Source organism: Thunnus albacares, chromosome 13 (assembly GCF_914725855.1).
Source record: "Thunnus albacares chromosome 13, fThuAlb1.1, whole genome shotgun sequence".
NCBI classification, from domain to species: domain Eukaryota; kingdom Metazoa; phylum Chordata; class Actinopteri; order Scombriformes; family Scombridae; genus Thunnus; species Thunnus albacares.
In genome coordinates this window covers 21,285,269-21,487,500 of record NC_058118.1, presented here as the reverse complement: position 1 = coordinate 21,487,500, position 202,232 = coordinate 21,285,269, and the positions used below count along the sequence as shown (strand labels likewise).

At 39.5% G+C, this 202,232-nt stretch overlaps 8 protein-coding genes across 22 annotated transcripts in view; 5 read left to right on the top strand and 3 right to left on the bottom strand.

Moving 5' to 3' along the window:
• jade2 (jade family PHD finger 2) overlaps positions 1–6,049 on the bottom strand; it is a 202,614-nt gene extending 196,565 nt beyond the window's left edge. The window contains exon 1 of the mRNA XM_044369919.1: positions 5,276–6,049. The gene's annotated coding sequence lies outside the window, so the exon portion shown is untranslated. The remainder of the gene's footprint in view (positions 1–5,275) is intronic.
• Positions 6,050–16,302: 10,253 nt separating this feature from the next.
• cdkn2aipnl (CDKN2A interacting protein N-terminal like) lies at positions 16,303–21,550 on the top strand. Its single transcript, XM_044370312.1, has 3 exons — positions 16,303–16,561; positions 20,045–20,150; positions 20,243–21,550. The coding sequence occupies exons 1-3, from the start codon at positions 16,350–16,352 to the stop codon at positions 20,249–20,251; spliced, it is 327 nt and encodes a 108-aa protein (XP_044226247.1). The 5' UTR covers positions 16,303–16,349; the 3' UTR covers positions 20,252–21,550.
• Positions 21,551–22,067: 517 nt separating this feature from the next.
• On the bottom strand, positions 22,068–31,663 carry ube2b (ubiquitin-conjugating enzyme E2B (RAD6 homolog)). The gene is made up of 6 exons (XM_044370311.1): positions 31,471–31,663; positions 27,242–27,322; positions 26,372–26,397; positions 24,405–24,494; positions 23,748–23,836; positions 22,068–22,907 (listed from the first exon to the last, which is right to left on the bottom strand). Exons 1-6 carry the CDS (start codon positions 31,512–31,514, stop codon positions 22,779–22,781), a joined length of 459 nt encoding a protein of 152 aa, XP_044226246.1. The 5' UTR covers positions 31,515–31,663; the 3' UTR covers positions 22,068–22,778.
• Positions 31,664–47,281: 15,618 nt separating this feature from the next.
• On the top strand, positions 47,282–59,142 carry ppp2cab (protein phosphatase 2 catalytic subunit alpha b). The gene is made up of 7 exons (XM_044370880.1): positions 47,282–47,661; positions 56,325–56,534; positions 56,638–56,811; positions 57,267–57,356; positions 57,480–57,641; positions 58,023–58,141; positions 58,342–59,142. The coding sequence occupies exons 1-7, from the start codon at positions 47,560–47,562 to the stop codon at positions 58,412–58,414; spliced, it is 930 nt and encodes a 309-aa protein (XP_044226815.1). The 5' UTR covers positions 47,282–47,559; the 3' UTR covers positions 58,415–59,142.
• Positions 59,143–61,880: 2,738 nt separating this feature from the next.
• On the top strand, positions 61,881–68,781 carry skp1 (S-phase kinase-associated protein 1). Its single transcript, XM_044370890.1, has 6 exons — positions 61,881–62,028; positions 62,762–62,861; positions 64,371–64,444; positions 65,224–65,367; positions 67,666–67,806; positions 68,047–68,781. The coding sequence occupies exons 2-6, from the start codon at positions 62,765–62,767 to the stop codon at positions 68,080–68,082; spliced, it is 492 nt and encodes a 163-aa protein (XP_044226825.1). The 5' UTR covers positions 61,881–62,028; positions 62,762–62,764; the 3' UTR covers positions 68,083–68,781.
• Positions 68,782–71,234: 2,453 nt separating this feature from the next.
• On the bottom strand, positions 71,235–183,518 carry tcf7 (transcription factor 7). Of its 12 annotated transcripts, none has more exons than XM_044371470.1 (14): positions 183,362–183,518; positions 174,189–174,345; positions 150,850–150,919; positions 149,021–149,127; positions 102,330–102,456; positions 89,018–89,105; positions 83,883–83,972; positions 81,937–82,056; positions 81,557–81,719; positions 80,906–81,013; positions 79,725–79,772; positions 77,054–77,102; positions 75,289–75,361; positions 71,235–71,741 (listed from the first exon to the last, which is right to left on the bottom strand). In XM_044371470.1, the coding sequence occupies exons 4-14, from the start codon at positions 149,102–149,104 to the stop codon at positions 71,363–71,365; spliced, it is 1,329 nt and encodes a 442-aa protein (XP_044227405.1). In that variant the 5' UTR covers positions 149,105–149,127; positions 150,850–150,919; positions 174,189–174,345; positions 183,362–183,518; the 3' UTR covers positions 71,235–71,362. The 12 variants fall into 12 exon arrangements, with proteins under 12 accessions (XP_044227405.1, XP_044227407.1, XP_044227401.1 ...); XM_044371472.1 differs by lacking the exon at positions 183,362–183,518 and adding an exon at positions 181,154–181,233; XM_044371466.1 differs by lacking the exons at positions 174,189–174,345; positions 183,362–183,518 and adding an exon at positions 151,334–151,828.
• Positions 181,228–192,385, top strand: vdac1 (voltage-dependent anion channel 1). The gene is made up of 9 exons (XM_044371483.1): positions 181,228–181,346; positions 183,608–183,677; positions 186,504–186,553; positions 187,311–187,463; positions 187,874–187,926; positions 188,796–189,023; positions 190,034–190,184; positions 190,953–191,010; positions 191,264–192,385. Exons 2-9 carry the CDS (start codon positions 183,611–183,613, stop codon positions 191,353–191,355), a joined length of 852 nt encoding a protein of 283 aa, XP_044227418.1. The 5' UTR covers positions 181,228–181,346; positions 183,608–183,610; the 3' UTR covers positions 191,356–192,385.
• Positions 192,386–193,777: 1,392 nt separating this feature from the next.
• On the top strand, positions 193,778–201,376 carry c13h5orf15 (chromosome 13 C5orf15 homolog). Of its 4 annotated transcripts, none has more exons than XM_044371482.1 (4): positions 193,778–193,937; positions 197,964–198,059; positions 198,123–198,898; positions 199,541–201,376. In XM_044371482.1, exons 1-4 carry the CDS (start codon positions 193,811–193,813, stop codon positions 199,673–199,675), a joined length of 1,134 nt encoding a protein of 377 aa, XP_044227417.1. In that variant the 5' UTR covers positions 193,778–193,810; the 3' UTR covers positions 199,676–201,376. The 4 variants fall into 4 exon arrangements, with proteins under 4 accessions (XP_044227417.1, XP_044227415.1, XP_044227416.1 ...); XM_044371480.1 differs by having other exon boundaries at positions 198,102–198,898; XM_044371481.1 differs by having other exon boundaries at positions 197,964–198,080.
• Positions 201,377–202,232: the final 856 nt, after the last annotated feature.

The following is a 202,232-nucleotide window of genomic DNA, read 5'->3' as shown; positions in this document are numbered from 1 at the left end:
TATGTGTCAGATGACTGCTGTTAATGTGTCATTTACTAAGGGGAAATGAAAATGCATAATATAAGTATAACGGAAATGAAACATGAGCTCGGCGAGCCCTGATCTAATTATATCAACTTTGTGGTAACAACATAGGACTTTTCTGTAAACTATGACAAAAAAAAAAAAAGGATCATCAAAAAAAAAAACATCTGCCGCACCAGAACGTTCACACTGCTCTTAATCAGTGAGCGAGGGACAGGTTTTGCAGGACGAAGAGTTATTATGAAGCGCTTTTCCGATTACTCCTGCAAAATCTTTCTTTAAAATATGTCTCCTATTTTCCTTTCTCGACAGTGATGTGTGCAGGTGTGCATACTTTGCGATTATCCTTCACGAGCAAGGCTGAGTCACAGTGCCCCCCCCCCCCCCCCCCCCCCCCCCCGCCCCCACCCCGAAGTCTGACGTCATCTGTCTGCCCACTGAACAGCAGGTTAGCATGTACACACTCACCGCTAATGAGGTTCTAGGTCACAGCAGGGTCGTCCACCGAGAGCAACACTGACAAAAACACACACTGGCTACTGTGTAAAAACATGCCATTGTGCGCATGTCCAACAGTCATATCGCGGGACGAACAATGTCAACTAAGGCAAATAAACCCAAACACGTCATGCTACAACTTTTTTGCTGCTTGAAACAAAACTCACAAGAAATCTATGAGAAAAGTCCACCTGACATTACATCATTGAGTCTGATTTAAGGGTTCTTGCATACACAAGAGTTTGATCAGTTCCCGTTGTGCTCTGGTGAAAAAGGGATGCACTTCATCAACTTATCAAACAACCAAAGCAGTCCCCGTCAGTCGCCTACCGCAACCTGAAAACAAGCGCTGTCTGTTTTGTTTTGTGTGATAAACTGATCAAGTGCACCATTCACCAGAGCACATAGTGACCTGATCGCTATATGCATGCAGCAGAGTCTGCCTGTAAACACGCACGTGACGCAGCTACTGTCACAGATAATGTCGCCTGGATCTAGAAGCAGGCGTTCGGTACGTGTATTCCTGTTAATAGCTGCACTTCATCCTGGCGCTGGTTAAAAGTTAAACAGTTATTGTCACGAGGCTGGTCTGTGTCTTAATGTAGGAAATGTTTAACACACACACACACACACACACACACACAACTTGCAGTATCCAGATCTGTCTGTATTTACATCTTATATAGATTTATCTTATACAGATAAATCTGTTTGTTGCTTGAGTTTGAGAGTTTTACCATCCTCAGCCGCGCCGGGAGGCCTGTTTATCTTCTGCCACGCAGATTAAACGTACGTTTTAACATGGTTGGAAACGGTAGATTACATGTAAATAACACAACTGTGACACATAAATCCATTTGTAAAGTTTATTAAGAAACATGTGTTGTTTTTCCCCCAAATACCTCTCCACCTGTTCTCTTTCTCTCTACTTGTCCACACTGGTGTCAGAGTCCCATACTGTACATGAAACCGAAAGTGGAGGAGTCCAAGCTGATTTCGGGAGGGGTGGCAGAGGGCTGAACCAAGTGTGGTGGAAGTAGGAGGGGGGTTTTGTTTTGTTAGAGGAGGATAGACTTTTAAAGTACCTAAATGGTGGAAATTATAGTTGTTAATTGTATATCTGTACATGTGTAACACACCATGCATCTTGTGAAATATCCTGTATTTTCTCATATCGCCATATATATTACATATGTATATCACTGAAAAAAAAATATATCACAATATCAGTTTTTTCCAGTATGGTGAAGCCTTAGCCTGGAGCGTTTGATCCAGCCTGTGGTGACATCTTCAAAGATATTCAGTCTATCATCATTTATGACAAAGAGAAGTATCAAATCCTCACATCAGAGAAACTGGAAGTAGTAAATATTTGAGATTTTAGCTTTAAAAATGACTCAGACGGTTATTCGATTATCAAAAATAGTTGCAGATCAATTTTGTTGACCGAGTAGTTGATCAATCAACTAATTGTTCCAGCTCTATTTAAACACATACTGTAAGTGTAATAAAAGTTCTCACAGTCTTTAAACTTAAAAATAAGAACAGCTGTTCTGTTACAGTACAAGTAACTGTAACGTCCTTTATTAAAGATAATCAATCAAGTCTGAGAAAACATTTTAATGCTTATTTTTGCCTTTCTTATTCTGTCTTGATCAAGGTCATTTTTTTATCATTCAAGACATTCCTTAAAGAGAGAAAAGTCTGAAAGAAATTTTGAAAAAAAAGACAATATTTATATGGCGAATATGTCTATCAATCAGCAGAAATTCTGATTCTGAATCATCAGCATCAATCAGAAAACCAATATCAGGCTGTTCTTAACACACACAATCACAGCAAATAGGGAACTACACATCAACAAGAACACACACACACACACACACACACACACACACACACACACACACACACACACACACAAATCCTCCTCAGCTAGTAGTAATACCCTTGTGGCCGACATGCTGGTTAGTTAGTTAGTAAGCAGAGCACAGCAGAGAGCTGGTGACATGACAGCTAGCCAACACGCCTGCAGGCAGCTACACACACACACACACACACACACACACACACACATAAATCCCTCAGCTCAGTTGGTTCCTATCCTTATCTGACACGTCTTTCTGAATCACACACAGACTCATTTGCCCTGCAGCCCTCTTTAGCTATGTGTGTAAAAACATGTATGTGCACATGGGAAGGCATGCATGCGTGTGCGTGTGAGGGATTGAGGGTACAGTTTGCGTGACGTCGGCGGTCCATTCATGAACAACATCCCTCCTCTTCCTCCTCCTCCTCTTCACTACGTAGCTGCTAATGCGATGTAACGCACCACGTGGGGGTCCTTACCCCCTTTTCCATCCAATCAGAGCTCAGCGCTTAACGCAGCACAGACAAATACAAGTGCACACACACACGCTACGCTAGGCCCCTGCCCACACACACGTGTGTGTATGTACACATGTGAGGCTTGAAGGGTCTGCGTGCTCGGGTTTCACATGATTTACTGTACATATGGACACACACACACACACAGACACACACACACACACACACACATTCCTCCTGGCTGTGCTCTTAAGTAAGACTTGACAGAGAAATCAGTGAAATGTTGATTGCGAAATGATGAGGAGATGATGAGGGAAAAAGATGGAGGGATGGATAAAAGGTCGGGGAGGAACGGTGCAGTGGATGGATGGAAAGGAAAGAAAGAAGAAGAAAGGGAGCAATGGATGAGATGAAGGGAGCGATGGATGAGATGAAGGGAGGAGAGATTGAGAGATGGACGACAGGCTGGATGGATGTTGTCAAAAAAGCAAAAAAAAAAAAAAAAAAGCAAATGCAAAATGAAAACAGCTCTCATCCCTGCTCACTTGCCTTGTAAACAACCACTGTCTATAAGCAAGAGAGGCAAGCCTTGAGGGAGGGGATGGTGAAAGACAGAAGGGGAGAAAGAGAGAGAGAGAGGAAGAGAGAGAACAAGATAGCACTGCATCAGGGAAGATATGAAAGACAGAGAGGGGGGATCGAGGGATAGAGAGAGTTGTTATGCCCCCACACACCATGACTCATCTCCGGTTTCATACCCAGCGGGAGAAGGGTTCTGTCTCTGTGTGTTTGTGTGTTTGTGTGTGTGTGTGTGTGTAAGACAGAGAGAGTTTGTCAAGAGCGAGTTCGACGAGCATCTTGAATATGTGTTTAGAGTGAGCGAGAGGCACACTGAGAGTTGTTGGTACTTGTGCGTGATGATGACGATGCCGTGTGCGTGTGGTGTGCGTTCGTGTGTGTATGTGTGTGTGTGTGTGTGTGTGTGATGGTGATGGTGGGGGAGAGTGGAGTGGGGTGAGGGAGGTGGGGAGGAGGGGTGGAGGGGTGGTGGGGGGGGGGGGGGGTCTGCTGTCACAACTGGGAACATTTAACAAGTCCCCAGACGATTCCAGCTTAATTGATTCAAGACTGGAGCCAGCTCAGCCTCACATGTGCCATCAAAAAATTAAAAAGAAAATCTGGATAAATTGCACCATCCGTTAATGATCAGCACTAATTGGCAGACGGAATATTCTTTAGAGGTTCTCCAGGCAATTATGAAGTGTAGGTGGCCACAACGCGCTGCTGAAAATCACACTGGAAGCAAATGCCCCACTTACACCCCATTAATACTGCTCACATCTGACGTCTGGCATCAGCATCTGCAACCACTGTCAAGTCCTGGTTTTGTTGTTATTACTGGGGGATTTTTTTTTTTCCCAGGTAAGGGTGCAACAGCTACTCTCATCCATGCCAGGGATACAGATAGACAGAGCTCTGACTTTGAGGAGGTAAACAACAGCCACTCCCCCCTCTTCTAAAGCCAGCTAGATCTGCACAGCACGAAGCAGGAGGAGGAGGAGGAGGAGAGGGTGAAGGAGGCAGAGAGTAGTTGCTCTAATTCCTTGATGTGTGTATGTGTGTGTGTGTGCGCGCGCGCGTATGTGTGTGGTTGCGTGCTCAGCCTTCCTAAAAGCAATGCTGCTGCTCCCCCTGGTTTCCTTTCCCCCCAATTTGCTGAGGACTGAAGGAGCCTGCAATTCCTGCAGGAACTGTAAACGTTTGGTGCCACCACCTTGCACCCAAAAAACCTGCAGCACAACCAAACCCTCACACAACTTCATCTCATATCCTCTCCCCATATCTGTTTGTACATGTATGTTAGAATGTGTGTTTATGTGTGTATACGTGTGTGTGTATGTGTGTGTGTGTGTGTGTGTGTTCCAGCTTTCCTGCCTTCACGTCCGTCTGCAAGTTACAACTCACATTCCTCGCTGCACTGTTGCAAATGAGCCTATTTGTTGCAATTACGCGCAAAAATAGCCACACTTGGATACTCTCCAACTGCCCGCTCGCACACTTGATTCCCACCGGGGGCGCGTTCACGTTACGTTTGCAGCACAACATGGCCAAGTTTACCCGGTTTATTACATCTCTCCGCGTGCACAGGCGTTGACTTGAACCGGGTTATTTGTCTTTTCATCACCGCAAAACACAAAACGACGCGCACCCCTCCTTGGCTTGACCCACATGCACCATCCAGTCTACTGACAAGCCCGCTGCAAAAGTGCGTACAGTGCCGCTGCCCTGCTGCTAGCCTAGCACTGGTATAGCACTAGCGGCAGCTGCAAAGTAGACTTCAGAGGTCCTGCAACACTCCCACTTTTAGGTTTTATCATTTTCATCCGTGTGTTAGTAGTATTTTTAGCAGGGATTTTTTTTTTACCTTGATCGCAGTCAGCTTCGGGTGCAGAGACGTCCTCAGTCCTGGACGGCGGGCGATTCCCAGAGATTAGGAGATCATTGGGAGCCAGGCACATGTAGTTTTACAGTGGTGGGTTTAGCACTAGTTCAGTTTGCCCAGTCAGTGCCCTGACAGGCTGCTAGCAGTGCTGCTAAACAGCCCCCCGACTGTGGATCCACGTTGGGTGACAGGACTGTCCCTTCCCCTCCGCTTCACGGTGCGTGTTGACAGCGCGTCAGCTCTGCAAAGACCGACGGCCGAGTCCAAATCCGAAATAAAATCCAAAAGTGGGCAGCCAGACTTGAGTTGCAGCCTTTTTTTTACAAGTCAATACCAACAAACGGAGCGGTGCCGCCGCTGGTCCTGCTGCTGTTCACGGTGTAGCAGCAGGCTGCGAGGTGCGCACAACATACCGCTCACAGGAAAGCATGTCGCATTTTGCAAAAGCAGCCCCAAACGTGGTGTCAAAATCCGACTGTGTTTTCCTCTCCAGTGCCAGCGGTACGGGAAGGAGGGGACGGAAGAATCACCAGGAGAAGGAGGAGGAGGAAGGGTGCAAAAAAAAAAAAAAAAAAAAAGAAAAGGATGCTTTATTTCCAAACGATGAGTCAGAAAAGATTGCAAGCCAGTTTCGCAACGTCCCTCCTTCAAAAATAAAACATTGGGCACTCCGCCGTCTTCACTGCCTCGCCTCGCTCCCCACTCCTCTGCCCGGTGCACACCGCTCTGCACAAATGCACAGGCGGGTCTTGTCTTGCAACCTCTTCCCTCCCTCCCTCCCCCCTCACCTACCCCCCAGAGAAAAAAAAAAAAAAAAAAGACAACACGGAGGAAAAATCTCTCAGCTCTTATCATCGGCTTGAAAACTCTTTTGGCGCCATATTTATGGCGTACTTTCAATTCACTGTTACCGCAAGCTGTACTTCCTACTCTAGAAATGCTAGATTACTGCGCCTCGGAGAGGAGAGGATGGGGATTGAACCTTCACCTGCCAATTCTCTGCCAGGCATACAAACTCACTGTGAGGGGAGAAGTGTTGGCATTAAAAAGATTAATCTGGTGTCTGACTTCTTACCAGCAATTATCATAAAACAAAGAACCACCAGTTCAATTGAATAAAATAAAATTTATTGTAGCCTCCAAAAGGGAATGAATTTAACTGCACAAATAGGAAATGTGGATAGATTTTAGCAATATCTGCATATGATAAAAGTTTTCAAAAGATAACTGTAGGCTGTTTTTTTTTATGTCACCTTAAAATCACTTAAAATGATGCCCTTATGTCTAAAGATAAAGGCACATGAGTGACATGTGACTGAATTTCTTTATGTCTGAAGGATTTTATGTAGAATTCAAACTCATCCACATCTTGTGATTTATAGTAGCTACCTTTTCCATTTCAATCCCTCTCACCATTTTTTTTTTTTAAAGGGGATCCTTCAACCTCATCATCGCCATTATCACTGCTGTCAAGATAATTGGCAGCATGGAGCTTCAGTTCAAAGTGAAGGCCTGTAGTTGCACTTTACTGTAAGTGATAATATCTCTCCACCAGTGATTGATTTGCTCATAGTGATCCAAAGGGGAATGGTTGGCAAGTAAATTACCTTCCCTCACATTTTCTCTAAAATCTATATTTAAAGATGAGGAGGGTGCTTGATCAATGTGTAATCTACTACCCTCCACTGCCTCTAAATCACTGTCCTCTGCCTGTTGTCAAGCAGAACAACGTTTTCCTATACTTTCTCCAAAGTTTGCTTTAATAACAAGCGGAGTGCATACAAACAAATCCATCTTCCATGAAAATTCCCCCGTCTCAGTAAGTATGTGCAGCTTTTAACTCTGCATCTCTGCAGCGACAGACAGCAGACTCAACTGTTGTTATTCGTCTTCGTCCGTGCTTTTTTTTTTTTTGGTTTCTAAAATGTCTGCAGAGCCAGGAGGCATGCTGAAATTAAGGTCACTCAGATGAGCAAATGGGACATTTCTACCCTTATCAAAGACACAGACCTGCAAGCACATGAACACGCACACAATGCAAGGATGTCAGGTGCACAAATGCTCATATCAGCTGTATCAGGTGTCACTCAGATAGTGGAGAGAGAGAGGAGGGGGGGCGGGGGGGGGGGGGGATTGTGGAAGAGGAAAAGAGGGTGTGATGCTGTTTTGCACAAAGTGAAATGAGGTGGTGAAGGACACAGAGGAGGGATTTCTCTGGCACACATTCAAATGCAACAGCAGCATCCCACAGTGTGTCCTCCCCTCCTTTTCCTCCACATAACACAGGTAGATAGTGTGTCGTCCCGTCTCCCCCACCCCCCCACCCCCAGGAAACAGCCTGTGACCCTCTCCGTGATCGTTTTTAATGTGTGCTAATGCAATTTCCTGGCTGATGAGATGCACCCATTGTTTATTTAGGAAGTAGATCCACCCAGATCTGGGTCAAATAGTAGTTGTAGTTTGTTTAATCTGCTGGGTGCACCAGATGGATGAGGTTTACAGCAGCAGAGTATTACTGATACATGTTTAAAGGTGCCACATGTAGCTCATCAATTAATCATTAAACACACACATTTTAAGACATTTGTATCAGTAACTAATGTAGAGCTGTAACGATTAGTCAATTAATCTATTAGTCGATCAATAGAAAATGAATCTGCAACTATTTTGATAATCGAATAATCGTTTAAGTCGTTTTTTTAAGCAAAAATGAACAAATATTTGCTGGTTTCAGCTACTCAAATGTGATGATTTAATGCTTTTCTTTGTCAAACATGATGGTAATCTGATTTTCTTTGGGGTTTGGACTGTTGGTCAAACAAAACAAGACATATTTACCTTCTGCTTTAAGTGTGTTGGGTTTTTTTGTTTTTTTATGATCCTTTTAACTTTTGTAAATCATCTTTGAGTACCTTGAAAAGCGTTCTATGAATAAAATGTATTATAATTATTATTATTATTATATGAAGATTTAGTAAAATGTTTTATGACTGTTATCAAAATGGATAATTCACCATTGACATTAAGTAAATAATTAGCTTGTGCCTGCTGTAGTTCAGTGAGGTCCACTGTGCAATGAAGTTTTGAATAGTTTGGTTATAAATGTTCCAAAATGTTAAGAAAATTTGCTTTGCTAGGATATAATTTGTCTTTTTCCATCTCTGAATTCTTTCAACAACTTTTCCTTAGAGATACTTTTGATTTTAGACCAAAAAAAAAAGCCAGGATGTTAGCCAGGAGTCTATTTGGTTTGGAGTTCTCTCGTCTACTTAATTAGTTTCAAATGTTTTGAAACTGTTTTGTCTTTTTATTTTCCTTCTTCTTTTGTTACTCAATGGACACAAAATCTTCAACAAAATCGGTCAGGCGCCTACCATGGTGGTAGTGTCAGTCATGAACAGCATGATAGTTATAAAAGCAGATGCTATTTATGCCATTTTCTTGGTAAAACATGTTTAAATTAAGCTAAAATGTTGATAACGGCCATCAAAATGGACAATTCACCACTAACATTAACTAAATAATTAGCTTAACTCACCATGTTTGTTGTGCACGCTGCAGTTCAGTAATCAATTGATTGGTTATACATCCTTCAAAATGTTCAGAAACTTTGCTTTGTTAGAACGTAATTTGTATTTTTACCTTCAACAACTTTTACTTTAAGATACCTTTCATTTTAGAACAAAAAAGCCAGGATGTTATTAATAAAGCATTGTGATTCATATTCCTATATGTCAAAAAGCACAAAGGACAAATACAAAAATTGTGATTCTTCTCGAGTTTAATTCCCTTCGTCACGTTGAAACTTTGGAGTCTACTTGGTTTGGAGTTCTAACGTCTAGTTAATTAGTTTCAAACACTTATGTCTTTTTTATTTTCATTCTTCTTTGGTTACTCTCGAGACACAAAGTCTTCAACAAACTCTGTCAGTTAACTTGCTGGTGATGTCAATCATGAACACCCTCCCACCACACATACACATATACACACACACACACACACAAACACACACACACATACACAGCAGCCAACATTACACTATTTTTCCATGACATACGTAGGTTGCATTTGATTTTCATAACCACACATTCCAGGAAATAAGATCAATATGTGAACAACAGAGATGACAGTATTCCTCTAGAGGCAGCTGTATGTTGGTGCTACAATGGAGCGGTTGTGGGGATATTACTGACTTGCGGAGGTGCACGCACTGTATCATGGCCCCGATATCCATGTCAACTGCAATTAGGCCAATAGTCGGGTATATATCCTAGTTTTTTAAACAACGGGTCAGGATTAAGGACCTGAAATAGCTGGCAGGCCCTACCGCCCCAGCCTCCCTACATGTCAAGAGCACTAGTTTTAATTAGTCTGGGTCCCAGGGTGACAGACTACATTTATCACTTGGGTCCCAAGCCTAAAATGTTGAAGCACCCCTCCTTTGTGGGAACTAAAGTCAATGCAATGTCAAGTGTAGCCTAATTCTCATAGTCCTGTGGCAAACTACGATGCATTTTCCAACAAGTTTCACAAATGCTCATCCTGCTTTAGTGATCTAAAGTAAGTTTAAGTTTTTTTTTTCATTCAAAAGATTTGTTGTTTTCAGTCCCTCGGTGGGGATGAGCTAGTTTACCTGCTTTACCTCTTACATGCTAATGCTCACAACTAAAATAGCAGAAGGCTATAATCAAAATTTATTTTAAAATGTATTTTAATACGTACCATTGATCTGGAAAGTAAAGCTGTAACACTGCAACCAGAATTACATTTCCTATTGATCAATTCTACAATGATTAGCTTTAGTTTAGACATCTAGTGTAAAATGAAGCTACACAGATTTGAAATTTGACTTTTTTTTTTTTACCTTTATTTAACCAGGATGGTCTCTAAAGATTGAAATTCTACATATATCAGTGCAGAAGGAGGAGAAACTTAAAACTGAAACACAAAACTTGTTTGTTGAAACGACTGATGCCATCATTTTTTCTTGGGAAGCTTGGCTAACTATAAGCACACCTTTCAGCATGCCTCCAAAATATGCAGAGGACAAAAGCAGCAAATAAAACTGACTGCAGGAAAAAAAAAAATGAATAAAATTACCAAGAAAAAAATCTATATCTGATTTGAAAAAAAAAGAAAGAAACTTTAATTGCCTCCTCGTTGTTTACTTTTCAACACAATCTGCGTCAGCTTTTGCAAGCTCATTGAAAGTTGACTCTGTACGTGGAAAATCACACTCTGCAAATAACCTTTATAATAATCTAACAAACTTCTTTCCTGCATGTCCCGTTCTTCTCACAGTGACCTTGGTATCCACAGACACTTCACAGAGTGAGTTAATCCCTTCTCGCTGGTGCTCCCCCAGTTCTCCGGCTGAAAGGGCTACCTGTTGTCTGTGTGTTTCCCAATTATAATTTTCTCCTGAGTAAGCACACATTAGGTGACTCATCAAGAGTTACCGTCTGCCAAAGCAGCCTGGAACGCAGTGTATTATTTCAGCATCAGTGTATATTTCAGGCTGAGTGAGAGGGAGAGAGCGGGGCCATAAACTTAATGGGTTAGTTCACTCAATAAAGCGGCGACTTGTATGACTTGGAGGCGGCCCAAAATCTAACATACCTGAGAGTGCCACTGGTGGTTTTCCTCAGGGGGAATTTGAGAGGAGGTGAAATGCATTTTTATGTGTGCTTACTTATGAGGACTGACTCATGAGTAAAGAAAACAGAGAAAAAATGTCTGAGGCGAGAACATTTAATGGGACATACTTCTTACAGAAACTGGTTAAGGGTTGGGATTTAGTGTTAATGTTAGAGGGTTAGAGGGTTCTGTACAGTACTGCAGTATACAGTGCTTGAAAGTAACCAAGTACATCTACTCAAGTACATGTACTTAAGTAGAATGTTGAGTTACTTGTACTTGACTTGAGTATTTCCATTTTATGCTACTTTATACTTCCACTTCATTACACTTCAAAGGGAAATATTGTACTTTCTACTCCACTACATTGATTTTACAGCTTTAGTTACTTTTCAGATGAAGATTTGACACAATGGATAATATAACAAGCTTTTAAAATACAACACATTGTTAAAGATGAAACCAGCAGTTTCCAACCTTTTTGGCTTTTGACGTCTTACAAAAAGCAGTGTGTAGTCGGGGTCACATTTCAGATGTCTATGAGTTGTTAACAGCTGCACCAAATAGTGATTTTTCCCTCTAAACTTCTCACATGGTTTCATTTCAATAAATGTTCAAATGATCCAATATTTCACCAAAAATCAAAGATTAGAGAAAAAGTCCAAACACTGAAAACGTATTTGTGTTTCAGAACTTTGTTTTTTCTTCTTTCCTCTCCCATTAGTCATCTCACGACCCCTCAGATTTATCTGCTGACCTTTTGGAGGGGCCCGACCCCTAGGCTGGGAACCACTGGACTAAACTAGCTAACTGTATATAAAGTATTTGAGACTAACTCCACCTCCAGCAGCTACAACAGTAACATGCTGCTCTAACACTGGTGATTCAGTATTAATGATCCAATGATGTCATATATAATAATATATCAGTCAGAGGGATGAAATGAGTACTTTTACTGCAATACCGTAAGTACATTTTGCTGCTTATACTTCTAATAGTTCTTTTGCTAAAGTGTGGTTTTTCATGCAGGACCTTTACTTGTAATGGAGTATTTTTACATTGCTGTATTGGTACTCTAACTTAAGTAAAGGATCTGAATACTTCTTCCACCACCAAGTATAAAATGTGTGCGTGTACATATATGCATATATGTCCACCTAAAATATTCATGTCCAAGGAATATTGTGTTGTAAGGCTTTTGGTTGTGTGTCTGTAGCGTGCAGAGGGGAAGATTCAGAAAGCATCATGTTCCTGTGTTAACCGAGTTTGTTCATGTCTCTCTGCTCTGTGGTGCTGGATAGTAAAACACTCGATTCAAGGCATCAGGAGAGTACGGCCTGTTGGGGAAGAAGTTTTGTAACCACTTATAGTAAACTGACACTGCGTGGAAATAGAATTACAACGCTTGGTGCTCCATGGAAAACAGGGTGAAGCTGAAACATCTGTTCACGAGGCAGAGAGGGAATATGTTGAAAACCAACAGGATTTTTCAACTTAGTTATTCTTCAGACAAAGCCAACAGAAACAATCAAGGTTCCAGTCTGACTGATTAATCATAAAGTGCTTTTTTTTTTTTTTTTTTTAAAAAAGATACAAATATATTTCCTGTAGTGTTTTGTTTGCTTGAGTATTAACCTTTGTCACAGCAGACATTATCGATTTGTCATAGCAGGAAAAGCGCAGGTGTTACTTATAACGTTAACAATGGCGGTCCCAGTAAGCTATGACAGTGAGCCAGCATGCACAAGCAGATAAATGGTATTCAGCCATCATTCATTTTATTCCATAGCAATTTACACCTATTTTTTTCCCCCTACTGTGACATGTTAAAATGTCATCCATGAAAAAAAAAAAACCTATTGAAAACAGAATTTGTTGTTAAACTAGAGAAACCTGACTACGCTGAGATTCAAACTTTTCTGTTTGGGCAACGTTTTAAAAGAGAGTTAAAATTGATGATTTTTGGCCAGAATCACTGTATTTTACACAGTAACACAAATTCTTTCCTGGATATCCATGTCTGGAACTCACCAGTGAAATCACACCTGTCTAATAGTGGCTACTTTACAATAGCAGTCTGGAGTTTGGTGTCTGGATAAATCGTTAAGTGTCACTTCTTGAGCTCCTTCTCTTTGCTGTATGTTGCAGAGAATAAACGCAGTAGAGGTATAAAGGTAAGACAGTCCCCTCTGATCTGCTCTTGATCTTCACTGAATCTGTTAGGTTGCACATTCAAGAAATCCTGTCCTGATCTGCCCAGACATTATTTCATCACTGCATGTCTGACCGTTGTTCCAACCTGCTGAGTCTTTCTTTGGCTTCGTCTCCGCTATTCCTTTGAAATCGCTGTGAAATTAAGGTGTCAGGAGTTCAATCTCGTGAGATTGTGAGGCTGTTATAAGCCTCTTGTTTTTCTTTTATAAACCAGATGTTTTTACATAATCTATTTTGCATGTATGAGGTTACCTTTGCTATGTATGTGTCTAATTTAACTACCTCCATGCTTATTATGCACAGCTCCTTTAGATTACTGTAATAAGGATAACAATGAAAAACAAATGGATCATTTTAATCATCTTCTCAATAGATTGCATGTGGGAACTTTGGTTTCCATTCTGCTGGTTTAAAATATGAATAAGTCTTTCTCTTTGACAGACCCTCTGCTTTTGTTCATTTATTTCAATGCAGGATATACAGATGACTGTTAATACATGATTTTACAGAGAAACATCTTCTTAATTCTTTCAATTTAACGCAAAGCAAATTCATTTTGAGTTCACAGCAAATCATTGAGGCCGATACCTTTATTCTATTCCTTTAGACATGTATCTGGCTGTTATAATGGCAGTCTTCAGACATTTTTGACAGTCATTTACAGTGAAATTAGTTCTTACTGCGTTGTGGAAACAAAACCAACAACAGAGCAATGAGCTGGTCTGCCTTTCTGTCTGTCTGTCTGTCCGTCAGACTTCATGTTGGCTTGCCTCCTCTGAAATCCCTCTGCATATCAATGACTTCATGTCAAAACAAGTCCCAAATCCTCCGCTCTGCTGTGTGTGCGTGAATGAGCGAAAGTTAGAAGGAAAAGAAAATCTTGCAGGGGTTTGTGCACACATCTGTGAAGAGAGCATGGAGAGAGGCTGCATGTGTGTGTGTGTGTGTGTGCGTGTGTGTGTGTGTTCATGTGTTTGTGCATATCTGTGAGCCTGACTGACTGTCTATAAGCCTCTTTACATAGACTGAAGGTTAAAAGTCCAGTTTCTCACTGATCATATTCCTGGCGGGCTGGTCAAGTGCAGAGAGAGCCGCCGGTCAAGGGAGAAGAAAGCAGAAAAATGAAAGTATGTGTGTGTGTGTGTGTGTGTGTGTGTGTGTGTGTGTGTGTGTGTGTGCCGGAGACATTTCAACATCTCAGTACCTGCTCTGTGAATTTTATATGTTCTGGCAAAGCAAGAATCACACATAGATCAAGCTAGAGGATGAGGCAGAAACCTGAGAAAGTCTAAAGCTGTGTTAGCCCACCGACAGTCTACAGCCAATGTTGCTCAATTTCAAAAGATTACATCCAAATGTTTTAATGTGATGATGTGCAATCTTCACACCTTTATTGTCTTCTAAGTAGCTATGACACTACCACCTTAACATATGATCACAATACATTTTTTTTATTATCATAGTTTTATTTCATTGTTTATTTAACAATACACAATATATTTATGGCACCAGATTTAACTTAAAGACATTTTTTTATTTCCTTATAGGGAATATGACCTATCATAAATCATTTATCATTACATATCACAAAGAATTTGCAGATTTGTTGAATAAAAACAAACAAGTATATGTACATATACTTTGGTCTGCACACATTTCAGCCCTAAGACATCAAACTAAAAAGATACGTCATTTTTTTGTCACAATAACTTCAAATTTGCCATGAGATCAGGCTTATTATCCACCTCAACACCATACAACAAAAATGTCAAGTTAAAAGATGACATGTCCTCGTAAAAATACCACTTTTCCTTTTCTGGGGTGCGCATATTCGCAACTGCACCGTATGTGCTCTACTAGAAACCTGAAATGATCAGCAGCAAGTTATTGTGCAGTTAGTGGTGTTGTCAAACATTTGCAGATGTATTCTGCTCACTCTTGTATTTTCCTTTTGTGGTGATGAATATCACACCTGATGCTTCACTTAACTTTTAACTTTATGTTTTTAATACTGACTTGTTGTGTGCCTGTACTGAACAATCAAAACCAGTTGATTCATTTATCATTATTTATCATTTAGTCCTTTTTCACAGCTTCACCTCTTGTGATTAATACCCCACTGATGGTCTATTACAGGGGTCAGCACTTAGGTTCAGGGCCAGATTTATTCAGCACTGTGGTTTAAATATATGTTTTCGTTTGTATAAAACAAGGGTTGTATCTGAGGGCAGATGTCATAATCTCCATTAATAGGCTAATCCACACACAATAAACAGTAGCCTGCTTCATATATGGTTGAAGCTGAAGAACTGTTACTGACAAGTTCTGGTCATATAGGATATATCATGTTATGTACCTGTCTAAGAGGTTACAAGCTCATGTTTATTGGGATTTACATGAGCCTTGTGTTTACATTTCTATCTACCGCAGGTTTATGAAGAGTCATGTAAAAATTTGATGCAATCTATGAGAGGGAAAACTCCAGTTCAGCTTTCGTTAGGGAGCCAAATATTTCTGTGTGTATATATATATACGTTTATGGACATATAACATAACAAATAGCGGCCCGTGGGCCAAATCTGGCCCTCCACAAAATTATGACATATACTATTATGTTATATAGATTTATGTACAGGCAGCACAGTGGTGCAGGGGTTAGCACTGTTGTCTCATAGCAAGAGAGTTCTGGGTTCAAACCCACCAGCCGGCTGGAGCCTTTCTATGTAGAGTTTGGATGTTGGATGTTCAGTCTATCTTCAGGTGCTCTAGCTTCCTCCCACAGACCAAAAATTGGATCAGGTTACTCAAAATTGCTCGTAGATGTGAGTGTGAATGGTTGTTTGTTGTGATTGATGATGGTGGTGATTGATGTGATTTCTCGCCCAATGTCGAGCTCTGCGACTGGCTCCAGCTCCTCTGCAACCCTGTGAAGGATAAAAGAAGACGGATGGACGTTTATGTGCATGAATTAATTTGATGGATTAAGATGTTGCACCTTTAATGAATTTAATCCAACTGACTACCCAGTAACAACCAGCCAGAAGTTGCTGTGTGCAGAGGTTGTTTCAGGTCAGCTGTAGCTCTCAGCTCCACCACTGTGCGACGCTGTTGAAAACACTGGGAGCTCAAACATCAACACAAACACCTCCCAGGCTTCGAAGACAGGAAACTGCCTTTGTTGACTCGGCAGCTGTAGAAGAGCAAGATGTCTTCCCTGGACGTGGAGGATTTCATTCAGCAAAACAGAGCTCTGGCAGAGCAGGTAGAAAAGTTTCGAGGCTACTGGGAGAGCGACAAACACTGGAAGCCGAGGAGGGAGTTCATCCTGCGGAACATAAACGACTTCCAGTTCCAGCAGCTGGACCACCTGCTCTCTCTGTCCATGGTCTGGGCCAACAACGTCTTCCTCGGTTGTCGGTACGTAAACACAACGTGTTTTCACGACCACCACACTGCAGTGCGTGTCTGTAATTTACAGAAGTGAAGTTTATTTAGTGTAGCACCTTTTTACAGAGCAACGTCACAAAGTGCTTCACAAGAGTAGGATTGTTAAAAATAAGAAAATTTAAAAAAAGTAACAAATAAACAAACTATAAAACACAAGCAACAGATAGCACGGGGCCAGTTTGAATAAATGAGTCTTCAGATCACATCCCCGGTGTTACAAATGAACTGGTTTTCCTGTTAACTGGTAACATTTGTTTGTAAATACTTGATAATAATTATATATCACTCATAATTTCGTAGACTAGACTATCCAATCTGATTGATTCAGCTTATTGATGGTTTATGGAGTTCAGTGAAACTGGCAGCAGAAATATTCTTAACCATATTTTGATATATTTTCTTCAAAATACCCCCCCCCCCCCCCCCCCCCCCCGTGATGTTACGTGATTGTAACATCTGCTGTCATAATGAGAGACTCCCGACGTTTACACAACAAACGTAAGCAGTTAACAGGAAAACCAGTTGATTTGTAACATCGGTCATATTGTGCACCAACTTAACATTACATGCCAAAAAAAACCCAGTTTCTTTGTATTCTTGTATCAAAATCCAATCATGTTTTCTTCCTGTAAAACAAAATATAACCTGTACTTAGGTAGGCTTGAACCAATCAATAATATCATGATATCCACCCATCAATCAATCATCAAACCTTTAGCAGCACAGAGAGATTTATTATGACAGGCCCACTTTTTAACATTCAAATCAAATTCCTCCCAAACTTATGTCCTACCTGTCTCCTGTTTCACTCAGAAATACGTCACGATATGGAAGTTAGATACTCTCGAAATGCTATTTCATCTGGACTTTAAAGGTGTCATCAGAGGGCGCAGATCATAAGTCTATAGGAAGAGTGTTCCACAGTGTCAGAGCCACGATCACCTTTTGTTTTTAGTTGAGAGTGAGGGACAACCAGTAAGCACTGGTCAAAAGACCTAAGTGACCTACTGGTGATATAAAGATGGAGCAGTTCACAGATGTACACGGGTGCCTGACCATGCAGGGCTCTATGTACCCTGCATAAAACCTTAAAATAAATCCTAAATTTGATGGGAAGCCAGCGTAAAGATGATAAGATGGGTGTGACGTGAGTCGTCCTGCTGGACCTGGTCAACAGCCCTGCGGCGGTGGCGGTCTGGGCCATTTGTAGACGATCCAGGGACGACTTGCTGAGGCAGGTGAAAAGGGAATTGCAGTAGTCTAGACAGGATGATATAAAAAATCTCCAGCTCAGGTTGTGATACAACAGACCCGAGTTTGACAGTGTTTCTCAAATGGAAGAATCATATCCAGGTCAATGATTATATATGTTGTACCAAGTACAGCCTGATCAAATATAACACTGAGATTTCTAAGATTAAACTGTACAGCTGAAGAAAGGGACCCAGTACACCGAGCAACCTATGTTGTCTGAAGCTAACGATAAGGGCCTCGGTCTTATCTGCGTTTAGCTGCAAGAAGTTGACAGCCATCCAGATAATTGTGCAAAACAGAGACATACAGCTGAATATCAATATCTAAACAGTGATATGAGATACCTTTTTAAATTTGCTAATAATATGACTTAAGGGAAACGCATACAAAGCAAGTAGCGTAGGACCCAAGATAGAACCCTGAGGGACACCACAGGAAAGACGGGACCGAGCGACACAGAAAAACTTCTATCTGAGAGACAGGAGGAGAACCAGTCCAGGACGTTCCCAGAGACACCAACCCACTGCCTGAGCCTTTCAATCAGGATGCTGTGTTCTACAGTATCAAAAGCTGCACTAAGATCCAGCAAGCAACAGCATTCACCCCACATCAAATCACATCATTATGTCATCAGAGACTCTGAGAGGAACCGTTTCAGTTTAATGCTTCTGATGGAAACCAGATTGGAATTTATCTTAAATTTGTCTGAATTTATCTAAATTGGTGTGTGCAGTCAAGACAGCAGTGAGCTGTCAACAACTTTCTCTAAACTTTATAAAGTCCTATAGTTTTGTGTTGCAGTTTCTTGAGATGGAGAAGATGAACAGCTCACTTTATCTACAATTAATATGACAGTAATGACTTTAATTGAGCTGTTAAGTTTAACTGAGATACATTTACCAAACTAATTAGTTTAGTCCTCACCATTGAAGCCCTTTCTCGTCTAAAAGTGAAACATATTGTTTTAAGTTACTTGTAATAAATTGTGAATCTCGCCTTTGTGTGGCTTCTTTTTAAATGTTTTCACGTGCGGCGTCTTCTTCATCTCATGCTTGTGTTATAAGCTGTCATGAGCTCACTGCTGCCCCCCTGTGTCTGTAAAACAATTAAATAAATTGGTGCTGTTAAAGGACAGGTTCACAATTTTTTCAAGTCTGTCTTAAAACAATATTCAGATGCCCAAATGAACACTGAAATGGAGTTTTCTTCCTATAATCAATAGTCCTGTTCATACTGGCCATTACCTTCATAATGCACTTACGGTGTCAGCGATGGGGGACAAAATCCACAGTTGTCCTTCTGTGCAAAAATGTATTTAAAAGTTTATCTGAAGCTAATATGACGCTTCAAGTATCTTTGAAAGTTAAAACCTTTTTTAGTGCCAAATTCCCTCCTTTTGTTACCATCGTTCCACTGCAGCTGAACAAGGAAACACTGTCTGTGAGACTGTAACTGTGGAAGATATCCGCTTTATTTGACAATCTCATATGACTGAAACTAAAACTAACGAAAGTTTTTAATATATTTTTGCTCAAAATGAGAACTGTGGATTTTGTCCCCTTTCACTTACAGTATAAGCACATGATGAAGGGATTTTTTCTAATGCCCAATATGAGCAGGAGGAATGATTACTGCAAGCTAAAGCTATTTTAATGTTCATAGGGGCACCTGACTGTTGTTAAGATAGATGAAAGTGAACCCATCCTTTTATGTTTTTAATTGCACCTGTGCTTTTCCTGCTCTCACATGTCTAAACGTCTGCAGTGAAAAAGCTCTCTTCCGGCTTTTGGCTTTAAAAAAGTACTGATCCGATACCAGTATTTTTTTTTTTTTCTTTCCCTCAAAGGCTAAAAAAAAAAATCTTCTTCAGAGCGGTATGGATCCTTTCATCTAACAAGAAAGCCACATGTCTTGGCCAAAACTGTTTCTCTAAGTTTTGCACATAGTCTCATCAGTACCAAAACACCAGCAAGTACTTTTAATGTGTAATAATTACTTCATAAATTAACATCCTGATCATCAAAATTATAATCTGTTCATTTTCTGTTGATCAGTATATCTGCAGTTTCACTGATATTTGCTTTCTTACTTGTTTTTCATGTTATCTTATTATAAATATTATGAATCACAGATGAATTAAAGATGCTTAATAATTGTGCGTCACCGTGTTGACATAATATTTCTCGTCTCTGACGGCAGGTATAGCTCAGAGCTCCTGGAGAAAGTGAAGGAAATGGCGGAAGGCATCGATGTGGAGGACGCACCGGTCTTCAAGACAAGAGATGAGATTATGAAAAAGCAACAGGTGTGCACACACACACACACACAGGCTTACAATACTGTATATGTTCTCATATGTTGAGAAAGTTCTTCATGTATTCCTCTCTTACATCACAGGGTCGATGACCAGCTCGGGCGAATCGTCTCTTCTGGTTTTATCTGATCAGCGACTGAAGACTGGAGGGACTCGATCGTACAGGCTGTGCTTGTAACAAAGCTTATCACGTTTCTACAGTTTATTACCATCATACATTGTTTAATACAGATGTGAATGAGTGATACTCAGATTTTTAGGCTTTTATTTGTATTATCATGACGTCACAAGAAGCTGTCGGCAGTGTGGGAACTTCACTGCTCCACTATCTCTATGCATGATTGTTTTACATTTTTTTAAAGTGTACTGATTGTTTTTAGTACTGTTTTTATAATAAATACAGATGGAAGATGACACTGGATCTTGTCCTAATGTCTGAAGTAGAATAAAGGACTTATTATTATTCAGTGCCGTTTCAGATTTTCTGTGAGTGGATAAACAAATTATTGGCATAACTTTGGTTCTGTTGTCGCTGCTTCACAATTCTCAGACAAATCGTAGCAGCTGTGAGGGGAAAAACCAGGGTGCTGCTTCCAAAAGAGGTGTCGAAAATGGAACATTGGAGCATTTTTCTGTTATTTTCTCAGCTTAGGGTTGTTTTTCTACACCATATATATATAAAACTTAATCTTCTATAATTGTACCTTTGGAACAAGTACAATGATTATGTCGAATAAACAGATTGAGTTGCTTTATTTAATAATAAAACAGAGTAACTAAAACAGAAAAGAGCAAGAACTGTCTCAAAGTCTGAAAAATGTGTTTTATTATGTTTATACAGCATATTGTTATAAGTATACACTTTTTTTTTTTTAAATTCACAAAATTTTGTAACGTATCCCTTCTGCTTATTAGGTGAAATAAATCACTAGTCACAATATGACCTTTACTGTCTTAAAAAAAAAAAGAACTCTTATGATGACTGTCTTCCATGGATTATTTAGCTGTAATTGGGCAGCGTTAAGTCATAAATTTATACTCCTCAAATGGTCTTTTAACTGGGTATCACATACAAATAAAATAAAAAAGACAAAACGCAGGCGTGGAAAAAACAACCTGGGCCTTTGGGGAAAACAGTTGATGTCATGTGACCTGCATCGGAGTCTGGGCTCCTCAGCGGCACGGTTTGCTCTGTCGATCCCGTTTTAAACTGCTGTCATTTACAGCTGAGAACAGGGACCGGCTTTCATCCTCTGCTTGTTTGTTAATTTGGATTTCAGCTGTGTCATTTTAAGAGAAGGATCAAAAGCACAGACACTTCATTCATGCTGTCACACGTCACAGGCGACACAGTCTTTTTGCTTTCTGCGGCGGGTGAAATTAGAGAAAAAGCATGTGGGCGCGAGAGACTACGATGAGCTGTCAGGAGGAGGAGGAGGAGGAGGAGCTGTGAGAAGTAATAAAAATGTGTATTATAGAAAATAAGCAGGATATAAACAGCGTAATGTTTTGTAAAACTAAACCAGGCAGCTCAGTAATACTAGATGGGATCATGATGCAGAAGTACACCCAACTTCTAGGTGTATTTAACAACTTCATGCTGATTGCAGTTGTCTTTAAGGCTGATGTACAGAAAAATTAAAATGATTGAAATGAATACAGTATTTCCTCAGTTCAGCCAGGGGGGGATTCCCTGCACCCCACTTTGGGATTCACAGTCCAAGCTTATCCTGTCCTCTCTATCATCATCATCATCATCATCATCATCATCATCATCATCATCATCATCATCATCATCATCATCATCATCATCATCTTCTACCTTGGAGCAGAAATGATTAAAATAAAAAATAAAAAAAGCTCAGAACCAGCTTGCCAGGGAGCCATGATTCATCAGTGCAAGGGAGACTTGGCGCTGTTGCAGCCTGTGACGTCTGCGAGCCTAAAATTACAGTGTCTCTTAAAATAACAGATATGGTGGGACAGACCAGGAATTGTTCTTTATCATCAGCAGCGTATGTGGCCGATTTGAACGACAAAAGATACCCGCTCGAAAAAAAAAAAAAAAAGGTGTTTTCTAGGTTGTTAATCCTCCTTTGCTTTTTCAAAACATTTCTCTGATTTGGTCATCAACCTGCTCTTTTTCCAAACAGCCAAGTTGTGTGCACACCAGCAGACAAAAAAAAAAAAAAAAAAAAAAAAAAAAAAAGAAAGAAAAATTTACAAAAAGAGAAGAAGAATCTGTAAAACTCAAACACTAACAGCATCAATCCAACCAAACAACAAAGATATATTACAAATTCTGTTAGCAATAACTTATTTCACATCATGCAATAAAAAAAAAGTAAAATTAAGGACAAGAAACACAAATATAAGATTGATTTCCCCTCCCTCATTTTCCTCAAAATGTATTGGCAAGCAAGTTAATGTCCATTCTGATTTGGTTGTTCTCTGGATCTTTTTTTTTTTTTTTTTTCAGGGTGGCACTTGAGTTCTTCTGATATAGTTGCTGTTTTTTTTTTTTTTTCTTCTCGATGAGGTAAAAATGAGAGAATGGAGTACTCTGGGATGATGAAGAGAGGTTGATGGAGAGGAGGGAGTAGAGAGAGCGAGAGGAGCTCAGACGTCCACCCAGCTCTGCTCCACGATGGCCGTCACCCTCTTCTCGTACTCCCTCTTGTTTTCCTGATAGAGCTGTGCGGCCTGACTGTTGGCTGGGCTGTTGGGATTTGGCTCGTCCAGCAACGACTGTGGAGAGAGGAAAAAAAAAAAAAAAGTGATGAAATAACCAGGACAGATTCTCTGGATGAGGTGAAGTGATAATAAATGTACCTGTATGCAATCAGATACACACAGATCTGTGCATCAGGAATATTATTTCTCGTTTTTTATGATATCTGATGTCTTTTCTCTTTCTTGGGTTTATTAAAAAGAACAGAAAAAAGGTATAAACATAATTTAATAATTGAAATAAGACAGGATGTTCATATGAGATGCTTGGAGTGCAGTAAAAATTAAATATATACATCCAAATGCAGACCAATCTCTTGTTCATCATTCTCAAGACCTACGCTTCATTTTATTGTACAAATCTGGACGGTAGAAGAAATAGTGAAGGTTTTTAATCATCTACAGTGGATTATTGGAAAAGAGTTTTAATTTATCTCCATCATAATTTTTTAATGCAGGAAAACCTCACTGAGATTAAACATTTATCTTTTTTTTTCAAGAGTATCCTGGTCAAGATAGGCAGATATGTAAAGTACATGACAATATCTGAATGAAACTGCAGTTATAAATCATGAATAAAATCTCCAATACAAATATAAACCGTTTCTTCTTAAAGACAACTTAAAACTACACGATCGTTGTCTAAATCCCAGAATAAGTGGAATAAAACGACCAGTAACATTTAATGAATGAGACTAATACATGTAGATACTAAAATATATAATTTCTGGAATCATTCTCTATCATTATATTGTGTTCACATGCGCATTAGTTATAATATTCCTTGTATTTCAAATCAGGCCGATGCATTCATACATGCTGCTTTGCGTATAGACGCAGGCAGTTAAAACAACCGACCTGGATGGAGGTGAGTATGGACGAGACATCGTATGTGGGGCTCCAGCGATTCTGAAGGATGTCTAAACATATACTGCCATCTGCATAAACTGGTAAACAGAGAGAAAACACGTTAAAGCTTCAGACCACAGAGATCAGCGTCACAACATAATGTCACTGAGATTAAATATCAAGACATTTAGTTAAGATTGAGTGTATAAAATATCTGGAACAGATGCTCTTTAAAACAAACGCTGCAGGTGAGTCCAGTTTATTTAAAACTAGCAGCATAATTCAAATCATTCATTAGTCAAAATTAAAAACATGCAAACCTAAAGAGTCGAATCTGCAATCGTAGCCAAATGCAACACTTGTTTTACAACTAGCCTCAGCCTTCTATAAATAAACTTCATTACGAGGCGGGGAAGGAGATGAACGGGAAGGAGAGAAGGAACTTTAAACTGTAAATTTGGCATATTCAGTTTATACACCAATAACTGAACTGTAAAACATAGAAGTCAGTTATGAATATTTAAAGGTTTTAAGAAAAAAAGAGGGACAGACACTTTTTTTTCTATTTTCCATTCATGATTTGAAAGCGTGCTTGTGTGTGTGTGTGTGTGTGTGTGTGTGTGTGTGTGTGTGTGTGTGTGTGTGTGTGTGTGTTGTTCTTCTTACCATTTGGATGAAACATTCTGGAGACAAACCGAACTGTGGGAGGCTTGTTTGGGTACTCCTCTGAAAACTCTATCAGAAGCTTAAACGTTCCTGCATATATATAGACCCAGAGGGAGAGAAAGAAAGGGGGGGTGAGGAGGGGCAGGCAGAAAGGAGGAGAACGACAGACAGACAGACAGAGAGAGAGAGAGAGAGCAATGGGGGGGGGTGTGCGCACACGAGTCATTTTGTGAGGAGAATACAGATGTGAAGGCTTGAGGAGGTCAGAGAAAGCGAGAGAAACAATTACGTTACTAAAAATACCGCCGGCTCGAGTAAAGGGAGAAGCTAATCCTTCACCGTGGCAGAGATGTCGACTCTGCAGGCTAAAAAGGAGAACGAAGGAGGGAGATGACTAACAAGAGAAAACAATAAGCCCTGAGTCAGCACTTCTCATGCCTGACCTATGTCATAATTACAAAGCAGAAAAAGTGCACCATTGTGTGAATGTCCCTGAAGTGCAAGTTTGTTGCCAACTGAACCTTAAACCCCCATCTAATCAATGTTCAGCTACTTAATTACTGGGCTTCATGTCAGTTATTTAAAGAAGCAATTAAGACATAATTGTGAGATGTACAGATTGCACACGCTATGACTTGATAAATTATAAGCGCATATCATGTTTTTCTAGAAAATTAAAACAAAACGAGACAGATGGCCCTGTCTGTCTGCCTTCATCTACGACAACACTTTGCCAAATATAACCAAAATATAAAGAAATCTGTCTTTACCTTATTTAAATTTGTGTCAGACATCTTGAAAATACTGCAGAGGTGTGAAACACTTTGTTGTTTTAGCTCATTCAATAATTAAATGCAGTAAATCAGTGATTATGGAGGTCAAAAGAGCTGACTTGCAGCTTTAATTTGAGTGTTTTAAATCCAGATTGGGTGAAAAATTGTGGGAATTGTTGATTATTCAATACTATTATTCAACCATATTGCCTTTATCACTGTATGTACTGTATGTTAATTATGGAGGCTGTGCATTTTTCCCTGTAAAACGTTAAAATATTTTGATGACGGAGCGTGTACATACACTCATCCAATCAAATGTGACACGGGGCGAGCAGCTAACCCTTGTATTAAACCACACCTGACCGCTAGCAAAGTGATGTCATAGGAGGAGGTGTGTGTGTGTTCGGATGTCAGTTGGAATAAACTTTGTAACTGTGGTTGCCGCCTAATTATTAATTTCTCCTTCATCCTCCGCATCCTGATGTAACAGCGTGCGGTTAGGCCGACAGTCCTCTACATCTCTGCGTATATCACCGCCCAACTTTTGAGCGATCCAATCAAATTCGTAGGATTGGATTTAAAGCCGTCTCGTGACGATTCCCCACTTGCACATGTTCCGTGTCGCTTACTGAAGCTGAAGGCGCTCTAACTGATGTTTCACAGCTCTTTAAACTCACTGTCATTGTAGATGAAATGTGTTTGAGTAAAAGAGCCAAAACCTCTGGAAATGTATCACTGCCCACATACTCAAACTGGACAGTAAGTTAATTTAATGCGAGTCAACTTGTTATTACATGGGAGGGAAAAAAACTGCAATTATTAGAAGCCTTAAATGTAGTTCTTTCAAACTTTTTAAAAACCCCTGGGAAACCTGTTTGTAATAATTTATCTGTGTAGCAATTTGTTAAAAACATCCATTTAAAGGTTTGGGGATGTTTTTGAGTGTGTAATTTTGTGCTTAGTGAGATTGATTACTTGTGTTTGTAACCCACTTTCACACTTTTGCCCTCCATATTTTTTAAAAATATATGACACACTGTTCAGACGGCTGTAATAGATGTATTGGATAATGAAACTCTACAATAATAACAGTGCAAGAGAAAGTTAAATCAAATCCAGAGGAGCTTGGATAAATGTGCTCCCACCGAGACCGCACGTTATGGACGAGATAAATCAATATGGAGAACTTACCGTCTTCGAATGGTGTTCCCACAGGCCTGCAGAAAGACAGAGAGACAGAAAACCAGAGAAATGAAATTATTTTCCCAACTTTCAAAAACATCCACACTGCTACCAACAAGGCCTCGGCTCGGTAGAAAACATCGTTACCGTGTATCCTTCAAGGACTCGCTCTACGGAGACACCAAAGTCTTTATTTACTCAGCTCTTCACACTCTCTGTGTAAAAAAGGAGCCAATTAAAACAGTTGGCTTCGTGTTGTACATTTCTGGCAGCTTCTCCTTTTGACTTTGAATTAAGTGAGGTACTATTAGCAAGTCTATTTATACTTTAAACCCATGTGTTTTACTCTGGGTTTGTTTTGTTACACCTTGTTGCTCCTTTGTTGATTTCGATTACTTTTGGCTACCCAGTTTGTGTTCTTGGTGCTCATTTATTGTTATTTTTTTGGTAGTCAAAACAATACAAGTACTTCTCTATTCAAAAAAAACAAAAAAAATCATGTTCCTTCTTGCTTTTTTCATGAGTCATTCTCCTTTCAATTGCACCTTTTACTTGAGAGATATCACAAATCTGAGGAAAGTCACCATTTCGATATCTGTACTTCTCCCCCCTTCCCTGACCCATCACCTCCAGCCACAACAACGTCTCTCCGCCTGTCCTGCCATCAAACACCTGCTGATTCTCTACTGATTTTTTCCAGGCTGCTCTGTGCTGCAATCAGAGCTGTAATCAGAAATTTTTTTTTTTTTTTTTCCTTCTTTTAAAAAAAAAAGCAGGAGACCGAGAATGAAAAGGGGTGCGCTGAGGGAATCTGTGCATCACAATCGCAGTGGTACAGTAAAGACAGCAGGGTGGAGTTGGATTTAGAGCATGACTCACCCAAAAATAACAGCGTTCCAAAGCATGATGTTGTTCTCTGACGGTGCGCCGCTCACACCGGTAGGAGGGTCTTCTTGAAGTCTAGATAAGACGGAGAGAAAGGGACACGAGGGAGAAGAGGGGGCAGGGGACGACGGAAGGACGAACAAGAAAGAGAGGAAAAAGAAAAAAAAGTGAGGAACACGAAGACAGCGGTAAACAAGGCAGAGAGAAGGATAGAAAAAAAAAAGACAAAGACAGAAAACAAAAAGGAAAGATGGGGAGTCAAAAAGAGACAAACAAGGACAGAAAGAAAAAAATGATGGCGAGGGAAAAAAGAAAGAAGAGACACAGGGGAGAGAAAAGGCAGAAAGAAGAGGCAAGGATGGGAGAGAGCGTGAGGGTTTTAATTAACACCTTGACTGCAGGATAATTATCAGTCATAACACGAACTGCTGTATCAACATGACTTCAGTAGACAGCAGGGCTCGCAGGATCAACCGCACACTGCCCCGTCCTGCCGTCACATGTCAGTTTACATAAGCTATACCATTAACGCTCGTCTCAAACGCTACTGTACTGTGACCGTGTCCTCTGTGAGCAACAAAGCCCTGGTGGACTTGACCCCGAGAGCCACTGAGCTACAGTCGAACTTCACCTGAAATAACTTCTGACAAAACGCTGTCGTCAAGCTACCCGGATGACGCACAGACACATAAACAAACCCTGAAAGAACGGAGAGGTACCCTCATGTTTATTTCTATCAATAAAATGTTTGTTTTGTTGCTCTCCCTTGCTGATCTATGTGACACACTGATGACACAACTGACGCCTGGTGTTCATGAAAGGTTCTGGGTTTGTTTGTTTTTTTAAACTAGGATAAACTACCTGGTGCAGAGGAAGTGATGCGTTTTATATCTGCAGCAGCAATGCTGTTGTTAACCAATTGATTGTTCGATCTATAAAATGGCAAAAAAACAGAGAAACAGGTTGATTAACTGTCTCCGAAAAGCCTGTGATGAAACCTAAAATGTCTTGTTTTGTTCCGCCCAACAGTCCACAACCAAAAAGATATTCAGTTCACTATCATACACCAGAAAACATTCATATTTAATAAGCTGGAGCAAGAGAAGTTTGGCATTTTTTCTTAAAAAGTGACTCAATCAAAAATGAATAGATTAGTTTTGATTAATAGTTGACTAACTAGACTAATAGTTGGTGATTCATTTTCTGTTGATCAACTAATTGTTGCAGATTACAAATCACGGTTAAAAGGTTTTTTATTTTAAAAGAATATAACATCTGAACAGTGACGTATGAAGACGTCACTTGGAACTTTTGTTGAGCATTTCTCTTTATTTTTGGACATTTTACAGCCCGAGTGATTCATCAGACAACCCAAAAATAATCATAGATGGATTAATCATTCTTGGAAGGTATCATTAATGGATTAATGAATAGCTTAAATCATTACTTGCAGCTCCACAAAGAAAACCTGCCTGAAGCTGTTTGACAAGTGATCTCTGGAAAGTACAGTACAAAGATGCCACAGCAACAACTGCCTAGCAACAAAGGATGTCAACAAATCAAAACAAATCAAAAATAAGTTTCAGACAACAGCCTCGGGTTTGTTCAATTCCTGATCAGTGTAGCATATAGAGCAGGTTTCCAGTGAATCGGGCCCACGTGACAAATAAAAACAGTGTGTTGAAATGAGCCTCACACCTCAGAGTAGACTGGCAGATCCCTTCCTCAAACTCCGGGTGCTTTATTGAGTACACAGTAAAAAGGTCTTACATCAAATCGCCGATGCATGTAGGCCAAGTTCAGGATCACCACAGACAGACTATTTAGGCCTACAATCCCACGCCTAGTATAAAAGCTGGTTTAATAAGAGCTTACAGCTATAAAACAAGGTAGGCTGATTTGTACGTCTGTGTGTGGATCCATGTCTAAGTCCCTAGCTGCAGACAGACCCGCTGCAATTAACCTCATTTACCGTAATCTGCCTGAGCTCTCTGCTGGTAGAGGGATGCTCCACTGAACTTCTCCTCTAGACAGACTCATAGTTACTTTATTTTACTCCTAAACTGGGGATTACTGACCAGTTTGCGGGCAGCAGATTAAGGGAACTGCTGGTTAAGTCTAATGGGTTTTTTTTTTTTTTCATATAATAATTTAGAGATTAAACAATTGGTTGATTAATCAATAAGTCTATTGGCAGAAAATTAATTGGCAACACCTTTTCTCTGTTTTACATCTTTATAAAGTGAATATCTTTGGGTTTTGATTGGACAAAACAATACATTTGAGGACATCGTCTCGGACCGAAATAGACATTTTTTCACTATTTTCTGACATGTTGCAGGCAAAACAACTAATCAATTCATCTAGAATATAATTGGCTTAATAATAGATCATCAAATTAACTGTTAGTTGCAGACCTGTATAACTTCTGTTATCAATAAAATACTTAAAAACAGTGTGGTCAAGGAAACCCTCCACATCACGCAGTCAGTTCAGTAACTGACGTAGCTTACTTTCATTTCACTTAAGTCTGCAAGAAATTCTCTCATTTAGTGAAATCAAACGTCCAAGCTCACAGACTGACGAGAGACACACAAACACTCAATACCAGCAAGTCATAAAATGTGCAAAAAACAAATCTAAGATTGGCTAAATGTCAAAGTATCTAATTATCAACCTAAATCAGTCTAGCTAAATAGCTGCTGTAAGCTATAATAAAGCTGAATCCTCACTAAAATACTGTTCAGAGCAAAAACGGTCAAAAAAGAAACCGGAAGTATTGAAGAGTGAGGTGATACTTGTGGGTTGTACAACTTCATCGCCTTCAAAAGTTATTTTGAAAGACAGAAAGTGATGCTTTATTAAGTATAATCTGAGGAAATGCTATACAAAAAAGCAATATAGTTCATTTAACAGAACTACAAAAAAAAAAATCTTATTAGTGCTGCTCTTTAAACCCCTAAGTGTCATTTCACATGTAAAGTACTGAGCCAAAACAACACACGACAGTGTTGCTGTTAGAATAATTACACACCTCAGTTTCATGACACACATTGTGCAAATAATTTGACTTAGAGATCAAACAAGAGAGGTTAGGCAATATCACGCTAGACTGAGTTCAATCAGCAAGCCTTGGCGTGGACACGTCAGGCTGATCCAGGAATGTGCCATTGTTTTTTTCCTTGCCTCAGTGTGTTACAGTTTACCACCTGGGGACTGGCACAGCAGAGTAGAGTTACACTGACACCTTATCCGCCCTGCTTCAACGGCTGTTCTCAGCAGAGTAGCTTAGCATCTTTTTTTCCACTGACTGTTTTGTGTGTGTGTGTGTGTGTGTGTGTGTGTGTGAATAACACACAAACACATATACGGTAGGATGCCATATGGAGCATGGCAACAGATTGAGAATAGCAGGTAGTACAAGGTGTGATTGTCCCAGGAAAACCTAAACATGCTCCTCACAGCAGGAACTTAATGATAACCATATACGAGAAGAACATTGAGAGTGATTAAATATACTGATTTAAAAAGAGAAGCACTAAGAAGAAGTGGCATGCACAAATCTAGCCATCCTAAATTTTAAAGGTGGATCACCCCCTGACCCCTCACACATGGAGTTGTGCAACACCTGCAAGCCACGTTGCTACCAGGGAAGTATAAAAACCATAATGTTAGCTGGCTGGTTAAATTTAGTGCCTTTTTAGCAGCAGGATTTAAACCTACAGCTTGCAGACTGAACGGAGTAGTTAAGATAAATCCTATCTCATTTAGTTTCTAATCAGGGGGATGACAAGGGGTTCAATAAATTGTCCAGAAGTCTTTTGATCCGCACCTCAGGTAACCTCAGCTAGCTAAAGTTAAACGAAACAACAGGAACATACAAACTGGGCAAAGAAAAAAACAGAAAGACTAACCTAATGATATTCCCTGGGTACAAAACACTGCACACAACAAAACTGCCTTATTCAGATATCGTCTATATAGCATTTAAGATATCTAACTGTGTATTGTCAATCCTACAGACATCAGCTGCAGAGACAAAACGTGTAAAATAACGAATGTTTTCCGCAGTAGCTCCAGTCTGTCTTTATATTCAGTTTCTTTTCACGAGAAGCTAAAGCTAAAGCTAAAGCTAAGCTACCGACAAGCTTCATCGGCTAACGCTGCTAACAGTTAGCTGCACACACAAACACAGAGAGATGACTGCCAAAACGTAGCCGTACCTTTTAAAATCTCTCATAAGCCGTCTCCTCGCCGGGGTCGACATTATTCAAAATGTTTTTTTTAAACTAAACCAGGACCATAAACCGAATACGATCTGAAACCAAATCCGGTGTTTCTTCCGCCTGTAAGCCCCTTTTCTTCTTCTCTCAAAACAACTGGCTAGCTCGCTATTTATGGTGACGTCGGTTGCTTACAGTGCTGGCCAGCAGAGGTACAGCCCCTTTTATATGCCACAGATAGGATGTCGATGTAAAACATGTTAATCAAAACGCTTATCAGATGAAAATCAACTATATTTCTGTTGTAACCTTGCCCAATATTTGAATAAAACACTGTTTTATCAGAATCAGAAACAGGTTTATTGCGAACTAGGTTTTGTCATACAAGGAAATTGGCAAGTACTGCAAAATACAAGAAACCTAAGTGACAAATTAACAATCGAAGATATGAAAAGTGTTATAAGAATAAGTTTGATGTGCAGTTTTGTGCAGGAATGTGCAAAATACTGCACAGCTCTATATTTCTGAAAACCTGTTGTGTAAAATTCAAAAATATATATCCTCTACATGGCTTCAGTGTATCCCAGTTTCTGTGATAGCCTACTTCTAAAGGCTTTTGCAGCAAGTATCATTGCAACATTCCTCTATAATAGTGTTAGTGTCTGTATAATATGATGCTTAATGGTACATTTTTGCATCTTCTATGCTTCATGGACAGATTATGAGACATTATGAGTCTCTGCTGTTGGTTGAAAACTGCATTTGAGTATTTTGTTTATGCAGGAGATGAAGAAAGGCCCAGGTAGAGGTCAGAGTCTGGCAGGTCCACATATTATATGTAAAATAAGATAAGAAACCATCAAAGGAGATATGTGATGCAGGTTATATTTTACTATATGGCTATCAAACATGTATAAACAAAAATATTATAAAAAACGATATCAGCTGAGACAAGAAATCCCCATGTATACCTGAGTTCTTTGACTTTTCAAAGAAAATGTTGATAACAATCACAGAGGCCTAAAACAGGGGCTTTGGCTTAGGGGCCACCTGACCATTTTGGCCCTTAGTCCTGTGCCCATAAGACCCTTGTGGTAACCACCCATTCCTATGGTATCATCAATATTTGTAATTCTCATAGTGGCAAATTGCTCAATATTGAGTTTATAAGAACCTTATTATCAGCAAATTTTTCATCTCTACTGTTTATTTACTAGTGTGCGATATTCTCATAGGTCTGTGGCCCTCATTGGTTTACTATATAATGCTTTTATCACACATAAATAGTGATCATTGCACAACTCTCCTCCAGTACACCATGCTTTATTCACCTGACCAAACGTTTGCGGCTATCTTGCCCTGATGAAAGCATCATTCATGTCATCCATCTCCTGATGTGAGTAGAGGAGAGGATGCAACCTGTTATCCACCTACTATAATACAATCACCCCATCTCTGACTTCTGGAGGGAGGACAGGTGAAAATAAAAATTAATGTGCACTAGTCTAATAATCTACTCGGCAGTAAGTGGCTTACCTTGAATCTACATAATCCATCTGTAGCCTGCATGGTCCTGTCTGTGAAGTGATTAACATCAAGTCAGTGAAAATATGGACTGACTTTTAAATCAAGCACTGTGACTTCACTGGTCGATGTCATGCGGCAACCTTTGTATCAATGGAAAAATACAGCAATTTTTCAGTGGGAACAAATCAAGAGTGACTCACCAAAAGATAGTAAAAAGTAAAGAAGAACACGCAGAGGAACTAGAATCAAAGGCAAGAGAATAAAAATGGTGTCAACCTGCTGTCATTTCAGATAATCCGATATCAGGAAAAATGTTTTAAAGCTTAGGAAACAACAAATACTAACTCAACCTGCGTAATCCCTAATAATTATCAGATACTTAAACTTTGGACCCATTTTGGTACTTGACATATTTACCTGGATATATTGTCTGAATGTAAGTTTGGTAGCAGAAAATGTTTCAGAGACCTAAAAATTTAGATGTTTCAGGATGAGCCTCTTAGAATCAAGGAGCCAGAGCATCTTTCTGTAGCTTTCTATAACTTGCTGTAAGATATTCAGACAAACCTCTTTTCACTGTCGTTCTGTTCCTCTCATTTTGCTCTGACAGTCAGCAATCATAGAAAAGACAGAAGTGAATATGAACCAGTTTTGTTTTGAGGATTTTCTGCTCGAAAATCTCTCACGTCCCTGTTACTGTTGCTACACTGCGCTCTCCATCCATACACATAATCTACAGCTAAATACAACAAGTGCTCAGGAGATTTATAAAAAGGCATTGTGGGAAATAAAAGAAAATCATTCAATGCTGTTGAAGTCGATGGGAACGTTTGAGGAGAAGTGGGAAATATGGCAAATATGTGTTGCACATCATAGAATGATGATGAATAAATAAGTGTTTTTTTTTTTATTTCACCTTTATGAAGATTTGACTAGGAGCACATTTAGAGAAAAGCCATGGAAATCATTGCACAGAAATTACATGTCAACAACACTAGGCTGCTCCTCTGAACTATATATAGAAGTACATCACATTATGCAAAACATAAAACAGAATACTTGTCTTGCAGTGTCAAATATCTCTGTGCCTTTCTCTCCATGCTGATGTTTGATCACAGATCTGTGTGTGTTTGCACAGCAGTGGTCCATGAAAATTATGAATAACATGAGATAATACAATGATTAGGGCGATACTGCAAATAAAACAGGCCCCATGTAAACACAACACTCTGATAGTGTGATTATGCCTGCAGTTAGGGAGAAACAAAGTAAAGTATTTGTCTGCCAACGCTGTTGTAAAGTTTTTGCCATGTGTTTTAATTGGTTGCTTCTTGTTTTTGGCGTTGTTACATCATAATTATTTGAGTTTTTATTGTGTGTTCTGTTTCCCACACATCATCATGTAATTATTTTTATCTTTTCTATTTTTACATATTTCATTCCCCCTCGGCATCCCTCCTCTCTTACGTACAGTGATGCCTGGGTGTTTTAATTGACTTGCCTGGTAGATTAAATTCCCCTTCATAAATCCGTAATAACATGTTGAGTGTAATTTTATAGGTCACAGTGTTGTTGTAATGTGATCACTGGCAGTAGTCACATTTATTGTATATGCATGTAAAGTATCTGGTAAAGTGACTGCAGGCTTTTGTGTAACTTTATTGTCATTGTTCATTGTCTCCTCTTCTTGGGGGGGGGAAAAAATCCAGCTTTTACTAGACTTTTGGCAGAAAGATCACATGAGTACCATCAGTCCCCCTGCAGAGCTTCAGTGAAAACCCACTCAAAGCTCCAGCAAATATAACTGTCTATTTAATCTAGCTTAATCATTCTCTTGACCATTTCCCTGGGGCGAGTCCAGATTGCAGCTATCAATAGACCCGCAGCCCTGTTAGCAATTCACTATTGTGAGAATGTAGGTCACACACACACACACACAAAAGGGCCTGGTCACAAAATCTTTTCTGGCTCCCCCAAGAGCCAGGAATGAAAAGCATGTTCTTTATGTGATGCAAAACACATTTACATCATCACACGTTGCTATCTGGAGTCTTGGAAGAGGAAACTGGTTTTCTTTATAAGCTTTCATCACTTGTATAAACCTGATTTTATCTGCTGGTAAATGGTGAACAGGGTACTTAAGACTGATGAAAACTGAGAAAGTGACAGATTCAACTTATTTGGGTTCTTTTTCAATATAGTTTGTTTTAATAATTCTCTGTCTGACTGCTTTATAGAGAAAAGGCTGACCCTCTGTCTGTCTGCTCGTCTGTCTGTCTGTCTTTCTGTCTGTCTGCCTGCCAGCGGCTGGACAAAGGCCTGGATTCAGCCAAAATAGGCAGGAAGAGAGTCTCACTGTTGAGCTCAGGTGCTTTTAATAGAAAGGGCACAGAAATGGTGCTGAGAGAGAATGTTTCTCTTGATCTATCCCTCTTATAATATACCGACAAATACTGTATATTTTAAAAACAGGGTTATAATAGTTTATGAACTGTTAAACAATTTAACAACTGGCTTATTATAGATGCTTCCTCTTTATTCTGTTTACCAGACTGGAAAATGTTCATGATGTTCAAAATCATTAATTATTTTGCGCATGAATAACTACACTTGCAGTGAGGTTTAAGTAATACTTTGAGGGTTATTTTAAATATCCCTGTAATACTTCAAACTTGAAGTTAAGTGTAACTTATCTTTTTGTAGCCTAAAAACAGCCACAGACAGAGGCTGCTATAATTTCTACCTGATGATATATAACATCTGAAACCCTCTCTGAATCTTTTGGGCAAAGTTATCACAGATTTTCCAGCTCTGTTATGATGGAGGTTCCTCTTCAATCACACCTTCAGTACCTTAACATTTTAAATGAATGTTTTTTTTAATTTAAATGGTAGGTCTACCTTTTATTTATGCAGTCAAATGTTTCATTATGTCTTCCCTACATCTGAACAGGTGTAGTCTTAAAACTATCAGTGTTTCTACTGGAATTCAAGAACTGGTTGAACCTCAGCGTGCCTTGAATTATGTTTCCCTCCCTCTCTCTTGCTCATGTTCTGTGAACGTAGAGGTCACTCAGGGTTTTTACCTCACTCATCAGTCTCGCTCTAATGATCCATTAGTCTCCACAGAAACCTGCTGGCGGCAGCTCCAGTCTGAGTGTTAGGGTGGGACTGGGATGGAGCCATCAACCTGTACAGCGGCCATCAGCCCTAATGAGGAGTGAAGCTTTAAGATGGTACAAGTTAATTGTCTCATTAGAGCTGCAATGTCTTGTTACATCTGCATGGGCGATAGTGGTAATTAAATTACACGGCGGACTGGATAAGTGTTGGGCAGCCGGTCAAGCCAGTGGCCCATCAGAGCGTCTCGGTCAGATTTTAGAATCTGTGAAGGGCAGCGGTAATTTCAGTGGCAGTGACGAAGTTTAAACTAATTAACATGATGGCTTTTTTGGATCTTGACAATTTTAATATACAGAATCTTCACATAAGATGCCACAAGGGTGAACATGTTTACAACAGACTATATGATCTGTGACATTATCAAGTGCTTTATATTCAGCTGTCTCCTTAATTATTGGTTTATGCTATTCTTTGGCTTTCAGTCAGTCAGTCAGTCCACTACTTTGATCCACACTGAAATATCTCAACAAATATGGATGGATAGCCATTAAATTTGCTACAGATATTCATGGTACCCAGAGGATGAATCCTAATGACTTTGGTGATCTCCTGACTTTTAATCTAGCACCATCAGGAGATCACAGTTTTCACATGTTCATATCCAGTGTTGAGATATTCAACATCTACCAGATGGATTGACACAAAATTTTTTGCTAACGTTAATGGTTCCCAGATGAAGTATCTTTAAGCCTTTGGCAATCCTCACACTTTTCCTCCAGTGTCGTCATCGGGTTCATGTGTGGTTTGGAGTGAAATGTCTCACAAACAACTATAGGATGAGTTGCCATAAAATTTAGTTCAGATATTCATATTCTCTGCAGGATGAATTGTAATAACTCTGCTGATCCATTTACTTTTATCTTGCGGCAGGTTTGTTTGTCCATTATCTTGTGGGTATTTTGTTTATGACCAAACAGCTAATTGCACCAATGGCGTTTCCATCAGCCTCAGCTGTACTTGTTTTTAGTACTGATTAACAAATCTTAGCATGCTAACACACTAAATTAAGATGCTGAACATGTAAATATTACCTGCCAAACATTAGCATTGTCATTCATTTGGCCTCAAAGACTTGCTAGCGTGGCTGTGGATTCTTGGTTTTGTTATTAAGTACTTTATCTCAGTCATGCTGAATATCTTAATTTCTGTGTTCCTGAGTAAAACATTGTGTTCCATGGAGGAACACAGGAATAGAGATAAAAAGTGAATATGGTCTCCTAGTCATCAAATAAATCTTGTACAAGCTTTTTTTCAGACACTGCAACAAAATTGCTAATGGCTCTACACTACTGTAACCAGTGGATCTGTTCAGCCTCATGGTTAAGAACAGATATAGTCCTTTTTCATGGAAGACATTTTAACATGTCAGTAAGAAAAGCAAAGGTGTGAAAAATAAAACTAATGATGGCTGAATTCCATTTGGCTGCTTCAGTTTCAAGGTCTTGGCATTTTGCATGCTGGCTCACTGTCACACTGTCATGGCTTAAGAACAGATTGTTAATGTTATTAGTAACACCTGTGCTTTTCCTGCTATGACAAGTCAAAACATCTACTGGGAAAAGTGCCTACTAGGCTGTTTTATGCAACACATCCTCATAATATAGGTCTAACATAGGTCAATGACCTATATTTATGTTTACGCCATCTAGTGGCCATAATAAGAACAACCAGAGGACCTCTAGAACGAGCCATACAATCATAATATGCCGCTTTCGAAAACTGTTACAAATCACTGTTCAAAAATAATTATGTTTTATGACATGACAACGCTGTAGTTAAGGTCTGGTTAGGTTTTGGCACAAAAACCACTTGGTTAGGGTTAGGGAAAGATCATGGTTTGGGTTAAAATGATCACTTGAAAAGTGGTTTATACCTCCTTAAAGTTACGCAACCTTCATCATCACAGCAACAGTAAACACCACAACGTTATGTCTTGACTCGTGGTGGAAACAGTGGTTTCCTGCTCTAAAGACAACTTTTTGCTATCTAACTATGTAGCCATCTGCCCAACCCGCCTCGTCCTAACAAGGCAAACATCATCTTATCAAGTCACCTCATATGAACATCATGTGAATGCGTCATTTCCCAGGGTCATAATTACTACGGTTGCATAAACATAACTATAGATTATGTTTTGTTTTTGGAGGCCTGAATTATACAATTTACAATTTAAAACTTCATTTAACAGACGCTTTTATCCAAAGCGACATACATCTGAGAGCTGATACAACACAAGCAGGGATCTAGACCTTCATTGTTGATTTTCTTGTGAGGACAGGCTGGTTTTATGATAGCCTACATTTCTTTCTCATTGTCAATTTCCTCAGTTGGATGGTCTACCCAAGTTGAAAAAAACCCAAAAGTATTGCAGTGAGGTGTTAGTCCGTCTCAAGCCTTCAGAACAGCTTCAATGCTCTTTGACTCTGCAAGTCTTTGGACTCTACTGGAATGATGGACACCATTCTCCCAAAAAATAGTCCCTCATTTGGCGTTTTGATGATGGTGGTGGACAGTGATGTCTAAGATGTCAGTCCAGTATCTCCCAGTTTGTCCACAGACCTCATTGGGTTTATTTGGGGAATAAATTTCTGTCAAACATGTCAAAATAATGAAACATCTTTTGCTAGTTTTTTTGTTTCTGGGATGGCACATTCTTGTTCAGTGTAATTTTTCAATGGTTTCATCACTAACAAAATGCCTTCACCTGTATTATATAGTATATAGTTTAGGGTGCTGGCAGAAGTCTCTGGAGATCTGCATGGTGACAATATGTTTTTTTGTTATTTGACTGGGTTGATCCTTTTAAACAAAGCACTGGTGAGTAGAACAAATGCTGATGGTTGCGAAATCAGACAGAAGGAGGGAATGTAGTTGCTCCTGTTTTTAAATTTTTGCTGTCATAAAAGCTTCTCACAATCTTCACAATTAGGAAACGTGTGAAACTTTGAAGACACACAAAACCAAATACAAATATATTCCTGTAGATTATTATGAATTGTGGTTCATTATTCATTACTGATGCAACAACAGGGCTTTTTGTAGCAATAGGTTCATACAGCATATATCTGTAAGACCAACCCAGGGTGGCAACAGAGTATCAGAAGCAGATAATGATATTAAATTTTAATACACACAAATAGGTTTACTGTTGTTTTAGCAACAGAAAACATATACAAACTGCAGGTTGCACCTTTGTTGCCTTCTGTCAACTTTCATTCTTGTTAAATCAAGTCTCAATCAATATTTTGGGCTTTCCACATTTGGGTTATTGTTCTCCTCATGAAAAAGGAAGTGTTTGTTCGTCTGACTCACCACCAAGTTATGTGATAGTTTCATTTTCTTCTCCACCAGCGTAGATAATTCTGGAAAAAAACAGGGCACAAGGTGGCACTGAGCAGGACCAGACAGAATGACACAGAATTTTGAAGAAGCCTCATATAAAAAATGTTGGGAGTAACTTGCCTGCAAAACTGAAAATCTTTCTTACAGCTCTTGATGTGCTGAAATCACTAAAAACACAGAACAAAAGTCAGAAGTGGCTGAAATATGCAGGTAGGGACGGGCAACACATTTTGGACTCTGTGCTTTTCCCCAGGAAGCAATGATTCAAAGCTTATTCAATGAGAATACGGCCTGAGTAAGAGCACTGAGCTCTGGGTAGTCAGGGTATCTGTCTTCTTTCCTTCAATCATATACTAAATTTGTGCTTTCAGAACTTTATGGGCTTTTATCCATGGGCTTGGATCTGATGATTCCCACTAATTTACCATAAACTAACAAAACATACTCAAGTAAATAAAAAGCAAAATTACTGACTTAACAAACAGTCAAAATAAAGCACTATTAGGCTTTGAGTTACATTTATTAGTGTATAAGTACTTCTTTACATCTATCCAAGCTCTCAGTTAACAAAACACACAGTATAATTTTTAATATAACTGCATATACACTGGTCAGGAAAAGCTTCTTTTTTTTGCTCTAACAAAGCCTCTTACTCTTGTTTTCCAAAGTCTGTTCTTAAAAGTGACAGAGGACTTCCTCTTTGTCTACAGCAGATGGTGCTCAAGATCTCAGATGGGAACAGTAACCTGCTGTTGTCATGGTTTCAGGTATCCTGGAGACACAATACTGGATGCTAATTGGCGGAAAGAGAAAGAGAGAGAGGTAGGGGTTGTCACTCCCTCTCTTTCTTTTTGTTTTACGTCTGTATCTCTATATTTAGTCTGAGACTTGAAAACATCACCAATATTAACGCAAAAGACAACTCTCAACACTCAGACAACAGGAATAAAGTGAAAAAAAAATCTGGTAATAACTGAATGAAACCAAAATGAGTGAACTTAAATAACATTTATGTGCAACATTGCTTTTTTTTTTTACATGTTTCTGGTATTATTTATGCTTCTCTCTGTATTGATTTTTGTTACTCATATGACTGCAACAAGGTAATTTCATAAAAGTATTCATCAAAACTTATCTTAAAAATACATTCACATCAGAAGTTTCTATGTTCATTACACATTTTGTACCTAAAAGCACTACTGAGTAAACTGTCAGCTTCCTCTCGGTATCTGTTTGTATGTTTCTGTCTCTGCCAGTCAATCTGTCTTTCTCTTCTTATTGGGCATTCTTCAAGGTTATGCAGAGGGTAATCATCACGTCACAATGTAATGCTGTAATTTCATATATATGCCTGATGACCAACCATAATACAAAAAGTGGTGATTATTTCTGGGGATGCACGCTGCCACTCTGTCCCACCCCGCTCCAGGGTTTTGACTGCTTCTACTCTCTTTCTGCCTCTCCTCTCATGTCACAAACCCAACTATCCAAAACAACCCATTTATCATTTTTTTCCTCTGCCACATCACAGACAAACACATATCTCTGATAGTGTTGTTTACAAGAGGGTCCAGCCATTTTATCCTGATAGCTTGGCATCAGCTGCATCAAACATGAGGTCTGCATCTGCTCACCCAGAATTAAAAGGGCTTTTATCCAAACCTCCTTGGCACACACAGAGAATATAAATTTAGATGTTGAGCAGCAGCAGCAGCAGCAGGTACCCGAATAGCTTTTATAACCATACAGGCACAACAACAGAAGCTAAGGCCCACTTAAAAATTGCAGTCATTTGATTGACGGCGATAAAAGTACTATGTATTCTTAATGGTGTCCTGGAGCTCACAGTGGCTCCAGTTCACCACAGTGCAGCTGAGAGTTGTGTTACCTTGGATTAAGCTCCTTGCCTGCCTTTGTCTCCTGCCTCGTTATGTAATGATAGTCAACATGTCAACACTCCCATATCCAGAAACAAACTTTTGGGACACTCTGTCATCGCTGGTGACATGCATGGCGTTGGATAAAGCCAACCGATGAAAGCTAAGCTACTATAATCCACGTGTTGAAATGTATTTTCCTATGATTCAGGTTTGTTTACATTTTGCACAGTGCCATTCTGTTTTGTAGTGTGAGTTCACTTACAAGAATAAATTATATCACAGGTATAGAGGAAGAAAATCTAAAGTAAATTAGTAAATAAGTAATAATGAATAAATTTAGTCTATTCCAACTTTGCAAAGTGACATATTACACAAGGTTTTCCTAATGTATCTTCAAATCAAATTCAGATCCAAGAAAGACAGAATAAACTCGGTGTTTCATAATCTCTGTGACTCTTTTCTTTATTTTTTGACTTGCAGCTGGGTTCCAGCTAAAAACCATCACAGACAGTGAGAGAGATATACAATAAATAAAGGCAGGCTGGTCACATGAGAAGGGTAAATGAACTGCTGGGGTGTGCCAGGTTGGATGCCTGCCAAGTCTGCTGGCTGGCCACAACAATCAGACAGCCCCGGACAAGCTTGTTTCCAAAGTGATCGATGAAATGTTAATATGGAAAACAACGATCCACAGGACGCTTATCATGATCCAAAATAGGCTACAGGGTCACTGTTTAAAAGCTTGATTAAGTCAATGCTTATCATCAGTCAGATAGCTGTGTAATATAATGTGGGAAAAGGACACAAACATGATTGAAAATGCAGATAATAAAGAGAATGATCTGAAATGTAAAACCGACACTGATTATCAAGACCCAAAGGGAGATACAAGTCAGTTTTTTTTTATTTCAAAGATGCAGCTGATGCCTTTGTTTCTAGCATGTGCAAACCTCAAAATGGTCGCTTGTTTTCACTGTGAACCTACAAACAGAGATTTCCAATTATGGGGAGAGCGTTATCGAAAATGTGGATGATTACATGGTTTGTTGTTGCAGAAGAGGCTCAATCAGGAAAAGAGAAAAAAAAATCACAGTGCTGTGGCGTCTGGTTCTGCCTGGCATATTTTAATCTGTTTTTTAATAAAGAACTTGAGATGCACACCACACATCCTCTTGCGGGGCTGTGTGATTACTGTCGGAAGAAAATAGATTTGATTTCTTTTAAAATAGAGCTGAAGCAGAATGAATGATTCGGGGGAGGGGGGGGGGCAGGGATAACATCCTCCTCACTGATACTGAAGAGGAACAGTTTGCAAATATTGGTTATGAAGTTGATGAGTGTAATCTGCAAGAAGATTGTGGTTATAACTAAACTAATGTAACTGTTTTGAAGGTATTTTTTTTATTTCTCGGCCTAATGGTTGATGGTTGTAATGATGAGAAGAGTGTTGTTTGTGAATGAAAATACTTTGAACACAATAATTCATAGATTTCTGCAAGTAATGAGTATTCTGCATAATTTAAGCAACCTGCTCATCATAGGTTGTGTGCCAGCAGTGGAACATTTAAATAAAGACACCTTTCCTTCCCTCCTGTTTAATTCGAGCATATTGCCTACCGCCTCTGCCATCCACCCTTTCATCCCACCTTGTGTTTCATCGTGTTTACAAAGGAACCTACCAGGTTTAATTTAAGATATGATGATTATTAATTAACACGCTAGTCGTCTCAGCGAGTGGCTCTGAAAGGAAGAGCAGATTCAGCCTTTTGATCGTTGCTTTTGTTTGATGTGTGGCGTCTTTTTTGAACCAGAGGTTTTGTATTTTAAGCGGAGGGCCAAACGGACGAGAAAATATGTGTTTAGCAAAGGTTTATGTCGCTTCACAGGACATTACATTGACTTACATTCATTTCCTGGAGACTTATCCTATATCTAACCCTAATTATTACATGCCTAACCTCCTACCCCTAACTCATCCTTAACCTTAAAGGAAAGATTCATGATTTTTCAGGTCTATATGAACACTGAAACAGGTTTTACTGTAATCATTCCTTCTGTTCGTACTGAGCATTAGAAGATCACCTCCAAATGCGCTTACAATGCAAATGATGGGCGACAAAATCCACAGTCCTTCTGTGCGAAAATGTATTTAAAAGTGGCACAAAAAAAGACTAAATTTGAAAGCTATTGACTTGATACTTTGTCCCCCATCATTTACATCGTAGAAGAAGAGAGAAGAAACTGAGGAATGATTAGAAATGATCAACCAATGAGGGAGCAGATGGAAACAGATGTAGAGTCTTATGTTCTTTGATTTTCTAGGTTAAGAGGACAGTTACAAGTGTTCATAAATATTAACTGAACTGGTGCTGCCATGTAATATTCAGTGTGAATTATTCACTTGAGAGTCATTCCCAGCTTAAATTGCTGATATGGAAACTTGTAGAGGCAGTGCGCTGACATTTTTTTTTTTTTAGCTTGCAGCTTATTGAGGTAGAGAACAAACCATTTTCTTAAAAGAACATAAAATTCCCTTGCAGTGTCAGACGTGTATATCCTGTCAGCATTATGGAGTCGAGACAACAGGAAATTATTGTTGTCAGTATTTTTATTTGCCTTTGGAGGGATTTTATGAAAAAAAAAGAGGTTATCTCTGAATCACAGTTTGAGGCTTGTGTGAATCTCTTATATTCAAAATATAAAGACAAATTGCTGATAAATATATATAACATTTAATAGCGCTGCCTTTTTCTTAAATTCTTCATATAAGTGTACATCTGTTTTATAATTTATAGAACTTCTGCAAGTTTCCATATAAACACAAGTGGACATGTCCTATGAAAGAATAGATGACATTTTATATTTTTAAAGAAAATATTGTGGTATAAGACTTTACTTGCAATAGTACAACACATTTCCAATAAAGCAGCCTCTTTCCATGAGGAGCATATGTATAAAATTTGTTTTGAATTTTTGGAGGTTTTGAAATTATTACCAAAAAAAGGACATCAAATGAGTTACTGATATGTTAAAATGGCTTAGAAAGGTCCCTGCTACATTTAACCATTTCATACCAGACAATGCTGGTGTAATAAACACATGTTGGGAATGGGTTAATGGTATGTTATTCTATATTTGTGTCATTGTCAAAAAATCCCATGAAAAGACCAAAACCTACAATGTGTTGTTGTTGCAGCTGAAAAGTCAGCCTGTCTAGTTAGGGTGATAAAGGTAATTAAATACCAGAGTCAGAGTATTTTCCTGCAGTCCAACTGCCTTTAATAAATCACTGAGGCATATGCATACAGGCTCCCCGAGCTCTGCAGCAAGAGGAGCCCCTTGAACAGCTCACACAAACACTTTATACTTTCAGCCTCCGCCCAACACAACCGTCAACACCAGCACCTCATGTGCAGTAACACTTCACTTTCTGCAGACACCTGTTTCCTGTAAGATAATCAATAACAAATCCATATATGGAGTCATGCCTGTCTTGTACAGTTTCCAGTCCTTGCATTTGGTTCCATTTTTCCAACGATCGCTTCTTAGAATCGGGGTCAACACGTATCATGCACTTCAGATAACCTTTCTGTTTCTTCTTTCCTAACAGACGAGACGTTTATTTCGCCTACGCAAACAAGGTGCGAAACATCTTGGCGAGACACATTTTGCTTAAAACAGAACAATGTGTTTACAACATATGAAGGTCAATAGACAGGTCAGAAGTACATCATGTTCTTTAAAGAAAAAACTGATCAGTTGAACACACCTCTACACTGGATTACTGATAATCAAAGTATTAACACAATAATATAGTCATTTCTCCAATAGTACACTTCTAATGTAATTTCGTCTTCCACAGAGTTGGTCTGTTTTCCAACCTTTCTACACTGTTTGTGGCTCTCTTTAGTACATAAAGATATAAATCTTTAAAAAGAGGTCACATAGGTCACATATATTTTCAGATAAATATTTCCCTTAAACAGCTGGGCATTGTAGTTTTTTTAGCAAATGTTTCATAGTACAAAAGTAGCAGTAGTACTGTGGATTTTGTGGGCTATAGAGAGTTTTTACGACAGCAGAAGGGTGTTGAATCGACTCAAAAATAAACAAAATGAATTTTACTGTTTTTAATAGTTTTTGGAAAGCAGTGGAGGTATATGGAGTGGTCATGTCATGCGTTAGGTAAACACACAAAACAATAGTTGTTAGTGGGATCAATTACACATCAGGAATAAGTATATAAAATAAAATAATAAGAAATGATAAACCATGTTGAGTGGTGATTGAATAACTGAATAAACACACACTGTATCAGTTAAATATAGGCTATTAGCTGTTCTCTTTTATTTTGTTTACCTACTGTTGGCTATATAAACAGTGACATCATGGCCACACCATCAAATTCACAACATCCTTTTCCAGAGAGATGATGTATTCTCTCTGGTGCATGTTGGTAACTTCTCTATTAAACGGTGAGCCAATAAAACTGCAGAGGAAGCAGCATGCTGAACCAATGGCAAAGCTGCATCCATACAGCAGGTTTGTGGTTGTTGTGTGTGTCTGGTGGGGCTCTGCTGCTTCGTCAAGCTTGACACAATCAACCAGAGTCACACCGGAAGTAGGCTGATCTACAAAAACTCCTGCTCCAATTTTAGCTGCTTACAGAAAAAGTATAAAGGTTTCACTAATTTTTTCACTCTGAGGAAACAATAATTCTATAAATAGGTGTATACCCACTGCCCAAAGGCTGATGCCCAGAAATGTCCCCAAAACAGCAAAAATAATTCAAAAAATAAGAAAATACAGGAAGAAGGCGACTCCACTGGCTCCAAAAAGAAGTCTGATTGTATATAAATCTATGAGAAAATGACCCTACCTCTCACTTGATTTATTTATTTATTACCTCAGTAAACAGTTTCCTAATGAATTTATGGCCTCAATTGTGAGTTTCAAGTCTTCCTCAATACAGCTTGATGTTCATTTTGTAAATTATGGTCCCATTTAATTTAAATTTGATGGTAGAGCAGGGTATGCTTCAGAGCGTGGCTACGTTGTGATTAACAAATCGCTACTACGGCAACAACATTTGTTAGGTAATGTAACCATGGAGTAACCCCAGATTCACAGAGTATAAGCGTAGCTGTAGACATTGCTATGTCAGTGTGTTTTCAGTTCATGAAAGTTAACTGTAACATTTTGGTTGCTTAAAAAAGTCTTGTTCAGTGTTCGTTTGTACAAAAAGACAGTCAGATGTTCAGTTTTTTCCGGCAAATATATTTTGTTTGAATGATTTTAAGCCTGTTTTTTGCTAGTGAAAATTAGCATTAGCATTATCACAGGTAACCATAGACTGTGAATGCACCATGCTAATGAAGCTAGCAGCTAGCAGCTACCATTAGGGTCAAGTCCGCCCTCTTGTCCAAATATGGTCACTTTTGGCTCCAAAAATCCAAGATGTTGACAGTCAAAATGGCAAACTCGGGGCTTCAAAACAGGAGTCTATAAACCTACTACTTCTATTTTTTCTTACAGTCTACAGTAGACACATAAGTTACACCACCACACACTTTTAGTGGGTCACAAGTGATGAATGAGAGGGATAACTTCTGTATGCGTCTATGCATTTTTTTAAAAATTATTAGGAAAATCCTGCATAGTATACCTTTAAAAGAATGCTTACCACAAGAAAAAATATATGTCAGTGTTAATTTGAGCACCTCACAATTGCTTCAAGAGAACTGTGAACATTGATATATATAATATATATCTATGATTGTGAATCTGTCCTTCAAGCATTTGTTTTTCTTGTATCACTCCAAATCAGACGTGCTTTTATTTCGAAGGTCAAGACCGGAAGTGTGGTATTTAATTACGTGCGGCTCGACGGAGACTCATTTCCAGGGTGGATCACCAACTGACGTCTCTCTCCCTCCCTCTCCTCACTTTCAATTCAGCCGAATCATAGCCATCTGACAGCCAGAGAGGTACATGCGTCGTTTCACTAGAGAGCAGTCAGCACCTGCCGCCGCAGTTCAGTAAAGCTCTGGAAAAGACAAGAACATCACAGGAATCGTCTCCTAAACAACAACAACAAAAAAAAGTAGCTAACGTAAACACGGCAAAACGAACTGCAGCGACCCTGAAAACACACAGAAATGGACGAAAAGGCGTTTACGAAAGAACTTGATCAGTGGATCGAGCAGCTCAACGAGTGCAAGCAGCTGACGGAGGGACAAGTGAAAAGTCTGTGTGAAAAGGTGAGATATTTTAAAAATGTATCCCCCCCCCCCTTTTTTTCAACCTCAAGTTCCTGTCAACGTCTTCCCTCTCCTTACCCGCCGCCTTCCAGACATTCTTAAAATGGCGTCTATAGTGTACATTTCACTGCGCGGTGTGTATGTTTGTCATCAAATTTGCGTGGTTAGCCACTTATCATTAGTATGTTTAAACGGTTACCTGTCAGAAATGTCTGGAAATGTTGAATTACGAGCACATGCTGTCGGTTACTGAGGGGTTTTTTCTCCCCCCCGCCAGCCAGAGCAGGGGCAGCCAAACTGAATTCAAGTCACATACCACATTTACAGCCCTCCTCATCCAGACTGTCAGTGTGACCTGTAGCATCTCTTTTAGCAAGCTGAGGCAGTTATTAAAAAAAAAACAACTCCACTCAAGTTTAACGTGCGGCTGACTGGCAGCTTAATTTCCTCGCATTAATTATATGTAAGCAGTTAAAAGTGTCAGAAAAGGAAAGAATTAGCTGAATGAGTGACACATTTAAAAAAACAAAACAAAACACTAGCTATGTTTTTAGCCTTTGAACCTTATCTTCAAGTCAGGTGCTGCTGTTTGAAGCCCTGGAAAGGTGGGTAGAAGTTGGTTTGTTTTCCTCTATGAATGTTATGACACATGATTTAATGACTCTGCATTTCTCAGAGGTTAGTCAAGAAAGTTGCAGTTAACCTCTGACCCCTGTCCTTCATGTAGCTTCTGATTTACCTCTCTAGTCAATAAGTAGTGAGATCATCTTGTTTACCAGGCAATAAAGAGGTCCATTTTCAACCTTGAACATGACATCACACCGCTTAATTGGTCAAAGTAAAGGAAAAAACAACATAAAGGGTCTTAGTAAGGTGTTGGGCTACCATGTGCCACCAGAACAGCTTCAATGCTACTTGGCATTGATTCTACAAGTCTACATGTTGGTTCAAAATCTGCCATAGGTGTTCAGTTGGGTTGAGATCTGTTGACTGTGAAGGCCATAGCATATGATTCACATCGTTTTTATACTCGTCAAACCATTCAGTGACCCCTCGTGCCCTATGGATGGGGGCATTGTCATCCTGGAAGAGACCGGTCCCATCAGGATAGAAATGCTTCATCATAGAATAAAGGTGATCACTCAGAACAACTCTGTATTGATTTGCAGTGACCTTTCCCTCTAAGGGGACAAGTGGACCCAAACTGTGCCAGTAAAATGCCCCCCCAAAGCATAACAGAGCCACCGGATCCCCTCACCGTAGGGGTCAAGCATTCAGGCCTGTGCTGTTCTCCTGGTCTACACCACACATGCACTTGCTCACTTGTCGAAAATATGGTGAAGGATGACTCATCTGACCATATCACTTTCTTTCACCTCTCTGTAGACCAGTGTCTGTGGTTTTTGCACCACTGGACTGCATTCATCTTTGTAATGAGGGGTTTATGCACTGTCATCCTACTATAATATCCCCCTCTACGCAATTATCGACAGACTGTTCTTGCTGACGCAGTCTGATCACGTCCTGCATTGACATTCTCAGTCACCTGAGGAAGAGTTGCACTTCTGTTTTTCCTTACATATCGCACTTATGCACGAGCATCATCATGGTCATCAATCGCGCGCTGTCGACCACAATTCTGACCCTTTTTTACTGATGTCTTTCCTGTAGATCTAAATGCAGATGTCACTTTAGTCGCCGTTCGTATTGAAACGCAACAGCCAGGTGAGCCGTCTTTGTGACTCAGGCTCCTGCCATCTGTGCCCCGACAATGGACCCTCTTTCAAAGTCACTTAGATCTTTTCCTCTCGCCATCTTGATAGAAAAATCAGAATCAACTGGACCTGCTCAGCATTTTCAGACACGCCACAGAGCATGACTGGATTTTAATTGCTCACATGCATGCGAATGATGCATCCGACACGTCATGTTTGTGGCGTTGTCAGTGCAGTGTGGCGTTGACCTTTTTAACTTGTTCTTGCTTGTTGCAAAGCCAGGAACTTGATCTTATCCAACTTATTGTAATTCATGCTAATAAGAGCGGTAACCATACACATTCTTGCTCTGCTCAGCCTCCTTTGGCTGATAACTGGCCGACAGCTTCTGCGGACTTTGATCTGAGCTGGAGCTTAACTCCAATCTCTCCTCAACATCTTTTGTACTCAGACCACCTGCTGACTTGAGATGTCCAGACTTTAAAGGAAATTTTGGCTCTAAAACTTAATCCTTATAACGGTCACTAAATTTGGATGGGTGTTTTTATTGCCATTTGCCGGATCTGTGTTCATTCTATAGAGAGCTTGATCCCTCTCAGCTCTTAAAAGGACTGAGAGATGAGGCCCACGACCATGTTTGGAGTGCTGTTCCCTGAAGTTTAAGGCTATTCTCGAGTGGCTCGTTAATCCCGACATTTGTTTTCTTTTTTTTGCTCTTCTCTGATATGGTCTGTTCCAGTAGTTTAAGCTGCATTATTCAACCCTGTTTTTTTTTTTTCCACTATAGGTCAAGATCCCAAAACGGGACGTTGGCTTGGGAGGGTGGTTGAGGGTCCATGCTGTGGCAGTCTTGTGTCAGCTCAAAAAAGTTAAACTAGCTTAGTTGTAGATATGTATTTGGCTTTGTTATTTTCCAGATTTATACTTTTTTTGTGTCATCCTCTAGTCTAGGTAGGAAGTAGATGAAGAATGTCAGTTTTTACTTGACTTATTTTAACAGGCTTTTCCCTCCTGCTGATGTGATTCGACACATCTCCGCGTACGTCTATCTTGCAAAGCCAGACATTCAAGAAAACAGATTCGTAGGCCTCGTAAACAGTTGTGTTATAAAGTGAACACAATGCACAAGAAACATGTATACCTCACAAATAATGTTGTCTCTCTCTTTCCTGTCGCTCTCCGCCGTTTCCTCCCTAATGCAGCAAAGATGCCATAAAAGCGGTCAAGAGGAAAAAGGAAAGCTACAGTTTCCTTACCCCGAGGCTGTATCACTGTCACAGCTCAAAAGAGCTCAACAGCTCCAAACTACTGTCTACCTGCATCTATCCATCCCTCTGCGACTTGTGTTAATATATTCAGCAGAATGCACCTACCCAACATCCTCCCCTGATTTTAAAAATAGCAGAGCATATGATTGATTGTGAGCTGCATCGCTAACACTATCAAAGCCTTTGTTGCTAAGGGGATCAAAGTGTATGACTCAGGATAACACTGTTTCATTGTGACTCAGAGAGCAGCCGTCTCTGTTTTGGGATGTATGGGGGTGTGGAGGAATGAGATGTGCTGTGTAATCCGTCCTCACTTGTTTTTTTTTTTTTTTTTTGTTTCCAACGATCTCTGGACAGGCCAAACATACCAAAGTTTCAGTTTGGTGTGTATCCTGTGTATCCTAATCACTGCAGATTTTTCTGTGCTCAGTTACTCCCGTCTCTCAAGGCTCTTGATGTGTTTTTCAGATGGTGTTTGTTTACAGAGCTCAATCATTTTTTTTTTTTAGTATTTAATCTAGTTGCCAGGATTAAATGAGGTGATTGCAGACGGTGCTCCGTACACTGGAAATTGAGTTGTAATGTAATTAGACACTTAACGCGTGCTTCAGACAGAGAGACGTATCCTTTCCGTGACGTTTTTCTTTTTCCTCTGTTCAAAAATAAACCCTCTGAGAATTACATAACCATTCAGACAATGTTTTTGCTCTTAATTTTCAAGCCCTGTGTTGTTTACGTCTTTGCTCTTTTGATTCCCTTATGAAGCAGCGTTTGAGAAACATTTAGACTTGGTCTAATTCATTTGACTTGTCTTAGTAAATCATCTTCATTTGGAGATAACAAAGTGCTTTACACACAACATTTATGAGGGGCAGTAAAATACACAGCTGTGTAAACCGCAAATGTTAAAAGCTGGGGAAGTTCTGATTTCGTTTCGTTTTTCATCAAACATTAGTATATGACATCATCTAAAGTGTGTTAGACTGATGTAATAATGTGGTCATACGGTGAAGCTGAGGTCTTCTGTGTGACCTCTGTTAATGTTAAAAAACAAGTTTGATGCAGCTAGTCAGGGCAGCAAATAAAGCTTTGTTTGCGAACTGATGTCATTGTTTTACTCATAAAAGTGAATTAGTCAGAAGCACTGTTGAAAAGTCTGATACAGTGATACTAAACTAGTAGAAATCCCTTAATAGTGTAATACTAATATCATAAAAATGGGACAAATGGATATCAAAAACATGGATGAAGTATGCAACAATACTTTTTGAACACACTCAAGCCAAAATGACTGATGCTGACATAAAGTTGTTAAAGTCACCTCAGCAAAATTCAGTCATAGTAGAAAAGCTGACTTAGGCCCCGTCGACACCTGGCATTAACATTTGTCTTGGGTGATCCGATCACAAGTGGAGAGCTCTTAGTACATCAGTTCACACCTGGCGTTAGAATGTGTCTCCACACGCTCTCGAATGACCACCTGCGATCGCATCTTTAAATCACAACGTTACGATGGTCACAGCGGTCGATGACTGTCATCCATCGGCGATGCGACCCTTGTTTCGCACTTTGATATGATGCTGTTGGTGTGCAAATGAGTACGCACTTCTGCTTTCTCAGAGGACGTCAGTTGAAAAGACGGTCCTTCAGCGTGGCCCAGGACAGATTGGTGTACACACTGCTAAAAGAACATGGCCATATGTGGCCCAGTCCACCTCCAAAGGTGGTCTGAGCGATGGGATCTCAGTGCATCCTCAGTGCATCTTGGGTGCATTCACACCTGTACTTAAAGCTGTCCACTTGTGATCCGATCACCCAAGATGTATTTTAATGTCAGGTGTGAACATGGCCAAAGCTAACAATCTGCCATCATTTTGCTGCTGGTGGTGCTGATTTCTTCACTGATTATAGTGCTGATCTCAGTGAGATGTTTAACTTTTAATGACCATAAACATCTTGAGTGAGGTCATTCTTTGTGGTTGTTGTTGGACCTAGTTGTGAAGGTTAATTTGCCCTAAATTGTATCCAGGGAACCTTTGGCCGTGTGTAACTCTCTTTAATGGGATTATATTGCAGCAGACGGGAAAATGCTGACTTCACTTCTCAGCACTGGGCTAAGCAGTTTGTTGACTGTGTGGCGTCTGACGTCTCGGGGCGTAGCTGTAATCAGGGCTGAAGAATCCCTCCCTGCAACCTCTCTGAGGCCTTTCAGGTGTGGTCTGTACTTTGGGGCGAGGCAATTACGTAACCTCTGGCGTCATCCTTTTCCTTCACAGCTGGCCTGGCGCTCACAGTACAAGCTGTGACCCGCTGTCTCATGGATAAACAGTTCTCACACAAAGTTTGCGGTCATGGCTAAATCCAAGCTGGAAACAGGAGTTATGTAAAAGTTTTCCTAGTACCAGAAGCAGCAGGTCACATTTCATAAGTTTATGTTATTTATCAGGTAGAACTTAATCCTGTTTGATGTTTTTTTTTTGTTTTCTGTCATACTCGTGTTGCATTGTTTTGTTACATGAGTATAAAAATAAATATGGTAAAGGATGTTTGCAAGAAAAAATAAAATGCAGGTGGCAGATGTTGCCGATAATGGTGATTTGAAATTGTTTGCCACAGAAATGAACAACTTACTGAGTATAACCAGCTATAAAGACCGATAGTGAGATGTACTTAGAACTGTAGGGTTTTGACTGAAGACTAAACGACGTTAGAAACTGGATAAAAATAAAATCCATGGTTCTATACAGCGAGGAAATACAACTTGTATCTGTTGGGAGACCCAAGTTGTAAATGGGCTAGCCTCACACGAAGTGCACATTAACCCAGTTTTAATCACTTGAGCCACTGTAGGACACAGAGGTGATATCTGATGTGTCATTGAACATATTACTCATAGAGTTCAGAGTAAGGTTACAGATCTGTAGGACACTGTGTCATACATACACTGGCAAAGAAAAGGAAAGTAGGGGATGTCTGAACGAATGGATAGAAGGAATAACACTTAAAGTACTTTTTTCTTTTTTTTGATTGGGTAGTTCTACTTTTGTTTAAACTCAATGTCTGAGATGTTATTACAAGAGATCTGAATTTAGAGTAAAATGAGATCAGACAGAGGTTTCTGTATATTTCCAGCAGAAGGAACAGAGATTTGTTTGAAACAGAGAAGGAACTGGATGATTAGCTTTTATCAGTGATTCATAGCTGAACAAAACTTAAAAACACAGTAGCTTTCAAACAAGCAAGATGCCAACAAAGCTCTTAAATTGGATTCCCAATTAAAATTACTAAGGTAATTATATCTGAGTACATTTATGTCCCTCCAGAAACTATTTGTGTTTTAGCTGGCTACTAGATTAGTAGCCCAATCTAGAGTCTTTGATTTAATCTACTCTGTAGTCCAGAAGTACTGGTGTTAGGCAGGTCAGTGACACTGAGTTCACTGTTTAAACCTACCATATGTTTAAAAACTTTTCTTTATCTTTATTTATTTCACTCATACAGCACTTAATGAAACTGCTACTAAAGGAAATTAGATGTAAATTTCAGAACAGCAAACAGCAATGAGGATGACAGGCAGACAGACAGACTGACCTGGCCCACTTAAAATGAACGTTTGTTTGTTTATTTCTCTCGTCTCTGATTTTTTCCACTCAGAGTAATTAGTGAGGTGGTGAAAATATATTGCTGCTCCACTTTATACAGGCATCTAGAATATTCTCTCGCTGGCTTAACAGTTCAATTGCTTTAGAGTCAGATGCCCTGGTCAATCTGTCATCCCAGAGCCCAGTGATTGAAAAGGCCTCCTGCCACATGGTAGTATGGGCACGTGGAGTGTGTCTATGTGTGTAATATAGGTCAGCATTGTGCTGCGCTGCAGTCCTGTCCTGTCCTGGTCACTGTGGGTCTGTCTCTCTTTCTCTCTGTACCATCTGCCGGGGTGACAGGTCAACTTCTGTCAGCATCAATTCACTCTTTCTCTCACCCTGGTCCCATTTGTAGTTTTAAAAGGAACAGTACGAAAAGATGGGGGGGCTGCTCAAAATATGCCATCGACAAACCCACCGGACATTTGGACCAAGTTCAAAGAGTCCGTCATGTGATAACGATCTTATGAAACACACACACACACATAAACACAACAACCCCTGCTTGCAAGCGTATGGCGGATGCATAGTGACCTTCTCACCAGAATCACATGTTAAAAATCACTTAAAAAGAGCTGGTGTATGTAACTCCCCCTCCCCTCCTTTTTTTCCATTGTCCATCTCACTGTGATTTTGCAGATGCCTCACTCAAGTCTCTCTTCTTTGCTCCACATCTCTCAAGCGGCTCAGTGCGTCAGACGTGTCTAGCAGTCATTCGGCTGAGAGAATTTTACTCTCAGCTTGAGGATTTGTTTCCTCCAAAGCTCCTTAAAACAGCTCATCCAGCTGACCGACCCCTTAGTCAGAGCCTGCCTGCCAAGCTAGACTGACTCCAGGAATAGGCCTTGTTGTGGGTCTCCAGATTTAGGATTGGTACTGTTTAAAGTTTCCCTCTATTTTTAGTTTTGTTCTAATTTGGAAACTACTGGTAAAGTTATTAATATCAAGCACCTACTTAGTGAAAATCACTAACAAAATGTTTGCTTACTTTTTGAAAATATTAATTTTACCATAAACTTTCCCTTTCGTCAAATAAGAATCGTCACTATGCTAGAAATGGTTGTCTAAATGAAGCCAAATAATGCCAAGTAACCTTTTTTTTTCTTGAATCGGCTGACGTGCAAAAGAAATTCCTCTGCATATTTTGATTGTTTCGTCAGTGTGTGAGTTGTTTGCAGTGAATCAGCAGACAATGGTGTTTCCTCTAAAAAAAAAATAAAAAAAATGCTAGCTCGAGGCCACATACTGAGTCATACACTGGTGTAGCAATTTTTAAACTACGTCTTAATGAATTCTGGGTAGAGTGAACTGTGTCCAAGAAAAGTATTTTTGACAGTTCCATTTTTGGGGCTGTCGTGGATGACTGTGTTGTACTGCCATAGCCTAGCCTAGCCTAGCCTAGCCCTCTTAAAATAATAATCTGAGTAAACCAAGACTAGAGACCATTTTCCTCTCTGTCCTCGGCTTTTTGGAGCGTCAACACTAATTGATTTTAGGAACTGCTGCAGTGAAGCCAGAGCTGTCTTTTCCAAGTGTTGCAAGGCAGGCCTACAGGAAACTGGAGACATACACACACACAGTGTAGGGGTTTATTTCCTCTGAGAGATTATGGTGGGGACATTGGGAGTTGTGTTGTAATCGCTGTATAGCATCTCGATGCAGACCCCAATGGAGGCTGATGTGGAAATTGTGCAGCGAGGTTGGCAGGAAATTGGCCGTTCCTGAAATAAAGATGGAGAACAAATAATGACAGAAAATTGCAGAGCACGGAGCATGTGATTACAGTGCAGGGTCACATGGATTTTCCTGCATATAAATAAACAAAACACAGCACAAAATATATCAGGATTATAGAATATAGCAGGATTTGTTTCATATAAAGGACCTTCTTGACTTTTGAGATCTTTTTAAGCCTCTTTGGGTTTGTTTGTCTCATTTGCAGTTTTATGTATGTCTCACTTTACCTGGTTTCATTTCATTATTTTCAATCCATGAATTACAGTTAAACATTTGTTGTTGTTTTTTTTTCTCTCCAGGCAAAGGAGATCCTGACAAAGGAGTCAAATGTCCAGGAGGTTAGATGTCCAGTGACGGTGTGTGGCGATGTGCACGGACAGTTCCACGACCTCATGGAGTTGTTCAAGATAGGAGGAAAATCTCCAGACACAAACTACTTGTTCATGGGAGACTACGTGGACAGAGGGTACTACTCTGTAGAAACCGTCACTTTACTAGTAGCACTTAAGGTAAGAAGTCCTCACATGTTTGACTCATTCTAAAAACTGAAATTAGCTTTTTTTTTAGGAAAAGAAAGTTAACATACAGCTCTGTTCTGTGCTCGTGTTTCAGGTACGCTACCGGGAGCGCATCACAATCCTCAGAGGGAACCACGAGAGCAGACAGATCACACAAGTGTACGGCTTCTATGACGAGTGCCTAAGGAAATATGGTAACGCCAACGTTTGGAAGTTCTTCACAGACCTGTTCGATTACCTCCCCCTCACTGCCTTGGTAGACTCTCAGGTGAGAATACACGTGGGTTGTTTTCACAGATATGATTTATATATAACCTGACGCGCCAGATGGTTTGTTAGACAGAACCATCTGAGAAGTCGTCCTTGGAAACCGTTTAGAAAAGGGCAGACACTTTCAAAAAGCACTTGGCAGACGATTGGATGAACCATCTGTCTATCATCGTCTTACCTTGCGAGGCAGCTGGATTGGTGAGATCACGCAAGAATCCTCGCAGGACGCCGATTGCTCCCAACCACCTGTGGTTCGGACACAAGCACATAAGCCTGACGAGAGGGATTCCCGCATGATCTTGTGTATCCAGCTGCTGTTGTTCTGTGGAAGTCACATATAAAACTTTTAGTTTAAGAAATAAAAATGTTTGTGTGATGGATACAGAAATTGATGGTCAGAGAGAAGTTCTTGTGTCTTCTTTTAATACTCAAACATTCCTCTTTTCCTTCCAGATCTTTTGTCTTCATGGAGGTCTGTCACCGTCCATAGATACATTGGATCACATCAGAGCACTGGACCGTTTACAGGAAGTGCCGCATGAGGTAAAGATAAAATAAAATTGTGTCTTTTCATTTTCAAGAGCAGAGTTATAAACTGCCTCATGGTAAGGAAAGTCAAAATTAAGAACAAGAGTTAAACCTGCCCCTCTTTCTCGTCCTCCGCAGGGTCCCATGTGTGACCTGCTGTGGTCAGACCCCGACGACCGCGGCGGCTGGGGCATCTCCCCCCGAGGAGCTGGATACACTTTTGGTCAGGACATCTCTGAGACTTTCAACCACGCCAACCGCCTCACACTGGTGTCCCGTGCCCACCAGCTGGTTATGGAGGTATGTGTCTGTATAGTTTATCGGTAATTTATCTGCTGCTGAGGATGATTTTAGTTGGGGACAGGAAACTATCTTTACATCAACTGTCCACCGTGATTAATTGATTTTAAAAGCCAACATGCATTTTTGTAATTTTAACAGGCAAATTTAAGTGGAGTACAGCTACAGTGGAGTACTATACTGGTATTTATTTATTCAAGAGGTTGAAGTAAATAAAGATGAATCAAAAAAATAATTTCTCCCGACCATCTCTGCTGCGATAAACAGTAGAACAAGCAGCTATATCACCAGCTAGCCATCTTATACCAAGTTCAAGAACATGTGGTTTAGTTTAGATTTGTATTATAGATCTCCAGTGAATAATGCATTTGTCTCCCTCAGGGATACAACTGGTGCCATGAGAGGAATGTGGTAACAATATTTAGCGCTCCAAACTACTGCTACCGCTGTGGTAACCAGGCAGCCATCATGGAGCTAGACGACACCCTCCAATACTCGTTGTAAGTACAACAAAAAACTGAAAACTGGAGCTGATGCGAGTAATTCAGTTCATCTGTATAATCTAAAAGAAGCTTTTGATGATTGTTGAGTAATTTGTTTCTCAAGTGATACGGTGCAACGGCCTTGTAAAACTCAAATTTATGTGCAAAAATTGTGACTTTAATGGATTTTCATGCTTTTTTATTCCTCCTTCTACCAGCTTGCAGTTTGATCCTGCACCTCGCAGAGGGGAGCCTCATGTCACTCGCCGCACCCCAGACTACTTCCTGTAAACTCTGACCTTTGACCATTGTACAGTCAAGTCCAGTATTGCCATGATATATGACCTTCAACTGAAAACAACATGAATGAGGAAGGGGGAGGGTGGGAGCCTGGGGGCGGGGGCTACACAGCAGTGCACATTGTATATTCACACAAAGACCTATTTAAGCATTTAGCAAAATCAAAAGTCTGTGTGTAGATGGATGGACCAAAAAGGTGTGTGCCATAATCATTACAATATTCATTGCTGAGGACATGCATTGAAAATCTCTCCCAACAATGATGTTAAAATATCTCCTCCTGTACCTGTGTAGCTGCACTGATGGCACTGAGGTCCAAGACGAAAGTTTGCTATTTCACATGTGGCGGTTTGAATCCCACATGCCATAGTTTATGTCTAGGAGATCTGAGCATGATCTGTTTGCACTTTTGTAAATCTAAAGAAATGTAACATATGTCAAAAGATAGAAAGATTTCACACTACAGATGTTTTTTTTTTTTTCCTTTTTGATTTTTTTTAAAAATTACAAATAAAGCCCCCATCAGGCAGGTTTTACACAAGGTTTCTCTGTCCTGTGTAACTTTTAAGGAAAACTCTTCTTATACAGTCACTCAGCTTGGTGTATATGATCGACAGATGATGGAGTGTTCATCCACATCAACTCACTGACTCCCTCTGAACTACAGAGTCTGTATTAACCAAACCATTTGAATAATAAAGATGAAGGTGGCTCCTTGATGTGACTGCTGTTTTCTTGTTCTATTATACTGAAGAACTTTGCCCTGAAATGATTTGACAACTGGTGTTATGGTCTAGCTTACAAGGTCCCTTTGGATTTAGCCAATTGGAAGTCTGCCATCTCACCAACCAGTGAGTGGATCAGCCATCTGGGCCGCAGGTTGGCTGGCAGTGAAACATTTGAGGAATTAGTTCGGGATGTGTGTTATGGAGACGTCTGCGCGCTGATGACCTTGTTGGAGAGTGTCACTGGTAACTGATAACAAGGTGGGAATGTCTGTGAACACAATTATGAGCTTTGACATCAAATAATATTTTATTACTGAAGTGTAATTGTTTGAAGACTAGACTTTTTTGAAAGGAGACATTTGCATCATCAAAATTTTCACATTTATTAAATCATCTTGGGATCTATTAGGCTTCTGTAGTCTTCAGTTGCTTTCATGTGCCACCAGAAATATTGTAATAATGAGTGAAACATAAATGAACAACAAGATCATAACACAAGTCTTAATTTTCAGAGAGTTTAAGATGTTTGAAATTATCAAGAGCACAAAGTTGGTCAACTTATAGAAATAGTATGATTGGCATTTTATTTAGGGTCAGATAATATTACTGTATGTATGTTGCTATTGTGTTTGTCATTTAACACATATAATTTATGCCTAATGTGCATTTTCTCTTTCTTTCATTTTGTCACTGAAGCAAATCTAAAAGAAAAAAACAGCAAAATGTTCCTAATATATAATTCATGAACAAAGGAGTAGTGATGCAATGTTAAGAAATAGATTAAGTGGTATTTATGAACCCTGAACTAGGGAATGAAAGCTTTCAAGGAGCACTGGAAAGCACCATTTAATCAGCTAAAATGGATCTGTAATGAGGAGAAAGCGCCACTCTGTGGTAGCTTAAATCACTACATTACACCACTACTACTGGATGGATGGATTGTAATGTTCTGTTTTCAGGTCTGCCATGTGCTGGTACTGTACTAAAAGTCTTCAGGTGGTTCAAAACGCTGCAGCTAGAATCTAGGAAAATTTGACCATATTACACCAATTATAGCCTCCCGTCATTGGCCTCCTATCCATGTTAGATCAGACTTGAAGGTGCTTCTAATGACCTATAAAATCTTTAATAGGCACGCCCCATCATACCTGCCTGATCTTAAACCCCATACTCCATCTGGAGCTCTCAGCTCTCAAAATGCAAGGCTCCTGTGTGAACCCACAGTTTAAAAGAAGTCAGCAGGCGGCGGGGCCTTTTCCTATCAGGCCCTGTTCTTATGGAATAACCTCCCTGCTGATGTCAGACAATCCCAGTCTCTTGAGTCCTTTTAAACTTAACCTACAATTAGTTGCCTTTAATGTGATTGCTTCATGACCTTGTGTTGCTCGGTGGGTCGGTTTCTGTCACAATAAATTCACTAAGCGCCCTCCTGCCGACGAGATTATTGATTATTGCTGTTCTGGAAACCGTTGCATCTTTCTAACCTTCTGTTTGTTTGTTCCACAAGCACTTCAGCATCCGGGCTGTGTGCCCCTCTCTCTTCTCTCTCCCTCTCTCTCCCTTTTTCTCCTCCTGTCCTCTCTTGTCTCTCAGGCACCTCTTTGCTGGACCAGCATCCATGCTGGAACCTGCTCTGGCTGTCTGTGCCATTTCCTGAGGTTTTGGATCTGGCTCCCCATCCTGCAGAAATTCAGCCTCACCTCATGTCTCTCTCTCTCTCTGAATGATGTAAATTCAATTCACATAAACAGTGTATCCTATGCGTGTGTGTGCCAATCTACGTTCACTTTTAATTTCTTCTTTTCAATGTTCCACGTAGGTTTCTTTACATTGCGTTATAATTTGGTTTATTCTGATTGGTGTTTGGATCAAGACTGGTCAGAGTGTGTTTGAGAGGGTCTCAGCACCAGCTGACATAGAGGACTCTTTTCTGGGCTCAGCTCTTGGGTTTGGAGGGTTTTGGAGTGGAGTTTGTCTAGGGGGCTGGATTTAGAGTGATTAAAACATTTGAGTACTCTCTTTTGAATGTTAATTATCATGTTGGGTATCTGCTTAATTCTGCTCTACATGCATTTGTTGGTTGGTTTCTTTGTTTTTCATGATTATTTATGGTATTTATTTGTTCTCCTGACATCTGGGTCGTTTTTGAAAAATCATGACATTGCATCTCTCGAACCTATTGTTTGTTCCACAAGCACATGACCGTCTGAGCTGTGTGCCCCAGTTACAAATTCCCCTCTTCCACAAAGTGATCATATACAGAATATCTATCTATCTATCTATCTATCTATCTATCTATCTATGTATGTATGTATGTATGTATGTATGTATGTATGTATGTATGTATGTATCTATCTATGTTCATTTAAATATTTTAAACAAAAAAGCAGGCATTCATAGTTTTTACAGTCTTTGAATTAGAGGAAAATCGAACTAAATCAATGTGAAATGTCAAAACCAGGAAGTTAGGCTTTTTTTTTTTTTTTTTTTTACCTGTAAAATTGCTTTTATGAATATTAAATTTAGCCAATAAAATTAAAAGATTTGTAATATAGGCTACAGCTGGTAACTCAATTTAAAGTTATCTTCAGTATTTCAAACAGTACATGTTTCGAAAGTAATAATATTAAATATTGATCAATATGGCTGTTGGTAAAGATAAACGTTATTCTAAAGGGCGCAGTACCCCCCCTCCCCTCCTCTCCCCTCCCTCCTCCAGCATCGACAAAGCGATCGTCAGCCTCCGGACAGCAGGCTCAGGTCGATCCAGAGACTTCCAGCGACTGCTCGGTAGCTCCGCGTCTGTCAGGCCCTGCTGCTGCTGTTGACTACAGAGGAATATTTCACCTCTGGATTTGAGTAAAAACAACATTCACGGTACGTAGCTTCGCAAAGAGGAATGTGCTTTTTTACATTTTTGTTCACATGACGGGAAATTGGGGTCATGTCGATTCTTTTTTACAACGTGTTTACATCTTTACCTTGAATAGCCTGAATGCGGTTGCTAGGAGGCCTCGCTGTCAGCGGAAGGTGCTAGCGTAAGAGGCTAGCATTGTGCATGGTAATGCTAGCTTCGGTGTTAGCGTACTATTTAAGCAATAGTAGAGGGTTTTTTTGGTTGCAAAAACACACAAGCAACAAATAATAGCCAGCATTCAACACACTGAACATGTTCTTATGCATTAACGAGCACCTCTTTAAATCAAGTTTACAAAGCAAACCAATAGCATGCTAGCTACTTGGTTAGCTTCATTGGTTAGCTTGGAGAGAGCGCTAATGCTGACCACTTGTCGATTGAGTTGATCTCGCTAATAACAGTATTAAAATATCCTTACACTTGCACCATGCTTTTTGTTAATACTGCAGTTAAATATTAATGATGTGAACCTATAGCTATCTATAGTGATATAACAGACAAGTTGTTAACTAGCCATCACGTCAATTAGCTAGCTGTAGCGTTAGCAGTAAGCCTACGTAGAATTAACGCTTCAGGTAGTGTCCGCTTTTAATGTGTGTTTACTCTGTTGGCTCATGATTGTGTACAGATTTGTTGATGTAGCGTTGTTGTCATTGAAATGTGTTGTTAATTATATATTATTTCACTCCACAGATAATGCCCACAATAAAACTACAGAGTTCAGATGGGGAAATCTTCGAGGTGGACGTTGAAATAGCCAAACAGTCTGTCACCATCAAGACAATGTTAGAAGGTATAACTTGCAAATCATCACAAAGTCCATTATGTGACCTCACAGCATGACTCAAAGCACAGGTTCACATTTATTCAAGTCTGTCTTAAAACTATAGACAGGTGCCCAACCCAGATGAACATTGAAACAGGTTTTTCTTGCCATAATCATTCCTCATTAGAAGATCCCTTCATAATTCACTTAAAATGTAAGTGATTGGAGACAAAATCCACAAGCCTCCTCCAAATTAGTCAAATCAAGTAGATATTTTTCAACATTATAGTCTTTTTAGTGCCAAAGTCCCTTTTTCAGTTACTATACTCTCACTGCGGCTCAACAGGGAAACACAAAGAAGGAATTTGATGCTAAAAAGACTGTAAGGCTGCATTCAGACTACAGGCAAAAGTGGCCCAAATGAAATTTTTTTGCTCATATGTGACTTGGATCTTTTTTTTTTCCATAACAGTGTGAACAGCACAAATCACATAGAATCTGGTATTGTAATTATAGAATTTGGGCCAATTTCATATGTGGTCCCAAATCAGATACACGTCTGATTGTATTTTATTTATTTATTTTTTGCAATGCGACTTCAATCTGAACAACTTGTCTGAACTGAGTGTCTTGCGGTGAGACGCTGACAGATGTAGTTGAAAGTCGCTCTTGACATCCTGAAATTTTGGATGAAATCTGTTTTTGTGAAGCCATTCATGTCACGATCTCACCACTCTTGGCTCCAACTCTGCATCCACACACACTTCCGTACAGAAGTAGCAGCCATTGCTTCACAAAAAGCCATAATTAAAAATTTGGCTCTCTTTCTCCTCATCCTCATAATCATCTACTCACAAAATCTCTGGCATCCACTGCACATCAGCTCGTAAATGAAACCATAAACACTGACTTCAGTGGCGTTTGTGTTTACTTCCGTACGACAGCCTGCTGCTTGTGACATCTTTGTAATTGTTCTTTTGCAAATGTGGGTCAGTTCAGGACTGTGACCAGTTCACACTGGGATCTGATATCGACCACATTTAAAAAATAATGTGAACAGCCAAACAAAAGAATCAGATCTAAGCAATAAATCTGAATTGAGCACTAAGGCATGCAGTGTGAATGTAGGATAACTTTGGCAGATATCCTGTAGATATGACTAACTCAGACTGTTGAAGCCTCATTTGAGCTTCAGATAAACTTTTAAATGTGTTTTTTTTTTCCACAAAATGACTGTGCAAACACACTGTGGATTTTGGCCCCCCTCATGTACTTTGAAAGCATATTTGAAGGGGATTTTAATAGCCCGTATGAACAGGAGGAATGATTACAACGATGAAATCTCTTTCATTGTTTATGAAAGAGGTTTGTTTTAAGACAGACATGGAAAAAATTGTGAAGCCCTCCTTTTTAAATGTTAAATCTGTTTGTTGTTTTTTTTTCTTCCCCGTTGTACCAGTTAAACAGTTATACATTTATTAAGAATTGCACTTTTTGTTCAGACTCTTTTTCTGATATTTCTTGATTCTTGGACAGATTTGGGAATGGATGATGAAGGAGATGATGACCCAGTTCCCCTCCCTAATGTTAACGCTGCCATCCTCAAGAAGGTACAGAATACACACACACACACACATACACATACACATACACATACATACATACACACACACATACATACACACACGCATACACACATACATGCACACATCTGTAATAATCATCAGTGTAACAGAAGATGAAGGTTGTTTTTGTTGATGTGGTGACAATAGAATTCACTTCAGGTTCATTAAACAGCACATTGAGGGCTGAAATATGTTTAGATATTGATGAGTTTCCAATATTTCTAATAGTTCCTTGTTGATATAAATAGGATGGACATCAGAAAAACATCATGTTTCATCTGGGGCTGTTGTATTAAACTGTTTTAGTTTTATTGTATTTTTTTTACTGCTCATCTATCACATGCAGAAGCACAAGCTACTTGTTTGTCCCCTTTTTGCCGTTGCTAAATTGTTTGCCAGTCCGTCTAATCAATCACTATCTAATCACATTACTGGGAGCGGGAGGTTGTGTCCTTCAAGTTCATGCTCGAGCTGTGGTTATTTTAAAACGAGAAGGGTTTCAAGATTCTTCTCCTCATGATCCAGAACTTATGCTGATTAATCGGCATCATTTCATAAACATATTGCTAAAATCAAAGTTTACAAGGCACACGGAGACACCGGACAGAGCAACCATTCTGTTGTGGTTTTGAAATCTTCGTGTTCCAGTCTGAAAATGCAGTGCTGATGGATGTCATACATGTTTGACCGGTTGTGACCTCTGTAAAGTGTTGTCTTGGTTAAAGTTGTGTGTGTGTGTGTGTGTGTGTGTGTCTCTCTCTCAGGTGATTCAGTGGTGCACTCATCACAAAGATGATCCTCCTCCTCCTGAGGATGATGAGAACAAGGAGAAGAGGACGGATGACATTCCTGTATGGGACCAGGAGTTCCTCAAAGTGGACCAAGGCACCTTGTTTGAACTCATTCTGGTAAATACGTCAGTTTACAATATCTCCCATTTACATTCCTTTGATGTACATTATTTCCCTGGAGGTTTGACACTAAATTGAACCACAACCAACCCTCAACCACAACCCTCACCTGATCTTTAACTAAAACCTTAACTTTTAATGATTAACACAGGAGTTACCACAATGTTAATTTGTAAACAGGATTTTGTCCTCACTGCATTATTTGTATAAGTACAGATGCCCAGTAGGACAGTGTTTGCCAACCAGTGAGATATTCAAATAAAATGTTAAGTTTAGTTTGGAACTAAAACCTAAAACCCTAAAAGTAGAAGCTTAGTAGAAACAATAACGTTCTGTTGTTTTTTTTATCTATTCAAATTTTGATTGCATTTTAACTCTTGTAAATGAGCCTCAGTGCTGCCATGTTGAACATTATGATAAATCCGAACAACCACATGATGAATACAAGACACGGTATCATTTGAGTGTCATGAAAATGTAAAATACAGGTTTAATAGTGACTTTAAAGATACTCCTTTGTTCATTTTAAGTACATTGCTTCTGTCTGTTAGCCGGCTGTTACTGCAGTCTGGGGTCAAAACCTTTCAGATAGATCATACAAAATGTCTGCAGGCAGAGATCAAATTATTAGCTGCTTAAAGAAAAATTAGTGAAGTTGGCCACCCAGTAACCCCTGGCATACTTGAACTGGGTCTCTGGAGCCCTGATCCCAGGTTACCCCTGAAGTTGTTGACTGTGTAAGGAAGCATCATGTGTCAGTAACTCATGTAACACCATTGAAAACCTTGCGATTTTCTATAATTTAATACATTCACTATGATATACTCACACATATATAAAGTATTGTCATCCACTTGTAAAACTAAATGTCTGTTGTTACTGTGTGACCTTTCTGTCAAGTGGTCTGTTTATTTCATTCGCCGCTGTGGCAGAACACTGAGCGTTTTCATTTGGTTAGCAGAGTTACAAAAGTTGCTTAGCAACAACTGAAAGATTGGTGGTTTGGGCAACTGCCATAGAAGAAGCAGGGATGTGAAGAGATTGTTTTAAGGTGAAAAACCACAGAAGTGATCTTGGACTTAAGCCAGGCAGAGCCTGTGAAAGGTAACCTAAGCAGTGCCTGGGAGAGATTGGGAAATAGGTGTGGGCTTCCAGGAAGTGAAATACAAGTCGGTGTGTCCATCACTTTAGTTTATTAGCCCCCCTCTGGCTGTGTGTGTGTGTGTGTGTGTGTGTGTGTGTGTGTGTGTGTGTGTGTGTGTGTGTGTGTGTGTGTGTGTGTGTGTGTGTGTGTGTGTGTGTGTGTGTGTGTGTGTGTGTGTGTGTGTGTGTGTGTGTGTGTGTGTGTGTGTGTGTGTGTGTGTGTGTGTGTGTGTGTGTGTGTGTGTGTGTGTGTGTGTGTGTGTTTACATGCACAAAGCAAGAGGATGCTAAAGAGAGCAGGAGTGTCGAAGTAGCTCAGCAGTGGCGCAAGCAAGGTTCAGTGTTTACTGGGTCACAGCAGAGTGGAGTTGACTTGTTTTTTATTTTTTCAGTCTTGTGTATAAGCTCTGATGGCTTAGAGATGTAGAGATAAGACTGGAATTAATTTCACTATATTGATAATTGCAAATGTATGAAAAGTCATCAGTGACCTGCGTTTCACTGTTATGTCACATCAGACAAAACTCTTCATATTTATACAGTATACCAACTTTAAATCTCTTTTTGTCGATAAATGATAATAATGTATAATCAATAAAAATCTCAGATGTATGTCAATCTGCATATATTTGAATTTTCCTCCATTCAGTTTGTGTGTCAGACTCTAGTGGGAGAATTGCAGCCCCGTCATTTATTTCAGTGGGACGACTGCGGAGGACTCCGCTGTTAAAAAACAAAACAAAACACAATGCAGGGTCGTCTGAGCTACCGAGATAATGTGATGTCATCTGGCAAGTTGCTGCATTGGCCAAAAAAAATGCATACAAACTCACATTCCTGGTAGATGACTTTTAATTTACCTCATGAAAATAAAACACTACACAGCTGTTTCTAATACTACTGAGTGTCTTATAAGCCTCACTGCTACCTGAAACAACATGACCCCACCAGTGTGGCCCCTTGTGTCAATAATGGGCTGTTTTTTTTGCTCTGAACGTCCAGTAACATGCTTTTTAGCTCTCAGACAGCCAGAATAAAACACTGGTAGCTCCTCAGTCAGTCCACGAGTCCTTTACAATTTATTTTTCACTGTGTCGCTCTCCGCTCCTCCCCCTCCTCCTCCTCATGTCATGTGTTGTGTTTTCTGTTTAGGCCGCCAACTATTTGGACATCAAAGGCCTGTTAGACGTCACCTGCAAGACGGTGGCCAACATGATCAAAGGCAAAACCCCCGAGGAGATCAGGAAGACATTCAACATCAAAAATGATTTCACAGAGGAGGAAGAAGCCCAGGTAATTATTCCATCCGTCTTCTGTCTGTCAGAGAACAAAGTCTTATGAGTTAAGAAAAAATAATCAGTTTGGAAGGAAGGAAAAGCCAAAAATGAACCTTTTTTTTTTTTTAATCCTGTATGACTGTTGTGGTGATTTTATAACAAATGAATCAACTCCAGGGAGGGATCGCAGTTTTAACAGTCGCCCTCCACACATTTCTTTGGATCTCATCCCGTTTTTGTGTCTCCTCTTCCGCAGGTACGCAAAGAGAACCAGTGGTGTGAAGAGAAGTAAATAGGAAGATCCTGCCAACACTAACACACTGAAAAGGATTGTCCCTGCTAACTGGTTGCACTGGCGTTGTTCATACTTGTTAATATTTACATTTAGTATATTTAGAGCCACATTCCCCCCTTCCCACCCATCCCTCGATTTCTGTATACCAATAGCATGATCATTTTAACTTGCCTGTGTGGTGTCATTAATTTAAATAAAGCTCTTTTTTTTTTGTTTCCACACACTCATGTTGCGTATTCACATAAAATAAATAGTCCCGGATTCATGGCTTTGTAACCTCAAAGATTAGAAGACACTCCTTTCATATTTCCCCCTATTATTAATTGCTATGGTTGTCTTTTTTACTGGACGTGTTTTCTTTTAGGTTAATTGATTGAATAAAATGGCTTTTTTGACAATGGAAATGAGAGGGTGAATATTTTATTTTTGCTCTGTAAATGCATCTGTTCTGTGGAACCGTTATGAGAGGATGGGGTTGTTTTAAATGAAAAGTGACGTCTGAGGTGGAAAGAATTTTTTTTTTTTTTTTTTTTTTTTCCTTTGCAGTCCTTTGGACTTAAAGTACTTGTGTGTTGTCACACAGCGTTGGGTAACCCCATTCCTAATTCATGTATTGAATAGGAAAACTTCTCAGATAAGCTGATGAGCTTTTTGGATGATCAAACATTGAAGGAGTAAATAAAATGTATAAAAAGGCTGGTGTCTGTCATTTTTGGTTTTGAAGCTGTCAGGTGTCGATTTACTTATGTACAATCTCACTTGAATCATACTTACCACATACCACAGTAGACATGGATAAGATATTTAAACCACTTTTAATACATCAAACAAAAAAAACAAGTAATACATCAGTGGCGTTTGAGGCGTAAAAAATACAAAAAGACATCTTTGAATTGTGCCCACTATTGACGTGAACATCCTCGAATTTGAAAACAAGCTATTTCTAGCACAAGAGCTCTCTCTGCTGGAGGAAAACAATTTTGCTGTACAAAAGTTCAACCTACAGTTTGTCCACGGCGTTGTAAGCTGAGTTTAAAGCTGCAAGCAGAACAGCAAATTTAAAGCCTTTCTTTTTTTTTTTTTTTTTTTAAAAGTCAAAATGTATTTTTGTTACATCTATGTTGGAACATGCACAGATTGAGAACATTAGATATCATTTGAACGCTGCTGCAGTAACACTTGACCCAAAAATCAAAGTAAAAATCTGCACAAGAGGACAAACGCAAAATGTATTGCTTTCAGAAATGGTAGAAACTAACAATCTTTTTTTTTTGTTGTTTTTTTTTTTGTCTTCGCTATTTTTTTTTTGTTTGTGTTTTTTTTTTTTTTTTTACATAAAAACATATAAAAGTTTAATTATAATAGGGAATTCCAACATATATAAAACTTTACAACACACTGTTATATAATAGTACCCATTTGGTCTCAGATTAGTTTACAGAGCTGCAAAATGTTTCAGTCAAAGGAAAAACAGCCAAGAGACTAAAAAAAAAAAAAAATCCCTCATCTCTCTCTGAGGGTTTCCCCACCAGCAAAACATCTGACCTTAAAAAAAACCCCAAAAAAACACAAGATTCATACAAAAATACCAAAAAAATGAGGAGGAAATGTAAAAATGTAACGGTTGATATAGCAAGAGACTTGACAGCCTGAAAGTGCCTAAAAGAAATAATGTAACGTGATTTGGAAATACGACGTCATATAATTCTGAGTTGTTTTTTTTTTTAACCGGCTGTAAATATTTTTTGTCAAAGGAGCTGCGCAGGTAGATATAAAAATGTTTGAAAATGGAACGATACTGAAGTCTGCTCAGAAAATGTCAGTTTAAAAAAAAAAGTAAAAAAAAAAAAGTGAATGAGTCCCTCTAGTCAGAGCTGACGTTCTGCTGGTCGGGCTGGCTGCTTGTTGGTCCCCTCTTATGGTTTTAATGGTTTGGTCTGAGTGACAGTAATGGATGCTGGACAGTGTTTGTGAAAGCTGTGTTAGCGATGCTGTATGTGGAGGAGGAAAGAGCATGATTTTCTTTGTTACTATGGTCCCCGAAATTTGGTGAAAAGTGTATGTGTGAACTCTTAGAATTTATCTCTGTACGGCATTTTTTTTTTTTTTTTTTAGTTTTTAGTTCATCTGACAAGGAACTCATTTGCAAAACATTTTGATTGTCATGGAGCTGAAAGCGCAGGGTTGGCTGCACCAAAAAAAAAAAAAAAGAAAAAAAGCAGGAGCTGAAGACTTTTTTTTTTTTTATTTGTAAAAATAATTTCTCAGAGGCAGAAGTAAACGCATGACTTGAATTTAACTGCAGCAGATGGAGCTAATGAACCAGATTGACTCTCCTCCAGCGCAGGTCTGCCTCTGTATTACCAGAACTCTGTGTGGTCTGGAGCTGGATCCTCTGAAGGATTCAGCTCAACAAAGTGGATCCTTCAGTGGATCTTGCAGGCCAGACTAAGCCAGTGCCTTCTCTTGTGAATGAGCCTCACAGACACAAATACTGTGCTGCATTCTGGTGCTCCTTGTCAACTTCTAAAATCAATAATTTCCATGTTCATTACCAAGGAGTTGTCCCCACATTGGACACCATCTAAAACAAACAGCAGGTAAATATGACATGTAGAGCTGCAACGATTGCCGTTGATTCATTGATTCACTGTTTTTTCTCTGATTCCAGCTTCTCAAATGTGAATATTTTTTACTTTCTTTAGTCCTCGATGATACTAAACTGAATATCTTTGGGTTACGGACTATTGCTCAGGACAAAAGAAAACATTCGAGGACGTCACTTCTAGGAAACAGTGATCGATATTTTGTAGACTAAATGATTAATAGAGAAAATATTCAACAGATCATGAAAATAATTGTTAGTTGCAGCCCTAATGAAGTGGTTCTGTGATATTTTCAGACTTTCAGGTTGACAAGGATCACCTGAATACTTAATTTAAGCAGTGAGTGTTGCAGAGAAGAAGGAAGAGGCCTTGTTGACCTGATAATGATGTATCTGGTCTAGATTAATGCAGACTTTGGGAGGATCCGGTCTCTGAACTGAGAGTATCTTTCTCTGGAACAAACCAGCAGGGTGGATGCTCGCTGTCACCTTCACTACACCACCCTGCCACCCTCAGTCACACCTGTTTTTTGTTTTTTTTTTAAAATCAGACAAAAGGACCACAGGTTATAGATGAATGTGAGAATGAAGGCATGTGAGGAAGATGATCTTCATGGCTCTGCAGGAAGCTGGAGGTGAACGGGGTCGGGGATGTTGAGTGGGCCGGCGCGATCACTGAGTCTCTGTTAGCACTTTGAGAGAAAGTCCTGCAGCCTTGGCGGCCGACAGCGCCGTCGTCGAGCTGTGTGTCTGCTTGCCGGACAGTTCCAGGTGTGTGTGGGTGTGTTTGCTTGCGGTCTGATGGAGGTCGCTGCGCTTGCTGGCAGACTGCTCCAGGGGTAAGCGTGTGTGCGTTGGCGGAGACAAAGGGAGGCGTGTTGATGGGGAGGTGGGCGCTGGGGAGCAGACCGGGGAGAGGGGGCGCTGCTGCTGGTACAGACGGTGGCGGGCGGGGGAAGGGGAGGGGGGAGAGTCTATAGCACTTAAATCTGAAGAAGTTGGGCTGGGGCAGCCTCCTCCTTGAAGGTAGCGAATGCACTTCTTTTTCCTCCTAAGGACAGTCAGAGAGAGTTATCTGTGAATAAAGTGTGGATGGTAAACGTCAGCAAGCTTCAGTAGGGATGCATCATTCACACTGAGGTCATCAGCAATGAACAGGGAGACACGGTCATAATGAACAACAGAGAAGTATTAGTGTCAGTCTACATATATCTGAATATGAGGAATTAAATTACAAAAATTTAATTGCTATTGTGCTAAATAAGTGCACTTCTAAGTTACTATATTTTAAAAATATGAGTAACAACGTTCTTCCATTGGTGTCAATCTGAAGTAACATTTTAGAGCTTTGCTTTAAAGGAATATGAGTAGTAATTTTTGGAAATACAGTTATTCGCTTTCTTCCAGAGAGTTAGATGAGAAGATTGATTAGTATTGCTAAGCATGGAGCTGGAGCCAGGAGGAGATTAGCTTAGCTTAGCATAAAGACTGCAATCAGGGGGAAACAGCTAACCTAGCTATATACAAATTAAAAAATTCCACCACGAACATGTTGGAAGCTCACTGGTCCACACATATCTCATTAGTTTGATATGTACACAAAGTAAATGTGACAAGTGCAGTGACTTTCTGGAGTCTCGTTACCGTGAGGTTGCCGGGTAACATGTGGAGATGGATAAACTGTCCCTAAATAAATAGTTACACTACACAACTTGTGTGTTCCCATTAAACACAAATGAGATATAATGTGGAAATTAGTGAGCTTCAGAGGTGTTAGTTAGAAGGTGTATTTTTGAACTAGACAGAGTCAGACTACCAGTTTCCCTCCGTATCCAGACTTTATGCTAAGCTAAGCTAAGCTAAACTAAGCTAAGCTAAGCTAAGCTAATGGCCTCCTGGCATGAACTCTACGGTTTACACAGAAACATGAGTGGTATTGATCTTCTCATCTAACTCTCGGCAAGACAGTGAATAATAATTTACTGAAATGTCAAACTATTTCTTGAATAAGAAAGAACTTAAATTTATGTTGGTAAATGGAAATATCACTGTATAGGTTTAATGATTTGACATTTGAGAGCAGGGAATACCACTAAACTTTATAATTAATATACTATATTACAGTTATTTTTTATGTAGTACTACAAGTGTTAGGTTTAAATAACGAACGCCTAATGGAGTTGACAGCATCCTTTAACATTATATTTATAGAAATTGCATCATACAGTCAGGTGTTTCAGTTTTTCATCTGCTCCATGTGCTTTATTCTCCTGATCTGGACCAAACATATTGCATCTGTTTAATAAGCAGCAGTGACTGTGCTTTGTTAGGTGTTGTACTTAAAAGCAGACTTGTGTACCGCTGAGTGCAGCATCAAAGCAGTTAACAGGATCCCATGATCATTACCAGAATATGATATGAGTCACCAGGTTTAACCGCAAGGAAAGGCGCTAGGCCATATTTAGAGAGGGAAAGGGAGGAAGAGTGCAATAGAAAGTGATTTCTAAATGTCAGAGTTCACCATCAAAAGGCGCCTGTTACCACATCGCATGAATGGAGAAAGTTGAAAGCAGATGGGCATGAGAACGGCGTCAAAATGCAAAGCTGCAGGGAGAGTGTGTGTGTTGAGCTGTGGTGATAAGGATTTGCTCTAACCACATTCAACCCCCTTTGTTGTCTCAAACCGAAACACACATAAGCACGCACACACACACACACACACACACACACACACACATATACACACGGACTCCATTTCCATGACGTGATGGTGGGGAAGACGACGGGGTTGCTACAGTGCTGTGGTGGTAGAAGCTTTTTCTGCAGAACCACACAGATTCCAGACTCCTGCAGCGACACTGACGACTGTTGTGTACTGTAATTCCCGCCGTGACTGAAACAGGGCAGTCTGACGTGGTGACAGGCCTGCTTCTCATGATTCATATCGTACTGTTACCATTTTCTGCTTATTACAGAGAACAGGAACAGAGATTTGGTTGTCTCGATGTTGTAAAAAAGATCATGAAAAACACTCGGATCAGTGTCGCAGCTGTTGATCACTAAATTAATACTAAACTTTGTAAACCAAGTTTCCTGTTGAAGTTTTATAGCTTGTAACTTATTATTATTCCAGCTGGCTCAGACTAACCCTGTGCTTAAAGTGGGGAAACTGGGAAATTCCCAGCTTTAGTTCATAATTACAGGATAGCAAAGAGAGAAACACGGCTGCTAGCAATATCTAATGATGCATCACTTTTCAATTTGGCAACCGAGAGTTTAAATATTTTGTTAAGTCAAGATAAGTTGAACCTTTCCAGCACAGTGGTTGCGAATTAGTTTTAATTTCCAGTTATTATGTAAGCGATAATACCCGACAAGTTGTAATGGCTTCACGTTGGGTGGTTCTTTGCCCCCGCAGAACTCGAGCCCTGTAACTTGAAAGGCTCTTTTCTTCCCCCCTTGTAGGAATTTCTGACTTTTAGTTTATGGCTTAAACTCATGAAAATTCATAAATCTGCCAGAAAGTGTTCGGAGATGCCAGGAAACAAAATAAAAAGGCTTCATTTTTCAGCAGTATTGATTTAAAATCTGTAATAAATAAGGTAAAAAAAGAAAGAGTGAGGAAACAGAGAAACATTTGGATGTTTTTCTTTTTGATATCAATCCGCAATCACCAGCTAACCACTCTGACATTTATCAAGTGGTATTCCCTTTCAACCACATTAACTTTACAGGGCCTGTATGATGTAATGCATTATAACAGCAGTGTAAAGCCCGAACCACCTGTGACCTTTCAGACGAAACATCACAGGAGAAAATGAACTTTTGGTCACATGTGGTGCTTCGTCTTAAGTTCAAGGAATGGTTGTTTGGGCGTGACCTTTGACCCTGGAACAATAATCCCTTCATAGTGTTAAGCCTGATGCTACTGATTTAAAAATCAGCACAGAAGCAGATTACTCTGCATGAGTAGTTTTTATTTATTTGTTTCACCTGTGAAAATGTCTAATTGAATGAATTCAAACTGAAATTACTTTAAGATGACTAAAGCCGCCTTCAACGTCTATAGATGGTGAATGTTTGATACTAGGTGGACTATCACATTAACTGCTATATTCCACTAAGTAAACACTTCCTCGATCACATATTTGCGGTTCCCATTGTTTCACATTCAAATTTTGTAATTTATAATTGCATATTAATGGCAATAAAGCTTCTCTGTGCAGAGCGGCGAGTTAGTGACAGGAGGGCATGCAGAGCTCAGACTGGATTCTCAATCATTCTTTGGAGGCGGAGCTCCTCTTAAAGGAGACGTAATCTCATTGGTTGAGTTAATCGTCTGTGAGTAAGTAACGTTGAAGACCAGTGGAAAGGTGGAAAGGTGAGAGGAACCTTAAAATGATGGCGCTGAGTGAACTTGACCAGACTGATGAGATTATTGCTACCTCAAGAGCAGCTCCGCCTCTGAGAAATGTTTGAATAACTACGACAGTGAGATGGTTAGATGTGAGGAGAGGTGAGGGGTTTGTTGGACGGCAGCAGTGCGGGGTGCTATGGAGTGGGGGGGGGGGGGTTGGGGGTGGATGTTTGGTACACACCTGCAGGGACCGCACCAGTCCGTTTGTTGGTTGAGGCCGAAGCGAGCCCGGCATTTCTTAGGAGAGCCCGGGTCTGAGCACAATGCACAGCATGCACAAAACAAGGAGGAGGAAAAGCAACAATAGAGAGGAGCAGAAGAAGAAGAAGAAGAGGAAACAGGTTAGAGAGGGCGAGGACAAAGAAGAACAGAAGGAAGGGGAAGAAAGAGAAACAAGAGCTTGTCATGACAGGAAAAAAAAAGCACCAACAGGGCTGTCCGTTCAGAGAAAGCAATCAAGTCAAACTGTTAGTAGCAGTTACAGCACAGCAAAACATCAACAATCACCAGAATAACCACTCAGCACAGACACGACTTTGTTAAACAAGTCATACATCCTGGAAACAAGCTGTTAAGACGTACAGAGAGATACAGACAGAGAGAGCAGCCGTGCTGTGACGCTCTGTTAGTACAGGATTTTAAAAGCTCTTCAGTTTCTGGTAAAGACACCATTATAAACGGCTTTTTCTTTTGGAGGTCAGCGGTCCCGAAATCCAGAAATACATATTCCTGCATCTCTGTTTGAGGCTGGAGTGATTTGGAAAATATATAGTTGAAAATTCTGGCATGTTCCTGATTTGTTTGATAGATTTTTCATCAGCTGCATTTTTAAATGAAGGATTACATTAGTGATTAACATCTGTGGCTCATTAATCAGCTGCTTTGCTACCAGCTGACTACAAACATCCATATTTTAGTACTGATCTCTTACATGAAATACCAGAGCAAAACATTTGCATCATTTAAGCTTTTGGAAAAGCAACAAGTTACTTTCTCATTTTTGATGCTACCTGCTAATGCTAACTGATGTCACTCCAGCATGAGCCTTCACATATAGTAAATCTACTCTACTCAAGACCTGTGGAGTCTTTCCCATCATTTTTTTTGTTGTTTTGTGCAAAAATGTATTCAAAAACTGAGCTAATATGAAGCTAATATGAGACTGCAGTCATCTAAATTAGTCAAATAAAGTGGATATCTTCCAAAATTCTTTTTTTTTTCTGTTTCTCTGGGCAGTGTTTCTTTGCTGAGCTGCAGTGGAAGGATTGTATCAAAAAGAAGGACATTTGTACAAAAGGGGCTGTAACTTGAGAAGATATGTACTTGATTTGACTAATTTGGACAGCTGAAGCTTCATATTATCTTTAGATAAACTTTTAACTGCATTTGTGCTCTGTGCATCTTGTCCCCCATCGCTAGCATTGCAAGTGCATTATCAATGGATCTTTTAACGGCCAGTATGAACAGGAGGAACGATTACAGCATGAAAAACCTGCTTCAATGTTCATTTGGTCACCTGATTATTATTTTAAGACAGATTATGAAAAATTGTGAACATATCCTTTAATGATAATATTTTTTGATCACTGTAATATGTTGACAGAAAAAGGAACACTGCGTTGATGTCCGACTGACATTTTTGAATTTGAAGCAGCTAAGATCAGGCCATCAGTTTTGCACACCAGTTATTCAAATGTTTATAATTCAGGTTACGTGGAAACCTGAGTGGGTGGGTGGTTTGACGTTAGAGACACATCCTGCCTCAAAGACACCAAGACGTTGTTGTGTGCTACAAAGCGCCAACGCAAATTCAAGTTCAAGCTCAACAGAATTCTCTCCAATACTGTAGAGCTGACACAGGCCATTTGTTTTCTCATACTGAAACGTGGTGTAAAAGCTATCTAACCAGAGTCAACAGATGAGATGTTTTGACAGTGGGTGTTTACCTGTGTTGGAGTCCTGCTGCTTCTCCCTTTTTCTCCTCTTCTTCTTGCCCTGTATGACAAAAAAAAAAAAAAAAAAAAAAAAAGAAACCCCCCCCCCGAGACATGAGTCTGGCTCACTTGTTGAAATGACTGAATTGCTTTTAATTCTCCATCAGGGCTGTAAATGATCTGCAGGTTGTTTTTTTTTTATCCAGTTCCTTAACATACTCAGCTTAGTTATCAGCCATCATTTGTAAAGATAATGGGACTGTGCACGAGTGCTTATGAATTATTTTATCTTATTTGCCCTCCGTAAAAAGACTTTCTGGTTTCCTCTCTGCTTTCCTGCTGAGTTTGAAATATTTGTTTTCTAACCCTCCTGTCTATATATATTGAGACCTGGTCCCAAACTGTAATGCTTTTTATCAACACAAATCTGCACCATATGAAAAGTTAATCAATTTGAAATACAAAAGTGCAAAGTTAAGAGCAGCAACCAGCAACCGGGTCAGGCAACCATCGTCAATGCTTAACAAAAGCAAGAAAAAAAAGCAAGAAAGATATGAAAAAACAAAAAAGGAGAACACTTTGCATCACTAATATTATAAACACAATTCATGCAAAACCTGCCAAAAGTAATCAATGAAAAAAAGGAGATCTGAGACGCTCCAAAAAAAAAAAAAAAAAAATCTATTTAGAAAAAGGCTTTTAAAAGTTTTTGAATCTCCTCAGATCTAAAAATCTTGTTTTCATATTTCACTATATCTTCGAGCTGACTGTACTGTGTGACTGTTGAGGTAAACATCAGAGCTGTTCATACAGATCCGGTGATGGTGAAGTGAGGCCTCATATTTGGCTGAGATGAAGGATGTGGGTACAGACATCTACCGCCTACGCTACAATGTCTGCCCTCCTCAGCTCGCTGTCAGCACTGTCTATGTGGTTACAACAAGTCCTACTGCAACTGCAAACTTTCTGAAGCTTTATTTCTGTGGGTGTACGTGTGTGTGTGTGTGTGTGTGTGTGTGTGTGTGGGTCTCTGTGTGTATGCGTATATATACTATATGTAGGTTGTATTAGGACTTAGAGGAGAAACCCTTCACAGCTGCGGGGGCGATATGCGGGACTTCGCTTCCTGTTTTGCTAGTGGGTCCAGTGACTGCCTTGCTTTTTGTTTTGTTTTTTTTTATAACCTCAGGAGGAGAGCAGAGTGTAAAGTGTGATGGGGAATGAGGGGGTTTCTTGAAATACAACAGACAACATGTTAAGCACGGCCTGAATGTCGTCATTACACAAGTTGGTCTTTTCAGTGAATATGTGCTTAGCAGACTCTGTTGCTCTGCGCCTCAGAGGACTTTTTCGGAAATATCATTATTTTTATTGTTTTTTTTCCCTCTTTACACTCATGGAGTTGTGATGACTGTTGCTGAGCTATTATAACGAGTGATGCATCCCTGTCTTCAAAATAATTCTTGGAAAACAGCTGACTTTATAGTGATATGCAGTATAAAGTTACCTGCCCATTGCCCCTATAGGTAAATACTGTAAAAACAAACGCTATTTGTGTCAGTAGGCCACCATTTGTGGATGATGTTTACACATAAATATACTGTAGTAGAACTAAAAGTCATGACGTATGTCCATGTGAACTGAAAGCAAACAGCATCCAGTGTTAAACCTTTCTGAACTGCTTAGAAAATGCTCAAAGCTCCATGCATACAGCAGTAGCTCTTACACCTATGATCACAGTCTATTAGAGCTCTGGTTTATAACATAACAGGACCTCTTGAGCTTGTTTTTTGAACACTGAGATTAGAAATAAACCTCTAATGGCAAGGTTAGGACTTATATCTGCTCAATAACTGGCGTCGTCTTGTTCTATTCTGTCAGGTACGGCCTTAAAAATCAGTTAAACACCGAATAAAGAATGACGAACCGAACTGAATCAGCGTGCGTGTTTAAGCAAGCTTCGTAGGATATGTCTGAAGCGCTCGTTCAGATGTTATAAACCAAAGCCCAGTTTAAGTGTGACCATAACTCTTGTGCCATGCCTGCCTGTCTGCAGAGTTCAGCTCAGTCAGATAAGAGAGAAATGAGACAGTACAGCAGAGAAAAGCATATAAAAAAAAAAAAAGGTCACCACTCTGCCAGCTATCTAATGTGACTGAAAAGCAGCCTCTGTCACAACCACGGCCTTTAATTCACCTGATTATGAATAAACATACTATGTGTCATTGCTGTCTAGCTATACTAATAAAGGGTTGCCCCCCCCATCCAAATGAAAGAATTGTAATGATAAACTATTGCAGCGAGGCAGTCAGGCCAGCCATGCGGCCCTGCTCTCTGTTAGTTGAGCAAAACGGGTTGATTTATACCTCTGTGTGATTCAGTGTTTTACGGTTTAGCTGACTACTCGTCGTAATCATGGCAACGTGCAAGCCTTGGTGAAACGTTATCCATAACTGACCAATCAGATCTCCTTTTGTAGCTGCTGTCACCACTTACGTGTTGGGTTTTTTTTTTTGTTTTGTTTTGTTTTTTTGTGAGGCTGATGCGTGTGAGTCATTAAGATTGTTGGAAGGTGCATGCAAAACTTTTGCACAGGAATACCCACAACCCCTTTCATGCAGCTCTTCACATACTCATTTTTTCCACCACAGAGGCATAAATCCACCATAAGACGTGTCCCTACCCAATCAGCTTTACTCTTTTCCCCTGCGACCCCGCTAAGGCCCGCCTCCTGCAAGAGTTCAACAGCAAACTGACAAGTCAGAGGCACACAGCAGCCCAGATACAGCACATCCCCCAACACATTAGACTGATGCAGATACTCTCAAACACATGCACCCCACAGGTGTGATTTCCTCCTGTACTGTGGGAAACGTATTTAATCATTTCATGCCACAAAAAGTGTGTTGTAATGTTTTATGACTTTTGACTGACAGGTCTGAGAGCCAATGATCATGCAGGTTTGTTGAGGCAGTAGCCGGTGAGTAAAGTAAGTAATTTTCTTCAGCTCTGAGGTGAGAACAACAAAAGATGATCGATCTCGGTTTACTCAGTTCTGGTTTATTGAATTCTGGGCTGTTTTTTTTTCATTTTGGTTTCATTTACAGGGAATCAAACCAGAGAGCAAAGAAGTCGAGTGGTTGTACCGGTTCCTGGTGTTGCTGTTTCAGCAAAGGTTTTTATACTTTTCACAGCTTTTAGCATTTTATCATTTTCTCAAAATGCAGCTTTCTGCTTCCAGTGACCGCTTAATGTCAAACTCAGTATTCGGTGAGGTAATGAAATAATAACTTATCAGAATAGCTCTCATTGTTTTGTTATTCCTATTTTAAAATCAAAACTAAAATCAAAAAGAGAATGACCGAATCAATGAATTTTTAAAATACCATTTGAACTATAGTTTATCAAATGTTTGTGTCTTTTTCTGCTGCTTTAAGGGATCATTTCTTTCCAATCTGCTCTTTACTTTCTGTTATTGGAAGCATTTTTTAGGAAACTGTCTCAACACAAGAAAACCTGTGTTTACTGTGAAATGCTGTAAATCACTATTAATGGAAAATGAAGTTATTAAAGTACAACATCTCCTGACATGGGACGACATCTTTACATTGATATAATAATCAAATAATAATAATTACATTACATTTTTAGTATTTTAACCAAAGCAACCACATGACTTCTTTATTCTGGTAATGGTTCCCACTGCAGTCCAGGTTTAAAAAAATCATAACAAGTGAGAGAGATTTCATGACGTAAAAACTTCCTACATCTTCCTGTTTATGTTTTTTTTAATTTTTTATTATGATGAGTAGAACAGTCAGTGCGGAGTAAGAGGAGTAAACAGTAAGAAGAGGAAGTGCTTACGTAGTTGTCCCGGGCAGACCAGGTCGGGTAGAGCTGCATGTGGAGTTGTCTCTCCTTCCGGGCCAACTCGTAGTACTTGGCCTGTTCCTCTCGGGTCAGTGCGTGCCACTGGAGACACACACACACAAACACAAAAGCGTGTTTGGATTTAACTATCACACGTTAGAATTAGTATTTGCCAATGCTGTATATTGTACAGTCTTAAATGGTGAATTAATCTCAAAAACTAAGTCATCAAGCTAAAAAAATATGCTTTTTAACAATGTTGGAGACATTATGGAGAATAAAAAAGAAAAGAGAGAATGTGAGCATGAAAATATCAGCTACATTTCAAATTATGAACGCTGCAAGAAACTTTTCTTTTACCTTCACGTTCTGAGAGCTTTGATCGCGATATGATCTGTACCTGGACTGTTCAAATTGTACAATTTATTTAATTTTCTTATCATTCTTCCTGATCCCAGTACCACCAGCCGGTGTGTAGTTGTGATCTCAGTAGCACCAGTGTGTGAGGAGAACAGAGTTCACGTTACCACAGTCCTCTCATGTTCCTCATGTGTGAAATTACAGAATGACCTGGAAACAGGATTAGTCTGCGTTATGTGTATGTGTGTGTGTGTGTGTGTGTGTGTGTGTGTGTTCATCCCTCACCCTCCGTCCCAGAATCTGGTTGATGGCGGCGCTCTCCTTTAACGTGCACTCTGCGATGACCTTCGCCCTCATCTCCTTCATGTAGAGCATGAAGGCGTTCAGGGGTTTCTTGATGACTGGCTTCTTGGGCTCCTTCTCCCGCTTGGCTTCCACTTGCGGCTTCCTGAAGGGGAGAGAGAGAGAGAGAGGGGGAGAGAGAGGAAGGGGGTAAGGGGGAGATGAGCGGAGATGGAAAGAATCAGAATCTGCCTTTTTTTTCATTGTTTCTTTGTTTTTCTTTGAATTAGAGTTGGTTTGAAGAATAGAGAAAAGAAACATTGAAGGAAAATGCACCAAAAACCAAGCAAGTGTGGCGTGGAGTCGGTGCGATCGATACTTACACGTACATGCCCCTGTCATACTGTTCGTGCTCCTGTTTGCCTGAAGGGGGCACTATTGCTGGGTGGGGGATCCCTGTGGGATGCATGCCTGATGGGCCCAGCATCAGAGAGTGAGGGAACCTGGTGGAGGGGAAAGAGAAGGGCGGAGGAGGGCAGGAAAAACAAGAGATAGAGAGTGACAGAACAGCTTTAGTCAATTCAGACAAATGCGTTCAGTTGGGAGCAGAGAGGACAGTGAGCGTCAAAGCAAGCGATGAGCCTGAAAGCATGAAAAGCAAGGAACAAATCTGTATTTTCTGTTAAATGTCCACAACAGGCTGATAAGTCAAACGTCCAACAGCAGTTTGACTGACTGAAAATAGGACGCCTGCCTGTATAAACCAATACAAGGACAAGCTCTTAGCTTTTTAAAAAAAGCTACAAATATGAGGCTGGTGTTCATGTCAAGCACTGAGTTTGAAATGTGTGAATTTTTATTTTTATGCAACCATGATGTAAACATCTGTCACCACTGGAGGGCGCCGTTGCCTTACAGAGAGTGGAATGAGTGCTCCTTTACATTTCAAACCTTTTCTTCAGTTTCGTCAGTGCACTCATGAACATCTCAATCCTCAAGAATTTCACCATCCACCATATGATACACATCTATTAATGAGTCTAAAAGACAGATATTTTTTTCTTAGAAAGAAAAGAACGATAAAATGTTTTATGAGTTTTAAAAAACAGGTTTGTTTCAGCACCCTCACAGACAGTAGAGATTTTGTTTAGGCGACACAAAGTCTGACCGACAAGGAAGCAGCAATAAGCGTCAGCTTCTGGCAGCTGAGGGAACATCTGGGTAAAAAAAAAAGATTATCCCAAAAGTATTCATAACGTTTGTTTTAACCTGCATTAAGTGTCAGCTCATGGGTGGGGTTAACTGAATTTGGCAAATTCAGGAACTACCAACAGAAATATAACATGCATAAATAAAGACTTGCAAATTAAGAGAGTGCTTGCTGCTCTGAAATAGTGAATACAGAGGATGCATCTCCTACTGGGACTGATATAGAAGATCATGTGATCAATGATCACACACAAAAAAAAATGGATCGAGAGATGAGTTTTGGTGTGCAGCAATTTACTATTTTCAAAATTTGGATCTATTTTCAGTTATCTAAACTGTTAAACAATCAATAAGGAACCCCCCCACTTATTGAGCTTCATACAGGTCTAAAACAAACCATATGAAAGGTCGGTTAACTCAACGTGACCAGGGATCTTGTGTTTAAGACCCAGCAGACGACCTGGCGAACAGGTAAAGCGCTGTGGCAAGAAAGCACCTGTCTGTTGCAAGCATACATTCTGTGTGAGTGTGTGAACGTGTGTGTGTGTGTGTGTGTGTGTACAGAGGTCTGTGACAGTGGTTCAGCATCTCATGACTTAAATTAGAGTTACAGCTTAAGCAAAAAAACACAAAAAAACAAAATACTTGGCTGTAAAATATGAAGAAACTCACAGCGGGGTCATGAGGCTCGCACTCATGTGTTCATGTTTTTCCATTTAGTTTTATTGGTGAGTGTCATGGATACGATCAGGGACAAAAGGAATAAAAAAAAGGCAGCGTATGTGTGTGTGTGTGTGTGTGTGTGTGTATGCGTGTCAGCCTTTTGTATTCTGCAACAGCGGCTAGCTTGGCTCGGCTACGTTTTTTGCCTTGACTCAGCTTGTTTTGGCGAAACACTGAACTCGTCCTGTTTACAGCACACTGCCTCCAGTAGGACTTTTACAGCAGCTGCCCAATGAAAGCAGACACAGAAGCCGACGGTGAATGGAAAACTCCGGCTCAGGCGTTTTTTGAATGTGCTATAAACAGGATTTGTTGATGCAGAGCGTTGCTTGTTTTTTTTTTTTTTTCTTTCTCTCTCTTTCTCTCTCGGCTCGGTCCAGCCGGCCGGCTACGGTACCTGGAGTAGGAGGAGGCGCTGGGGAGGTTGGAGGAGTAGGGCTGCCTGAATCCACAGGAGGACAGGGCAGGATAGACTGGCTGGCTCTGCCTGCCACAGCACAGCACAGGGAGAGACGCCAAAAGCTTTACAAATACGTTGAAAAAGTTTGTTGATCCCCGTGGGGACGTTCAGTCCTTCAAGTCAGTTTATTCTATTCAAATCTTAATCAGCAACATTTCTAAAAATCCTTCTAAAATATCTTTAAAATTTGCTCTATTGTGATACAGAGAGACTATTTTGTGAAGTCCAAACTTGCAAATCCACCATTCAGCATCTTCATTTGTATTTTGAAAACATCTGGTTTCACAACAATCATTGGTTTCTTCCCTGTTACAGTGCTGATTTTGATAGCTGGAATGAGAAGTAATTATCAGTTTTCTTCCAATTTCTTTGTTATTTTTTTTGTCCTGTTATTGCTGCTCCATCCCTAATTATTTATACAGTAATTAATATAATTTGTTTATCTTCAGACACTAAGTATTTGAACAGTTACACATTTTTTTTTGTTCTTCAGCACATTCAATTTGAAATAAAATAATGGATACTAAATTGAAGTGCCAAGTCTCATCTTTCATTTGAGTGGGAGAAATAGATCCTTTTGAGGAGGAAGCGTAGTATATAAAAAAGGTGCAACTGTCCAAATACTTACAGTCTAGACTGTATATGTATGAAAGTTCAATGTATCTGTGAATATATCTTTTAAATTGGTATTTATTGTGTCATACAAAAAGAAAAGAAAAAAACAGAACCAGTATATTTGCTCATTGTTCTATATATATGTAAATATATATATTTATATAGTATCCAGAAGACACTTCACATCTATAGAAGAACCTCTTGTGATGCTGTGATGCATGGCGATCCCCCAGAGAGTCTGGATCAGCATTGTTGACAGCTGTGTGTCAATACTAGGCTTACCGGAAGCACAAACACAAACACAAACGCACACACACACACACACACACACACACACACACCATGGGAGGTAGAGGGTGGGGATGGGATGTAAGCAAGAGCCTTTGATATGTAGAAAACCACACTTCTACCTCCTGAGAGCCAATACAACACCCCCCCCCCCCTCCACCCCCCCACCCTTCACTGATTCATCCTCATGTTTCAGTGAATGCACACACACACACACACGCGTGTTTCCTCATCTCATCTCCCCCTTCTTCTTCTTCTCAACTGTGTCCATTTGTCAGCCCACAGGAGGCAGTGCTACAGTAAAGCCCAGGAGCAGAGGCCCTTAGCTGGGAAGAGATCCAGAGATCACTGGGCTCAGTTCCTGGACTGGAGGACCATTCATGCTGTAATCCTGTTTTAACTGAGGTCACAGTACAAAACAGGTCAAGTGTTGTTCAGATAAAAGGCAGTTCAACCTAAACTGTACACACCGCGTCTCAGAAGCTATAAATCTGTCAATCACTTCGCTTTAGTTTGGACAGTCGGTCCGTGGCACCAGCGCACACATTACTAACATCAAAATCCTTACAAACAGCTGCTCCTGAGTGACGGTGATGCGGCACTCAAACAGAAAAATACTTCCCGTGTGAAAGGCATGGCTGAACAGAGGTATGCTGGGAATGAAATCTAAGTGATCTTCTCTATTGTGCCCGTCAGCAGCTTACAAATTTTCTTTGTTACACTTTGACTACAAGTGACAAAAAAGTAATTACATCCCTTCAGACCGACGGTAGCGCCATTCAAAAGGTGGAGAGTTTAAAAATGTCAATGAATGGCGGCAAAAGAGGACAGCTTTCACGCTTTGTTTAACCTGTTTCTTCCCTCTCGTAACACTACAGGCCTCAAAAAGACTTCTGTCTGCTCTCTTCCTCTACAGGTATTTATTTAAAGCACCAATAAGTACAATTTTACTGCCTCTGAGAACAAAAGTGACCATAAAACGTGGATTTTGGCTTTATTTTCTAACTTTTTGGCTTGAACTTGAACTTTATTTCTGTCAACTGACATTTTAGACACAGCCAACTTCTACCTCCCACATACTTGCAATTTCAGTTGCTCAATCATGGAGAACAGAGAGATATTTCAGCAACAAAGGCTCAAAATGTAATTCTTTAAGTCTCTTTTTATGGTGATGTGTTTCTATTTAGACTAGATTTCTATGTTATAATTACCAAGCTGTAAAAATGCAACTTTATTAATTGTGTGTATCACTTACAGGCAGAGGCGGGGAACGTGTCCCCTCAAAAATTTGAAATCGGATGGCTTTAGAAATTGTTAGATTCTATTTTCACAAGAAGTGTTTTTAATTAGTCTTAATAATATAGTATATTAACTAAAGTTGCTTTTTTGTATGTTTTATTCATATTTAACTGTGCCTGCTAAACAAAGTCCACCCCTCTCTGTTTAGGCTACTTGGTTCCTTCCAGCTTGAAAAAGCACTGCGTTGCTGTGGAAGTTCTGTAGAAACAAACAATCTTAGCTCACGCTATAAAACAGTGTGACTTTATTGAATTTGTAAATTTGTAAATTACTTAGAGCTTCAGAATTTCCCTATTTAAAGTGTCTTTAGCATTTGAGGTTTTAACCGCTAACATTACCGTTAGCTTGTTGTCCTTTGCTATTATTAGTAGCTAAATTATTGTGTTTATCACAACAAATTTGCAGCACTGAAGTGCGTTCTACAATAACAGGTAGTGGACATAGATGATTTTTTTTTACAAAGAGTCACACAGTGTAACTAAAAACAGTGGCTACATGTTTGTGAGCTTTCTTTATTTAATGTTAAATCATCAACAGTGCTGGCTAGCTAACCAGCTAACGTTACCACCGAGTTTTTCGCTAACTTTTTCTTGTTCAATATTGCTATTTAACGTAATATAGTGTTAATAAGTGTCATTCAATTATAGTTGTAGATAGTTAGTGATGGGGGGCAGTTTCACAAACAAAGAAGCCAAAGCAGATTATTACTGGTAACAACTTGGTTTGGTGTGAACATTAACAAATGCATTGTGAAACTGTGTCCCCTCAAATATGACACCTTGGCTTACAGGCCACTGAACCTTAAGAGGACTTTGCTTTGGTTGATAGAGGTTAAAGAGTCTTTTTAACATCTGCTTCAGCTCTCATTACTGTATTTAATAATACAACATTTTTGTGAGATTCATGCTCCCATCACAGTGGTCGCCACTGCAAACTGCATCCTTGCAAACAACAAAATAATTCCTGACGGCCTCCTGACCCGGGGCAACCAACCAATCAGCCAAAAAAACCTGGGGGACATATGGAGGTGGTCGAAGAGGGACAGGAGGCTAATTGTCAAAACAACAGAAAACAAAAGTTTGACATTTAAACAATCATTCTCTATGTTCCCTCCTCCTCCTCCTTCAGCGAGTAAAGCACACTACGAGTGGCCAAAACAAACAGATAATCTGGGTTAGAGGAGATTAGCTGTTAATAAGACTTGTGAAAATCCATAGTGAAGTGTCTGAAAAAGATAAAACGTCTGACGTCAGACTTGAGAGACGTCTGGGGGGGGACGGACAGCTCGTCCTACAGAAACACGAAAAAACTGACATATACACACATGTGAGCAAATGCACACACAAAGTTTTAAGCCTCCGTTCCAAATCTCCGTGACATTTTGATGTAAGCCTTTAACTGTTCCTGCAGGGGATTTGTCCAGGCACAGATAGTGTAGGTTGTAATAAATGGATTTGCGTTGATCCATAAATCAATGGAAGCCTGACTTAAGACGTTCACAATCAACCAGCGTGACATTGCAAGCTCATAATCGACGCTTAATTCAACTGATGAAAAATGAAACAGCTGAATATGGAACAGATGTGGCTGTTATAGAGAGCTTTCTTCATCACTGCTGCTGCTGCTGCTTGCTGCTGCTCCGTCCCCATAAAGAACTATTGTAAAAATCTAATCCAGGATAGACACAGGCTGAGAGGACTTCTACTGGATATAAGCCAAGAACACACTCATTTTGATGGATAATTTGTGAGTTTATTTGAGTTTATAATCTACCTGCACCTGCCAATTTTAAGTCAATTTTATTTATATAGCGCCAAATCATAACAGAAGTTATCTCAGAGCACTTTTCACTTTTCAATATTATTTCCCCCATGAGCAAAAACTCCCTTTTAATGGGAAGAAACCTCGAGCAGATCTGGGCTCTGGGTGGGCGGCCATCTGCCTCGACCGTTTGGGAACATGACTTGTGCTCACTACCGTCTCTTGTTTCTCCTTTACAAGATGATTCCTTGGCAACGATTTAGTTTTAAATCACATAAAGTCTCTTTTATTGATAATTTGATTTTTACTCCGTAAACATGCCAAAGGATTCGCTTGTGACTGCTTAGACACAGACCTTTAGTGTCTCTAATGCAGTTTACTTTAACATGTCATTCAACATGATTTTGGTTGACGTTTCATTTAAATTTTAGCAGTTGTCTGCATTCCTTTTGTTTTGACCAGAGGTTGAGAGGTCGAAATAAGAGTCCTTAAACACGAGGGATCAAAGAAGGTGGTTGCCATGCCAACGGGACCTCGGGTTATCCGCTCTGACAGCAGGTGAGACAGTGATGTATGGACCACTGCCCTAGGTCAGAGTGTGTACGTGTATATGTGATGCTGTGAAATAGTGATAATGATTGTAGAGATTAGCAAATGACTTTTTGGAGTTTGGACTAAACTGCAGAAGCATATTTGTGCCTCAAAGAGATTTTTTTCCTTCAATCATTCATGATAACACTTTGGCAGTAATATAGTAATAATTCCTGTTATTAGAAGCAACATGCAGTATAATATTATCCTCAAAGTAGTGTAAAATCAGTGCTTTTTATTATCTGCATCGTCATTTAACACATTTGGTTACAAAACTGCCGCACGTAGCTGCAAATCATTTACAATAACAGCTGCTACATTTTTTTATTTGAAGTAATGTCACTCAGTATTCAACATTACTGTGTAGTATCAGTTCTCATCATCCCAATCCTCAAAAAAACTACCTGGTGCCTTTAATGATAAGCAATGAATGTGAGTTATTACAAGGTCATCACAAGTACACAAAGGACTGAGTGAGTCACAGCGTGTACAGCTATGTGTGTGTGTGTGAGACTCACCAGCCCATGGATGGAGTGATCTGGCCGACGCTGCCTGGAGGGAGGGAGTAGTACCCTGAGAGGTCCTGGGACTGGTGCCTGTGAACGCCTGCAGGACACACACACACACACACACAAACACGCACATTAACAGCATTGTAATCTCTTTTCTGTCTAACATATTGTTACTTAAGAAGTTCACACACACTTATAAATTATATATGTCGCAATTTATCTGTCTTCTGAACATGTACACACTCATTAGGTTGGGTCAGTGCCCCCTGGCCCTGAGTCTATGGGCTATTAGCACTATTAGCAGTCTGGGAACCTGATATTAAGCACCGAGATGCCCTTAACACAGGTCACACACTCCCTGTGTGTGTGTGTGTGTGTGTGTGTGTGTGTGTGTGTGTGTGTGTGTGTGGGACCCTCCTCTGACATCTACACTGGGTGCTGATGTAGCCATTTAGTTTCACTGGTTATTTTACACAAGTTAGGGACCGTGGTAAAAGTTCCCACATTTTAAAACACACAGATACACTTAGACATAAACCAAAACATGGATACAAACAAACCGTCTCACATTCCCCATCTCTACTTTTAGCAGAAATGTTTTCCAACAAAAGAAACACAGACAGCTTGACTCTGTGTCCTCACACAGTAAATATCCAGTCTGTCTCTCCCTTGGTCTCTCTCTTTGTGCCCTTCAAAGGAAGTCATTTGTCAACAGGCAGCACCTAGCACTTAGCGCAGCCCAGCTGCTAACCTGTGTTTGCAGCAGAGGAATGCTGTAGATGACTGTAATTTGGCCGCGGCTCCGGGCCTGCTTCAGGACCCTGAGCCGCTATAAATCTGGACGACAGGAATGTGACTGAGTCAGTCGACCTGTCTCACCACTCTGATCCTTCCTCCCCTCCCTCTGTCTGTCCCACCACACCCTTCCTCCCTTCCCCTCCTCCTGTTCTCTCCCTTCTTTATCACAGTCATCCTTCTCTGCCTCTCTTCCCAGAATCCATCCTCCCATATTACTTTTATGGTCTTTCCGTTATTCATTCTCACCCTCTCCTCTGCCTCCTCTTTTCTTGCAAGAAGCTCTACTGTATTACATAAACACGTAAACAAGATGATAGAAATCCTATGTTGTCGTATCTTTTTTGTTCTTAGTCACATAAATCTATTTATTGTTTATTGCTTTTATTTACTATTTTAATAATGTGGCTTGTGTGAACTTGACTTTGCTCTTCAGTCCTCAACAGAACCTCAGAAAATATAAATATGTTGTTTAAAAAAAGTAAAGACACAGTGAAGTAGTAGGCTGACTGAGCAAAACAATATTATATATATATATATATATATATATATATATATATATATATATATATATATATATATATATATATATATATATATATATATATATATATATATATATATATATATATATATATATATATTAAAATTAGAAGCATAAGCTTGTAGTGATTCTTCCTGTGCTTGAGTAAAATGTTTCTACAGTAAATGTTAACTGACCAGACATTACACTCGTTAACAGGTATTTAAACACAGATTCAATGAGATTTATTGTGATAAATTAAAAAAAAAAAAAAGTCACTCTATCCATGTTCACAGCCATAACATTACTATATAGACGAATGATAAATGCGTGTGAAGAGAGAGTTGAAGAGGCAGAAGGGACTTTCTCTCAGCAGCGTGTATCTAATTCAGACATGTAAACAAGGTTCAACATTTGACTTTATCGGGGTAAACTCCACTTATTGTAAACACGGGGTTTACCCTTATAGGCAGGCGGTAGAACGCCTTGTAGCATGTAGCTTACAGTTTAGCTTGCAAGCACTGAAGCAGAGAATTGTTAGAGAAGTTGTACAGTCCTGCCTCAGACACAAAACATAAACAGCTGCCTTCAAAGGACGGCTTCACAATTGTTCAAGTCTGTCTTTAAACAACAGTCAGGTGCCCATGTGAACACTGAAACGGGTTTAGCACGCTGTAATCATTCCTCCTGTTCATACCGGCTATTAGAAGATCTCCTCCAAATGCACTTTCAACGTTAGCGTTGGGAGACTAAATCTTTCAGCCTTCGTTTTGAGCAAAAAAAGTATTTAAAAGTTTATCTGAAGATAATATGAGGCTTCAGCTGTCTGCGTTAGTCACATAAAGTGGATATCTTCCACAGTTACAGTCTTTTTTAGTACAAAAAATTCCCTCTGTGTTTTGACAGACCTTGTTTTTGTCTTCAGCTGCGGCGGAAGGATCGTAACAAAAAGAGGCAATTTGGCACTAAAAAGACTAACTTTAAAAGATATTGAATTGATAATTTGAACACCTGAAGCCTCACATTAGCTTCAAATACATTTTTAAATACATTTTTGCATTATGAAGGGATCTCTTAATTGTTGGTATGAACAGGAGGAATGATTACAGCAAGAAAAACATGTGCCAATGCATGTTTGGGACTTATTCTTTAAAGTGGACACAACCAACATGGGTTATTTTATTGCTTTCTCAGAGGCTTCCCTTAAAGGCTGCAGTTAAGAACACTGATGAATAATGGGATTAATGACAGTCAATGTTAATACTTTAGATATTAAGATAGCAGACTTTACATCTTTTTTTTATTTTAAAACACCCATGTTCCCTGAAATGACTGTATGGCTATCATCAAAACAGAAATCCTGAAAAAAAAGCGTGGACAAGTTCTACTTTAGTTATTAGTCTGTCACACTTGAATGTGATGGAAACATGACGCTGGTTTCTGTAAGTCACGTTTCTGCTTCAGCATTGACACCGTCAGCCCTGTTTGTTGTTGGGAAACCTGAAGGGGAAAATTAACAGCAGTAATGGGGCAGTTTTCTTTGGAATGCCCCTTTTAAAGCGGCCGTCTAATAACAACTGCAGCAACTATCTCACGGTCTCCATGTCAGCGTCTCGGGAAACACTTCAAAGGGAAACCATTTGACTCAAACTGGCTCTGTGTGAGCTCGGTATCAGAACGCGTGCATGTTAAACCGAGAGTCAAAGAGCTGAAAATAGTATTCCTGCACTGATAAAGTGCTGTGGTGGTTATAACCACTGAGAGTGAAAGCGCTGCAGCATCTGAGCCTTTAAATGACTTGACAACCAGCCTGTGTGGTGTACATAAAAGGGCCCAAGACCAGAAGAAACTTTGTAGTGTTTTGTTACAGTAAGGGCGGTAATGAGCACTAACAAATTTTTATTGTAGTACAGGGGCCGTTACTTTTGTTAGGAGAAGACATCAAACGTCAGAGTAATAGTAAAAGTTACTTATTACAGTGCAAAAGTACAGTGTCTAAAATCCAGGTTTCATATGACTTGACTCTCATTTATTATCATATTTCATTTCTAATACACAGTTTTCCTCATGTTTTGTCATGCGGCCATGACACTGTAGTCTAGACACTCTACTCATTATTTGTCATCACTTTCTCACACGTACAGTTCCTGTTTGAATTTTAAATATTTTTGTATGCAAGTTAGATAATTTTTACTTATTCATTAAGTGTTTTAGCTTGTGTACTTTATGAAGTTTTCTTCTCATTTTTATTGTATTCTTATAATGTGTTTTTTGGTTTGTGTTTTGTCCTTGTTTCTGTTTGCAAAACAACTAATTGCCACTTGGGAACACATAAAGTGATTGACTTATAAAAGAAAAGAAAACATATAAGATGACAAAAGCAAAAGTCTAAATGTTATTTCATATAATTAAAAGGTAACAAGTTGCTCCAAAAGTTAGTTACTTTAATGTAATTGTTATTGAATAATGTATTGTCCTACATGCTGTTAAGATTAGAAACAAAACTCAGGAATAAAATAAATAATAATAATAATAAAATTTGATTAGATTTTGACAAATCCAACAAAAACAATAATGCATTAGCCCCTAATTGCACCAAGCCCATTGGTTCCTACTAAAGATGTGACGTATAATAATGGGTAACAAATATATGATTTAATTTAAAAAAAGACTAATTTCAATGTAGCAGACATTAATTAAACAGTAGCAAATAACGTCTTTGTTTATTCCCATATGAACACGCATTCGGTGCTTTAGTTATAGCAGCCGTGTACTTAAGTTGAAATATACTACAGTGTTTATATTCCTGGTAAAGAAGGAACATATCACCCAGCGCAGACCTCCTCTGTGCAACAGTGGAGGTCTGTTGCACAGAGGAGGTTATTATCAGCCTTTGACAACACATGTAATACCTTAAGACCATGCGAAACCATATAGTAAGTGTTAATCATCAACACATGACAGCGTGACAGTGAGCAGACGTGTTTCATTTCTGCTTTTACACGTTACACCGTACTCTACCCTCTATTGTCTGAGCAGACACTCATATCTGAGAAACAGTCAAAGCGGTGTGACGGCGCTGGATCGACTGGGATCGGCTCGACTTTTGAAACGCACGTTGAATGCGGTGTTATGGTTGACTGAACTGACCAGTCGGGGCGCAGGATGTCAAACGCAAACCGAAAGGAGGATATTAAAGCCTGAGACAGACTTAGTTTAGCTCTTTCTTTTTATTTTGTGACTTTTGAGTGCAGTTTTGTATATGAAGGGTGCTATATGAATAATGTTTGTTGATATTATTATTATTAAAACTACAAGAGCCTTTACTTTAACTGATTGAAAATGTAAACCTAGTAAACCAGAGAATTATAAATTCTTTAAACAAATTAAACAAAGATATAAACATTAACAAAGGGGCCATTAAAATAATGATAAAAATAAAAAAATATATTTCCAAGCAATTAACACAAAGTAGAGAATGGCCACTACATATTTTAACAGAACATTTTAATTGGGATTGTTTAATCTTTCAGACAAATGAACACATCTTTTTCTGCTCAAATGTGACAGACATGATAAGTCACTACGTAATTAAACCGAGGTTTTGGTGCCCTGGAGTTAATAGTAAACTGTGATTTTAAAAGGAAACAGAAACCTTATTCTTGTTTGCCTCCACTGAGCGTCTTGCACAACACTTTAGCAGAGCAAACACTATCTGTCATGGGGGTTTGAAGCTTTCCATCCTCTACAACTTTCCACTCTGCTGTTCATCTGTTGTCAGATATAACAGCGATATCAGAGTAAAGTTTTACTTTGCTATGATCTAACTAGTGTGAATGTGAGGAACACACACACACACACACACACAAACACACACACAAAAACCAGGAATAAAAATGCCGCACTGTTAACAAGCTCTCTGGTTGCCAGGGAAACTGGCATCCTTGCATCCCTCTGATTTTCACTGCGAGTCTCTTATTTTTAAGTCTCTTGCAGTATCGGTGTGAGGGTGATGACGTAAAGCAGGGCTTAGGTGTGACAACGTCTGTACCTCCACTGTCATGCTTTGAAACTGCGCTGCAGCTAAGTTTAGAACTTGGGAAAATATTCATTTTACCCCAAAATGCTGCAAATACATTTCCACTGAGCTCTACTTCAACTGACTGATTTTAGGTAAGAGAAGAGATTTTAATGAGTCTGATAAATCAAGCGCACCATAATAAAAGAGGGACGTTACAGTCCGTCATGAAGACAGAGTGAAGACATAAGACACATATAAATAAACCCCTTAATCTGCAGTAGCTGTTTTGAGCATATTTTCAGCTTATTTTACCTACCTCTATTTAATAATTAATAACTAATAATTTCTTGGGAACCATGGTTAATGGTTTAATTTGAAGAAGATACCATTTGTACCATTAAATGTACAATATAAGCACAGATTACTAAATTCATTAGTTTCCATTAAAATTTAAAAAAATACAACGAAAAACACACTTGACATGTTTTGTTTTACAGTAAACCTACTACAGACCTCCAGTAAAACTATTTAAATTTGACATTTTCTGGTTCCCACATTTCTTGTCCACAAGCTCACAGAATTTCAGGTTGAAATGTAAAAGTACAAAGTTTTTACAGGGCAATTAGTAAAAAGTGTCAGTTTCTTCAAAACCTCTTCATTATGGCTAAAATGTATTCTTTAATATTTCAATAACTCATTTTTTAACAGATAATTAGTTACAGCTAATGATAAACATTTTTGCAAGTACTAACAACAACAAAAGGAGGGAATTTTAGTGAGTATAGCAAATGTAGCGGTAGATAATGCATGTGTCCAAAAAACTATCCTCAATATAGCCAAACCTATCCAAACAATGACATGAAGCAGTATTGCAACTGCGATTAGGCAAGTCATATTTCTACTCCATCTGCCAAATTAAGTAAGAGATTTTAGTGTTTCTGATAAATCAGGTGCACCATGCTAATGTGCATGTGGATGTTATAGTCATACAGACAGAAAATAAAAGCACTGACATGAGACACAGACACTGTAAGGAGTTTTTTTTCTTACTTTTTTTCTTACTATGAGGGGAAATTAAAGGGAAAATCAGGGGTTTTAAAAAGCTGAATTACTACTGAAAGTGAGGCGGTAATGTTTAGGCAGCGGTGAAAACAGACAGTGGGTGCTGATGGAAACTACACAGGAAGTAAACTGTTCTGTGAGAATAAAGTCAGAGCCGGGAGCTCAACGTGTAATAAAGGAAGACAGGTGTCAACACTAAGCAGAAGTATACCCAAAGACTTTCCCTGTTCACAAACAATGCATGATTACTATAGTCAAAGGCTGCCACCAGCGTGACGTCATGAAAGGAAGGACGAACACGTGAACACTCTGGAAGCAGAGCAACAGGAGTTAAATTATGAATTTTCATGCTGGTCAACCCTGATATTAAAAAAAAAACCTGGTAACCTTTAAATGCAAGTGACCACTCATGCATCACTTCTATGTGAGTGATATAATTATAGGCCTGGAGTCTGAGAGCACAGTGGTGCACAAAAGAACTCGTAGAGCACAAATATTACATTGGATAAATATGGGGCTTTTTTTCCCCCCATCTTTATTCAAGAGCATGGTCTTTCAATTTGAGAGCATGATTTTTATATTTCACGTTCAGTTTTTGTAATTCTTTCCCTAAAAACCCTTCCCTCGCATTCAACTAGTCCCTGCTTGCGCGTAGATTTGCTCTGCTTCTGCTCAAACTGCAGTATGCTTGCACTCAGATGTATTTCAGCTTGTACAGATTTCCTTCAGCCCTTCTCTTTGCACTCTGGCTGCTTCTGTTGTGCTCGTGAAATGTCTGCTCTCAGATTTTTTTTGTGCAATACTCCCCAACCAATAGAAGGCCAGGTATAGTGTTGACCTATGAAATAATCCCTGCCTCCTTCCGGGCACGTTCGCTTTACTTCTTAGAGCATCCCATATGGGCGGTTCATCCACTCCCGCCCTCCATGGCTTGTTTTTGTTTTGACATGACCTGCTTTGACATTGTGGGTGTATGTGATGTGTTGTTGTGTGTGGCTTTGTATTTTGCGTAGTGTGTCCTGTGTGGTTTTTGCTTCGTACTGTTTGTTATTGTGTTGTTATATGTTTTAATTGTAAGGGACTGCAGATGAAAATTAGCTTTAAAGCTAACTCTGGTGCAAATTGTCCCAAAAAATACAATACAATAATTAAATGTACTTCCCCTGCTGACTTGTACGACTTTCAGAATAAAAGTACAATTAACATATATATATATATATATACCAGCACCTGCACTTTTTCTTTTACTATAATAGCTACATATAATAGTAGCCATATGGCACACTGGCCTCCTGTTGGTGTGCTAGAGGAGAAAATAACATCATTTTCATGACTCAGGAGCTGGAGTCTGGTGGATCGCCAAAGTCAAATAAGTTTTTCATTCTAATGGTGCAAGAACACAGTTTGAGCAGAAGCAGAAAGAAATCTGCGCACAAGCAGGGGCTATTTGAGTATGAGGGCAGGGTTTTGAGGGAAAGAATGAACTAAATCTGAACATGAAATCAATAAATCATGCTCTCAAATTGAAAGATCACGCTCTTGAATAAAGACAGGAAAAAAGCCCCATAGATGAAAAGATTATAAGTCAGACTCAGAATTCTAAGCAAATGTGTAACTATAATTTGCATATTGTTCGCAGAAAAAAAAAAATCAAAAAAGTTTCAGTTCGAAGTATTAAAAAACATGTCACTTACATTTTGTAACAATCGAAAAAAAAAAATCTAACCTAATAAAAAAAATAGTAACCTTAGCAAAGGGAGATGTTTATAATCAGATAAAGTAATGACAGTTAGCACCGAATGTTTTCGTTAGAAAGATGAAAAAGGAGCGTGTTTGCCAAGGTACACATTTAACATTGGTCATGCCTCACAGAAAGGATGAATCAGGCTTTTGAATGCCTCAGCTGTGAAGTACAGCTGAGTGTTTGGCCTTTGCCTGTTCTCAGACTTTGTCCCTGAACACTCACTTCAGCCTTGATTCAACAATCCAATCATGACATCATCCGAAAGCATGACTCTGTATCAAACAGGCCTCTGGGCTGCTCTGTATACACCAGTAGCATCTAAACCAGTGGGGGGGGGGGGGGTCGCGAAATGATCAACAAGATAAGAAAGCAAGAAAGCAAGAAAAACCTATTTCTGTTATACAAAATTATATTTATTTTTCAGACTTTTCTCAAATCTTTGCTCTTTTCTTGTGACTTCATGGATGATTTTAATTCTCCAGAACTATCAAATTATTCAAATATAGAAATTAATCAAGTAAAATTGGTCTAAACTGGTGGATATTGCTTCATTTTAAGAAGTACTAGGTTGGTAACTGGTGATCTAAAGTTGCAAAAAGTTGTGACGGTTTCTATGAAAATTGCATTTTAATTATTTTGGCTTTCAGGAATGTCAATGGGACATTTTTTGACCTAATAAAAAATGTGTATATTTTCAGTTCTCCTTCAGAGACCCAGTACCCAGGAGCTGATAATTCCAGCAAAAATGGTGTCTTGGATCAGCCCTCCATAATTTAAAGAGGACATATGCTTTTTTTGATGTTCTGTTATTTTTATACTGTTATGATGTCGGGTCTCTATGTTAAACACTGTCAAAGTTCCAAAACATGAGGTGAACATATGAAAAGTGCTCCTTGCAGGTCAAAAGCAAGGGCTTCAACCTGCTCTGAACGCTCTGTTTGTAAAGTTACCTCTAATTCCTCCTCGTGATGACAGATTGTTTGTGCATGCCCACAAACGGCTGTCTGTTCTGCAGCCTTTGTTGCTAAGGTTGTTCCACGGGTTGTTAAAGTTGTCCACTTGCATATTTTGAGGACTCAGGTTCAAACACGGACAACGGATGTCTTTAAGAAGTTTCCGTTTCGAGTGAAGAACGAGAAAAAGAAGTGAGATCCTTCTACTTCTGTTTAGTTGCGTAGCCTTTGGAAGCTGGCCAATCAGAACAGAGTGGGCTCATCGGGAGGAGGGGCCTTAAAGAGGCAGGAACTAAAACGGTCTGTTTCAGACAGAGGCTGAACTGAGGGGCTGCATAAAGAGTCAGTATAAGATAAATAAAGTGTTTTTTAAAAACTGTAATTCATGCAAAGGTATTCCAGTAGAGCCCCAAAATATAAATATAGACCTGGAAATGTGCATCATACGTTCCCCTTTAACATCAGTCTTCTGAATTTATGTCCCGATGGAAGGAAATTTTATTGATAAAAGCTGAGTTCAGCAGTTTGAGAACAAAGTAGTGAGTAGGTGAGCTGAAAAAATGACATCACTGATGAGGTAACTCCTACCAGGGACGAGCTGACGAGTGATATGAGGAGTGAGGTAAGGCGGTGTTTTTGTGTCTGCGCGCTTCGTGATGTTCCTGAGTGGAAGCGTAGTCAGAATTCAGGTGAGATGGTGTGACAAAGGTTATATGCAGCAGCCAGGTGTGTGTTTGTGTGTGTGTGTGTGTGTGTATATGTGTGTGTGTGTGTGTGTGTGTGTGTGTGTGTGTAAGTGGCTAGAAGCAGGTGGCTCAGTCTGTCATTAAGAGCTGAGTCACTTTGCTAGCGTCAGCCACACACACACACACACACACACACACACACACACACACACACACACACACACACAGTCTTCAACAAGGAGAGTGTGTTCGTAGGAAGAGGGGATTTCCAGACGGAGACGGCAGGAGATTGCCTGAGGTACGTCTAATATCCAATCAGAGCCGAGGAAAGACTTTTGTTCATCTGATGTTTCTGTTTTTTTCGTCACTCTGTTCTCTCTTGCTCTCAATCTCCTGTTTTCTCCTTTTCTCTGAATAAGAGTACTCGCTTTCATCATCACCGTCGCTGTCAAAATCCTTGAATTATTTCGTTCAGACTTGGAGACTTCAGAGGGTTTTTGACGTGGCGGCTCCTGAGGAAAACCCAGGCGGCGTTAGATGACCAGTAAATCTCACCTTATCATATCAGGAAGCGATTTCATGGTTGTCAGCTGTATTAAACTAAGTTTTCTGACACTTGCTAAACTCTGCCGACCTCTGCCTGCACTCTGATATACAGTATCTGGTCTGTTTTCTAGTTCTTGCCTGCACCTTTTGTAGTATTCTTGTATTTAATGTTTTCCACAAATAAAGTTGTAATGACTTGGATCAAATCATCCTCATTATTACAGTTTTTATTATCAAAACATCACTATTATAGTTGTTTTCATCATCATTCAGTTTGTAATCCATCATGTTTACTGGAGAGGCAACTTTTGAACGCGTAAAGGATTTTTGTCTAATAAGCTTTAGACTGATGAAATGTGTGTGTTGCTGAGCATGATTATGTGTATATCCATAAACACAACTGGTCCCTAGAGCTGCTCATTACACTGTTCATTACACACAAAAACATGAAAGTGTTGGCGGAATAAACAGTGCAGAAATGATTTAAGGCTTCCTATGCATACATTTCATACAGGAGATGTTCATTTAAACAGAGAATTGTACTTAATTACACAGAAGAATTACCAAATACAAGTTATCTTTTCGTGTCACCTCTCTTCTCTTTAGACTCCCTAAATCCCTCGCTTTCTCTCCTTCGCTTTCTCTCTCAATCTTTATTTCTTTTCTCTTTTGCTTTCTTTCTCTCTCTTTTCCAGGGGTCAGTTAAATGACATTTACATGTTGGTATCATTGAATTCATTTCTATCCCTGACACAAACGCCAGTTCACCAAAGCCAAAAAAAAGAGTCTAATCCAACATGGGTCACGGTGTCGGCTTGAGTGGGACAACAGAGCTACAAATGTTGAGTTAATCATAGGGGGGGGCACTAGAGCGTACATACTCAATAAGTGGACTCCATTCTGGATCCAACCTCAGCTGGACCACGTTTGAATAACACATGGCTATCGTGTCACCTCGGCTGTCATCATTCAGCTGCCTACTAGCCACCACAGCTGGCAAGGTCATTGTCTAATGTAGGATTCATGAATGTAGGTTCAAAACTAACCGATACATAAAAAAGAAAGACTGACGGTGAAAAACATAAAAATAACTATGCATTCATTTTGTTGGAAGGAAGTACAAGGGAGTACATTACTGAGCTTGATTTGCAATGAAACAGTGGCCATAATGAAGAGTGGGAACGCACAACGCCACTACGACACCAGACATGTTGGTATTTGAACGAAACTATGCCGAAAACACGGAAGTAAGGACAACAAAACTGAATCAGTTGAAGTGTGACATCAAGACTCCAGATGAATCTGTTTTCATTTGAAGAATTTTTATGCTCAAGTGTTACACAACAAAGATACATCTACCATTAATACAGAAATGCTATTCAGTTCTGAAGTTTTTGTACTCATCATGTAATGTACCTTTACTGGACCTTTGATGTGGTGGAGATGTATTAAGTGGAACAGTAGGACTTGTATTTGAGTACCCCTGCACTAGAGGGAAAGACATTAAAGGGGCTCATAGGGCTTGAATGTGCTCAGTAAATTTAATGGAGTTTTCCAAAATAAAGTTCAGTATCGTGGATGTATAAAGAGAACTGAATACAGTGATCCAAGATGGCACCCGTTCGTTCCAATGAAAAGTTGCTCATCCAGCAAATACACACACACACATAGTTTGTTTTTTTGTTTCTTGGTTTGTTTCCTGGAGAATTGACTTGTACTAAAGACTGCACACATTGAGATGACATCCTGCAAAACAAATAAATAACAAAAAAAACCCCAGAAAGGGACACTTTGACATGTGGGCAGGAGGAGCCTGGACTTACACCACCAACTACAATTAATAGACAACATACTCTGCCTCCTGAATGACATCCCCTTGTAAAAAAAAAAAAAAAAAAAAAAAAAAAGTACGTTTGAACAAGGGGAAATCCAAATCTGCCACATTGTATCCAGCTCTTGTAATACTTAATATAACAAGAGGGAGTTTGGATTGTATGTTTGGGAACTTTGGGAACATGCATGTTAGTTGTTAGTCTTGCTTGGGTTTAGAAATATTGACAAGACGGACGCCAAACTCATCTTTTGAGGATCATAAATACATTTAGTAAAATTCAAGAGGCCAGTAAAGTGAGATGTCTTCCACTAGAGCGAAGCGCAAGACGGACGGACAGATGGACGGACCAACCGACACCGCCGCCCTTTTAGCCCCGCCTCTTGCAGGGTAAAACCCCTACAGTGTTTAAATGTCAGGGTGTGTTTGTTTGTGACTTCCAAACAGAGTACAGTGTGTGTTTGTATGCTCACTAAGGAGAACCTTGTGTGTGCTGCTGAGATGGCTTGTGCGATTGTCACCCTAATTGTTTCCATCTTGCGTGTACGTGCGTGTGTGTATGTGTGTGTGTGTGCGTGGCTGGCGGTCCCTTCAGAGGAGCAGGCCACTTCAGAGCAGCCATGGGACCGCCACAGTCTGACGGAGCCGGTTCTGCCACTTCACACACTGTGTGCGTGCCTGAATGTGTGTGTGTGTGTGTGTCCATGTGTGAGGGAGGGAGGGGGATCCACAAACATTATGCGAGTGAGAGAGAGAGCGAGAAATAAAAAGAGGATATGAATATATTATGCATTTGTTACATTACATATCTTGTGTTTGTGTGCGTGTGTGTGTGTGTGTGTGTGTGTGTGTGTGTGTGTGTGTGTGTGTGTGTGTAGATGTGATGAATGATGTGTCGACAGCACACACAGATCCCAGTGTGTGTGTGTGGACGAAGATTTCATCAACAATTCAGCAGCTGTCTGGAGTATGTCTGTGTTTATTTGAGTATGTGTGTGTGTGGAAGATAGACCACTGAAATGTGTGTAATTCTGTATTTCAACAAGAATGCAACATCAGTAATGACGTGTGCGTTTGTCTATTGTGTCTCAATGTCACCTAAAGTATATATATATGTGTGTGTGTGTGTGTGTGTGTGTGTGTGTGTGTGTTCTTACCTGTCTTCTGGCTCATGTCTGTGGGCAAGTGTGGAGGGCTCGGGCTGAAGTGCTCGTTGCTGTAGGGCAGGAGGGACGTCAGCGGATGCATCCCGTGAGACTGCTGCACCACCGACACTTTGTTGGACTGTTAAGGAGACACAACGACACAAAAATGTATTTAGATAATAAGGAATGGATTTGATTGTTTGAGATACGGGGGTTGCGGGGACTTTCCAACATGTCCCCAGTTTAACCATATTATCCGAAACAGTTATTAACCGCAGCCAGCGGCTCTATGGCTCGCTCTGTCTGTTGGTTGTTCGGTTCACAAAAATTTTCCCAACCTTTGGCAGCCACTAAGTTTTCGCCCTAAGAGGCTGAAATTTGGCATGGAGGTCAAGTGTGTGTGTGTGTGTGTGTGTGTGTGTGAAGGTGTGCGTTTGTGTTCATGCCAATTGGCTAAAAGGGGGCGAAAAGACGCATACCTTCCAAATGGATTCACAGACTTGCACAAGATTCTGTGGAAAGGATGGTAATGAGCCAAAGAACAACTGATTAACTGTTCATGCCAACTGGCAAAAAGGAGGTGTGGCAGTGGGAGTGGAAACCCTGTAGCAACCGCAGCTTTCTAATCTGTGAGGCTGAAATTTGCCACGGACGTCAAGTGTTTGTCATGTTGTGTATGTATGTGTGTGTGTGTGACTGCATGAACGTTCATGGTCGCAGCTATTGTGAATTTGTTATTTGGTCCATGAAATGTCAGAAAATGACGTCTTCAAATGTCTTGTTTTGTCCCGACTAACAGTCCACAGCCCAGAGATATTCAGTTTAGTCATAGTGAACATATTCACATCTGAGAATTTGGATTTTTTTTCTTAAAGAATGACTCCAAATGATTAATCAATCATCAAAATAGTTGGCAATTAATTTTAATGAATCATTGCAGTTCTAAATAAGAACGAGGGAGACCGGTCTGACATTCAGTAATAAAGCAATTAATGTGTTGAGTAAAATGTTATAAGTGAGAAGAGTAACGGCTTCAATTATGAAACAAAAGGACCAGGTTGAGATATTCCAGAATGATTAAATAAAATAAGCAAAAATAAAAAAAAGAAATTGACACATAAACAATTGAAAATTTGAGAAAAACATACTGTATTTCAAGACGTCAAGATTCAGGATCAGTCATGTAGACTGATGATCAAAGAACATCATAATAATGCAGGTTTTGCCTTTATTTCACTTGCTTTAAGAAGTTATTACAAGATGCAGACAAACATTAAATCATTTAGAAGAAAATCTGAATCAGAACTTTTCTTTTTATTTGAAGGTTTTTAATTGCTGGCTGTTGCAAGATGCAAGACTACACAGACACACAAAGACGTGAATGTCACTCTCAGAATATTCCCCTCGTTCGGGCTACGTGTGCGAAGACGTTTTGTCCGATGACAGAACACACGTACGCACAAGAGAGAAAGAATGAGGCAGTGAATGAGAAAGAAAGAAAGAGAGCTGGACATTTTAAAAAACGTTTGGAACAAAACAGATGGGGATATACTTCGCTCCCATTGGTTTCCAGAGGAGCCGGGGAGGAGGAGGAGGAGGAGGTGGAGGCTCATTTGATCGATAAGCCTTTGATGATCAAGTGAGGCTGCGTGTGAGCTTGTTTGCTTTCATGTTTCTGTTTACAAATGGCTTTCAATAACTTACGTGAAATCCAGTTATTGCTAATGCTCACAGCATGCTGGCTGACATACGATATGTCACAGCGGTTTGCAATGTTGGAGGCAGCTAATCAGGCAGCCTTGGACAGGGTTTAACTGCATATGTTTGAACCAGGCCATGTGTGTGTGTATGTGTGTGTGTGTGCGGACCGGGCACTGTAAGAGTTTCTGTGGTAGGAAGAGTATAAATATGCATCTTTCTTTGGGAGTGTGAATGTGTTTTTTTTTTGTGTGTGTGTGAGCAGGCAGATATGTGTATGGATGGATGTCTTTCAAAGCTTGGCAGAGATTTTCATGTGTAAGAATATTTCTGGAGAAAAGTTTTTTAAGTTATTTCATTTTGTACACTGAGATGGACAAGCCTGTGTGTGTGTGTGTGTGTGTGTGTGTGTCCATTTGCATGAGTGTCTGTGTGTGAAGTGTGTAACATCTGCGCTACAGAGGGGCAGATCTGGTGCTACTTGCTGGGCCTCCTGCTGAGTTACAAAGTGAATACCTTATCACTTAAAGGCAGAGCTTTCACGCGCTACACTCCGCATTAACACGCGCATACACGCGCGCGCACTTTCAACAGCTCCTTTCCTATCCATCAACATCTTAAACTCTCTCTCACTGGCCAAGCACACACACACACACACACTAACACACACACACACACACGGGCCCTCATGTGTATGCTACACGGCTAGCAGTGGAGCTAAGATCAAACTGCTAAACCGCTTTTAATGTCGAGACACATGAAAACAAAACGCACTGCCTCTGTACCAGAGAGCCGAAGGGCGGGAGGTTTGAGGGAGGGAGAGAGGGAGGGAGGGGGGGGTGGGGGTGGAGGTAGTGTGGGAGCAGGGTGGAGGTGGTGGTGAGGTTCAGATAAGGTGGTCCGCATTCATAAAAACCCCAAATAAGTACTTGGAGATGGAGGAGAAGCCTCGTCGTTTAAAGACTGTATAACGATTTCGGCAGAGCGGCCTGTCAGGTCACCGTACAGGACGAGAGAACAAAGGCAACAAAATCATCCAAATGTCCCCGGTAGATACATGTTGTCATGGTAACGCTTAGGGGACAGTAGGGGTTGAAGGTAGGGGTTAGGGGTCGATTGCGTTTTACTGTATCGGAATCAAGTATGAAATCTGCTCATCAAATCCCTCGTTATAAGTTCAGCTTTCATATCTGCAAATAAATGAATTCATAAATAACTACAACTCAACAGTTTGGAGTGGAAGCCTTATTAATGTAATGTCTTTAATGTCATTTTGAGTTTGGATATTAAAGGGTTTTTAGAAGTCAGAAACTGGTAATTAACACCGTTGTTCAATCACTAGAGAACATTTATTCTAAACTCAAAATCCCAAATTTCCACTGATAGTAACATATGTTGATCTATATGACAGGGAAACGTGTACAAAATGATGTACAACACATGTAGGTTTTTACATTTTATGTAACTGTGCAGTCATAAAAATGCTGTCTTTTATTTTTAATGCTTGGCTCGATGTGATTAGTGACGCAAGTTTAGCATTCTTTTACAATGTGTTTGATTGTGACCATTTTTTAAAGCCAAATTTACATTTATTTTTAGAACTTCTCACTTTTCCATCTTCTAAGACGAGGCTGACTGTTCTGTAATATTCAACACACCATGAACAAAAAGTGTGAATCATCTACTGCAGAGACATGGATGACTTTTTGTTGTTCTTATCAGTTAATATCTAAATTTACTTAAAATCCACACTCCTTCTTTTCTACCTTTCCTCTTTGATCAACAGTTTCTCTGCTGCCTTTGTAGCTACTGTTTACCACTTGATATAACATAAATCATACACACGCTTCTCTTTATAACTGGAGTCATATCTCTGTCTTGGAAAAAGGAAATGGGGAAATTTTATATTTTCAGCAGTGACATTGACATTTTGCAGGGAAAATCCCAAAACTGCGTAGTTACATGAGGTTACACAACATTAAAATCTGGCTAAGTCTTGAATGTAAAGCATCACGGTATCCGCAGTAAAAGCAAAGATGACTGCAAGAGTCTTAAAAGAGAAAAGTCATTTAAGACTCTTGCAGTCATCGTTGCTTTTCATGTTCTTAGAAAAGCAATGAGTACAACATCCGGCCAGTGCAGTAAGAAACACACACAGTCCAGAAGATGTGAGTACTCACATCTACACACACACACACACACACAGCTAAACCAGAATATACAAAAGCGTGAATGATCGGCCCTCACTTTAACACATTCTACATACAGTGCATGTAGACACTTATGCATACAGACGTTCTGTTTCTCGATGACTTTCGTACATATGGATGCACACACACACACACACACACGCGCTCACACATCTGTGCAGGGCTGCTAAGGAGCCTTCAAAAGTAGCTGTGGCTCCTTTTCACGTGCTGAGGTTGATGTAGCCGTTTTGCTGTAACATTATAGCCGCAAAATCGTCCATTTATGTTTCCTCTCTTCCTCGGGGTAATTAGCTGGCCTTGAAGTGGCTTTCGCTGCGCCTTCCTTTTTTTACACACACTCAGGGAGGCTGACTGAGAGCACTCATTTAACCCATAATTATCAACCCCTCTGTATTTAAAAAAAATCCCCCCCTCTCCTCTACTCACCCCACCACACACACACACACACACACACACACACACACAGTCGCGCAAAACTTACACATAATTACCTTCGCTGAAACAGACAAGTTTGTACACGCATGTGTAGGACACACACACACACACACACACACACATACACACACTTGAAAAAGATGGAATAACACTTATGGCATCTTTGAATCGTGCAGCTATGTTGCCGGTAAAAAAGAAACCAGAAGGGATACACGTGTTCAGGTGTACACACACACACACACACACACATACACACACACATATATAGTGAAACACACACAGACGCAATGGAAGGAAAAGTTCACTCACCCTTTAATTTATAGGAGCAGAGTTGCCCACCCTTGCAGGCTGACATAAATTGTCAGGAAATAAATTCATAGTGCAAATTAATAATAAATACAGGTTTGTTTTTTCTGTCTGTACGTCAACTATGACAAACTGAGCCTTGATTTATTTATGTTTTAACAGGGAAATAATACACATGAGGGTCCATCTGCATATAGGAAGCACTGGTTATGACTCAAGGCCAGAACATGCTCTTTCAGAAGTGTTGTTAGGACAGTCTGAAAAGGACTGAGATTGTTCTGATGGAGAATCTGTGTCACCGAAACAACGTGACAGTCACACCCACTTTCTGCAGTGATTGGCCGACAGGTGTAAAAACAGGCAGAGCGCTTAACGCTACAGATTTTAAATGTCCTGAAGTTGACTTTTCTGTGTGCCGCCTGTGGATTTACACAAGCGTATGTTTTTTTTTGGAGGCTGTGCTGTTGCCTAAATGTTTCTAAATCTCATTTGTCTGTTGCGGTCAAACTTCCAGAGGCGAGAAAGAACTGAGAAGCTCAAAGCGATCTGTTGCGAGAGCCGATGTAAGCAACCGCCAATGCTCGTTGTATCTCGTTATGTGAATTCTGCTTTCAATGACCAGCGTGTGTATCGTCCTGCTATGTTGTCCTTTCACAACAGCAATCTTGAAACATTTAAAGCTACACCCTTGAATTTTGCTTCAACGGTGATGTTTCGGCGAAGGCTGCGTGCAATTTCAGCGAAGTAGCGTGTTTAAAATCTTAGTATCTAACTGATGTCTTGAATCCTTTCAAAGGGTTCACTTTGGAGGTTTTGACCTCTAGTAGTGCTTTATGTCAGTGTTTTTATGAGTGGGTCCCTGTTTTTGTTTCTACCTGCACAGAAATATGGCAACGCCCAAGACCGCTTGCTAGTAAACACTGATGTAAACAATCTACTATTTATATATTTTCTGCAGATGTTTTAAGAAAAAGGAAACGCATTCAACACATTTCTCAAATATAACAGGAAAGCCCTACAGAGTTCCTTTAACTGTAGTTACGCAATGTCTTTAAAAGGTTAAGAAAGCACAACTTGATATTACACACAAAATGTAGTTGGTGCATATTTGTTGCTGTTTGACACTTTTATCCACTACATCTACATTCGGAGGCTCATAGTATACCTGATCTCTATCTTTGTATCGCTGTGTCGCACATTAGTCATGTAAGCAGTCATACACAGGAAGAAACCCCTCTGTCAAACACCAACAACAGCAGCCGCGCTGAATAATAAATCTCCTGTTTGATTACATCAAAGATGTAATTACCTCAAAGAAGCGATCACTTTAATTTTCCAATTTTTATTCCATTTTTATAATTCCAATTAGATATCAACACCTTTTTAAGTGCGTCAGGAAATCGTAAATGCGGCCCTCAGTCTCTCTGTAGTCTCATTTCACTTGAAAGGCCTTTGATTTATCAGCATATTGTTGTTGCCTTTTATCTCCACTCTATTTGAACAGAAATCTGCTGCTGAATACAAGAGTTAATAGGATCTCAGACATCACTTGTTTGTAATGACGGCCCTCCACCTTGACCCTGACACACACACACACACACACACACACACACACACACACACGCGGGGATGTATGCATTTCACATACACATGTGTGCAAAGAAACGCAATAGCATGCTTACGAGTGCACGCACACAAACACACCTTCATTTAGAGGACCTTACGCCTCTAATGTATTCTTTAGTTTCCAGATGACACACTAAGTAGATCCGTCTCTTTTTATATTTGAAGCGGAAATTAAAGCATCCTCTCCTTTGTCGCCCCCCCTCCCTCCCTCCCTCTTCCAGAGTGCTTTTGATTCTGTCTTTAATCTCACATTTCACGGAGATGGCACATTAAAAACACTCATTCACTCTCTTTCTCTGACGATCACCTTGCCTCAGTGTGGCAGAAACGGGGAAAAAAGAAAAAGAAAAAAGAAAAACACGTCGCTGGGAATTAATGGTGGATTCACCTTGCTCTCCGCAATCCTTTCAAGTGTCTGCAATCAAACTGCCTCGCAGGAAAGAGCTTTTTCACAAGAGATCTGAGCATGACAGCGTCATGTTTTGTCATCAAATGAATCGTGCTTAGTACTTAATAGACAGTACGACAAGGACAAATAAAAACAACCATTAATAAAAATCATGTTTTAGTTTGTGCGTCACTGTGGATCTTTGAATTAACTATCACAACAAATGTGGCTCCATGTAAGGGAATCACTGAGTCAATAATGGTGCAACTTGGGAAGTATAATACATTTGCTTGAGGGAATAAAAAAGGTGTTTGGATATGTAATGATTTGATGATAATCCAGGTATTCACATTATTTATATAGTGCATTCAGGGCTATTTGTGTTTGCTGTTTTTGATCACTACATTTAAAGTGACTATGAGCTGTAATTGAAGTATTACTGATCATTAGTGGAGTACTTTTGGCACAGTTTGGATGGTTTACGAATTTGTCATCTCAAACGGTTTCCACTTCCTGAAAACATTTTTTCTTGTATAAGCTGGACTGAAAGTGAAAAAAAATAGTAGCTGACAAAAAAAAAAAAAAAAAAAAACTTGAAGAAATGAAATACGTTTTTCCACTTTGACATTTGAATTCTCTTGTTTCTTACAAGCGCCTGTTCAGCGACATTCGGTGCGTTCACTTGCACTTAAATAATCAGGTTGCGGTCGGCACGTTCAGACTGTTATTAGCCGTTATTCATTGGTGGTCAGTCTGGTGTAGGTTTCCTCGGCTAGAGGACGCTGTGTCTCGGGCCGTGTATACGGGACGTCAGGTTTCTAATTGGCTTTTTTTTTTACAAGTTTGCACGCCCAAGACTTCAGTAAGGGAAAGTAACAGCAGAGCGGCTGGATGAAAAAACAATGAGTCCTTGTATATAAAATAAATCCATCCACTGAGCATTTGGCTAATTGTTAAATTCAGATACTATCTAAACATGTACCAAAAAGTGGACATTTTAATTGTATAAGTATTCCTTATTCTGACAAAAACTAACTGAACTAGAATTTTAAAAACAGAAAACTGTGGTTGTGTCCAGACCCTGACAATCTATGCCGTCTGGAGTGTCGTCACTAGGACAAAACGAGGATTTTAATAGCTATTCAGTGGAGAAAAACTCTATTTTATCAATGATTACTTCACACAATGTAGATGGATTTTCTTTTTTGTAGAAGTACAGTGATTGCATGTCAAATGTCAAGGTAATTGGAAGTGGATCTTTTTTTTTTTTTCACACCTCATCAGTGTCCTTTAAAGACACAAATGATTCGCTCTCTGTACAGTCACACTTCCTCTGACAGGTCAGAAGTCAGGGTCAAAGCTTGAGTGATGAATAGCTAGACGCACACACACACACACACACACACAGACATGTACACACACACACACACACACACACACACACACACACATACACGCGCAGTACTTACACGAGTGTTGGGGTTTGTGGGTGAACAGGAGGGGGGAAAAACCTGTGAGTCTAAAAGCTCGGTAAAATTCCCCACACCTGCATGCAGAGAGAAAGTGCAAAAGAGAAAGAAAGACAGAAAGAGAAAGAGAAGATAACAGCTGAAGGGGAAAATGAGGTGGCAACTCCTCACCACCTGAGAATCTCACAGAGCATTTGATCCCATGGGAACTCCTGGCCTAGCTTTGATATTAGATTAGATTGGTTTAAGATTAAATTCAGTGCAATTTGATCGAAAAAAAAAGCACCACTGTGTGAAATACCTGAACTGCTTGACATTGGGTAGAACAATTTTGAACTGTCCTGTATGACTAAGAGAACATTAAAGTGATTTAGAAAGGAAAAAGGTTTCAGTCTTTGCTGAGAGAAAAAGACTATACAGTATGTTATCTATTTGATTTCTGAGGATGAAAATGTTGATTATTTGCCAGAAAACCTCTTCAGTTGTTGTCCAGAGAGATAGAAAAATTACATTCATGGAAAATATACATACAGGAAAGAGAAATATAGATTCCCCATAATGTTTAAACATCTGAGACATTTAATCAAACTTTACTATAATAATGTATACAATGTATAATAATAATTATCTAAGCAACTCCTTCTACACTGTGTCATTTGATAAATAAATCTGCTATTTTGCGCTGCTCTACAGCTGAATTACGTCATTTACATGAACTATATTACTTGACAATATTATTGTCACTGCGAGCATGTTAGCACGCTGATGTTAGCTTTTATGTTCATATACGACTGATTTGCGTTAGTAAATGTGTCTTGCAGGAAATGTAATGCTGCTTGGATTACTTTTTTTTTTTTAAACTGATTCGCTGAGGAAATATTTAAATTGAGCTTATTTGCAAAAATTGTTCACCGTCGACACATAATGTACATGTGGAAACGTTTTTATGGTTACGTTAAGGCAGCTCAAAGCACTCGGTTAAGCTTAAGAGATAGACTGTGGTCGTGGTAAAAATATAGAAAAGTCAACTCTAGCTGGAAGCATGAAGCGAGACACATTAACATTTTGAAAAACTTTTTGTAAACTAAGTGTTGATCAAAACTGTGAGTGCCATGTAGGATGTGAGCCCTGGTCTCCAGCGTCCTTCTACATTTCCACTTGTGTGCAGTGCATCCACCGTTGCTCCCCGGTAGTACCAGGGTGACCTGCTCTGCCCCTCATGACCCCCCACAGCTTGTCCCACCCCAGCAGCCAGTCTCAGCGAGTAGGTCTCCCAATCTGGAAGTCATTGCCTTCTCCAGACTCAGGAGCCCAAAATGAGAGCCTCTTAGTTGGAGGTTTGGGCAACATCAAAGCCTAGGCAACCATAACAACGCAGCTATGTTTAAAAAAGGGCCAAACACCCCCCCAACAAGCCCGCCCACTCCCCAATTACTTACACACACACACACACACATACACACACACACACACACAAATGCTCATATGCATGCATGAATGCATGTATGCAAAGACACGCCCAGTAGTGTGCATGCAGATACACACACACACACACACACACACACACACACACACACACACCAACGTCCACTGCTGCCACACACCACTGGAACATCTGGGCCGTGGCCATGATGAATCAGTAACCACCACTTGTAACTAACGGACAGACTAACAGAACAGCTTTGTGTGTGTGTGTGTGTGTGTGTGAGAGAGAGTGTGTAGGAGTGTGTATTACTCTGCATACTACAACAAAAATTAATGTTCATAGACATTAATGATTCCAGTTTTTGCTCAGCATCATGTTTTTAGCCTCTTTTTTTCTGTTTACTAGAATACATCCATCATAAATGTGAACGGTTTATTCGCAGGATCAAGAAGGATTTAACGGCATGAATTTGAAGATTTATGCTTTCTTGGTTACATCGTCATTTTAGTTGCAATGCATATAAAATCTGATTTCCGCTCATAACCAACATTCTCATTATTTACACCTTTAGGATCAAGGACACCAGTTTTTCTTCATTTAATCACCACTTTTCCTTCTGCAATTATTTTCCCCACTGATGACACTGAGGTCAGATACTCTGTATCTTTGGGGGACTTCAGGGGGCTCAACCTCTGTGAAGCTTCTACAATTATAAAGAAACATGGTGAATACTTTTAGTTCAATGGTAAATAAGAGGATTCAGCAGAGTTTTCTTCCTGAGAGTGTGAAGAGGGCTTTCAAACTACATCCAAATGTTTTAGATCTTCATGTTACAAAATAACCTTGACAGAAAAAAAACAACAAATCCAAACACATTTTACAGACTTTATTTTTGGTGTCTGGTCAAAGTCCTCTGGCGAGGTGGGATGGGCGGACTTGGACTCGTGAAGTATTTCTAAAATCCTGGCTACAGCCTTGACTTTTACGTGCATTGGTGCATTTGCACTGCTGCTACCATCACTACAACTACTGATGCAACCTCTGCTACCGAAACTACAACTACTACTATTTATAATAGTGTTTATATAACATCAGCGGTACAAGAGATGGTAGCAGTATAATTATCAGCGATAGTAGTAGTGATAACAACAGTCAACAAGGTTGTTTGTCTTGCAGACTTGCAGTTGAAAGTGTGAAACCTTTAGCTTTTTTTTTGTATTTTTCTATATTTCATCCTGTAATTGCTTTTCCATTCTTTCTTGTTCATAATTTATTCTTTTTTTTTTTTTTTTAGGAGAGATCTTTATAAAAGCCTTCAGCTTCTCATCTCTACTGTTTTTTTATACATATGTATTATGTATGCGTAGAAGGATACTATCTTTCATTTCTCCATTACCAACATTACCAGTGCAAATAATAGAGTATAATAATAGAGTTGCAGTAGCAGCAGCAGAGGATGTAGTACTGATGCTAGTAAAAATAGTGGTTGTAATAGAAGTGGTAGTATTGATCAGACTTGAGTGAAAGAGATGAAAGAGAGAAAAGAAACAGGAAGGAGTGCAAAGAGATTCACTTTTCACACTTAATCTGACATCACAGCTCAGGTTCAGTGCAGTGAGAAAAAAAACCTCTGTGAGAGGCGACGCTCGGCTCTGCTGCAGCTGTCTCCAGGCCATGGATATGACTGGGTGCGAAATCAAATCCAACCAGTGTGATGGCATTTAGAGATGACTTATCACTCTCTTAATGAGTGGACAGAGACAGACGAGCAGGCAACTTTCCCTTCTGAGTGCAAGACTGCGGTGACGCTTCCGCTCAGCACAAGTGACCTCTAATGATTGGTCCTGAAGAGAGCTAATTAATGGTGTACTTGTTTATTTCCATCAGAAAGTTCCACAATTAACAACTTGTTCGTGACATACAGGCGATCATCCGCAACAAAAATATTGACACAGGGAGTCTGGAGGAAATGAGCAGACCACAGAGGACGTAAATCCTCTTTGAGACACACTTCCTCCAGGGTTTGGTTTTTCTCAAACAATACTGTAGATACGACTACTTCAGGCCACAGCCATATTTGTCTGTCTTGTGGGAGCCGTTAGCAGACACATACAAAAAAAAAAATTTAGCGGTTTGATAACAGCATTGTCAGAGAGGAACAGAGGGCTCGCCATGGCGGAAAAAAAAAGGCGTTTGTGTTTGCATTTATTCTCAGAAAAGCCAGTCAGGATTGTTTCCAGTGTGAAATGTCAAACTTCCACAACTGTGTTTATCTGACCTGATTTATATGGTGGCTGCGGTCTGGGATGAAAGATTTACCCAATCATCAAGAAAAAAAATAAAAGTGACCTTTTGGTGAATCTCCTCCTACCTACTGTACTTTATGAAGGAAGGAAATGCAGAGCCTCAGAGTTTTTTGTTTTTTTTTTTTTCTTCTTCTTCTTCTTCTCAAAAGATCCCCGGTGTGATTTGCGATCCCGTCCGCAGGTTATGCGGTCCCGTCCCATGCTGAGATGACTGAGCGTGTCTATCTCTCACTCATAGTGAAACCGTTCCTCTACGGCTGCTGAGGACAGCTTTCACTCACCAGCTCACCCTAAATACCAGACCATGTGCCAAAATGGGAAATGCCGCCACACATAAAAAAAAAAAAAAAAAAAAACCCTGCAGTGACGCGTTTCCGATGTGCCAGTATCTATTTATTACACAAACATGGCCACCAGCAATAGCACAAGAAAGGAGTCACACAGTTCAGTTCTTAAATGTTTTTTTTTTCTTTTTTAGATAGACAAATATATAGATGACTTTATTAGAATGTGCTTCCTTTTACCTTTCATTTGGTTTCTCATTAACTGATTCACAAAGTCACATGAAGAGGCAGATTCTCAAATAAATAAATCTCTAATTCAATCCAATTATATAAAGCAAATGATTTGAAAGAAAGAAAGAAGGTGAATGCAAAGGTATAATAGATTTTTGAGTGTGCTGTCGATGGGATACAATCATCCTACAATACTGCTGAAAAAAAAATTGAACAATTTGTCCAGAAATAACTTGAAAAATACATCGAAAAAAGTATTAAATATCGAGACAGTGTAACTTCTCAGCTGCACTGAGAGAAGCAAAACCAATTCCAATAATTGTTTGTGTATTTTTATGAAACATTTAAAACAGCACATGTGATTATGTCTCTTTATATGCACATGCAGTTTTGTTCCTACATGTACTTTACAAGCATATTTCTACCAAAACATGTGACTCTCATGTGTTGGTGGGTGTTTGTGGCGATCGGGGTGTCGTACATGGCTGACTCTACATGTAGGCTAACTGTTGTTGAGTAAAGTTTTTTTTTTTTTTGGGGGGGGGGGGGGGGGGGGGGGGGCAGACAACTCAATCAGCTTATATGCTTTCTGCCCTCCGGGGGCACCGGTTCACTTCACGTGCACGGTGCTTTTCTGTCTGATCTGCTGCTTTGATGTTTGTATCAAAATAATCTCATCCCTGGGCGTTTGCGTGATATGGGAGCATTGAAGGCCATGCAAAAGAAATACCTGGCGGGGGGGCAGAGTGTGCTGAATGGCCTTAACATCCCCGAACCCAAACAGGAATATTTTTTTGGATACGCCTTTTTTTAAAAAATTTGCGTGCACACACACACACATACACAAACACACACACACACTATACGGTGCTATAAGAAAAGGACGTCTACTTTCTGAAAAGTGAGATGTTTTCTGCATGAATTTGCATTTTTTTTTATTTAAATTTATTTCGCTTTTTAAAAGACCTCTACATAAAATCAAACAAATTAAATGAAACACTTTGTTCACATTGTTAAACTGGTATTTCAAATGAAAAAAAAAAAAAAACTTGAAAGTGCTGACGCTACAGCGGGTCATGAGGTCACCGCTGTGTAAACTCCATTCAGCGTGTTGACCTCTCGCTCTGTGTTACTACATTACAACAAAGCAACCGTTTCTTACTCAACACTCATGTCGGCCGCTACAGTTTTGACATCAAAAGGACAGTGAAGTCCATCTTCATTACATTACCCCGCTTTCCCTTTGTGACGATGACACGGCTGAGTCTGCTACTGAAAAAAAAAAAAAAAAAAAAGTTTGAATGATTGAATGTTTTCGTTCCTGTCAAACACTATTAAGTCACAGCCTCATGGGGGAACTTCTTGAAAGACGCAAAACATAAAGAGCAAACTAATATAGGTCAGTTTATTCATACAGGTTGTAGATATCTTACAAGAAGAGAGGTGTAGAGATGTACATAACAAGATGATACAATTCTCATATCTGTGCTTTAAGCATGGAGATGCTGAACTATTCATGTACAGAAGGATGGAGCATCTGCAGATGTTTTCAGGAGAAGCTTAAATCATTTTTAATGGACAAAATAATATGAAAGGCATTTATTTAAAGCCTCATCAAGATCACTGACTTTTTCCTTTTTTTCCAGTTTCTACATCCTGAGACAGCCTGAATTTGTCTTTGTGTTCTGATCAGGTGATATAAAGTTCTGGATGACAACACTGTACGTTCTCACTTAAGGTTTATCATTCTCAAAGAAAGTTACGTGTGTTATTTGTCTGACTAACTCTACGAGAGAACTCAGGAGGAGGAGGAGAGGGTGGGGGGGGGAAAAAAAAGGGATCTCAAACTCACACGCAGCCAGAAAACACACAAACCAACAACAGACGTACACACTGTCTGGAAATAGACGAGTCATCTGATGACATCAGTGACAAACCAGAGCCCCGAGGCCGCTGCCCAATCAGCTCGTTCCTTTCATCGTCTCTCAGGAAGATCAAGCAGTATAACTCCAGGACCGTTTAAAAGAACTATCCTTCACTAAAGATTACGGTTGTTGTAAAAAGAAGTGGTGATTTATCAGCGCTGATGACCAGTGTCCGCACCGAGCACTGACACACAACACTTCAAAGTTCTTCTTAGAAGACTAGCCGACGTTATTCTTCATCTTGGAAGGAAGGGCAAAGGTCAAAAGCAGTGATCTTTGACCCTTGTGGACATCAAACCGACTAAAGACCAGGACAACAACGGCACTGTTTTCTGGTTTTGACTCTGTTTTAAAACAGTGCTTTATATATTTGCACTCCCATCGTAATTAGTCATTTATTAATTTATTTCTGAACCAAATGTTGCTCATAGTGTCAAACTGTCACAGCTGCAAACTGACTCAGTGCTGAGTTGTTTTTGCTTTCACAATAACTACTTTTCCTGCCAATAAAGCACATTTGAATTGAAACTGACTGGAAGACAGGATTAATAGAAACAGGGAATGTAGAGACGAGCGATGGAAGAAGGGAAATTAATTAGTTTAATTCATTTCTGATTAATCACTCCAGTCCAACACAGCTTCTCACAGCCCAAAAAGACGTCTTTTTGTTCGACCAACACTCCAAAACCACAAATATATTCAATTTATTATCATAGAGGACTAAGAGAAGCAACAAATAGTCACATTTGCAACCAGAACAAAAGCTGGAGCTAGTTTATTTTTGGTATTTCTGCTTTATCAAAATTGTTGCACATTCATTTTCTGTTTATTGACTAATCAGCTAATTGATCAAATGTTTAAGCTGTAGGCTGAAGAACAAAAAGAGAGACAGGCAGAAAAACCTGAAGGGAATAAGAGATGAGTGGACACTCAGATAGATGATGTGGAGAGAAAAAAAAAAAAAGGGGGTAGATAGAGGAAAGGATAGAGTGATGGATGGATGGATGGATGAAAGTGTGAAAGGAGGGGTGGATGCTGCTCTCTCTCTCCTTTCATGTTCTAATTTATTCTGTCTGATTAATTCCTTTTACCCCAGCGGCTGCAGCGATTCCTCTAGATGTGCAGTACGCCCCACCTCCCAGCAGCCCCTGCTCTTCTCTCTCTCTCTCTTTCTCTCTCTCTATCTTTCTCTCTCTATCTACTGTACCCCTTTTCCTCTCTCGCTCTCTCAGCCCACCTGCTGGGCTGGTCCCCTCTCTACACGCCAGCGGTGCAGCAGTGAGGAAACAGAGCAGGCATGCCGTAACCATGGCGACCATTACACTGCTACCACCGCAGGCCGCAAAAAGTCCCAGCTCTGATCTAAGATCTGTCGCTCTACTTATTTAGTTTTGTGCGTACCAAAAAAAAAAACAGAAAAATGCAGATTTTAGTCATTAAAGGGTCAGTCCACTCAAAATGACCAGAAAACACAGTTTCTCACATCCACTTTTATCTATGTAGGCGGTTTTGGTTTGATGTGCCATGGTTTTGATTTGTCATTACAGGGAGTAAATGAGATAATACTTGTAATAATTGATCTGAGAAATCGACCCTTTAAAAAACAGCTCTTTCTACCAACAGTCTACAACGATGGTCATTCTCCACTGGCCCGCATGAGGCTTCTTTTTTTAAGTTATCCATAAAAAATCAAAGACAATTTAACCCTGACTGACTGGATCAGAAGGCAAGAGGTTAAATATGTTAAGCATGACACACTAAAATATTATCTGTAACCACGGCGACCTCTCCAAACAGGCGATAACTGTCATAACAAAGCTGCGTCTATAATGAGCCTGAAAGTTACGCTGCGTTTACTCAACCAAAAAAAAAAAGATTTCACAGTTAAACTCAAAGAAATTATAAAGGACGCAGACTTTATTGCTTCTGTGAGTGTGTACCGTCGTGCGTTTGAAAAGGCTTAAAAAAAAAAAAAAAAATTAAATTGAATGTTACAAGACTCCTTTCACCAGAAGTGAACATTTTCAGCCAAAGAATATCAAATGGACTTGAAAACTCTACGCTGGAAGTTTCGTCCAAACACCTGGAAAAACAGCTTTGGTTTTTCCTCTCTACTCTCATTTATCGTTATAAGTTGTTGTTACCACAAGTGGTTTGGCTTGGTCTCAGGGGGATATGATGCTTTTCTGTTTGATGGATAAACGCCTGCAGTCGGTTACTGTTACGCAGCTGCATCTGCCCTGCTGGAGTGTCCTTGAGCAAGACGCAGAAGACTCTGATCTGTCAAGTAGAAATATGACTAAATTATGGCTTTAAGCATATTTTTACACATCGCATTACACTTCGGGTTGTTCCTTCGATGATTTTAAAGCTCCAACATGCTGTTACTATGTACTGTTTGACTGTTGGGAGCATTTTTTTTTTGTAAAGAAGCTGATCCCGTTTTTTAAAATGAGGAAAAACTGTTTAAATATATTTCACCCAGTGCTCACAAATTTGATCACATATTATCCTCCCTCTTCTATCATCCCTGCCTCTCCCTGGTGTGTATCCAGTCCAAACCATGATGGTAAAACATATTCCACTTTTTTTCTCTCTCTCTCTCTTTCTCTCTCTCTCTCTCTCTCTCTCTTTCTCTCTATTTCTACAATGCTGAGATGCACTTCATGTGTTTGGCAAACATCCTCGCTGTAGTTTGACTGGCTTGAATTATAGATAGGAGACGCGAGCCACCCGCTGCTTGTTTGTTTGTTCAAGACTTTGAGTAAGCAGAGGGAACGCATGACGGAGCGAGGGAGAGAGAGAGAGAGAGAGAGAGATGAAATGGGATGGACAATGCAGAGGGAGATGAATAAGAAAGAAAAAGAAAGAAAGACAAAAAGAAGAAGAAGAAGGGTGAAAGATGAAAAAAAAAATTGCTGGAGAGACAGATTAAGGTGAAGGAATCAAATCCATGAGAGCTTGTTGAGCGTATCGGAGTTTTAATCCTACAGAGAATCAAAGTGTTCATTGTACTAGGATCCGACCCAGGAAACATTTTGACATTGAACAGATGATACGACCAAAATCAAAGTTAAAACGTCTGTATTTATCCTTAGCGGCCTACAACATGCGCTGTTTGGCGGAGTATCTGTTTGTTATCAGCTCAAACAGCTTACCGCTGTGATTCTAAGATGGTTTTTTTAGTGTGCTGTAGTAACATTTTGAAAACGTTTTGAGGTTGATGTTGAACTTGGCCTCATAGACACCGCCATCCATCATGAGGGTGCTGGGAACACACACGAAAAAAAACAAGAACGAAAAAGACAAGAAACAAGAAAAGATTAAAGGGGATGTATATTTTAGCGATTTTCTGTTATTTTTTATATCGTTATGACGTCAGACGTCTATGATAAGCATGGTCAAAGGTCAAAAACTTGAGGTGAACCCATGTAAAAATGCTCCCCGAAAGCCAAAAGTCAGGATTTCACCCTGCTCTGAACGCTTTATTTCTAAAGTTACCTCTACTTCCTCCTTGTAATGACGTCAGATTTGTTCGCACTCGCCCACAAATGGCCGTTCATTCAGTAACCTTTGTTGCTAAGGTTGTTCACGTTGTCCACTCACATGTTTCCATCAGATTCAGGCTCAAACATGTACAGATGCATTTGAGAAGTTTCCATTTTGAGTAAAGAATGAGAAAAAGAAGTGAAATCCTCCTACGTAGCCTCCAGAACTGAACAATCAGAACAGAGTGGGCTAATTAGAAGGGGGGGGTCGTTAAGAGACGGGAGCTAAAACGGCCTGTTTCAGACAGAGGCTGAACCCAGAGGCTGCATAAAAGGCACCAGTATAAGACAGATAAGATGTTTTTAAACTGTAAATCATGCAATATATTCTAATAGAGCCCATGTGCATGTAACGTCCCCTTTAAGAAAGATGATAAAAAAAAAAAACAGAACCCATGGAAACAATAGAGGAAAATCAAAAAGAGACGTGAGTGACACACACGCCTTCATCGCCATCATGGTGGCAGAAAACAACCCGTTAAAAAGTCGCTGCACCCGAAGCCATAATTGTTTGTTACCGAGTGCGGCCTTACATCACTGACCACCCGTCCCTGCTCTCCAACTCAGCGGCGGTTCTTCTGAATCCAAGGGGGAACCCTCCTCTGCCCGTCCAGATCACATTACACAGGGCTCAGGGCTCTGATGTGGCTTCAGAGAGAGAGCGTACAAAACCCCGGCCCATAACCACACAGACCAGCTCAGTGCAGGCCTCGTCCTGCGGTCTCCTTGCTATGAAAGAATATTTTTGAATGCCTTGTACATTCCCTAACTGTAACCCCCCCCCCCCCCACCCCACACACACACATGCTGCTCTCATTTAGATGGGCTTTTTATGGTGGGGTGGGGTGGGGGGGGGGGGTGCAAAGAATGCCGGTGGTTGTGACAAGTTATTCTGAAGGGTTGCACACAGCATCGGTTTTCACTTTTGGACAGAAGGTTCTGGTGTGTTCTGGTAGGAGCTGGGAAGAACCAAGGATAACTAATCACTGTCAGAGGGTGAGGGCGGTGAGCAGATTGTAGTTTTAGTGTTTCAGACCCACAGTCTTCTTCTTTTTCGGATTGGTGAGCTGTCTCAAGAACTGAGAAAACTAAGGCTGCGACTAACGATTATCGCGACTTACGATCTGTCGATTAAATTCTTGATTAATTGATTAGTTGTTTGGTCTATAACATGTCTGTAAAAAGGGGAGAAAGTTGATTACTGTTTCCCAAACAGTCCACAACTCAGATATTGAGGTAACTATCACAAAAGACTAAAGAAACCAGAACCAACCACTAACTCTGTCCAACTAATTTACCTAAACAGGAGAGACTAGTTTAAAAATATCTATCCAATTAAAGGGCGGGTCCATTAATTATTGTTGTTTTGAGGTTTTTATATGATTCTGTAGCTTCCTACTAGTGTTCCATGTGTATTCAATTCACATTTAGGTTGAAGTACCTCATGTTTTAGTGTCAAACCCCCCTAGCCCGCCTAGCCAGTAGCCACATAGCCAGTAGAGACGGACTCTACTCGCTCACTGTTGTTGCTGCTCTGCTAAACGTGCTAACAGACACACAGACGGAGCACTCACAGCTGCTGCTGCTGCTGCTGCTGCTGCTGCTGCTCAAAGTTTAAAAAATAAACCCTGAGCTCTCCTCCCGCCAGTAAACGGCTACAGATCAGAGCAGAATCCGGTGTGACCCACAGGTGTTATTTATCCTGAAGCTCCTGCTCTGCTCCCGGCTCTCTCCTCCAGAGCTCCCGCCACTCAGCGGCTGTCTGTCCTTCAGCTCTGTCCGGCGCATTTATAAACATCTCACACGCTCGGGCTCAGCGCTGCGACGTCGCTCGTTGTATATCTGGACAAGTTTTTCATGCTCTGACATACAGCAAGCGAGTATTTTAGGAAGACAGTGGCCGTTTCCATTTGAGCAACCCGGAAGAAAACTCAGATGGAGTCGTCCTTTAAATATAATTGAATGTTAATAGTTACACCTGTGTTTGATGAGTTAAAAGGACAATAAACACATGAAACTGAATCTCCTTCATAACAAATATTTCAGCAAAGTCTGTGGTAAGAATTCACAAACTCACTATGTGTCCACTACTGTGCTCGATGCCTTATAATGGATCAAACACAGCAGATAAACAGGATAAAGAAAGAACTGGATGTGGAGGGAGTGAAAACCAAAAACTACAAGAGAGAGCTGAAGACAAGAGGAGAGGATACACACACATTAATGTACAGGTAGATACAGTATTGAATGGATGTCTAGGAACAAATAATTGAGATGTTATAACTGATAAATATTTGGACAAATGGACTAATGGATGAATAAAAAAGAAGAAAACAGAGTATAAAAAGGAACCTCCACGCGCACACACATCACCCCATTACTACATCGTCAGCTCTTATCTTTTCATCCATCTCCCTTCTACACATCAATTAAATCCCTTTCCATCAGCTGGGTCTTGTACTATATTAGCACCCAGCCTTCCCCCTCTCTGTCTCTGAGTGAGTTTCTCTTTAATCTTCAGGAGATGTTCCCATTGATGGGCCCTATTGATTTGATGTTGCACCAGCTGCTTTTATCTCCAGGAACTCAAAGAGGTGTTGGAGAGAGAAGACGCACTCTGCACCAGGTTTAACCACGCAGCCTGTTTTACGCTATAGGACGGCTGGTTTTAAACTCGGGTTGGTCGGTGCCCTCTGGACGGGTCGACGGATGATTTACTGACTCTGGAGGTCACGTTTATTGTATCTTTCACAGTGACTGACAATGCTTTGCTTTTTTTTCTTGGCAAATAACACCTATTAGTTGTTCCATCTTTCCAAAAAGTAAAAATATTATTGAGCGAATTATGGATTTAAGAGTTACGAGTTCACCATATGGCTACATGAGGTCAGGCGTTGACATGATTTCTTTTTTGTGTGGATACTGCAGGTCTATAAGTCTCAAAAAACACTTTTTTCATGTTGGGTTGCAGAAAGTTTAATTTAAGATTCATTTTAAATTCCATGAAAAGCAGTTTTATTGTAATTTTTGCATCCTGCTTACCTTTTTTAACGTAAAACTGTGAACAAACAGACTTGTGAGTGCACCAATCTGTGATCTCTACTCGTTTTTCTATTAAGTGACTTCCCAAAACCATACTAGTAGCCTGAAAATATGGTATCGTATCAGAGAAATGCTTCAATACTTATAACATCTCAGAAATCAAATCAAAGCAACAAGACCAACGCATGTTTAATCCCTCAATAGGTGAAACCACACAAGCGTGCTCCAGGACAGTTAATGATGTTTTAATGATGCTTTTGTTTTCTCACATTAAGTTTCCAGCGGACCTCCATGATGATGTCAGGCATTACTGCTAGATTTGTGATGCAGCTGCAAAGCCTCTCGGACGCTTTTTTAGCACTTGTGGAACTATGATTAGTGTCGTGCTGTTCTCAGAGACATCCTGAGCCTTCTAAGTGAGAGGAACGTCGTGTTCATTAGAACCCAAATCTGTCTTTAAATATTAAGACGCAGGAATAAAGAAAATGACACATCAGAGTCAATCAGCAATCCTCAGTCACCTCAAACTAGTCTATTTGAATCTTAAGTTTTTTTACAGGAGAAAGAGAAAGACTTTGCTCTCAGTTTGGGGCATATACTGTGTTGAGGATTTTGATATGGCGCAACTCCGATGGAGTCATCTGTGTACGTTGGGAGAGTGAAGCGAGGGCGCTTCCATCCAGCTGACCACATGTGGAGCCTGTCCAAAACCCTCCAAGGGCCAATACTGCTGCATCCCACCACAGAGCTGCATGCACAGGCCCAGAAGGCCTCGCTATGCAGCAGCATCAGAGAGACCGTCTGTCACCACTCACTTGGGCACTATGTTCTCTGTGTGTGTATGTGTGTGTGTGTGTATTTATATATTTGTACCATATGTGTATGGTCGTGTGTGTGTATATGTGTGTCGATTTGTTTCCTTTTTGTCTGTTTAGGAATGTGTGTGTCCATGATCTTGTCAGAAAGTTCAGTACGAGTGTCTCTTCATGTGTTTGTGTATGTTGAGTGTGTGTGTGTGTGTGTGTGTGTGAGGATCCCCTAGAGAGCATGGCAGGTCTGTGGTTTATGGAGCGCCTGCCAAGCTGCCCAGTTGGCTTCCAGAGGGGGTTGATATTCTGCTATCGATCATCTGTACTAATAACATGGTGACTTGCCCACAGTGTGTAATTATCACCCCAAAATAAAGTGGCTGGCTCTACTCAGGGACCTCTGCCTTTAAATCAGCTTTTGTCATCTGCTAACTTCTTCGCTCTTTTTCCTTGTTCCCCTCAAACGACTTCTCTTTATGCACCTTAGACTATTTTCTCTGTGGGCGTCACGTGGGAACGTAGCCCGTACGCCGTTTTCTGTGTCAGACGCTCCCGCTGTTTTCCCATATCGGGACCTTGTAAGATTTCTGTTTCTGAACAAAAAGAAGCAGAAGTCACAAGTGCGCAAAACTGAGTGTGAAAAAGCTTTATGTCATGTGTCCTTCTGTTTCTTCTCACTCTCTTATCTACCCCTATCTGTCTGGCACACTATTCAAAAGGATTATTATGAGTGTTTTTGCATGTTTTATCCCATTTTTATCCCATTTTCACATATACTTAACATCACAGCTATTTACCTTTTTAAAACCATGCTGTTGTGTTTTAGATATTTCAATTCCAGACAGCCATCAGATTCCATTTATCTCAGTGAGGCATGGAGATCAATCAGCAGGCTCTTGAGACTTGTTTGTGTAATCCATCATAGTGAGCAACAAGTCTGCTGTAATTTTTCCATCATTTAGAGGTAATGAAGAGCAAATTTTTCAAATCAACGTGCACTTTAACTGCTTTACCGAACAATAGTGACATGACTTGACAAAAACCAGTGTAGAGCTGAGTTAAGTGAGTGACAGAAAATTCGTTGGCAACGATTCTGATGCAAAAATGCCAAAAAAAATCTAGTGGTTCCACCCTCTAAAATGTGAATATTTGCTGGTTCTTAGTTTTCTATGATAATAAATTGAATATCTTTGGGTTTTGGACTGTTGGTGAGGCAAAACAAGCAATTTAAAATGTTCTCGGTGCGATTACGGAACTCAAGTTTCAAGAGTCTGCTAATTGATTTTCATATCGTACAGAAGCAAGTGAAAACCGGTGGTTGCCTGTAAAAGTAGGAACGCTGACACTGTCCTTTGAGAGTCTATTTCATTCTTGTCACTCATCCCTCCATCCATCCATCCATCCAATCAATCCACCCAGCCATCCCTCCTCTCTATTTTTCAGGCCCTCGTCCCTGCATTCTTCTGCCCATCCCTCCATCATTCTTATCCATCCATCCCATCTATAAAAACATCTGATGTTTGTGTCTGAGGTCGGCTGAATTGTTTAGTCGTGATTTGTAATGTAAATATGTGGCTGCGTATGAGAGCACCGCTCCCTCTGGAACACACACACACACACACACACACGCACACACACTGCATATTCAGAGAACAACCAGCAGCTGCCTGGCTCAGCTCCGTTACTCCTACTAAGCCATAATTGTTCCCGGGCCTCTTCTCTCTCAGCGCTGGTCCATCCAAGCCAAGCGGCTAACCATCAGCAGCCCTTATGGCTCACTTCGCCTCCAGGCTCCAACCGCCCTACGATGGAGCCGATTAGTCTCCGCACAACATACAGCACATAGCACGGACGACGCTTTCAAACAGGGATGCATGTTCCATTTTTTTACACGATTTAATCATTTGCGGACGTGAGAGATTTCAGGTGACGTAACACGTTGCTGCCTCTAGCGACACTATTGGAGGTCCTCTGCTTTTTTGGCAGCCGTGACCATCAAAAGTAGATTCATAATTTTGCTGTTGATGTTTCATTCGAGGGCTGAAAAGGACTTTTTTTGTCATTGATCACTGCTTCAATAATAGACAAATGTCAAACAAAAAGGACGACTGACCATCATTCCCAAAGACAAAGTGGACATGTTCAGTTTGCTGATTTAGTCTAAAAATCTCACATTACAATGATGAAACAAAGAAATGACAAATTACTTCTAAGAACAAATTGATTATCAAAATTGTTGTTTAATTTTCTGTTGATTGAATCATTAATCAACTCATTTTCCCCGCACTGTTTGACAACATGAGCTACTCTGCTAAACACTGAATACACGATTCTGAAACTCTTTTGTTTCGAGACCTGTGAGACCAGTTTTGGAAAAAAACATTTGTCATCAAACTATTCACATGTTCAGACAATATCAGTAGAAACCGGCGTTGGCAGCGAACGTCGTTAGTTTTGTGACACAGCTGTAAAACTTCTACATATATTTGGAGTTTTGAAGTTGTTTCGTGAAAACAACAGCTGACAAAACAGTCTCACCTCACGCTCAATTTAGTTCTGCAGCATTCAATCATAACAAAAGATCATCAGCAGATGCCCTACTGTCGAGGAATTGTTAGAGGTTTTTTTTTTCCCCTGAGTGTTTCCCATCCATGTTGGCTTAAAATTTGAAAAGGTGAATATCATTTGATATGATGATGATTATCTAAATGGTGTTATTGGTATTAATTGGGAATAGTTAGTTAGTCAGCTGGTATTTCTGGTAGAAACCAGTTGTGGAATCAAGAATTTACAAGTAACAATAAGTAAGTCTACAGTACACATTTAAGATTATTAATCCAGTAAAAGTCTTTATAAAATGACCTGCGAGCCATCTTCTCTCTTTCATTAAATCCTCAGATATCTCTCCATCTTCTTTACTCTCATGATGTTGCTTCCCATTCATCTGCATTTGTCTATTTCTCAGTGTAAAAATTCCCTTCCTATCTCTTTCTCCCTCCTTCCTTCCCTCCCTCGCTCCGTTTCATCTCGGTCCAAAAGAAACATGGTGGGAAACCAAAAAACCAAGCAAAGTCCCAGCAGCTCGACGAAGGCCAAACCAGAGATCACTGCTCCCATCCTGGACTCCCTTCCCCTCCTCTCCTCCCTCCGGCTACTGCATGTGATGCCACTAACATGTGACGCCACTAAACATATGCACGCCATGATTCTATCGCATCTCTCTTATTGTGTAACCCGTCTGGGGCTAGGCAACCCAATCCACAAAGAAAGCTGTAATGTCATTAGAAACAAACAAGCTTTGAATATATTGGATCAGAAGCCAATAAAATGGCACCATTGTAAGATTGAGGAGACGGTAAACCAGCAAAACAACATTTGGTCAATCCTCTTTTCCCAGTTAAAAGGCCCACAGATTTGGAATAACCCTGCCATCAGAAATAAAAAAAAATATGAACTGATTTTAAAGCTTTCAAGGTAAAACTATGGCTTAAACAAAGACACATTATATAGCATACATACTTTCTTTCTCTTTTGTTGTTCTTAATCATTGTTTTCAGTCATTGCTCTTAATTGTTGTTTCTTTGTTGTCTTAATTACTGTTTGTAGCGGTTGTTTGTCTATGTCTGTTCATCTCTATGCCTGTATTAGACTGTTGCATTATGTGTTTTACCCTTTAAAAGCCTAACCAGGGACGAGGACTGCAAGTTAGCTGTGGCTAGAAGTCCTATATACATCGGTGTATTTTATTTAAATGTAACAATGCCTACATATATTGTCCCTGTCAAATAAATGAATATATGTATAAATAACCCACAACTCCACTGATCAAATTCTGTTATTTTTCCATGATGAAGCTCAACATCTACGGCCAACATATTATAGATAATGTCATATTGTGTAACAAGGTTTTTGACTTTGAAAGATTTCTGCTCTGCTCTTCTTCTTCTTCTTCTTCTCTGCTCTTTCATGCACACACACTTTTACACCTGGGAAATGTAACCTTAAGAAAATGTGCTAATTTTGGAACTTTCTGAGTTTCCTCCACCTTCGTTCCCTGGTTGATAAACCTGCAAAGGAACTGATGCATTCATAACAACAACAACAAAAATAATCTTGAAACTAAAGTTGAAATAATTTAACAAAATCCTTAAACATTGCTGCATTGCTTATCATGAATGCATACAGTGTTTACAAGGCTACTGGTTCAAGCAATTCAGTATCTTATATTTGATGTTCCCCATAAAAATAGCTCTTTTAATGCTGCTTCATGTCTGTAAAAACTGTGTTGTTTATATTTTTTCATTATAAAATTATTTTCCATCATAGGTCAGATGCTTTCGCAGACAGTAACTTCTTCTCCATTTAAAAGTGTCAATAGGAAAAAAAAGGAGATGCAGTTGAGCAAGTAAACCTTTAAAATTTTCCATCAACACAAGAGCAGCACAGTTAGGGAGGAGCACAGTGTGTGTGTGTGTGTGTGTATACGTGTGTGTGTGTGTGTGTGTGTGTGTGTGTGTGTGTGCTGTTCAGGTGACAATGCGACTCAAGGCCTTTATTTTCCATGGTAAACCACAACAAGCTTAACCTCGCCTAACTGTACACAACAAACACAGGCACACACACACACACAGGCACACACACACAAACACACACAGGCACACACAGCTGCACTTCAGAGAGGACCCTTATTGTCAAAACGCAGTAAAGATTTTGCCCTCAGTACATTTTTGTATTGCAAATATGAAATAGAAGCCTCACTTCTCTCTCCTTGCTTCAAATAACACTTAAATACACTCTTTTAGCTCTTCTTAAGTTATAGCAATAATATTTCTCTTGCCATAAGCAACAACAACAGTGATGATTGTAATATCCAGATGACATTTTATGCGACAGCGTCTCCCTCGTTAGGCCTGTCTTGTCTTTAAGGCATTAAGCAAGAAATGACTTCCTTAAAAAAAGCTACAGATCACTGTAGAGGATATACGACAAGATAACCATCATCTGTAATTCACAGTGCCATTTACTGGTTTACTGCCTTCATGTTTTTGAGTAATCTTACCACCTCTGCTTGAAAAACAACCTTAAATTATCTTATTTGCTTTTTTAAAAAAAGGTCATCTGTGTTCAGAAGCAGCTAATACATTTCAAAATGGACACATCTTCAAAAACATGCTGCATATGTGTCTTTGTTAATAAACTTCATTACTATATACACATATATCTCTCATGCTAATAATCACTGGTTACTGAAGGTTTGATTCTTTTAAATGAGGATGTTTAATCTTGGAATCAAACTAACTACGAGGCAGTGGGGAGTCTCGAGGGACATTTGGGGACTTTCTCTCCCTGTGGTGACATTCATAAAGAAAAAAAAAAAAAAAAAAAAGAAAGAGGAAAATAAAATCAACAGTCTTCTTCCTTGCTTCCTCTAATCAAAACAAAATACCACTGACTTGATGTTTAGCTAATGGATGCTTAATTGAAACCAGCGTTCCCTAAACTGGCCTTGGATTAATGCGACTCTGCGGGGGGATCGACTGGAGCCTGGATGGCACTCACGCTGCGCCGCTTGTTTGTGACAGTGTCAGAGTTATAGCTGTCTTTAATTGGCAGCATTAAGACGCCGGGCGCATTTCAGAAAAGAAAAGCAGAAAAGCAGTTAAGAGCAAGAGATGGGGTGAAGGGGAGAGATGAAGGGCAAGAGAGCGAACGCGAGACAGAGAGGGAGTCGGGGCGGGGGGGTGACAGTCGAGTCGCTCTGCGGCGCAGCGGGGGAGCCAACGAGTCCTCTGGGGTCCTGACAATGGCTTGACTGTGCCTGTTGTAAATCTGCTTCTTACTGAGGGGGGGGGAGATTCAGCAAGGGGGCCGTAAAAACATCATCGATGGAGTCTGTTTGTCTGAACGCATGTCTGTCTGTCAGAAAGAGAGCAAATCCTTCTCCCGTTCCCTCTGAATGAGACCAAGACCCTTATCAGTGGCGTCTATTGCACAAGACTTATAGAGCGACATCTGCGGCTTGATGATGACGGATGCCAAGTTTGATCAAATAACTTTTTTCTTCACTTTTCTTTGACTTCTTTTACTGTTTCAACAACCATCAGAGTTCATTCGGCCAGATAACATGAGCTGAAAGTTGTTTCGGCAATGTTACAGAGACACAGACGTACAGATACTCACATAAATGCTACAGACTCTGTAATGAGCGCTTCATAGTTTGGCACTTACAAGCTGCTTTTCATACTGTACTTCCCCCCCCCCCCGATTTCTAGTAACCCTGAGGGACAAGTAGAAACTGTCAGACAACTCTTCCTCGATACAGAAACTGAAACCTGGGATTTGATCAATATGACTGTTACAGATATATATTTTCAACTGCAATTAGTCAATACAGTCAAAATTCAACATGCATGAATTTGACTGTTTTTTCCTCTGAGTTAATTTGGTGCTCTGCTAAACTAAAAAAAAAAAAAAAACACTCACTGCACAAAACAACACATAAAAGTCCTCTATACTGTGACCTCGGTCGACCATTGTTAATGGTATTTTGATGTGAGTCATTTTGCAGAACACATGAACATCTTGTCCATGTACTGAGGCCAAAACAGTAATTGTGAGTTCTGCCTCTCAAGGACTCACAACACTGCTGAACAAGCCCTTTTAAAATGTTCTTTTATATTATATTAGAAAAGATGCAGTCTTTCAAGCCTAGATTGATTCTTTGTGAGGTAGAGAGGAATCCAATGTGGGGCTTTTTCTAAAAAGGTAACAAAGCAGATATTTTTTTTAAAAAAAAAAGGAAGCATTCAACAGTGATGCAAGTTCCTGCAAATTTAGCATCTGTCAGAAAACTTTAGGGAAGGAAGATCAACTATCTGCATGTGAGGAGATTAAAATCCTCCCTCATCAGTCACGGTTAACCCTGTTTGCTATCAGATATTTCACAAAAGCCTGATATTACTTTTATATGAAACAGAAACTGTAAGACAGAGAGACGTTCTGTCTCTCTGTGGAGACCAGAAAATAAAATCCATCAAGAACACACACACTCAGATTTTCTCTGTGGCAACTCTGCTGCCCGCTTTGATTTTTTTTTTTTTTTTTTTTACATCAACATCCACTTCCTATTGTTGAAAGTAAAAAAAAAAAAAAAAAAAAACACTTTCAAGATTCAAATTAGCGATGGATTTGTGTTGCTTTTCCTTGAGTGCAGTGGTGAAACGGTTAAAGGTGTTCTTAAGGTGTCGAGTCTGTTTCAACTGAGGCTGTGGTTTTGTTTTACCAGGTGCACAACGCGGTTACAAGCTTCTCATTGTTTACTGCTAACTCCCTTCCGCTACTGCACTTATCTTCTCTTCCTTCATTGTTCTCTCACTCTCTCGATCACTCTTCTCTGCCTCTTTCAATTTCTCTTCGACTGTTTTTTTTTTTTTTTTCTTTCTTTACAACCACTTTCTCCTCTTTCTCCATCATTTTTCCCTCCATCTGATCGGGTCAATCTGTACTCGTCTGATAAATCAGATGAAGTGTTTCTTTTGTTCTTCACTTCCTGCCCACCCACCCACCTCTTCCCTTTCATCTGTCCTTGTGTGTGCATACAGTGTTTCCCACATACATGTCCTGTACTATGTGCGACACCTACACCGTCACACGCCCACAAACCGTCACACAGACGCACACGCATACACACGCTCATAATACACAACCACCACAGTGAAGCGCACATCACGGTTGCTCCAGTTTTTATCTGGCCCTGAAAAAGTGCTCACACGAGACGATACGCAGCGACATCTCGCACACCTAAACACACCCAAAACACTAATTATAAATGCTTTATGAGCTCCATATTCTTCCTGAAAGTAGACATATTAATTGCTGTCTGTCAGTGACTTTGAGTGTTTACATTTCACTCCTCCTTCAGCCTCCTTTTCTTCTCCTCCCTCGACCCCTCCCTTCCTGTCGAGACTACATCCCCCCCCCCCCCCCCCCCCTCCTCCTCTTTTCCTCAAGGCCACCTCTTCGACTCTCGTTTCCATCGGCTCTGAAATCCTGACGCAATTATCGGGAGCAAACATTTTCTCCGCGTCTTTGTCTTCTTTCTGCATCGTGAGATGAAGGCCCGGTGGAACAAATACGCTCTCATCGCGTGTCCGTCCGTGTCTGTGCATCTCTTGAAATCCTGACGGGTTTCTGTCTGTAGACCAACGGAAAAGGTTCCCAGGACCACAAATTGTGTGGATGGGTGTCGTTCCCCATTCTACAAAAGGGGAGAAACAAAGGTAGGAAATCTATTTGACGCATGGCTGAGCTCCTTTTGAGGAAACCTGTTGAAGAGGGAATTCCTCCCTCTCCTTTTTCTGGCTTAAAAATGACATTAACACATGGACACGGTGCCAAAACATATGAGCTTACACAAAATAAAGACATCATAGCGCACACACCTCTGGCAGTAAGGTGCCACTCGTTCACCTTGGGTCTGATTTCCTTCCTTCTGTGCTGCCCTTTGAAAGCACAACACGGCCATTTTAACATAACCGATGTAACTACTTTAAACTAATAACACCGTCCGCGACAAGCTTAGCATCGATACGCTAAGCAGCTGCTGGAGTGCATTGTGGGAGATCTGTGTATGAGCCCCATGGCTTCGCAGTGACGGTCACTTCAAGAACACCCTTCTTTCAAAAAGATAGTCCCTTCCTTGGTGCGGTGGTGGAGAACGCTCTACAATCGCTCCAAATATCCCTTAGATGTGTCATATCCATCCTCATTAAACCATTCAGTGAGCCCTCTATGGAAGCATCTGCATTTGTTCTTTCTATTCCTTAAATTTGCATCACTACTGGAATATACGGTAAAATTAAATGTTTCACCAGAGAAGATTTTATCTATATCACTCAGCCCTATCACTGAGACACACACTACCAAATATCTCAAACTTGTTACAGTTCATAAGCCGAGGCATCGCAATTAAATTGACTGCTTTAAAACAAATAGAAATACAGCCTTGCGGTTGTATGCCTCCGCCAACCAGTCGACTTTGAGGAAATTTAATAAAAAGCTATTAAGTGTATTTTCCTTGTATGTGTTCACATGCTTGGCCAATAAAGCTGATTCTGATAGAACACAAAGTTGTAGCCATGACAGCAGACGATGCTTCAGATATGGATGTTGCTGCGAAGAAGCTACAAATTCTACATGGTGGATCCCAGCAAGCGCAGAAGATCTATATAAAATCGCCACAATTTCGAGGTGGGCACCCAAGATTAGTGTCACCGATTCAGTATCCGAGCAAATGTGAAATATGGTCACAATCTCCCCTTCTGTTCTTGAGTTATGGCGTTGAATAATGATGTCATGATAGACATTTGAGTGAAACTTTGTCATAATTAGCACATCAGTTCTTGAGTTAGGGCTAAAAACATGTTTTGTGAGGTCACAGTGAACTTTGACCACCAAATTCTTATCAGTTCATCCTTGAGTCCACGCAGACATTTGTGCCAAATTTGAAAAAAAAATCCCTCGAGGTGTTTTATAGAGCTCCTGTTTTGTGTGTATGCATGATGTATGTTAGTGTGAGCATAAAGAGGAAGAAGGAAGTGAAGAGGCACGGTACGGCTTATACTACTACGCCTTCATGTGAGGATGGGAGTATTTACTGTATATGAGTGCGTTTCTGCATGTGGTTAATGTGTGTGATCTCAGTATACGTGTCTAAGCACAGTATTAGTGGTGAGTTGGACTTTTGTGTGTATGTTTACGTACATATATATATATATACGTATATATATGAATAGCGTATGAAGGCTGCTTCCTTCCCTCAACAGATGAGTATCATATGAGGGTGGATTAGACTACTGTTCCTGTGTGTGTGTGTGTGTGTGTGTGTGTGTGTGTGTGTGCATGTGTGTGTATGCATATGTGTGTGATCACAGCCATGTGTGCTGGGCTGCTTCATGCGGCTGTGGAGGCTCCAGCTGGTCTGGGCAGAGCCACGGGCACGGGGTGGAGAGGGGCGGAGGAGGAGGACGGGGTTTGAGTTCCATTTAGTTGACTATTTTTATGCACACTATTTTAATAAAGTGCACATTAACATGATGATAAAGGTCAGCTGCAGAGGCTGAGGTTTGGAGAGTGAGATGAGTGATTACAGGATATTATCAATTACTAACAACACACCAAATATGGGTGTTTTTAGTAACACAGGATGGTGAAACGTTGTCTACCAAATGATTTTGTTGTCTATTTTTGAGTCAGTGATTGGCTAAACACTTCTTAACACTTGCTACCATGTCTACAAGCTGTCAAAAAGATTCATTCATGGTGCTGGCTTAGCTTTTAATGTACGGATTAAAGGAATATTTTGACATTTTGGGAAATGTACTTATTCACTTTCTGGCAGAGAATAAGATATATAAGGCTATAGTCAGCAGCCATTTAGCTTAGCTTAGCACAAAGACTGGAAATGTGGGGGGGGGGACAGCTAGCTGAGAAATAGTCTGTATGCACATAAGCCCCTGTAAAACATGGAATTGTTGCGGTTTTTATACAGGGTTTCTGCCAGAAAAGTTGGTAGGCCTAGCACCGCCCCCACTGTCATTATACTTAAAAAAATAGAAATAAAACCCATTTAGTTCATTTTCACGTATCAGCGTCCATGTTCATCAAATGAAAAAGACTCTAATTTGAAAAGTACTGCTCTTGTACTGCTCTGTGACCATCTGCAGCAGCAGCAGCAGCAGCAGAGTCGCAGCACAAAGTAGCGGAGTGACACGTCTGTCCTCTCTCCTGCTCTCTGCTGTAAACACACAGAGCTGTTAGTGAGCAGCTGCTCTCATGTATCTCCAGGTCTCCATGCTTGTTTCCAGCAGAAACTCTCCTGCTCTCTGCCTGCTCAGCCTGCTCTCGAATGGTAAGTGAATTGCTCCAGTAGTTGCAGGCTCACCATCACACACACGCTCTCTCTCTCTCTCTCTCTCTCTCGACTGCGCACTCGCTACGCACTGAACTATTCCTTAACGGAGCCGCACTACTTGTATAACACATTTCAGTTCAGAAAACATCTTAAAAGACATCATAAAAAATTGGTGGAGGGTCAACTCAGGTTCTTGCAATACACTGGCGGAAACCCTGACATATATATCGTAACTTGTTCATTTGTGAGCTTTATAGCTTCTGGCATAAGTAGATTGTGTTATCTTGTAAGAACAAGAATAAGTATAATTTCCTAAAATGTTGAACTATTACTTTAATTACTGAGTCTTACCTGTTAAAGATTCAGACTCTATACTGGACATTGTGCTGATTGATGGTTGAACTGGCTGTTAAAGCTATAATCAGTCTAACTACACAGGATTCAAACGATTTTGAAAACTGCTAAAAGTTAAGTTTGGGTACTTTGCTTTTCTATTCCAAATTAGTTTTATGAAAATAAAAAAAAAACATTTCAAATCTATCTGATTAACATTAATAAACATCAACATATGAGTCTTAAAAATCTCCCATGACCCCACCTGTATATGAAGAAGATTTACGTGGTGCTCCGACCCCAAGGTTGACAAACTACTCGCCTCTTTACTTTCACTACAACACGTTTAATTAAAATGATAAGTCAATTGATAGTAGATTTTGGGAATATTTGCTGCAAAACCAAACTATGTTCATGAATGCTTTATAAAAGGACTGATTCATTCGTAGAGGGCTCTTTCCTCATATTTATATATGTTAATTATGTAATTCAATTCCAAGATTGGTGATATTACAAGCACAGTGAGAAATGTAAGACACAAGTTAGAAAGTCACAGTGCCCGCTCAGCCCCCCTCCTCTTGCGATTGCTAGTTTTAATTTAAAAGAGAAGACATTGGGAATAAGGAAATTAAGAGCTGAAATGCATCACTATGTCTAACTTCCAAATTACTGTTGATACACACATAATAAAAACAACTCAAGTTTAAGTGGACCACGATGATGTTCCACTCAGCCAAAAGCACAAACTGGAACAAGACGTTCCCACCGAGTGAACAACACACAAAGCTGCACACATAGAAGAAGTGCCATCTTGTTCCAGATCCGCACTCAAGAACACACATAAACGCACACGAACCCACGACAAGATGTGAAGTTAGTTACAGTCACTTTAAGAACACACGCATGCACACATCTCTTGAGTGTAAACAGGCTGTAAATTTCCTTACAGGGACAGATGAAAGAGGTAGAGCACATGGCAAATTGTCGTGTACGATCAACATATGGTCGTCACACTGACTGTGTTTGCGAACAGTAGAGGTGGCAGACACTGCAGGCTTATAAAATGTTAAAGTCAACATGAGTGGAGGCGACTGACAAATACTTTGTTTCATATGTGCTGTTTGTATTTTAGCAGATAAATACATGGATGTCCAGTCCGGTCTCAAGTGTCACGATAATGTCAATGAGAGAAACTGAGACTATTTAATTGTACATTTTAGCATATTTAGCTTTTCTTCTGTTCAATATTTTTAGCTGCTCTGCTGCATCAATGTCATAACAAAAAAAATCTCCTGTACAGCTTTGTGTAATGAAAGTCATACTAGCTTGCTAGAAGTACAAGCAGAAAGTTAAGCGTAGAGCTACAACGATTGGTCGATAAATCGTTTAGTTCATTGACAGAAAATGGATCTACTACTGATCCATTATCTACTACTGATCATCGATTAATCGTTTAGGTCCTTTTTTTAAGTAAAAATGTCCAACATTTGATGGTTTCAGGTTCTCAAAATTTGAGTTTTTGCTGCTTTTACTTGTCTTACATTACAGAAAATCTGATATTTTTGAATTTTGGACTGTTGTTCGGACAAAATAAAGACATTCGGTGATGTCACCAAGGACATTTTTCACTGTTTTGATGTTTTATTGACTAAAATGATTAATTGGAATAATAATAATAATCAGAAGATTAAATGATAATGAAAATAATTGTTAGTTGCAGTCCTAGTTAAGTGCTGGACTTTTCACCCCAAAAGAAGCAAAATCTGAGTTAATTTAGTCATTTAGTCATTGATTGTATATCCTGGAAATGTATTATATCCTCATAAATCAAATTATTTTGTGTTGAAGTAAACTGTGGATTTTGTATGGTGCATATTTTGAACTGCACCTCTTTACGCCAAAATAAGTTTTAATAATGTGACGTGCAGATCATCAAGGCAAGTTCCTGGTTATGTAAATGTAGCTGATATTATTCTTGTGATTCTAGTATAACACATGATTTGATCTCCTTTTTTGGAAAGTACAGGTTGATTATGTGTGTGTGTGTGTGTGAATGTGTTGCTGTATGTGGAGTGTAAACTTCTACTAATCTTGAGAGGTAGTGACTGCTTTGTGAAACTGTTGAACGGGCTGATAATTGACAGTAACGAAGAGGAAATGAAACAACACTTTAATTCCCATAGGTCACATGATTTCTTTAAACAAAACCTCTCTCTCAGAAACACAGAGTATATATATATATTCACCTGAATATCACTTGATTTCCCACAAAAAACAACTGTGAGGAACTGGATTTCCCATTTTATGTCAAACATTGGAACTTCCCCAGTTTTATTTCAATCAAAACAAACATTTTTTTAAACACTGAGGATGTTTTAAAGAAGACTCCCTCAGGGTAAAAAAATTGGAAACCATGTTAAAAGGACAAAAAAAAAAGATCCAACCACTTCAAATGCCATTAAACCTGCTCTATATCTACACACGCACGCTGACGGGCAGACGGTTGGAGCCGTTTATTTGACAGTGCACTTTGAAAGTCATACTGACCAGGGACACGGGAGGGTGAAGGGGTTCAACATGTTTACAGGTTGTGAGTGGCCCACTAACCTACAAACTCTGCGATGTGGGTCTGTGTGTACATGAGTCTTTTTTAAATGACAAACTGAACAAAAGTAGCTGCGTGCTTGTTCTGGGGAGCTGCTGGAAAAACAATGTCACAAAGAGTCTTTTATTAGAGATAAGGTATTTTTTAAATGGTTTACAGCTACAAATTAATGAAAAATGTCTATATTTAAAGACAGAGGACACTTATAAAACCCTTTCTGGATGTGCATGCTCTACACTTTGTTTATATTCTTTATACTGCCACAGCAAGTTGAATGATTGCTGTTTTCCTCTTGTTTTTACTAGCTGGGTGCACTACCATTAGCTGATTGTGGAGCATTATAGCAACAACTGAGGACATAAAAATGTTGATTTGTAAACATGAAACAGGAAACGATTTGTCATGTACGGCGAACTTCCTGCATGAAATAACTTTTCTGCAGTGATTACATTTTGATGCATCACCACTGTCTTTTGTTTTCTGAACTAGCGCCACTGAGGCGATACAGGTTTGAAAAAAACTTTGCTTCGTCAGGAATCAATCAGCTGTGTTTCAAGCCCCAGAAGTATCGGAGTGATTTAGTGGAGCTACTAATTTTGCAGACTTTGCCATTGTTTGCATATTCTCGTATTCTCGTGATGAACAAACCATGTGTGGAAGTGTGCGAGTGAGTAGATGCAATGCTGTCGCTGATTAACTACAAGCTGAGAACACACATCTGGGCAGCCCTGGACAGCTCTAGTGGTAACTCTGCTCTGTAAACAGTGATACAGGAGAAACCCTGTTTGGTTTCGCTCCACAGGCCAATGACTCACCTGTGTGCAAAATCCTGCAACACGCACACGCACACACACACACACACACACACACACAGAGAGTCGTCATGAAGACCTGAGAGACAAACACTCAGGTCAAAACAAAGGGTTGCTTCTCAAACCAGGCCTTCCCCTGTCTCTCCCCTTTTATCTACATGTCTAGCTTAAATGTGACTGCTTTATTTAATTGAAACTGCCAGTTGATGTAAAATCAAATCACCCTCGAAAAGCAGATAAGCAACAGTTAAAACCCACTTTTTCTCCCTTTGATTATCTCTCTTAAACAATTAATTGATATGAAACAAAAGGTGACTCAAACGCAATTGTGAACGAGTCACTTGTCTCTTCTTCTCACCCTCTCATCCCAGCAGTGAGATGACTTATACACACACACACACACCATATGAAGAGAGAGAACCAGTGAACTGAATAAAAAGAACCAATAAAAAAATGCCCCGCAGATGCTTCTGCACCGCTTCTCCTCAAAAATGTCAGAGGATATTTCTTTTACAGTTTTGAAATAAACTCTCTAGCTCCGTTTTAGCGGCTGTCTTCCAGTGTCTTGCTGTAAAGTGAGCTCGTGTTGTGGCGTAAAGCACAACAGGGGATTACTTTGCTGCATTAAAAATGGAAGGGGCACCACTAAAATGAAGCTGTAGCTGATTTCAGAGGCTGATGGCAGCAAGAAATGAGAGGCTGATGGAAAAAAAAAAAAAAAAAAAAACACATCCTCCAACATTTTTGACCTCTAGCATCCTCTTGGTGACAGGAAGCGTGGGAGGGATTATGGGAAATGTGGTCTTAATTTAGAGAAAAAACACCAGCATTAACGATAACATGAGGTTACCAACCGTCTCCATCACTTGTTGTTTTGGGTTTTTTTTTTTTTTCATACCGACTGCAGTAGCAAGTTAGTATGCACGAGTAGCACCATTAATTTGATGTTGATGCTCAGAGTAAACAAATGAGTAGATGCACGTTTTGAATGAATGTATAAAAAGAGAAAAACAGAGCTAATAATACCAATCAAACAAACCCACACTTCCTCTGCAACACCTGTCTTTTACTGCTCTACCGTTTCCCCTCCGTTGCACCTTCCCTCTCTGCCGGAAAGAAATAAGTGGATGAATAATTACAGGTATAAACACCTCGGGGCCATCTGAAAGGTTTTTTTTTTTTTTCTTCTTCTTCTGATATTCTTTTAAACATTTCCGCCTCTTGAAATAGTCCTCTGAACAGTTTCTCCTTAGGTGCCTTCGCAGCCCGCTACTTCAAAGCCAGCGGGGCGATGAGGACTCTCTTATGGTCATTTGTATTTTAATCTCCCCCCCCCACCCCCTCCCTTCCCCCTCTCTCTATAATACTCTCTTTACCTCTCTAGCCCTCCCTCTTTAAAGTCTCTCTTTACAGTCTATATACTGTCTTCAACCACATCTATTCTGATCTATTTCTCATATTTCCTGTCCCTCTTCGAAATAGTGTGGGCCTCGGTCTACCTGAGACTGACCGAATGTGCCGACCTGTGACTAAAAAGCCCCTCCCTCACACACACAAACACTGATACCCGGCTATTTAGTAATTATCTGTTCCTCATTGCAGCAAATGTCCATGTCCTCCTTCATGTCGAGGACTAAACTTGGCATGTTTCGGAGTGACATAAGTTCAACTGAAGACATCAGAGGCTTCATTATGTTTTCCTCCTGATCTCATCAGGTCAGGAAATCACTGAGCAATTTTATATTTAAAAGAAAAACAAAACAAATATATTTAATTTCCATCAAATACACAATCTTTGAAGTCATGTCAAGGATAATGACACAGCGACCTTGCGCAAAATTCTGTTTTTTTTTCTTACTTCTGCAGGGCATCTGCAGGGTTTAAAAGTCTATTACAGTCTAGTGTCTTGTTATGAATATAATAAATACAGAATAATAAGACAACAACATTATACGTGATGTAAATGAGGAAAATTCTCCTCTTCTCTCGTGATCTCAACACAAAGACAAAAAAAAGGGATTTTTGTTTGGCTGAGAGCAATATTGGAGATTTGTCATCCAATCATCATCCTCATTTTTCTCAATAATCTTGGACTTTATACATCTATAATCTTGCACTTACATACATTTCAACAATGGCAAGTTAAGACTCTGCCAGTTTCTCCATCCCATAGCGCTCTTCCTCGTAACTCCACCATTATATATAATATATAACAGCTTTTTAAATAACTTGTTTTGACTTGGACAACATGAAGAATAACGTGTGTAACAAGTGTTATTTGACACTTCTGAATTCTACATATATATTTATTTACTTGAAACAACACCTTTGGAGATGCAAGGTTTCCATCCGACAGCAGCTTTGCTGCCTGCAAGTGAAAGCTGCTTTTCTTTTAGGCCTCTTAAATCCGAGCGGCGGGGTCCTTATCGTAGCCAGTCAGAGGCAGGGAGGCCCCAGCACTGCTCATCCCAGCCCCTGGGTCTGTATGAAGGGGGGATTATGGAGGCCTCAGCCTGTGTTGCTGCCATTGTTTACCAAGAGACTAGGGGCTGGCTGAACAACCCCCCTGTCAACACCGCAATACAATGGGAAACAAGGAAGTGGCAAGATCCTAGAGACTTGCACACACACATGCCATTCCCTTGATCTTGGAGGATCGAACTGGTATTATTTGGGAGATACAAGGAGGAGGAAAAAGGGGAATGGGGAGGGAAGCTTGTTAGCGACAGCGGGCTGATTTTTGAATGGATACAAGGAGGAGGCGTAATGAAAAAGTTTATGGGCTGAAGACATTAAACTTTATATTTCCCTCCAAAACAACAGGCTGTCAGTAGGAGAGGGTAAACATAATTAAACTGCTGTTTCCTTGCATGATCTGGAAATTCTAGCATCACTGGTTTGGTTTAAAGAAAGTCATGGAGGGACATTTTGAAAGTTGAGATGCTTCAAATTTTCAAAAAAAAAAAAAAAAAAAAAAAAAAAAAAAACACACTGCAGCTGAGCCTGTAGAGTCTTAGAAATGACGAGGTTTCACCCCTACCTTTCCCAAACATGTAAAATGTCTCTCAGCAATCTTCCTGTAAATTTTCAATTTTAGTCTGTGAAATGAAATGTGAAATGAGCAGGAAATTCCCCCAAACTAGACAACGACACTGCTCTTCAGACATTTAGCTGCTGAACTTGTAAATTCCAGTGACTAAGTTTACATGTTTTCAAACAAACTTTTTTTTTTTTTTTTTTTTATACTGTTATCCCGACGAAGTGGTCAGTACAGTAAACCCGTCAGTCGGTGTCCAGGAACAGTGAGTGGGAAAGAGTTTTAGAGTGGCACGTTGTCTTCCGAGCTTGCTGACGTCTTCTTGTGACCACAGCTTCCACATCATAGGTAGTTTCACAGCCTTTCTGACAATGAATACAACTGCACGCAGCCCAAAAAAAAAAAAAAAAAAAAAAAAAAAATCAAATGAGAGCTTTAACACTACTAATCACATTAAGTCCAAGTTTATTTGTCATTTTCAGGCTTTCAGCAGTAAAATCTGCTTTTATTGCAAGTTAAAGCTGCCTTAAATGCAAACTTGAATCCAAAAAAACTAGCCTAAACAAAGACACAGACAGAGACACTCAAGAGAGGTTTGGTAAAGGTTATTGATTAAAATCTAGTCTAAATACTTGGCATATTAAAATTTAACCACCAGTAACTCCAATTCTGAGTCATTGGCCACTACAGAAAAATTTGCAGCCCCTATTTTTGTTTTAGTGGGCGGGCCACCCACTAATGTCATCCAAACATCCACCAATCTCCACTAACAAACTGGCACCGACTTCTTCTGAAGTGGCAGAAGAAGTTTTTTTCTGCTTTTACTTTAACCTGCGGTCATTTATTTTGCTATAAGAGCTGAAATCCGCTGCTGCAAAGCTAGCATTACTGTGGTGCTTCACATTAAAAGCCTTCCATCAGCATAACTTTAAAAAGGCTTTTATTGTGAAGCAGGTGCAGGAAGTGCAGCTTTACTTCTAGAGGTGAACTCATTGTTCCCTTAACAGTGCTCAACAGCAAGACATGGAGATATTTCTGCACTTTTTGTTGACCGATTAAGTTTTAAATACTCCAGTGGAGGAACAGTAAAAGAAGACAGTTGGATGAAGAGGTGCAAGAGAGAGAGACAGGAGCCCACACAAAATGCACTGATGTATTAAGTTTGATCTTTTAAAAACTAACAATTTCTAGAAAATATCACCTTCCATTAATACGGAATAACACCCACCAACATCAGAAATTGCGGGGGAAACAATGCTCTTAGTCAACTCTGTAAATTTTAAAAGGTATTCATTTTCCTGGTTATGGGATCACAAGGCTGAAATGAATGAAAAAAAAGACCACAACACAACAATAACACATCTCTTCTTCATCCCTCCTTTCCCAGCTCCCGCATCCTTTTGTCTTCTCTTCCTTCTATATACTTACTCTCCGTCCGCTTTCTATGAAACCCTCCTTAAAAACCGTAAATCGAGCATTGACCAAAAGCAGCTCATAACACTGTAATAATGTTACAGAAGCACAACACAGTGAATTATGTATATTCTCTCAGCTATATAGCAGCACTCCTGAGCTGGTAGAGATTCAGCAAGTTGCTCGAAACACATCGGCAGGACGGATGCTTCCCGTCAACTAGGTTCTCCATCCGTCCCGTGACTCAAAATCAACGGGAACTCTTGAGCTTTGTCACTTTTAAATCCTCCTATTTATGGTTCAAAAGTACCTTAAAATGATCTCACGGAGTAAAAAACGAATAATGACGCAGCAACAGAGAGTTGTTTTGCGCCACACATATACAAAACCAGCTAAGATGATGAGGACAAACCATATAAAAGAAGTCAAAGTAAAGAGATGGATAGATGGAAAAGGAACTGAGCGAAGGAGAAAGATGGGTGGATGCTGAAGAGAGAAAAATACTCCAGCTTTTTTTTTTTATTGCCAATCTCTCCTCCGTTGGGGTTTGACTCCTCAAGACGACAAAGACTCATGATCCCTTCAAAAACAGTCTGCTGGTAATCCACAGCATTATACACACAGCCAGCGAAGGTCTCACACACTGGCTACACACACACACACACACACACATAGCACAAACATTAGCGCACAAAACACACCATGAACCCTGCATAAAAACACAAGCCTGAGGCAACAAACTTGAGGAGAAAACATGCAGATGAAGACACACAAAGCATGCCAAAACCTTAGATACATACAAATTACTTAGTGTAATGAACTTGAACAGCACCCACACACACACACACACACACACACACACACAAACACAAACACACACAATATGCACTGTCTCACACACTCCGGATAAAGCTTTATCCAAAGACAACAAGCTGAGAGAGTTTAGTCCTATCTCTGAATCCCACAAATCTCCTTCTTTGGCCACTTCCTCTGAAAGAACGGCTGATATCTACATTAATATAACAACAGTGAAATGTCCCATGAAATGCTGTAATAGGAGCATTATCGCCGAATGGGATAAGGAGGAGAATATGTGCCGAAAATGTGCAGTCGTTTTGTAAAAATGGCTTCTCAACAGAGATTAGGAGCTTTTTATTTATTTTTTTTTTTTACATGAGATGTTAACATTAATACCAGAACAATAAGAGATTTGATTTATCCATCTGGAGAGGAGAGGAATGTCCCTTTAGTCAATCTGGTTGGTGTGAAATAGAAGAATATGTAAATCTTTTCAGTACAAACAACCACTATGAGTCTTTACTGCTGTTGAAATATGAAATACAATGTGACCTTCGAGCATAAGGGTCAGACAGGTTGTCATTCACACCCCTTGCCCGGGAGACCACAGCAAAGGTTACACTTAAAATATTCAAAAAGGCGTGAATAACATGCAAATACTAGATTACTAGTCTTACTAGTATTGCAAAGCGAGAGATAAACCCACATGGTTTGCCCTGGGGAGGAGAGGGAATGACACAGACAGACAAATATTACGATTAACATGTGACTTTCAGTCACTTAGCTGATGCTCTCGCAATGACTTCGACAATTTACAGGAGTTTACAGGAACACACTAAAGGTTTTCAGAAATTGCTCTTATTGTTATTTGATCGACTTAACTGGTGAAAGATGACAACAGTAAGTCTCCCACTGACTTATAGACGTTTACCATCAAAGCCTCTCAACAAACTGGATGCAATAATTTCAACTTTTGGACTGCCGAGAGCAATTTTCCTTTTTTTTCCAAAGAAACTGATAACATAACAAAATGAGGGCTGCACCTGTTTTCATTATCGATTCATATACTGATCATTCATCAATTGAACGGTCAATCATTTGGCCGACAAAACATCAGAAAACTGTCTCTCACAATGTCCCACGGCCAAAGGTGATGCCTTCAAATGTCTTGTTTTGTTCGACCAACAGTCCAAAACCCAAAGATATTAGATTTACAATCATATAAAACAGAGAAAAAACAGCAAATCCTCACATTTGAGAAGCTGGAGGATGTCTGGCTTTTTTCAAAAGTAGTTTTCTGTCAATCGACTCATATTAACCTACTAATCATTTCAGCTCTTGACAGAGTAAAACCCCCTCTCTGCAGCGGTGGAATAGATGATTCTCCATCTGAAAAACCTTGACTAGACTGGCCAAAATAAAGTAATAGTTCACTTTTTGTGTGTATCAAACTTCAGGACATTCAATAAAACTCAATGGTTACTTTTTACATAATAAAATATCAATCTTCTTATCCTGAAAAATGTTATCCACCTACTATCCAGTGTACACTACAGCATGACACAAAGAGAGTAAATCATCTGCCAAGGCCAGATGGATGATTTGGTGTAAACGTTTTTACTACTGAATAGATAAATCGACAAAGAAGGCCGACAAACTCACTATTAGTGCTGAAACAATGAAGTGAATGATCACAATGCCAAACATCCATTGCTTTCAGCTCCTCCAATACAAATATTTTTGCTTTTTTCTGTTTTCCATTTAGCGTTAAATGTGTTGTAATGTTCATCAGCTGAAAAATAAAATAAAGCAATCTGAAGACATCCTCCTCGAGCTCTGGGAAACCGCGATGGGCATTTTCCACTGACATTTTATAAACTAAATGATTGCTCCAAATAAAATAATCAACAGGCTACGTCACTTCCAAGAATTGCCATTACTAGAAGGAACTAGAAATAAAGAATGAAACTTTTCAAAGTCATAATGCCGACACAGATGAACAGCAAACAGTCAGACAGAGACACACACACACAGACGTTACATGTGTCGCCTTGTCCCACATTAACACCATAACACTAGGAAAACACCAAGCAGCCTTCTTTTTTCTGTCAGTCTCCCAGACCTGTAGTTTCCGATCCATCTCTTCAATCCATAATCACCCCCCCCTCCGACCCCCCCCAATCCCTCCACTACCCTCTAAACCACTATTCTCAGCTCTTTCAAGTGGCAGGTAGACGGGGGCCTGATATGCCGCTACCGCCTCACAACCAGCGGGCTAATTACAAGGGAAGCAGCAACAAGTGAGCATTGTGTGGAGTCTCCAAGACACACGGAGAGAGAGAGAGAGAGGGGGGGGGAAGAAAGTGCTCTTTATCTTGCTACCACCAACCCCCCCCCCCACACACACACACACACACACACATACATACACTCCACCCCACCCTCAACAAAAACAATCTCTGAGAGGCTTTGCGGTTGGCACTCCAGGGTTGGAGAAGAGGAGGAGAAAAGAGAAGAGGAAGAGAAGAGATGATTGTAAGAAGATGGTGAGAGAAGTGGAGACACATTGATGAGCGACACATACCATCACACTTGCTCACCGTGTTTGTCTAACGCGATGCCGGATGCTCTGTATTATGCAATGATTGAGTATTAAATGTTTAAGGAAATATGAGTACGAGTGTTCAAGTGGTTCATTCAATGATATTCTAAATCACTGTGGACCTTTATGAATAACTTACAACGTCCTGTGAGATGCTAATGTACATGTTATATGTATGTACTTCTCCCATACACCTTAAAGCGTAAGTAAAAGCTACTGTTGTGTCAGATTTTCTTTCCAGGAAAAAACAAAAATACTTAAACACTATCATTTTTTCCAGGTGACACATTTGTTCTAAAAGTCCTCTAAAAGTTTTTTAAAAAAAAAGTTTCTAAAAAAGTATGGGGGAACGAATATGTCAAAATATGTCAAGCGGGTAAACCGTTTCCCCTACTTTTGTTTTGAACCTCTATGAGATAACGTTTATCTTTCCCGAGAATGTACAACTGTGGTGGAGAGAAGAGGTGACTTTCACAGAAGCCATGACATTAAAATGAAAGTTTATTTTACCGCTAACTACAAAGAAAACGTGGGAGCTTGTGGTATGTAAAAAGGAATCATTTCACTAGTAGAGCGTCTGTAACAACGGTCAGCTTTCTTTTTTTTTTGACCCTTCGGTGACCCTTTTTAAAACCCCCTCCTTGATCAACCCGATGGGTCTCGGGTGTTTAACGCTCAGAAACTTCAAGGTGTCGTTAGAAAATCCATCAATCTGGCCATAAAGTAGATTTTGTGATACAGCAGATTCCTATGAGATCAGTCTATAGCACATGTGATCTCACAAACAGGCATCTTTGCTGTTTAGCAACGTCTTGTCTTGCTAGAGCAGGGGGTTAATTCAGGCAACAGGATTACACAGCACGTGAAAAATGAATTAGGCACAACCACTCATGTTTGGTGCAATTAGTCAGCCTATCCATGGATATTGGTTCTTATGGGTGACTTGAAGGGATTTTCTGATTAATTTTTTAGGGCTGTCTGGCTGGATGAGTGATACTGCACACTTGAAATCCCTCCACGAGCCTTTCTGATGTTTGTTTTAGCGGTTTAACACTCAGAGCAGCTATTAAAAGCAGTGACTAACCTCTTGTCATTCACGCACACGGCACAAACTGATGGAAAGCGTCATGTGAAGCGGTTCACGATGACGACATCAATCATATTCCAACTTCAGCAAAGGCTGTAAACAAAAACAAGCTCCGTCTCTGGGTTCCCTCATGAGGCTGTAGCGCTTTGATTTCATTTCGCTCTGTTTTAAATACCGCTTTATTTTATCAGGGAGTTGGGGAATGGGTGGGGGTAAAGGGGGGGGGTTATGGAGGGGAGAGGAGGGAGGGGGGGGGGGGGGGGGACAGCTCAGTTCAAAGCCAAATCGGAACACATGTAAAGTTTGTGACTGATTTGCAGTGCTGCGACTGTGATCTCATACTGAAGGAGACTCTTTTTTCCTTCCCTGAACCTAAATCGAACTCGACTGCATCAGGCTACAGGCACGTTCGTGCACTGTGCTGGAATAAAGTGATCGTTTCTGCTTTGCAATTTGAAAGGAGGAGGGAGGCGTTTCTTAGGCTTAATTGACAGAGGTGTGTGTTGTGTAATTATTATTGATCTGTCTCATGGCTGCTGCTGCTAGTTTATGTTGTTTTTAGTCAGTATCAACCACTTATTACTACATTTAAAGAGGCACAACTGCAAAAAAACACAAATATAAATACAGTATAAAAAATAAGGAAACAAACAATAGTACTTCTTTGCAGGCAGGTAACTCAGATTCTACTTTTAATTTGAAAAAGCAGCATATAGTGCTACAAATGTTATTAGATTTGAGTAAAATAGTAAGTAAAATGTTTAAGACTATAGATGAGGCCATAGTATGCCAAGCGTATGTAATACAGAAAGACACTGTTGGCTGTTTTAAGTGGAGATTGTCTAGTTTGCAAGACAACAAGCACAAAAAATAAAATACAAATCATGAGAAAAAAAAAGAAGCAGAAATACCCAGAGGGAATATTCATACCTTTATCCAAAAAAAGACCTGAAAAATCACTACAACTTTAAACGTCTGTCACCACCTTATTCAAATTCTGGTGCCTGAAGCATGAAGTTTCAGCCACCAAACATCGAAACATCTCCATCCCTGAGAATGTGTTTGTTTCTTATTTCTCCAGCAGTGTGAGCTGCTACTATTGCAAGAGCATCACCACCAACATTGACAACTATTCAAAAAAAAAAAGACCATCAAATAAAAAAGCCAGTTTCCCTCCAGAAGCACAAAACCACATGATTAGTGTTTGCACTTGATATCAAAAGAATACAAATAGCATCTGAAGTGCACAAACTTGCACTCAAGTCCAAAGAAAGACTTTTAGTTGGGTGGATACTGAAGACCTCAGATTGCCTCCAGCTACTGACACAATAAACCATTAGGAGAGAAACAGTGAACAGTGCATTGCAGCCAGCAGCAGAATCGAAGCAGAAGTGGACTTACAGATGGTGAAACCGAGCTGTTGGGGAGGTAGGGGTCAGGCAACATCAGGAACGGATACCCCGGGTACGCCGGCGTCTTGTACATGCCTCCATCTTGCTGCTTCGACACTGGAGGTCAGACATGAAAAAATAAGAAACAAGAGTTACAAAAAACGCAACAACTTGACAAATGTTTTTAATTTTAATGTTCAGTTTGTAGGAGTTGAAACTTTTTATTCTTAAATTTTCTAAGCAAACTCTTCTGGTTTGAAGAGGACGGGTCTCAATATGGATTTAACAGATATTTAAAATTTGATTTAAATTCGTATAAAAAGGGAGGGCTATGGTAGAAACATTATTCACACCCTGTGCTGTAAGGATTAAAATAAAATAAATAAATAAATAAATAAACAAAACACAAAAAAATTCTAATACTTACTCCCACAGTCTCACTAGAAGTTTTATCTATGTGTCTCAGAACAAAAAAAAAACAAAAACCTGAGATCCAAAATAAACGTGCATACAAAGTAGGTCAACTATTTACAAGTGTTCTAGTTACTACATGTTATATCCTTGTATGGGTGCAGACTACAATACTTGAGACAAAAGCGTTACAACCGTCACCTTGCCTGAGAGGCGTGAACTCCTGTAGCCTATGTGTTAATTTATCTCTCACCACCACCCATATTAAGCATCTCTGTGGGTCAGCTATAACTAGATTATACCTGGTCTGTATGACACACAGAGACACACACACACACAGGTCTTTTTCATTTACTTTTTTTTTTTTAACTGTTCCACTCTAATCACTTGTCACTTGCTGAGTTCTTCCGAAGGTGCCAAAACTTTTAACGTGGCCGGAACCAGACTGACAGAATACGAAATTACGCAATGGCATCATTCAGACTCAGAAGAGTCTCTTTTCTGTGGGCTTCACTTGTTCCCCAAGACCCCCCCCCAATAGACACGTTTGACACCGCAAATCCACTTTTGATGGAAGATTTTTGCTCAAACATACACCATGTGAGAACAGTTTTTTTCCTTTTAGAAGTGATTGAAATGAGTTGCACAGCTGAGTGCAGCCTGCAGTACAGCACCTATAATCAAAACTGCCGTGTATACGTTCTCTAAATGCGCCTTCTTCTAGGGAGGAAAGGAGAAATTACTCTGTTCTTTAGGGTGGCAACCATGAAAAAAAAAAAAGAAGCAAGAGCTAAACCTCTCAAGGACCCAGATTGACCCCACTTTTGGCAAAGTCTGGCATAAAGCTACACTGCAAAAAAAAAAAAAAAAAAAAAAAAAAAAAAGGAAAAAAAAGCCTCACCATGTCAACAGTTTGAGTCTAAAAATGTCTGTTAATCCAAAATGTATTCAAACACAGCTGCACAGTATCAAAAAAACATTTGATACAAGCTGCTTTGTACTGTATAAAGGTGGGATTACCACATTCAAGGCCAAGAAAACACCCAGAGACCATGTTTCACAACCTAACTTCTTAAACTGGACATTTAAAGCGAGTAATTTCCACTCAAATCTCTTGAATATCTCATGAGCTAATCTGAAACAGACACAGAGGAAACTTCCCCACTAAGTGATAGATGTCTGAGAGATAAACCGGGGAAGACGATGAAGGCACGATGGGCATTTTTTTTTTCCGTTTTTTGCAGCGTACACCTGAAAACAACTCTTTGAAGTTGGCTTTAATGCAGTAGCACGTGTCCCCGTGACCTAAATGCTCCTTACTTTGACACAGTAGGAGGGTTTTTATCGCTTCTCAGCTGTTTTCAGAGATAGTATTGGCTACTTGAACCGGGTGAGAGGCGAGTATGAGGTGTGTTTTTGTCTTCTTACCACCGTCGAGATGCTCCCGGTGTTTCTCTGGGAAGCCCCTCTGCTCGCCTTGCTGTCCCCGTCTGACCGCCTGGAAGGGACCGAAAACACAAATGATCCACAAAAATAAAAAGGGAAATAAGGCGATGGTACCCTTATAGAAATGAACTACACAACTATCCTAGAGTGCGTCTGAGAGTGAGAGTGAGTTTATAACAACCTTGTCATACTTTAGGGGGTGTTTTTTTTTTTTTTTTTGTTGCTCACCTATGATATGGCATCCCTGTCCTGTCCCTGCAGTAAACCTCTGGGAAACTGTAACCCTGAAGGCTTTATGCTTTTCTCTTTTTTTTTGGTTTCATTCAACGCTTGTCAGCAGCGTGTACAATAAAACAAGCTTTCCTGTCTCGCTCTCTCTGTTACACACACACACACACACACACATACACATACACTCTCTGTCTGTGTTACAAACACACTCACACACACACTCCATGCCACCTACCGCTGCGTTCGGACTTTGATTTATTTCCGACTCGTTCACCAAAGAGGACTTGAGGTCGGCCAGGTCTCTCTCCGTGAACGCGTTTTCTTGGATTTTCTCCTCTTGCTCTCCTTCGTCTTTGAACGCTATCATCTCATCATTCGCTCCCAGGTCGTCCCCGCCGCCGCTGCTGAGCTGAGGCATGTCGACTTACCCCCGCGATATTATACACTTTTAAAAAATATATATATGTATAACAACAACAACAAAAAAAAAAGTATAAATAAAGAAAAGAAGGACTTTTCTGTTAAATCTCCTCAGCGTGCGACGCCTCCAAAGTGCAGAAACCCCCACCGCATGCAACAAAAAAAAAAAAAAAGTTGAGCTGTGGCGTCCCCCGGCTGGCTGGTAGAGGACTAATGTTTCCCTACTCCAGCAAACAGCTCATTTGAGCCCAAGACAAGGCGAGGACTCTCGACTTCAAAGGACGCCGACCGGATGATTGACAGGTCCGATGACTTGTTGGGGGGTTGTACGATTGTTTCGGCAGAGGGCTGAGCCTCTTAAAGAGACATCACCTCCCTGAGCTCAGCTGCAAAGGCATTATTCATGACTTCCAGGGGCGAGTTCACACCATCCACGGTCCCCCTGGCTGCAACAGTCTGCTGCGTCTGGCCACCAGAATTTCTCATAAGTCAAATATTCTCCCCGAGGACAACGATTCAGACGTATAGATTGGTTATATTTGACGTTGTAGTCAAGACTTTTGAGTGCATTTGTGTGCTCTGGTTTCAGGAAACAGATCCTGCACCATTTTCTTCATTATATCTCTGCAGCTAGAGTTATTTTTTTCATCCATTTTGCTTTGTTTATCTCACACACATTTTTATTTTTTTTTATTAACCATATTGAAATGATAATTACTTTGGAGTACAGCTATAATCTTGATGCCAAGTTTGCACATAATCTGCACTTTTTTTTTATTTGCCATCAACTGGTTTAAAAGCAAATGACAATGATTCACTTTAAGGAGCTAAAACCAATTTTTACATTCAAATGTGGGAAAATGTTTTTCCCCCCCCTCTCTAATGTGGAGCCAGCTCATTATTTTCCATGATGACCTTTTCCAAGGTTTTTTTTTTTTTTTTTTTTTTTCCAAAGTTGGTTTAGTTGAGGTTTCCGTGCATGACTCTCCATCTGAACTTTTAGTCATGCGCTCATGCACATTCACAAGGATTTTAATTGAAAGTATAACACTTAAAGCTACATGAATATCAATTGTGGAAATGTATAAATAATAACAGATTCATTTTTCTCACTAGTTCCCATCAGAGGCTCATCTAGGGGACGAGCACTGCACAACACAACAGGCTGTAAATGCTGTGGAATGTGGCTTTGGTCCACATGCGTCCCTATAAAAATGAGCATTAAATAATTAAAAAAAGAAAGAAGGAACTTTTTTTGACCTTTACATCTTTCATCCCCACTGCTTCTATTTTGCAAATCGTACTTTGGCTGTTGAATATTATCAGCATGCATACATGAAATATTAAATATATCAATAAACACAAGATTAAAAAAAAAAGCATGTGGGGCGATAGACTGCAAATCTATTCGACATGCGTTCGCTTCTATACTGGCGTCAAAATGTTTTTAGCTGATGACAACATGCAACGTTTTGTTTACTGTGTAAAACTGATTAAATGCAACACAGCACTACTTCACTTTCACTTTTTGTGTGTGATTTGTTTACTGAAGAGAAGGCTGCCTCTGTGATGGAGACAGCTTCCTCTTGTGAGTAAAACCTGCCTTGTCTTTTGTTCTTTTTTTTGTGATTCATTCACATAAAACAAACAAAACATGTGTCTTGTCACTTTCTCTAGATTAAAAAAACATACTTCTACAAAAAAAAAAGAAGTCTAACCACATTTTTATTGTTGAAAGATGCAACTGCTATTGTAAAATGTTTTTGTTTTTTGGAGGGGGGGTATTATCAGCATCAAGTTAACTTTAGTAATTATGCATTGTGAGTTTTACTTCCATCTCAGCAGTCCTTTTGTAGCGGCTGTTGTCACACTGTTCAGTTGGTCGTTTTCACATTTCAGAACAAAACTCCTCATTTGCACTGACAGAAAAAGTGGCAACTCAGGCAAGAAACAGCAAAATGTAGGACATTCTGTGAAAAACATCAGAAGGCACGGCATACTCATCAATAACAGAGGCACAGCATGTTTTTGGCTGGTCCTTACATCCCCCAGATTTTGTAACAGTCTCCAAAACAGCAAAAAGTGCTAGCTATTGCAACTACTTGATTGGAGGAGGGAAAGAAGAAAAAGAAAAAACATAGTTCAAAGATGTAGACTTGAAGTTCTGATGTCTTATCAAACTCGTAACTTGCCTTCCCCTATTTTCCTCCCAACGCCAATGCATTTTTAATGCTGATACAGTAGCATATCTGGTCTTCAGAGTTTTTAATTGAGAAATATTTATACACTCCCATGCTGTGACTTAATATTTGACTTAATCTGAGTCGGTTGCCTTGAATGAAAATGATGATCCACAGCTGGGAAACAGAATTAAATACAAACAGAAAATGGGCCTGGTATTTGCATAAAACTGCATATTTATACAATATCGTCGATGCATATTAATAAAAAGATTAAAATGAGCGATTTTAATGTATGCAAATCTAAATTATAAATGAGTTGTTTAAACTCCTTGTTTATTCGCCTTGATTAAATATAGACAGCTGTTTTTCCAGAGAGACAGCACCTCTCCTGTGTCGGCCACGTTGCCTCGTGAGCTTGCCACACTCTGATCTTAACACAGTTTCCCATGAATATCTGTGCTGATAGTTACGCACAATCATCACATGGGTTCACAGGTTCACATAAGGCTATAGGCGATAGTTAGCCCATCTTTCTCACTCACAGACACACACACACACACACACACACACACACACACACACACACACACATACACACAAAACAAATCCAGAAATGAACTCATTCTCTACACATGATCTCTCTTGAAATACTTTGAGGTGTTCTGACCTACAAAACACTTTCTCTCTCTTTATATCTTTCTCTCTCTCTCTCTGTCTCTCTCTCTCTTGCTCCCTTTTACACACACACACATACACACTGGGTTTGATAATGTTGTCAGATCAGAGTCGTATTTTAAGTTAACACCATCCTGCCATATCAGTCCAGAGTTTTTGAGCACAGACACACACAGGCATCCTATCTCTTCATCTTTTATCTCAAACTCTAATGGCAGTCGTGACATCACACATCATCTGTTGGCAGGAAAGGCCAAATAAGGAAACATGAGAAGATAGAAAAGATAAGCAGCCCACACAGAAAACAAAAGGATGCATCGCTGCTGTGACCCCAGAAGGCGAGCTTTTCAAATGCAGACACAGATACGAGCTGTATCTCTGAGCAAGACAAAGACTGTGGTTTTATGATAAAGGAAACATGTTTATATATTTATTTATCTAAAGCTTATGGAAATAGCAGGGTGCAAACAGATATTATTGCAGTCTGGTTACAGTCTGGTTATAGACAGCAATAATGATAAAAGTTTAAGACGTTAGAAAAGAAATGGGGCATTCTTGGTATTTATACATGTTCCTGTTAAAAATGTGTATTTAATCAAAATGCAGAGCAAGCATTAAGTTTCCATTGGAACCACAGATATTAAAGAAAAAGCTGTTGTATTAGACCAGTGGTTCTCAAACTGGGGGTGACAGGATAAATCTTAGGATAGGATGACAGATATAGCATATTTCTTATTTTTCTCAGACTTTTGACTTATATTTGCTTCTTTCTTGTGAATTACTGGATAATTTGATGTCCTGAAGCCTCTAAATGTTATGTCTACCACCCACAACTGATATGCAATCTGAGTCAAGGGTCTCAGTTTGCTTCAGTTTGAGGAGTCACAAGTCAAACAGGTCGGGAACCTCTGCATCAGACACCACACAGAGATCTTGTTTTCGCCCCTGAACACAAACACCTTTTTTTTTTTTTAAAAAAAAAGGTAAACAGTGGAAATGAATGATACACACTTTACTGTCAGAGTATAAAGGACTCATTAAATATGAGAATGTCATTTCAATGAGTTTCTTTCCATTTCTTAATCATCAGTGGGGGGGGAACGTTCTCTCTTTAACATGTTTTTTTTTTTTTTTTTTTTCAAAGATGAATCACAGTTGGTTCAAAAAAGATTATATACTGTGCTTTCTAAAGAAACATCAGGCGCATTAAAGCAGCAGAGTAATTAAATCATGTCCTTTCATTGGGGTTAAGCCACATCCAAGCGAACAGCTCTTAACTGGAACCACTTGTGTGCTTTTTATTGGTAGTTCTCCTACAATCAAAACCATGTCCTTCAAGGCAACATACAGCCAGCAATGTGGAACCTTGACAAATCTTTTCAGCAGTTTTATTTTATTCCTATGCCTCTACTATGAAACTAATCTCTTAATATTAAATATTCAGCAATAATGTGGTTTTAGTGAGATGAAAGGTTATGTATGACTTATATTAAATTGTTTTTAAATGTTATGTGGACAAAGATAGTCACCAATCTTCATGCAAAATGCATTAAAAGGTCGAAGTAGATGATATTCAGGGTTTATGCAGCTGATATGCAGGGTTATCAAGTTTATAAATCAGGTGCCAATAACCAATGACATCAATCACGTGTCTTAAAATCCACTTATCCTGTTATTTTAAGTGCTTGTTTATCTTCTGAGATATGTCATCAGATTCACCCTGTATTTGTGCTGGAATCTATTGTGAATTTGTGTGAAAGTAATTTATTTCACAGTGAGGATGATGTCAATGCCACATAACTCCTGTGAATGTGGGTTTGATATCTGTGGGAGTGAATAACCTTTGAATCATTTCAGAATTTTTAGAACTCATTTAAGAAGTAGCACACAGAGGTGGAAACATGAGACACAACAGCAACGTGCTGTTAACCACTAATAAAGGTTACAAAAGCCAGTGTTAAGACCAGGATTGGTATGACAATCAGCACATTCTGGACAACAATAAAATACTGGTTTCGATTCTGAAGGGTGAACATGTAGCTGTGTGAATATCCTGAAAAGAGGAGATACTAGCTCAGCAAAAAAAAAAAAAAAAAAAAAAATCTTGAATAAATAACAGTAAAAATAAAAAAACAAAGAGAGAGAACTTGATGTCTTGTGCTGGATAATGAGGCCTGTTCAAGTTCTAGTTTGCTGAATGTTTGCTAATTTGAATGTCTGTCTCTTTTGATTTAGCAGAATGCAGTCCCTTTACCTCTTCGTTAGCTCCTTATCAAACATTTATGAGTTGATATCACAGATCAGATCCGAGGAGGGCTTTGGGGGTGAAATCAACAAACATAAACAGAGGAGGGAATAAAGCTTTGAAGACTCATCGCTGGTCTTCACCAGAGGATCAGTGGACGAAGTTGCAAACACTTCATTTGTGACTTTGAGGATCTAAAATGTAATAAATGTACATTTTATCTTATCCTGAGCAACTTAAAAGTGTCAGGCAGTGATGAAACTCAGCCATTACATCAAAAATAGTGAAGAAATACAGAGGATCAAAACACTAAAGCTGCTCTTTGGCAACCGAGGACTTGATTGCTGAGTTTCACCGAGTCTGTTCCAAGGATTGTCTTCTAAAGTGCCATCCTTTTTTTCATATTGTGCTATCCATCACTGGGTAAGAGGAGAAACCCCTTTTTATTTGCAACCGTTTACATCTCTGTTTGGAACAAAACCCTTCAAATGTTTGCACGCAGCCTGCTCTTCTCCCTGTGTGCTCAGAGGAAAGAAAAAGCAAGCTGTGGTTGGAACAGCTCTATCTTCACTCAGACCCGCTTCAGTTCATGAACTTTTTAAAGACATGCATTAACAAATCATGCCCCGGCTTATGAAAAACAAGTCTGATAGTGACTGGAAATAGCAGCAAAAAGAAGCTTCTGCGTCACGCCGTGTCACCGCACATGCACTCACTGCAAGGTTTGTTTGTGTGTCGCTTAGCTGACTGAGGTGAGGTGAGGTGATTTGCAGGTTTAGGCTTCAGGTTTAAAGGCAGGTCTGGAGGTTGGGAGATAACTTCTGAAATATATTCCACAAGAGGTTTCTAGTGGATTTCGCTCTTCTTGCGAATTGCATTTAATTTCTTCAAGCTCCGACTCAACATCACAAACTCAGAACTGACACTGAGCAGCCGGTAAAGACAACACAGTGTCTTTAGTATGCATGTGCATGTGACTCTGGAATTATCATGTAAGACCGAGATGAGATAACGGTTACCAAATCATGCAGATCATATACTGTAGTTATAAAGATTTGCTTTCCCTTAATTTTTATAGCATGTAAGATGAGACTTTGTGCATTCTTTGAGACTAGTTCTGAGCAAAAATAAATCCAGTTACTGTATTTTTTAAGTAGGCTAACTTTTCCTGAATACACTATCTCTCAACTAAAACAAGCCCTGTTTCCCATTTATTCCCTTTTCCCTCTAACATCCAAGTAAGGATTCAACATATGGCTTCCTCTAAATAAAGAGCAGTTACATCAGATGCTAAACATTGATAGTTCACAAATGTCTAATCGCCATTTGTTTTCTGCTGTTTTCATTCTATACATCTACTAGTTTGAAGAAAGTTATTCACACTGTAATCGTTTGTTTCATTTTGCATGTGTTGCATGAGAGACAAAACACCCACAAGAACATTTTTTGTGATACAGAAGCAGATATAGATAACGACTGTACTGTCTTTACAGCTAAAATCAGAACATAGACAACGAGATACGTAAATATTTCCATGAATAATATAGGGGGGAATTACAAAATACAGAGAGAACATGACAAAAAAGCATTAGCGATACAAATATTGAAAGTTTTTAATGAAAGTTTAACTCTAGAAATTAAGATAATTCATGAACTTGACTGAAAAACTGTAGTTGCCTTGGATTACTTTGGTCTTGGTTACATTAAATAAGGAAGATGAGGAGGAGGATCAGACCTTGGCCTTTGGTCTACAGGTTACCGTGCCCTCTGCACACTCACACACACACACACACACACACACACACACACACACAGACATAGACATATGCACACTCACACACTCACACACACACACCGCTCACTGGCAGCACAGGGAGAGACGTGCTGTAATCTGGGAGGCAGGAAACAAAGGGCCTCGTTAATGCAGAGACTTGCAGGGGCCTTTGATGTGGAGCCAAGCCATTCACTCCTCGCTCCTAACACACACACACACGCGCGCGCGCACACACACACACACACACACACGCACGTATTTACAGAAAGACAGAAACATACGTATGTGCACACAGACACACACACAAGGGCGTGCACATGCAGCCTTTTACCACAGAACGCCTCAAACACACACTTTTGCAAAAGAAAAAAGGAAACGCTGAAAAGAATGTAATCTCCCTGAGTTGAGGCAACGTGCCTGCTATTTAAAGCTTGATACATTAGATTTGAATCAGCCGACACTACATGCTCACACACTGATGAACCACAAAGCTGCAGCTTGGCTCAATGGAAACAGTCTTTTTTCCATTGCACATTTTCACCCCTGTGTGGTGATATCAATTCCCACTATTGCCACAGATAAGTAAGCTGCGGGGTCCGTCAGAGCTTCACAAAGTTCAAAACACACTCCACCAAATAAAAAAAACATCCAGAAAGCACGGCATATAATCCTTCAAAAATGCTCACAATACTGCCACAACTTCAAATAGTCTCCTCTAAAGTGGTTTTGTTTCATGAATTCTTCATAAAAACTAAAACTAAATGTGAAATTTGTTAGAGCCACACAAGATGCATACTATACAGCAGGCCAGTGTGAAAAAAAAATGCTTTTACTTATCGTTAATCAAAGCCTTACAAACTTTCAAATTGGCAGAAACATAAGTGATTTAAAAAAAAAGAAAGAAGAAGTTAATACAATAAAGACTTCTATTTCAGTCTTTCTCCGTCAATTCAAAGTAGCAAAACCGGGTCGTTAAAATGACAAGAGGAGAATCATATTACTCCAGGTGAGCCCTTGATGGAAACACACACATCTCTTTTATTCCACAGAATAAAAGGGATGTTAGTGGGAATCACTGAAAAAATAATAGTGATGCAGTGATAGTTTTGGTCATTAAAAATAGCATTAACAGGAGTCGGTGTGACAGAAGGACTAGCATTGTGTCCTCACCTGTATTCTATTGTATTGTATTGTTTTTTATTGTATCCATTTTCTGTATTTTTTTTGTTTGAAAAAAAAAAAAACCCATCCAAATACAATCCACTACAGTCAACTACAAATCAGACATATGATTACAGTTAACTATCCCTATGCAACAACCATGTATCACCAATATTAATCATATATGCAAATCACATTCAGTTTATATTCAAATCATGCAATAAACATGTGCAAACTGTTGTAAATGTGTACATATCTACATATTTACACTGTACATAACCCACTGTATTCACTGAAAGTGATGTATTACATTGCCCATACTATTTGCACTACTGTATAGTTTAAAATGACAGTTTGACCTGTGTATACACATTATATGTATGTTGTTGTCCATATATATTTATTTTTTATTCTTTTTCGTGCCTGTACATAACTATATGTTAATGTCTGCTTATCTCTGTTACCCGCTGTACTTCTTTAGCTGTATGTCTTCTGTATGTGTATCTTTCAGTACGTTGAGAAACTGGAGTCAAGCTCCTCGTCTGTTCAAACATATTTGGCCGATAAATTCTGATTCTGATTCTGATATATCATATTTCCATGGATACAGACAGTGGCAGCTGCGTCTGCAGTAGTACAGTGATCTTGGCGTAATTATGATAATTATTTGTACTATTGTTATCTGTATTGTTATGCTAGCTGAGTGGCTAATCCCTCTTCCAGCATATTGTGATGCAGGAAGCTGCAGCTGTCTGGTTAGTGTGGCCGTGCTGTTGTTCTCCTCTGCTGAACAACCTGATATTAGTGGTTAGTGTGTTGCCACAGCCAGAGAGGCCCGACTCTGTCTCTGATGAAGTTTCTGCCCAGAGCTTCATCTAACAGAACACAACACGCTGCACGAAGCATGGCGTTAATAATCAAAGTCTTATTCTGTTCTTCTGTTGAGTTTTCTCTACATTTGTTCTTGTTTATTTACTGTTTGATGTTAGAAATCTGCTTAATTTTTAATTCTGTTTTTCATCTTGAATTGCTTCTGCATAATATGCCTCTCATGGATTTAAGGGGAAAGTACACCAACTGTTTTCAATGGTAAGACAACACTGAAATGTGTAAAATTATTGATGGGGGTGGCATAGTTTATAATATGATTGCTTTTTTCTGACAGATTCATCCTCTGTAGCTGTAATATAAAGCAAGTGTTGACCCCTGCTTTTGTTACTGGAATATAAATAATCTACTTCTACATCTTAACTGTTTTTCTAACTTTTAGCTGCGTTAGCCTTCAAGAATAGCTGATTTTCTTTCATACATTTTGTTCTTCTTACTGTACTTTACTCACCTTGGAAGAAGTGTAAAGTTACAACAGCTTTACAATCCTGTAAGAATGAACTCACTAGCGGGTTTCACTCTCTCTCCCTGTTCATGGATTCCCATGAAAACCATGTTGTTTAAAATTGTCACTGAACCAAATCTCAACATTTATCTTAACTGTGTCCACCTTTACATGTTGGCCAACTCAGCTGCCAAGAGGCTGTAAAATGGTTTTAAAAAAATCACTTTGTAACTGGCACAAAGAGGAACTTGTGGCGATGCTAATGAGCTAACCATACAGGGTCCACAGATGGTCCATTATGTAAAGTTTGATATAAATGGTGGAGCAGGGCAGAGTGTGTGGGTGGCCATATCCATACTGAAGCAGTGGGCAGCTCAAGGGTAGTAGTGGCTGATGACCGAACACAAACACACACACACACACTGCATCCATTTATTTAAGCACAAAAAATATGAAAAATATTGATTTTAAGAAAAAAAAAAAAACCCTTGAACGCTTTAACCCTTTACATGTAATATTTTACGGTAACATCAGATTTGTACATTCATCTATTTCCTTATTAAATCAAGTCTTGAGCCGTTTCTCATCACCCAAACTGAACATTAATTTGTTTTAATTTTGTGCAATAAATGTGAAACCAGGTGGCATTTTTTTCCCCCCCAAATGGTGGCATCTCGATTTGAAACAAAAGTCACTGAATGTTTGCCAACATCCAGTTCTAATGGCTGCATGAGTTCAGAGGAGAGAAAAGAAGAGAACGCAAACACACACACACACACAAACCTCGATGACAGCTACGACATGCCAGACAATTCACCTACAATGACAAGGAACAAAACTAAAATCACAATTACAGCCTCGACAAGTCCACCATTGTGTTGGGCTCCCCTTTGGGTTTTTACAAAAAAGAGGAGCGTCACAAATCCAGAGCAAGATCAGAGCACTCTCAAACTAAGCCTCCATTTACTCTGATGGCAGGCCTATTAAATGCGTGCGTCCACAGTGGTCTCTTTCTAGTGGTGAGTGGGCGGCTCAGAGTCCTGCAGTTGACAGTTAGCAGCCGATTCTGGGATCAGTTTTTCCGCAGCAAAGGGACTGATGTGGCCCAGAGGAGGATGTGGACTCATATGATGGATCATTGTTTAGGTTTGGGGAGTGGGTGTGTGAGCCTATCTGTATGTGTGTGTGTGTGTGTGTGTGTGTGTGTGTGTGTGTGTGAGTGTTTCCATGCCAGTCCATGCAGTTGGAGATCAAGGATTCAGGATTGGTCCCACAGTACGTGCATACATGTGTGCAGACGAACATCTGCATGAGGCAGTAAACACATGTACTGGGGTGTGTACTACACATATGTGCATGTGCACACACATACACAACTAACATTTAAGTATAAAGTAGTAATTACTGTAAAAAAGTGGAAAAAGAGTCCAAACACCACTGGTAAAAACTATTATATTCTCACACAAAACCACATAGTTCCATATTAGGTGATTTGTAAGTTTTCAGATACACTTAAGGAGTATGTAGATGTTTTTTTATGGATTAAGAAAGTTCTCTAGCTTCTTTGGTAAACATCTAAAAACCCTTTGAATTATCTACAAAATGCATTTTCATAAAGATTAAAATAAGATTATTTTTTCTTATTTCATAAAGCTGATATTTTGGAGATACAGTAGTTCATGCATGTATTTACAGTAATACAACCTGTTATGGTATATACTAGGAGTGCACCCCTAGGTGGTGGGGTTTAAGTTAAAAAAAACATGCCATAATAGATCATTTGGCCGTTCTGCAAAGTTTTAAAAATTGCAGGTTTTTACGTGATGAGAGGAGGTCCAGATGTTGTCCACTGCTGCACAAAAAAAATCTGGTGAAAACTGAAACTCAAGAAAAGTCTAAATCTGATGATTGTGAGAGAAGAGCTAAAGTTATAAAGAGTGCCTTTCTCTCTAAAGGAAACTGATTTACGGATGTTTATTGTCCATGTTGAGGATGAATATGGCTCAGAAGAAGGGGTGTAATGTGGCAAAACATGTCAGTCAGGTGACAAGGTGAATAACTAAAAAATCGGATGCTTTTGGTATCTTTTCAGGGTGCATTATCTGTTCATACCCGCATTATGTATCATAGGTAACATCCCTCTTATATACATTCATTCAAAGTTTAAAAAAGGATGTTTTCAGTCACTTTCAAAACAGCATTGGACAGATATGACAAGTGGCTTGTAGAAATGCATATTTTTTCTTATGGTGATTGACACTTCACACTGTCTCCAATATGCAGAAAAATATTTCATGAGTCACTCTACCGATGAAGCGTTGCAAAATGTCAAAATCTATGGGTGTCAAAAGGGAAAAATAAACCTGTTTCTCTCATATCCTGAAAAACTGACATTTGGAGATGCAAAGGATTCTGCAGGACTGTGATGATATGGGTATGAGCTTTGAGCAGAGAATGAACAGTCTGCAGAGTGTTTATATGAACAAAGAAACCAATCAAGGAGTTGATCCTGCTGATTAGGATGTGATTCTCATACTCTTGTGAAATATACATATTATCCGTCTCTATGCCCTTTTTGCATTGCCTGTTGACACCTACTGTGTGTCCTATTAGACTTGAACTTAGCTTTATGGCACTTACATGCGTTGTTCTCTCCTGACTAGATCCTTGCTTGTGTTGTATTAACTCTCATGTGTACGTTGTTTTGGATAAAAGTGTCTGCTAAATGAAACTGTAACATTGTAACACGCAACAGGGGAAAGCCAAGACTGAAATAAGGAAAATATGATGCTTACATTAAGCAGAGCCAGGAACTGGAGCTGCCACTGTTTTTACTGTTTCTAATCTGGTTCATAAGAGTCTTCAAAATCCTGTAATCCTGGTAAAAGTAAGGACCATATTTACTTCAAAATTTAATTAGAGGATAAAACCCTTGAGATGCACCATCTCATTTTCAAGGGGGTCCTCATATAGGTTAGTTTTCTGGCTGCACAAAGGCTTCTGGGAAATGTTATGCGCTCAGTTTTTGTCAACGTTTTTTCCTCATGTATTCTGGGATCATCCACCGTGTGGTTTCTGATAAAGTAAAAATTTCTGCAGATTGCTTCTATAGTGAAAATAAAAGTTTTGAGTATTTTTTGATTTGCAGGAAACAGATGAAGTTTGAAGGAGCGATGATCTCAGCTCTCGCTTTTCTCTTGCTAAAATCAAATATCTAAAAGATAGACATAAAGGGGATGAATATTAGAACGATCTGGCCTGTACGTACAGTATACACAATAAATGAGAAAGGAATCACAGTACCGAGAATCATAGCAGGCAGAGAATACTAAAGTAATTCATCCTCTGGCTCTGTGATGTTGTTAAATTTCACAGCGAGTCCAAACAGCCTCATCTGAAGCCAAGGTCAAATGTAGGCAGTGTCGTGCAGGACAAAGAAAACATCCTGGCATTTTTTTTTTCTTCGACAAACTGGCAGCAGCCATGGAAACAGGAGGGAAAACTCAAAGAGAGGACTTCTTGTATGGGTTTCCTTCAGAAAAGCACTGAAAGCTTGCAGTGCCGGTTTTTATTTTAGAAATTACTTTTTAAGAGCATTATGTGTGTGTAATAGATGTGTTGAGTTGGTTTTACTCATCAACAGAATAAGTTCTTTTCAAGGAGGAGACAAATCCACAAGTAAGGACTGCAGTAATGTCACAATTTACATGCAAAGAATTACCATCAGGTAGAGTGAATTGCATTTCATTATTTAATTTCTGTCTTAAGATTTTAACCACATACTGGTTTAGTGGGGGTGGTGATGCAAGGTAGCACTGACAGAGTGTTACAAATGCTCAAAGTCACTAAATTAAGGGAAAATTCCACCCTCAGATCATTTTACACCAAAGATTTCCTACATTTCCCAGCATGCCTTTTGCATACATGCATAGAATTGCATAGATGTTTAGATAAAGCAAATCAGAGCAAAAGAGGAGCAGATTTTTTGACAAAAACAAGCAAGTACAACAGCTTTCATGCCAAACTTTCACATGTCATTCGGCTGCATCGCTTCCGGGTCTTGCAAAGACGCTGTGGGTGGAAACGTTTTTATCTCTGGCTCTTTTTTGATGGACATTACAAGAAAAATAGCTTGTATTTCTCATTATACTGGGTTGATTCCAAAACTATTGTTTCTATTATTAAGATTGTTATAAAATGCTCTGCTATCAACTCAGTTAAAGTTGCCCTGGAAATGTGCTGGTTTCTTCACTTGGCCCATTATACAAGAATACAAAAATACATCAGACAACAACACAAAACCATGAAATACATCATATATGTACTTCAACAGCATCAAAGTCTTTTAGAATTCTTTCTTTAAGCCTTATTCTTTTGGGAATCAAGGGTTTGTGTATTTCAGAAACAGTTTAGGCGCCAGGGTGTCAGGTTGTCAAAGGACAATGGTTTAGCTTAGGAAAGTAACTTCTCTGCTGAAATGTTCTTAAACAAAACAAAGATTTCCTACGGTTACCATTTAGAAGTTGCAATCAAGGGAATGGAGATCAATAAGTATCATCATATTGTACTGTACAGCCACTAATTTAGCGAAGAAGAGCACAGTACTTGAATGATGTGCACAGCCGAAGACTCACAGCTTTCTGTTTCCTCACCTTGACACTGTGATTTTGATGACTATCAATGTAACAGAAGAACAGTTTCAGGTTTCTGCTCTGCCTCTTCTGAAAACAGCCTCTTCTATCAAGTTTCAGTGTTGGCTATCAGTTCAGGTGGTCAGCCGCTGCTGGCACAGGGAGCTAGACTGACCTCTTGAGGTACAAAATGGGAATTAATCTGAATGAAGGGACCTCAGTAGAAGGTGTGAGTCCCACCACATCATTACAGTAGTGACAGGAGAGGAGGTTTGTGTAGTTTGCGTCTATGAGAAGGAACGGCAGCAGTGGCTCTGGCGTTGTTCCCTTCTGAAAGTTGCTCTTTGACTGTTTAAGTGCACCTCACTGCAAATGAAATACCATATGTACTCAACAGATGAAGAAAACACCAAACTATAAATGCTGACAAGCTAGTGACATTGGATGTTGACACATCAACTAAGACTGTATATATATATTTTTTTAATTCAAAGAGTGTATATATTATGATTTCTAAAAATAAAAATAACATGGTTCTTTCTGAGTTCCCTCATTGTAAATGGTTGTTAAAATGGTCAAACCATAACTTGTATCCTTGTTCTCCCAGCCTTAAGAAAAACCTCTCATTATTCTTACTTATGCAAAATCAGAAAGCGCATTATTCATTTTAGCAGAGTTTGAAAAATGATTTGGTCCCATCTGGGTCTGATCACAAAATCTTCACAATACTTTTCAGATTTTTTTCTCTTCCCCCCATTTCATCCACAAAGGGAGATGTAGCGTATGAAACAGAAAACCCTGACGATTTATGGGACATTTTACTATGGCTGGAACACTAATGTATTACACACTCACACATCATTTTACTGTGACTTCTGTCACATGAAAAAATATCGACGCCAGAAGAGTTATGACTCTGGGCTGCTTCGGAGAGGCCGACGAATTGGTTTGCGAAAGCCTGGTTTCTACTTGAAATTAAATTTTATACAGACCGTTATTGACTGAGTAAGTTTTATGATCCAAGTAAACGACCTTTAAAAGCCACTTAAAACACACTGCATGATTTTAGAATTTGCTTTAGGGTCAGTGACAGAAGTTAGCAGGGGTTTCCTAGTTTTTGAATAGTTAAAGATTTAGATTTTTTTCATAAGACTCATCACCGCATGATTACTGTAACTGGTTTATGAGGCCATACAAGAAACTCTTTTTATTTATTGAGGGGGTTTTGTCTTCAGGAATTCCTCAGAGAGATAAGTTGAGCCCACACATCATACTGTCTGTTTGCTTTCTGTATTTGGGTAGCAAATAACAGTCTCCATATTATAATAAGTTTGAGGCACCACATAAAATAAAAGTAAGCTGTATATTACTGAGAAAATAGCTCTAAAGATGAGTCAACAACAACAAAATTAATTTCATTTGTACATGCACTTTATTATTATTCTATCATTGAATCTTTATTTGCACCAGATGAAGAAAAAATAAGTTTTCTTGTAATTTAAACTATTAAACAGCTGCTATTTGAGCTGTAAGAGAGGACAAACAATTCTCCAATAAACGTCTATAAATTCAAAATAACTGTCTAGTTTGCAGAAGTACTCTTCAACCCTACGCTGCAATTTGTCCTTTTACTGCATGGACTGCAAAGAGTTTGCTGATGTGCTTATAAGAACTGTCAGAGGGCGATTTACATGTCAAGCTAAAGCAAAATATAATCCACTGATATGAAATCTCCGAGCCACTGTGATGGTTTGGTCGCGCTGTATGTATGAGAAGCAGGGGCCTTGTAATCTTTTCACTGTGACTCGCTTCTTCTGTGCGACACCGGGAGAGGGGGGGTTAATTACATTAATCCAAAACAAATAAACGTTTGGCAGCCCTTAAAAGGCTGTGGGAAATGGCTGGAGATTGAACCGTCTTTTGAGTCCCCAAACCTCAGGCTTTGATGGTTTTTTACTTGACTCAGAGACTTAGAGCACAGATTTGATATCCAACTGGAGCTGAACTGGTCTTCTCTGGCTCTCAGTATTTTTCTTTCCTCTCTTCCTCACCACTTTTTTCTTTTTTTGCCGCTCTCTACTTCCGTCTGATTTTCTCTTTCACTTTTCATCTTGTTCTTTCTTTCTTTCTTGCTTTCTTTCTCACTCTTACTTTTTCTTTTGTCATACCTACTAAAGATGTTACAGTATGTATTTTTACTTTTCAAAACTCTAACCAAATGATAATGTACAAAATTATTTTAGTTCCAAGATTAAAGTCTGAATTCTGACTTTATTCCCAGATTTCGGACTTTAATCTTGGAATTTTGAGTTTAAAGTCAGAATTCCAAAATTTAAACTCAGAGCTCAAAGTTTTCACATGTGGCCCTAATCCTCTTCTGTATTAATGAAACAAAGAAACAGATGACTGAAAACAGCATGAGTTGAATGAAACTGAATTGTCTTTTTGTTGCTCTTCGTCTTTCCTACTTAACTGCAATTATTGAAAACAGACCTGACACTGATCTGGAGATTTTGGCTCCTAAATCTCCCCTTGTATCAGAGGTGCATATTAATACACTAAATTTGTTTATTGTCAGCTTTAAAACAAGTGTTTCTAATAGCAACAAAAGTGACTGAACAAGAACAGATCTGTATCATTTATTTAGTCCTTCAGACACGTTTTTATTGTTTTAACGACTTTCATTGTCAGTGTGTTGTTTTGGTGCTTTTGCCATGTGTTCTCACAGTGGAGGCTAAACAATCACACCGATGATTTGCTAGTGTTTGTTCACAGCCAACAAACTCTATAATGAAAAAGGATCAGGACCAAACCCAAACCCTGCAGATCCCATAACCTATGGTTGGGGAAATATTTTCACTCCACCATACAATAAGTGTGTGAGAAATGGATGTGAATGGACCTCTTCTCACAGTATATCATCCTATACTTATGGAGCAATCTTGGGAACAAACATTATTCTCCCAGGCTCTGTTGTTGTAGAGTACATGTTCGGGGTCATGATGCTAATTTATAGTGATGGCACACTGGAAGCGCTGCACAAGCTAATTTGTTCTGGTTTTCCTGATTGGGAAGATTACAGGGCCCTTGTTGCGATGGCGACAAATGTGTCACCACACATATCTCCACATCGCCTCTGTCTCCTCGTTGTTATAAACACACACAGAAAACAATTGGAAACATTTCCTGATGCATGACTTCTGGTGGGATTTTAGTCGGTATGGCACTAATTTGAGTGTCGTGGTGATGTATCGCTGTTGAGGGTTCTTAACATTTTTGCATCAAAACTTTATTTGGGGTTTGGTGTGTGGATGCCTTGTTTCGTGATTGACAAAACGTATTTGTCTGGAAAGAGTGACTGAACTGAAATAAAGTCAGTGGGATCAAGGAAAAACAGAGCTGGTCTTTAAGCTGAAAGATAATAATGTACTACATCACAGCTAACGAAGCCTGACTGAATGGAGATGTGACTTTGACTGTATGAATTACATCTGTCATAACATGTAATTAAAGTAACCTTTTGCTATGATATATGAAACTGGCTTGATTAAAAAAAAAGATAAATAACTGGTTTGTTTTTGCCCCGGGAAAACATCAGAAGGAGTAATATACTCTTATATAACTCTTTTTGTATTTTATGTGCTCTTTTTTTACAATTTATTGAATTTGCTTTATTTTTGTTTGGCAGTTTTTGAAGCATTTAGAAAGCTTATTTGAACAATATGCCTTATAAATGAAACTTTTTTTTGAAATAAAAATTTGCCTTAAGGAGGACTGTTTCTGGATGCAGTTAGGATGTTTGTGAGTAAAGATAAATAAGATGGAAAAGTTTAGACAGGCCCCAAAACTCCAGACTTTAACGATTTAGCTTAGATTTGGTCTGCGGGTCAAATTACCTGTTAAATGATAAGAACATAGACACATAAGTCACAGAGAGAGAGTGCTGGCTCCAACACTTGCTATAAAGTATGAGTACTTTATGAATATAAAATAAAATTTTATCATGTTGGAAAATGCACAAATTATTGTCTATACATTGCATATGAGCATATAGTTTTACTCCCGTTCCCATGAGTCTTTGAAGATAACATTTTAGTTGGAGATATCTATCTAGTCCCTAATTTGAGTGGAATAATGTAATCTCATATTTATGGTTCTACAGAAAGCTGAAATCCTCTTTTGCCGAGCAGTTTCAAAAGTTGAAATATCGGCTCTGTATTTCCCGTTTCTGTCATTTGTTTTTTTAAAAAAGAAAAACAAAGTATAAACACTGGAAACTTCTCGTTGCCAGTTCAAAACAATCAGTTCAATATGTATTACATTACTTATAAAATTTCAATATCATTTACAATTGATTACAATTGACCAGAGGGAGAGAGAGAGCACATTAAACTCATTTTAAAGTCTTTACATTTGTTGCATGTCGGTTGCACAGCACTAAACTATTTGTCTGACATGCTTGACATGTACAGTATGAACCAGGATGCCCCCCCGAACTTCTGCCACAAGTCTTTTAGTTGTTTCAGAGTTCAAGACAAAAATATTTACATATACTGTATATTTTTACTAATATTAATACTCACTTCTCTATGTATTCGTGTGCTTATAAATGTTATAAATAACTTTAATTCTAAAATTAATATTGTTATACCCTTTTTTTTTTAGAAAAAGTAACATCTGTCCAGGGGTTACAGATGAAAAATAGCCTCTTGGCTAACTGTGGCGCATTTATAGTAGTGTTTATTAATGTGTACTGTCCCTGTTAAATGAACCAATAAAATAAATAAAGGAATAAATAAAATTTTGTGAGGCAGCTTTCAGTTTTTATGCTTCAAGCCACTGGAACAACTTGCAGAACGATCTGAGAGGGGTAAAGTGTGTTCGTATCTTTACACAGAAACTCTTCAGGCTTTTGATTAAAATGCTTTATGGCTGCTTATTGTATTTAAATGTGTCTATCTATTTTATCTTTTTACTCTTTTATCTATTTGGACATTTGATTTCATAATTTACGTTTAGCATTTCTGTTTTTCTATGCATCACTCTCTAATGGTTTTTAAACCACCATTAGTTGTGCTTACCTGAATGAAAAGCTTGATAGATTGATTAATTGATTGCTTACTTTAGATCATGTCCATATTGAGTTGACTTAATCTGAAAACACATCTTTTTCTCTTGTTTTGGCCTATGTCAACCAGTGAAGTGACAACATTTTTGCACACAAAAACTTTCCAAAACAATCTCCAAAGTGGATCGTCTTGTGGTCGAGGAAAACTGAGCTTTTCCAGATCAGTGACGTACTGAATGTTTGCTCAGTGCTCAGACACATTTGGTTTTGTGCTGCGTGACAGTAATGCTTAGTGGCTGACAGACCAGACTGCAGTTGTACTGGGCGGCTTCCTGGTATGAATGTGCGTAACTGTCAGTGTGAACAAGGTGTGAATGCTGCAAGAGAGCATTTGTTCTCGGTGCATGACCACAAAAGGTAAAAGTAAATTGAAAAAGAGAAACTTTTTGTTGTCGCTGCATTTCTCTGAGGTCACACATTTACAGTAATACAGTGGATCACACGACACATGTGTCATCATTGATCTGTATTTATGTTGTTGTGTTGTTAGATGAGTTTATGAGCATTAGATAATAATTTTATCAACTCCTCAGGGCAGCAGAGTAGGGATATTCAAATTCTGCTCCCTGTTTACTTCTACCTTTAAGTCACTTTTTAGACAGTTAACCACCAACAGAATGTTTGATAAAGTGATCTCATGAAAAGGAAAGAAAATGATCTACTGTTGACATGTGAATGATTTTAGATTTCATGTCTGTATTTTTTGAAAGGAGGGGTTCAAGATTTTTCAAGTCTGACTTTAAACAACGGTCAGGTGTCCATATGAACCCTGAAAAAGGTTTCGTTTTTTCCTCCTGTTCGCACTGACCATTAGAAGATCCCCTCCTAATGCACTTACAATGTAAGTGATGAGGGACAAAATCCACTGTCCTCGTTGTGAGCAAAAATGTCCACAGTTATTGTCCACAGTTACAGCCTTTGTGTCTCAACAGACAGTGTTTTCCTGTTCAGCATCAGCAGAAGAATCGTAAGAAAAAGAGGGAATTTGGCACTAAAGACAGAAAGATATCGACTTGATTTGACTCATGTGGGCAGCTGAAGCCTCATATTAGATTCAAATAGACTTTTAAATACATTTTTACATAGAAGGAGGGCTGTGGACTCTCTGGTATTGCAAAAGGTTGACAAAGTCAGAGAGACAGTACTCTGTCTGTTTGTGTGCGTGTTCAACTGTTGATGTAAAGTGTGTGTATGTGTATATGTCTATGTCTATGCATATGTGCTTTGGTGTATGTGAGGGGCTTGTTCTTGTGTATCTTTGTGTGTCTTTGTGTGTGTGTGTGTGTGTGAGTGTGGCTGTTGGTACGTTAGCTTGAGGTGGGCCTGGCATTTAGACTTAACCGGCAGCATCTCAACAAACAGCATGTTTGCGCCCAGACAACAGTTTTTTTTTTTCTGATTTCTTCACATCTCCTTCAGTTGAAAGAGCTCCTCAGATGTACAGTAGATGCTTTGTGGAGACAGAGAAGCGTGTTTCTCAAGGACATACACTACAGAGTTACACAACCACTGAAAGATCTCAGTGCTGATCAGAGGCCCCTATGGAAAATGTCTTTTTACTACTGCAATATCACAAACTGTCACTGTCACTGTCACTTCCTCTCAGGTAACTGGTGAAGGGTGAATGGAATTGATTTGAAGTTTAAAGATGAATTTTCAACATTTAATGTTGTGTTTGAAATTTTACAAAACTAATGTTGAAAATCATTCATATAAGGACGTTATAGCATTGTCATAAACCAGTAACATTAGTGAATTGAGATCAATGTAATTGTTAAATTTAGCACAGAATTCTGAATTTATTTGTTATGTAGTCATGGAAACAACAAAATCTTTAACTGCTCCAAAGTGACTCTAATCTAAAGCTTAGAATCAGATATGTTGTCCTTCATTTGATATTTGTTTGTTAGCATTTTCTAGCAGTGTGTTGACACTTTTGTGAGAATTTAACCTGTGCACAGCAGGAGTAAAAGGATTCAAAATATTTCTGTTTACCTACTGATATTTCTGTTACCAAATCTGGTAACGAACTGTACATCACTACGGATAAAAGTGTCGAATTATCTCTAAGAGGAAAAGGTGCAATGATTGAAATCGAATGATATCACTCTTGGAAATTCAATATACTCATACACAAAGTGCTATAACCTAAAATTAATAAAAGAGACTAGATTGCTTAAACAAACTTAATAAAGCTGAAATTACAAATCCAGTGGAATAGATTAAGGGGGGATTTTCATTTAAGTTGTGTTGTGTTCAGACGTGATTTGAAAACCAAATACGGAACCTTAAAATTTCAAACTAATGTGTAACCATTGAAAAATCTGCTTCTGCTTGTGCTGTTCGTGTAGGGTTTTCTAGAAAAGACAGTATTACAGTCATCGAGACTGCTGGTGATAAAAGCATTTCTGCCTTTCAGTAGCCTATCTGCCCGAAAGAGAAATGGCTGTACTCCTGAGAAGATAAAAGGCAGTTTTGGTGATTTTTCTGATGTGAAGCTCAAGTCAGGATCAAAAGCACACCAAGGGGCTTGGGGCTTGGTGTTCAGTGCCAGGGATTTTTAGTTTTTGTGCACAGCTTCTCTCTCCATCTCTCTCTCTCTCTCTATCTGGGCCTTAATTAACCCCAGTAACTTTAAAATGTTTGAGCAAAGTGTCAAAGAGCAACGAAGATCATTCAGAACACCACAATGTCGAGAAACAATACAAATCAAACAGAAAACTTTAATGGAATTATTTGATATTTGATATATTATTTGATATCAAACTTGTAGAGTGCCTTTAAAGTATTTTACCTTAAAATGTTGGTCTACTTATCCTCAGCTGCTGTATGATTTATGACACTTATGGTTTTTTTGGTATGGGTGGACAAAAAGTTATTCGAATAGCCATTTAAAAATAGTTTAAGAATAAATAATTGGTATCTAGAGTTAGAGAAAACAATATAACATGAATACATCATAATCCTATTCCTATTTCATCAGAAATAAAAATGTAATAATCAGTCACAAGAAGTGCACTTGTTCTTGTGCACGTTTTCACAAAATGTCACCAAAGCAGAGCAGAATTCACCTTTTCATAAGAACTTCATTGGAAAACCATAAATATTCCAGTTGTGGCGTTGCTATCGGTGAACTGTCAGCCATAACGAGACGAGAAAAGTAATCTGACTTTAAATAATTCACTTGACTTTGAAAGTTTGTTAATCAAATTAATATTGTTCGAATTAATCTATGTGTAGATGTACAGTATGTATATGCTTCATTTCATGGGAAAGATCAAACTCAATTTGTGTTTTTTAAAAGGTCATTCAGTAAATCTTGCTAGTATGTAGGAAGGGTTTTATACATGTAATTTCCTAAATTTCCACTGAAGTAACAGTCCAAGTGACATTCTGATACTTTTTGCTCTGTACAGAATCATAAAAACTTGGATCTTTAGCCAAGGGATTTTCATATCTGATCCTGCGCTTTAAAGAGGTGTGATCAACTCTTAACCAGGTGCAGGCAAAACCTACAAAACACATGAACCACAGCCCTACCTGCCAGGTAGCAACGTGGTAGTCATGAAATCAAATTTCCTCGGCTGCTCCCTGCCTGTGTCTTGGGGCTGAAAGCCGGGCTGTTTTATACAGTAGAAGGCACAGGCACACAGAGATACCACACCATCCTTTGCCTCCTTTGATGTTGGCGAGGCACCTGAGGGGGAGAATATGGAGAATTTGTTGATTACAGGATCCTGTATTCAGAACACACATTGGTGCAGTGTATAGCAGGAAGCTCAGCGTGGCAGTTTGATAGTTTGTGGTAAAAGTGCTGGCAGGGCCACAGCTCCCCTCTCTCTGCCAAGCCTGTGGTTTCATATTGTGATTATCAACGGCAGATGTGAATCAGAATATAAGCTTTTCCTGATCGATGTGGCAAAAAATATAGGCTTTACTTATACTGTTTTGGAGTATTGTATGTCAGTTGATGAACGCTTTTATCCAAAGTGCCTTAAACAACCACGGGTGGTGGCACAGCTTCCCCTCTCACTGGCGGAGCTCTGTCATTATTTACACAGGAGGCTCGCCTTAAAGGTGCCATCTTTAAAGGCCTAACAGCAAAGCAAAAGTGTCAGTGTTCATTTGTGTCAGAGTGTCACAATTAGCACTCTACCTGTGTTTATAAGTTCAGTTCACATTTAAGCAGATCAGGAGAGTACAAACTCTTGAGTCATTTTATTGCCATTTGGATAAGGAAGATGAAAAACTCTGGTAAATACTTGTAAAAGAGAACGTTTATATAAAGTTTAGCTCATTTGTAAAGTTTTTATTGTAGAATAGTGTTAGGTTGTATTTTGTAAATGCCCAAATTGACAATGTAATTGCTTGTACGAACTATGAATTGATACAGTATATGAATGAATAAAGTGTATTTCACTGAACCATTAAGTTGCACTGGGTTTGCTCTGCATTGCATCCCTATTGGGTAAGACTGCTTGCACAGAGCAACTCTGTAACATTTAAAAGGCAATCAATGAGCTCAGTAGCATGTGGGCAACACGAGCACGATTGGGCAATGCTGCAGCATCACCTCAGTTTCCACAGAACAAGGCGGCAGGTGGCTGCATGAGCGACATGGCAGTGATTATCAGCACATCTCTGCCAGGCAGATACTGAGAAAATGACTGTTAACCAGCTTACGCTACATTTCCTTGGACGCCATGAATGAGAGATAAAGATCACTGCATCTGCTACGTACAACACGCCACACACTAACACTGCCTCTCTCTGTCTCTTTCTCTCTCTCTATGTTACATACACACATATACACAGTGAGAATGACTCACTGCTCCACAGCAACGCTCTGACCACAGTTGAGCCTTGACATTTTCTCATGCCTTCAATCTATTTACCAAAGTTCAGAGAGGAAGGTCGTATCTCTCACTTTTTCTATATCAACCACTTATAAACAGTGATGCTAATCAAAACAAAAACACATTGTAATTGAACTTACAATGGAAAACTACTTGTTTCCAGTTTCATGTAAGCTTTTGTAATTGAGCAAACACCTGACCTCATTGCATTTAGAGAAAACTTTAAATTTTGCTGAGTTTACAGAGGAATTCAACACATGAGATGAAGTTTCACATTGTTTTCATTTTGTGATTTTCACATGAGAACAATGCTTCACTGATACCATTCACAATGTGAAGAGGAAGAAATACTGAAAGCCAACAGATCTTTATTGTTTTGAGAAACACGTTCACATTGTTTCTGTTTCTAGACATTACATCACTGGACTTGGACAAGTTGTGTTTGGTTATTTGTACTGAACAAAGTGGAATAAGCACATTATCAGCTACGTTCCACTCACTGACTGTCTGATTGAATTAATTTAATAAATGAAAATACAATATACCAACAAACATGCTAACCATGAAGACAAAACACAGATGGGTTATTCTAAATCTAATCCTTAAATGAATGCTTGTTTATATTTTAGACAATTAAAATGATACTTTTTAAGTTCAATAGACGTTTCTTTTATTCCTTTCAGTGGTTTTATACAATGATGGTCCTGTTGGAGATTTTGTTGCAATATTGTATGACTCCTGACCTACACAAATATTTCATGTGTCTCACAATGAAAGATGTCAGTTCATGATGTGAAAAACAAATAGCTTTGCATCATTCGTTTTCTTTTTGATACTTTTGGAATACGCCCAATGACTGAGTGTGTGATTTTATTTAATCATTTGGATATGTCATCTCTTTCACCATCCCAATTGATGGCAGACGTCCCTCCAAATTTGAGGGAGTGGAAACTTTGAACTATTAAATCTTTTACGAAGACCTTTTAAGCGTGCTGAACGTTGCATTTGATCCTGCGGAGACGAAGGTAAAAAGGTTACTGGTCTCGGACTATTTGAACACAGGAACATGAGCAAAGAGATTTATACCCCTGTATTAACCAGATGCTGGGTTATAGACTTCCACTCTGGGTTGGAAAAAGCAGCAGCATGCAGTGAAGTCACTGACTCATACAGTAAGATGGGTTTGGGATGGATGGATGGATGGATGGATGGATGGATGGAAGAGGAAGAGAGGGGTTTGGACCCAGTGTGAACCACTAAATTAAAAAAAAAAGAAAAATAAGGATGACATACTGCCTTATTTATCCATATGCTGCAAATCATAGCATCTGTTTACAATTTATTTTATTTACTTTGGTGATGCTTGGCCCGGATTGATTAACATTTTCTGTAGTGTTTGTTGTCTTCTGGAGCGGGATTTGATTGGCACTCGGTGACGGCTGTTTGAAGTGAGCGTAGCGTTGGCTTTGAAGCTCGGGGGATGAAAGGAGAGCATCCAGATATGACTTGAGGATAATCTAGAAATGAATTTCGGCTGCCTCTGAAGGCGACCGACAGGCGACAAACATGTTACTAGTTGTTGATTAAATGTTACTTGAGATTTCAGTGATGCAAGAACATAAAACAGAGATGGAAACTTCTAAATACGCATCAGGAAATAAGTTAAATATGTTTGTTTAATGGCAACAAGCTGTGGATGTTGGTGAACGAGTGAAGAATGAGCTGTCTCTTCTAATCCGTTATGAGACATCTCCTTTTATTTATGAGTCATGCTGTTTGCGATTGTGACTTTAATTAATGTTATTAATCACTGCTTCCCATCATAGCTGACTTAAGCGTGTCTTGAAAGCATCAAACTCATCAAAACATTCTCTAATGACGTTGTATCAAAATGTGTCAAAAAGAAAAACTGAAAAGTGAAAATGGCATTTTCAACACTCCGGAAGTTTTTAAAGCTTTTAAAAGCAGATGAGTCTGCCTACTGCAGCTCAGTTACTAAAGGTCAATAGTTTAGTGAGAGGAGAAATACACTCATCCTTTAGTTAAGCAAAGAGGTATTTAATATTCAACATATATATTAAAAAAACCACGTTCAATATAAAGTCCTCCAGGCAAGTGATAACATGTGTTTGGCTTCGACTTTTCTCTCCAAGTTAATCTTATAAACTAAATGTTTTGCATGTTAATCCTTTTCCATAAAGAATCAAGTTAATGCAGCCTCTTAGAGAAATGTTTTTGAGCAGAATATTTTGTTTGCAGTTGAGTCTTAACTAGATAAATTGGAAACACTCGAGTAAAGCGAAAACTAATGAAATACAATACTTTGCAAGAACTTTGCAAACATATTCAGTGTGTTTCATGCATTTGGGAGAAAAAACATTACAGAATGTTACTTTTCAGTTAATTATGACAATTTTATGAGAGAGAAAACAAGGTTTATGTATAGCTAGAGCAAATTATTTTAATAGAATGAAATGTGAAACAGATTATTGTATTAATCTATAAATTTATAAAAATAAACAATTAAAAGACATACAGAAACATGTTTTGTCACTGTTAAGTAAACATGTATGACCATATTTTGGTATTTTCACCTTTTCCAGATACATTGAGTCATTATGTTTGAGAAAGTTGTCTAACCTCTTAAGATACATAAATACATATTAAATACAATACTTAAAAACCCTTTGGATTATCTGCAAACGCATTGTCACAAAGGAGAAAACTGGGCTGTTTTTCTCTCCTCATGAACAGTTGTTGTTTTGGAGATACATGGTTTTCACAGAGACAAAATGCTGTTTTGGGTATAATAATAACAATGAAATAATAAACTTATTAAAAAATTAAGGTTTGCAAAATAATCTTTACCAACAAAACAATTTAAAATGTTTGAGCATCACATTTAAAATGTTGTTGAAACGTTTCATAGATAACCGATTTAATTCAAATTTGACACTTTAAAACAGACAGACAGTGTCTACTGCTGAGCCACAGTGCATCCATGTGTGAAATACACTGAAATGAAAGATTTACAGATTGTTACCAACACTGACATCTACTGGCCAAAACCAATCACAGCCTCTTTCATAATCAGCCCAGTCAAACTGCTGTTTTCTTGACAGAACAGACAGATAAACCAGCCACAGACACACCCTAGCATTTGGTTGGTGACTGATTCTAATTTCCTGAAAGTTCTTAACTTGCTTTCATATCGGGGGATTTCACTGACCTCACTTATATCAGGCGGGGGAACTTTTGTTTATCAGTGGTCGGAGAATTCAGTCACTCTGCTGTGGTAAACTAAATATGCTACAGTCTATAGTTCATTGGTGTACAAAAAAAGAACTACAGGTAAGCATGTGTAAAATAAGAGAAAAGAAAACAATTGAAAATTAAATTATTTATGTGTAAGTGGGTAAAGTGTGAGCTGACTCTCTCTGAGCTTTACCAATTGCAAAGGAAGTGCCTTTAGAGTTTTGGCAATGTGCCCTTAACTCAACCACACTGCTGTGTTTCTGCAAAATCCTGCACAGAAAATTAAACAAAACTGCAAAACATTTTACCACCCAGCTTTGCATCTACAACCAGAAGGGCGAGGCAAGGCGAGAAGTTGCTTTTTTTTGTGACAAAACAACTCACCTCCCTTTTAAAATCAGATATTTTTGCGATGTCAGTCTTAGAATCTGACTGGCATAATTTAACAGGTTATCTTAAATAAAGTAAAACCATATGAATATCATTCATATGAAGTTCACCTCATAATTATTACTCACTGAAGGGTCTTTCAACAAGTCAGTGTCCACAATACTCAGTGACAAAGATTCAGATTATTAAAAAACATAAGTGTGTAATATATATAGTGTAATATGTATTAGCATTTTCTGCATAGTTAAGGAGAAAGATTTATCTTGTAATTGTAATACTTTATGATACATAAGTATAAATCAGACAGTGGTGGAAGATTTATTTATCTTTTACTTAAGCAAAAGTAGCAACACTATAATGTAAAAATACTCAGGTTCAAGTAAAGTATTACAGCAAAAATATTCAAAAAGTCTCAAATGCAAAATTACTAAGTGTGCAGCAGAATGCCCTGTCTCATTTTTATTATATATTATATATTGAGATATGATGAACTAAACAAGGTTGAGTAAAAAATAGAAATATTTGACTCTAAAATGTGGTAAAATATAAATATGAAGTAGACAAATTTAAATACTCAAGTACAGAAAAAGTAACTCAAAATTGTACTTAAGAACAGTAGCTGAGTAAATGTGCTTTCAACCAACAGTTTGTTACACTATAGAAACATGAATATAATAATCAATAAGAGGAAAGAGATCTCATTAGATGGTTTGTGCACTGGCATTTATCTTTCTGCTTTTATGCACACTGCTCAACTACATCTGTCACAGCCAAACTCTCTTTGTTGTCACAGGTTTAATCACATAACAGCAGAGGTCAAACATGAGCTCTAGGAGCGCTTAACAGCTCTCCTCCTCTCCTCCTGCACAGATGTGATGTAACGTTACAGCTGCTGAGATGTGTCCTCTGTCCCGGGACAGTTTGTATGCACTGCATAATGGGATGAGATTTGCGGTGAAGGTGCAGAAAGCTGATCTCCAGTCAGCTGTTAACGCCACTTTTTTTTCAGTGATGCTGCGGGGGTTGCGTGCCTGCTTCAGTGAACTGCGCCTGCGTGAAGGTAATACACAGGCGATACCAGAGAGGGCGCCGCAAAGCGAGAGAATTACCGTTTTCCATTTCCGTTTTCGGGTGTGATAACTGGATGAAGTGGTGGAAATTAAGATAACGTCTATTTCCATTATTATTACTTAATTGAGAAGCCTTTTGTATTTGTACTTGATATGTGCAGTCTGCTGTTTTGTATTTTTCTGCATGCTTTTGCTTTGCTGACCTTTAAACTACTTCTATAAACTTTGAAGCCTCTACTAAATTAGCTAAATTAAATTGAAAAGATGTAGTCTTAAAAGTCAAGCTTAAATCATCTATTCCGACCGCTGTCTTTTAAGTGTTGCAAAACACGACCTCTGCGTTTTTTTTTTAGCTCCTTTGACAGCACTATTCTTTACAAAGAGCTACTTTTTGGGCTGAAGTGAAATTTAATGCAATTGGTAGCCTAAAGCTTCACAGTGGTGGAGGAGTTTCTCAGATACCACCATGTAAAAATACTATGGTTCAAATAAATGTCCTGTGCTCAAAATTTGACCAAGGTAAAGATTAGCCCCTAAACATTGTGTAATCAAACATAAAACTAGGCTACTCATATAGTATGAGCCGTCGCTCCTATTATAGCTTTTTATTGAGTTATTATTATGATATATTAATGTGTTAGCGGCATTTTAATGTTGCAGCTGGATGATCAGGAGCTGATGTTACCGTCTCTTTATAGGTTAATGTGGGGCATTTAGATCCTTAACATATTTCACACAACTGATCATAACTTGTGACATGCCAAATGTCTTTAAAATACTACATTTGGCTTTTTGCTCGATTGCATTTAGATGTATTTGAGTAAAAAGTGTAATATTGTCCTCTGAAATGTAGTGAAGTAGAGGAATAAAGGAGGAAAGTACATCACTAAAGTACTGCTAACAAGAAAAAGGCAAACTATCTTTATTCTTTTACCCCACAGATGCCGCTCAGGCTGGACAGCTGAAATAGGGGGTGAACCATCTTGCTGTTTGAATGTTGTATCTTTGACGATGACAGGAGGCTGCTGCTGGTTGTACGTGACGCTGCACCACCTCCCTCCTCTCTCTCCTCCCTTTGTGCAGTTGACAAGCTCCTTCTCGGGCAGGACTGGAAACCACACATAGAGGTACGAATCTAATGTTGAATTGCTTTACAGCCGACGGTTTCTTTACAGTATAACTCTGTCACAGCTGCTAGCCGGCAGACTTTAATCATCTCATCCAATCGTTTTTTTTGCGGGGTGCAGCAGAGATGCTAAGTCAGGCCTGCTGCTTTTGCTGTTAGCTTAGTAGCTAACGTCTTGCGGTGCGGTCATTTGGCACTGCAGGGGGCCGTGGTCAGCAGATACTCCATCTAGATAGAAACAAAGGAGCTTATCTAGCTTACAGTTTTACCCTCTTGACTCATTACGGCCTCATTGCCTGTCAACCTGCCATAAGTTACTCAGTGGGGACACTTGCCCGCTGTCCACCTTGATAGCTGGCTAGTGCTATGTTAGCTTGCGAGAGCAGGGTGATGCTGCCTTCACTGCATTCACACAACCTCTTTGTCTGAGTCAAGTAGACACTGTGTTTCATACTTTGGGGAAACTTGACTTTTCAAATAAACTGTTTGTATGTGTCACAGCTGACTTCCCTGAATCCACCCCTAAGGTGGTGCTGAAGGGCAGAGAGAGACCCCAAACTTAAGCTGTTAATATGTTGAGTTTAGATTTAATGAATGGTTTCCAGAAGGCTATGGGAAAGCAGCCCTTTTTAGTTTTGTAAACTAATGTGGTGATTAGATGAAGATGTAGCCCTCCTCATCCTCAAGTCCTTGTACCCCAGGACACTTCAGTCACAAGACTTTGCAGGGTGTCATGTCCTTGCCTCACGTCCTCTGAAGGGCCTCTGACATTTCTGCTTGTAGCCATCTGTGAAAGTCATAAAACTACTCACACGCAGTGGGCTGGCTGTGTACGTGTGTTAGCATAGCATGAATGGCTTAGCTATTTGTGTGTGTGTGTGTGTGTGTGTTAACAGGCACTGCAGATATATGATAGTCACCCACTTAATTTCTGACCGAACTGAACTCTTAAGGGAGCTGTCAGAGCTGATATTGAATGGATGCTGAGGAAGCCAAAATTGGAATGGAAAGTGGTGGGTCGGGTGCTACATCTACATGTAATGTAATGAAAGTGTATGGTGATGCTATGCAGTTGAAGTGTTAGTCACGCTATGATTGGAATAAAAGGGTGGAGTTGCTTAGTAAAGGGTGAGGCTACTCATAAACTTGATTGAACAGGCTTGAAGGAAAGAATTAGTCTGGAACTTTGAACCGGGAATGCATTGAAGGAAATGTTTTCTAATGTTAGTGATGAAGTGAACGAGCCTAGTTAGACAGACAGAGGTCATGTCATTTTAACAGAGTGGACCTCTGAGAAGTATTGCCAAATTGTTCTGTGTGGCGATAAACCACAGTAAATCATGCTAAAACGGATATTGCAATACTTAACTATAGTCGTAGTTCTTGGGATTCAAGAATTGTTAATTGAGAAATTGCAAAGCCTAAGGTCGCTATTCACCTGGCAAACTGTTGAAATTCCTGTTCTATCTACTATCAATATGCACATGTATGTTATGAATAGGCCTGTGTGACTGTTTTACCTTGATATCTGTTGTGCTATTGAAAAATGTCTGAAATAGAACCTACATCTATTCTAATGTTGAAATAGAAATGTCTTGCACAAGAGGCTGTTCAGGAAAATGTTAGGACAAAAAGGTGCACATGTGCATGAGAGCAGCCAATCCAGAGGTTAGTACAGGGTCTGCTTTGTGCTCCAGTCTGTGGCATTCACTGACCTGTGTAATTTCGCCTGAGCACACTTTCAGGTGTCATGTCCAAAATACAAGCAAAACAAAACCGTTATACATATGTAATTTGTCTAGTAAATGCGCATAATCTAAAACCTGTTTAAGCAGAAAAGGCACAAGGTTTTTAGTTTTTCATTTTATCATCTTATAATAGTTAATGCTCAGTGTGTCACCTGCACACAATTTGGCCTCTGTGCTGTCAGGAATGCAAGGTTGAAGGAATGCGTGTGTGAGTCACAGTGTTCCTGTGTGTAGCTCATGTAAGCCAATAACTTCATCAGATTTGTACCTTTCTGATCCAGCTGCTCTCGTCTTCCTCTTTCAGCAGCACCGCTCTCTTCCCAAGCACATCACATATGATCAGTCAGTCTGTTCCTCTGCTCCAGTGTGGTTTACTGTGTCTTTCCCTCTTTTGTTTCCTTCCTAAACCTGTAACACAAAGGGAGGACCACAGGCAGGGAGATTGTTTTTTTGTTTTCTGCCTTGTTCATAGTCACAACATTCATCATCCTTTTTTTTTTTTTTTTTTGTGCAGATAATGGCTGTACCTCCCACCTATGTTGACCTTGGAAAGTCTGCCAGGGATGTTTTTACCAAGGGATACGGTAAGCACCAAACAACCAACCATGCTAACTTATTTCACCAACCAAGGGTTTGAATCACAATTAAACACAACCATAATGTGCAACAAACGAGTTATCAATATCATGTGAAACTGGAGAAATTAAACATACACCTGATATAGGAAAAACATATTTTCAGAAAGCAGAAATCAATCATGCACTTAGCATTATGAAACTTTCAGTTTCACAGACTTAAAGAGATAGCTGAGCAGAATATATATAACAAAGTGCAGCATGTAGTGTGTACATCCAGAGTTGAAGTCTGCAGTAAAGAAAGGATGTACCTCATCTTCATAGTAATTCAAATCTTGTCTATCTTTGTTAATTAAGTTTAACTCAGTGAATTATCACTATAAATGCTTCGGTACCAATTTGTCCATCACATATCACTAGGGCGGTTGTATGTATTGATGATTTGTCCCACCATTAAGGGTACTAGTGATTTGGTATTGCATTTTCCATAAAGTGGGGGGACTAGTGAGAGAGAGATTAAAAAGTAAAGATCACAATTGATTCAGCACAGTTTTTGATATCCTCACTTTTATTCTCTAACATGGTTCAAAAACTGTTGATTGTACACTTTTCATAAGTCGCTAGCGTCTTTAAATACTCACTCCCTGTTAAATGCTTATGTCCTGCAAATGCCCCTAGTTTGTAACAAAGACTCTCTGTTAAACATTTGCAGTCTCCTAGCCAAAGTCGAGATACTCAAGTGATGTCACTTGAATAATTGTCTCAGACTTGACAAATATCCTCCAGCGCCGCAGAAGACATTACACAACTGTTCTCACAGGCCGTGTTGTGCTACCTGTGACAAATTGACATTAGTGGTTAAAATATATGGAGAGCACCTTTTTAATAGGGGATACGTGCAGGCTATCATGTGTAGCATTTTAAACATCAATATGTCATTGTCAGATTGCAGTACCTTGGTAAAATCTTATTTTACCAGGGTGGCAACGTTTCAGGATCTCTACCAGCTGACTGGAGTATTACCTTGTTACTGCAAATGCTTCTCTTAATCAGAATCATTTTAAAGAAATAAAACAATCATCTTAGCCTCTTCTTTTGAAGTTTTTGTGTTGCTTCATTGAAGAGGGTAGCTGTGGTAGAATATTTTTTAGTTTTATTTACTTATGATTCTTCATACCATTCTTTAAAATACCTTTTGCTATATATATATATATATATAATATTTAATGGTTTCACTCTACACACTAGAAGAATAGTACCTTCTTCTCATATTGTGCTGTGAAGTAATCAAGCAGGTTTGTTGCAAGATTCAATGTGACACTTCCTCTCTGGAATGAAAAATCCAGCCCCAGCATGCAACGCAACGTTCACTGTGCTGCCAAATCAAAGAAATTATTCAGACCGGTTACTTAACTATATATAGCTTACCACTGGCTGAACACATGTTGGGGAGGACAGTTCCTGCAGTCAGAGAGGAGGTCCTTGGGGTGTGTTTTGTGTATACACACAACTGTGCTACAAGAATAACTGATGTCCACTCAGTAATGTGGGAAATCCCAGATGTTGCAGCAGACTAGTTCATATGTACATCATGGCTGAATCACTGCAACTTTGGCAGTGACATTTGGAGTTTGTCACCTTCACAGAAACGTTTGGAGCAAGCTTCAAAACTGCCTCAAATAATATATATTAGCTGGACTGTGTTACAGTCATCAAATCCCTCCCAATAGTGCAAGCATAGTGTATATGAAATAATGTAGATTAGAAACAAGGCAATTTTGGAGGGTATAAACAGCTTTGGGTACAATATCAGAGGCGGGGCCCCATTTTCCTATGAAAATTGCTTAGGAGCGCATGACACCAAAAAAGCCACCCAAGAAATTACCCGGATGAAAACATACTGTGAAAGCTCTATGGACCCAATGTGCTCGGCTAACTTCCGGTTTAACCCTGCGACTAACTTGAATTGGAATAAAACAATTCAATTGCGCGGTTCTTTCGGACTTTTCAAATGTTGTTGGACTGAATGGATCAAATTCTTATAGTGAAACAAGCCATTTCATGAGGATTGTGATGCTCAGAAAAAAATTATTTTCCAGCTGCTCCTTTTCCCATAATTGTGTGCGGGAAAAATGCTTTTTCAGGCCCCTGTTGGACCTGGTAGTTCCACAGTAATTCCACAGTTTGGCCACTATGTCAAATTGGCTTGTGCTCTTCCTGGGGACTTGATATATAAAGAGTTTAATGAAGGGGAAGCTGGGAAGAGCAAGTAACCGTACCAGGCCAGAAAGTACATGAACATGTAGATCTCAAGGTCATGTGAAGTGTGGTTGGATGAATCAGTGGATGGATGTAATGCTGAGTAGGACCAGGAATGGTGGTTCAAGCTTGACCCAGGATCTATTTAACCAACCTTCTAGTTGTTATTCATAACTGACAGCACTAATGCTCACAGAATCTACATCAAATCAATACACATGTTCAGTCAATAGCATATAAATAACTTTGAATGTACTCTGGAGTCTGATAAATGGGTATTTCACTGACACTAATCAATGACTTGATTTTATGTGTTTTGAAATCTCTAAAGGGACTCTTTAAATGCATATTTACTAGAAGGTTTTGCATGGTTAGGACTAATATTGTTGGCAATAAAGTAGATCTCATTTTGAGGATTAGCCAACACTTGTGAACAATGTAGAGTTTTAAGACACCTGTTTTACCTTTAATAATTAAAGGTAAATAAATGTTTCAGAGTGGTTACTGTCAGATGTTATAGTTGTATTTCCATCCAGACATAATTTTGATCTTATTCTTTAATATTGTCTCTCTCAGGCTTCGGGCTCATCAAGCTGGACTTGAAAACAAAGTCTGAGAATGGACTGGTAAGTCGTCGTCAGTCATTATCAGATTACCAGAGCTGCCACTCCAGACTGCAGCCATCCTATCATAGCTTTGTCGGCTCTTGGCTGATAATTAAGTGGCTGGTTATCTGATCTTCTTAACGGTGCCAAGACACTTTGACCTCCGCAGAGTTTGAGAAGACGCTGTGTGTAAACAATTAAATGCAATGTATGTCTTAATTTACTTTTATGGTAATGATAGTATTTAATGTCCAATTGCATGTGTGTTACATCAAATACTATTTTCCGTCCCACTTTTTTCAGGATTGGAAATTTTCTCATTTTCTGTTTGCATACTGAGAAATAACTTGATGTCAAACAGGACTGAAGGAGGTAAAAATAAGCAGCCAAGGACTGAAGCTGTAAGGCAACACTTAACAATTTGAATTGAATGTTGAATTGATTTCCTGACTTTGTGAATAAACTCTCATGATTTTGAATCAAGTTTCTCTTTAATGGTTGAGGTGAAAAGATAAAAAACCGACTTGAGAAATTCGGTTGACAGACAGTCATTCTTTGGTCCAAGACCTAACTAGATCTTGGTGTTTAACTCCTCATTTTATTTATTAATAATAGTAGATGTTGCACGCAGGCATAATGTTGGTGGGAGGTTTGTAGAACTACATCACTGTCAATTCTGGTGCAAGAAATTAACAATAAGATGGTTTTAACATGATAATGTACCTGGCTAGTTAACCCGTCTTTATTGCTCTAACTACACTGATGGTGTTATCCCCAGGAGTTCACCAGCACAGGATCTGCCAACACTGAGACCAGCAAGGTTGCTGGATCCCTGGAGACCAAGTATAAGTGGGTGGAGCACGGACTGACCTTCACAGAGAAGTGGAACACCGACAACACCCTTGGGACTGAGATCACCCTTGAGGACCAGGTCGGTGATGGGCTGTGGGGGCCAAGAAAATGAAAATGTGTTTTAAAAAAATAATTCAATCTATATTTAAAAAATGTGACCTAGGTTTCTGCTGGCTAAATAATTTGTGAATTACAATGAGTCTGCAATTAAAGTCTGAGAGGTGCACAGAATTTTTAGGCTAAATTTTAAACAGGTTTATCTCCAACTTTAAGATTTTGCCTTTGTTTAGCAACATCACAGAGCAGGCAAAAAGTTTCTGAACAATAACATGTATTCCTTTTTCTGTAGTCACTCACTTAGTCAGTGTACTGCCATTTACAGTATGTTGTAAATTAGACTATAGTTTTATCAAATGAACCAAGGTTGATCAGTTTAATTAAACCAAAACGTTATTTTTGTTTGCTTTAACTGTCTTACCTTCTCCACAGTTGACTAAGGGGCTGAAGCTGACGTTTGATTCATCCTTCTCACCAAACACTGGGTAAGGACAGCTGAATCAGAACCCTGAACATGGAGATAAAATCTATGAGATATCAAGTATTTCTTATTAATCATATCACGCTGTTTGAGCTACAGTGAATAGGTACAAATAGCTGATTGCAAAATAGAACTTCAGGTTGTGGTGGAAACTGTCCAGTAGCCTCATTTTACCTGTTTTTGGTCATTCTGATCTCTCTGCTAGTGTGAATGTGTACATGTCCTCTGGTTACATATGAGGGAAAAACATGGGCAGAGGCTGATGTAGAAAAAAACAGATGCTGTTCACTATTTAGCTAGCACAGTGGATAAAGGGATAAAGATTTTACCAAGTAAATATGGAAGCTAGTTTGTTAAAAAATAATATTCCATCTCAGTTGCAAATGTAGTAATCTATAGCTGCAAGGTAAAACAGGTGCACAGAAACAATATCGGTAATATTCAGTAAAATAACATGTTTGTTTAAATCAATGCACCAGTGAGCTACCATAGTTGCACAACTTTTAAGCAGCTAATATTAGCTAGCTATGGTAGCTGACTTATCATATTAACATCACCGCAACAGTGTCAGTGACAGTGCCTGCTGGTCGTGGTGCATCCAGTAGTCTTCATAAAGAAACTATGCTCTTAAATGTGGGTAAATAAATAATGTGCAAATTTCAGACAGAACTAGTATTAGATATTTTTAGCACATTGTCTCTAAAAATAGCTAGAAGTGTAACTAAGTGCAGTCTGGAGCCCTGGATTGTTATAAACAGCACATCTTTTTTTTTTTTTTTTATTAAAGAGTCACTGCAGTGTGATATTTCTAGCTCTGGGAAACTGTGGCTTCTGACATTAACAACCTGTCCTCTCTCCTCACCATCCTGCCAGCAAAAAGAGTGGCAAAATTAAGACAGGCTACAAATGTGACCACATCAACCTTGGCTGTGACGTTCACTATGACATCAATGGTACAGCTATTCACGGCGCAGGAGTAGTGGGCTACGAGGGCTGGCTGGCCGGCTACCAGATGACCTTCGAGGCTGGCAGGAACAGGATCACCCAGAGCAACTTCGCGGTTGGATACAAGACTGACGAGTTCCAGCTCCATACGAATGTGTAAGACTTCATGAAGCAGCAGACAGACATGAGTAGGATGCTAGCATGAATCCTTCCATTGTCCTGCACACAATGCATCTCTAATTGACTCTTGAATCGATATGACTTCTCCTAATCTTTGTATAGTATTACAGTTACATTATAAACAATCTTGCAATACCCTAACCTGATTTTATACAGTTCATGCAAATTCAAATTTGAGGTGACAAGGGTAATGAGTGTACACTACCCTGATCCTTGATTGTAAAGCTTCTAAGAGAAAAAAAAATATGAGTAAAACGGTAGAGGTTTGCATGATGAAAACAAGCAGCGTTTAAATGTTGCTGAAAAAGGACCTAGACATCCTGAATCCAATTTTTTCAATTTAACCCTAAATTCGTAATTATATTCTCATATTAGGTTAGTGTTTCTGTCCTGTGCTACTTGAACATAAGTCACAGGTTAAAAGTTCTAGCTGTAACTGAGTCGAGACGCTTTGATCTTGACTAGACGGAAGCCATTTTCTTGTCCTTGTCTGGTTGACTAACCTGTTGCCTGTTTGGCTCTCTGCCAGGCATCCTGGTGCCTGGCGGTTATTTTTACACCCAGGTGATGGGATTTACTATATTGCAAGCGAGATACAGTGAGTGTTTGGCAGGCATAAAAGACCTCAGTGAAAAGCACAGCGAGATAATGCTAGAGAGAGAGAGAGAGAGTGAGAGAGAGTGATAGAGAGAGAGAGGGACAGTGCACAGTGTTAGTCTTCCTGCTGTGCCCCTGGTAAAGCCTGTCTGTTTCAGTCTACAGCTGAAGCGGTTATGTGAGGTCAGATGAATTGCAATGTAGGCTTTACATCAGTGACAGTGCACTCATATGATAAGGTCTTAAACAGACATGCAAGATACTAAATAAAGTATTCTTTGTCTACAAAACACAAAAACATAATTTATCCCTTTGATAAATATCTCCTGTAGGGAAGCAGCATTAGCATTGCTGACATTTAAATATATCATACTCCGTTTTCCCTTTAGAAATGATGGCACTGAGTTTGGTGGCTCCATCTACCAGAAGGTGAATGACCAGTTGGAGACAGCCGTCAACCTGGCCTGGACTGCCGGAAACAGCAACACCCGCTTTGGCATTGCTGCCAAGTATCAGATTGATTCTGATGCATCCTTCTCTGTGAGTGTTGTGTAACCTGAAGCAGCAGCAGTAGCAGTAGTAGTAGTAGTCGTAGTAATAGTGGTAGTAGATGTTACTTTATTGATCCCTTTTAGAAAATCCTCTTTTTACCTTCACAGTGCAAGCTCAGCTACTAAAACTTCTCTCAGAAAACAGAAGTTAGTCATGCTCACTCAAGTGTCATGCAGTGCAGACACCATTGACACCATCCTCTTGAAGCCAGGCCTTTTCCCCCTCTTCCCTTTTTGGCTGTCCAGTTCTTCTTTTCTAGCTCTACAGGAACATTCTTGATGTCCAAGATGCACCAAAATGCACCCTGACTAGTCATAATGTTCCTCCATTCAAATCCGAGTCCTGCCTAGCTGACCAACTTGGATGGAGAGATGAGAGTCAATGTGAATGCATCACATTTAGGTGATGAATTCACATTGCCTGAGAGAAACCTCATCCAAGCCAAAATGGCCAAAGAGAAGAGTCTGTCTGCCACAGAAATGCCCTGGCTAATTCAGTCCTGTCACATTAGCCCTTAGTCAGTTAGTGTGAATGGTTGTTTGTTTGTTAGTGTAATTATGCGTATTTAACAACTATTATTAAAATATTAATAACATGGCCAACATGCCTTTCTGAGGTGAATCTTGTAGTGGTGGTAATCACATTTACTTGGTGGAGGTAATAAATTGCCCAGCAATGGCATGAGGAATTATTATTTTATTTTATTAGTAATTTTTATGGTGCTCTGTATGATTTTCATCTGTGGTTCTCACACAGGCCAAGGTGAACAACTCCAGCCTCGTGGGCCTGGGATACACTCAGACTCTGAAGCCAGGTGAGTGCAGTCTATTAGGTGTTAAGTGCTTTAAATGAGCAAAAACTGACCATGTTTTCAAAGACTACACAATTAAGGGGGGATTAAATAGCAAAGAAAGTGTAATATATAAACTTAACGAAGAATGCAGCTATATCTTCAAATGCAAACATAATTTTAGTTAAATTTGTTAATTTGATGTAGCGATTTATCTTTCCTTGAGAGTACATTTCCTTGTCTGTGCACAACTTATTCCGATGTCTGTTTCCTGCAGGCATCAAGCTGACACTCTCTGCTCTCCTTGATGGCAAGAACATCAACGCTGGCGGCCACAAGCTTGGTCTCGGCCTTGAGTTCCAGGCGTAGGAGGATGAGGCAGACGTCCTTCCAGTCGTCCCAGCACACACGCATTCCCCACCAAATAAAAAATGTCCAAATCCTTTGTTGATTAGCTAGCCCTCACACACCCCCGTTTCCCCCTAGATGTGCTACAGCTGGAGGTGAAAGCAAAAAGGGTCAAAAAAAGGTCAAATTGTTCTTGCGACGATTTTGAAAGGACCACTTTAAGGGAACAACATATTTTCAAAATAAAATGCCCAGTTCAGAACAAAACTATGTTTAACAAAAAGTTTGATTTTGAATTGTGTAGCTTGCAAGGGAAAAGTAGCCTTGAGTACATTCATGTTGGCCTCACTCTTTGTCATCTCACTCCATTCAAACACAATGCTTTAATTTGTGTCTCTCTGCTTACAAATGCAGAAAAAGGGAAGTCATAACTAGATCAGCCCATAATGCAGAAAGGGCTCGATACAGTTAAAATACAGTTGAGTAGTTACACCACTAGATGGTGCTGTTACATAGCACCAGTAAGCACTCCTTGCTCAGAAGGTATAGTGGTGAAATAACTGTTTTATTCTTACACTTCTGCACTGGAGAGCTCTAGTGTCTGTCTCAATATATTAAACTATGGGAAGGGTAAGTTGTCCCTGATGTAAGCAGCTGTCAGTAGCTCAGAGACACTACACCCCAATGTGTACATTCTGTGTTTTCGTCTCACTTGTCTTTTGTGTCTGTGCATTTGGTGTGAATCCTGTCTTTTGTTACATATAGCAAAAAGAATATTATTTTATTGACAGTCTTACATAATTTAATCCATCTGTGAAGTCTTACGAAGGCAAAGATCTGTCAATTCTTTCTGGTCGAGCAAACAAATGGAGACCTATCATGCACACAGTTGAGCTTCTCTGGATAAGATTTATGGTACTTCTTTGAAGGAGAATGAACATAATAAGTGGAGAGGAAATGGTAGTCTTCCACAACTGGTTATGGGAAACATGCTTAGTGTTCTTGACAGTATTGTCATTCCCTAAATTAAATAAAAAACATCTTGAACCAGTTTCTGATTGTGTTCTGTCTTTTGTCAGATAATGACCAGCATGTTGTGATGATAACTTCAACCCATGTTTATTTAAAAATCTGTGAAAACACTGACACGATTTGAGACATCTGAAGATTTAAAACGTGTTTTTTAAGAAGAGAATTACATGGTAACTAGATTATTTGGTTTTGATTTTCCCTGGGACTATTTTCTGAACATATTTCACTAGCGCTGCAAGTAACAATTATTTTTGCTATTGATTCATTTGTATTTGTCACTCACACTAAAACTTAGCCCTCCAGGTGTGAGGATTTGAGAAAGACTTAAATATATCTTTAAATGTGTTTGAAAATATAACCTTGAGAATGATCTGTGTAGGTGTGATAACTAAATGACAGATCTAACTCTGGATCTCAAGAGGTCTATAGTGTCACTATTTCCCACAAATTCACAAGAAAACCCACTGATATTTGGTTTCACTATGCATGTTTGGAATTGGCAGGTATGAATAGTGAATGATTGAACGATTCTACAATTCATTGACTGGATCAGGAGTGAAAGACTGAGGCCATAACTGAGTTTTAACAGTTCCTTGTATAACTTATGTTCCAAATCACAGTTCAACCAAACCAGTGATCGAAAAGTCCTTTAAACTGACATTGGAATGAGACCTGTACCCATCATAAGTCAATTCAGATTTCTATTATTTGAGTTTTGTACCAGTTTATTCGTAAGAGGTCTAAGTCTCTCTAGGGTCTAATAGATCCTTTTCACAGCAGACATTTTGACTTGTCAAAGCAGGAAAACCATAGGTGAAAGTGTTGACATTATTGATGGCTGCATTACATTTAGGTGAGCCAGTTCCAGGGCTCTGGTAGTGTGCATGCTCATTCACTAACATGGCTTACTCGGACAATTAATGACATGGAGCCATTGTTAATGTCATTAATTTCACCTGTGCTTTTCCTTCTTTGACAAGTCAAAATGTGAAAATGCCGTGAAAAGGGTCTATTTGACGACAAAACATAAGTAAGGGCACTATTTAGGACAACAGATTAACCTACATTTCTTTGTCTGTGAATTACTTTTTGGCAAACAAAAGGAATATATATTTGTTAATGCATATCCTGCGCTATATAGGCTAACATATAAAACATTAAATATTTCCTTATTTGGTGTAATAACAATTATTTATGGTCCATTTGCCAATTAGTGGCAATGACTCAGTCCTCATGCATCCAGTTTTCATGAAAGTGACTCACTCACTCTTTCACTCTGACACACAAACACACCCTCACACACACACACTCACTCACCCACTCTGACACACACACACACACACACACACACACACACACACACACACACACACACACACACACACACACACACACACACACCCTCACTGCTAAACCACACCTCCTCACTTACTCACGCATCAACATGGCGACGTGCAGGAAGATGGGGCGAAGCTGGAGAAATATTTGTGCTCTTTCTCTGGTTATTTTCCTCCAGCTGCTGGTCAGCGGCTGCCTGTCAGCTCCGGTATCTAATGCTACCACTTTGGGAGGTATGTCGTACTTTCATAAAATATCTAAGATTGCCGGTTTGTAGCCTACCAACAGGATTGCTAGTTTGCTAGCCACTGTCAGGTAGCTACTGAAGCTAGCTGGCTAGTACGTCATGCTAGCAGCTACCGCGGTGTCTGAGAGGGACGATGACAGACTGTCAGTATGTCCCGGGAGAGTCATAAAACAATATTTTTTAAGAGTTTGGGATAGTTCAGTAAAGTAAATTCCCCAATAGATGAGTTTTGTGAGGCTTAAAATACGACGGCTCCGTGTTGTTTAGACATGTATCTGTCACGAGACTGTCAGTTGCAATAACAACGCTGACGTCTACGCGTTAGACGTTATTTTTCTTTCGTGTTAAAACGAAACTTGCATTAACTTCCCGTGATAATGTCTTTAAGGACGGGTTCATTGTTTTTTTTTAACAATAGTCAGGTGCCCAAATGAACGTTGAAACAGGTTTTTCTTGCCATAGTCATTCCTCCTGTTCATACCGGTCATTAGAAGATTCCTTCAGAATGTAGGCTACTTACAATGTAAGTGATTGGGGGCAAAGTCCACAGTCCTCCTTCTTTGCTAAAATGCTTTTAAAGGTTTATCCGAAGTCTATATGAAGCTTCAGCCGTCCAAATTAGTCAAATCAAGTAGACGTCTTTCAATGTTAGTCTTTTTAAGTCCCTCTTTTTGCTACTATACTTCCCCCGCAGCTCAACAGGGATACATAAAGAGGGAATTTGATGCTAAAAAGACTGTAAATGTGGCAGATATCCACTTGATGTCACTAACTCAGACTGCTGAAGCCTCATATAAGCTTCAGATGAACTTTTAAATGCATTTTTGCACAAAATGACTGTGCGGACACACTGTGGATTTTGGCCCCCATCACTTATATTGAAAGCACAGTTGGGATCTCTTAATAGCCAGTATGAACAGGAGGAATGATTACAGCGAGGAAAACCTCTTTCACTGTTCATATTGGCACCTGACTGTTGTTTTAAGACAGACTTGTGAAGTGTGAATCCATCCCTTTCAAAGAACGAGGATATGAAATCCAAAATCATTCACATGTAAATCATTTTCAGTTTTCACAGTCGATAAAATTACTATTTAATGCTTGTAAACCCATCTAACACCATAACGACATAAATACAGATCAATGTATTTATGCATTTTGTGATCCACTGTATTACTGTAAGATTCAAAGTGTGTGATCTCAGAGAAAGTTTCTGTTTTTCAATTTACTTTCACCTTTTGTGGTCGTGCACTGTGAACAAATGCTCTCCTGTAGTGTTCACACCTTGTTCACTTTTGCTTTAGGCTTTAAGTAAACATAAAGTCTGCAGACACTAGGGTCGTAACCAACAAGCATTTCGAAACCATCAAAGAGGAAGTCACATTTATCTAGTCAAACCTCAAGCATGACAGTCTCACAACCACCGTAGTTAAACCTATAACATTCGTCACTGGATATAATACTTAGTTTGAACAGTTAACTTAAATGTTTGTTACATAAAAACACCATTAAAATGTCTTTGTAATTAAATGGTCTGCTTTGTGCTGCCCCCCCCCCCGGGCAGCAGTGATTTGTGGCGGTCAGATAGAGTGACATGGTCCAGATGTCCTTGTCATATATCTGAGCTGTTAAGTAACCCCCTGTCAGTCCAGTTGCAAGCCCCAGTGCTCATTAACGTTAAATAAAAAACCTTTTGAAGTTTACCACCAATGAGCTGGAACCACAGTAAAGGCTGTAAAATTGCTTTCAATGGCAGGCTCTGTCTTGCATAAATGGACTTTGGATGTGCAGTGTAGTTTATTGGTTTAAATCAGTTGTGAAAAGGTCAGTGATATTGATTTCTTGGCCTGTGTTCTCTAGTCTCTATAGTTCAAGATTGTATGTAGTGTTACTGCATCTTTGGGTCTCAGTCAGGTTGCAGTATTGTTTTCGCTGTGGGGAAAAAAAACAACAAAACCTCTGGCCTATTTCTTTTTTATAATTATGCCATGCCATCACTGTGACTATACTGACTCAAACGGATTATTTGTAGATGTATTTGTGTGACAGAGATGCACTGATACAACAAAATATACACGCAGACATGTCCTTTCAACACGGTCTATTAATAGAGCTATTTCCTACAATATCTCCTAGTCTGGAATCACATCAGTATCTGATTGCAGCATTTACTGACTTAACATTTTATGCTCTTTTGAAGCGTTTAAAGTTACACAAACTGCTTAAAATTACATGATGTTTGGTATTGGCTCATGAAATCAGATCTTGACATCATTTATGTGCTGTTCTTGTACTGTGGATGTTCTTATTGGTTTAATCCTTGTGTGTGTTTGTGTGTGTGTGTGTTATTTCCAGAAAGCAGGTTAAGGTTAGGTTAACAAAAACATGTTTGTCCAGAGGGAGGATGACCTTAACTTGATCAGCCACCATCCTGCTCGATATTTATTTAACATAACCAGTTAGTTGACGGGACTATTCAGCCTGCCTAAATTAAGCAGCATTAAGATAGTGACTAAACTAAATATTACCAGAGTTGAATCTAAATAAAACTGACCCAAGAGTGAATCTTTAGCAAGAGTGAAAGAAGATGTCCTGTTACTTGTTGATGAGGTGTGTGATTTTAGGAATTCTTCTAAACATACTTTTCTATAAATATCAGTGTGTGACCGAGCTGCTCAGTCTTAAAGGCTGAATTGCTTACATGCTGTTTTCATGCTGCAAAGCTTATACCCGTCGCTGCCACAAAGATCTCCTGTTCAGTGATTATTTATGCTGGCTGTGACCCATGTGTATGAATAGTCCCTTTCTTCTCTTGGGGACGTCTTATTCCGTGCTTCAAATCCCTAGTGTTCTCCTCCCGTCCCTTCCCAAGCAACGCCTTCTAGTCCCACGGGATGAAATATCGTTGACACTTGTTGGGTAAATGGTGTCATTGATGCAGGAAGGCAGAGCAAAATCTCATATAATGCTTCAGTCTGGAACTGTTTTAGCTAAAGGGATTCTTGAAAATTAAGGCACTTAATGTTATATTGTGAAACTGAAAGTGTTACGTCTATTGTACTGCAATCTTTATAAACCTAAACAGTCTCAAAAAACTGGAAAACCTGGTTGACATTGATGTATATTTAAACTTTCTGTTACAAGCTCTGTCAGTCTAATTGAGAGAAATGAACGGGTTGACAAAGGCACAATAGCATAGTACAATATGCAGTAACACATTGTGTCTTAAAGGAGGTTATCTTAAAAGAGAATCTGTCATTGTCAGCAGTGGTCGTGGGAAAGGCTATCACACACAAACAAGCTGCTGTTCAGTACAAATGTCCCCTGGGCAGCTTCTCTATGACAGCTGGAGGGTTAACTGCCTTGCTCAAGGGCATTTTCAGAGCCCCATCCTCCTCCTCAGAGACTGAGGAGGAGGAGGATGGGGCTCATTTTCTCAGTCCTAGCTGCTGGTGTGATCACACAGTGTGGTTGTATGACATTATGAATATCTGTAGAATGAGTACAAAGTGCATTCAGCTGTTAATGAAAGAACATGAGTTTTCAGTAATTTCCTAAATTGACTCAGTATGATGAAGTTATCAGTATGTCAAGTTATCAGAATGTCACTTTAGATTAATTGAAAATTTAAAGTACTTAAGGGCTTAAGTGCGTATTAAATATTAAGATTTCATGACTAATTATTAAGAAAAGTATTTATAAAATAAAATATATTTTTTGTTGTACAGGTTGACCAGGGCAAGAATAAACTTATAATGTGCAGGTTTTAGCAACCCTTTTTGAAATCATGACAATGTTTTTGCTCAGATAGAATATATACTCAGTTAATAACAGGCAGGCCCAGACAGTGGCTAGTTAAGTACCTCTCCTTGATTGAAAATACTTATTTTGTTTACTATGCAAACATTTCAACTTGATATGTCCTAGTGTTGTGAGGAATGTTTTGTCATTAACCTTTCATTAATAACCCTCATTAATATGATGTCTTGTGTTGTTTCCTATTATCTGACAGCGGGTCAAGGGACAAACACGTCTGAAAATCTTCCTTTGACCACCGTGGATGGAGGTGAGACAAGCCCGCAGCCAGGTGAGACAAGTCCGCAGCCAGGTGAGACAAGTCTGCAGCCAGGTGAGACAAGACTGCAGCCAGGTGAGACAAGTCTGCAGCCAGGTGAGACAAGTCCGCAGCCAAATGACACAGAGTCGTCGCGTGGTGAGACAAGCCTGTCACCAAATGTGACAAAGCCAGTGTTGCCACTTAAAGAGAGTCCAGCAACTTCACCAGGTCCCAAGAATCCTACAACACCCTCTGGCAGTGACTCCACAACTGTAAAAGCAGTGACTCGTGAAGACAACCACACAACAGCCATTCAACCAAAAACGTCTGAAGGGAGTCAGGATAAAACTCAAGTCACCATCATTGGTACCTCTGAGAATAACACGGAGGAGGAATCTGTCAGCAAGGTGAATCCAAAACCAGACATTGCTGGGACAACAGATGAACCTGCTGCTTCTGAAAACACGCCAGCTACTCCAGAAGCTCCCACCACCTCCCTCAAAACCCCCGAACTAACCAAACCTGTAACGGATGAGCCAGAGCCAGAAACACCTGGTTCTGACTCCGATCCCTCCAACGCACAGAATCCTTCCACGCAGGACATGGATCCAGACCTGCTGCAGACTGGTGACAAAGAGGAAGGCCTTGAATACTCAGATGATGAGGAGGGCTACACAGATGTTGACGACAGTGACGAATATGATCGCAGCAACGACAGGAAAGACCAGCCCGAGGTGAGGCAGCGGCAGCCAGACATGATGGACGGGATCCGTTCGAACGCGGTCGACAGCTACAACACAGAGGACGAGGACTCCCACTTCTTCTTTCATCTGGTCATCCTGGCTTTCCTGGTGGCCATCGTCTACATCACCTATCACAACAAGAGGAAGGTGAGTGTTGACATAGCAACTGCTCAGGATGTCGGGAGACAGAGATGATGATGCAGCATAAATCCTGTCTGACTGGGTTGATATTTACTCAGCAGTAAGTTGTGATAGTTGTGAACATTTGGTGGTTCTAGCTTCTCATCTCTGAGGATTTTCTTTGTTATTGTTGAAAGTTAAATTGTTTTGGACTGTTGATGATGCTGATTTTGACATTTTTCACTTCTTTCTTTTTTTTTTTTTGGCCATTTATGTTTTTATGCAAACACTTCCACGCCTGGTGCTCTATTCACTTTGTCTATTTTAGAATATAAAAACATATCAGTATATGATCCGCATTCTGGTGAAGAAAACAGCATGCAAATCTTTTTTTTTTTTTTTTTTGTCTGGAGGGACAAATTCTTTCTCCTTTTGTGAAAAATGGTGACGGTAGTAAAATCTGACAAAGTTAAATATTCTATATTATGATATAACTTTCATGTTACAGCTGAAGGGAAGATTCCAATTATGTAGTCTTTCATCTTTTCTGCTAGCCTGTCAACCAAGAAATCGTTTTACTTGATCAGCATTTGTACATCAATCAGATTAATTTGATTTCTATCTGCAATTCGCTTCATTTTTTTTTTTTTTTTCTCCCCTGCTTTTCAGATCTTCCTCCTGGCTCAGAGCCGTCGCTGGAAGGACAGCCTGTGTTCCCGCAACACCGTGGAGTATCACCGCCTGGACCAGAACGTCAACGAGGCCATGCCGTCCCTCAAGATGACCAGAGATTACATTTTTTAATCCACGTTCAGAAGAACAATATGTCCAGACGCGGACTGAGCCAGTTGGCCTTCCTGCCTGGCCGGTCGCATTGTCGAGATGCTGTGCTTTGTCGTGGAGCTTGATTGACGCTTTCTCTTGCTTTACAGGCCAATTGGAGAGCAGGGGGTGTTCTGTCTTTGAGATAGAATTATGTTTGTTCAATACCTCTTTGTCTCCGCGTAGAGAGATTTTATATCTGTTATTCCTATTTGTTATATAATTTTAATGTTATTTGTCATATTGTTTCTAAATTAATAACTTCTTGGAATAATATTTTGGTTTATTAGAGGTATTATCTGTTTTTTGGGTATTTCAGCCTTATGGTCCTTCTACGCCTGCTTTTGTTTTCCCTCTTACATACTGTCTTAATATGTTCAATACTCACTGTAAGAGCAGGAAGAATTACATGTAAATGTAACTTTTAGGTCTATAATATAATGCTTAATTACGGTATATCAGTTTATTGTTTACCCCAAGGTTATTGTAACATTTGTCTCTCAGCAGTTGGCCAAGATACGAATTGTCACACAAAGCATTTGCTTTTCAAAGCATTTGTGGTAAATGTGCAAGTATGCAAACAAAGCAGCAATCTGGAGAAGATGATTCATATATATATATATATATATATATATATGCAGTCATTCAAAAAACTGTAAGTAAATTACTGTACACTATAAATAATGACATTTGATTTAAATACATAAAGTTGATAGATTCCTTAGTGTTTCATTCATCATTTTTTTCAACTGGTTCATTATCACCTATCATTTCTGTTACTTTTACAGAAATGCATAATAACCTTTTTTATTTTGTTTTTATATTATTTGAGGGATGTAAAATCTCTATTAAATGTTGGAAGCATCATGTCAAGGAGGGTGAATACTCTTCAGGTGAGGGGTCTGCTCATGTGCTTAAGCCATTTAAACGAAGACAGATGCTGTATATTGTTCAGGTTTGAATTGGAATGTAATAATATAATGTATGGGAGAAGCTTTTATTGCCAGACTTTTTCCTTGTTTCATCAGTTTATATTTAACTTGACTAATACGATACCTTGTCTACTTCTTTCTAATGCCCAGATTTTGCTATGCAGAAATCCTGGGGCTGGCCCTCTTTGTTTTATGACTTCGGTGAAGTCTCTATTAACCATTTTATGATCTTCATTGTGGCAAAATGTAATGGCTGTGTTCCCTCATGCTCACTAAAACTTTATTTTTCGGTTACCGCCTTGTCAGAGGCTTGAAGTCTTCATCAGACATTTTGCATGCTCTGTGGCCTGATGTTCACATGACTACTGAAAAATAAACGGACCACAATTTTTTTTTTTTTTTTTTGGTCAGTCACAGCTCTTTCCTGTTCATCACAGCCACATGTTGTTTATTTGTTAATGCTGCCGTCTCATGCCTTTTATTGAAATGCCGTTATTGCCACATGATTTCACATTTTTGTTCAATCTCTTCTCGCCCTCTGCCAGTTGTCTTCAGCTGTCTTTTCCATTTACAAGATACACAGTGGGTAGATAAATAATGCGATTTGCACTGCGCTGTTCAGTCATACTAGCTAGTATATGATGGGAGGGGGTGTCCTGTGTAGAGGTGCTGGATCAACACTGCTCTTGCAATCAACAGTAGAAACTGTACAATCTGTTTTTTTGTCAATAAAGCACAAATTGCGTAAGGAGTCGCTCCTGTGTCTGTCAATTCTGTGATTAATGCACTTGTGTGTGAACAGCTCAAGTTTTTTTTTTTTTGAGTCAGATTAAGAATAATCTGATCACAGAGCCTTCTGCGATGAAGCTCTTTATGCAGTAAATGCTCAGTTCACTAACTGTTGAAAATTCACTTTGATCCCTTTTGATCGTAATATGCTCATAGGTTGTATCCTTTCATTATGACAGTCACAGACTGAGCCGGAAATTGTGATTAAAAGCTCTTCTATAGCTATAGAGCTTAAAGCAGTTGAAAGGGTTTAGATTTTAGAACACATCTACGTTTAGAAAAAGTGAAAGTCCTTTTTTTTGCAAATACCATATATGCATTAGATGCATATATAATCTTTAATCTTTAATAATCTTTAATTTGATACTAAATGATGAAATGAAACAAAAAGCAACTGCTGCAGTGTGTCAGGCTGAAGCATCATTTCCATCTAATGCTGTCGTGTAATCAAGACGAACTGACGTAGAAACAGAGACTTTAGTACCAGGACTGCTAAAAGGAGAAATAAGTAACTTCGCCACAAGGAGGCAGTATACACACACAAATAACTGGATTAGACAAACGTGTGTGCTGCAGTTGTTAGATTTCCTGCTGTGTCCTTTTAACAAATTGAATGACGGCAGAGTGGCACCTCATACTGTGTAAGAGACAAGGCAGCAAGCATGTATCAGTGTGTGTAACTGACTCCTCATCAAAAGGTTTCCTGGGCAAAAACCCCCAAAACAGCTATATGAGTTTTTTTCTTGCAATTGGTTCTCTGTGCTTTTCTTCTCAGTGTGACACAAATAACATCAGCATAATGTGGGTGAATTTCGAGT

Bases quoted from the DNA above. Each gene is read 5' to 3' on its own strand.
- cdkn2aipnl (XM_044370312.1), top strand. From the start codon at position 16,350: ATGTCTTCCCTGGACGTGGAGGATTTCATTCAGCAAAACAGAGCTCTG. The intron at 16,562-20,044 runs GTACGTAAACAC...CTCTGACGGCAG, and splicing joins AACGTCTTCCTCGGTTGTCG to GTATAGCTCAGAGCTCCTGG.
- ube2b (XM_044370311.1), bottom strand. From the start codon at position 31,514: ATGTCGACCCCGGCGAGGAGACGGCTTATGAGAGATTTTAAAAG. The intron at 26,398-27,241 runs GTGAGTCATGCT...GTCTTTCTGCAG, and splicing joins TGGAACGCTGTTATTTTTGG to GCCTGTGGGAACACCATTCG. The intron at 24,495-26,371 runs GTAAGTTCTCCA...ATATATATGCAG, and splicing joins GGGAACACCATTCGAAGACG to GAACGTTTAAGCTTCTGATA.
- ppp2cab (XM_044370880.1), top strand. From the start codon at position 47,560: ATGGACGAAAAGGCGTTTACGAAAGAACTTGATCAGTGGATCGAGCAG. The intron at 56,812-57,266 runs GTGAGAATACAC...TTTTCCTTCCAG, and splicing joins CTGCCTTGGTAGACTCTCAG to ATCTTTTGTCTTCATGGAGG. The intron at 57,357-57,479 runs GTAAAGATAAAA...CGTCCTCCGCAG, and splicing joins TACAGGAAGTGCCGCATGAG to GGTCCCATGTGTGACCTGCT.
- skp1 (XM_044370890.1), top strand. From the start codon at position 62,765: ATGCCCACAATAAAACTACAGAGTTCAGATGGGGAAATCTTCGAGGTG. The intron at 65,368-67,665 runs GTAAATACGTCA...TTTTCTGTTTAG, and splicing joins CCTTGTTTGAACTCATTCTG to GCCGCCAACTATTTGGACAT. The intron at 67,807-68,046 runs GTAATTATTCCA...CCTCTTCCGCAG, and splicing joins CAGAGGAGGAAGAAGCCCAG to GTACGCAAAGAGAACCAGTG.
- tcf7 (XM_044371466.1), bottom strand. From the start codon at position 151,516: ATGCCTCAGCTCAGCAGCGGCGGCGGGGACGACCTGGGAGCGAATGAT. The intron at 83,973-89,017 runs GTGAGTCTCACA...GTGCTGTGGCAG, and splicing joins ATCACTCCATCCATGGGCTG to GCAGAGCCAGCCAGTCTATC. The intron at 81,720-81,936 runs GTAAGTATCGAT...TCTCCCCTTCAG, and splicing joins TATGACAGGGGCATGTACGT to GAAGCCGCAAGTGGAAGCCA.
- vdac1 (XM_044371483.1), top strand. From the start codon at position 183,611: ATGGCTGTACCTCCCACCTATGTTGACCTTGGAAAGTCTGCCAGGGAT. The intron at 186,554-187,310 runs GTAAGTCGTCGT...TGTTATCCCCAG, and splicing joins CAAAGTCTGAGAATGGACTG to GAGTTCACCAGCACAGGATC. The intron at 189,024-190,033 runs GTAAGACTTCAT...TTTTCCCTTTAG, and splicing joins TTCCAGCTCCATACGAATGT to AAATGATGGCACTGAGTTTG.
- c13h5orf15 (XM_044371479.1), top strand. From the start codon at position 193,811: ATGGCGACGTGCAGGAAGATGGGGCGAAGCTGGAGAAATATTTGTGCT. The intron at 193,938-197,963 runs GTATGTCGTACT...ATTATCTGACAG, and splicing joins TAATGCTACCACTTTGGGAG to CGGGTCAAGGGACAAACACG. The intron at 198,899-199,540 runs GTGAGTGTTGAC...CCTGCTTTTCAG, and splicing joins CCTATCACAACAAGAGGAAG to ATCTTCCTCCTGGCTCAGAG.